Below are 256,622 nucleotides of genomic sequence, written 5' to 3' on the forward strand. Positions count from 1 at the left end.
TGAGATTATAGAAGCCCGCGCCATTGGACAATCGGGCTCTGAGTGTGTTAGTGCCCCGTCACTTGCCTTGACGGTAAAGGAGTGTATTTTTCTACTCAGATCGGAGAGCATCGGCGCCTGCAGATGACTCGAGGAACACGTGTAGTCCTCCTCTTGTGTTTCTTTTCTTGGCTTTTGGGCCGGGCAAATTGTGTATTTATACAGGTTGTCAGTGCCAATAAAGCTCAGTTGTAAGACAGCGCTGTGTCTGTCTACCGCCTTCTACTCTGTCCTTGTCCTTGCGCTGTTTGTTTTCCGCTGATACTATGAGCCTACGAACGAAGATCGAGAGATTCCCAGTTCGGGAGTAATGGCAGTTTATTCGGTCGGACAACTCGTCTACGTGAGGAATTTCTGCGGAAGTCGGGCCTTCCATGTAAAACTTGAGTGGAAAAGGCTCAATGTCGGTTGACCAAAAGGTCTCATCCCTCTGAATACAATGGATATCAATGCCCTTGAGTGTAAATATAACTAAATCACAAAACTCTCTTTGTGTATTGTGTAACTGCCCTTGTATTTGATATTAGAAGCAATGGTGGTGATTTGGACCTTTCACACCAGGCTCCTTTTTCTTATTTTTCGCCTCATACTCCTTTGCGGTTTAAGTATGCTTCAAGAATCTTTTGGAACGGGGACACTTTACGTCAACGAGGCCATTTGTTCCAAGTAGTCAATCAGGGAGTGCTGCTAGAAATCCGTCCCCCATATTAACGAATAAGTCGCACTTCTGCACAGTGCAGTTTTCCTGTTCCACGTACAGCTGTAAAGCAGCATCCTCATTGATTCTACCGTATTCTGTTGCGGGTGAGGAAAGTCTTTGGGTACACGATACTTGAAACAAGTCTGGCACTGTACGTTGTGGTTCGACACCCACTAATGTTGTCGTCCTTATAGAGCCTCATCATTTAATTGTTACCTCGTCACCTCATATTGCTCTTCATCAACAGTAAGTACATAAGGCTACCGCCATATTACTGTCCAAGAATTGAAAAATTCAGTCGTTCAGTCCTTCAACAAGTTTATTATTTATATAATGTTATTACGTTACATTACCTCGAGACGATCGACGTCCATCGTGTATCTTCAAATACTTATACCTGTATATAAATTAGACGCACAAGGGGGGGGGGGGGGGGGGTCGGTGACCGAGTGCATGGTCTAGCGCACACCAGCTTGGAGCACGTGGAGCGAAACCCCGCGCTGCAGAACCCACCCCGCCCCTGCCCGTTTCGATCTGGAAGAGCATCGTACCGGCGTGCGGTCGTGTATCACTACTGCGTGGTGCACGTTAAAGACCCCAGGTTTGCGGTTTTACCGCACTGGCTAAATTGCTCCTCTACAGCTAAGACACCATGACGCCCACTAAGGCAGACTAACTTACGGCTGTATAAACATACGATACACACAACAGTTTGCAATTAGACGCATAATAACAAAGAACACAACGTGCAACCTCTTTTCTTTGGATGCCTTTTTTTTAAACCAGCGCAAGCTCGCGCGTTCTCTCTTTTGAGACGGTTAGAACGGTCGCACATAAAACCCGCGTTTCTCCTACCCGGCCGCTTCCTCCTCTCATTATATGTAGTTGGTTATAACTAAATAAGTTATAATAAGGCTGTATTATTCATATTTACTTTCAGTTTCAGTCAGGGAAAAGGAGTTTCGCGGGAACTAGAGCCAATAATTGAGCTGCGCTTGGAGTATCGGCACTCTCTTCCCCGACAGTAGAGAGTTTTAGTAGATCGTTCCGATACCTCCGATAGCCCCGATAACGATACTATGCATGCTCAAGGGAGGCGGTGGCGGAGTATCGGGTATCGTTATCGGAGGTATCGGAACGATCTACTAAAACTCTCTAGTGTTGTTAACGCCGCCATTTTGGTGCTTGTGCAGAGCAGGCGCAACTGCCGATCGTCATGATTCAAAAGTGCGGCATCCTCAGCATTAGATTCGGTGTTAGGAAGCCCATGTAATGTTGCTTTGCTTTATTGCAAACTGTTTAAAGTGCGTTTCTTGTGATTTCAGATAAGGCTTCAAATAACTGGCAACCATGACTTTAAGCCACAATATTGCCAAGTGTCGCTACTCTGAAGCGTAGCTTATTTAATGACTCTATTCATGCTCTTGTTCAAGAGGCTTGAAATACCTGTAGGGGCCATGAGGTAAGCCCCGTGGATTCCACAAGCCACTACCTTTTGACACCTGCCTCTTCCTCATTGTTCCCGCTTGTGCCAGTAAATAAGCTACGGTTCAGAGTAACGACACTTGGCCATATTGCGGCTTAAAATCATGGCAGCCAGTTATCTGAAGCTTTATCTAAAATCACAGGAAACGCTTTTCCGTTCCCCACAAATGTTTAAACAACCCGCGACAGAGCATTGCAATAGTGCATCAGCTTCCTAGCACCGCATCTAATGCTGAGGAAGTCGTACTTTTGGATAATGACGATCGGCAGTTGCGTTTCCTCTGAACAAGACCCAAAATGGCGGCGCCCAAAACAATTTTGGGAACGGAGTGCCGATACTCTAGGCATGAAGTGAACTCGGGTGTATTCTTTTCCTCTTCGTCTTCATTGTTTATTGATTTCAACCATATCGAATAAGGAACACATTATATCACGCTACGCTTGTGTAATTATTTGTCTTAGATTTATTAACCTGACCAAGTACTTAAACCATTCATTTATCGATAGTAAATCTTTCAATATATTTTTTTTAAATGTGAAGGTAAAAAGACATGGAGATTGATGATGATACAGACGCCAACGCCGCCCTCGGAAATTTTTTGAACATTAGAAATCAGCAGTTTGTCTGCCATCCGCCAGGTAGCGCAACAAAACACCCAAACAGTTTTTAATTGTTTTTAAAATTAGCTAAGCTCTACACCTATTAAGAAACCAAAGCAAGATCATTGTGAAAATGTAATACATCGCAATGTATATCTATTCCAGCCAATAAATGTCATTAGATGCCAATAAATCTGTTTGATGTCCAAAAAAGATATGCGTCAAAAACAGGTAAGTTTGAAGGGCTCCTGGAGCGTTATGACTCTGAAAATGAAAAAAAAAAGCCATCGTCCACCTCTTGGGCAACCATTGTAGCTCTAAATGTTATAAAAGATTTTATCATAGTTTAATTATTTCCTCAGCGGCATTTGAAGTACCATGACTCGAAGCACAAAAAAGTGCTACGTTGGATATAAAATATCTAAACAAACAAATTTTACACAACATTAAATTTTTTTCTGCATATTACCAATTATAAGCACTACATCTGTAGCTAATTTCATTACCCTAGCGCTTGTCATTAAAAACATATTTGTGCTGTAAAATGTCAATTTTAGGGCAATATTTGGAGGGATGAAAAAAACAAAGTAGTGCAAATACCAAAAAAGTGTATCGTTACATTCTGCTCCGACATCATCTTAACAAAACTGCTATATTGGAACTGTGTTACCTTTAATTGATCGTTCATAAAGCATGAACTAGCGGAGCAAGTGAGGGTCCGCGCCATCATATTTGCAACGCTACAAATGCGCATGTACAGTAAAAACCAACACATACATAATATCAAATGAAAGAGGATTGCATTGCCTTTCGAATGACATGAATTCCACAAAACAGTATTTAAAAGGAGATGAATAATGACCTGCCAAAAAGTACCTAAACTGCCACATTCAGTGGGACCGTGGCCTTAAGGCCGGTTCTCACGTGCAACGAAGCGCTGATGTAACGCTGCTCACGTGCCGTCAGGTACTTATCGTATGCCATGAGCAACAGTTTTGACGGTGCGATACAAAGCTGATGAACGCTCCCGTCGGCACGTGCTTAGCACGAGGTCAGCGCTATGCTTGTAGCGCTCCGCTGCATGTGTGAACAAGCCTTTAGAAACTCGTTTTTAGGAGGCACTACTCGTCACATGCTCGGTGGCTCGAAAGTTCAAAGCTATGTCTTTTCGACCTAAATAACTGCGCCATTAGTAAAAAATAATAAATAAACATAACAATAAATGCAAAAATAAATAGCTGGAGAAAAAAACAAAAGAAAAACTATCAAGAACCCGCCGGAAGTGTTGTATCCTTTCATATTCAGAGGCCCTGAACTATGAAACAAGTTTCTCCTAACAAAATGTGTACAGGCCAAAAGAAATACGTCCCAAGAACGTAAAATGAGAAAAAAAAATTATGACGCGCTGAACTTGAACAATTTTAGAAATCTTCTTCCATGAGTTAATTTATTCCTCAACGTGAAAAAAAAAAAACAAATATATTATTTTGTATTCTGCAGATGGTAATGATATATACTGTCTCTGGTAATTTAAATCCGACACCCAAACAATGTAGGGGAAAAAAAGTACCAAGTTTAGGGCATAATTGTCCGTAGGCACATGTTTGGATATTTATTCGAAACTCGTCTTGAACAACAATAATTATATCTTGAGACGACACTCACCTAGGCTATATCTAGATAATTCTTAAAAAGTTTAACATCTCAACCATAAACAGCTTCGGCTATAGCGCGCTTCAAATATGGCACAAACGACAATTGTAAAAAAATCCTCGCTCGTTCGGGAATCTATTTTTCTAAAACCAAGCATGCCAGATGATTGAAATACACGGCATTGTCTTTCGCAAGGAATGTGGCACCCCATGTACAATTGCGAAAAAAAAAAAAATTACGAATGTACCTCACTGCTCGAATCCAAATGAAACCGCACGCCGGTCTTTCGAAGTTCGACGAACTTCGAACTTTTACCCTAAAAGGTCGAAGTTCGTCGAACTTTTCACTTCAGGAATCGAGAGCTCGACAATTTTCGAATTTTTCAGATTCATAAGGTCGGAAGTTCGAAAATTATCGAATTTCTTAGCGTAGGAAGCTCGAAAGTTCGAAAAGCTTCGAACTTGTTAGTGCAAGAAGTTCGAAAGTTCGAAAATCATCGTATTTTTTAGTCTATCAAGGTCGAAAGTTCGACAAGCATCGAATTTCGCAGCGTAATAAGGTCGAAAATTCCAAAAGCGTCGAACTTCTTAATTTAATAGGTTCGAAAATTCGACGTCCGTCGAATTTCTCGATATGGAAAGTTCGAAAATTCGAAATCTTTCGTACCGCTTGAATCGATCATCGAAACTTCGATTCGAAAAAAGTTCGCGGCATCCCTACTTCTGTGTGTCGGTGTTTTCTTCGTCACATAGCTGGGAAGATTCGAAGAAATCGTAGGAACTGCGGCGGCCGAAAGCGTTGATTTCCCGCACTAAACGCGTACCTCTTCACCGTTGATGATGCACACGTAATCTTTAATTGCGTACTGTGGTTCAAAATGTAATTCGCACACAGCAGAGGTCTCATCCAACGTCTTGTCTGCTCGTTGCAAGTTCTTATCCCACAGTTTTCGCCGCTCCTCGGCTTCGGGTATATACCCTTGGCGCTTCCTTCGCGCGAGTGTCTCCTTTCCTACCGCCAGGCGCAAAACAGTCGTTTCGCCGGCGATTAGGCATTCTTGCATTTGAGTCGAAGAACAAAGGCGCAAGACAACAGTAATCACAGTGATCACACAGCAAAGGCACGCAGACGAGAACACGAACTGCAGTCACTCGATCCGAACACCGAAGTTGAACGCAAACATGCGACCGGGCGTAGCCGGGATGGGGGCATGCTGATGTGAACACTTTATAGAAACTGACCGCGCGCTGAATAGAGTATTCGCAACTCCCAGCTCGACGCTCGCCCTCCCGCGGCGGAAACGGGAAGCGCTCTAGTGAGGGTCCCCCGATTCTCCTGCTCAGCGGGCATGGCGGAACTGCTCGCGATCATGGCTCGCGGAATGTCGTTTCCGAATGCAAACAACACTCTTCACTGTCCCAACATAGTGCTGCAGCCGGTATGGGATTGTACCTTACTGGAGAGTTTTAGTATTACGTATAGAAGCAAACGCTAGCGGTGTGCGTTTGCGTTAGAGTTGCGTGCCCCACGTTGTGCGTGCGCCTCATCGCGATGCGCCATCCAAGACCGCGATTTCGGGCTCCGCGCACGCGCAGTGTGGAACGCGCAAAGCTAACGCAAACACACAGCGCTTGAGTTCTCTCGTATACGCAATATTAAAACTCACTACTGTTTCACCGGCTTCCAACGCCAACGAAACGTGCTGCAGTGAGCAGACGTGCAAGCAGGTAGGCGTTCCTTGGAACTGGAAAGGCTGAGATTGGCAAAACGACGGCGAGCAAATACAAAAGTAAATAAATGTTATGAAAAACAAATCTAGTAATTAAAACAAAGCTTTTTTTTTTTTTTTTACTTTTGGGCATTTGGTCTGGAAGTATATTGGCGGCGACTTTGGCCGTTTCGCCGATTGTCAAAAGTCGCGACTTTGATAGCACAATATACTTTACCCACAATTTATGTAATTTTACATGGATTTCTCACATTAGCTAGAATGTTTTAATTGATTTTAGACTATTTTTATTTTATTTGTAATTAAAATGCAGCAATTGGAACCAGTGATGATAATTAGCACAGTTTTCATTGTCATATTTATTCGCGCGTTTGAAATTAGATCATAAGCAACAAATTATATTAGAGCTTGAAGAATTACTTATTGATATATGTGAATTTTAATATTATTATTAATACAAATCGCGGCAATGTATGTCTCTAATTAACGCCAAGATCACGAGAACACTCTATTTAACCCTAATAGTCTTTCCAGAAAGGTATAATTCTGTTTTCTTTTTAGCATATGAAAAACTCTGACATAGTTATCAAGATAGACAAACAGTTAAACGCTGGATGTAATATGAAGTCCTACGCGTCACGCGGTGCTATAAAAACACACACGCACACACTTCAGCTGTCTGACTCGGATTCTGTCTTGGGTTGTTTCAGTGAGAGCATCGTTTATTAATTTATGCGTTTCGTGGACATATTGCAAAAATTGGAAATAATTCTCTTATTCTTGTGCTGGGATAATTGTAATTATTTCCCATGACAATTATCTGAGCGAGAAAAAGGCAGCGAGAACGCACAGATATCAGCACCGATTTTTTCAACAACTACGGATATCAGCCTGGATCGAATAGTATGTCACAAAGTAAAGTTTCCGCGAACAACTTATCTAAGTAAATAATTACGATGTGAGACACATCTTGAGTCATGAAAGAATCCGAAATTAAGACCTCTGTCGAGAAATTAAATCCAAAATAGGTGTAAGTTTCGGTTTCGCTCCAGAATTAAAACGCGTATCCTTCCGTAATTAATACGCTAAACACCGTTCTTGTTTTCAGGTTAAAGAGGTGACCTGCGCTCATAAAACATTAGCTTCCTCGTATTACCAGAAATATTTTATGACGCTCAGTGAAGCCAGCACACTAGACAGGCTCAACAGCGGCACGCATCTTTGACCCTCACTAAACCCGCCATCTTGGAAAATGAGTGGCGCCACCTATAGTTAATTGGAGTCGCGAATAGAGGGCGCGCTGCTCAGGCAAAATGGCGGACGAAAGGAGGTCGTTTTCGTCGTTCAGCACGCGGACCACCACAAATTCCTGCACTGCAGCATAAAATCATTGTTAATTTGAAAGAAAAGCAATTTTTCGACGGTAGAAACCTTCTACTCAGTGCGTAGGAATGACAGTGGAATCATAAAAAACAATTACTGGAGACGATGTCTGTTTCTATGCTGCCCACGAGCATACATGGGTAAATTACTTTCAAAATGCAATTTAATTACAATTACCTGGCTTCAGAAGTAGTTTAACTACAATTACTACTACGTGAAAAGTAATTACAATTACAAATTACTTTTCAAAAGTAATGAAATTACTTTACAATTACTTGTTTCTGAGAGCGACCCGACTTGGACGATATAACTTTAAACGAGCTGTATAGAATGCATGGTATTTGTTCATTCCTTGCCCCAATGTTTGAGGAGGCTTAAGCATCGCTGCATAAATTTCACATATTGTACTTTCCTTTTATGAATTTTGTTAAATTCATGATAGAAATTGACAGTTTGAGGCAATGATGTGCTACGTTCTAATATTTTTAATAAATAATAATATATTCGTTTTTATTCTGGAAGACGCCAGACGGCTAACAAAAAAATTGGCTTGACAGACTTGTTAGCTCGGCAAATAAAAATGCGACAATTAGTCATATATGAATATTTTACAAGTATTAATCCACACGCGCTAATACGACTGCATTTACATACAAACATCATGGTATTGTAAATTATTCATATTGAGTTGAAATTATAATGGCTCAGAAATCTATAAGAACCGAATCCAGGCTTCCGGATCATTGGTGGCAATATTCTCAGCTGCTTGGTCAGTCTCCAAAATGCAGGGTGTCGAACCGGAACCGAACCGAACCGAAAACCGGAACCGAACCGGTATTTTTTCCGGAACTGAACCTGAACCCGAACCGTTATATTGTTATCGCGATGAACCCGAACCGGAACTGAACCGGAAAAAAAAAATAATGGTTGCCGGCTCATGTCAAAACGGTTCGGCCACGCGCTGTTGACAATGAATGTGCTATCAATGCCATTTGTTTTTTAAGTGCCGTCAACTGACACACACCTCGCTTACATATTTTTCTTCTCCACTCAGTCTTAGGAATATAAACGCTGCATCCATGAATCTTGACAAACGCTGCATCCATGAATCTTGACATAGGAACCAGTATTGCGCTGGTCGCGGCTTGCACGGAAGAAAGAGAATTAAAAGGCTGTGCAAAAAAAAAAAAGAAAAGAAAAATCGCGTCGCGGGATTTCATTTTCCTACAATCTCGTAAATCCTAAATGCTGCTGTGTGCTCATTTCATAACACGTTTCTAGAACGCGCGAGTTCTTGAAGCTCAATTGCTTCCATCGGAATGAGAAAAGAAAAGGCTGTGGAGTTTGACAATAATGCATCCGGTTTCGTATAGGCACTTAGAAGCTAACATATTTGTGAGACAGCGAACTCTTCTATTTTAATATTTATCCTATTACGTCTTTCTGGCGTTGCGTTCGGTGAAGTGTTTTTCATACTCCGTATCTTGTTTAATGAAAATTTATTTAAGGGTATAATTTGAGTTACCGAAGGCTAGTTCAAATAAAGAAAGCTGTATTTTCTCCCCACTGTTCCTTCAATTGCTTACACGCCGAGGTGGCGGGATAGTTAGCGAGTTCTACTTGTAAGTGGGTTTGTAAGGAGGTCGCGGATTTTACAGCTACTGCGTCGGACCCAATTAGATGAAGTCCGAATGCGTAAACGTCGGTGAGGTAACCTTTGAGTGTACATAAAGAAACCATTCCTGGTAGAAATCCCTGAGCCTTACACTACGATGTATCCCGTTTCGTATGTGCTGATTTCAGATGTTTTATTTGTAATTAATTTTGATGTTGGAATTTGTCACTTATAATTTCCGAACCGGTTCGCGAACCGGTTCAGCGCCCCGAACCGGTTCGCGAACCGGTTCGCGGGTCGAATTAATCGAACCGGAACTGAACCGGAACAAAATAAATTTACCTGAGCCTGAACCGTAACCGAACCCGTATTTTTTTCGGTTCAATACACTGCCAAAATGCTTATGCAAATATAATATCTGAAGTAAAACCATTAGGAAATAAACTTGAAAATAACACAAAGATACAAATGTGCGACAGCACTGGAAGAAAAACGTATAAAACTGTCAGAAAAAAAAAGAACAAAGACAATTAAAATTTTTAAGCTTAACTAAAAGCTGAAACTCAATTCTTTTTTTTTTTTTTTCAGTTTTTTTTTGGCATGTTTACGCTATTGTTTTTTGCTCGCTCCGCAGACGGCGCCACACGGGGCCGTTGAGGTAGACTCCAAAGAGGATTGTCTCTCAGCCCGCAGTGTAAGCAACAAAACAACGAACAACGCGATACTATTTTTGTTGTGCGTGTATGTGCATGCGTGTCTATGTGTGCGAGTGTGTCACCGAGCGCTAGGCCGCTTTTGCGAGCGCTGAGGCTTTCAGAGACGTTCCGTAGGCTCAACAAAGTCTTGTACAAGTAATTGTAATTGTGCCTGAAATTTCGCAATTATTGACTCGAGAAAGTAATTAAATTACAATTCTTTTTAGCCGAAAATAATTAAAAAGAAAAATAATTAAATTACAGTAATTCAATTACTGTAATTGAATTACAACCCAAGTATGCCTACGAGAACCAAGCAGTTATAGCAAACGACAGAGTCGAAACGACCTTTTCTCCTGAGCTTCTCGGCGCTGCCGCTACGCGGCGTCGATTTCGCTGGAGTCGCGAATATGCAGCGATATCGTGTGCCAAACAAAAACAAAAACAAAAAAAAAAAAAAACGGTATATGCAACGCTACAGTGCCCGCCTGAATGGGTATCGACCTTAAAAGTTATTGTGAACCTGATGGAATTTTAAACATCACGCATGCGTATCATGCGTCGCGCATATGATTTTAATATTGTGACTGTTAAAAAGTGTCTGGCTCGCAACCGAAGGGTTGTGGGTTCGAATCCCGCCTCCGCCTAAAATTCTTCGAATTTTTTCTTTAAGGCAAATTAATTACTTTATAAAGGGAAATCATTTAGGATATACGATTACCTCTAATTCGCATTACATACATCATGTTTTAATCACTTTCATTCCACGCGTGACGTCACGTGAACGTGAGTGTTGTGGAGCCGCCTCGGTGGCTCCGAGGCGAGAGCGTCGGCCTACGGATCCTCATGTGGCGGGTTCGAATCCTGGCTGAGGTGCCCGCAATCTGACGGAGGCTTATTGCGGAGAAGACGCCGTGTAACCGAGCTTTCGGTTGCACGTCAAACTATCCCCAGGTGGTCCAAATTAATTTTCAGTCCTCCGCTGGGGCGTGCCAGATGCCCGCTGTTGGTTTGGCACGTAAAGCCCCTAAATTTGACTTTTTTTGTGAGTGTTGTGGGTTGTTTGAAATTCCCGCTCAAGGTCATGTGCCTGTGACGTCACGACCCTATCGACCAATCAGAATTTTCTCGTCCCAGGGAGGAGGAAGCAGACGGCATGTTGGAGAGGAGAGGAGAACACCTCCTCTCGCCAGCATTTTGTCTGCTTCCTCCTCCTCAGCCAGAAAACATTTCTACCTTCTAGAAACTAAGGCCGTAGCGCTCTTCTCGTGACGTCGCCAAGGAAGGCCATCGGGGGCGCGCGTCGAACCGAAGGCAACGCGCGTGGATCGACCGTCGTAACGTGGTTTTAGTCACATACGCGTGTCTTATTAGCTAAAATGAAAGCTGCACGTAGCAACGGATTTAGAAAATATTTTATTACACGGGCAAAATTACACCGCTAAATAATCGGTACGAAATGGCACGAGGTATGCGTATAAGACGTCTATAGAAAAGTGTGATTGTTTTAACACGAAAACATTGAGTCGCGCGATTATTGCTGTAGGAACGTATATTTTATACAGAACTACTTCGACAAAATGGCGAGACACGCAGTGATTGGACACAAAAAAAAACAGTTCACAATTAGAAATCAGGTAGACGTAGTCAACGCGGACCAGGCTAGACAAGTATCACTTACGATCATGTAAGCAATGCTATCGCGTGCAGGCACTGAATTCTTGCATTAAACCCCGGCCACATGGCAAAATTAATGCAATTTCGATCGAACGAAATTATGGGGTCGACAAACCAGCTTGCGACGCTCGTATAATCCCTCAAGACCGCGAGCTGATTCAATCCCATATCATTTAATGAAAATATATTAACTTTTCCGTGTGGCAGGGGACTCAACTTCCGATTTAGATTCAATTAATTTACTTCTCCCTATGGGCTCGAGCTGCCTTAGAACACAATATAACTTATTTTGCATACAATAATACTATTACCTTAATAGAGTTAAGATTCCAGTATAAACGCGGTAAAGCCATTAAAATAACATTAATATAAATAAACATATAAGCACAAACAACGTACTTTCAATAATCACACAAACCTTTTATTCACCTTCCAGTAAAAACTAGAATATTGCCACGCATATTTACAAATGTCGACACAACAGCACACGGATAACGACGAAGAACAAGATTCCATTCTATCACAAGATTGAAAAAAAATATCGACTGGAGAATTTTACTCGCGTTCTACACCACCAGAAAGCCCGTAAGTAAGTTGTTTCTAAAAAAAAAAAAAAAAGGAAAAATTACCCGAGACCGTGGTGACGACCGAAAAACGACGGGAAGAAGAAAATAAGTCTCAAAAGAACCACACGAGGGCAGCGGCAGCATTGTGGGACGAGAGGCTTAACGTTGTCAACCCATCTCTTGTTGGTATGTGCTCCCTGCGGCGATGACTGGATTTTTTTCGGTTTCCTTCCTTTCTGAAATGTCTCAGCGTTCCTTTTCAGGCAGTCAGCAGCTCACACACAACGTAAATTTACCGGAATCGGAGCCTGTATGAGGGAAGAAAATGTCACACTCGAACCGGTTCATTCGAAAAGTCTGGGGAGCTGCGGGACTACACGTTGTCCCGCGGTTACGGGGATAATCATAAATATAAGTTTGGCACTTTCAACCTTTCAACTTTCACCGTTGTATATTACCTTTATATTATATATAATAAATTATACAAGAATGCGCTGTAAAACGTATATTAATGTCGGATAAACGCGCACGAACACCACCAGGCTGCTCGACAAGCAACATTTTTCAAGTCGATACCAGATATTTTCTCACGTAGTTGCGCCATGGCCTTCCTTCTCCGACATTGTGACGTAACCGCTCGGAACGCTACGGCCTTCTTTCTAGGAGGTGTTGATAGAGCGCTCCACTGGAAATGGAGAGATTCCTGGTTCGATACGAGGACCATGCGGATTTTTTCAGAGCGTACTTGTCACCTAGCTGAGTTTGGAGACTTGTGTTTGTCCTTGGTCCCCCTTGTCCCCTTTCTCCATAAATTATTATCGTTTATTCCATCCAGCTCGCCTGCACCTTTGCATTAATATCCGGCGTATTGCTTCAAAATGGGTAGCGTCGTATTGGAGGTATTCACGGACGGCCACAGCTGAGTGCATATCTTCTCAGTGCTTGAACCAGTGAACTCGAATATCGCGTGCGGTGAAAACCTTTCGGTTTCTGCCTAACAGCCTGTGCAGAAAAAAATAGTGTTCTCGAGAAATAGTATGTGAATTATTATTGAACAATTATCTTTTAAAGGAGTTAGGACACTCCACAAATAAAATATGAGATAACTATACTGCCAGGACACGTTGTATGTTCCGATATTTTTGTTAAATTTGTTTTGTAAATGGCGTGATTGTTTTGTGGTATATCGACTTATTCGCGGGACCTTCGGATCCAACCAACGTTATCCACCCCATTCGGGAAGGCCGCCATGGTTGGTGGGTCGGCGACGTCACTCGGCCAATACGCGGCGTCCACTTGCATGCACTCACAGACTTGGCTACGGTGGCTTGAAGGGGAGGTGTCAGAATCGCGCAGCTTGCTCCGTGTGCGGCGGCACGGCCGGACTGGATACGCGCTCTCTGTCTTATGGCCTGTCTGAGGCATTATAACACCTATGTTTCCGAAGCGGCACTGGCACCTAGTTTAGCACCTAGTAGGCTCTAAGCGCCACTGGGCGGCCGGGAGCTGCGCCACAGCGCGCGCTTGAGCGCTGATCAAAGTTGTGCACGCGTACTCCCCTCCCCCTCCCTCCCTCCCTCCCTTCCTCCCTCCCTCCCCCCAGAAATGCCAGAGAAAAATGTCCACGAGTATAAACTCTGGTCAAAGCAAACTGGAGAAGCCGACAAAGAAGCGAACGCGTAAATCGTTTGGAAACTATCGCGGAGCCACGTTGTACTGGAAATGTGACATGCACGTAAGGTGCTGCTATTTTCGGTGACTGGCGGTGAATGGTAATTCTGAGTATAAACTCTGAGAATCACTAGAAAAAGCACAACTACAGCGCTGGTTTAAGACAATGCTGACTTTCCCCAAAGTAATGCCACGGCAAAAAAAATCGCAGGGCATGAGCATTCTCTCGTTTATTCATTTGTTTGTCATCAAAGCAGTAATCTGCTAAATGCTTCACTAAGGGAATAGAGGACCCTACTCACACACCGTAGGTGGGTACTTGTTGACAACAAGGTTCTTTCTTAGTATCTTCTTTTTCCACATGGTGCTTATAAGGATTCATCGCTGGGCAGCTGCAGGTGGAAAAACACGCCAGAAGTATTCCCCAATGGTGACGGGCAATTCGGGACACAACAATACACCACTGGGACACGAGAAACAGACCCCTTTGAGCAGCAGGGTTAGCAGGGTGGAATAGCGAGAATAATAGGGTGCCAGCGGCCCCACGCAGAAAGATCTATCTCTTGTGACGGAAAAGGCCGTATGAAAAAGAAGCTCGCGAATCCAGTCCGGCCGTGGCGGCGGCGCGCTACTGTATCATGACGATAGGTGGCGCGCTCATCGACTCTGAGACAGGACTCCAAGAACCTGAAACGAAAAATAACGCGATTGTAGCTGGTAAACAACGAGCAGTGTCGCGGCTAACACTCTATAATCTCCAGCCACGCCAACTGATCGGTTCTCAAAATGAAACCGAGCCCGGCAACATTCTATCTAGCGGAGACCTCAACCTGACCCGGAGTCAGATTGACATGGCTAGTGCTGCATCAATTCATGCTCACTTGTCCGAAGATAACACTACCGGGTTCGGCCAGTCGACAGCTGAAGCCTCCATCGGTCCCATAAAGCAGACTTCAAGAGGCAGTGCGCACCGAGAAAACCCAGCCGAACAAATCTGACCTGTCACCGGGGATACACCGGGAGGTTATTGCCGCCGGAGACAGCAATGTGGCCCATTTTGCGCGAGCTCTTTCTGAGCAAGTTGGAGACTACCAGAGTCTGGAGATAATATTCAAATCGGAGGCCACGCTAGAGCAGATTCACCAACTGATCGACGTATATAAGAACGGGCAAGGCCTGTACGTCCTCCATGTGGCCGTGAATGATATTCTTGAGGGGGATCAACCAATGCGATTATAGAACGATTGAGACCAGCGGACAGAACGCAAATCTGCACTAACCATGTGCTCAGTTCCAGAGCTTCGCGGCAAGGAGCTGCAAGCTGAGACCATGCTGCTTAATGCCAAATTAAACCACCTCTGCAAAATCATAAAAGCCCGGTTTATAGACTTCACTCGAGACTTAGGACACAAAACTGCTTTCATTATCGACACCTTGCAAAGCAAAGGGTAACAAACCGCCTGGGGATCGTGGCAAGCCGTTTTTCAGGCCTCCGGCGACGAGAGTGTTCAAGACAAGGAAGAGCAAAGAACAACAAACAGAACGAGAAACATGCAACGAACGCCCAGAATTTCGGACTCAAACATTCCACGCCCAGTGTCACGATCTCGAAGTTCTTCAACAGCTCCTCGACGTTAGTTGTGAGACAAGCCGCATGGAGGACGTCTCCGAACTACTTGAAGTGCCCTCAGCTGACTTCGGGGCTCAGAACAGATGAAAGCCGAGTACAAGGTGGTTCTTCGACCAGATGCGAAGCCCTTTGCTCTTACGTATCCATGGCGGGTGTTACTGATGATGCTTCCACCTGTGAAGAATGAGCTTTCTAAGATGCTAAAACTCCGTGTTATGGAGCGCGACACTGAGGCCACACTGTGGTGTGCTCCAATGGTCGTCGCAGAAAAAGCAAATAGCGAACTGCGCCTTTGCGTAGACTACACCGAGCTCGTCAGAGAGCGGGCAATCATGCCCACCGTAGACGAGTGTGTGGCAAAGCTCTCCGGTGGCAGTCTTAAGCAAACTCGACGCTCGATCTGGATATTGGCAAGTACCTCTAGCGGAAGAATCGCAGAAATACACGACATTTTTGACGCCGTTCGGCCGCTTCAAATTGCTTCGGCTTCCCTTCGTAATCTCGACCGCACCAGTTTTTTCAGTGCGAAATGCTGAGGGTCTTCTAGGGAGTGGACGGCCAAGCTTGCTTGCAAGACGATATCATCGTCTGTGGGAAAACAAGGGCCGAACACGACGCGAACATGGTTAAAGTGTCCGAGCGACTCAACAAAGCCGGCATTACGCTCAACATCGACAAGTGCGCTTTCCTGCAGCAGACGGTCAAGTTCCTGTGAACACATTGTTTCCGGCAAAGGTGTGAAGCCTGATCTTGAAGAAGTCGATGCGATCACACAGATGACACCATCATCAGATGTGAAAGAACTAGGATCGTTTTTAGGGATTGCAAACCACCTTGCCAAGTTTTTGCCACACCTGGCAGGCACACACAACGAAGCCAATGCGGGAGCTCCTCTGCGCCGACGCTGCGTGCTCTGGGGACCCGACCAGCAGCAAAGCTTCGAAGCAGTGAAAGAAGCTCTAGCCAAAGCGCCAGTTCTGACGCACTACAATATGAAGAAGCCTGCCACAGTCTCAGCGGACGCATCAGCTTACGGAATTGGTGCCGTCTTACTATACAAGAAACCGACGGGCAAGCGGCTGCCCATTGCCTATGCATCGCGCTCCCTGACAGGCGGAGCAACGCTACTCTCAAATCGAGAAAAGCGCTCATCTTAGTATTGAAGTTTCACATTGAAACATACCGCAAACCGCTGATTCCCCTCATGACAACAACAGTTTCAAATTGAGACCTTTTTTTCTAACGGCCTTGTAGCGGGAAATTGAACAGTGTGAGCACTACGTGGTGCTTTTTGACGAGTCTTCGAACGACTATTTGCACCGCAAACAAATGGATGTGTACTTAAGGTGTTGGGACTCATCTCACAAGGTGACATCAAGGTGCTACAACTCGGTGTTTATGTATGTTTATACAAGGAAAGCTGTTAAGTGCACTCGAACCTTTGCCCTTCGAGAAGATTCTTCAGATATAGATGAATGGTACCAATGCTAACTTGAAGTTCTTTAAGAGCTTTCAAGTGCATCTGCAACAAACGAACCAAGTTCTGTGTGTGGACATTGGCACCTGTGGCCTCCACACAATGCAGAGCGTCTACAGGCCAGGCGTTACAGCAAGTAGGTGGGGACTAGATTGCTTACTGTCTAGTCTGAGCGCACTGTCTGAGAGCTCTCCAGCAAGGAGGGAAGACTTTACAACAGTTACTGGGCAGGAAACATCTTCCCTAAAGTTTGTCCCTCACCGCTGGGCAGAGGTTGTCCCCGTAATTGAGAGAGCCTTGGTGTGGTGCGACATCAAAAAGTTCGTCGAGGCTGCAAGAAGCAAAGGTGGAAACCTGCCGAAATGTGGATCTTTTCAGAACTTGGCTGAGTTCTGCAGCGACACTTTGCTGCCGGCAAAGCTTAACTTTGCACTGGGTGTTGCCATGGCACTTAAGCCCTCCGTGACGGAGTACCAAACAGACAAACCGATGGTCTTCTTTCTTGCAAGAGATCTGGAAACTATTGTCCGGAAAATGCTAACAAGTTTTTTTAAGCGCTCAGTCTTGTCTTCGTCAAAAGGACTCACCAGCCTCCTGAGGGTAGACATTGAGAACCCAGACAATCATACTCCAATTGAAAAGGTGGATATAGGCCATACAGCTGAGCAGATCGCCAAGAAAGTCAAAGCCAGTTCGAAGGACGTGTTTCAATTCCTGATGGAATGTAAACAGTTCCTGATCGCCGTGACAAAGAACGTCCTAGAGAGAAGCCCCTTAAAATTACCAGTGTTTAGGGGTCTGTCCTCATTGGACTCACGATAGATGTGTTCAAGGCCAGATGAGTGCCTTGCTGGTTTTAGAAAAGTGTTGGACGTCCTCATCACCGCAGGGAGAATGACTGATTACCAACGAGACACGGTACGGGCACAGCACACCGAGTTCTTGCAGGAACAGAAACATCCCCTGCGACTATTTGAAAAGAGCTTGAACAGACTAGACGACTATTTCACTGAGCTCATGAAGTTTAATTCATCGTATACAGAGCTGTAGAAAGTAGTAAAACTCTTGCTTGCCCTAAGCCATGGAGAGGCAACTGTGGGGTGAGGGTTTAGTGTAATCCCTCACTGAGAATCTGAAAAACCTTTCCTATGTCTCTCAACGGATTGTGTGCGTTGCAATGGAAAAGGCAGGTGTTGTCCTCAACATCCCACTCACGAAAGAACTGAGGACCGCTGTGTCCGCTTCGAGACAGCAGTATAGTGCATATTAGGAAGCAGAAAAAAAGAAGCAGCATGAAGATGAAAAGCAGGCAAAAAAGCGCTGCATTGATGAAGAGATTGACACCATGAAAACAGAAAAGATGAAACTTGAAGCAACTACAGTTAATCTCACAGCCTCAGCAGATGCCTACGCAGAACAAGCAGAAAAAAACAAATGACCTTACATACATTGTCAAATTAAATAATCTAAGGAAAACTGCCAAAAGCAAGGCCGAGGAGCTGCTCAGCACCAGCCAGCAAATACAGGAAAAGCTGCAGGATCTCCCCTAAGGTTACCACAAGCGGTTTTGGAAACAATTTTTATTTCAGCTTAGTGCAATGCAAACAGATTTTCAATATAGATTTTTTTTCTTTTTTTACTTAGTGCAATAAAAATTATACCTGCAATCTTTTGACAACAGAGTTTTATTGAAATCTGCTACGTGCGGCATTGAGTTAGGCCCTTGAAAATACTCCCATAAGGCCTTGAAATTTCTTAAATATCTTTCTTTGAATTCTGTACGAACCCTGCGTGTGTGTACAACTTTGATCGACGCTCGAGGTGCGCAAACATGCGAACGCCTGCCCGCAGAGGCTTCTGCAACCTTTGCGAAGGGTGAAAACACTGAACCCGAATCACGTAATGATGTCAAGTTACGGCGATGACATGAAGTGTATCAATGTCGAAGTGGAGGCCAGCATGCGTTTGAAGTTATGACGGCACAGAAGTTGCTCCAGTACACGATCAAACGAACTCCGTAACAGATATAAACCTTCTCGATGTTTTTTCCCAGTTCTTTCGCCATTTCGGGTCTTGCTGAAAATGGAAGAATCAGCAGTGGTTTTGTTACCGTGATGATTACGTGCATGTACGAAACAATCCCATATTGCGACCCTGAAAGAAAATTTGGGGTCTTGAACTGATTACGTCAGAAAGAATAATTGCTTCTTCATTACAATGCACGTCAACTGCAGGAGCAAAAAGAGAGCCTGACGCTGCTTCGATATCATGTACTAAAGAAATGCTCCTCCCGCCGTATCTATAGCAGATCTCCATACGTGTGGTGATTTTCGGCGCACAGTATCCTGCATCGCACGCAAATACAAATCGTTTTTATATACCTGACGAGTTTCTTTGACCTGCCATGTTCCCAATATATACAAGATCGAAATCAGATATTATGCAAAGGATTCAAGTTGTTGCAGACGACATACTTCAATCATTTCGCGTCCGTTCGTTGTCATCTGCAGTCATCTAGAGACGTTTGGGTAACCGCAAGTTGCCGTTGCCAATATTTCAGAAACAGCTGATTCTCAAAAGCTTCTGTCAAGATAAATGTGATGATCGAGGCTCGAGGCTTCTTATATATTTCTTTTATACGTTTAAATCCCACGTCTGAGTTTTGAGCTATCTTTCTTTCGGGGCCAAATCCAATCCCATGTATTCGTGCATAGCAACCCCCCTAGCAACGGTTTCTTTGGAGCAGTGACGTCACACTTACGGGGTCAGATTTTGTTATCCACACACCGGAGAAACAGGCGCACATCATTGCATCGCCAGCACATAAGGCGTCGGTGCTTGACGCCATTAAAAACACAATTTTCCTGTCATTAACTATACAAGAAAATATAATTGTAAGAGACCTGTGGAGATAAGCATGATTGATAAGTTGATTGCATACACAGTGCCAAAAGACGCTTATATTGGCGAGGAACGCTTTCAGTGCGATGGCACTCCATGGCGATCTTGGCGCGACTGGTTCTGAATGACCCTTTCGAAGCTTAATTGGAATATTTGAAAAGATCAAAATGACGATCGTCATGGCAACAGAGACCAATCGCCTCGCGAGGTTATGGTCGTCTGCATGTTAGTATCTGTTTGTGTCCTATTAGCAGGCAGGGAAGGCAATGGTGCTACCAAATACTTTACTAGGGGGAATACAGGACACTCCCTGCGAATACAATGGCCTCGGGAACGACAGGTTTTGCGCACTTTGAATGGGTGGATGTGTCATGGCGTTGCGGTGTTCCTCACTTAGAGGGCGCATAAACGTAGGATAAGCTCTATGTCTACGTTCTGTTATATAAACCGCACGCATGTAGCACGATCAGCGGGTATCGAAATTTTTACGAGCGGTTTTGAAAGCTGCTCTAACAAGTGTGGTTAGTCGTAATCGCATTCAAAGCAGTACGGAGCAACTAATGTAAAGGAACTATGTCGACACGAGAAGCACGTTTAGCAGGCACAGCAGTGTATTGTCATATACTTCACCGCAAAGTATTTGCTACTATGATCATCGCCACAGCGCCCGAGAAGGCACCTTGAGTAAACGACCCTATTTTCGCGAGCTCGGTATGTCGGACATTTTTCGAAGTGCTGGTTTCAAGAATGTCTGGCTGGAGCAAAATTCTGATATCAAAAGTGGTGTTCTGTGTATTATAGAGACGATTTATTCGAGTAATCCATATCTTGCTATTTTCAAAATGCGAATAGGTGGTGCTTTGCAGCAGCCCTAGGCAACAAAAAAAAAAAAAAAATTAAGAAAGTTGGGAATAACCCAAGCAGCACCAGAAAGTGAATTTCGAACGGCCGACGGTTGGCCAGTGTGTGGACAGCTTGGCCACTTTAAGTGCTTGGCCACCGGAGACATAAACAAGGCCGGCAAGGGTCCGGCCACAAACTAGCTGTTTTTAGCTTGTCCGCCGGAGACATAAACACTGCCGGCAAGCGCCTGGCCAGAAGTGCTCATTTTCAGCTTGGACGCCGGAGACATAAACACGGCCGGCAAGTGTTCGGCCAGCAGTGGTGATTTTTAGCTTGGCCGCCGGGGACATAAACACGGTCGGCAAGTGTTTGGCCAGCAGTGGTGATTTTGAGCTTGGCCGCCGGGGACATAAACACGCCCGGCAAGTGTTTGGCCACAAGTGCTGATTTTCAGCTTGGCCGCCGAAGACATAAACACGGCCGGCAAGTGTTTGGCCACTAGTGCTGATTTTCAGCTTGGCCACCGGAAACATAAACACGGCCGGCGAGTGTTTGGCCAGCAGTGCTGATTTTCAGCTTGGCCGCCGGAGACATAAACACGGCCGGCATGTGTTTGGCCAGCAGTGCTGATTTCCACCTTGGCCGCCGGAAACATAAACACGGCCGGCGAGTGTTTGGCCAGAAGTGCTGATTCTCAGCTTGGCCGCCGTGGACATAAACATGGCCGACAAGTGTTCTGCCAAAAGTGCTGATTTTCAGTTTCGCCGCAGGGACACCCATAATCTAAACTTTCATCGCGTTGACGAAACTTTGGCATAACGACGGGCAGCGAGAGAAGCATCACGAGCGACTGGTTGGCAGAATATTAGTGCGTGCATCGCGCGAACACTGTTAGCGCAAGCAAACGATCACCGTTTTATTCAGTTTTTTTTTCGTTAGACTTGAAAGGCTATTGTCTTAACTAGCACTGTCGTGTGATATGTTCATTTGGAACATTATACTAGAAGTGGGAAAATATTGTGCCCGTCGTTGTTCTATGAAAATAAAATACGAAAGCAGCGCCGACGTCATCTTCGCGTTAACTATACCGCTCTGTCGCCGCGCGGCACTCTTAGCGCGAATGCCACATCCGCGATTTTTCGGTTACTGCTCCACATATTTACTTCCCAACTGCACTCGAAGAAAAAAAAGTTGTAGTCGGGTGCATCGGGCGCAGATGCTCCCCTTTCCTGGAAGACGCACCCACCGTCACCCAGCCAGTGTACCTGTATACCGACCATAAGCCCCCTTCTCTACCTTAAAAACCTATAGGTGTATCAATGCACTCAGCTTAGTAAACCGCCACGCTAGCCACGCACCCCGATCAGCTTGTGCTTGAATCGGATAAGATTGGATATTTCAGACTTTGTGTTTTGGAAGAGCCTAAACAAGACGTCTCTCATATATTGATTAAACTTAAGCTAGTCTCAGTAATGTTTTAATTAGGTGCTAGGATACTGATTTCCTGAGCCAAGGAAAGCTAACAGCTTCGGTTAAAACCGCAATGGAAACGTTCAAAATCGAGCCACACGTAAAAGAAAAAGAAAATGAACATCTCGACCTAGATGTGCAGAACGCTGGTTTTGTTGTTAACAACGTGATTGTTGGCGGGTGGTGGGCAACGCCGTGACGCTATCGTGGTGATTGACGCCAGTGATGCTCGGCCGTACTACACAGTAAGAGTTGTTACACCTTTAAGGGTGTAAAAGGGGTGTTGTAGCAACTTACACCCTCGGCTACACCTTTTTAACAACCTAAAACTAGGAATACAACCTCATAATTTTACCGAAAAAGGTGCTGTTTCGTGTTACACCTTACATTTAGTGAGGAATGTGAGAAGGGTGTAGAAGAGGGTGCTAAATAAATAAAGTGAAATGGTTTTGGAAAGCTTATATATGGCTCTGTACATAATGTACAGGTAAGATTTCTGCTTGAAAAGCAACAGTTGTTAGCAGTCTAGTTTCTTATAATGTCAGTTGTAATTCATGCAAATAGCTGATAATTAAGTGCCTCTTTTGCATACAATATTTATGTTTGAAAACAAAATTTTATATATGAGTTCATATTTAATTTTCTTGCAAATCACTCCATGCTCAGAAATCCGAAAGTAGGGTGAAATGCTCTATGCTAGCATTTTTTACAAATATTGATGGATGGAAGTGTACAGTAAGAAAATCAGTTAGTCTCGAGTTTATATCTGGCAACATGAAATCAAAATATTGTGAAAATGTTTGACAAATATTCATGACATGCACAAAAACTCACACACATAAAGAGGCAAATCCCATAATAAACCCAGGGTGTCGAACCGGAACCGAACCGAACCGAAAACCGGAACCGAACCGGTATTTTTTCCGGAACTGAACCCGAACCGTTATATTGTTATCGCGATGAACCCGAACCGGAACTGAACCGGAAAAAAAATAACGGTTACCGGCTCATGTCAAAACGGTTCGGCCACGCGCTGTTGACAATGAATGTGCTATCAATGCCATTTGTTTTTTAAGTGCCGTCAACTCACACACACCTCGCTTACATATTTTTCTTCTATACTCAGTCTTAGGCATATAAACGCTGCATCCATGAATCTTGACAAACGCTGCATCCATGAATCTTGACATAGGAACCCGTATTGCGCTGGTCGCGGCTTGCACGGAAGAAAAAAAATTGGAAAGCTGTGCAAAAAAAAAAAAAAAAATCGCGTCACGGGATTTTATTTTCTTACAATCTCGTAAATCCTAAATGCTGCTGTGTGTTCATTTCATAACACGTTTCTAGAACGCGCGAGTTCTTGAAGCTTGCTTCCATCGGAATGAGAAAAGAAAAGGCTGTGGAGTTTGATAATAATGCATCCGGTTTCGTATAGGCACTTAGAAGCTAACATATTTGTGAGACAGCGAACTCTTCTATTTTAATATTTATTCTATTACGTCCTTCTGGCGTTGCGTTCGGTGAAGTGTTTTTCATATTCCGTATCTTGATTAGCGACAACTTCTTTAAGTGTCTAATTTGAGTTACCGAAGGCTAATTCAAATAAAGAAAGCTGTATTTTCCACCCACTGTTCCTTCAATTGCTTACACGCCGAGGTGGCGGGATAGTTAGCGAGTTCTACTTGTAAGTGGGTTTGTAAGGAGGTCGCGGATTTTACAGCTACTGCGTCGGACCCAATTAGATGAAGTCCGAATGCGTAAACGTCGGTGAGGTACCTTTGAGTGCACATAAAGAAACCATTCCTGGTAAAAATCCCTGAGCCTTACACTACGATGTATCCCGTTTCGTATGTGCTGATTTCAGATGTTTTATTTATAATTTATTTTGATGTTGCAATTTGTCATTTATAATTTCCGAACCGGTTCGCGAACCGGTTCAGCGCCCCGAACCGGTTCGCGGATCGAATTAATCGAACCGGAACTGAACCGGAACAAAATAAATTTACCTGAACCTGAACCGTAACCGAACCCGTATTTTTTTCGGTTCGACACACTGAATAAACCAATCCGAGACATCCCATAAAAAATGGCCTATGGTCGTCTACGGGAAATTCAATGGGAGGCTATCACCCCCTGTAGCTTCGCATGGTCGGCCTTAAAAATTTATAGATACAGCTACAGCCAGCTATAGAAAAGTTTAGGGCCCTGTGTCTAAAGTCTCAGGGCTATGTTTCAATAACAACAACAACAATAATAATAATAATAATAATAATAATAATAATAATAATAATCAATAAGTTAGTGTTTTAACAGTGTCCAGGGACATCCAATTGTTCTTCTTGCGGGCGCAGTGCAATAGAACGAACAAACAGACGCTTGCGCGCTCGCAGGCGCACACATACACGCGCGCATGCACGTACACACGCATGCACACGCGCAAACCCACGCCCGCGCGCAGACGCACACTCACGCACAACCAGAAACGCACACGCGCATGCACGCGGACGCATCCACACGCGTGCGCACAAACACACGCACGCGCATGCACACACGCACACGCAAACAATTACGACGAAGGAAACGTTGCTTGAGTTAGTTTCGGTTTCGGTTTACACAAAAAAGAAACAACCTAAAGTTTAAATAAAACCTAAGATTTACTCACTTTTTGTAATGTTTTACATTATTATTTTAGTGAAATTCTTATTGTTACTAATATAATTTATTTTGCTTAGTATAGTTCTAAAAAAAATAACAATAAATAAAAAGGAAAAGAGACTCTTGAAGACTGCGCAAGACCATCGCTATCGCAATCAGCCTCCGTTGGGCTCGTTTGAATGGTCGTTGAAATTCCAGAAGCTTCGGAAATCTCCTTTTTTTTACGTTTTAGCCGTTTTAGTGGATATTTTAAATATCTTCCTTACGAATACCGTGTTCAAAAATAACAATCGATGACTGAGAGCTGGGAGACGCTGCGTCTTGGCAACGCCCGTAAGTTCAGAACCGCCCATGCACGACTCGTGCAAACGCCGGTTAGCAACTTTCTTTTGTTTCTGCGAAGTGGGCTGCTGTTTCAAACTTTGTCGTGTACCGTGTGCTTGCTAAGCTATGCTTGATTCTAACTATGCTTCTGCCCTGTGTTATTTCGTTATTTGAAAAGAGCGTATCTTCTTCAAAACCTGTGGCTCGCTCCGCAGTGTGAGAAAGATTCCCGTGCGGCGGAACCGTGGGCATGTTCTGGGCGCCGTCGTGCGGCGCTCGTCCGACGACGCTTGTGCGGAGCGTTCAACTGCCGTCTGACGGCAGTTCAAGCATTCAGTCGCCGTCCCAAAGTGTTAATCACAGGTCATGCTAGCTCTGACATCTTGTCCTAACAGCCGCTCGCCACCGATTTGTTTCATAAAGCGGGAGCGAGAAAAACGTTAGAAGAGCGAGCATGCAGCATGTTTTTTGCATAAGCTAATGCCTGTGCGTAGAGACGCGCGGTCGCTTCGTCATTATTCCGAGGGTAAAAGCGCTAAAAACAACGGACAAACAACGCCCTGTGTTTGTTTCTTTTAGTTGTGCGTTGTTTTTAGAGGTTTCACCCTCGGAAATTAGGTCTCTTCGCGTTTACCGAACCGGCACACTTTTTACGTTTACGATTGTGTGATGCAAAAAATAAAAGGAGTTTAGATGTCACGTTTTTAGTAGTGGCGAAAGCCCTTACAAAAATCAGAGCAGCTAGAAAAAGCAAAAACATGAAAAAAGGCGGAAAAAATTAAAGGGGCCCTCCGGAGCTTTCTGCGATCGTCTGTTTATGTTGTTATATTGCATAGTAGGTGCAAGTTAATATGTATACAAAGTTTTAGATTACAAAACCGTTTATTAAGCAGATGGCAGAAGAAATATATCGGGACTATTTCCTCTTGGAAGACGATCCCCCATTCCCTGCCCATCGCTAAAACTTGACCAATGGAAATGCTGCATCTCGCGGTGAATGCGAACGTTATTATTGCAACACTTTTTAAGCTTGTTGTAAATTAGAGTTTGAGAAAAACGTAAACTGATTGTGGTGCGGGGAACATAGTCCGCCATTATCGCTCCAAAACCAGCGAACTATGTTTTCTCCCCGCAAGCTTGTTGCTAGTGGGCGATGCGTCGGCGCGTCGGCTCGTCTGCTTCCCGGGGCGTCTGCAGGCGTGCGTTTGCGGGACACATGTTCCTCCTTCCCGTGGATCCCGACTCCGAAGCCAGCTTTGCGATCCTTCCACGTCAACGAGTCAAACTTTTCCTTGTCATCTGTGGAATGCGACTGCGTATTGCAGTAGCAGCGCGACGGTGCGGTGCGACGAACGACGACTGCCGAGCACAAAGTCCGGGTTCCTTGACGACGGTCCGCGCGTGTTCAAGAGATTCCACCGCGGGTCGGCGGTCGGCCGCGTTTGTGACGCGCAGTGACGCCGGAATCCTTCGCTTGCTATTGGCTGACGCGTAAAGAGATGCCCCTCCCTTTTTCCGGGCTCATCTCAGAAAGGGGGGCGTGCCGTGGACTTTGATAGCAATTTTAATAGGGAAATCCGCCGCGCATGACCGTAATTTTACGATTTTTAGGATCCTTAGGGCCTGTAGATTGAGTTACCGCCATAAATAGATCATCGCATAACGATCCGGAGGGCCCCTTTAACTAATGTCAAACCTGAATATTTGATGGAGTTCAAAGACTACCACCGTACCAACTCGCCCGGTTATTCTTTCTGTCAAAGAATAATAGCCAATAGTAATAAACAAATAAATGCCAACTATTAATTGGTTACAAAGACGTAATTGGTGCAGTGCAGCCCTACGCTACTCTACTCTTTTAATGATATCAGGTAATGTGTAAATGTATAGGGCAGTTCATAGCAACCATTTATGTCCGACCCATTATATTGAGTTTTTTCTTTATATAAAATTTATATGAAAAAAAGTGCTCTTCCTAAATTAAGCCGCACCACTGAATGTACAATAGCGTGTAACGTTTATGTATGTTCTCAGCGAAAGAAAAGGATGCATTAAAAAAAGGCCAATCATTTTGTTTCCTCTCTGTTAGAGCTTCTTTCACGTACACGCAAAATGTGGGTGTCTACGTCTAAAAGAGTGGAATTGACATTTCCTGCAGGGCTGGAAGGCCTGACTCAGTTTGGCTAGCAGCTTGAAACCTATGGGAACCTGGGGAACTGAACCACAAGAGTGAGAGTGACACCCGCCTTGCACTTCCTGAGCGATGGCACCATGAGGAAGGGGGAGCTGCCCTAAAGTGAATGCAATAGCAGATGGGTCGTTCCAGTGAACCCCTATACAGATGATACCAAGCAGAAAATTATTAATAAATGTGTTATTAAAAATATGGAATGTGAATGGCACGGACAAGAAGGAGGAGATCAACACAGCGCTGTGTTGTGTTCAGATCCTCTGTTCCCATATTCTTCATGATTTCTTTTCAATAAATGGCTACTAACTAGTCCAATCATCACCACTAGTCAATAAAAGTATGCTGCTATTTATTAGTATCCATTAACACCGTGCTTGCAGTTGAATCCTACAGTCATTTATTAATGGTCAAAAACAAAAAGGAGGGTGCAAGCTAGCTAAACAGGCTAAACACATAATTTATTAAAGACGGGTTCTCTGAAGGATGACACAAACGCAGAGAAGTATCAAACACAGCTGAGTATTAATGGGCAAAAAATGAATAGGCGACCCAAAAAAGAAAACGCAGGAGAAGACATGAAGTCAGTCTTTACAATTCCTCTTCTGCTTGCCACCACTTTATAAAGGGAATTCCTTCCTGGGCCTTACAGCGTTTTACTGTTCACAACCCCTGACATAGCCAAGGACAGTAAACATAAAAAAGCAACCTACTAACATTTGGGTAAATGTGGTTGGACAAACAACAGGGAATGCCTTGAGCTTTCAACCTAGGAAATAAAAAAATATGCACAACATCAAGATTAAAAAAAAAAAAAACAGACGGACGCATCACACCTGTTTCTAACAAAAATATAGGCCAAGAAACTTCTTCCACTCAATGGCAAAACACAGGGAAGGCACTAATAGATTTCTAGGTTTCATCATTGTTAGTGATTCTTTCAGTATACCCTTGTGGTCACTCTCTTTAGTCAAAAATATTTCATCATCACCATTCATTAAATCATCATCACAGTTGTGTTCTTTAAAGGGGTACGGAAACAAAAAATGAAATATTCAAATTTCGTTTGGAAGTGAATCAAGTATGAGGGATAATAACAGTAAATGATAATCGCACGTTTGTATTTTGAACTACTGGCTATATTTTGCGTTCCAAACGGTGCACTCGAGCAAGCGCTCGAAGAGAAGCGAACGGAGAACGCGATGCGTCATGGGATATCCGGCGCAAACAAAAGCAGAAAAGATTCCCCGCGTTCGTGGAGTAGCAAAAAGGCGTGGTTATCAGCTTCGCCCTTGGTGGCGCTGGCAGCGTTGTGGTGGTGTCAATAGCGTCAGCGCGTTACAACCGAGCCGTTCGAAGTACCCGTGGCGTGACGAGCGTGTGGCTGGCCCACGTGGGCTGGCCCAAGGAGCACGTAGCTTCCACAACACTGTCAGCTTAGGGCTGAACGGGGTGGGGAAAGCAACTTTTGTTCGAGTTTTGAGCGACGGGCTAATCTTCTAGGAGGAGAATGGCTGTTTCCGGTTGCACGAACGAGGGTCCGAGAATGAGGGGAGTCCTTCCTTTCCGTCTTCTTGGACCGTTTGGTACAATGCGCGATTTGTGAGTTGAGCCAGATGCGCGTAGGAGACAAGTGATAAGCGAAGCGTGGGTTGCCTGCAATCCTCTGAGACAAACAAATCATGTCACTTGATCTCCAAACAGGAAAGCTTTACATGCTTCGTTTGTGGCAGACCATGATGTTCACAATGGTTCAGCTGTGCAGTGCGATGCTTGGGGCCACTGCTTGCTCACTTAGAGTTCGAGAAAGGGGGGTGCCGTAGCACTTCCCAATTGCCCACGGGGTTATAATGTGGCTTGCAAGGAGCTCTTTTGTATTACTTCATGAAGTGAGTTGTGTTTAGTGTGACTCATTATTTCTTTATCACATGTGGTGATGTGGCAATCCCTCTAAGTGAAAAAAGTGTAAATGTGTTCAGTAAACATGATAACCTGTAAATCATGTAATGATGATATAAGAATATGCAATACCATATATGATTTTTGTACAATTTACAAGTTGTGATATGTGTATTGGACACATTCCAATGAAATGTTCACTGGGGTCTATACTTCATTTCACCCTTCGTCCGAGCGCGGCGGACGCTACCAGCCAATCCAGCGTCGAGAGAGCGTCATGTGACCTTGAACTCCACATAACCAAAACGTCGCATGATACCCTCCCGGCGCCAGATTGGCTAGGGTGGCCCAGCATCCGCTGGGCCACCCCAGCAGGTGCCCATTTCATGCCAAGCACCCTTTACCAAGGGTGTTAGCAAGCACCCTTTATGAAGGGTGCTTGCCTGAACGCCATAAGGGTGTCAGCCCAGGGACAAACTGATTTACACCCTTAAGTGTGTAAAAACTTTTACTCTGTACTCAAGGCTTCTCTTTGCCATTAGTGCCAGTAAGCTTGTGTAAAGTGAAAAATATTGTAACTGAACAGTAGAGAGTTTTAGTAGATCGCTCCTATGACTCCGATAACGATACCCCTTGCGCATCCATAGTACCGTTATCGGGGCTATCGGAGGTATCGGAACGATCTACTAAAACTCTCTATTGTTGCACTGTCCCTTCGCCTAAAGTTACTTCTTTTTATTTTTTTTACTGCTGCACTACCGGGGGATCTTAATGGTGGGGCAACATACCATCCCTGAACCCACGACGACTGGAATGGTGGTCGCAACCAGCGTCCTAAGACTTAGTACTCAAAAAGTCCAACAAATATTGAGCAGCCTTGCAGCAGCTTCGCGTGTCATTACTATGTAAAAGTTTCTGGGGTTGAGTTCTCAAACTTGACCTCCCGAAACTCTTGACAGTCTTCTGAGGAACACTCAACTTTCCTGCCAGTCTGTGATAAATTATGTAATAAGTGTATAACTACAGCCACTTTCGGCCAGTGACTGGCCGGAAGTCAATGGCTAGTGGCTGGCCAAACGTGAATGGCCAGTGGCTCGCCGAAAGTGACTGGCCAAGGGTGAATGGCAAGTCACTGGCCTAAAGTGAATGGCCAGTCACTGGGCAAATGTGAATGGCCAGTCATGGCCAAAGGTGAATGGCCAGTCTCTGGCCTAAAGTCAATGGCCAGCCACTAGACAAAGGTGAATGGTCAGTCACTGGCCTAAAGTGAATGGCCAGCGACTGGCATAAAGTGAATGGCAAGTCACCAGACGAGGACGAAAACACTGCTATTGCCGAGCACTTTGGCCAAGCTTGGGCCATTGAAAATCTGGTTGGCCATAGTACACTTGCCAGCGATGGCCCATTCACAACGTGCTGCTTGGGAACTTTTCATTACTTCGTGGATAGTCAACATTATTCCTAATAGACCATGCTGGCCTTGAACAAAGTTGGTTTGGATTATTTTAGTATTTCTACAATGATAACTGAAGGTGCGAACTCAGATTCCGCTCATAAATATATTTCGATAATTTTTTTTTTTTGTTGAAGCAATATTTATTGCACATTGAACATATATGTACAGCTTTGCACTCAACAAACACAGATCTCTGTTTACACACACAATAACGCTTTGAACAAACATGTACTATCGTGGACAATATGAGCTGAAACAGCGCTCCGGCCGGCGCGCGGTACTACCTGCGCCGCCTGTCGCCGTGCTCCGCACACACGGCGCACCCTGAGGCCGAGACAAATTATCACTTGCGCTCGCTGCGCCACTGCGCTCTTCCGGCTGTCTGCTAAAGAAAGTATTGTTTGACGGAACGACCAGGGATGCGTGTGCCCTGCAGCCCAATGCTCACGTTTTCAGTGCCACATTTCAGTACTACATTTTTCTAGGAAGCGTGGAATTCTGAGCTTTCCCTATGTATTAGACTCCACCGATATTACTTGCGTTGAGGTCATACGTGATCTGGGCGTTTTTACGGATCCTGCAATTCGTTTCAAACATTATACGACTACAATTGCGAATGCTTCCTTTAAAGTGCTGGGAGCCATTACGCGAGTGACACGCGGTTTTTCTAACCCACTTTGTATTGTGCGTTTGTTTTCTTCATTGGGGCGTAGTGGTGTCGAATATGCCTCAGTTTTCTGGAACTGTATTGGAGTGACATATTCAGGTCTAATTGAGAGTGTTCAATGTAGATTTGTTTGTTTATTGTTTGATCGTTATTTTCAACCGAATTATTTCTATAGTTATGAGAGGATTTGTGAACTCGTAAAGTTAGACTCGTTGCAAAGCAGAAGAACAATTCGTAGACTGACATATTTGTATAAGATTGTAAATGGTATAATTGATTCACCAGAGCTAATCAGTCAGATCTACTTCCTCGTCTTGTAAGCCTTATACTTTGTTTTAGCCTACCGATTCTTACCATGCTGCACCCTTGACACGCCTACAACTGACGTAGAACCATTTAAAACAGATTTGTGGGAATGTTAGTCTTGATATTTTTGATAAAGAGCGTAAATTTCGAAAGTGTGTTGAAACTATTGTTTTGTCCTAACATTTCGCTTTTATCATCTTAAAAATTGTACTACTGATTGACTGATTGATATTTGCACCACCAAGGGGGCGTTAAGCTGTTGGTTTGTCACTCAAAATAAAAACAAAACAGAACAAAACGAAACAAAAAAGCGCCGAAGTGAAAAAAAAAAAGAAAAAAAGGTTGTCACGCTCGCATCTTTGCTCTCCCACTCTGGTAGGTATTTTCAGGACGAATGTTTTATTAAACGCATATTTATTCGCTGCGCGATTGAATGATTGCAACACTTTTTTAATGTAAACAGTTCAGTGGCGCAAGCGGCGGGCGTTTGTGGCGGAAGTGCAGTTTGGAGATCGAATCCTCCATTCTCACTCCCCAAAATATGGGCGCTCCAACCCCCCCCCCCCCCCCCTCTTCCTCCTCGGCCGCCGCGCGTCCGCGCGTGGCGGGGCGCAGCCTTGCCCTGTGTCGGAAAAGGGGGGGCGGGGGGGGGGGGGGGGGAGGTTGGCTGGCAGGCCCCTCCCAAAATATAATCCGGAATACGCCAAGTTCGATTACTGGCGTTTTATAGCGCATTCGCCAACATTCTCTCATGTTAAACGTTCCAGGCGCTGCGTTCTAGATGGCAGAATTAACTATAGTCAGTGACGGGCTAAGAACAAGCGGCGAGGGTAACGAAGGCTGGAGAGGAGGAAGGAGACGGGACGCTGGAGTGGGGAGGGAAACTTTCTCTCCTCTCTTTCGTTCCTTCTGCTTCCTCCTCACCAGCCATGTTACTCTCGCCCTATGTTCTTAGACTGTCACAAACCGCTGGCATGGGGATCTTTACCGCGCATCACACAGCAGTGATTTCCTCCTGTTTACCAGATGATAATCATTCAAATTAACACGGCTAGTGGAGATTAAACGGAGGAGCCCTGGGCTTTTTAGCCCTCGAACGAAGAAGCGTGGCATGACACAGCACAGAGTAATCGCGAAAATGTTTCAAGAGAAGGTCTGTAGAAACCCAACTTTTTTGTGTGCATTTTTTTTTTAGTTATCATTAAATAATCGGTCCAAGATTACGGGGCCCAAGTGCAGATTGCATTTGCTATTCATCCGAGACACATCGCAACATGTCGAGGGTACCGATAGAGGAACGGCGACACATCGTAGAGCTGAGCTTGAGAAAATATTCGCAGAGGGCAATTGCAGACATGACGGCAAGATCGATAGCAATTGTTAATAGAATTATTCAGGCCTATAGAGATGAGCGTCGGCTCGAGGATGCATCACACAGAAGACGTCCTCGAGTTACCACGGAGGAGGAGGACCACCAGCTAGTCGCAGCCATAGCAGCAGGTCCCTTCCAATCGGCTCGGGAGGTTCTCGACACCCTGGGGATCGATGCGTCCTCCCGGACAGCACGCCGTAGATTCGCTGAGGCAGGGCTGTCAAGTCGGAGGGCAGCCCAGAAACCGCTCCTCAGCAAATCAAACATCCGGGATAGGCTTCAATTTGCCAGGGTCCACGAAGACTGGACGGGGGACGACTGGGGAAAGGTCATGTTCTCAGACGAATCAACATTTACGACGCAGTGGGACCAGCGGCTCCGGGTATGGCGGCCAGTAAACTGCCGGTAAGAAATGCCAAATCATGTTTTCAAGTTTTGTTTTCTGTTAAGTGACAGCCATTGCCACAAAACTGACCCATGGACCATGTGCTTTTCTAGCTATGACCCACAGTTCGTCCAGGAGGTCGCCACCAGCGGTCGCACCGCCGTGAACGTCTGGGGCGCCATCTCTCGAGAAGGACTCGGGCCGCTCTTCAGGATTGAGGGCAGCCTGACTTCGGAAAGTTATTGCACGATAATTGACCATGTCATGCAGCCCTACGCCCTGGATGGCCCGTTTCCTGACGGGAACTACGTGTTCCAACATGACCTGTCTCCAGTCCACACGTCCCGCAAGGTCCGGTCTCTCCTGGAGGAGCGCTGCGTGACGGAGCTGCCTTGGCCCCCAAAAGGAGCCGATATGAATATCATCGAACACGTTTGGGGGCGCATCAAGGTAGCCATGTCACGGCATCCCCTCCACCGCGCCTCTGCCGACGAATTGTGGGAAGCGGTGAGAGGTGAATGGGAGAGACTTCGGGGCGAGCCAGGCTTCGTGGCCGTGCTCTATGATTCCTTGCCAAACAGGATGAGAGCCGTGGTCGTGGGTCAGGGGAGAATGACGCGGTATTAACTTCTTTTGTAAGTTTTACTGTGCCTCAGGACCCCCTGAACCGGACTTCTGCCGATTGTAACAAAGCTTGCTGCTACGGTTGCGACAAACCGTTTGACGCCGTTAACCGGCGCATACTTTTGTATGGTGTATCCTTAATCCTTATCTTCTTGTATGGTGCAGTTGATCTTCCACGCCGACTATTAATCTTTTGTGTCTGACATTATCCTCTGCGAATATTCTTTCGATGAAGCTTCAAGCTCCTCCCCCTGGCAAATACAAGACTGTTTGCCTCACTTTGTTAATATAGGAATTTGTAAATAAAACACCGGTGTCTTGTCAGCAACCTGTTTTGTTTGAAAACACGAGGGCCCAGTAATAAAGAAAACATTTTTTTGAACCTTTGTATACATATCAAGGTTGCAAAACCTTCGCAGAAACATGTAGACTTACCTTTCTTTTAAACAGTTGTGCTGAATGAAAAGGAAAAAAAAAAGTAAACACATTGGAGCCGGCCTAAATCGGGATATATATTTTGGCCGATATTTTACGATGTCCTACATTGTGCATGCACTTAAAAAAAAAAACAAAAAAACCTGCAACTTCTTTTGATGTGACTTTCAAAAACGATAATCGCAGCTGCAATTTAAAGGGCAACTCCGGCCAAAACTCAAAATGAATTAAATTACTGGTATCGCTTTAGTGACACAAAATACGACCCCAGCCAAAATTTCACGTCCGTGGGACGCCGCATTCTCAACTAATGCCGATAATAAAAACGCGACCCGCCGCGAGCCGCTGCTCCTTAGCAGGCGGCCAGCGGGTTGCCGATCGCTAAAGCAACATTGGGCCGTGATGTCAACATTGTTCTCTTTCTTTTCTCCGTTCCGGACAGGAGCACGGCGCAGCCGTCGCGCGCGCTTCTTTGTGCCGCTAGCACCGCTAGTTCGGCTTGTAGTTGCGTGTTTAGCCGTTGCTTTTACCTGTAGCCCGTGTAGCTTCGGTATAGCCTTTTGTTTATTTGCTTGTGAGGTCTCCTAGACTCGTTTTAGCGAGCAACTCGGTGCGCCCAAGACTGCCCAGCTGTTCCTCGAAAGATGCCGAGTACAACTTAAAGCGCTGTGGGCTGCTCAAACAAGCCGCTGAGCAACCCGGAGGTGCTTTTTCACAAGTTTCCAACGGATCGGAAATTGGAGAAGGTGTGGGTTAACGCTGTTCGACGAGTGGACTTTGGAAAGCCTTGGACGTCGACCCCCAGATCGAAGCTCTGCTCCGATCATTTTTTCGCCGGAGAGTTACGAACGAAACCTACGGGTGTTGGTTGCTTGTGGCTTGTCAGCGAAGGGGTCGAGGCTTAAAAAGGATGCCGTGCCGTCGCTCTTTGCCCATCGTACATGTACAGAAAAGGTAAACATGATAAAAGTGTCCTGATCAATAAATAAAACAGTCATTGTCAAGTGCAGTGTTGAAGATTGCTAAATTGAACGTCCGTTGAATGGGGAATGGTGGGCATGTAGAGTATAACCACTAACTAGCTCCAAACACTGAAGTTTGTAATGAAAACGAAAACAATGTTCTGCTTTGCGTCACTGCTTGTTTACTACCTCGTGCGTAGTATTCAGGTCCGTAACGACTACTAGCGAACAGCCGGCGCGTGAAGCTCATGCGATATAAACATTCGCCTCCCAATCGTTCCAACCCGTTACGCAGCAGTATTAATTAACATTGCGCTTGTGAATACCACAAGGGACTTTAAAGAAATCGCGAAAGTTCGGATTTGTAAGTTACAACTCTCTAATTTTCCCGAGTTCGGCTGGAGGTAAATATAATATTTAAAAATGAAAAAAAAAAAAAAAAACACTTGCCTTAGTCAAAAGTTACGAAGGAAAACTTAAAATCCTATGTATTCTAATAAAAAAAAAATTGTTGTGGGTAGGGGTGGGAATGCGGAAGGGAAAGAAAGTGTTCTCACCTTGCTAACGTTCTCTGTTTTCCTTTATCACCCACAAAAACTTTTGCTAGCTTTGAGAAGAAAATGACTGCGCAAAGAATTTTTTTTTCTTTTTTTAGTGCGGCAAGTTTTTTTTTTTTATTTGTACACAGATTCATTACCTGGACGAACTTATGTGGTGAATTAGTGTCGTAGCTTACAAATTCGGCTTTTACGCGCCTGAGGAAGAAATAACGAAAAAACAGACGTCTACAGCTTGACACACGTCTGTTCGGTTGTTGCGGAACGCGCCGGAGAGCCTCAAAGCTTCGTGTCTGGGACTGACCCGCCGCGCGAAAGCGCCAGCCGCGCCAGCACTGTACGTCACTGGCAGCGCGGCGTAGAGCAACGCCGCTCCATCCACGGAGCCCCGATGACAATTTAGGCCTAGCGACGAGTGCGGGAGACTGCACGCACGCCGACAGCTGCCGAGTACTGCACCGAACTAGTTCACTCGTTTTCCAGTCGCTAGCTTTTGGGTATAGAAGCGACGAGTACGGTACGGCATAGCGCACGCGCGGCGGCGGCCGCCGAGTACGCCACCGAACGAGTTGACGGGTTTTCCAGTCGCTAGCTTTTGGGTATACGCACTAACTCTTGCTACATATGCTGGATGACTACCACATATACAGAATTAAAACAAAATCAGTTTACCTTCTATCTTTAGACGACTAGCGCAACAGAGGTAGGTGCCGCTAGGACTGCGTACCCGCTGAACGAGAACGATCTTGGCGTCACGTCCACATAGCGGCTGATTATTTCCAGTGTTGCCGGAACCTCGAGCGGCTAGTTTCGGTTTTGTCGGCCGCGCCCCGAACAAAACTTTGAGACGTCGATATCTTTAAAACTACGCACAATAACGAGAAAAAAATTACACCTTGCAACTCAGGGGCGCTAACTGCACTAAAAACAGCCATAATCCCAAAATCGAAAGTATGGACCGGAGTTGCCCTTTAAAGGGGTAGTGAAACGAAATTTTAGCGCCGATCTTGTTGCATAAATATGGGCTAGGGACAGGCACCACCTCGGAAATATAAATATTGCGCTGTAAAACACAGGAGAACTAATTTTAAACACAATTAAACGATTTCAAATTCTCATCTGGTGGATGGGGGGAAGTTCTCGTGACATCACTTGTGCCAAAATAGCAGCGCCGTTCTGCGGCAATACGGCGTGCCGGCAGGATTCGCCTAGGCCTGAACGCGTTTGCAAAGCCTTGGCGGAGAAAGCCAAAGCGTAGTTGGCCACAGTGAGCTCGTTCTCGTTGCGGCTCTTTGCACGACACGACCCGAGCATGCTTCTGGCACGGCCGGTATTAGTTGCTGCGAGTCGCGAGCTGCGAGCCGACGTTAAAAAGGATATGTTTGAACTACGAGGGTGTCAGCAAGAGCCACGCAAATACCTGTTCACACTCGGAGCGGACACGCGCGTTTGATCGAAGTGCTGGATTCGCTCTGTTAGACCGCGTTTCGGTAAGCGCTTCTGGACCGATCTTTTACGATTGCAACTCGATACTGACATGACACTCGGCAAAGAAAGGTTAGACCGACATCGCGTAGCTCCCACGAACTGCTATAGCTCGACAGTGACGTAGCGTCGTGTCAGAATAAAAATGGCATACTAATAACAGAGTGTACATACCGAGTTGCGAAGGTAATCCGTATGGCGTTTATTTGAGCTCTATATCACACAAAACAAGGAGATAGAATCAATGAAAGTCCCTTTTCGACGACAGCGTTCGTCACCGCTGTCTCGGAAAACAAGGAGATCGAGATGACAAGGGGAAAATATTGACCTCTGAAATTTAGTTCAGGGATCAAACTACTCATCCGGTAAGGGTCCAGAAGGGTCGCGCGGGCATATTCCATTCAGCAGGCCAGCCGGTCATGGACAGACGGTCTTGGCCAAGGACCGCCGGAGCAACGGTGCGCCGAGTCGATGTTGCTGCTAGGCCTACTATATTCTGCCGAGCTCGCTCGGTCGGCAGAATCGTGGCCGTTGTAGCTCTTCTCGTGTGTTTGTGGATCCTGCGTTCTTGATCGTCGTGGTCTGTTTTAAGTACTCCTTCCTTTTTTCTTGCTGGTTGAAGTCGGGACGCACGAGAAGAGCACGTAGAAAAATAAATGTCCGTTGGTGGCCGATACCAAGTAAATGAGCGACGCTGTCGGCCTTGTTGATTTGATCGTAAAAAGTGCGTAAGACAGCTTCGGAGCTGTCGTAGGATTCTGTCGTAACCTGCGCAAAGGTTACGACAATTTCGTTTCGAGAGTACGGGTTTTCTCTCAAATTTGTCGTACGCACTTTTTTCGTCGTGAGTTCGCTTTGAGAATCCGGCCTCAGAGCTGGTTTTGTCAGTGCTGCCGTGGTTGCCGACTTGCCGTGGTGCAGCGTGCGTGCAGCCCTTGCACATCTCAAACGGCCACGTTGTCACAGGTGGATGGATGGATGGATGAATACGGCTGAGCCCTTTGGATCGGGCGGTAGCTTGCGCCACCTAGCCATTTTGTTTTACCATTTAAGCTTAGAATATTTAAATGTGAAATCTATATTCACTCCGCAGTGCAAAGAAAGTGAGGCTACGAAACCCCCTTGCCATCAGTGAATAAGAAAATACCTAGTTTTCTCTCGATTTCTGCCACCATTCACTTAATCTTTGCTTGGTAATCTCTACAGTCTTGAAATCCACTCTCCCTTCGCTGTCTCTAAAACCCAATGACTTTATTAAATCTATGTTGTCTTCGGTAGGCATAGGGTGAAGCCCTTTACAGTAGAGTATCAAGTGCTCAGCCGTCTCGTCCTCCTCTCCACAAGCAGTGCACACTGTATCAATTTCCTGGTACTTCACTCTGTATGTTCTGGTTCGCAGAACACCCGTCCTCGTTTAAACAGCAATGAGCTTCCCCTAGAATTGTCACAAATGCTTTCTTTGGCAATAACTCTTTTGTTTAATCTATAGCTTTCCAGAGCCGTCTTTGTCTGCATTCCCTCTAGCCACCGATCTCTTTCTGTGGCCTTAACTTCCTTCTTAACTGAGACTTGCTCTTCCGTATCTTCGCTATAGCCCAAAAACTTTCCTCTTAATTTCCTAGTGCGCTGTCTCCACTTTGTGTCTACACTCCTCATGTATAAATAGCTGAAAACCTTTCGTGCCCATTGCTCCCCGTCCATTTGCCTCAACCTATCCTCAAATTCTACCTTGCTCACCGCTTCCCTGCTCTCAAATGATGCCCATCCCATGTCTCCTTGTACTCCCTGGTTTGGCGTTTTGCAATGTGCCCCCAAAGCCAGTCTACCTACTCCGCGCTGTTTTATTTCTAGTCTCGCATGCACTTCGGATTTCATGCATAGCACTGCGTTTCCAAAAGTCAAGCCAGGCACCATGACCCCTTTCCAAATCTCTCTCACCACCTCGTACCTGTTGTAATTCCAAAGTGCTCTATTTTTCATTACAGCTGCATTTCTGTTGCCCTTGCCTATTATATACTTTTCATGGTCTCTGAGATATTCTGCACCATCACATATCCATACTCCTAGATACTTGTATTTACTAGCTCTCTCAACTGTAATATTCTGTATCTTCAGCCTCTCAACTTCATCCTCGTTAAAAATCATGACTGCCGATTTTTCGCTACTGAATTCTAAACCTAATTCCTCTCCTTCCCTACCACAGATGCTCATTAATTCCTGCAACTCTGTCCTGTTGTTAGCCATTAGTACAATATCATCCGCATACATCAATCCCGGTAAGGATTGCTGAATTTTTTGGCCTAGCTTACTGTAAGAAAGGTTGAATCCAAACCCTCTTCTCTAGTCTATCCTCCAATCCTCTCAGATACAACATAAACAGCAAAGGCGATAATGGGCACCCCTGCCTAAGGCCTCGTCTTATCTCTATTTTCCCTGTCGCCTTTCCTTCCCATGTTATAATCACCTTGTTATCTTTGTAAATGTTCCTTAATAGTGCTGTTAGTCCTTCATCTAGGTTTAAGTTCTCCATTATGTCCCACAGGTCCCTTTGGTTCACATTGTCATAGGCACCCTTGATATCCAGAAATGCCAGCCAGAGCTGTCTGTTTTCTTTTTGCGCTATTTCTATACACTGTGTTAGAGAAAATAAATTGTCCTCCAACCTTCTTTGTTTTCGAAACCCGTTCTGTAACTCGCCCAGTATGCCCTCGCAATCTACCCATTCCTCCAGTCTGTTCTTTATAATCTGCATTACCAACCTGTAAATAACCGGTGTCACGGTTATAGGACGATAATTCCTAATATCAGACTTATCTCCCTTTCCCTTATATATCATACTCATCCTACTAAGCCTCCATTCATCTGGAATATTTCCTTTTGTTATCATGGTACTCACTACCTCCCTTAGTTTTGCCTTAGATTTAGGACCCAAATTCTTCACCAGCTTGATAGGGATACCATCTGTGCCTGTCGACGTGCCACTAGGGACTCTTCGTTCCGCCTTTTCCCATTCTCTTTGTCCAAAATCCGCGATGTCACAAACTGGACTGCTACTTCTTTCGGTTCTGCTATCTTCCACATGTACCCGTTCCCGAAATTTCTCCTCCATCACTGCTCCTATATATTGTATCGCATCATCTCCCTCTAAGTGATCTCCCTGATGCGAGAGTATCAACCTCTGTCTAGCTTGCGTTGTTTCACCGAGTGAGTTCAAGTGCTCCCAAAACTTCTTGGCAGCGTTTCTATCCTTCTTACTTACATTACTCATCCATTCCTCACCCTTTCTCTGAATTTTCGCATTGATCAAACTGGATGCCTCTCGGCGACATGTTATAAAATAGTCCCATTTTCTTTTTACTTCCGTTTCGGACTCCCCACTACGCTTGGAATACCTGTGTTCTCTAGAGGCTTCCTGACGTTTTTGTATCGCTTGCTTCACTTCTTTGTCCCACCAACTTTTTGGTCTATGTCCTTGCTTCCCCTTTCGTTTACTCTTAACTTTGTCTAGTTCTAGAGCAAAAAGCCTAGTTAGGCTCTCATAGGTCCAATCTGTATACCGTTGCCCTGAAACTGCTGCCTCTATTCTTTCAACAACTATTTCCAACTCTTTGTCGCTGCAGAAAGTTTGCTTTGAATTATGTTGTCTAGTTTCAGGATTTACTTCTCTGGCAAAATTCAGCTTAATACGTTTGTGATCACTACCAAGACTTTTGGAACCTTCTTCATCTATTTTCATTACTTGTAACTTACCATATATTTTGTGTGACATGAGTACGTAATCTATAGTTGAATGCAGATTGCCAGTTTCCCAAGTTATGTGCCCGTCACACTTCTGACTGGTATTACATAAAACTAAGTCATGTTTTTCCACCAGTTCTAGTAATATGCTTCCAGTTGAGTCCGTATACCCATCCAGACCCTCAATATGGGCATTCATGTCTCCCATAATAATTATTTCGGAGCCTTCCCCTAGTTCACTAATGTCTCTTGATATGCAATCAATCATTTTTCTGTTTTCCTCTTTAGCACCTGTCCCTGTCCATAAGTAAACCACTCCAAGGACTGTTGATTCCCCAGCGACTTTTCCTTTCAGCCACAAATGTTCGGCGCACTCCTTTCTGATCCTTTGAAAGTTCATATTCTTCTTAATAAATGCTCCAATTCCACCTCCCTTCCTCGTTCCCTCCATTCTGTTGCATTCTTCCCACACATAGTCAGGGTTGCAAGGTGGCTGCTCCATGTCTCTGAGATGTGTTTCCACAAACCCATACACCATTAAATCCTCCTTTCTTAGTTGCTCCTCTACCTCTTCCCATTTTAACCTATTTCTACCACCCTGCATGTTAATATATCCAATGTCTGATTGTGCTGTTTTTTTATACCTGTTCTTACGTTTTCTCCTCTTTTTAACCCTGGGTTCCTCTCCTGACTTCGTTGGGTTTTCAATTACTTCAGTGCCCCCAGGGCCCTCGGTCCCCCTAAAAAAGCAGTCACCGTGCGGCCCATCCTATCCCCCACCCTGTAACCCGTGGCCTCACTGTAGTGAATGCCATCTGCCAAAGGGCGGGAGCCAGCCTCGTACACTTCTCTGTTTACTTCCATTACGTCGTACCGAAGCTGTCGACTCATACCCTTAATTACTCCGTTGGCTTCGACAACCCTCCTCTCCGTTAACCCGGACTGCCCCCGTACTTCTGGAATGGTGCACACAACCACATGCACATTCTCAGACACGTCCCTCAGCTTACGTATTCCCACGTTTAGCTGCTTTCTGAGGTTCTGGCTCCTACCCTTCAGCACATCATTAAGCCCCGCATGAACTATTACTAGGTTCCTTCCCTCCCGGTTATCCCACACCCCCTCACGTGCTGCGGTCATAGCATCCACCATACACTTCCCTGGCTGGACCTCTACGGTTACCCTCTGGTCTCCCTTCACCCTGTTATGTACACCCCTCCTAACCCGTGCTACGTTAGAGCTCCCCACTACCAGTACCCTAGATCCCCCTGGTGCCTGCGCGCCTTTGTCCTGCGACTTATCTCCTGTCACCTGACTGCCCGACGCCTGCTGCTCGAAGGCGCCATTGAGCTGAGGTTCAATCAGCTCTCCAGCGTCGTCGAGCCCGCCTGCCAACAGGCCGGACTCCCGACCACCAGGGACCCCAGCCTGCAGACTGGTGGTTCGTCCCGCTAGAACTGACACTTCCTCCTTTCTTCCCTCGCTACTCTCACTCGCTCGAATTACCCCTTCCAGGCGCTCTACCCTACTGTCACACTCCCTCTTACGCTCCTCTAAACCCGCCTTCAATACTTCCCCCAGCTCTTCCGCCTGCTTCTCGAGGCCGACCCGCTGCTCCCTCTCATGATTAAGCTGCCTAGTCAGCTCCTCTACCTGGGCCTCGAGACCCACCCGCTTCTCTCCTTCTGCCTTAAGCTGGGCCTCAATCTCCCGAACTCTACCCTCCCATTCCCCAGTTACCTGCTGAAGCTTCACACAAAGCCGACACTCGAAACTCACCTCCGCCGCCACCTCCAGGCTCCCGAAACCCGTCTCCTCCAGGTAACACCACCTCCCACACCCCTCGCACTGCACCAACTCGTCCCCACCCTTGTCATGCCGACCCAAATCTAGACCCATGTCTAGACCGGGAACAAACCGTCCCTTCCCGCCAAAACTTCAAACAGAGCCTACTTTGCGAAACTAACGTTAACTGCTGCTGTTCAAACCTAATACTGCTACCGCATAGTCACTTCCAATCAACTCTCAAAAAAAAGAGAGAGAAAAGAAGAAAAACTGGCACTTAGCTTCGGATGCTCGAGGAGAACCAGGAAACACGTCCGCTCACCGCAACTGCTGCCAGCGAATCGTAAATCGTCGACGCGCCACCAAGTGGCAACGTCCGCTCACCGCAACTGCTGTCAGCGGTGGATGGATGGATGAATAAGGCTGAGCCCTTTGGATCGGGCGGTAGCTTACGCCACCTAGCCATTTTGTTTTACCATTTAAGCTTAGAATATTTAAATGTGAAATCTATATTCACTCCGCAGTGCAAAGAAAGTGAGGCTATGAAACCCCCTTGCCATCAGTGAATAAGAAAATACCTAGTTTTCTCTCGATTTCTGCCACCATTCACTTAATCTTTGCTTGGTAACCTCTACAGTCTTGAAATCCACTCTCCCTTCGCTGTCTCTAAAACCCAATGACTTTATTAAATCTATGTTGTCTTCGGTAGGCATAGGGTGAAGCCCTTTACAGTAGAGTATCAAGTGCTCAGCCGTCTCGTCCTCCTCTCCACAAGCAGTGCACACTGTATCAATTTCCTGGTACTTCACTCTGTATGTTCTGGTTCGCAGAACACCCGTTCTTGCCTCAAACAGCAATGAGCTTCCCCTAGAATTGTCATAAATGCTTTCTTTGGCAATAACTCTTTTGTTTAATCTATAGCTTTCCAGAGCCGTCTTTGTCTGCATTCCCTCTAGCCACCGATCTCTTTCTGTGGCCTTAACTTTCTTCTTAACTGAGACTTGCTCTTCCGTATCTTCGCTATAGCCCAAAAACTTTCCTCTTAATTTCCTAGTGCGCTGTCTCCACTTGGTGTCTACACTCCTCATGTATAAATAGCTGAAAACCTTTCGTGCCCATTGCTCCCCGTCCATTAGCCTCAACCTATCCTAGCGGTCGTAAATCGTCGACGCGCCACCAAGTGGCAACGCTCGTAACCACAACATTCACGCCGCAGCCTTTCCCGTCTGGCACAAGTGACGTCACGAATGCGCCCAATATCCCAAGACGCATCGCGCTCTCGGATGGCCGATTTTTGAGCGCGCGCCCAATCGGGCCCATTAGGGTGAAAAATATAACCATCCGTTCAAAATACAAACGCGCGATTATGATTTATGAATATCATTGATCATATTGAACCTATTTCTGACCATAATAGGTGTATTTCAAGTTTCGCTTCAGTATCCCTTTAAGATACCTCAACATTTTTTCTGCAGCAGTCAGCGTTTTTTCTACGTGATTCTACCCGACAGAATAAAGTAAATTAATTGCAAAAAAAAGTAATCCTCTGGTCCTCTGGTCCATCCGTAATCCTCTGGTCCATCCGTCCGTCCCTCCCCCCCCCCCCCCCTCTCTCCTACCACGCACACGCCCGCTGTCGCACACGCTGTCTCGCTAGCAGACGGCCGGCGGGGCGTAGTGGCGCAGCGAGCGCAAGTGATAATTTATCTCGGCCTCAGGGTGCGCCAGCAAACCGACAGGCGGCGCAGGTAGTACCGCGCGCCGGCCGGAGCGCTGTTTCAGCTCATATTGTCCACGATAGTACAGCTCAGCATTCAACAAACTCGGATGACATATATGTTATACACACACATTTTGAATAAGGTCAGCATGAGGAACGAGACGCCGAAGTTGTTTACTTGCGCGATTTGATCTCGAGGGAACCGGAAGAATGACAGGTTTTTGCACTGCAAGGTCCGGTTCTTGCAGTGCAGAACTGAGCACACTGTCCCTCCTGCCATCTTCACTGATTCTTTACAGTGGCGAATGTGTCATATCTGGTGCACTACAAAAGGACACTGTAGCGTGTCATTCGCAGAGAAGGACGCTGGCATCAAAATGCGGTGACAGGTCGCGCAATGGTGGCCGCTGATAGTCGTCGCGCCCGGCCTAGCTTGGTGTCCGCGTGAACACCCGCCGCGTTTGTCATCGTCGGTGACGCATATCGGTCACGTGTTCTTGCGGGAGGAGAAAAGGGGAGAGGAGGGAAGAGAAAATAGGGAGAGGGACACGCCCAAATGAACCTTTTCCGAGAAGCGTTCTGCGCATGCGCGAGCGCCCGATGCCAAGCGGCGGAAGTCGGAACGAAAAATCGAGGAAATTCGGAAGGAGGCTGTATATCAGCGAGTATAACACGTAACTGCAGCATATATATGTGTTACACAAAAAAAGAACGTCGAGGGAAAGGAAAACACAACGTTTGGGTAGACGCCACGGATGCCCCTCTTTAAAGTCACGTTGGGCAGGCGCCGCTGCTCAGAGAGTGAAGAAACTGGTAGCGTAGCCCCCATTATCGATTGGTAGCGCAGGTAGGTCACTTCCTCGATTTTTAGTTTGTGCAGCCACCGCCTGGTGCCGTCGGTATGTGGAAAAGGTCCATTATTCCGCGCCACCAGAGGAGGAATCGGCGCGGCCATCGCTCCGTCTAATGCAAATGAGCTGAGTGTCCTGTTCGTTTCAGCTTCCCTCCGAGCGCAGCCAAAGCTAGGTGTGGCCGGAACCAATCACACGCCGGCAATAGGCCACGCGATCTCGCTGCACTTGTGTATCACTCCGCTGCGCCGTTGGTCGTTCGCGCCGCCCGCGCTCGCCGAGTATTTCGTCTGCTACGGGTGTATCAGCGGTATCGTCTGCTACAGGTTTAAAAAGTGCCCTTTCACGTTCTGAAATTGAGTCACAGGGGATGTCAGTACGTAGGCTGGCCGCTGAAGTCTATGTCCGAGCTTTGCACCTGTTTGGTATTTCGGCATAGTTTCGAGATGTAAGTACACATTGCAAGGTGCCCGATGACCCGACCGTTGATGTTTCCTTGTATTGTCTGGATATACCAGGGCTCGAGGCGCAGTCCTTTCCACCAGCTTTTCGGCGTCCAATGTGATCGGCAGGTAAAGGGGTGCCCTGATTTCGCCGCGTATCAGTGAATTGTAATGGCCCGGACGCTTTTACTCTTTACAACGCATTCGCGGTACGACGCGGCCGGAGTCTCCTGCCGAATTTGAAAGTAGGCATTCATCACGATCTCTCGCGTCTGACGTTCAAACGTAGCTTTGCGAAAGGACTTTTTAAAGCGACTCAGTAAAGAAAGCAGCGAAACACATGATTCGGCCATTACGGGAACGAAATCACAAAGAAAAACTGAGCGCTGCAGCCGTGTTGCCAGTGGATGTACGTGTTTTCACCAAACCACATGCATTTACATATATTAATAAAAAGATGAACTTCAGATATTTAATTCCTTTAGTTGCAAATCATTCTCATCAGTACACATCTGGAATATTGTGCAATGTTTAGGCACAAAACAGTTATTAAAAAAAATAAAAAATACTTTGGCGGACTACTTTATGGTGCGTAGGAATGCTCTTCTCGAAGTTGCGAACCGTCCGTCAGCCTTTGGCTGCGCTCGTTGGTGCTATTTTCCCAGGATCCAGTGACTAGCCACGGGTAGCCACGGGAAGCAGGACCGCTGACACACAGATGCGCTCTTATTAAAACCGAAACTTAAAAATGCTTCCCAATTCAGTATTTTCTCGGAACGCTCGAAAATGCTCTGCGCACGTTATGATTTTGCAAAGTGGGCTGATTTAGTAGTTTTTAATGATGCCGAGAACGTCGCTAAATAAAACCATGCACATAAAAAAAAAAGAAAAAAAGATCGACTTGTCACTATGAAACTAAAGAGAAGCTAAAGAGCTTTTCGAAAAAAACTCGGTTTCACTGTGAAAGCTGAAGGGACGCTAAAAAGCTTTGCGGAATAAAGTACGCGAGTTAATGGTTGATTTTTACGTGCTTGTGCCTGCTGAGTCCAAATATCAAAACCGTTTGACTCAAAATAATCACTAAACGAAAAACAAAGCGAAGAAAACAGAAGACACGCCAGTGGCAGGTCACGTGTGACGTGCCACCACGTCGTAAGAGGACCATCTCGATTCTCGCTTGTTCCGTCGCTTGCGGAAGTAGCTGGGCGCCAAGGCTTCTGCTCTAGTAAATCGGGTTCAGCTTCTGATATTTCGAAGTTTTTCGGTGGATCCGCAAGAGGAACGCGTCCAGAGGACCCTCGACGTGACAAAGTACGCATTCCACCCATTGGCAAAGCAGAAAAATGACACCCCGGAGTAATAAGGGTATTTAAAAAAAAAAAAAAGGGTTGCGTGTATGCTTATACAGCCTAGAACTTGGTCTGCCTCAATGGGCGACGATTCTCCCAGCTGTAGATCACGAGGAGCCGCTTGTGCCGACGCGACATGACCGGCTTCATGCACTGCAAGTTAATGTACACCCTTAAGGGTGTTTTGCAGTGTCTATAACTCACACCCTAACACCCATTGTGTTTCGGACACAATATAAACACCCATGTAGTGGTTGTTCAAGCCAGCATTACACCCTACAAAAGCGTGCAAGGGTGTATTGGTTCACAGATTCATGTTTGACCGTGAACTACTGTGTTACGATCGCTTGTGACTGCTTATGATAGATGCACTGGCGTCATCAGTTGAAAAGCCTTAGAACATTTCCGACCCGCGTATAACCAGACTAGAAGTTTTGTAGTATTTGCAAGATCAAATCTACGAAGGTCTCTTGTGACATTTTCAGATTTATTTTATGGCCATGTTGAAATTAGTAAAGATATGCATATCGGAAGTGAACAAGACTTCTCAATAGATGGCGCCAATGTGTTAGTCTCATTAGAGTTCCTGTATAGGCTCCCTACGGGAGCCAGAGTTGCGCATTTGTTTTCCCCGCGCCGCCACGCCGCTATTCGCCGAGATCCATCACGTGAGGAGCAAAGCATCCGTTGGCGTGCAAGAAAGCCACCTTTACGGTCGCTCCGCCGACGTTTCTCTTGCCCCGGCGTATGTTTCCCTGCTTTCCGCCTCCTTCTCCTCCTCTCCTGTTTTCCATGCGCGGCGGCGCGCGCGGCGCCGCTATTCGCCAAATTTAGTCACGTGAGGAGCAAAGCAACCAGCTCGTGCGGGAAAGCCGGCGCTACGGCCAAGCGCCGAGGCTGAATGCGCAACTCTGCTACCGTAGGTAGCTATACAGGAACTCTAAGTCTCATTAGAGTTCCTGTATAGGCTCCCTACGGGTGCCAGAGTTGCGCATTTGTTTTCCCCGCGCCGCCACGCCGCTATTCGCCGATATCCATCACGTGAGGAGCAAAGCATCCGTTGGCGTGCAAGAAAGCCACCTTTACGGTCGCTCCGCCGACGTTTCTCTTGCCCCGGCGTATGTTTCCCTGCTTTCCGCCTCCTTTTCCTCCTCTCCTGTTTTCCATGCGCGGCGGCGCGCGCGGCGCCGCTATTCGCCAAATTTAGTCACGTGAGGAGCAAAGCATCCAGCTCGTGCGGGAAAGCCGGCGCTACGGCCACGCGCCGAGGCTGAATGCGCAACTCTGCTACCGTAGGTAGCAGAGTTGCGCATTCAGCCTTGGCGCGTCTAAGTCTCATCATAAGCAGTCGTAACGCAGTCGGCCACAATCAACTGAAAATGTGCGAAAGAGTCACGCTTTTCAGTACCGATTGTAATGCATACGGTACCTGCAATAATAATCAGGTGCATCCACTCATGCATAAAACACATAAATGGAGAATAAAGTAGGAACTCGTTTAATTTTTGCTTTTTTCACATACAGCTCTTTGGCTGTGAATGATGCCTTGTATGTTGCAATAAAACGTTCTGCCATAAACTTGGGTCTTGAAATAGTAACACCTAAAAAAAGGTATTCCGATATGTTGCAAACATTAAATGGCATTCCTGTGTACCTTGAGTTAAAGCGTCAATCAGCTGCGTGATAGGCTGTAGCTGCTTCTCCTGAGTCAATGACCCGAAGCAGCCGTCTCGTCCCAACGTGCAAGAGCGTGTCAGTCTCCCTGAAACTGGGTCCCGCGTACATGCCACAAGAAGTGAGAGTTTTTTCTGTCTCCTAGCAGAAAAAGACAATAGAAAACAATATTGTTTTTTTTTTATTGTTTTCAGTCAAACTAGTCTAGAGTCTACTCTAGAGTCAGACTAGAGTCAAGCTCAACAGGGTCTTCTTTCCCCGCTGATTTTTCCAAACCCGTTCCCTTGGCTGTGGTTTCGCTAGATAGTAAATAGGGACATACGTTCAATTGAGACTTAAAGAAATAAGAAAAATGCTGTGTCTCTGGTCCGCTCCCGCGTTAGCATTGCAAACTTAAATCCGATTATCATATAAAAAAAAGGGCTAGGGGCCAAACGAATAATTTTATGGTAAAAACTGATTGTAAGAAGAAAAAAAATAATAATGTTGCGAAACCGCAGCCAAAAGAACAGGCCAGGTCAGCGGGTTTTATTTTGGTTTAAATTGTTGAACCCCCCTCCCTCTTCTTGGTCTAGTTCTTGACGTACAATTGTCTTCGAGGTTGGTTTTGATCTTCGTTCTTGGGTTCTTGTTTGTAGTGGGATGTTTGCTGCTTGATTTGAGTTGATGTTTTCTTCCTTGGTATTTCTGTAATGAGCTGATAGAATGACTAGAATTACCCAACACAATCCTTTTGGATGTCGTCTTGCAGCTCTTTTGGTGTAACTTTTCTTTTCTTCGCTGGAGGTGATGGCAAGCACGCCGGCCGTCCCCTTGGAGCTTTTCCTGACAGCATCAAGCTTTTAGACAGCATTGCAATTAATGTTCTCAGCTTCATTGGCTTTGTGTTAAGCTGTGCACATTGGCACCTGTGGATATTCCATCCATTTACAACACAGATTTAGATGGTATGGTAAAATATGTATAAATACCAGCGCCTAGACCTGATGGTGTATTTGTACAGGGATACTTGGTAGTTGTGCTGGTCAATACCTCCCGTGAAACTGTTGTAAACAGCCACGATATCAGGGCGGGGGACATCAATGTGCACCTTGGCTTTACGGTCATACCTTTTTACATGTCCTACTGGCTCTATCGACACAAAGTTTGACACAAGTGTCACGGCTTTTCTGTCAAACCAACGAACAACAGCAAGGCCTTTCGGATTACCCACTTTATGGTCATGTGCGCCTTGCCCATGCTGTTTCAAAGTTTTTTCATCCAGAAGCTTGCAATCTCCGAGTCTGTTTTGGCGCAACCCTATTTCGGGGTCGAGGTCGCTGAGCCATTCGTCCAGCACAAGGTTAAACAGGACAGGTGAAAGAGGGTCCCCCTGTTTCACCGCAGTAGTGGGCCTCACCAAGAGCGTTCTCCCTCCTTACCGGAGCACCGTCTCCGAAGTACCGTACAAACTTTGCAGATGCCCCGTTGAATCGCCTCCGTAGACACCCGATCGAATGCCTCGGTGAGGTCCACACTGGCAAGAAACTGGGGTCTCCTCGAGGTCTCTGCTCGTCCAGCGCAGTACCCAAAATGGCTATATTTTCCGCACAGCCGTCGACAGGAATAAAAGCCCTCTGCCGGTGATCCAAGTCCACGGCGGAGCCGTCGGCACATTACTTTGTTGAAAAACCTCAGCAGCGTTAGGGCCACAGTGATTGAACGAAAGTCCCTTGCACCCCGTGTACTCTCCTTTTTAAATAGAAAAACCTTAATACAGAATGGGACCTGACAACCCAGCATGATCAAGTTAAGCACCACCCTTAAAAATTAGCATAGGTATACCTTCCGGAGGTCACGCGAAGCGAAACAATCGGGGCCTGGTGCGGAACTCATAGGGGAAAATACTGTTTAATATCCTGCGCACTTATAAGGAAAAAGGGGTCCAAGGCGGCCCCAATAGCACTTAACTCTTCTGGAATGAGAGGCGGGACAAAACCCGCCATGATTGACTCCCACTCTTTGAGGAAGTTCTCCGGGTCTTCAACCTCAGCCGCTGCCTTTCCGTCCAGGATGTGCACGGGCGCACTCTGATTGGCGCTTCGGAACAGCTCCTGTGCCAGAGCGTAGTCCTTTTGCTTCCTGCGACTTAACGGGCGCTGTGGACGACGCTGCCGACGAGGCGGAGCGGGCCGCACATCACGGAAATAGTATTCCCGGATGCAGTTGTTCAAAGGTGCGACCACCTCCACCTCGACCAGAGCCAGCCGCGCCAATATCCATAATTCTGCGCCACCATGTGTCCTCGGCGCCTGCCTACCTGTGAGACTACGAATCTCCTGGAGCAGCCTTAAGCGAGACCGCTCGACTGGCTCGACAGGCTGGTCGAGGACCACCTGTGGCTGTGGTCGTGGTCATGCTGCACTGGAACTTGCTGCTACAGGGTGTGGTTCGCAAGCACCTCACCACTACTGCGTGTAACCATGCGAGAGACCTGCGGAACTTCTTCGTCCCCCGTGACATTCATCACGGACTCCGTGGGTGCAGATCTAACTTCCTGTGGATGGTCTCCAGTCGCAGCCATGCAGCGGCAAACCTCACTCATGAGCAGACTTGGAAGTAATCCGTTACAAGTAACGGGATTACTTGTAATTAATTACTTTTTGAGTAATTTTGTAATTAATCCGTTACTTTTCAAGAAATGTAATTTCTAACGTAATTCCATTACTTTTTTAGTAACAGATTACCACAAGTTACTCGTTACATTCTTTTGTTATTTCGATTTTTTTTTAATATTTGAAGCATAATTGTAACAATATGATTTTTGAGTAGCGCCACCGAGTTGGGGCGGAAAGAGGAGGAGGGGGGGGGGGGCACATAGACTGAACCCAAAAGCTTGTGACGGGATCTCGGTAAAGAAAGAAAGAAGGTGAAAAGAGGGAACCAGAGGGGGGAGTTGACTCTGCTATCCCCTTAGCACGATAACAAGAGGAGGTCCCCGACAAAAGTAGACAAAAAAAGAAAACGGGAGTTTTCACACAGCTAAAGAGGTTTCTTAAGACAACCGAAGGGTCGCTTACACGATGCAAAAACGTCGCGTTTCGGTCGCTTTTTCTCTAAAAGAGAAGCCCCTTCTCAGCCTTGGGCACTTGATTTGGAGTGGGGCGAAAGAAGAATAGAAGAGTAATGGCCCATAAAAATGTCACATGACACGGATCTCCCAAACTGGAATTGTGGGGTGGGTCTGCTGCGTCTGCTGTTTCTTTTTGCTACGATCATTGTCGGGAAGTTTGTACGATCAAGTCCCTGCCCGCGCTCCGATTTCAGAAGCGGAAGGACGTGAGTAAAGACATAAGCAACACCCTGTGAATAAGCTCGAAGTTCAACTAATTGCTTTCCTTCGCGTCTTTTTCTTTAAATAAAAACGTGTAGCCACTACAACTTCGTGTGCACGGGGGACGGTGGGGAGTCAGCCTCCCCTCCTATTTTTGCTTGTTTGCGTTTTGTGCAGGGGAGAAGTCGAAGTCGCCGTAAGTTCCGAGTACGGGGCTTTACGGTACAAAAGGCCAGATGCCGTCCAGTTCCAAGGACGATTTTAGAACTCCAGTGTCTTCTGATGTTTTTACGTGACATTTTTCTTATATTTTCTTCTTACACGCCAAAGAAAGCATGTCGTTTCCTTCCCGTGACGGAGACTCGAGTTTTCCAGCTTTCTGGTCAAGTCGAGACGAACACCAGAGCCCTAGCTCAGCCTACAAGAGAACCTAGTGTCGTCTTGGAGAACGATACTTACAATAGTCACCACATCCGCTGATGAGTTTTCTGCGATTTTTTTCTGTTTCTCTTGCTTAGCTGCTTAGCTTTGTCGTTGTTGTTTTTTTCTTGTTTTTTTTTTTTTTTGCAAGAACCTCCCGTTTTCGTCGTCTTAGTAGGGTGTAGCCCTTGTCAAATCCTGTCTTTCTCTAAACTCTCTTTTTCTCTTCCTACTTATGTAGGAATGTTTTATCTATATGAATTGTTTTTTCTGTTGTTAAATATTTTCTACTGAGGTCCCGCCTTTAGCTCGCTGATCCACGGCTAAAAATATGCGAGAGGTCCGAGCAGTGAGCATTTAGCATATCTCTTGCACTGTCACCATGGCCCTCTTTGGAGGGTCATGTCGACAGCGCAAGAGACATGATGTGACGACAACGCATAATCTGACGACAACGCCACATTATGAACTGAAAGGCACCAAGGGAACTGCGAATTTAGAGTTTCATTGCCTACTCTGCCTCCCCGAAAGAAAGCTTCTTTCATCTGCGAAGTCCACGAATTCGAACCGACTGAAACACGCAAAAATAAGCGCTTTTTATTTTTTTTTTTTGTGGAAACCAGTGATTTAGAAAATAAGAATTTTGTGTAGTTCATAATGTGGCGTTTGCATCCCAAATTTACACTTGCAACATTGCATTTGGTTATTTTTTTCAGCCCTAGTGTATCCGCTGACGTATCACGTAAAGTACGTTTCGAACAGTTTATAAATATATTGATATTTATTTGAGCTCAGGGGAGCCTCGGCGAGTTGCTGATGGAGTTTACGCAAATTGCATTTTTGCATATCGGCAGCTCATATTGTTGCTTTCACGCATACCATTGTGATATGAGCGATATGGGTGTGCGATTTCGTAAAATATTTGATCTTCTAAAACGTACCATACTCGGTTTCCGCTTTAAGTGTGAGCGTAGCAGAAGCTATAAAAGCGAGCTCCGGGCTTTCAGTGTCACTGCCAAGCACGCGCGCTCGTGCAGTCCAATCAGGTTGTTCAGGGCCGTTCATTTTTCCACTTTGTCCCGAAAGAGAGGCAAGATGAACGACCTCAACTTCCAACGCCAACTGCCCTTGATGTGCAATAAATATTAAACACAAAACTTAAACGACTTCTTACATTATTTGCTGCTAGTAATATTTGTCTACGTATAGCTAATAAGTTACCTTATTACCGCATAGAGGGATAATAAGTGAAAAATCGCGTTTTTGCATGTATGTCTTAAAGTAATTGAAAAGTAATCGAGTAAAGTAACGAAGTAATTAATCGATTACATTTTAAAGCCAGTAATTTGTAACGGTAATCCGTTACTTTGATGGCCAAGTAATTGTAATTGTAATTAATTACTTTTTACAAGTAACGGGCACAAGTCTGCTCATGAGGGCCCTCACTCACCCTCACCTTCACAGGTGAGGTGAGGGTGAGTGAGTTTCTGAACCAGAAATATTCATGAGTGTGAGGGTGAGTGAAGGCCGTGAGGGCTGTGAGGACCGTGAGTGCGTGAGGGCCGTGAGGGCGGTGAGTGCGTGAGGGGTGTGAGGGCCATGAGTGGCGTGAGGGCGGCGTGAGGGCCGTGAGGTTCAGTGAGGGTGAGTGAAGGGCTGAAGGTGAGTGTGACTGTAAGGATGAGGGTGAGTGAGGGACTGAAGGTGAGTGTATTCGTGAAAGTGAGGGAGGGGCTTAGGTAAGTGTGACTGTGAGGGTGAGGCTAAGTGAGGGCGACCTAAAATGCCAACCTCTGGTCACAGCCAGGAGTCGGGCCACTATTGCCCAATAGGCCTTCATTTTCCTATGACTCTTGACAGAGTCATAGGTGCAACTTGCACTTTTGTCGGAGTCGTATCTTTGCAAAGCGGAGTGGAGTGCCTGGTTGATGTTTTTAACACCCGACCGAAGTACCCACCTCCATCTTTGCCAGAAGATACGACCCCTCGGGGGTCCATCGTGCCTTAACGCGCTCAACAGAAATTTCAGCGTTATAGGCGGCTTTGTTTTATTTTGGCGATGGACCCCCAACTCAATCTTAGTGGAAAAACACTTTCCACACTCCTGGCATGTGAACTGTGCTGCAGCAGCAGTTCCAGATACAGCTTCCGACCCCTGAGCGGTCAATGCCTGGTGAACACCATCAGCATCAACACACTCAGGCGACCGGTTAACCACAGACGTTTCTCCGGAAGTCCTGAAAGTGCAAGTATTCTCGGGAACGTTAGAGGACCCCGAGACGCCATCGCTGGCACCTCCGTCGCTATCTGTGCCCTCGGCGGCGTCACCCACCGAGAACCTGTATGTCCCTTGTGGACATTAGGACAAAGGGACTTGTCTGGCTTCTGCAGCGTCCGGGAGGAGGTTGAGATTGCCTCACTTGGTCCGGATCATCGTCGGAGCAGAGGAGCCTTGGAACGGTCAGTCCCGCGGCCCCTCCCTCATTGGAATCTCCGTACGCAGGCGACGAGTCTCCACCTGCATGGGATTGACGGTCCCAGCTGACTCGATCGCCTGTAGGCCCTACCGCCCGAGTGTTCAACACTCGGAGTGGGCCGACCAAGGGGTTCTCGGTGCTCCTCGACTCCCCGTAACAGCGGGGGGCGTGTAAGCGGTCTCAAGGCGTTCTCCACATCTTGGCCATTGCCAGGTGGATCCGAAGGGAGAACTCTTTTCTGGCTCTCATCGGCATTTGCGGCAGTTGGTAAGCGGCGGGTGGATCCCCCAGCCGCATTACCTGCCCACTTTGCCTTCGCCATACTTAGTCTCCCTCCGTCCCCCAGCCGTTTTCTCTTGGGAATTCATGTTACCGGAGTCATGACTGTGCGCGACTGACGGGACAAGGTAGGTGCCGGACTGATCGGGCCCCAACCCCGGTATACCTCCACTCCCAGCATGCACATCCGACTCCGGATGTCTGAATCCCAATGGCTGTCAACGTCGCGTCTTCGCAATGGCTCCGGTCCCCACGTACCCTTCCTGTGGGAGCTCGACGTCTGCAGCACCGGGCCCAGCACTACGAGCAACCGCTCCCTCAGTCACGCTTGAACCTTTGCCACTACGGCTATGACGTAGATTTCCCCACGTAGGTGTATTGTGGGGTGTCAAGCGGAACAGGCTCGGACTATACGTGACTTTAGGGCAGCAAAGACGGGCGCCCCAACTAGGGACACGCTGCAATGCGCTCAGGCCCGCCTTTCTCAACCCAAAGGTGATGTGGGAATCTACCTTGTGGGTTAATACAAACTTTGCCTTTTTGTTACTTAAAAAACAAAAAACAAACATTATAGCTTTTGTTCCGTGGCCTTAAAAGGCGCGCGTTCGACAGCGAGGCACACAACGTGGCAACACGCATTGAAAAAGTGGAGTGTACCCAGATGCCAGGGACCTCATAGCCAGGGTGGCCAGTTCCGCTTATTATAGACCGACACGCGGAGCGACTCTGTTTACTAACACGGCCGGAAGGCCGCGCATGCGCGGCAGCTATGTGGGCAAAGCAGCCCGGCTCTCCGTGTTTTCGCCATTGCGTTCTACGGCGTGCGCTCGTTGTTGACGTTGTAGGGACGCTTGTATCTTTATTTGTGCGTCGTATTTCCTCACAACGTATGTCATACGCTATGCCTGAACGGCAGCGGTATTGAAACAAACTGTGCGTGGACGGCGTTGCCTACGAGGATCCGTATGCCGTAAACAATGCCTGCTGGACTTCCGATGTAAAGTTGCTGCCACCGAAGTCGACGGCTCACGTCGTCGTTTATTTAGTTTTTTCGCCAAGCCAGTTCACGACCGACACGGTGTAGGTGTAGAAGTCTCTCGAGGCCTACGATTACTTCGAGTCGGTTTCCGCACTGCCGGCAGGATCAGCAGGTTGTAGGTCTGCGGAAGTGTATTAATTAATTGATTAAATACACACAGCGTCTTCAAGTTGAGGTATGATATTTTTCCTACCCTCACGACCACAAGGCATAACAAGCAGTAACGCATTGTCCGTTCTGCAGTCTTGGCGGTAACACGTTACAAGTAACGGCGTTGTTGGTGACGCGTTCCTTTTTTCAGTAACGTAGTAACCTACTCGTTACGTTTTCGACACAGTAACGAGTAACATACTTACGTTATTATTTCAAGTAACGTAGTTATGTTACTCGTTACTACTTCCCAAGTCTTAAAGAAATTACACTTCAATTTTTTCCGTGTTTTAGGCGTCAAGCCATGTTGTTCTTTGCGTTTTTTCCCGTCAGTATTTAGGTGAAACCGTAAAAAGAGATAAAGTAATCACGTTCAGTTTCTGCACGAACATAATGTTTCTTGATATATGACCTGTATCGTCAAAACCGTAAAATGTGTGAAATCACAATTTAAAAAAAGTAACGCAGAAGTAACGTGCGTTACTTTTTATCGGTAGCGCGTTCCTTTTATTTTTAGGTCACGAAGCTCAGTAACGCGTACCTTTTATTTGCAAGTAACGAGTAACGTATTTCGTTACTTTTTTTCGGTAACGCCTATAGAACACTGCTGTTCTGTCGCCGTTCCCGTTCTGCTGGGTAGCACGGGCGTAGCGAGCCTCCGACGAGCGCTTGGCCGATGCTTTGTGCACGAACACCATGGGAACAAAATCCAGGTGGTCTCGATCAGACAACGGTTTCCCTGCGCATAAGCAAGCCTCGGGACGGAGATTGAAATGGAAGCCGCACTTGCCTTCAAGAAAGTGTTTGCCGCACAAACGGTCGTTCGCGCGAGGCGATCATTCTTTTCGATCCACGGATGTTATCCACCTTCTATGCCTTTCAGAGTCTGCCGGGAACTTGTGGAAACTCACTCCGCTGCTTTTCTTGTACATTTCGGCGCAATTTACGGCAACACAGCTTCACGGCATGCTGAAATGCTATGACGCCCATGCGAAACGTGCGCGCTTTTGCCCACACCCCCCGGCTCCGGTGCGATCGCAGCGCCGCCGCAGCTCCGTGACGTCAAGCCCGCGTGTCGGTCTATAAGCGGATTTGGGCTTCTTTTTTTCACCGAGTCGCTGGTAGATTTTTCCAGTCCCTTGTTGCGTTTTTTGGGCTTCTCGCGTTTTTCCCGCAGATATTGTTATTTTATTGCTCGTCATGCTCATTGACAGCGTGTTTGTCGTCAAAAACGCGAAAAACAGCATGACCGTTTGGCGCCACGGTTAGGTGGCGCAACTGCAAGCTACCGTCCGTCACAAAGTACAAAACAATAGACCGATCTCACCACCCAGTTTGACTACCCCACCGCTGCCGCAATGCATCGAGGGAACTTTAGTCTTTCTAAACGTGCGACAACATCGCTGGAGCTCCGCGGGTGTGGAGCACGAGACAGCACGAGCCCTTTCGTGCATTGCCTTTTGCCTCCTGTAAACTAAAGTTATGGCGGTGCCACGCATGCGCCGAACGCTTGGTGAGATCGGACTATTACTATCCACAAATGTCTTGGCACCTTGCCCATCTTGCCAGTCGGCAGTCGCGATCGCGATCGTCGTGTCTAGTTGCCATTGTATTTTGCGCAAAATGGCTTCGAAGTGGTCGAAGTATGGCAAAAGATATTGTAAAGAGTGGGAAAAGGAAACACAGCTTAACGACTGGCTACGACCAGTCACCGGAGACGATAAAAGAGCAGCGTGCAAGTACTGCAAGTGCGAGATCCGCGCTCATCATGCCTACCTCTTTCAGCACATGGCAACAGAAAAAAACACTTGAGGAACTCTCGGCCACTTTCCATGGTAGTCAAACGTGCACTTTCCAGTGCACGTTTGACTACCATGGGCTTCACCAAGTCGTCGCCTCCAAGAACGATACCAGAACTGGAGCTGAAGCTGAAGCTGAAGCTGAAGCTGGCATGTTACTCAGCGTGCCATGCCACTATCCGGCGGATAGTAGCATGGCACGCTGACTTCGTATTTGAGTGAGTTCGTTTTCGTATTTGAGCCAGTTCTCTTTCTCATTTTATTATTAACAAACTATGTGTACATTTATTGAACTTCCGCTCGTTTTGGGCTTCTTCACGTAGGTCACGCCGCTTTGTTTGGGTACAGTGTTGTTTGGGCATGGTTGGGGACGACTATTTGCTTATTCACTCGGCCGCATCTGGCCACCCTGCTCATAGCAAACCCCAAAGCTCTCCTCGGTATGAGCCACCGTGGTATGAGCCGACAAGCTGCGGGGCAAGCGGCATAGAGCCCCTGGTGTAACTTTAGTTTCACAGACAGACTGGAACCTTACGGCCCAGCATGATCAAGTTAAGCACCACCCTCAAAATCGGCATAGGTGCCTTCCGGAGGTCACGAGAAGTAAAACCACCGGGGCCTGGTGCGGAACTCATAGGGGGAAAATACTTTAATATCCTGCGCACTTATAAGGAAAAAGGGGTCCAAGGCGGCCCCTTTTTCCGCCATGATTGGCTCCCACTCCTTGAGGAAGTTCTTCGGGTCTTCAACTTCAGCCGCTGCCTTTCCGTCCAGGATGTCACGGGCGCACTCTGATTGGCGCTTCGGAACAGCTCCTGCGCCAGAGCGTAGTCCTTTTGCTTCCTGCGACTTAAAGGGCAACTCCGCTTCATTTTTGGTTTTGAAAAAACAATGCAGTCCTCTTCAGTATCGCCTAGGAAGACCACACGTGACATCTTACGACGCAGTTCTGTCTAAATGTTTCTTAAACGGTCCGGAAAACTTTGCAACTCGCCGAGTTGCCGAAATCGGCTGTATTGAGCGGGCGAATTCAGGCGCAACCAACAGCGCAGTCAAGGCTACGGCATGGGCGGAGCCAACATTGAGCTAAACGCCATCTACATGGCCCCCTTTTGCTTGTTTTCACTTCTCCGGGCGAGCGTAGCGCATGACGTCAGCACCGTTGCCTCTCGGCGCTTAGCAGTGTCCACGTGATTGGCGTAACGCGCCTGCGCAGCGCGTGTCTTGGGAGCCGTCCGGCCGCCCGCCGTGGCCCCGCCGTTACCGCCGTCTTCCGCGTCACAACCGCCGTCGTCGTCGTCGTCGTCGTCGTCGTCGTCTCACCGTTTGTGATTATTGTCTCTCGGAGTTTCGTCCACACTACGGACACCACGTGCGCGCACACTTATGCCGCAGTTGTGCAGACGTCGTCGAATGCCGTAGACACCAAAACGTGGCGAAGAGTGCGGTGCAGACGACACTCGCGCCTGCCACACGCCCGCCCCAATCCCGCCCGTCGTTGGGCCGAGGATCACGTGACATCTCGTACCACGTGATGGCCATGTACTTGGCGACCCGAGGCCAATGTTGCCGGGCGGAGCCAAAGTTTTGGTTTCGATTTCCGCTCGTGTTTAAAATCGGATTTAAAAATATATATCCCATTTTTCGCGAAACAAACGACGTAGTGTGTTTTACTAGAGCTTTAATTCGAAATCAATCATTATCCCGAAATATTCGGAATTGAGCGGAGTTGCCCTTTAACGGGCGCTGTGGACGAGCCTGCCGACGAGGTGGAGCCGGCCGCACATCACGGAAAAAGTATTCCCGGATGTAGTTGTTCAAAAGTGCGGCCACCTCCACCTCGTCCAAAGCCAGCCGTGCCAATATCCATAATTCTGCGCCACCATGTGTCCTCGGCGCCTTCCTACCTACCTACCTGTGAGGCTACGAATCTCCTGGAGCAGCCTCAACCGAGACCGCTCGACAGGCTTGTGGGGTGTCAAGCGGAACGGGCTCAGACTACGCGACCTTAGGGCAGCAAAGACGGGCGCCCCAACGGGACACGCTGCAATGCACTCAGGCCCGCCTTTCTCAACCCTAAGGTGATGTGGGAATCTACCTTGTGGGTGGAGCTATAATAAGACTATGAAAGACAGTTTTAGAGGTGCTAGGTATGTAAGAGTTGATTTGAGACTATAATATACGCTGTTAAAGGTGTAAGATAACTGAAGGTACTTCAGAAATAAAGTTTCGTGGGTGAGAGCCCATAATTAGAAATAACAGTTGAGAGAAGCATTGTCTACAACTATTTACATTGGCTGAATCTTTTTTTCAATTCCGTTTTTCGTTTTTCCCCCTATTTACATTCAGCCTTTAAGACCCTCGGAGGGCTATGTGCAAACACACAGCCCTCTGAGGGTTGTATATTTAAAACCCTCAGAGGGGTCGGGTACATGTTTGTCTGTAAACCTATTGATATTGCTGTTAACTACAGATTTTTATTGATGCTTGTTACATACAAAATTGCATCTCTAACACTTGTTCATTGCACAAAATAGGCTCTAACAGTCAAAAACAATAAATGAAAAAAAGAAGAAAAAAAGGAGAGGGAAGATGTGTGGACGTTGATGGTCCTCACTTCTCGACGTGCAATAGTCTCGCTGACTATTAGTCTCTTCAGGGTCCGTACATGTGGTTTGCTGCACAGGTGACGCATGACTCGGTCGTTTGCAGGGTCCCACGACCCTAGCGCCCCCACCACCACGGACTCCACTACCACCCTCTGGAACCGCCGCAGTAGAAGCTGCCGCACGGGCTCGTACTAGGTGACCTTTTGTAGGCGAGCTTCCTCCAGTGCGGCGCGACGGTTCTCGAAGGGGCAGCAGACGTCGATGATGAGGGCCTCTTCACCCCGGACGAGCACCAGGTCAGGTCGCAGGCTTGTGCCGCCGACGGGCTGGTTCTCATGAGTATTGTGATCTTAGCCAATTGGTCTGGTTAGAAAATTTTATCGGTGTCATGTGTTTGTGTAATGATCCGTGATCTGATTTTTGATTGGTTTTGAATAGGAATTAATTGGGCCTATGGTGATGCCAAAAATAACAGTTCTGTTGGTGTTCTGATTCTCGAAGTTGTTTCGAGCTTACAAATTGCGGCTGTGATGGTGTGTACAAACTTGATCCTTCAGATAGAACATATTACTTTACATGAACGTTTTCCATATATACATTATATACATTCTGTACAACTATTTACATTGTTTATCTTGCGACGTTCTGCATTAGACCGATGATCAGTCCAAGACCTATATTCTCTCTCTTTCACTTAAAATAAATCTTTTTTTTTTCTTGTTCCATTTTCATGGAACAGTACTTTCTTTTCATTCTGTCTTTTATATGAAGAAAGTTTTTAGTTGTCTTGAGCATTATATTTAATGTTAAATTTTCATCATCAAGCTATTTTTTTTTCGCTTAAGCCACCAGTCAATCTGATGTTTTTCTTTGTATGCATGTTGTTATTACATATTTTTGTTAATACTTTACATGTTATTTAATGCTATGTTTCACTATGCTTCTGCAATTCTGTTTACCAGCATTTTCAATGTTTACAGATGATATCATATTTAAGGTTGTTTGTGCGGGTCCGCAAGACCGGGCGGTTCTTGGTCTGGGATGGCTCACCAATCACCCCCAACCAACCCTGAATGGGAAGGTACGCCACCAACCGTCTCTCAGCCACCCACTATCTATCAATTCCTAGCATGCTGCTTATGCCATCAGTACGTTCCTTTGTTGCATTCATCGAGAACTCATCTCATCCTGAATGAATATCATCATGTGTTCAAGTATTGTAATTGCCTTGGTGTTAGTCAGCATTGCAGATATTGTTATTATTATTTGTTACTTTAAACCTGAAAAGATAGAATGGAAACTTTCCGTGCCCTGTTAATATATGTGCAAGGAGAGAAGGTGGAGGAAACAGAACTGGAATTCCGTACACAGAAGGGATCCATGTAAATAGTTCTTTTTGTCGACCCATTATTTGCCACTCTTCGTCCCATTTCTTTATAGCCTCCTGAAATAGTTGTTGTTTTACATATTGCTTGAACGAAAAACATGTAATGAATTTACCTCCAGAATAGGCGAGTTTTGCATATTGGTCAGCTAATTCGTTACCGACATTTCCAGCATGTGCTTTGACGTGCACAAAATATATTCTATGTATTACTTGTAGTTCTTTGTTAAGTTACTTTATTACATTTATAGGTCTGATTTTAGTGTCTATATTTGGAAGGTTTTGAAGAGAGAGGCTATCTGTGTATATGGTTATAACTGCAGGATGAGTTTTGTCATCTTTTACATAAATAAGAGCTTTGCTGAAAAGCCGTTCGCTCTGCATCGCAAATCGTAACATAATCTGGGAGTCTATATTGTTAAATTTTTTCTGTCTCCTGAAGGCAACATCACCACAAATGCGGCACCTACTTTTCCTGTTGTTAAGGAACCATCTCTGTATATACTGAAGTGACTAGGGATAGTTATATTTGATGCGTATTCTATTTTATGTTTAAATGCTGGATATATAGACCAAGGATCATATGCCTGTTAGATGTTATATTGTTACATAGTATTTCCTTATTTTCTTGAAACAATAAGAATTGTTTAACTTCTTTTCCCAATGTAATATGAAGAGGCAGAACGTTACTGAGCATAGAAAGACATATATTACTGGTAGTACGATAGGCACGGGTGATAGTTAGCAAAGGAATTCGTTGAACAGAAGTCACTTTTCTAAGAAAGTGAGAGCTTTGTGCATTCTTCCACCATGTACTAGCTCTGTATTGACAGTATACAGAGTACCTCTCAATACATCTGAGGTATATATCCCGCTGTTGTTTATGATTTATATCCCAGTGCAGTGTATGTCGCAGAAAGATGAGATTTCCATCGAATATTACCCTTAAGATTTGCATAGTTGTAACAAACTTTAGACTGTTATTATTAAACCGTATAGTCGGAGGACCAGCTTGGGTGAGCCTTCTACCTGCAACAAATAAAAGGCAATGGCATTTAGAGTAATTAAGAATCAGACGATGTTGGGTAGTACAGTCCGATATAAGCTTCAAGCTTGTATCTGCCACGTCTTCAAGAGCGCGTCGAGTTGCACATGAAATTATCGGTATGGTGTCGTCTGGATATGCTTGAATATGCACTAGAGATGGACAAGTTATGTTTAAAAGTTTGGATATTGAGATATTCCATAGAAGTGGGCTCAGCGGGGAGCCCTGAGGACATCCCACCTCCACAGGAGACGTTACCTCCCGAGCTAGTGATAAATAGGTATTTGCTCTATGTTGAAGGAACGATCTTAACAACTTGTATAAGTTTGCCGGACATTTATGTTCTCTTAAATATTCTAATACAAGCGGGTGCCAGACGGAATCAAAAGCCCCTTGAAAATCGAAAGAAATTAAGACTGAGTGTTTATCTTCTATTCTATTAATTTCGAGTATCTGTTTTAAGTGATAAAGAGCATTAGTAGCGGATTTTTCGTGTGTAAATGCTTCTTTGTAATCTTGCAAATATTCGTAGTAAGCACGCTTAAAGGTTTGTCTTAATTCTGGATTTTCGCAACGTTGGTATCTGCGCCTAAGCGCTCTAACTTTTTTCCTCATAATGCCAAGCTCTTGTGTCCACCAAGGATGGGATTTATGATTTTGTTTGACTGTGCGCATACATTTTCTTTCATCATAACTGATTTTATTATAGAAGATAATTAAAGTTATTTGTAACTGAATTAATTTGAGTGATGGCAATTCGCTTACACCATCTTTCATCATTTATCCTTTTAAGTAATTCGAGTTCTCCCTTTTTTGTTAGTCGTTTTTATCGGTGTTCTTACGTTAAACAAAGAAAAGAAAATATATCTATGGCCACTGAGGGATTCCGTTGTAAAGACTTTCCAGAAAACTAGCTCTGATATCAAGTTAAGTGAGGTTAAAGTTACATCTATCCAGCTCCTACAATTCGCCGTCTCAAAAGCAGGAATCGAATCACTAGAATTTAAGGTGACCAAATTATTACATAACATAAACTCTATTAATTCTTCCCCTCTTTCGTCTGTCATTGCTTACCCCCATATTCCTTTTTTCGCATTAAAGTCACCACCTATGATTAGGTTGTCATACGTAATTGTTTGTAGTTCGTTATTTAAGACAAGAAAAAAATCCTTAAGATTGCTCGATGGGGAGCAATAAGCAGAAACTAGTGTTATTTTGGTAGTCTTATTTTCTATGTTTATAATTAACCTCTATCTCTTTCAACCTTAATTGGAAATGGCACAAAGTCAATGTTTTTAAATACTATAGCACATAGCTGGCGTCTCTTTGCTGCGAAAATCATATCATTAATTGAACAACCGACTATATTATTGTTAGGTATAGTACGGTTCCTGAATTAATAGGACGTCGGGCTTAAGATCACGAACAACCCTAGATAGGTTCTTCGCTGCCGTTCTTGAATGCGCTAAGTATATATATGTGAAACCTTTGTATTTGTTGCCATCTTATATTAAAGTTTTTTTTTTATTAGTATGTGGTGCGCATTCTGCGTCGATCCGTTTGTTGTTTGTACAGAGGGCAGGTTGTATCGTAAAAACTGTGGTTGGTTGGTAGAGTCGTACCCTGTCTATCGTTCGATTTGCTACATGCTGTGCATTTTTTGCCTCTATGACACCTTCCTTCATGTTCTGTGCTGCATCGGCCACACACGTCACCATCTGCCTGGCAAAACTGGCTCGTGTGCCCATATTGGCAGCATTTTGAGCACCTAACTACGTGAAAATATTCGGCAATAGGACACCAAGTTCATCCCAGATAAATGAACTTCTTTTCATTGAGGATGGTATATAATGCAGTATCGACTTCAAAGGTGATCTTTTGAGTACCGCTGAAACGATCCAGTAAGACGGTCCTGATGGTGACTTGCTCCTCGGTACAGTCCAGGCCATTCTGCTCCTTCAGTTTAAGAAGGGCTTTTTCGCGGGTGACCGAAGGGTCAACCCCCGTAACCCGAAACTGCGGCCTGAAGCGCACCGGGAACTTGGGCGTCAAGCATTCTTTGATCGCTTCGTCTGTCTCAAGAGCTATTTTAAGTCTCTCTAGACCATCTCTGTTTAGTGCCTGCACGCTGACTCCATTAGCGGCGATGTTTTTAACCGTGACGTCACCCCGGTTCGCCGTAAGGAGGCACCATGCAAACTTCTCGGGGCTAATAGACAAAAAATAAGCGCCGAAATATCATTATGCTAGTATCCTTTCAAAGGGACACTGCCAACTCCCAACAATGTTTTCTTAATTGTTTGCCAATTGATCTATTATGTTGTCAGAAGACTATGTATATCCAATCAGTATATTACTACACCTTGACGCATATTTTAATAAAATGAAAAAAAAAGCGCAACGGCTCTAAACCAAAACCGAAACTGGACTGGGGAGGAAGAAGAAATATAGAGGAGGAGAGAGTTACCAATAGTCACGTGGCTGTGCAATTTATTTTTTTCACTCAACGTATTTGCAGTTTTTAAGGAGCCAGGATAAATGGGTATTGAATACTTTTTCTATACTTAATATTGAGGTGGGCCTTCCATGACCCAAGTCTTTGATTATCTTTGGTGGTTGTGGCTAAACCATAGAAAACGGCACGTGACAACGGAGAAGAGAGTGAGCGTGACTCGAGCCGGCCAGTTCTCGATCGGCGGTTTTGAGGCGGAAAGAAAACGAATTTAGAGTGGCAACTTGTGTTCTGGGTAGTTGTGTTCTCATATGTCACGTACAAATAAAAACCTTGGAGAGCATAAATGCCCTGTCAGCGTCCCTTTACGACTGTACGGTCTTAAAGGGACACTTTAACATCAAAATCATCACCTTACAAAAATTGTGATGCTTTTCTGTTGAAAGGCGGTTGAAAAAAGTCATCAGAGGATATAAAATGTCAATCGTTTTTCATCTGATTTTCTCTAGATTTTCTGTTGACTTTCTTTTGAATATTGGCCCGCTTTGTAATAAGAAAGTCAACAGACTTTCTGTAGCCTCCAAGATGCTTTTTCTGTTGCTTTTCAATTGAAATGCTGAAAAGCTACAGAAGATTAGAATGAAAAAAAAAATGCTTTACAGCTTAGCTATTTATTCAACAAAGTTCCGGAAGCTTACTGTGGCTTTCCACTCTCCTCCAAATTGGCTGCCGGAAAATGACGTAAAAAAAACGCGATCGTTTTTTATATTTTGTTAGTATATTACTAAATCAGTAAATGTTAGTAAATTCTGTGGTATTTGAAGGCACTACTACATATATTCCAGAACTACACATTAGAAACGAACACAAACACCATGAAGCACTGAACGCCGGATCACACTCCCATCGACTGCTCCAGAGCCTTATATAGCCTACAGATTGAAGGTAATCATTTGGTCGGTGACCACCTTAGCACTTATTAAGCTTCCAAGTCTTTGATCCTCTACTCGGGAGTCTGTCAAAGGGAAAACAGTGTTTCGAATTTCGTGGACGATATCTTTTACTAAAACGCATTCGTACAACTAATGATAATTTGGCGCAGTCGCTAAAACAGCATCCACAAAAACGGCTCTAGAAGAAATATTATCGCTGCTCTGCATCGCACAACTCAGGACGAAGCGAGTCAAGGCAGTTTCTCCACTTTCAAATAGTTATTTTAATTGTTTTACTAGTTGACTATTAAATCTGGTCAATGAAGTCACTATAGTCAAAACGTCAAGGCATGCCTTTCGAACGCCTGGCCTTTTAGTTATTTTAATTTTCTTTACTAGTTGACTATTTAATGTGGCCATGTAAGTCACTATAGTCACAACGTCAGAACGGCAGGGCATGCCTTTTGAACGCCTGGCCTTCAGGACGCGCCCCATGCCTTCCGTCGTGCTTTGACGGCACGCGCGCTCGAGGTGCACGAACGCCGAAGCGTTAAGTCAAGGGTAGTAGGCTCGCGTTGGAGGCGGGACAACTGAAACTGTTTCCCGTTCTCACTTTGTCAGAGACTACTGAGAAACTTAGCAAGTTTTGGCATCTAGTCGGGGTGTACTATGTTCAATAAAAGTCAACAGAAAGTCTGTAGCTTTTCTATTGACATTGGCTACCGAGAGTCAACTGAAAATTTTCAACACAAAGTAAACAGAACGTCTGCAGTCATTCTGATGACACTGTCAACAGAAAGTCAGCACAAAAAAATCAACATAAAGTTAATAGAAAGTCAACAGCTTTTCTTTCGACTCAGGCTGAAGAAAATCATCACAAAAGTTTCAACACAAAGTCAACAAACTTTCTGTTGACCATTCCAACGGAAGGTCAGAGTCAAAAGAAAGTAACCAGAGGCAACAAGAAGTCAACACGTTTTCAATAAAAAGTCAAAAATCATTTTTATAGGGGTATACTTCCGTGGGCCCGGCAGCACTTAGGCGACGCAGAATGGACCTTCTAACAAGGCGCCGACTCACAGGTGAAAACAACTCAGGAGTGGTGTAGCCTCAAACTTTCTCGGCACCCTGGTTCAGTCTCAGCCATCTCAAAGCACCTCGAGATAACAGAAGGCGCATTTTCACCTAGGCTCAATTTTCCGAGTTTCATCGCTTCGCAAGAATGGCCGCCGTTCTCACTGGATTTCAACCCGATTGATTACAGCGTGTGGGCAGTTTTGGAGTCCAGGGCTTGTGCTAAGCGCCGCAACAGTTTGGAGTCGGTGAAGCAATCCCCGCGCCGGGAGTGGGACCGAATCACGGCGGAGGAGCTGCGGCCCATCGCCAAAAATTTCAATAAGCGCCTGAGGCTCTGAGCCTCAGAGCGCTGAGGACGGTCACTTCGAAACCTGCTGAGAATGTGGTTACAGAAGGACCATATTATTGCTGTCCATTGATAAATGTTTTTTTTTTTTTTTTTAAATTTCTTCGTTGAAAATAAAAGCATAAAAAAATGTTTGTCCGGTTTCTTCTTTTTTTTTTTTCTTCTTTTTCTAGTCACCCTGTACATAGGCTTGTAATACAGCATCAGCACACTAAAGAAGTTCCGAAAACATGTTGGTGCTGGGCCGTCCAGTAAATGAACTCCACTTCTTCATTGCGTTTAAAGTTTATGCTTGAAAGTGGTTTTGTTCTTCAAAGTTTGCGGCTGTCCGTTGAACGCGGATCGCACTGATCAGCCCACCGCGTGCACTGCGGGGAAGCTAGACGTGCACAGTGCATTTGTTTAGAGTGATGATTCGCCAAATCAAAGTTGAATCCAATCGGACTTCAAACCAACACGGAGTCATTAACGCATTCCTTATCGATGAACAGCATCCGCGACGGCAAATATAATAAAGAAACGAAAACCAGCGAGCAGCCGCAGCAATTGTGTCTCTGCTTCTCGAAGATAGCAGCAAGGACCGCTACAGTGGAGGAAGTCGAGGTTTTCGCAACCCCTGGGCAGCTCAACGAATGGACGGGAGCGAGATGACTCTACTTCCCTTCAGCCTATATACATTTCTAGCCGTTTCCGCTGGGTTGCATTTTCATCTGATTCCGAGACGCACGTGGGAGACTCGCTGTCTCCAGCTATCCTTTCCTGACCAGCGCGGCAGCCAGTCAGGACATGTACGTGCTGGTACTGACCGTCTGGATCCTCGTAGTCGGCGTTAGTGGTGAGTGCTTTTTATTATTTATCCGTTTATTATTTATTATCAATCCGCGAACCGAACGCTTACACGTTCACGGATTGGGTCTACCGTCTATCCATGTGCATTCAGATGTTATACTTCATTTCATGTTACGATGAGCCTCAGCAGGCGCTACCGCATCCAGTCATTCAGGGAAGGGGGGGGGGGGGGGGGGGGGGGGGCGACGTTGGTGGGAGTGGGGAGTGGGATGAGAGAGCTAAATTTAGCGTGATTCTCTTTTTCCTTCTTTGTATTGCTTACATGAAATTGTTTAAGAAACGACCCCCCCCCCCCCCCCCCCTTATTCCGACGCCATGGTGCCACGTGACGTTGCGCAACGCACGTCGGTCTTTGCGCCACTCCGAACGATCGCGTGAAAAACAGTATAGGGAGTATTCACAGGACGCCATATTTGTGGGTGCTCTTTAGAGCGCATGCTCAGAACGAGCTCACATTAATAGGCTGTGAGACCTACAATCTTGATGGCGTGGAATGCACGTTGCAAAAGAACTGTGGAAGCTCGCCATCAGCACGCGCTCAGCAGTCGCGCACTCAGCTATGGCCGCCACTGAATACTCCTTACAGTATTGGCTTCGAAAGCTCCTAGCGTCCTCTGAGAGCTAACCCGCCGATATCAACGCTTCGAAAAGTACAAATATCGCACACGTGGGCGTGGTGTGTGTAAAATGAAACGCAAACTTTGTGAATGTTGATATCTACACTATAGTAAAAGTTTCAAAATTAAACTATGGCTATGATTCAAAAGTGTATGTTAGGCAGAGATGTCCTGACAACCTACGTTCATCATTCATGATTGTATTTTTCTTACTTTCTGAGATTCTAATTTTAATAAAAAATATTTGCATATATCAAGAATATTTAAAAAATTTCCTCGATTAGGTATAGCTGTGATCTCTGTACGTTTATTGTATGTCATATGCATTGTTTACTTGCTATTTCCGTGTAGTCAGTGGACTTCCTGAAGCAACAGTATACAAATATAGCTAAATTAAAATTAGCTTAGGTAGGGACAAGTCGAAGTTTGGGAACAACATTTACGAGTTTAGATGGGTTTTCATTTAGGCATGGTGCAGTATTAAAAAGCTTGGAGAAACTATTCGGTACTCAGTTCGAAAATATTGGGCTAAAACCACTATTCGCTTCGAATTCGCTTCAAACTCAAAATCCACCATTCACACATGCCTAGAAACTACGTCGCAACGCCGAATCTCTCGGCATATTATTCATTGTACATTGTCATCACCAGAATTATTAAAAAAAAGTCATATGTAGAGCCCTACGCGGATAACAGTTTGATTATCGGCATCCGATCCACATCCGCAGACTTCGTAGCCGTATCCGAACCACATCCGCAATGTTTTAAATAATTGCATCCGCATCCGATCCGCGTCCGCAGACTTTGAGTCCGCATCCGAACCGCATCCGCAAAATTCGGAGCCGCATCCGACCCTCAATCCGCGCATTCATTTGACATCATAAAACCAAGCATGAATAAAAATGACAGGAGTGCACTTAAGACTGTTTACGTGTAGGAATGCGAAGGCATTCCTACGCGCAGCGCATTCCTACAAGCAGCGCGCCCGCTCCTCCGCGGGTGAGGTCAGAGCTGTATATGGGGAGAGTTTGGCCAGTCTATGATCTCGCCGCCGAAACGCTCTCCTCCCAAGTGAGCCAATGAGCACGCGGCGTAGAGCGAGAGGCATGAGCGCATGCGCGTGAACTCCCGGCTGCTCCCATCTGAGTGGGGAGGGCCGCCATCTTCGATCATTCTCCCGGCGAAATGCGTAGGATCGGCATCTAGATCTCGGTTATTGCCTTTTATATCGCTGGCTCTGGCAAGAAAATGACATTCTATTATTCCTCGGTGGGTTAAAAAGCTAATAAATGAAGATTTTTCGGCGTGTGGCCACAAAATGTTCTTCAAGCGAAGAAGAAGTCGGTCCGTAGCAGACGACGCGTAGCCTCAGCAATGCTCTTCTCCGACCAGTCTCCGACAGCGTTGCTCAAATATGACGGTCGTCTCCTCTCCACTCCCTTCTTTCTCTCTCGCTCCTTCGGCACTCTCTTCCCTTTCATTTACTTTTCTCCTCTCCGGCGCCTTCGTCGCCACACCCACTGGCCAAACTCTCCCAATATACGGCTCTGGGTGAGGTCAGCCGGCAGCGCGCCACGCTGCTGCGCGGCGCGACATAGCTGAAAGCAGAGCGTAGAACGCGTGAGGAACGAGAACTTCCGCCCCCTCCCCTCCTTCCACGCGTCAAGACATCCATCGAGTGAAAATGTCCATTGGTATTTGTTTTGACTCGTTGGACGTTTTGACGAGCCGGATGTTTTGACTCGGAGGCATGTTCTGACTCGTTGGACGTTTTGACGCGTTAGATGTGCTGACTCGGAGGGACGTTCTGACTCGTTGGACGTTTTGACGCGTTGAATGTTCTGACTCGGAGGTATGTTTTGACTGGTTGGACGTTTTGACGCGCCGGATGTTCTGACTCGGAGGGATGTTTTGACTCCTTGGACGTTTTGACGCGTTGGATGTTCTGACTCGGAAGGATGTTCTGACTCGTTGGACGTTTTGACGCGTTGGATGTTCTGACTCGGAGGTATGTTTTGACTGGTTGGACGTTTTGACGCGCCGGATGTTCTGACTCGGAGGGATGTTTTGACTCCTTGGACGTTTTGACGCGTTGGATGTTCTAACTCGGAAGGATGTTCTGACTCGTTGGACGTTTTGACGCGTTGGATGTTCTGACTCGGAGGTATGTTTTGACTGGTTGGACGTTTTGACGCGCCGAATGTTCTGACTCGGAGGGATGTTTTGACTCCTTGGACGTTTTGACGCGTTGGATGTTCTGACTCGGAAGGATGTTCTGACTCGTTGGACGTTTTGACGCGTTGGATGTTCTGACTCGGAGGTATGTTTTGACTGGTTGGACGTTTTGACGCGCCGGATGTTCTGACTCGGAGGGATGTTTTGACTCCTTGGACGTTTTGACGCGTTGGATGTTCTGACTCGGAAGGATGTTCTGACTCGTTAGACGTTTTGACGCGTTAAATGTTCTGACTCGGAGGTATTTTTTGACTGGTTGGACGTTTTGACGCGCCGGATGTTCTGACTCGGAGGGATGTTTTGACGCGTTGGATGTTCTGACTCGGAGGGATGTTCTGACTCGTTGGACGTTTTGACGCTTTGGATGCTCTGACTCGGAGGGATGTTTTGACTCCTTGGACGTTTTGACGCGTTGGATGTTCTGACTCGGAAGGATGTTCTGACTCGTTGGACGTTTTGACGCGTTGGATGTTCTGACTCGGAGGTATGTTTTGACTGGTTGGACGTTTTGACGCGCCGGATGTTCTGACTCGGAGGGATGTTTTGACTCCTTGGACGTTTTGACGCGTTGGATGTTCTGACTCGGAAGAATGTTCTGACTCGTTAGACGTTTTGACGCGTTAAATGTTCTGACTCGGAGGTATTTTTTGACTGGTTGGACGTTTTGACGCGCCGGATGTTCTGACTCGGAGGGATGTTTTGACGCGTTGGATGTTCTGACTAGGAGGGATGTTCTGACTCGTTGGACGTTTTGACGCGTTGGATGCTCTGACTCGGAGGGATGTTTTGACTCCTTGGACGTTTTGACGCGTTGGATGTTCTGACTCGGAAGGATGTTCTGACTCGTTGGACGTTTTGACGTGTTGGATGTTCTGACTCGGAGGTATGTTTTGACTGGTTGGACGTTTTGACGCGCCGGATGTTCTGACTCGGAGGGATGTTTTGACTCCTTGGATGTTTTGACGCGTTGGATGTTCTGACTCGGAAGGATGTTCTGACTCGTTGGACGTTTTGACGCGTTGAATGTTCTGACTCGGAGGTATGTTTTGACTGGTTGGACGTTTTGACGCGCCGGATGTTCTGACTCGGAGGGATGTTTTGACTCGTTGGACGTTTTGACGCGTTGGATGTTCTGACTCGGAGGGATGTTCTGACTCGTTGGACGTTTTGACGCGTTGGATGTTCTGACTCGGAGGGATGTTCTGACTCGTTGGACGTTTTAACGCGTTGGATGTTCTGACTCGGAGGGATGTTCTGACTCGTTGGACGTTTTCACACGTTGGATGTTCTGACTGGGAGGGATGTTTTGACTCGTTGGACGTTTTGACGCGTTGGATGTTCTGACTCGGAGGGATGTTCTGACTTGTCGGACGTTTTGACACGCTGGATGTCTGACTCGGAGGGATGTTCTGACTCGTTGGACGTTTTGGCGAGTTTGATGTTCTGACTCGGATGGATGTTTTGACTCGTTGGACGTTTGGACGCGTTGGATGTTCTGACTCGGACGGATGTTCCGACTCGTTGAACGTTTTGACGTGATAGAGGTTCCGATTCAGATAAATAAATTTAGCTTTTGGGGTGTTAGATCCCTTTTACCTGAAAGGGTTGTTATTTCGTGTAACCGACTTTTAAAAATATAGTAAACAAATATAGGTTTATCGAAGATTATGTGGCATTTGCCACATGTTCTTAAATAAACCTATATAAATGACGAAGAGACGGTCTATGTTTTCGCATTTTCAGGAAATAGAAGCAAACGCAGAGAATAAGTAGAATATTTCTATTTTATGTTTTTAATTTTAGGGGCGAAGTTCCTTAGGGTCTAGCCTTGTCCGTCCGGCGTCTGTGCTCACATCTATTGCCATCCCATCTGTCTTCTTAAAAAAAGAAAAAAAAATGTTCACGCAGTCGACAGGATTCGAACTATGCGGAAAGACCCCAATGGATTTCTACTCCATCGCCTTAACCACTCGGCCACGACTGCGGGACGAGTAGGGGGCTCTGAGATGTGGTAGTAACTCAAGAACTGAGGTTTCTGTCATGGATGAAACGTTGCATGTAGCCGCTCAACGTCTATACAGGAGAGGGCGCTGCGGTCAAATGCGTATATAATCACGTTAAACTTTGCACCATCAGCACCATCAAAATCAGCACCATCAGCACTACCTATGAACAAAATCAGTATCATCAGCACCACCAGAGCTTCGCCCCAATCAACATCATTTACCACGTGGAGATTTTTATTTAGTGTACAGTACACTGGTTAGTGACACTGTACACACTGCCGATGTCCTATCTTATCAGAGCTCGTGAAAACCGCTTCTAGTGTTTCGCTCTGTATTCAACCCAGGGGAACAGGCATGCGCAGCGGGGACGGCTCCATAATGCGGTGAGAGGATTGCATGCTTGAAAACGGTATAATGAAACTTACTGCGTATCAAACATTTTCAGCATGCAAGTTTGCGAATGGTATGTTTCAAGAACGGTTAGAGAGGGGGAAGGAATTTCAGCAATTTATTTGAACTGACGAAAATAATCCCTGGAGAAGGGGAAGAAAAGGGACAATGGACAAACACAAATCTCCAAACACAGCTAGGTGTCCAGCTCGCTTGCACCATTGCATTTAATTGCATTATAATCATATTATTTGAGCTGAACGCCTAATTAAGAGTAAAAACAAATTAAATGTGTATATTTGTCACATGCGGAGGATCAACGAAGTGGTCGATGGGCTATGAGTGGTGTCTGTGATAGCACAAAATAAGACGCCATAAGCGGAGCAAACATGGGGAACGGTGAAAATCATCAAGCTCGGGAGCGGGCTCCACGTGCTTCTAATAATGTCGCAGCAAAAGCCGAGCAAGTGGTCCGGAGTCGTGCAGCAGTAGCGTATGCTCGGAAAGCCAAAGTAGTAGCTCAACGAGAGGCGGACGCTGGAGAAACAGGCGCACGGAAGGCCGAAAACATTTTATGCTCCAGGCCTTAATTGGGTACCGATGAAGGCCTGTTATTACATATTTAGATGCATATGGCCAGTCGGGGTTCATCACACTGCACTCCCTTCGCCCCGATGCTGACAGTGCCGAATAAACTGCACGTTCGTTAGACCTGTCGATGTCACACCATGTGATCGCCTCTATCTCCGTACATGCTCACGCGGAGAGAACGATGTCAAGCTAGCAGAAGCATTCCATTGGTTGCACTTGCGAAAAGATGGCTGCCACAGCGATTTCATCGCTCTGCAGGCCAAGGGAGTAACGGAGTGTAGTTTGTGCCCAGAGTTTCACTCCGAGATGCGACGCTATGATATTTTACGAAAGGTCGTTGAGTAAAACGCCAGTATTGCACGAGGCATTCAAAACTGTTTATTAGGTGCTCAAGCATATACCATCTATAAAAATTACTCATTTTCAGGTAAGCCGGCTCACGTACTAGTCCGTTCGTTCTATGCAACAACTCCAATCATTAAACTCCTGCCAACGTAGTTGAGGACGTCTTGAAATGTCGTAACTGCAGTCGCCAACAAGCACGAAACCATAGCTATTTCCTCCTGCAGCCACTTGTTACGTCTGCCCACTTGGACCGCCGGTGCAGACGCCACCGCGAGGGGATCCAAGAGGTGTACCCTGTTTTGGCGAGGAATGCTGGATAACTTGCAGGAAATGTATCAATTCAGCCAAGTCTGGATGATGACTCGTCAGTCGGCTGTGCTGTCCGTTTTGCCACCCTTCCGCCGTGTTGGTGGTGCGTGGTCCATCGTTCTCACAAATGGCCGCAGATGCCTTTGACGACTGTGTTCGAAAGCCAGAAGCTGTCCAAATATTTTGCAAATTGCTCCAGCCGAGCAGCGTCCAGTGGAGATAACTGTGGCCGAACAGCGAGCAGGTCCCTGGCGAAGGTAAATTGCATCCTTCCGGAACCGTCATCGCAAAGTACAAGCGTTATCTTATAAGTTATTTATTTATTTATTTAGTTCTTTGTGCCTCAAAAACGACAGAAGTCTTTGTATGAGGCACTTAAGTACTAGAAAAATCATGCGAACAATTTAAAATACAATGCGTACATCCACACATAAAACATTATAGAGAAAGGTTAAAAACGATATGCTAGCTAAATGTACAAAAATGAGTCAACTAATATATATATATATATATATTTTTTTTTTTCCTCCAACTTCTCAAAGTCCCCGTCTTTCAAGCCTCCGGATGGATGTTTTGACTCGTTGGATGTTATGCACCGTTGGATGTTTTGACCGTAAGCGCTGACACGTGACCCAAAACGGGGGAGAGAGGGTCTAAGACGTAACTTAAGGGGGAGGGGAAGAGGGGCGACCGCGCCATCCTCTCTTTAGTTGCACGTTTTTCGCGGTCAGAAACGACGCCCGCATTTGTTGCCCGTTCTCCGCGGTGACGGACAACGCCGGCGCCGCTCCATGGGGCAGGTGATGCTTTCGCACTAAAAACGAAAAATATCGCATCTGGATGGTATCGTATCAGCCGTCTGCTTACCTTTGTACGAACAACTCTTCGTGTCAGAATACGGTGAAAGTCATTTTATTGTATTCTATTTTATCGGATAAGATATCTATGAGATGCGCTCAAGAAATAAAGAAAATTTTAATATTGATTTTAATTTTTCCTTTGTGATACCATGTCATAAACGGAAAGTTAACGAAGGCCAGACTAATAACATTCTGTCATTTTATTTAGGCTGTGGTCACGTACGCACCGACACACAGCGACTCCCGAGAGAATATTTCTCCGCTCGACTCGAACGGCCCCTGAGAGCTTCGGATTACGATACCCGACTCATGGTACGTTTACACCTGAAAAGAAATCCGCTGCCGCGGGAGCGGATCCGCTCCCGGCGGCGGCGGCGATGAGCGGGTGGCGTTTACATCTATTTCCTTCGAGCGGCGGCGGCTACGCCAGCTGCGGCAGCGGTTCCCGTAACATCTCGTCAAATATGACGAGAAGGCGCGAAAGTTCCCGCCTCGGCTCTTTCTCCTGGGCGTTGCTGCTCCCGGAAGTACGCGTGCTCATGACGTAGGCAGCGTCGCGCTGCGCAAGAATGTCACTTCCGGTCAGCGAAACGCCTCGTTCGGCGGCAGAAATAGGTCCTGGACCTAAACGGCTCGCCGCCACGTTTTCCGCCCAGCGTTTCGCTCCAGCGGCAAAAGCTGGGCGGATTCGCTAGCGGATCCGCAAGTGTAAACATACCATCAGGTGCCGCGTCGTCGGCGGAACTTGCCGTACGCTTGCATCAGTTCCGCGCAATATCCATCGCATAACATGGCTCGGCTCACCATTGCACCGCGGATGCTCCTCTCTCGTCTGATTGCCGTATTGCCTCGCGATATCACCATTTCACGTCACCGCGAGGCAACCCTATGCACGAGGGTATAAGAGAGTACGGCGCAAGACCACCAGGGAGACTGCGAAGGGAGACTTCACAAAAGAATGGCACCAGACAACGAAGACTGCTCCTCGTCTTCGGCCATATCTTAACTAAATCAAAAGTTTGTCTTCTTACCAGCCGTTCCGGACCAGTTTACATTCGAGTCTGTAACAACCTAAGACGCTACGAGGCCAAACAACAAAAAAGTGGGAGAGGAAAGGCGCTCACTCACCCCAGCAAGATACTCGCGCATATGTGGTAAAGCGCGAGTACACCACTGGGAAAATATCAGAATATTCAAGAATGGTAACACTACCTGTCGGTTTTAGTTTTAAACACGAACCCTCAACTGCATGCTCGGAACCATATATAGGGTGGTTCAAGTCACCAGGCTCGATGTAAAATGGACCGTAAAAATCGATGCCTGCACGTAGCCATCTAAACTTTTCGTCAAAGGTGTATTTCACAGGTCGTTTTTTTTCTTGTAAAATTACAAAGCGTAGTTTTCTTTAGTAAAAAACAGGGCCAAGAAACTTGCCAGGGTCTACGGCGGGCGGCGACCCAGACGACAAAGTCAAGTAGCGGGGTGTGTTTGGCGTTCGTATTGATAGATGGCGTCGGGAGCAGCGTCTGAAGGTGCAGTCGACCAGCGAAAGAAAGCAGACGACACGCAGACGAAATCCGTTGGCAGCAAAAGCGCCGCCGTTATGCAGACGCGTTTTTTTTACTTTAAGTTTGTTTTTATTGTTCACATTTTTTTTTTTAACCGAAGGTACGTTTGAAAAAGATTATATTCATTTTAATAAACCACGGTGGTCGCGAGCCGTCGCGATAAGGAGTTAGCACCATCTATCACTACGAACGCCAAACACACCCCGCTACTGGACCCCTGTCGTCTGCGTTGCTGCCCGCCGTAGACCCTGGCAAGTTTCTTGGCCTTATTTTTTTACAGAACGAGAGCTACGCTTTGTAATTTTACAAAAAAGAACCGACTTGTGAATTACACTTTTGACGAAAAGATTAGATGGCTACGTAGAGGCTTCGATTTTTACGGTCCGTTTTACATCGAGCCTGGTGACTTGAACAACCCTATACTTAAAAACAACTCAGTGCCAAATGTCGAGAAAAAGAAAACCCACACACACACACGCAACGTTTCACCTGTTGAGGTTGCTGTGTGAAAGAATCAGAATATCGTCAACGTGGACGAATTAAGACTGGTTCGCCTCTCTTAAATTGATACTCGCTAATGAGATGTCTCTCTCCGTTGGTGCACTTGGTGCTGTGGCATGCACGAACTGTGCTACAAGAATGAGGTGCGGAAACTCGTGCTGGTCCCACCACTCCAGAGGTTTGAATTTAGCCTCCTCGATCTACTTGTGGGCGAGACGTCAATTGCCGGCATCTTTTACTTTCCCGTGGCTTGTACGTTTTTGGATTTCTTTCCCAAAGAACACTTTCTGCTCTTTTCCTGCCGAATAAGAACACGCTTTCTCGGGACGACTGATGCTCTATCATTCTTTACTTTTTCCAGGGACTTTGTTTTGAGTTCGAACGTTCTAAAGCGATCTTCGGCGAGAATCGAATCTTTCTTGACGTAAAGAACATTTTTCTCCCTGATTGACACCTTTTATCTAATGAAGGAGATTGCTCCCTCAATACATTCGATCATGCACTTTATAGTATCACTCACTTATTCACTGTACACTGTGCGGTCTCAATTGGACATTCCTCCTCGATGGATGTTCAGTCACGGTGGACATTCCGGCCTGGTTGGATCTTCCGTCTAGTTGGATATTCAGACTCGTTGGACATTCCGTCTCAATTGGAAAATCTTTCTCGGTTGATTTTCCGTCTCGCCCTCCACGTGGCCAAGTGAATATAGTACGCGGAGCGGCATACATTCTCATTCTTCTGGCTACCGGATTTGAGCAATGCGTTTCTCAATGTTTACGTATTTCGAGCTGGTAGATCTTCCAATTTGTTAAAAAGAATGTTGGTCCCTCAGGCGGATTCTGGCAAACTGGTTAAACGTCTCTAATTCTGCGAAATATCTACAACTCCTGAAAAATATGAAGAAAAAGAGATGTACGAGTTCGCGGAGCCTCAACTGAAAAAAAAAAAAAAAAAAAAAAAAAAAAAAAAAAAAACTTTTTTTATTTTAGAAACATGTTTTATGCAGGTAATTGTTTTATTAATAAACCTGGTGGCAAGAGCGAAAGAAGCTCTTTGTAGAGTGATATAGGTTTCCGCTTTCGGCATGCGGCATCTTCCTCCACGTCTTCGAAAGAGGACAACATGCTCAGCGGAAAACATGAAACCTTTATTTATTTTATGGTCACTAAACGCCTACTGAAAGAACTGTGCAGCCCCGGGAGCATACCAATGCTCGTGATTCTGCCCACGTAATTGCAGACGTCCTGGTATAGGTGGCAGCATGGCCACTGCTGTATGAGGCAAAGGCATCCAGTTCTGAGTGGAGCCTCTCGTTTCTTGCCAAGACAGATCTTGACGTTGGTCTTGTCACAGCGAACTAATCCCACAGGAGAGCCTGGATTCGATCCTGTGTGGCATGCTGCGCAGCCTGAAGGAATTCAGATTCCTTCTCGTATTTTCTTTAGACATTGGCAGTCTTTTGCTTGTTTCTGGTTTACTAAGGGCTTCAACGAACAGTTTAAGTAAAAAGTAAAAATAACAACTGGCAAAGGAGTGTGACAGCAGAAAGTTCGAAAATTTGTCGTAATTAATTGATTAGGTTCCACAAATTAAAAGTTACAGAAGAAAGCTTAAGCTTCGTCTTTAAGAGTGTAACGAGAAATCCGTTCAAGCGTGTCTGTATGGCCTAGTCAGTATTAGGGTGGCGATGCGGGCTAAAATTAGTCGTTTATATAGCAGGAGGTTAGTCTGCCAGAACATGGCGACATTGTTACCCATTATAGATAAGCAATTTAGCCAGTGAAGTACGACTGCTAGCCTGGGGTCTTTAACGTGCACCACGCAGTAGTGATACACGACCGCATGCCGGTACGATGCTTATTTAGATCGAAACAAGCAGGGGTGGGGATTGAACCCAGGATACTCTGGGTTCTGCAGCGCGAGCTTTCGCTCCACGTGCTCCGAGCTGGTGTGTGCTAGACCACTCGACCACCGATCCCCCTCGATGCGGGCTAGTTGGTTCACGCCGAGTGGCGACACAGCGCACAAGAAACGAAGACGAAATAAAAAGAGGTACACAGGACAAGCGCTTGTCCTGTGTAACCCCTTCTACTTCGTCTTCGTTTCTTGTGCGCTGTGCCGAATCTCCTAGTCAGTAGCGTGTCTGATTCGGAAGTGAAGGGTCGTGGGTTCGAATTCTGCCTAAAATTTTTCAAATTTTTTCTTTAAGGCTAATGATTTACTTTATAAAGTGAAATCATTTGAGACATGAGGTGACATTTTATTTGCATTGCACGTTGTTTTGATCATTTTCATTCCACGGGTGACGTCACGTTTCAAGTGAGCGTTCTGGGCTGTTTGATGTTTCTGCGCGAGGTCATGTGGCTGTGACGTCATGATCTTATCGACCAATCATGATTTTCTGGTGACGCCGACGCCGGCTTTTCTCTGACACAAGCTCCTTAACGCTCTCGCGTTACCACTTGCGCTTTCTGAAGACGCTAACAAGCAGACAGAGTAGGTTTCACCGCGTAAAGGCTCACTGTTTTTTTTTTTTTTTTTTTTAAGCTTGTCTTGTTTGAAATGGGACATGTTTTTGCCGCAGTCAGCCGTTTTCTCTGAGAGGCCGAGACACCAGGGATATTTATTTTAAATCCATCACAAAATTGCGAGAATCTCTCAGGTAAACTTTAATTTAGGAATAAAATGCTTAGATGGGCCAGTTGGTACATCGTGGGAGTACTCCCCTAGATCTAAGAAGGGGGTCCTTCCCTTCAATTCCTGCCACTCCAAGCTAGTGAAGAGAGGCATCGCGAGCTCGTGTATGGAGGCGTCTCTCAGAAAGTCTTGCCTGCATAGCGCCCACGATAGCTTTGTCAGACAAGTAGATCGTCTGCGAAAAGGGGGTTTCCCAATGAGCTCATTGGTCGAAGTGGCTGGGAGCTTGATAAAGAAGTTCAAGGGGACGCAGAAACCACCGCGCGAAAAGAGCAACGTACGGCCTGTGGTGATACCATATATGCACGGTGTCTCCCATAAGCTTAAGAAGGTGGCTGGGCGCTATGATGTCCCGGTCGTATTTTCGGCGCCCAACAAAATGTCGCGGTTATGCAGGAGAATTAATGATCCACAACCGATAACTGACCCGTGCCATACCAAGCACAGGAATAAGTACACTGATTGCGCAACCGCCGTCGTTTATGAAATACCAATGACGTGTGGTTTAAGCTATGTAGGGCAGTCTGGAAGGTGTATTAATGATCGGGTCCGCGAGCACGCCGCTTCAACTAGAACTACACCGTCAGGGCATTTGGCTGTACATTGCAAAAGATGCACTTGCGACCCATCATTTGACAGCACTAAAATATTGGCGAGGTACAGAAACAAAGTGTCACGCGAGCTTCACGAGGCATTTGAGATTAGGAGAAGGGGTAAAAAAATGCATTAGCGATACATCATTGGCTCTGTCTACGAATGAGTTTGAATATTTGAAACGTGGTCTGGGCGGAGACTAACGTGACGTGTGGTGTCTGATAGTGTGCTCCCATTGGTATATAAGTTTGTGTTTTTTTCCTAATAAATTCAGTTGAGAGTGCGCCCTGTGTCGTTGTCAATCTACTCTTTGTCCGTGTTTTTTTGGCGCTTATTTTCCCATTTAATTTAGGGCTGAGTTTTGCCACTGCTCGTTCAGTCACAGAGAGCAAAGCCTCATTAGAAACATATCTACCAACCACGTATTGCAAACCTATTTTTACTATACCGTTACTTTAGGTTCTAGCTTATCACATTGAACAATAGTATATATCGTCTCTACGGTTGCGGCATTGGGTAATGCCGTCTCAGGGGATATTCATACCTGGCTGGATCTTCCGTCTCGCTAGATATTCAGACACGTTGGATATTCCCTTTCAATTGGACATTTGGTCTCAATGGACATTCCGTCTCGCCTGTCACGTGACCAATTGGATCTTTTGACTTGTTGGATCTTCCGTCTCGATGGATACTCAGGCCGTAAGCGCCCCAATCCGGTCCCCTAGTTAAAACGTTTGGAGATCCCGGATCTAGAGGGAAATGTCCTGTGCATTTGGGCGGCTTCGGAACAGCGAGGCATAGACCCGGACATCGGTGGTCACAGTTGGTGGCCCCGATGGACCCATTTCGATGGCGACGCCTTAATATGCACAAAGAAGAAGCAAAACATCGCCGGTGAGGTGTGTGCCTTCCTTTGCTAGCTTACTTTGTAGAAAAACACCGGAATTGCGCATCGCAATTCCTCATTGCAATTCCGGACAAACACGAGTATCAAATACGTAAAGTGGACGCAGCTTGCCATCATGTAGAATTAATGAACCTTTTAATGAATTCTACAAGATGAAAGCTGCGTCCACTTTACGTATTGATACCGGTGTTTGTCCGTCCTTTCTTTTTCCCAGTCTCAGGGTGTTTTTACTATGTCCAACTCTTACACCAGCTCGTTTGCGCCCTAAACTTGTGTTCCTTAATTATACAAGATGGAAGTTTCGTCCAATTTAAGTATTGAGACCTGTGTTTGTCCGTCCTTTCTTTTTCCCAGTCTCGGGGTGATTCTGCTACGTTAAACTACTAGCAGCTAGTTTGCGCCGTAAACTTCTGTTCATTAACTCTACAAGATGCAAGCTTCGTCCACTTTACGTATTGAGACCTGTGTTTGTCCGTCCTCTCTTTTTCCAAGTTTCGGGATGTTTTTACTACGTTAAACTAGTACCAGCTCGTTTGCGGCGTAACCTTCTGTGAATTACTTCTACAAGATGCAAGCTTCGTCCACTTTACGTATTGAGACCTGTGTTTTCCGTCCTTTCTTTTTCCCAGTTTCGGGGTGTTTTTACAACGTTCAACAGCCAGGACCTCGTTTGCGCCGTAATCTTATGTTATTAATTCTACAACATGCAAGGTTCGTCCACTTACGTATTGAGACCTGTGTTTGTCCTTTATTTTACCCAGTCTCGGGGTGATTCTACTACGTTCAACTACCACCAGCTAGTTTGCGCCGTAAACTTCTGTTCAGTAATTCTACAAGATGCAAGCTTCGTCCACCTCGCGTATTGAGACCTTTGTTTGTCCGTCCTTTCTTTTTCCAGTCTCGGGGTGTTTTTACTACGTTCAACTAGCACCAGCTCGTTTGCGGCGTAACCTTCTGTGAATTAATTCTACAAGATGCAAGCTTTGTCCATTTTCGTATTGGGACCTGTGTTTTTCCGTCCTTTCTTTTTCCCAGTTTCGGGGTGTTTTTACTACGTTCAACTGCCAGGAGCTCGTTTGCACCGTAACCTTTTGTTCATTAATTCTTCAAGATGCAAGCTTCGTGCAATTTACGTATTGAGACCTGTGTTTGTCCGTCCTTTCCTTTTTCAGTCTCGGGGTGTTTTTACTACGTTTAACTACCACCAGCTCGCTTGGGCCATAGCCTTCTATTAATTCTACAAGATGCAAGCTTCGTCCGCTTTATGTATTGGGACCTGTGTTTGTCTGTCCTTTCTTTTTCCCAGTGTCGGGGTGTTTTTACCACGTTCAACTACCACCAGGTCGTTGGCGCCGTAACCTTCTGTGAATTAATTCTACAAGATGCAAGCTTCGTCCACTTTACACATTGAGACCTGTGTTTTTCCATCCTTGCTTTTTCCCAGTCTCGGGGTGTTTTTACTACGTTCAACAGCCAGGACCTCGTTTGCGCCGTAATCTTATGTTCAATAATTCTACAAGATGCAAGCATCGTCCACTTTACGTAATGAGACCTGTGTTTGTCCGTCCTTTCTTTTTCCCACTCTCGGGGTGCTTTTACTGGGTTCAACTACCACCATCTCGTTTGCGCCCTAATTTTCTGTTCATTAAGACGAGCTCCGTGGGGATACACTTTTGGCACCACTTGACTGACTCGAACGGATTGTTGCGCCGGCTGTGGGCATCGTCTGAGAACCTTAAAAGCCCTGATATGCATCTTCCGCACGTCTGAACAGTGTCGAGCATACATGGTTTGGAATTTCCGCTGCGTGTTTTAGTATTGTGTTGGTGTGTTGTGATTAGCTGCATAGGAGCAGGTGTTTGACAACCTTTGTCTGCTTGTGCGTATATGTACCGGTGCGTTGGTGTAGGGGGGTTCCTTTTGTCTAGGTTCGCTTTATTCCCAATATTCATGTGCTTGTTAGTGCTTTCCTTTTTCCACGGTCACCTTTTTCGTTCGTAGGTTTAAATATTTTCTGACATCACCTTAAAGGGGTTAGGACACGAAAATTAAACGGATAGATTTTTCTTGGAATGGAATGACCATAGCCTACACACTAAACATTATAACACCCATAATCGTGTAAAAAGGGTGTAAGTTAGGAAAAACACCCTTCTTACACTTCATTTACACGATATTTGAATATCGGTGGGTGTAAAAAGGGTGTGCTGATGTTTTTCATCCCTTCCACACCCTTTTTACGACCTCGCTTATTGCGATGGCGTCTGAAATCGTGTAAAAAGGGTGTATGGGCGAATTATACGCCCTGTATTAACACGGTGTGAAAGGGGCGTTATGGTGATGCCAGTCTAATACAGCCATGATTTCATATCCGTTAATGCTTATTGCTTTGCTGAAACTGTTGCTGATGTACGGCGGTATAAACATCCAGTATAATTAATCGCTACACGAAGTCGCGTATGGTTAGGAAGTGATGGAGTATAGTTTTTGCAACTCCGATCGAACTCTTCATTCGAGAGGAGCCGAAAATTACGTGTCGCGTGTGCGTCAGTTTCATCAGTTCAACTTCGACTTAAAAACAAAACATCTCCACTCGCAAAAGATGAACGAAGACGTGTCAATATACAACCCAAACAGCACACAGCATTGCGCCGATATAGGATCAAATATGAAAAATTGCGCCGTTACCATTTTGGTCCAGCCAATATCTGTGAAAAAAAGGATGGGTCGCGGCGACGCCATCCTGACATACCGTAGGCGATGCCGTTTTTGGTTGAGCGTCAAGATTCCCGCATGAATGGCCTATGCCGGCGAGGTATGTCTATTTCTTAACCGCCTAAAATCCGACGTTAAAAAAGAAAAGAAAAACAAGATGAAGCAAAACGGAATCTGCTACTTTTAACCAGAGAAAGACCTCCTGCGCTGAACCACTGAACAAACTATGGGCCGTGGCGCCCTCATTTCGTGTATTACAAACTCACCTGACTGGCCCTCGCACTACTTATAGCACCTTCACTGAGATTTTATTTTTGTGTGTAGTTCTAACGAAACAATTCCGCAAGACAATCGAAAGTGCCGAATTTATGACACCCCGGCTATAGTACGCGATCCTTAGTTGACACCAAAATATCTAGCCCCCCGACGCTTTTTTTTTCCTTTTTTTTTCTTTTTTCGTACAGGTGAAATTGCATCTCTTGTTTCATGCGTTCGAATTTGTTTTGTGTTATTTATTTCGTGATTTCGCGGTCGGCATCAGAGCACGCACGCCACTGCGTGAAGCAAGTCCTGACTAGTGCCACTAAATAAGCTACGCTTCAGAGTAACGACACTTGGCCATATTGTGGCTTAAGATCATGGTTGCCTGTTATCTGAAGCTTTATTTCAAATTACAGAAAACGCTTTTTGCGCCCTCAACAAATGATTAAACAGTTTGCTACAGAGAAAATCAATATCACATAAGCTTCCTAACACCGAATCTAATGCTGAGGAAGTCGCACTTTTGAATCATGACGATCGGCAGTTGCGTCTGCTCTGCACAAGCCCCAAAATGGCGGCGCCCATAACAATGTCGGGGAACGGAGTGCCGATACTCTAAGCGCAGCTCATTTAGTGGCTCTAGTCCTGACGTGTCCCATTTTGCGACCCTCCTTGGGCAGCCCAGGTGGCTTATACAAAGCCGCAGAGGGAGATTAGCTGCTTTGTCCACCCCTCTTTGACCTCGTCTTCTGATAAGCCTCCACACCTTCTTTTGTGTCTTCGTGTGGCTGTGAGCGAGTGCGAAGGCCGTTTCTAGCAAATCAGAGGGGTGGTGTGTAACACGTGACCGTTCTCCGTAGGACAGGGACGCTTGGACTATAATATGTCACGTGACTCGCTCCGACGCGCTGATGGGCTCACTGGAGCCGAAGTCTTTGCCGTATTCCAAATTACGGTGAGTGTAGGGGCCACGTAGGTCCGGTTTCTAAAAAGCTTCCGTCAGGCGTCAGTGTTCTTCTGTTTTTCGTGCGTTGCAGTCGCAGCCGTGGTTTTTCGTCTTGAACGGCCGGAATACGTTCATACAAATTTTTTGGTAATATTTGTGAATTTTGTCGGAGTCCATAGAATTATTGTGCTGTGTTTGTGGGACGCGTTTCGACAAAGAACTAACTGCTCGTCGGCGCTCGTGAGACTTCCGCTGATTGTGATCGACCGCCTTCATCCTCGACATTGTGTTTGCGTAGTTTTGTGCTGCCCTAGTCGGATTGTGCATCTATCACGACAGAGAGCTGCTCATCGGCGACGGCGAGAGTTCCGTTGAATGTGAGCAACCGCCTTCATCCTGGACGTTGTGTTTGCGAATTTTTCTGTGGTGCCCGAACCGGATTATGCAACTATCACGGATTACATGAGATCGGTGTTTTATTTGTAAGTACTCTGCAAGCATGCTTCTGGTAGTAGTCCTGCTTCCGTCTCAATAGACCATTTTACTGTTTACAAGCATGAACTGCTGCTTACGCCTCAATCAACTCCCGGTCGTTCCGTCTCTGCCAGCCTGTCGAGTTTTGCCTACGTCAGCAGAGCTAGAAAGCTTTAAAGTAGGTTTAGGCGAAGGAAAGCCTTATTTAAAGTTTGAGTGCATTTATTTTAAACCTCTAAGAATTTTGTAGCTTTGTCACAAAAACTTAACACTAGGTCACAAATGCCAGCATTTGAGGTTTGACATGGGTTTCTCGCGAATTCGCGAAAGAAGAAGATGAGGTCCATGCACGTTTTTTCTGGATTCAAAAAATAAAGTGTTCCACATGTTTCAATTTGTTAGCAATCATTTCTCCGTAAATACTTTTTGATGAAGTGCTGTGTTACACATTTAGTATAACTTCTTGTAGCTGAATGAAGTGAGAGTTACAGCGCAGGCGAGCTGGTGAAGGATCATGGTGAAAAAAACCCAAGACTAGGACAAAAAATCCGGACAACACAACACGTCTCAAGACATTTTGAGGCAGTATTGTGTTTTCCCAATTTTTTTGTCACTAGTCTCGGGGTTTACCCACCATGCTCTTCTAGCTGCAGTACACGTTTTTGGTAGGGTGTACTGCTGCCATCACACCCTAATAAATAGGTGTAGAGCAGAATCACTCCTTTCTGTGTAGGGTGTAAGGGATTACACCGGTTTTTGAGGGTGTGAGAAATAACACCATTTTTCTAGGGCGTTTTTGTACACCAATAAGGGGGTGAGTTGTGACCCATGCCATTTACACCAATAAGGGCGTGAAAATGTTTAGTGTGTACTTAGTATGTACACCAAGTTACGCGACATTTAGTAAATAAACTCTGAAGAAAGGTGCCATGGGCAGCGTGTCTGGTTTGCCAACTGACTGAACGTTTATTCGACGCTGCCGATTGCTTTTGTCGGCTCGGAGCGATCTTGATTAATCGGCCGTGAAAAGTCTATAAAGAAAACAAAACTGCTTCGTCAGCCGCGTGAGCCGCAGTGCAGTTGCAGCGTGTGCAGCGTCACTCACTCCCTAACACTCCTCTACCCCTGTATAAGAGACGTGAGGGGGGCAGCGGACTTCGCGTTGGTCGTCGGGGAGTTTGGGGCACTGTAGCCGGGACATTGGATGTTGGTACGGCCTCGGGTGGGGCAGCCTCGGAAGCGGGTGCTGGGGCGGACTGCTCACACTCTAAAAAAAGCCCGTGCGTCTACTTTCCCGCACAACACTTGAAGAGCCAATCACCGCAACTTACGGAGGCAGCTCAGCGAATGACGATGCCGGAACATATGTTTAGACCAAAAAACGCGGTCTGAGTTGTGCCATTAAGCAATTCAAGCGTGACGTTTTGCATTGCTTAATGTCGCAACTCAGCCTGCTTTTTTTGGTCTAAACATATGTTTCGGCATCGCCATTGACCAAGCTGTCTCCGTAGGTTATGATGATTGGCTCTCCGAGTGTTGTGCGCAAAAAAAGACTCACAGGCGTTTTTTTAGAGTGCAGGAGCTGCGTCACTGGGATCACGACGGCTGAACTGGTCGGCGTGGCGTCGGTGGTCCATGACATCGTCTGGGGACTGCATTTGTACCAGGCGGGAAACACTGGTCGACTTGACGATTCCGAGGCTCCACTTGTCGCCAGGACTGTAGTTTCGAAACCACACTGGTTGTCCTGGACGAAAAGGATTAGTTTCCGGTTGACTGAAAGGTGTAGGTAATGGAGGCAAGGCGGCGTCCAGACGTGAACATATATCGTAGCCAAGTAAGCGCTGTGATTGGGGGAAATAGAGAGGTGAGGAGAGGCGTCAAATATTGATTCGCTCGCAGAATCGTTGGAACTCTGCGCTTACGAACTGGGGACCATTATCCGAAATAACAGTACGTGGTGTTCCGAACTGGCTGAACACTGACCGTAACGCGGACGTGGTGGCTTCCCCTGACGTGCACTTGAGTGGAACTGCTTGGATCCACTTACTATGGGAGTCTACGACATCCAACATTAACCCGTCTACTGGGCCGGCGAAATCCACGGGTACTCTGAACTAGGGATGTCGCGAACCACCCTAGGTTCGATTTCGAAAGGTTTCGATATTTGCGAAGCGAACTGAGGTTCGATTTCGAAAAATTTCGATATTTTCGTACCGACCGAGGTTCGAATTCGAAAAATTCGCAACTTTTGACCACAGCAGAGTTTCGAATTCGAAAATTTCGAAGCTTTCACGGTTTCTAAAATTTCGAAATCGAATATTTCGAATATTTTTTTCTTCAGGTTCGATAAATTCGAAAATTTCGAAATTCTTTGGAAAAAAAATTCGAAAACTTCGAACGCTTCGAATTTTTATAGACATGAAGTTCGAACAATTCGAAGATTTCGAATTTCTTTCTGCATAAAGTTCGAAAAGTTCGAAGATTTCGATTCTCTTTTAACGCTAAATTAAAAAAAAAAAAAAACTTTGAAGATTTTGAATTTTTTTCTAATTTAAGTTTTCAAAGTTCGAAGTCCGATTTCCAAGATTTTCCACCAGTTTCAGTTTCAAATAACGTCTTCACGACTCACTGGTTTTCACAAAATCAAGTTTAGAAAAGTAAGGGTGTGATATCTAGATTCTGCGAAGTTGGTCAGGCAATTAAATGAGACGTGCTAGAATATTTGCCAGTGCAGAATTGTGACCGCCAGCCCCGGGGGGGGGGGGGGGGGGGGGGGAGGGGGGGGGGTCTTTAACCTGCATCACGCAGTAGTGATTACACGAACACACTGTTTTACGAGACTCATCCAGTTCGAAACGGTCAGGGGCGAGCAGGAGGTTGAGGCTCAGAAAAACCTTGAAGCGACCTGGCAAACTACCTCGCCACTCCTTGCACGCTGGTAGTAATCCGATCCGGTGAAGTTTATAATTGTCCTGGAGGTTTATTTTCTGGGACGGAGGAATCGCCTCGCAAAAAAGCACAAAAGCCGACACAACTCGAGGTCGAGGAGCGTTCTACCATACAAGTGGCGTCGGAAGAGGAAAAACAGGGGGAAAGAGGGTAGCGGGGGGGGGGGGGGGGGGGGGTGCTTCAGCCTCCTTTTCCCCCTTGCAGGTATTTCAGACTGTTAAAGAAAACAATACGGGAAAAGAGGGCGTGGTCGAGCTTATTTTGATCTGAAATTATTTATGCATATGTATAGCTACTGTCGCTCTTCACTGCATAAAAGGTTGCGTAGATGGTCACTGTTAGAAACTCGTTGTCAGAAGGCCCTACTCGTCACATGCTTAGTGGTTCGGAAGTTCAAAGCTGTCTTTTCGACCTAAATACCTGTGCCGATAGCAAAAAAAAAAAAAAAAAAAAAAAAGAATAAATGCGGGAATAAATAGCAGGAGAAAAAAAAACTATCAAGAATTCGTCGGAAGTGTTCTATTCTTGCATATTCAGAGGTTCAGAACTTCGACACAAGTTTCTTTTACCAAAATGTGTACAGGCAACAAGAAACACGTCCTAAAAACGTGAAGCGAAAAAAAAAAAGTTTTCTTTTAATGACGTGCTGAACTTGAACAGTATTAGAAATCTTCTCCCATGAGTTAATTTATTCCTTAACGTGAAAAAAACAAGAAATATATTATTTTGTATTGTGCAGATGGCAATGATATGTACTGTCTGTGGTGTTAATTTAAATGCGATACCTCAAACAACTTAGACGAAAATAAATATCAAGTTTAGGTCGTAATTGCACACAGATACATGTTTCACATTTCTTCGAAACTCACGTTGAATAACAATAATCACATCTTAAGACGGCACTTACCTAGGCTATACATAGATCATTCTTAAAAAAGTATAACATATCTACCATAAATAGTTCCGGCTGCAGCGTGCTTCAAATCTGGCACAAACGATAATCGTCAAAAACCCGTCGTCCTTCCTCGCCCCTTTGGGGATTTATTTCTTTAAACCTAAGCATGCCAGAACATTGAAATAAACGACATTGTCTTTCGTAAGGAACGCAACACCGCGTGTAAAAGTTCGTGAAAAAAAATTACGAATGTACCCCACTGCTTGAAATTAAATGAAACCGTCCGCCGGTCTTTCGAAGTTCGACGAACGTCGAACTTTTACCCTAAAAGTTCGAAGTTCGTCGAACTTCTGACTTTCCAGAATTCGAAAGTTCGAAACTTTTCGAATTCTCTTGATAAATAAGTTCGAAAGTTCGATATTCATCGAATTTTTTGGTCAGTCAAGTTCGAAAGTTCGACAAGCATCGAACCTTGCAACGCAAAAAGTTCGAAAGTTCGAAAAATATCGAATTTTTTAGCTTAATAAGTTCGACGGTTCGAAAAGCGTCGAACTTCTTAGCTTAACAAGTTCGAAAATTCGACCTCCGTCGAATTTTACGATATAGACAATTCGAAAAATCGAAATCTTTCGAATCTTTCGAACCGCTTGATTCGATCATCGAAACTTCGATTCGAAAAAAGTTCGCGGCATCCCTACTCTGAACCATTTCTCTTTTGTCTCCGGCCACGGAACAGGATCTCTTGCCGGTGGGTCCGGAGCAACATTGCGATCACGGATTAGAGTAGACATTCGCGAGTGTCGCCGAAGTTGCAGGTCTCTGCTAGGCGGCGAAGCGCAACGCAGTATTAATGTACTACGGACTCATCTGGATTCTGATCCCTTTTGAAAAACTTGAAGCTCTCGGCGATTTCGTTCAGTTTTGATGCGTAGTAAATATCTAATTGCTCCACGACTTCGGCATACGTGAGCTTATTGACCGCTGTCGATGAACTGCAAGCGTCCAAAACTTAAATTGTCTTCGTACTCAGTGCTGACACTAGCAACGCTCGTTTTTTCGCCGCGTCGGTCACCGCATTTCCTTCGAAAAACGCTTCCAAGCGCGTCAAATAGGAGGTCCACTTATCTGTACTTCCGTTGAACTGAGGAACCGCGAAGGCCTTGGTGCGTGTGGTGCGGGGTGAGTTGACCGGTTTCAGGCGTTAGGTTCGGTTTTCTCGTCGCCAACGGAGTAGACTCTGAAGAAAGGAGCCATGGGCAGCGTGTCTGGTTTGCCAACAGACTGAACGTTTATTCGACGCTGCCGATTGCTTTTGTTGGCACGGACGACCTTGATTAATCGGCCGTGGAAAGTTTATAAAGAAAACAAAACTGCTTCGTCAGCCACGTGAGCCGCAGTGCAGTCGCAGCGTGTGCAGTGCCACTCGCTCCCTAACATTTAGAGCTCTGGTAATTGCAATAATATATTTACAAATTTGATCATTTTCATCTCGCGGCCAGGTAACACCGACCAAGTTAGTCACACCTCAGTGAGATAAAAAAAAGGTTAGAACAGTGCAACCTAGGTTTTGACCTGACTTACATGGAGGAAGGACATAAGTAAATCAAGTATTGCCTGGGTTAATGTATGCAGACGACATTGTACTCGTATCAGAAAATCGTGAGACAATACAGGAACTGATTAGGAATTGCAGCTGGGAAGGGGACAGTTTAGGACTAAAATTTAGTAGGGACAAGTCGGGTATAATAGTTTTCAACGACGAGAAGGGGGAACCAATGGAGATACAGGACACATTGATAGAACACGCAGAAAAGTACAAATATCTGGGAGTATGGCTAAGTGAAGGAAGACGGTATCTAAAAGACCATGCAGATATTGTAATAAAGAAGGAGAAACGAGATTCAGCTATCATGAAACACAGGGCACTATGGAACTATAATAGATATGAAGTCGTTAGGGGTATTACGCAATTTTCATTAAACGTTTAACCTGTCAGGTTGAATGTAGAGTCCCAGAAACTCTGTCGGGCACCACCCGCGCATAATTGTCCGCATGCAAAAAAAAAAAAAGTTATTTACAGAAAACGAAAATTGCCTTCTTATATCTCCATTCTCCCCTCCCCCTCTCTCACCCCTCCGCCTCCCCCCCTCCCCTTCCCCTAGTTCCTGGGGAAACCCCTGCCACCGATGTTGATCATAATGTAGAAAACCCGAGACTGTGGTAAAAGCAGGGAAACGGTGTCGGAGAAGAAAGACAGGGGAAAAGAACGTCTCAATTTGATTGAGACGTTCTTTTCCCCTGTCTTTCTCCCCCGACACCGTTTCCCTGCTTTTACCACAGTCTCGGGTTTTCTACATTATGATCAACATCCACCAGCTCGCCTGCGCACTCACAGTTTTTTCACCGATGTTAGCGCTCAGGATTTGCCGACCGGCGGATATTGTACTGCCTCAGGGATCGGCTATAAACTTCATAACTGCGACGGAAGACATTTCATGACAGAAGAAAAATTATCGAACATTACATTCTTTTGGAGATCGTTGCAGATAATGACTTTTGAGTAGTTGATCGAATGTACATAGCCGAAAACGCTTACATCAACGAGAAACGCTGTCAGTGCGATGGCACGTCACCGCGATCTACGGGTGTCTCATTCAGAGGGGGTTCAAGATTCCGACCCGGAAGTATGTCACGTGGAAGCGCTCTATGGTAAGGCCAATTTCGCTTCTGTACGTGCTCTCCTGGGTAAAACGTTGTCACGCAAAAAAAAAAAAAAAAAAAAAAAAAAATAGAAATTAGGTTTGCGTTTTTGCGTTGCTTCGCTACTGTAGTTAAACACCGTAATGTTGCCGCATTTCGAAGTAGCATATCGTTGTACGTAGCTCGGGACAACCTTTCTTGGCATTTTCGAGGAGAGCGTGCGCATAGCTTAAATCAGCACTCAAAAGCGGAGAGGGCAGGCGTGCTCGTACCTTTGACTGCATTGCCAAGGAAGATTTTGCCCCGAGTAATAGGGCACCAATCTTCGCCAGGTGTCTCATGAGAATGTTTAAAAGCGAGCGCAAGTCCGAAGGTACGGAGAAATATCGCTGTAGAATTTTTCCCGAGCGAGATATGAGTGGAAGGCGGAGTGGAATGGTCTCCTGCCAGCTATATGGTATTCTTTTTACAGCCGAAGAGGGGACCAGCATCGACTGCTCGGAAACCGGGTTTTCTCTTCGTCGTCGCGATGCCTGTTTTAAGAAGCAAGGATGCAGGTAAGTGTTACGAATCGATATTTGGCAGATTAATGAATACTGCGTGAGTACATCCAAATACTTTACTAAGCAGAATACATTCTATGCCGCTCATTCGCATTAGACAGCAGTCCGTCTAGAGCGCCAAAGTCTTCCCCTAGTGGTGTAGGCACGTCGCGTCCGAGAAAACGCATGTGCATCGTGCTGCCCACGCAGTTGCGCGGAGCCAAGGGAGAGTGCTGCCGACATACCGGGCTCGCCGAGACAGCAGTGACGGCTGTGTCGAATGGCGCCCGAGATGCCCACGACCAGAAATGGCAGCAGCCGCCCCTCCTAATTCAAAGGGGAAAACCCCGATTCTGTGGTGCATCCTGCCGTTCCAACTACGCGAGGCATTTCCCCGCCAAGGCCACGGGACTTTTTCAAAGTGAGATGTATTTTTTTAGTAAGTCTTTGGTGTGTCTTTCCATTTATCGCCTACCTCTCTTTTTTTATACATACCGCTCAGCTTGCTGAGTGGCGCTTTTAAAGATGAAGAAAACGTGCTCTTAGCAGGGACGAGAACAAAATTCGAATAGCTTTAGTTTCAGTGAAGAGCGAGCCCGAGAGAGGTATACAAATGAGGAGCGAATAGGAATGAATTCACAATTCTAGCTGGGCAACACATCTACAACACAGTATCACAAAAGGAATCCATGCTAATAATATGGTCACAACTTGTCGGTTTTTATATTTTTATGAAAATAGAAAGGTGCACGATACAAATGTTTACACCCTTAAGTAAACATAACAGAATTACGAGCAGGGTTTAATGCGATACGCGTTACGATCAAGCATAACGAAAAACTGTTACTCACAGGTCAAGGAAACATAAATCATTCGTAACCTATAGCACTAATTGCAGAAACATATGCAAATCATACTTTATCATATTTGATGCAATGAATCATAATTAGCACGATTTACTAAGCGTTGCAGCGCGTCTCCGACAGGTGTGTTTATTTACCTCGTCCCCAAAAGTGGTCCCTCGATTTCCGCCTAGAGAGTCCGTCATAGAAGTGTCCTGCTGTTGCCAACAGCGATCCTGGCGGTGTCACCGCAGCGGTGATGGACGTGGGAGACGCCTGTTCTGTGGCGGGTGCTCTCCAGCTTGACATTCCACAGAGGCTTCGGTAGCCAGAAGTTGGGACGCCGCGACGACAGCTACACTCGTGTTCGCACGTGCTGTCTGCCGGTACTTCTAGCGCCAACCGCCAGGATGGCGATATCTGACATTTCTGACGTCATGTATTGCCACTCCGGGACCACTTATAATGCATGGGCAGGAGAGGACGCTAAACACACCATCGAAGACGCGTTGCAGGCACCAAATAGGGGAGGAGGAGGAGGAAAAACTTTATTTGTCTTATAGGGTGATCGTTGAGCGTGCAGGATAGGGAGCTTATCCCCGCCTGGTGGCTAGGAGTCCATGGACCCCAGCGACCCAATCAGCCCGTTGGGTGACCCTGTCCTGAAGGACCGGGTCCGAACTGAGCAGCGTGGCCTCCCACTGCCCCAGGGTAGCAATGCCAGGCCCGTCGGACCTAAGGTCCTTCGGGCAATTCCAAATGATATGGGTTAAGTCTGCTCTCCCATGGCATAGCGCACAAGAGGGGGTGAAGAGGCCTGGGTTTATATGGGAGTAGAGGACTGGATTGGGACATGAGTTGGTCTGGAGCTGTCGCCACGTAGTGGCTTGAGCTCGAGGCAGGGAAGGGTGTGGGGGAGAGTAGATGCGCCGCCTTAGTCGATAATGGTTTGTGATCTCGTGGAAGGTGACCAATCGGTCCCGGGCCGTGCGAAACTCCATCCCAGGAGGTGCGGGGTCCCCAGCCCGGTCGGTGAGTCCTCGGGTGGAAGTGTGGGCGGCCTCGTTGCCAGGAAGGGAGAAGTGCGCAGGGGTCCAGATGAGGTGGACAGAATGGTGAGGAGGGTGTGTGGTGAGAAGGCGTAGGGTGGAGGGGGAAACTCACCCCTTCATGAAATTACGGATAGCTGTTTTGGAATCGCTAACGATTGTGGTGGCGGAGGTGTTGGTCATCGCCAGAGCAATGGCGAACTCTTCCGCCTCTTCTGAAAGTGTAGTGTAAAGAGTTGCGGAGGTCAGAAGGGAGCCTGCATCGTTAACCGCCGAGAGGGCAAACGCCTCTCGGCGGGTGTATTCAGCGGCGTCGACGTAGGCCACGTCCTCTCGGCCGCCGAGACGCTTATGGAGGGCCTCGGCGCGTTTAAGGCGCCTCTGCTCGTGATATTGAGGGTGCATGTTTCGTGGGATAGGAGAAACCTGGAGTGATTGGCGGATATCGAGGGGTAGGGAGCATTTGTGAGATGGGTTGGATGGGAAGTTAATCTGCAGCGACGTGAGGATGTGTCGGCCCTCCTGAGTAGTGGATAGCCGTTCGTATTGTGCGGTGAGATGGGCCTTAGCTATATGATTCCTGACCGTGTTATGGACTCCTAATTTAAGGAGTCTATCGGTGGAGGTAAAGGGCGACAGGCTGAGGGCCACCTTGTAGGTTTTTCTAATAAGGGCGTTAACTTTATCGAGCTCTGCTCGCTCTAGGGGAAGGTAGGGAGTGGAGAAGACAAGTCGGCTAATCACAAAGGCTTGGACCAGCCGAAGCATCTGTCACAGGAAGGCGGTAGACCTCCCGAGTGACGATGTGAAAGAAGGGGACCGCTGACCGAGCGATAGGGCCACGCTCTGGTGGAGAGTCTTACCAATGAAGAGAGACGGAGGCGTGTGTGGGATATATAAATGCTGTTTAATTTGACAGGGGTTGGGAAATAATTAGGCGCTATATAATATGCAAAAATCACGTAGACATCAAACGGAAGATAGCACAGCTACACACAGTATAACGGTTTACAATTTCATGCTCGGGGTCCTAGACAGTACTAGAAAAATATTAAGTTTAAAAGAGTCCTTATAATGGTAAACTAAAATAGGAGAATAGGTGAGTGCAAAGAAAAAGTCTCATCTGGCGTAGAGGTGCTGGCGTCTCCCTGCGCGGTCCGTCCGAGGTGGAAAAATTCCGGCGGGTGGCTTGGCACACTGTGGGCGCGGCTCACTGGCCCCGCATGCCCACTTTTTGCGGTCGCACACTCACTGGAAGCTTCGTCCGGTGCCTGGCGTGGGGCCGTCCACAGGGTCTCGCCGCATTCCTCGACGTCGCGATGCGACCGTCCGCCTTAGAGTTCTCTCTCGCACTCCCAGTCCTAGCGACCCCGCGGTTACCGCACTCTCTTTGTTCCCTCGGTAGGTTGTTGCTCCCTCGGTCTGACCCCTGACCCTAAAGCAGGGTTCTTCTAAACACTAAGACCCGCCAGGCAATTCGAGCGCTGACGAAAACACATTCCAACAGCGAGCCTCCAGCTCGCCTCGTAGATCTGGGGCTGTAGAGGCCTGTGTACCCCCCAAAACCACTCTAGGTTGTGTATACCAAGAAACACCGAACATGCGGTCGCTTCAACGGAGCGCTCCCTGCGTAACCTGACACGCGCCTGGCCGCGAGCTCATCCGCCGAAGGCGGTCGTTTACTTCCTTAGACATTATTCTTCCGCAGACGTCTGCTCGACTCCTGTCGGTTTCTGGAACAGCCGGTTTCTGTGACAGCATCCCCTGCTCCTTGAGGCCATGATGTCGTGAGGAGATTCGATGAATGAGTCGGAGCTTTTGATCTACGCTTATTTGTAGTTTTTGTAATGCTTGTGCATTCTTGCAGTTGTTTTGGATTAGGAGGCCCAGAACTCGTATGGTAGGAACTTCAGGGATGAGATGGTTGTTTACTTGCAACCTGATTTCGGGAGGGGTCGTGGCCACTCTGCTGGGGCGCAGTAGGAGGAGTTCGGACTTTTGTGGAAAGCGAGATAAGTTGGCCGCTCCCGCGTGTACTGCTATGATGTCCACGGCGGACTGTAGCGTGGCCTCAATGTGTCCATCGCTGCCACCTCCCATCCACAGCGTAATGTCGTCTGCATAGAGACTACAATGAAGTCCCGGAAGTGTGTTAAGTTTAGCCGGAAGGGGTAAAAGGCCTAAGTTGAAAAGGAAGGGGGAAAGTGCGGAGCCTTGGGGAGTACCGTAGCTTCCCAGTTGTACGGGATCGGAGGTGAGGGACCCTAGTGTAATGATTGCCTGCCTGTCAGTTAAGAAAGCCTTGATGTACCCGTACATGCGGGGGCCTGGGTTAATGGCGGCTAGGTTAGTAAGGATTGCCTCGTGCGAGACATTGTCAAAAGCCTTGGTGAGGTCGAGGCCTAGGGTGGCTCGGGTGTCGCGAGAGGTAGTGGGTTGTAGGATATGATGCTTAAGCTGTAGCATCACATCCTGGACTGAGAGGCCGGCTCGAAAGCCCACCACCTGCGGAAGGAGGGGATGGTTGTCCTCCACGAACGCCACGAGGCGATTCAGGGTGACGTGCTCCATCAGCTTCCTGGCGCAAGACGTGAGCGAGATCGGCCGGAGGTTTTCTAAGGCGAGGGTCTTACCCGGCTTTGGGATAAAGATAATGTTTACGGTTTTCCATGCGGGGGGATGATTGCCTGTTCTCCAGCATTCATTCATGTATTTTGTGAGGGCTTCTATGGATCGGTCATCCAGGTTGCGAAGGGCCTTGTTACTGATTTGGTCGGGGCCGGGCGTCGAGTTGGTATGGAGCTGAAGCAGAGCCGCACGAACCTCAGGGACCGTAATGTCCGAATCCAGGAGGGGGTTACTGGGCCCTGCATACGGGGGCAAGGAAGTAGTCCGGGGGACGCCTATGTATCGCGATTGGAGTTCCTGGGGGAGTTCGTCTTCAGTCCCCGGCCATTGGTGCAGGAAAGTATTAAGTCGATGCTGCTGCTCGTGCTTGCTTGAGGTTGGATCAAGGAGGTGACGAAGCAGAAGCCATGTGCGCTTAAGCCCCAATTTCCCTTGCATCTTGTCGCATATCTGGCCCCATTGTTGGGTTAGTAACTTCAAGGAATATTGTTCAATTTCTCTATCTAAGTAGGCTATTTTGCGGCGTAACTTGCGGTTGTGCCGCTGGGTTTTCCATCGCTTATGTCGGCTGGACCTCGCTTCCCAGAGATGAAGGAGGCGGGCGTCTATTGCCTCTAAGTGGGCTTCGTCTGGGATGTCCGTGGTGTTCAGTTGAATGTCTGTCAGGATAGTGGAGGTCCACTCTTCTAGGTTGTTAATGGTTTCGGTTGCAGATGCCTCTCTACTGGCCCTAAAGTCGTCCCATTTAGTAATGCGGAGGTGGTTGCGACGGGATTTCCCAAGGCACCCCCCTACCGTGGTTTCTAGTATGTAGTGGTCACTACCTAGCGGTTCTCTGAGATTTCGCCAGTTTAAGAGGGCTGTGTTGTGTGTGAAAGTTAGGTCCGGTGTCGTGTTGATCGTTACGCTGGTACCTATTTGTGTTTGCTGGAGGGGGTCGGTTAGCAGGGTGATACGGTGTTGTTGCGCTTGGGTCCATATATTCCGACCCTTGGGAGTGCATGTCCTGTAACCCCAGGCCGTGTGGGAGGCATTGAAGTCTCCCACTATGACCAGGCCGTGAGGACCCGCCTCCCCTAGGGCACGGGAAAAGAGAACGCCAAATCTGTGTTTGCGAGCTGACGGGGGGCTGTATACGTTTAGTATATAGAGACGGGGGACGTCTTTCCGCTGGGGAAAGATCTCCAAGAAGTGGTGCTCGACGTCAACTCCGCCAAGGCTTTTGTATGAAGCGGTTAGATGTCTACGTGTGAGGATGGCGGTATTGTGTTCCTTATCAGGATTTTGGAAAGTTCTATAGCCGGCAAGTTTGACCAGGCCGCGGGTTTCCTGAATCGCTATGATATCGGGGGGCGTTTCGAGGGATTGTATGTAATGTTGGAGATTGCCACGCTTCCGTCGGAAGCTGCGGCAGTTCCATTGCCAGATAGTGGTTTGGTGTCTACTGAGGCGTGGCGGGTGGGGGAGAGGTAAAGCCATACTCAGGGATGCACTGTTGGAGGTAGGGTGTGGATAGTGGGGGTGGTGGAGGACTGGAGGACCCCGCCTGGAATGAGAGGCTGGTGAGTTGGTTCATTTGACCGGTGAGTTGGGTCAATTCGGAGGAGCACTTTGAAACAATGCCTTCGATTGCCGTAAAACGGCTGTGAACATTTTGCTCTAAGGTTTGTAGTCTGGCACTGAAAGTGCGAGACATTTCTGTCATTGACTCTGAGAGTCGGCGTAATTCGTCTACGATTTGGACGTCATTAGTATCGATTGCTCTACGTGACCGTGACCACCTCACTCATTAATACCCGTGACCACCTCACTCATTAATAAGGTTACACGTATATATTGTTTTTTTATTACTATTTATAGAAAAAACAAAATTTCTCGAGATTCATTAAGTTTATTTTCTAGGAAAAGCAATGTTCGTTCCCTCTCTTTGTGCTTGTTTAGTGTTCAAGCTGAGCTCCTTGTAATGGCAATAAAAATCGGACACAGTCGCACACAAATTTTCGCAAGATCTGTTCGACGCGGACATATTGCCGCTTCGCTGCACTGGATCGCGGAATGTTCTATGTCATTTGTATACAATTCAACAAATGAAGGGTGTTCTAAACAACACCACCCTACTTCGCAATTATTAGAAGGGTATTACAATATTACTATATACTCTTTGTCAGATAAAAAAGAAGGACGTTTTGCGCATTTTGTATGCACTGCGCGTATTAGTTCATACAAGATTTGATTGTCGAAAGAAGATGGGTTGATTTGGGCTTTTGAAACGCGCATGTCTTGATGAAATAACGGAGAGTCAATCTAAGATGCACCTATGCTGCATCTTAATTCAACTTACGAAGGGGAGATTTACTAATTTTCCGCGAGGGGCCGCTCCTTTTTACTGCGGTTCTTGAGGTGACTAGAGTATGAAACATGAGTGCTGATAGAGTGTAGCCACGAGTGTAAGCCTTTTTACAGCCTGAAGAGTGTAAACGAATTTAGTGTATGAAGAAAAATTAAACAGTTCGGCACTTCAGCAGGCAGCCGCAATTTATTTACAGTCACGCACTTTGACAACATCATGAACATAAATAATAAGCGTCGTGCTGTACGTTATATTATGTCGCCGTGCCTCAGGGTTGAGTTTATGATACCTCCCAGGTGTCAGACCAACCTAGCGCAGCTCAGAGCACGGTGCACATTCTGTGACTGTCATCTTCATCAGATGAAAGTTTACTTTGCACATTTGCGTTTCACTGTGACCGAGTGCGTTCTGATCTCTTGCAACCGCTCAGCACATTGGCGCCGTCTGTCGGGTAGACCTAAAACACTTCTGACCTGAACACATATTCGTATAATTTTGTACGCATCATTCTTTCACATTGAACTAAATCTGACAATGTTACAGCTACCATTTTTCATAGATAGCGCGTAGATTTGATTTCGCAAATACGGCAACACATTCTGTCTATACTCCGTTTCACCTACAGTCCAAGCGCAGCGGACGCTTGGAGTAATCCCAGCCAATCCAGCGTTGAGAGAGTGTCATGTGACCTTGAGCTCCCTGTGTCGCTGCCCAACCGGCAGGTCACGCAATTTTCTCCCGGCGCTGGATCGGCTGGGATGGCTCGTGGCGTCTACTGCGCTCGGTCTGAAGGTGGAGCGGAGTATATTTATACACATTTTGGTAGTGTTCCAGGTGCACCCTATAGATGGTGCCAGTGTGTTAAGCGGTTGCATGAGATTTCAGCGCAGTAGGTCACAGTCAAACGCACAGATGCATTATTTTTTTCTTTGCAGAGTACAATGCAAGGAAGCCTGCCGGACATCGAAAGTTAAGATTTACGGGACCGAGGCTTATTATCAGGTATTACTACACGCTTTTTATTTTATTTTTGCATCATTTTTATTTCAAAATCCGCTTGTTGTGTGTGTTTACTGTCTTGACCGTGTCAGGAAGAAAAAAATAGCGAAGAGCCTTTTTTAGGTACAAAGTCAATACTTAGTTCACCTAATCTTGGATATAAAGTAACATCAACATGGGCAATAAATGGGAATGCTGCACTCTTTCTTGTTATATTTTTGTTTTTAATTTCTAGGAGGCTTCTTGCAATATATAATAATGCTTTATTTCCATCCTTTATGATGGTGGGGCCCAAGAAAAAAAGCTGCAGTAAGCAGCTTGACGAGTCCCTGGGCCCCTACAATGGACAGCAGGAAGCTGTCCATTGTTGGGGCCCAGGGACAATGCCTGCGCGTTTCCTTCTCTAAACGTTATCACTAATGGATCCACCCAGCGCCCCCTAGGTAGCCCAGATGAGCGCCATCGTCTGCTGCATTCTCTGCTACAGTGGTTGTTGTAGCAGAGAATGAAGCAGGCGCTCGCGCCGAGTGTCTTGCTGTAGCAGACGATGAAGTTAGACGTTCACATGGAGCGTCGAATGCATGAATGAAAATGCCTAGCCTGCTTTGCAAAGGGCTGCAAAGCAAATGATAACAGGTCTTATAGCGCGAAACCCGTTTTTGCCTTCCCGAAGGATGAACCCCGAAGGCAGCAGTGGTTGCAAGCCGTTCCGACGGAGAGTGTTGTGTCCCAACTCTCAAAGGTGCGCATGAACATCGTGATGGTTATACGCATGTTCCGCCGTAGTTCGGATAACTGCACCGCCCTACGTTACGACCGCTTTCGTCGAGGCTACGATAGCAACGAGTTACCGGGACAATCGTGCTTCATGTACCGTGTAGGGACCATGTCAAGGCTTGTCTTCACTTCAGACAGCCAAAGATCTAGAAATTTAAAAAAGTAGTTAATTTAGTTTTACCTTACCGAATATGTGTATTACGAGCAACAAAAAATGTTTCTTAAACTCAAATGTATGTCACGCTTCGTCGCGAAAACCCGGTAGCGCGCGTTTTCGGGTCCCCCCTTTTCGGGAACTTTTCCACGGAAGCCACTTACATTCGCTACAACCAGTAGGTGACACCAGCTTCCACCCCATAATAAAACACGGAGCTACCGCCCATCCAACCCTCGTCAAACTTGGCTAGGTACTTGTAGGTACCTAGTAGGGAAGGGCGGTTAACTTTTAAGCGCGGTTAAAGTTAACCGGCTTCGAGCACACGGGCCCAGGGAGTCTCACCCAAGCACCTGGGTCAACACGAAACACTAATCACTTCGGCGAAACGACTAGTCGAGGTAGGCGAGACAGGCGGGAGCACAGACTTCAGCGGGCATGAAAGAATGGCGAAGCTTTCGTTTTTTTATGGTATGAATCCAAACGGAAGTGCCCGTCCATCAGCCCCTTCCCGACCTCGGCGGTGCCGAGGTGGAGGACGAATCCACCGACAGTCGACGCGAGCGGCCTTCCCGGCCGGGCCTCCTCACATGCCTGTCCGCCCAAATGAACCACCACCCGAGGTGAACTGGGACCAGACTTGGAAGTAATCCGTTACAAGTAACGGGATTACTTGTAATTAATTACCTTTCTTGTAATTTAATAATTAATCAGTTACTTTTTTAAAATGTAATTTGCAATGTAATCTCATTACTTTTTTCAGTAACGAATTACTAAAATTACTCGTTACAATTCTTCCGTCCCGTCAACGGGAGAAATAGATGGGAAGAAGGGCGATACCAACGGGCTTCGCTCTTTTAGCATGGTAACACACGATTCTGGCGAGATGCTGGTGAGGGAAAGGAATTCGCGGAAAGCACGAGAGCCCAGCCAGAGACCGTTTCTCGACTTGTTCGCACGGTCAGCCAGGCTGGGAGGATTCGACGCTCTACACAGAGGCAACAGGCTTCGACTTCTTGGAAAACGAACGGACTGCTTCGAGCTTACAAAAGAGCAAAAAACGAATGAACCATAAAACTGTGGCGTGGGGTTCGTGTCGAGTGGGATCGTGGACAGAGTGACCGTGGTGCGTACGTCCGCTCCCTCCCCCCCCTCCTCCTCTCATCTACCCTCCTTCTTCCCCATACTCCTCCCGCCTTGTTCCCCCAAAACAATTTTTTTTAAACGAAACCGTGCTTTGCTTGTTGATGTTTCCGCCTATACATCATCCCGCAGACAGAGTGGCAGCTCTAATAAAACCTCAACCCTGCTCATCCTTGACAGAGCTGTGAAAGTCGAATACTGGCTGGGCCAACCAGCTGTGTGGCTCCTGTCGCTTGACTTCACACTAGCGGATGCGTAGGGCAAAAACATGAGAGATCCGGTGGCGGCAGTGCATTGGAACAAAGAAAAATCTAGCATCAATCCTGCTGTCAGTTTAAACAGAAAATTTCAGCAGCAGGGATTGCTGTTCGGGAAGCACAACAAAACGGCTTGGGACATCCCAACTGAGCCCGTATTCTTAGAAACGATAATGCTGGGGTTGCCGTCAGCGGATTGGGCGTGCGGGAACTTAAACCGAAATTTTAGGGAAAGGAAACATAGCCCGAATTTTCTGAGAATAAATGGCGACTCATTTGGGCGCTGGAGTTGTGAAGCCGCCTGCGTGTGCACGCGTGAAAGACATGGAAGCGTGCTGTTCACTGAAAATTGGGCTTCTTTTAATCATTGCTATCGGGAAGGTCAGTTCAGTTGAGAAATTGTGCATTAGTATTTCGTGTGACGTCTTGGTTCTGATAAGTTTGGTTGGTGATTTAGAAAGAAGATCAAGTGGGCCCTATTCGGTCGGATAACAACCTTTATCAAGGAGGAGCCTTTGAAATGTACCCAGACGCTGGTACCGCATCTTTGTCTCACAGTCAGTCTGTTTTACTAGGTAAACCAGCCCCTTTATAGGCAACATGCAGCAAACATAGAAAAACCATATCATCAGTAAAATCGTGTTTTGAAGCTCGCCGACGCCAAACTCGGATTAATTCGAAAGGTGTGCGTGCCTCCACCGCCCAAGTGCATTCCTCGCATGTTCATGGGATTTAGTTTTGCCCCGGTTGGACAGCGCAAGGCTCGTTTATCTTGAGCACCTGTTCAAATTCTTTAAAACTTTATAGATCGTTCTCCGAAAATTATTAACTTAAAATATTGGGTAGAAAGTAATGAATATGTTTATTTTTGTTTTAATTTTGATGGGGCCCAAAATTTTCCCCTTGAAACAAGCAGTAGATAGTGTGTCTTTTTGTGTTGCTTTGGAGTAACGCAAAAGTAATCGAATAAAGTCACGAAGTAATTAACCGATTACTTTGTAACGGTTAATTTGTAACGATAATCCGTTACTTTTTAGCAGTCTGGGGTAGTAACGCGTTACTAGTAACGTGTTACTGTAACTTCGTTACTTTTTTGGTAACTTGTAACTGTAACGAGTTAATTTTTAAAAATGTAACTTGTAACTGTAGTTCTATTACTTTTTTCTGAGGTAACGATGAAAGTAAAGACGTTACTTTTGTCGTTACTTTTCAGTGTTTTATGAATAATATATCACTGAACGAGGTGCAATTTAGCCATTCATTGCACTTTCCAAATCGTCTATTCCAAAATTTCGAGTGTCAAGTTGGCCTTGCACAGAATTGTGAATACGTTCTTTCTCGCGAGTCACGACCCGAATATAGCCACGTGTAGATTTTATGAAAACATGTCTAGTTATCTTTACGCACGCGCTTGTACTTTGTGACTGAACACTTACATCTTAGTGTCTTGAAGCCCTATCTATGTTGTGGTTTTTCTTTTTTCTGTGTTAACGCTTCTTAATCGGGTGAATCAACCGTGAAAAAACAATACACGTGGAGGGCACTGCGCATGTCTCGTATTTTGATTAGCGCCACTACCCCGCACTGCGCATGTTTCTTATTTTGATTTGCGCCACTACTCTGGCGTGGAAATTTTCAAACACCAACTTTGAGATGCAACTGTTGCTAAGTTACAATATGAACTAAAAAACGTACTTTTTAATTTTATGCAATAAAACGTTGTGAGTTTTTTCTATTTTTTGTGTTATAGAAAAGTAACTGAAAAGTAACGTCGCTACTTTTTTCTGATAGTAACTGTAACGAATTACTTTTTAAAAGTAACTTACCCGAGACTGCTTTTTATGCGAAGTAATTGTTACTGTAATTAATTACTTTTTTGAAGTAACGGGCACAAGTGTGACTGGAACTTAGTGTCCCACGTTCTGGCTGCTATACGTCGCTCCGTGACGTGTAGCAGCCAGTCCGTGAGGTATAGCAGCCACTACGTGACGTATAATACCAACTTTGTGGCACGCGATTTAAAACGGACGAAATAGTCGCAAACTGAAATCAGTCTCGCGCAACAAATATTGCTGTAAAATTTTTTTTTCTTTCGCGGAAAAATATTTTGAGACATGCTTATCCCCGATTAGGCTGTTTAAAAAAGCAAATTTTTTCTTTGCAGTTACCCTTTAATACTTGCTGCAAGTCGCGACTTTGACTGCATTCCAGTTTATCGAAAAGCGATTTCTCTGTCCGTGAAGCATCACTTCCAGCTGAGTGAATATGCGCTCTACAGAGATTAATTCAAGACGGCAAATGCACTCGCACACGAACAGCACAAATAGAAAAAACGAACGCTACAATAGAAATACTGCCTGCGACGTGTCGTGCGGGGAAACAAATGTATGGCTTGGAACCGCATTGGAGCGGCTTGATTTATTCTATTTCAAATAATTGCGGCATGAGCGTTTACTTTTTACTATGAGATTCATCCCCTGAGACGTTCAAAAGACTCTCAGAAATATGACATTGCTGAAAAAAGAATCAACATGCTGGGAATATGTTTATTGCTTAGGCGGTCACCGAGAAATTCCGCACGTTCAAAACGACCAGTATAAGAACAGAAACGCAGAGCTTGGAAGTAGCGATCGGCTTCGTGTGCTGTCTTACTGATGTTTGTTTTTGCCGTGTTTGTGTATGCGCTTAATATATACGTTCAACTGATGCTTGGGGTATGCGAATGTGTCTACATGTGGTGTATAATAAGGTTCCCGAAGATCCCGAAGCGCAATGGTGACAGAAGAAAATAGAAATATTTTTTTTTGTAGAACATGAATTGGACGTTACCTAGCGCCATCTAGCCTAGCTACTTGCAATTGCTCTGCTTGACCCTGCCATCTGCTGGCAAGCGATTTAACCGTCTTTCACGGTACGCGATAATTTCTGGTTACCGTAAAAAAGCGGCTTCGAGTTAGTTCTTTTAAGAGCGGCTTTTGGTTTCGCGAGTTGGTTCACCATTCCTCCGTGATGTGCGGTTGACGAAGGAATTGTGACTCGAGGAATAGCAGAGGTAAGACGTAAAGTGCGCGAAGTAACTGGGTATCGGTTGTCTCCGTTTAACATGCAGTGCTGATGACGAGAAGACTGAGTAACTGCTTTTGAAACGGAAGTTTCTTTACCTGCCGGGGGAAGCTGGCTTCGAAAATAAACGCAGTTCGCGGAAAGTTCGTGTTACGCCCTTTATTTTTGTTCCTCTCGTCCCGTACAAAAGACATAGCGTCCTCGTTAAGCCTTATTGAGCTCGATTTTCTCGATTCAGGGCCGCCATAATGAGATGCAGGTGACGGAGGAACTTTGCTCTTCTGCTTTAGGGACGAAAGTTTCTCTCTTTATGGAGGAACATAGGTTACAAGACCGTTCCTACCTTTAGGGAGGGCTATAGATACCCTGTTTACTAAGAGTGTATAACAGGAGCTGTCCGTGTTGTAATGGTGTTTGACTAGAAAGGCTTTTGCATAAACCTCGTAAGGAAAAAAAAAAAAAAGAAAAGTTACTAGATTCCCGCCCGTGCTTCGTCTTGATCTGGATGAACGCCGTATCGGTGTGCTTTCATGTAATCTCAACTGCATGAAGCACGTTGAAGACACCTGGTCAAGAGATGCTGCACAGGTCAAGTTGCCAGTATACATCACACTCGACTCAAGTTAACTTCGTAGTCTCTCAACTACACTAAATTTGGCCCCACGTAGCCAAACGTCAGCACTCAGTCCGAGGCTGCCGACCCGGTATATGACTTACTGTGAACCATGTGCCCTTTCGCAGCGCTCCTCCGTGTGCAAGAGCGCCCTGCACGACTTCCGCATATCATCCTGGAACTCGTCTGCGCGGACGGTTGACATTGTCTTCAGTGTTGGTAGAAAGTACGAGTTTTCGGCGTCACTGCAGAATGGCGTCCTCTCCAAAAGGTGGGTTGAGCTTGTTGTTCCCGGCCCATGCTCAGAGAACTCCTCCCAAATGGCAAGGCCGTAGTGCTGAATTTGCGGCATCATCAACAAGAGGCGGGGCACAGATTGGGCGCTGCCTCAGCGTTTTGGTGGGTCCTCACTGATTGAACACGGGAAGGCAAACGCTGACACAGCGCTCAATCAGGGCACCGCCCTCTTGTATATGACACTCTAAATTCAACACTCTTACTCTCTATCCATAAGTTCCAGCGAGTACAGGGGGCGCGCTGATCGTGCCAACATGGCGGTCAGGAGGGTGATCATTTTGCAGTGCCGGTATGCCAGTAACGTGTAAAGCGAAATAAATGTGTAGTCCTCTGCTTGTTATCGTGTACGACGCGATCACCGCCTTAATGATGCTACTGGGGAAGGGCTGGAGCCGATCGTGTGCAAGAAATGTCGTCTCACAAAACTAGAAAAGAAATAGAGGTCGCCCAGCTCTATTTAGCTCACTGGCGACGCTCAGTATTCGTCTTGTATGTGCCAATAATTGGTTTATAATCTTATTAGCACCGCTTTCCTCTTCTACGACCGTATACACAGCGAAATCAATCACTCAAGTGGCGTTTCGAAGGGTGGCCACCAGGGCGGCGACTCCGTAGCTGGAACTTGCGGATAAGCGGCGTTGGCTCAGAGTGCACGATGTCTTTAGTGACACGTTCTTAATCTGAGCCTTCTGCAACTATTGGGAGATGTGAACCGAAATTAATTGGCAGGCTGTTAATTGGGTAAAAACTTACTGCCGAGTGCATGAACATACCAAAAGGCCAATTGGGACCCTGGTCCTCACGGATGTGGCTACTGCTGCAAGAAATGCATCGCGACCCCATTTCTCACCTCTTGATTCATGAAGTAAGCTTTATATGGAAATTCTGAACGAACCTTGCTTGCTCCTGTTAGTGTTGCTCACACCGGGCCGTGAGAGAGAGTTTTAGCAACGGAGAACAGCCGTATTTTTTTTATGTCGCAGCGCTGCTGATCTAATGTGTTCCGCTGTGCATAGTAAGGGAGGGGGGGGGGGGGGGGGGGCGTAAAGCGGTAAGCGGTGAGTTAAAAGGGCACTAAAGTGCGTTCTGAGATCCACGTTTTATGGTCATAACTTAATCTACGAGCTCTAAACATCTTAAAAACCCCAAAATCGCATTCATTTGCGGCCGATTCGCATATTAGAAACGTGGTCGAAGCTCCCGACAATTACCGTTGGCGCAGAACGAGAGATGGCGCTACCGAACCTTGCTGAATATGGTCGAACGACGGACTGCGGTTGTCAGTCACTCGCGAGCGATAAGTTTCCGTGTGGACGAGCGGCCGACCAGTCCCGCTCGTCCACGCGGGAACCCATTGCTCGTGAGTGGCTGACAAGTGCCGTCCACCGTTTGAGCGTATTCAGCGAGGTTCGGTAGCACCATCTGTCGGTCTGCGCGAACGGTAAGTGTTGGGATCTTTGATCACCTTTTTAATACGCAAATTGGTCGCGCATGAATGTAATGTCGTTTTTAGGATGCTTACAGCTCGTAGATTGAATTATGACAATAAAACGAGGATATCAAAAATCACTTTCTCCCCTAGTTGTGCACAACTTCGCCTGCACTGCGCTAGTTGTGCGCAGTGCAGGCGAAGGCAACGCCAGGCGAAGAGGAGGTCAAGGGAAGAAAGTGCAGAAAGGGAGAGCACTGGGAAAGTTAGAAAGGAGAGGAGGTTTCTCTCCTCCTCCCCAGCCTCCCTAATGATTTTCCTTTCTCCCCTCGCCTGGCGCTACCTTCGCCTGTACTGCACGCAACTATTGACACGGAGTATAGACCGGTCCATTAGGGTCATAGAAGAGAGAAAAAAAAAAAGCTCTCCCCTCTCGCCCTCATCTCGTCTGCTCCGCAGAGTGGGCAGTACCTAGCATCCGGCTGGCGTACAAACTCTGTTCAAAATTGCGTCATTTTGGGAATTTCAAGCGCAGATGCGCAGATTTTGGTATGCCAGTTATCGTGTATTACTACGCTAGATAAACAAGACTAACAGAGTCCAATTGCGCTGTTATCTGCGTGCAAATAAAAAAAAAGCGAAACCTGTGTCAGACTGGCCGGTCTCTCCGGCGAAAAGAATCCGGTGGCTGTCCCTTTTTTACTATACAAAGTTCGTACTGGTGTAGGCCTTTAGCGACCATGAGTGGATGTCTGAAATAATAAATAAAACGTGCTCTCCTGCCGCAATACACACAGTAGTTGACGGTAGTACTGCCAGCTGACTCAACTGCTATTTAAGTAAAGAAAAAAGATATGGCAGTTGATCATTTACCGAAGTAGAACAACAGAAAGCTCTAGGCTGATTTTTGAGTAGCCACAACTATTCTAAGAACGCGAACCACTTCACAATGGCAGCCACGAGCGAGAGTTCCATGTTCCGTACAGCCCGCCGCTACAGCCCAAAGACGGAGAATGGCAACCTCCCTTTTTGTCGTCTGCTAGCGGAGTCGGGAGCGTGCCCTCTCTCTCGTTTTACCCCGCCAAACCCGCTGAATTTCCCGGATGTATGGAGAGGGCGCTGCTTTCGAAGAAAATGGTGCCGCCCAGAGAGCGCTATATGGAATGGTCTATAGCTGCCCTTGTCTGCACTGCACTCGCCGAACGCGGTCGAATGCGAGAGCCAAACGCCGGACGCCGACTTTCCGCGTTTTAACGTTTAAATAAATACGTTTCAAAGCAAAGCAAGACCAGAGCTCGGCCGTTCTGATGCTCCCTCTAGTCTTCTCCTCTCCCTCAGTTTCTCGGCGCATACGACTGGAACTACTCATCGCACAAACGTTCCTGATTGTTCGAAAATTAATGCCGAAGTAGTTTTGTTTCATTTTTCCGCTTTGATCGTCTCCCTTTCAGTGCAGTACCGGTTTTCTACCCATTGGATGAATGTGTGCGGTGTTGTGTTCCCGAAGCGAACATTCCTCATTTTAGTTTTATTTTCTAGACTTTTGGGACCACCGCGGGATTTCTTCTACTTTGAATCACCTCGTATAAAAGGTGAGTTACCCCATTTGTGAGCCCTCACGATTTATATTTTATTGTATTTTCCGGGCTATAGTCGGCACCTGGAGTATAGTCTGGATTACGAGCCTAGCCTGAATGTCGAACGAGACGAAAGATCAGATAATGGATATTCAGGCACGTTGGACATTCCGTCTCGGTTGGACCTTCCGTCTCGTTGGACATTCAGGCTCGTTGGACATTCCGCCTCGATTGGATCTTTCGTCTCGTTGGACACTCAGGCACGTTGGACATTCCGTCTCGACTATCACGTGCTAGAGTAATTTGTTTTGTTAAATATAAATACCTTTGTGTTTATTACCTTTGTGTTTATTTAATCACGTTCCTGCATGTATTGCCGTATTTTCGTCATACTAAAATGTCGTGCCACTGAAGCCGACGTTGACGGACCGACAGAGAAACATAGGGCAGACACAAATATTATAATTTCATATATACGAAGGCATGATGGTTAGTTAGCTGAGTGCCGATGCGCAGCTATGTACCCATCGGTTAAAGGTGTCGATTGAATGACGCCAAACGCTCCTTTGATATTGACAGTTCAAATGTTACGAATGTTTCCATGACATAGCTAGGTCAGTCAATTTGAAATTTATTACGGGATGCGGTGTCCGGGTGTTCTAGTGCATCGCAATTGGCGGACATCTATGAAAGCCGCGCTTGAGATCCCAGGAATTTCTAGTTCAGTTCTCATCCCTGCCCGTTTCGATTTATTGATGAGCTACGTACGAAGACCCGCATTGTAAGCACATGACCGTCCGCCAGCGCCACTGACTATGCGCAGAGTGAATATCTAAAATTTTGAAAGGAGCTTTGGAAGCTGTTGGTGCGAGGCAGCAGCAGTTTGCACAAGCGTAATTTCCCACTAATAATATATATGGGTGATTTCATCTCAAATCGGGCAGGCTAAAAGGGTCTAATTTTTAATCTTCACGAAAAAAATATATGTTTTGGGGGTATTTCTCAAATGAAGGAGGGCGCAAACCGCATATTCTCCCGATTTTTTGTTCTCGAGTTACGAGCCGTAGAAGCCGCAGTGGCAGAAACTAGTGTTTTTGCCTGCCGTCACAGGTCGCGTGTTTGACACCCTCTGCTGACGCTATTGTTTTCTCTACACCCTTTTAAATTTCCCCCCTAATTTAATAGGTATTATAAAGATACCTTGATGTATTCAAATATTTTTAGAAATTTGATTGTTTTCTAAAACACAGGTCAAACTCGTCACTCCGGTCGCTTTTCGGTCAAATTTGATAGGTCATTACTTTGTCTGTACTTAAGGTAAATTTCCTTTCTTTGGCTCTACAGAAAGCCCAAAGCAAGCCCATTATAGATATAATAATATCATTATGATCTGTCGACTAGCCGCTCCGCTACCTTCACGTAAACGTTGTAAGAAATAACAAATGTTGAAAGTTTGAGGTCGATTTTCTCAAAAACCCCATTTTTGTAAATTTTTATTTTTTTAAATTATTTTAGACATATTAGTCGACTACAAGAAAAAACAGTCTAGAAATGTAATATTTTGGTTGTATGTCCTCTGTTTGAGCCGCAATCGCGTGAAATGTGTGAACATTTGTTATTTTTCACAACGTTTACGTGAAAGTAGCGGAGCGGCTACTTTGCAGATAATAATGATATTATTATATCTATAATGGGCTTGCTTTGGGCTTTCTGTAGAGCCAAATAACGAAAATTTACCTTAAGTATAGACAAAGTAATGACCTGTCAAATTTGACCGAAAAGCGACCGGAGTGACGAGTTTGACATGTTTTTCAGAAAACAATCAAATTCCTAAAACTATTTGAATATATCAAGGTATCTTTATAATACCTATTAAATGAGGGGGGAAAGTTAAAAAGGTGTAGAGAAAACAATGGCGCCAGCAGAGGGTGTCAAACACGCGACCTCCGACGGCAGGCAAAAACTCTAGTTTCTGCCACTGCGGCTTCTACGCTTCGTAACTGAAGGACAAGAAATCTGGAGAACATGCGGTTTGCGCCCTCATTTATTTGATAAATGCCCCCAAAACATATATATTTTTCGTGAAAATTAAAATTTATACTTTTTTATTCTGCCCGATTTGAGATGAAATTTCCCATATCGGGCAGGCTGAAAGGGTCCAGCTTTTAATTTTCACGAAAAAAATATTTGTTTTAGGGGCATTTCTCAAATGAATGAGAGCGCAAACCGCAAGTTCCCCAAATTTTTTGTTCTCGAGTTACGAAGCGCAGAAGCCGCAGTGGCAGAAACTAGTGTTTTTGCCTGCCGTCGCAGGTCGCGTGTTTGACACCCTCTGCTGGCGCTATTGTTTTCTCTACACCCTTTTAACTTTGCCCCCTCATTTAATAGGTATTATAAAGATACCTTGATGTATTCAAATAGTTTTAGGAATTTGATTATTTTCTAGAAAACATGTCAAACTCGTCACTCCGGTCGCTTTTCGGTCAAATTTGACAGGTCATTACTTTGTACTTAAGGTAAATTTTCTTTATTTGGCTCGACAGAAAGCCCAAAGCAAGCCCATTATAGATATAATAATATCATTATCTGCCGAGTAGCCGCTCCGCTACCTTCACGTAAACGTTGTGAAAAATAACAAATGTTCACACATTTCACGCGATTGCGGCTCAAACAGAGGACATACAACCAAAATATTACATTCCTAGATTGTTTTTTCTTGTAGTCGACTAATATGTCTAAAAGAATTTAAAAAAATAAAAATTTACAAAAATGGGGTTTTTGAGAAAATCGACCTCAAACTTTCAACATTTGTTATTTCTTACAACGTTTACGTGAAGGTAGCGGAGCGGCTAGTTGACAGATCGTAATGATATTATTATATCTATAATGGGCTTGCTTTGGGTTTTCTGTAGAGCCAAAGAAAGAAAATTTACCTTAAGTACAGACAAAGTAATGACCTGTCAAATTTGACCGAAAAGCGACCGGAGTGACGAGTTTGACCTGTGTTTTGGAAAACAATCAAATTTCTAAAAATATTTGAATACATCAAGGTATCTTTATAATACCTATTAAATTAGGGGGAAAATTTAAAGGGGTGTAGAGAAAACAATAGCGTCAGCAGAGGGTGTCAAACACGCGACCTGCGACGGCAGGCAAAAACACTAGTTTCTGCCACTGCGGCTTCTACGGCTCATAACTCAAGAACAAAAAATCGGGAGAACATGCGGTTTGCGCCCTCCTTCATTTGAGAAATACCCCCAAAACATATATTTTTTTCGTGAAAATTAAAAATTAGACACTTTCAGCCTGCCCGATTTGAGATGAAATCACCCATATATATATAGAAAAATACTGTTGCGTAGGACGACGAAAAGTGCATAGGAAAGTAAACGTACCTCGAAGCTTTTCGTGGAGTTTTATTACATTTAGGTCGAAGTTTCGGCCTGAGCCAGACCTTTTTCGAGACTGTGATAACTTGAGCAGACGACATTCCAACGGGCAAAGAGGGCTTCTTTATTGAACGTGCTATACTTATAGGCGCTTGTCACGTGACATCCGTGACCGGGGTGCGCACAGCCGATGCGCCGTGGTGCGCCGTGACTTGCAGCGCCACGCTGCTACATTCCTTCCCCCTCACATCAGCTTCGGAAGTCCTCCGGTTTGTACCTGTCCGGTGGACGCCGCACTCGCGTACTTCTTCTGGAAGTCGGTGCCTCAGTACAAGGCTCCGGTGTCGTCACTGGCGCACTTGTGGAACTCGGTGGTGGAAGCGGCTGCTGACGCGTCCGTGTAGCTTGTTGACTGCCGGCTTGAGAGTCCGCTGGCATAGCAGCAGAAGCAACTTGTGGCACCATCGGCTGGGTTTCTCGAGGCACCGGAACATCTGGAAGCGTAGGCTCCTCCGGCGTAGGCGGTGCAGCAAGGGACGTCGGGCTTGCAAGGCGGTCTCGGATGTGGTCGGCGTGTGTGAACCGCACAACCTGCGCCACTTTCACTAAATATGTCACAGGACTGACGACTTGAGTCACCACACCTTCTTCCCATGATACTAGCTCGCCTCGCACCGTTTTGACCAACACAGTATCACCCACAACAAAAGACCGGTTAGCACCACGCGACGCATCACTCTGTTCCTTCAGGTGCTGCTGTTTGTTTTGCATGGCTTTTACAAAATCGGGTTTAAGCAAAGAAAGTTTCACTCGTGGCTGTCGCTTCAAAAACAGCTCGGCTGGAGTGCGACCAGTGGTACTGTTTGGGGTGTTTCGATAGCTCAGTAAAAAGCTATCCAAACGCTCGAGCAAGAGTGTTTCTTGCCACTCTGTTTCTCGTCTAACAATTGCTTCAGCAGAGTTTTTTTTGTGGTCTGCACGAGACGCTCTGCTGCGCCGTTGGAGGCAGCATGATAGGGTGGCGTCTTAACGTGCTTGATGCCATTCACCCTCATAAACTCAGAGAACTCATCTGAAACAAACTGAGGTCCGTTATCACTCACCAGTACCTCTGGTAGCCCATAAGCCGCAAATACACTTCGCAATTTGTCGAGTGTTTTACCAGTAGTGGTGGAAGACATGGACCACACTTCGATCCATTTCGAGAAAGCATCCACCAGTACTAGGAAGACATGGCCTTCTTTAACAGCAAAATCCACGTGTACTCGCTGCCACGGCTTAGTTGGATAGCTCCATGGCTGTAACGGTACAGGTGGGGCAGCGTTCTGAACAGACTGACATACGCGACACTGTCGTACGTAGCTCTCGATTTCTAGGTCTAGCCCTGGCCACCATACAAAACTTCTGGCAAGCATTTTCATGCGGCTAGCACCTGGATGGTCCTCATGCAACAGTGCCAAAACCTGTGACTGCAGCTTTTCAGGTACAATCACCCTTGAGCCCCAGGTGACGCAGCCTTGCTCAAATGACAACTCGTCACGTCGTACATGGTACGGTTTTAGCTCTTCGCTACTTTGGGCAGGCCATCCATTCAGAACGTAGTTAGCTACGCGAGACAAGGTCAAGTCACGTTTTGTAGCTCTAGCTACGTCTTCCGCGGTCAAGGGAGTACTGTCAAACAACAAAAGACACTCAGCAGGGTCGTCAGCTGTTGTCATCGGTCGTGGGAGTCTAGACAGAGCATCAGCCACCTCGACATCTTTTCCTTTACGGTACTTGAGTTTGTACCTATAGGCTGCAAGAATCATTGCCCATCTTTGCATTCGAGCTGCCGCTAGCGTAGGTACAGGCTTATCGTGCCCCAGTATCCCAAGCAGTGGCTGATGGTCTGTATAGAGAGTGAACTCCCTACCATACAGGTAGCGATGGAACTTTTTCAGACCAAACATCAGAGCTATCGCTTCTCGCTCGCACTGCGCATAGTTCTTTTCCGCTGACGTGAGCGTTCGCGACGCGAACGCCACTGGGCGCTCTTCCCCTTCTGGTGTTACATGAAAAATGACAGCACCAATCCCGTACGATGAAGCATCACACAGCAATGCAATTGGCTTGTCTACGTCGTAGAACGTAAGAACCTGGCTGTTTACGAGCAACTGCTTCGTAGCAGCAAAGGCCTCGCTGCACTTCCGAGTCCACGACCACTTTTCACCTTTTTTCAACAACCGATAAAGCGGTTCAGCTACGCACGAAACATTCTTGAGAAACTTAGCGTAAAAGTTTAGCATCCCCAAATACGCCTTCAGTTCCGTTACGCAGGTGGGCTCGGGCGCTTCTGTGATAGCCTTTGTCATTGCTTCTGTCGGGTAAATGCCATCGGCACTCACCGTGTGACCCAGGTAGGTCACCGAGCTTTGGAAAAAACGGCACTTGTCCGTTTTCAAAGTGACATTGTAGTCACGAAGTCGACGCAAGACGCATTCCAGCGTCTTTTGACAGTCCTGGGTGTCCTTTCCAGACACGATGACGTCATCAATGTAGCATCCCACATGAGGTATGCCTTTAAGCACCTCGTCCATGAAGGACTGAAAAATGGCTGGCGCACTGGCCACACCAAACGGTAGGCGTTGGAACTGAAACAACCCCATGTGCGTGTTTATAGTCAAAAGTGGTTTGGACTCGGCAGCCAGCGGTACCTGCTGATACGCAGCAGAAAGATCCAGCACGCAAAACACTTTGCCACCTGCGATGGCAGTGTACAGATCTTCAGGTCGCGGCAGTGGGTAATGGTCGGTTTTTAGTACAGGGTTGATCGTTACTTTGTAATCCCCGCACAACCTGAGTGATCCATCTTTCTTGTGAATTACAACTACCGGAGTCGCCCACTCACTGTGACTTACGCGGCGTAAAACCCCGCTCTTCTCTAGCCTGTCCAGCTCTTCTCCAACCTTATCGCGTAACGCGTAAGGCACCGGTCTCGCCTTGCAAAAAACCGGCGTACAATCTTGTTTTAGAACTATCTTCGCTTGATAGTTGTTCGTGACACTAGACTGATTAGAAAATACTGTCGGGAACTTGTTACGCAGCGCTTCTATTCGGTGTGAATCAGTTACCTGCTCCAGTGACATGACGCTTTTCCAATCAAGTCTGAGCCTCTCAAGCCAGTTCCGCCCCATGAGCAACGGCAATTTCTTGCCTTGGTTATCGACGACGATAACGGGCAGTTTCAAAGTCTGGTTTTCGTATGTGACGGAAACGTCACATTGCCCTTTTACCGGGATTCGTTCACCCGTGTACGTTTTTAGGTTTACCCGAGATGGCTCACACTTGACATGAGGGAACACGGTTTTCGCAACACTTTCAGGAACAATTGTTACAGCCGCTCCTGTATCAATTTGCATGAAAACGTCCGCCCCTTCAACATTGACTTTCACTTCATAACCCGAACGCACCGTGTTAAGGCAGTGATAGACGTCCAGTTCTGAATCGTCCTCCGAGCAGTCCACTGCATTCGCGTTCTTGGGTCCCTTTTTCTCGTTCGAGCACACTTTTTGCAAATGGCCTAACTTGCCACACTTGTGACACGTAGCATTCTTGTACCAACATTTGCTTGCCGCATGCGCCCTTCCACATCTTTCGCAAGACTTCTTGCTTTGCTTGTGTTTTCGAACGTCACGCTTATTGACGTTATCTTTCTGGTTCGCTCTTATCTCGTTCAACGACGCGTCTTTGCTTCCGGCGTGTAGTAACGCTGTCTGTCGTGCCGCCTGCTCTTGATCCAATGCGATCTTGCATGCCCTTTCGAAGGTTAAGCTTTCTTCGGCGAATAGCGCACGTTGCGTTTCTTCGCGCCGTATTCCCGCCACAAGCCTGTCCCTCAGAGCATCTTGCAGAAACTGGCCAAAGTCACACTTCCTTGCCAAATGCTTTAGCGCTACAATGAAATCTTCAACGCTCTCCTGTTCCTCTTGTACACGTCTGTTGAATTTGCACCTTTCCGCTATGACCGAGCTCTTCGGGCTATAGTGGTTTTTCAGCAAAACTTTCACTTCTTCGAACGACTTATCTCCCGGTACTGCCGGTACGACCAAGCTTTTCAGAACTTCGTAAGCTCGAGGTCCTATAACGGTCAAGAACACCGCTAGCTTCTTTTCTGGTTTGATGTCGTTTGCGCTAACGAAGTGCTCGAAACGCTCTAAATACGAGTCAAAATTCTGTTGTTTTTCGTCGTATTCGTCAAGCTTTCCAAGAGGTGCCATATTTCGGCAAACCGACGGTGTACTTATCGGTTGCTGGCTTCCGTCCGTCGTGTCCGCTCCGTCCGTCGCCCGCTTGAGATGCGATGACTGCGCTGCTTTGGCTGTCGTTGTCCGTTCAGTTGGCCCCGCTCGTATGGTGCTCGTCTGCTGCCGTCTGCGACGCTTCCGCTGGGCAGCGCGGGTGCGTTGTCATTCTCGTCGCCAATGTGATAACTTGAGCAGACGACATTCCAACGGGCAAAGAGGGCTTCTTTATTGAACGTGCTATACTTATAGGCGCTTGTCACGTGACATCCGTGACCGGGGTGCGCACAGCCGATGCGCCGTGGTGCGCCGTGACTTGCAGCGCCACGCTGCTACAGAGACTGGTACATAAGATGTCAGATTGACGCTCCTTGACTATGTCACGTGGTATTCCAAACATCTGGTGTCTCTCAAGAGTTGACGGTACCCCCGACGTCAACTCTTGAGAAAAACTAGATGTTTGGAATACCACGTGACATAGTCAAGGAGCGTCAATCTGACATCTTATGTACCAGTCTCGAAAAGGTCTGGCTCAGGCCGAAACGTCGACCTATATGTAATAAAACTCCACGAAAAGCTTCGAGGTACGTTTACTTTTCTATATATATATATATATAGATATATAGATATATATATAAATAAATAAAATCTACATCTAAGGCACGGAATGCAGAACAATTGGGTGAATTTTAGGAATTTTTATTTTTGTTCGTTTATCTTTGGAACAGACAACTACTCACTCTATATTGCAGTTGCCAGTGTGGTTTTCAGAAGCCCATATAATTTAACTGGCTTCTGGAAGCACTCCGAAGCTCGCGATCTTGTCGAGTAGTTGATGACGGCTTGGTGTGTGGGAGCTGGACTGCTAATAAAGGACACGAACGCATCCATCTCGGCGTGCAGCAGAAGGTTCACACCCGTATGTACCAGTAGCCTGCATCCGGTGTGAATATAACAATAGATCGTTCTAACTGGCTTTCTATTCTTGTAGGGGAAGCGTATTGCACCGTGAGTCCGTCTAATTCGTCAAAATTCCATTGGTATGTGGACAACTGGAAGAAGGACAATTCGTCAAATAGGGCAATTCGCCCTAAGCTAATTCGCAGAGTGGAGAATGGGGCGAAGGTGCCCGCTCGTCCCAACTGTCGAAAGGAGTTTATTAGGGTAGGGTGTTTAGATAGCCGGGGAGAGTGGGGGTCAACAATGAGACCCTCTTTCCAAAGAAGAGAGGGTGACAAATGCACCCCTCAGAATTTACAAGTTCAAAATTATAAAAGTCGGGTTCTACTTGAATATGTTCACTCGCGACTCTAGCATAATGGAATTTGGGGTGGTCCGGACATTTTGGTGTAGGACGTTTTGGTGTAGGGCGTTTCGGTGCGGTCTTTTCGGTGCACGGACTTTTTGGTGCACGGACTTTTCGGTGTGGGACTTTTTCGGTCCGCGGACATTTCGGTGCACGGACATTTCGGTGCACGGTTATTCAAAATCGCGTTTTTTTTTTGTAGAAGTAATAAGAACTGTTTTAGGTAGAAGTGATTTTTTTCGCACTTTATAAATTTGTAGACTTGGATCATCCATCTACGGTCCCTTACTCATTAACGAAGTAAGTGACTTTGTTAGGCGCAGCACCTTCCTGAGGGATGACTGGATACGTTGGACGTTATGTTAAATTTGCCGGTGTCTCTTTTCCAACGTACGCACTAGACGCATCAGATCTTGTTTACGCGTTGGGTCGATACAGGCGTTCTCTGCGCCTTCTGTAAAGGCGTGGGCATTATTATTAATAATAATGTCCACGCATTCTTGTGTGTCTCCCACAAGGATTATGTTTTCGCTGTTGTGTATCGGCCCCCATCTGGAGATGTATCTAAGTTTGTTTCCTTCTTTGACACTTTTTGTAACTCTGTAGCAGAGAACCGATATGTTCTTTTTCTTGGTGGGGATTTTAACATTAACATGCTTGTAAACACAACAGCGCAACGGGACTTAGTACAGGTCATTGAAGTAAATGGGTTTGACTATACTGCGACTGAAGCGACGGGAATTATTGACTCCACCTCTACCTTAATTGATTTCCTTGTTACGAATTATGATGTCTCTTCCATAGCTGCTGATGTTATTGGCGCCGATATCAGCGATCACCTACCAATATTTATGTAAATAAAAAAGTAACACAAAAAAATAAAAAAAAAAATACAAAAAATAGAGCAAAACGAAATACTTTTAAACGGCAAAATGTTACAGACGCAACAATGGCGGTCTTTAGAGATGTTTTATGCTCAGTAAATTGGGACACCCTTTACTCGGAGACAGATGTCAACCGTGCATATTTTTTTTTTACAAACATTTAAAAAAATTGTACGATGAGTGCTTTCCTTACAGAGCCGTCATATTGTGTAAAGAATACATAAGCCTTGGATGACGAGGGAGGTATTGCATAAAATACGTGAGAAAAACAGCATGTACCAGCGCTTCTTAAAAACAAGGGACTCCGAAGACCTTAAAGCTTTCAAGAGGTATCGTAATAAATTAACTGGTTTACAAAGGCGTGCCAAATCTGAATACTATACAAGTCTATTCACAAGAGATGATAACAAAGATTCACGTGTTCTTCGGGAAAGGGTAAACCATGTATTGTATCCAAACCGTGAACGTCAAACATTAGATAAAATAATCTGGGGAGATGTTCAACTGTGTGGCTGCACTCTGGCGAATGCGTTTAACAGTTACCTAGTGAACCAATCAAGTGATGTAGATCTGCCTCAAGGTGAACCCGATGCTTGTGGTTATATCGATCGTAATTTCGAAAATTATTTTTTTATGAGTCCGACAGATGAGAGTGAAGTGCTCGCGGTTTTTAAAAACCTAAAAACCTGACGTAAATGATTTCAAGACGTAAATGATTTCAATATCAGACCGATTAAGTATGTCGTCGATTATGTGACACCTGTGTTAAACGTATATATTTAATCTATCGTTTTCTTCCGGTGTTTTTCCTAAAGCAATGCAGCGCGCCAAGGTGGTCACTTTGTATAAAGGTGGCGATAAAAATATGTTTAAAAATTATAGACCTATTTCATTGTTATCCATTTTCTCAAAAGGTCTTGAGAAAATAATTCATCAAAGACTTTATTGCTACCTAGAGAGACATTCCGTTATTTCTATAGTAGTCAGCATGGCTTTCGTAAGCACCGGTCAACGGAATCAGCGATCTTAGTACAAAAACAGCAGATCATCGAAAGCTTTGAAAATAAAGAACTTATTTTGGGTATATATATATCGATTTTTCGAAAGCGGTTTACTTAATTAATCACACAATATTGCCGGAAAAGTTAGAGCGCTATGGTATTCGTGGAACTGCTCTGAATTTATTTAGATCTTACCTACAGTACCGTACATAATTGGCTACCATTAACAACTATATTTCAACCACTCAAAAAATTGAAACCGGAGTACCTCAGGGTAGTGTGCTCGGGCCACTCTTATTTATTATTTTTATTAATGATATTGAAAATAGTGGTACCACAGGCAAACCTTATTTCTTGTGCTGACGACACAACTATTTTTATTAAAGGGGTCATGAAACGCTTTTCCAACTTATTCCTGTTTAGCTTTCCTCCTCAACTCATAAATCGCGCATTCCACCAAACAGTTCAAGAAGACGAAAAGAGGGGAGGCCCCTCTCGCTCGGAACTTGGTTTGTGTACCCAAAGTGAGCCAGTGTCCCCCTAGAAGATTAGCCCGTCGCTCAAAACTCAGACAAAAGTTTCTTTCCCTAGCTCGTTCACCCCTAAGCTGACAGTGCTGTGGAAGCTACGTGCTCCTTGGGCTAGCCACACTTTTTCCACGTAAGCGTGGCAAATGTGGCTGCAGAGAATGAGGTAAGGTGATGAAACGGAGGTGGCCGATTGGTCTGGCAAGCGCGTAGCTTCCACCACAATGTCAGCTTAGGGGTGAAGGGTCTAAATGAGGTCCGGTTTTGTGTGACGTCAGTTTGGACCCGATGACACGCTTTTGGGACCGCGGATGTATCCCAGTGAAAAGGCAGAGCGGTTACGAAGGGGAGGAGGAACGAAATAGTCCGCTGTGTTTTCAAATTTTCGCACTGAATGTCAGGCTTTTGACTTTCTACCTTTTTTCTTTTGGCCCACTGAACGATGTTCTATCAGTAAAATCTCAATCTAAAATGATCTATCCCAACCCAAAAATCGTTTCATGGGCCCTTTAAGGGCCACACAGCGGATGAAATAGAGAGCACGGTAATAAGAGTCCTTTCAAACATCGATTTGTGGACGAAAGTAAACGGGCTAAAAATAAACGCGGAAAAAACTAAATTTATTTCGACCACGAAATAGACAAGTACCTAATTTGCTTCAAATAACTTTAGGGTCTTCAACACTTCAAGTGGTAAAGTCGGTAAAAATAGTGGGCGTTTATTTCACTGAATCGTTGTCATGGAATGAGCACGTTGATTATATACATCAAAAAGTTCGTAAATCTATTGGTCTCCTTTGTAAGAATCGCGATGTCTTTCCAACAGGTGTTAAATTACTTTTATATTATTCTTTAATTTACACTCACTACGTGTATTGCCATTTAGTTTGGGGCCAAACAACGATACAAAATATAACAAAACTACTGCTAACCCAAAAGAGGGTTCTTCGAATTATCGCAAATGTACCCTTCTTGCACCCTTCTCGGGAGCTCTTTCTTAAACATCACGTCATTCCTATTGTCCACTTGTTCAAATTTCGCCTGCTGGTGATGTATAATATGGCATTAAAACATAATATTTCTTTCCTTTTCGCACTGTCGGGCTTAGCAAAACTAGACCATAAATATGTCACACGTCACGGCGAAATTTGGAGCGTTTCAATACCCCGTACGAATTACGGCTTTACATCATTAAAATACGCATTACCATCTTTACTTAATAAACTCGAAGCCAATGGTATCAGCATCTATGGGACATCAAATCGGATGTTGGCAAAAATCATATTACAGACAGCATAATTTTTACCTCTAGTGCCTAGAGTTTTTGTATCTGTGGTGAAACTTGTTTCTACATTAAAAATATTTGTTCTGATGCATTCAAGCTGAATGCAACAATGTGAATTCTGGTGATTGTGTTTTAGTGCCCATTTCTGTGTTTGTTTTCGTTGTGTTTCCAATGCCGCTTTCCCGCCAAAGTGTGTTAGGGCGCCAGGACCTCGTCAAGCTGCAACCGCAGCTTTTTGTCCTGACGTCCTCCCTTTGTGTACCAACCAGAATGGGAAATAAAATACATCATTATTATTATTATTATTATTATTATTATTATTATTATTATTATTATTATTATTATTATTATTATTATTATTATTATTATTATTATTATTATTATTATTATTATTATTATTATTTGTTGTTGCACCCGGTATGGTAAATGCTCGCGCGAATCTTATGTGCCACGTGTCTTCAACGCCCTCCCGGACTATATTTATGATATCACATCACTGAAGACTCTAAAAAAAGAACTCAAGTGTCTTAACCTTGATAGCATGTAGTGCCCGATCCGTGTGCGTTTATGACGATCCTGATGGTGCTGGTTGCTATAGCTACCGCAGATTCGAAATGTTGCCTCTTCTTTTTCTATTTTATTTTTCGGTCTCAGTGCATTGTGTTACACTTTATTTGGGACTCGCGTTTGTAAGTGTTAATTTTATTTACGTTGTTACATTCATTTGTACAGTGCTTTCGTATGCTGTATTTTTTTTTCGTAATTAGTACCCTGTGCTACAATCGGGAAAGGGGAGGGGGGGGGGGGGGGGGGAGGGGTTTGGGGTGGGGAAGGGGGGTAAGGAAAGTTTTATTATCCTTCAGTTCTCATTTTGAAGGCAATGCCTTTAACTTATCATTTAAGTGGACTTTTCTCATTTTTTAAGGGTGTTATCCCACAAGCCCTTCGCTGGCTTTGATGTGCCCGCTAACATATTCCTCTTTTATAGTCCCACTGAGTCAATAAAATGTATGTACGTATGTATTTATTATTATTATTATTATTATAATCTCTGTAGGGAAGGCCCCAACAGCAAGAAGCTTGAAATTGTTGAAAATTACCCGAGACATGTGATGCGACTAGTGCGTACGTTGGAAAAGAGACACCGGCAAAACGAACTATAACGTCCAACGTCTCCAATCCTCACGCAGGATGGTACTGCGCCTAACGAAGTCACTTAGGTGGTAGTATATTAGTAAGTGGCCGTAAATGGATGTCCAAGTCTAAAAAATTATAAAGTGCGAAAAATTAACTTCTAGCCAAAAAAACTGCTTATTACGCTTAGAGAAAACTAAAAAAAAAACTTGTGATTTCGATTGGTCATGCACAGAAATGTCCGTGCACCGAAAAGTCTGTGCACCGAAAAGTCCTGCACCAAAACGCCCTGCACCGTAAAGTCGTAGACCCGAATTTGGGAACACTGAGCGAGGAGCTGACCTCCTGATCCTGTGGTCATATGTGCACTTGTAATTTGCGCATATGAATAAATCGCGGTCACACTGTCGCAGCGGCTCTGCGATAGAGTTACAACTTACAACCAGTTGAAATCCGATCGCAGCCTCGGTATGCTGCCTGGGTGCGTATCGGTGCGATTGCTGCATGCCACGTTACCAGAAAAGGCTGAGCGGAAACGAGGGAAGCCAATCCTAAAAAGTATTGTATTCATTATTAAAATTACCTACTTGTTGCTTAACAGATGGTTCACTGCGACAGCAATCGCTTTGGTGGCCGAAGCATGCGACACTAAACGTCGCGATGAGCGTCAATGTGCCGAATGCTACGGACAATCACCGGACAAACGCTCACCACTTCAAGACATCACCTGCACGAAGGCTTATTGGAAGGAACGTTGTATTTTATCACTGACCTTGATATGAGGATCGAATTTTTGTTTCTGGGGACCAAGAAGTCCAATCAGAAATGTCCAGAGAATATTTACAATTTAGTGTAATTATTCATACTACACCGACCTGACCTAACAATAATACTAACAATTTAATCAAGTGTTTTTCTCCCATGCGGGGTCATCTACATTGCGCGACCAGGGACTCCAATAAGGAAAATACAGCAACCCATACTTACGAAAAGAAGACTGTGGCTGGGGATGAGCACGACTGACGATTCTAAGAACTCTCGTGGACCCCCCCCCCCCCCCCCCCCCCCCCCCCCTCATTTGTTTCTGCGCCGGAGTTACGACGTTCTAAAAAGCAAACGCGTGACCGATCGTCAATGGTCAACGAGTTCGGTCTTTGATCTTATAGCATGTGTGACCTTTTTCATGTCATTTTTTGAATTAGAGCAATTATATTTATCTTTAGATATATAAAACGAACAAATGATGTATTGTTCTTTTTTGGGTTTTCATGAAGTATACAAAATACACGTGCATAATTTTAATTTTTTGGGGGGGACTTCACACAGGCAACGTGAGGGGTGCAAGCTCAGCCGCACACCAAAGTAGCTGCGCATCGAAAAGCCCGGTACTGGAAATCCCGATACCGAAACCACCACGTACCGAAACGACCGCGTACCGAGATCGCCCCACCGAAACGTCCGGTTCCCCATTTCAGCGAATGCATTTTCCACCGCCGTAACTATCGGTAATCCTACTATTTGAAAAAAAAAAAAAAAAAATAGACTCTCAATTCTATTTAAGGTTCATTCCATATCCGAAAGGATATTCAGACTCGTTGGACATTCTGGCTCGCTTGACATTCCGTCTCGGTTGGATCTTTCGTCTCGTTGGACATTCAGTCTCGATGGACATTCAGTCTCGTTGGACATTCAGGCCATACGCGTATAGCCTGCAGGGACAAATTCAGGGTCCAAAATAAAGGTTTTTGCTTAGAGTTTCCGCACCCGGTGCATAGTCCGCACGCCGTGCATAATCCGCCGCTGGTGCTTAGTTGACACGAAAATCTTCTCATAGACGGAACACCTTGACAAATGTCTGCTTCCTTAGCTCAAAAAGAAGCATTGTATTATACATAAATCATCATTCACATACTCTTTGATTCACAAACTTTGTCACGTCTTGTCATAATGAACGATTGTGGAAAACAAAATTCCTGTATAGTCCGCACGCGTAGATAGTCCGCACAGCCTAAAATTTAAACTTTTATGCATGTATAGTCTGTGGACTATAGCCCGGAAAATACGGTACTAAAAACCACAGCGAAAGCTTTCCTTTTTCGTTTCACCTGCGTTTTGAAGGCCCTTGGCCGCAGGGTGCTGCGTGGGTGCGATCGCTATATAAGCACTGCCAGTTTAGGGAACGTAGGACGCAAGCTAATGTCGCATTCTCATTAGCTGCAAAGGGTTAATAAGATCTTCGGGACTCGCCACGTCTTGCGTTTCCTAAGCTGTCCGTGACTCTAGTGGAAACTGCTGTGCTACGCACCAGATAATTACTTATGCACACTCGCTGCGTATTGTTTACTAAGCGTTTTCTTCTAACTTCACGAACTTCAGTTAATACCAGCAGTCTGTTTCCGGGTCGATGTTTGGTTGGACCGACGGGACAAATGCTGGAGTTGCTCGCACCGTAGTGTGTGTGTGTGTGTGTAGGCGTTGTATGAAGATATTAGGGGGGAAAATGAGAGCCAATAGTGTACGCGCACAGGGCGTATTTGTCACGCAGCGAGGCCATAGAAGAGAGTGTCAATAACGGAGCGCAACTATTGGCTTTATGTCACAGCGCGCGCGACCAATGGTGTTGTGCTGCTTAAAGTGGGAGGAGGGATAAGCTGTGTGCTAAAGCTCCCTTCCCCCTCCCTCCTCTGTGTAGGAACGGGACCTGCGTAGCGGAGTTGGAACTGAGCATTTGTGCTATCACACCTTCACTGCATTTGACGCAATGCCTGAGTCAGGCAACCGGCACTCGTTCGAAAAAAATTTCGAACGGGCGCCGGTGGCGATTCTCCAGAATTTCTGGAAAATAAAAAGATTCGATTGACTGATTAACTGATCGATTATTTTATCAATTTCTGGCACTGCGGATACCCGCTCGTTCACCTGTCAGCACCCTAAATATATATTAAAATCTATGCGTCGTAAGACATGTCCATTTAGGGATGCATCGCTAAAACTAAAGCTGTGCACAACAATTGGGCTATAGCCCAATTGTTGTGCACAGCTTAAGTTTTAGTTTCTCAATGTCATAAAAAATGTGTTTTCTATAGAAAACACATTTTTTATGACATTGACAAACTATTAGACCGTATCATTAATAGAATGGCAAGTTATAAGTATCAGCATTTGACAAAGCTGGAAACATTGAGTCAATTATTGCTGGGGGGAATGAATGTTGTATGCACAATTATTTCCACAAAATGGCGAGATACGCAGCAATGGTACACGGCGAAACGGATCACAGCAACAATCAGGTAGATTTGTATAGCCAATAAGCAGATGGCGAGAAAATACCAAAGTAACAATCATGAGACAGGAATAGCAGCTCCGCCTACAGCTCTCGATGCCTTTGGCCGGGGGGAAGGGGGGGGGGGGAGGAATCGGTGACCGAGTGTGCTCGTGCTCCACACTCGCACTGCAGAACCTCCCGTGTTCAATACCACCCCTGCCCGTGTCGTTTTAGGTGAGCATTGTACTGGCGCGATGTCGTGTATCACTACTGCATGGTGCACCTTAAAGGGCCCATGAAACGAATATTGGGCTGGAATAAATCAATTTATATTGGGATTTTACTAATAGCACAGCGTTCAGTGAACCAAAAGAAAAAAGGTAGACAGTCGAAAGCCCGACTTTCGGTACAAAAATTTGAAAACACAGGACTATTTCGTACCTCCTTTCCTTCGTAAGCTCTCCGCCTTTTCACTGTGATACATCCGCGGTCCCCGCAGCACGTCACCAAGCCCCCGCAGCGCGTCACCGGGCACAAACGCACGTCACAGGACACCGGACCTCACTTATTCTCTTTACCCCTAAGCTGACATTGTGGTGGAAGCTACGCGCTTGCCGGACCAATCAGCCGCCTCCCTTTCATCACCTGACCTCATTCTCTGCGCGTGGGCATCAGCGAGAGAGCGTGATCACGTGGTAAAAGGGTGGCTGGCCCAACGAGCACGTAGCTTCCACAGCACTGTCAGCTTTGGGGTGAACGGGTTGGGCAAAGCAACTTTTGTCTGAATTTTGAGCGACGGGCTGATCTTCTGGGGGGAAAATGGCAGTATGCGGGTGCACAAACGAGAGTCCGAGAAAGAAGGGAATCCCCCCTTTCCGTCTTCTTCAGCTGTTTGGTAGAATGCGCGATTTATGAGTTGAGGAGGAAAGCTAAACAGGAAAGAGTTGGAAAAGCGCTTCATGACCCCTTTAAAGATCCCAGGCCAGCAGTGGTACCGCTCTGGCTAAATTTCTCATCTACAGCGTAAACCAGTCGCCGCACCTCAAAGGCACGCCGACCTTACGCTATATAAACACGAACGTGGAATTTGTTTTGCGTTCTGTCGGGCTTTGTCTGCACTTGAACGAAGTGTTATCTAAGGCAGAAAGCTCATGCTCGAAGCAGACCATCTAATTTGTAACACGTCAGCGACTGCAGTCACTGGTTTCTGGCATTAAACTAACATATTCTTGTTGTTGGTGTTGCCGAGAGTCTTTTCTGGCACTTACCCAAAGAGGGGATTGGTCAAGGATCTTAATGGTTAGATCATGTGCTATTTTTTGTTAATTCTGAATATCCAAGTTGTAGATAGTCAGGGAGTCCGGAAAGGCTTAACGAAGTGATCGTCTCGACAGAGGTCGGCATTTTAGGTCGCCCGCACTCACCCTCACCCTCACAGCCACCCTCACCTAAGCCCCTCACTCACCCTCACCCTCACAGCTACTCACCTTCAGCCCCTCACTTTTCTCATCCTCACAGTCACACTCACCTTCAGCCCTTCACTCATCCTCACTGAACCTCACGCCTCTCACGCACTCATGGCCCTCACGGCCCTCACGCAATCATACCCCTCACATCCCTCACGCACTCATGGCCCTCACGCCACTCACGCACTCACCGCCCTCACGCCCCTCACGCACTCACCACCCTCACGCCCCTCACCATCCTCACGCCCCTCACGCACTCACCACCCTCACGCCTCTCACGCACTCATGGCCCTCACGGCCCTCACGCAATTATACCCCTCACGTCCCTCACGCACTCATGTCCCTCACGCCCCTCACGCACTCACCGCCCTCACGCCCCTCACGCACTCACCGCCCTCACGCCCCTCACGCACTCACCGCCCTCACGCCCCTCACATACTCACCACCCTCACGCCCCTCACGCACTCACCGCCCTCACCCCCTCACGCACCCATGGCCCTCACTCTCCTGACACACTCACCGCTCTCACGGCTTTCACGCACTCATACCCCTCACGCTCTCAGGTCCTCACAGCCCTCACAGCGCTCACGGCCCTCACTCACCCCCACACTTACGAATTTTCCTGGTTCAGAAACACACTCATCCTCACCTCACCTGTGAAGATGAGGGTGAGTGAGGGCCCTCATGAGTGAGGTTGGCCGAGGTATGCGTCTGGATCCGGTGATAGATTTGTGCACAGTTTTACGTACCCCACTTTCAGCACAGCCCAATGTAAGACTCCCTCTTCGAAAGTCAGTCTACACACCCAGTGCAGAACCAAACCCGACGCGCTAATGGCGGCGCTGTATAGCTTCTCCACACCAAAGAAAGCGAACGTCTTCGAAAGCGTAGAGCAGAAAGGAGAAAAGATGTTGGCCCTTTTACGTAACATTCGATTCACGAAATCGATGGTGCCTGATTTAGCCGAGCATGATCTTCTATCGCCGCCATTGGAGTGAAAATATTGGAGCTTTTGGGACTGCCACAAGGTGACCCTGACCTTTGAAAAGGGTCTGTAGCCCCAAAAAGAAAGTTCAGGAAGGTTTACAATGACGTATTTTGTTAGCATATTGGCGACGTGCGCGATCGTAATAGCCGCGTCCCACTAGAGCGACAGACAGCAACAAACGACAGCGACACACGACAACGAGTGACAGACGACACCGACAGACAGCTTGTTTGTCGGAGTCCGCCGTCCCACTTGGCGGACACGACACAGAACACGGGAACAAGAAAACTTGTTTCCTAGTGGGACTGGAGTTGTCAACAAAACACTTTAAAATACACAGACAAACTTAGTCTGGCGACACGGTTTTCGTGTTTTGCTCTTTGGGCATAAAACGCGCCGACAGACACGGTGAAAGTGGAGACGATTACTTTATTTCTTGATTAAAGCTTCCGCTTCTCTTCATTTGCCGTTGGCGACTTTCTGTAAACAGTCGTGACAATCGACACCAAACTTTTTCCGAACTAGAATACCCGAATCGTTCCTTTTTTGGGGTCGCTCGAGGAATTCTAGGTGAGCGCCACGGAATTTCACGCCTATTTTAAGGATGTTTATAACCTCATATCCGAATGATCGAGGGCAGGCGTTTCTTGGAGGACAGTACGGCATCTTGATAATTACAGAACGCGATGACAAGTCTCTCGTCTGCCGGAATGGCTTGCCTCGGAACGTCGTGTCCTACTTCGTGGTGAGCGGTCTTACTTTTGTCAGTCCTGGAACATGGGTGTATCCATCCTGATGCAGGGGCGTAGACCTCGGCGTCTTGAAGCACCAAATCGCGCACCAAGTTTTCGCGAGCAAAACCAGCCACAGCAAATTCCCTTTCGCAACGCGACCGTCCGGCGCCAGCAATCAAGCCGCGCCCGCGACCACTCCGTGCAATCGAGGGACCGGAACTGCGGGGCGGGGAACGAGGAGTGGCCGCCAAGGGCTTCTCGTTCCGGGAGGAAGGGTAGAAGGGTGGGAAGGGAGGCAACAGAAGGCACAAGCGGCCGAGGAGGATAAGTTTGTCTCCGAGACATGTTCCTCAGTGGGACTGCTTGCTGCGCTTCAAGTCCAACGACACACAAGAACTCGTCCGTCGTCGATCGTTTGTCGGCGCGTGTCGGCGATTGTCGTGGGTGCTGGTCGTTGCAGTGGGACAGCATCCGCGACACGGAACTTTGTGGTGTCGTCGGACAAAAATCGGTGTTTGTCGTTCTAGTGGGACGAGGCTATAAGCGTCACTGTGGTCGGCCTTCCACGATTGGCTGAATGCCGACTATGACGTCGGCGCAGGATTTGTCTTGGACGGAATTAAGAGTAATATAAGAACTTCAATTTTGACGGTGTTGGCAGTGTTGGTTTCATAGCGCTATAATTTCGAGCTTCCACCATGCTCATTAGAAACACCATCGAACTTATTGGTCGCAAGCCTGGTAATAACGTCACAAAAGCTAATCATACGAGGGCGCCAACAAAACATCTTGGCGCTAATTAGCGGCGAGATGTTTTGGTGGCGCCCTCCTATGGTTCCCCCTTGTGACGTCATTAGCTTGCGAACAACAAGTTCGATGGTGTTTGTAAATAGCATGGTGGAAGCCTGAAATCATTGCGCTCTCAAAGCAACACTGCCAACACCGTCGAAATTAAAGTTCTTTCATTCCTCTTATTTCCGTCGATGGTATACCCTTTCCGACGTCATAGTCAGCTTTTGGGCCAATCGTGGAAGGCCGACCACAGCGACGCTTTCGGTCGCGCACGTCGCCAATAGGTTCAGGGGAGGTTCTGAATTTTGAATATTCAAGTTGTAGGTAGTCAGAGAGTCCGGAAAGGCTTAAAGAAGTAATCGTCTCGATTTAGGTCGCCCGCACTCACCCTCACCCTCACAGCTACACTCACTTTCAGCCCAACAAACACCTCTGCCGTGTCATTGACTCCTCGCACTGTCGGGAATCTCAGCCATTTTTGCGCCAAGAAAATTTAAGCTGTTGAAGATCAGGAAAATTTAGTGAGCCTGAAAAATCTTGTATGTATAAAGAAGTTTCTGGTCCAAAGAACAGATAAGATCATATACGAGTATATAAGAACATATAAGAACAAAATAAGATAATGTAAGAAGTTATAAGAAACTTATCCGTTTTTTATTAATTCTTATATACTCTGCATGGCTTTTTATATGTTCTTATATGATCTTATTCGATCATACGCGTTTATTGAACCAAGGAATTTCTCTCACAAATAAGATTTTTTCACTAAAGTTGTCAAGCACGACGCAGTTAAAAAAAAAAAGCCCCCCGAGCCTTGCATTCACTGCACGAGGAAGGGAATATATCAACGACAGGAGTGATCAAGGAAACTCATGCCAAATGATCAGCGGCCCCGTTTACAGGTATATATATATAGCTGCGTGACCGGCACTCAGGTCACCCATATTTCTTGAATGTGCGCTGGCACGAGAGTATATAAATATTATTTGCAACTATCTATTTGCAACCAATTAGTTCTCTTCTTCCTCTTAGCTCAATCTGAAAAAAAAGTAACTGATGCAGATCCAACAGATCTTCCATTGCCTACAAAATATTTTTTTTTGTTTCCTTGAAGACATTTGTTTTTATTTTTGAGCCAGAATGAAGGTAAAAGTTACTTAATCTGAAATAGTTAAGAAAACGAAGGACAAATGCAGCAAATTTTATTCTTTATAAAAGGGTGGTTACTGGACCTAGTCCCCCGTGTATTTGATTATTTCAAGAACGTAATGATAGAAACAACGCTCTTTCCGTATGCGAAATTATTCAAACCTTTGTCAGCACTCTGTGCATTGCCATTTTTGTTGTGTCGAGATTCCTCTGCTGTTTGTCAAATTCGTAGCGTTATCGGTAACAATCGAGGCCCACTGCTTACCGTCATCGATCCTCACTCACACATGTGAGCTAAGGGTTAGTATTGTTTTACACCCTTATTGCGCATGTACGTGCTCATCACCCCGCCGGTCGCTGGTTTCTCGCCGGAACTATGCATGCATGGCTGACGTACACTTCAGCTCGAAATTTGGCTTTGAGTGCGGGCAAAGGGACGGGCGCGGGCGCCTGGTTTTCGAAAACGCATTCTCTACGCGAGTGCTTGTGCGAGTGATGAATTCTTCAGAACTACGCAAAGGACAGCGCCGAAGCGAACTGGTGAGACAGAGCATGTTCTTCGGCGCCCCATTAGATGCGCTGTGCATTTCGCATATGCTCTATTGAGCGTGCATAACGATACAGAAGAAGGTTAGATTCCACAACAACACTCACGTCATCGATTCTATTATCCTACTGCATCCAACACGGCCAACAAAGCCCGTAAATAAGCTATTTATTTTTTGTGAATCGTATCTACACGTCCCGCGATTTCCGACATTTGAACACAAACAACTCGGACCGCGCTTCAACGATGTCTCTCGCTCGATACCATTTGAGGGATCCGTATCATTTCGTCGAAACACGTTTTCTAGACACACGTTTCGTGGACAACTTTTCATAAGCACACGTTTCGTCGGCACCAGAGTTTCGACTTTTTTTGCTAAGAGCGTAATTAAACCTGAGAGCCTCTGAAAGCTAGCGTGTTATTCACTGAAGATTGTTTACCTAAGCCTTACAAAAATCTGTGGTGGTTTTCTGCTGAAAGGCTGTGAAAAACACTCATCAGAGAATATAAAATGTCAACAGCTTTTCATCTCTCTTTCTTTAGCTTTTCTGTGGACTTTCTTTATTGGCCCACTTTTGAATAAAAAAAAGTCAATAGACTTTCCGTCGCCTCCAAGATACTTTTTCTGCAGCTTTTCAATTGAAAAGCTACATCCGATTAAAGACAAAATATGCTTTTCACTTTAGCTGTTCATTCAACAAAGTTTTCGAGGCTTAATGGCTTTTCACTCTGCTCCAAATTGGCTGCCGCAAAATAACGTAAGAACAAAACACGTGATACTAAAAAAAAATGTTAGGAAATGGTGTCTCTGTTGTATTTGAGCGCACTACCCACATCTCTCAATATACACATTTGAACTGAAGACAAATACAAACACCATGGAGCACTCAACACCCAAATCACAATCCCATTTACTGCTCCAGAGCCTTATGGTGCACCTCAGTACTTATTAAGGTCCACCTCAGTACTTATTAAGACCACTTCAGTACTTTTTAAGGTTCCAAGTATCCGATCTTCTTCTCTCGGGGGTCTGTTAAAGTGAAAACAGTGTATCAAAGTTCGTGGACGATATCTCTTACTAAAAAGCATTAGTGTAACTAATAATAATTCGGCACAGTCGCTAAAACAACATCCACAAAAAACGGCTCCTAGAAGAAATGTTATCGCTTCTCTGCATAGCACCACTCAGGACGAAGCGAGTCAAGACAGTTTCTCCACTTTAAAATAGTCTTTCTGTTTTTCTTTACTAGTTGACTAGTTTAATAGGGAGAATGAAGTAGTATTGGCGACGTGCGCAATCGAAAGCGTCGCTGCGGTTGGCGTGCCATGATCGGCCGAATGCTGACTATGACGTCAGCAAAGAAGTTCTAATCGACAGAAACAAGAGGAATGTAAGGACTTCAATTTTGACGGTGTTGGCGGTGTTGCTTTGAGAGCGCAATGATTTCAAGCTTCCACCATGCTAATTACAAACATCATCGAGCTCGTTGTTCGCAAGGTAAGGACGTCACGAGAGAAAAAAACAGGAGGGCGCCACCAAAACATCTCGCTGCTAATAGTCACTTACAAAGTGAGAACGGCAGGGCCTGTCTTTCGAACGGTTGGCCTTCAGCACGCGTCCCATGCCTTCCGTCTTGCTTTGACTGCGCGCGCTCTCGAGGTGCGCGAGACGTCGAAGCGTTGTCAAGGGTAGTTCTGTTGACTTTTTCAATAAAAAGTCAACAGTAAGTCTGTAGTTTTTCTGTTGACATAGTCAACTGAAAATGTTTACCACGAAGTAAACAGAGAGCAGTAAACAGAAACATAGTCATTAGAAAGCAGTCTTTCTGATGACACCGCCAACAAAAAGTCAGTACAAAAAAAAAAAAAAAAAAAAAAAAATCGGCGTAAAGTTAATAAAAAGTCAAGAGCTTTTCTTTTGACTCAGGCTGAAGAAAATCACCAGAAAAGTTTCAACAGAAAATCAACAAACTCTCAACATGTCAACAGGAAGTCAGTCAAAGGAAATTGATCAGAGTCAACATGAAGTCAGCAAGTTTTCAATAAAAAAGTCACAAATCATTTTAATCCCCCCTCCTGCCCTTCCTCTCTCTCCACCCATAAACCAGGCGAGATGCAGAACGTTGGTTGTGAAAAATGCAGGGTTGTGATTGATTAGTTGTTGGAAAATGAGTCGGAGAAACGAACGCTAGAAGTTCCTTTTTTTTTTTGTCACATTGTTCAGTTTGTTGAGGCATACGGAGGCATAGTGCAAAGGCACGTGCTTTGTGTTACGCAAAGCACGCGCCAGGATTCCAAAGTAGTATCCAGCGACACCATATCCACACGCAAGGTATTAGATAACTATAACAAAAAGACAAAAGTTGCAAGATGTCTGAGGTATAAGGACAGCAAGTTGTTTAGTGTCGAAGCACCATACCATTGAGTAATATTTTGCCTCCCAATCCTTGTTTGAAGAATATCCCCTGCTGAAAACAAGGCCCAGCGTCACAGACGTGAAAGATACATCAGCCGTTGTGAGTTGGGACTCTACGCAAGTCGACGGCGAAGTCAACGCGGCTCACTACTGGATTCAGTACCGGGTAATTGCTCTCTTGCACTTTGTCGAACCGACTCGCTCACTACATTCTATGTTTAGCCCCTCATATAGATAGCAAACTCTCTACATATACGGCTCTGGTTTTGCGAGGCCGTGGCGGGTGGACATTTCGGTATACGGACATTTCCGTTTACGAACTCGTCGGTGCGTGGACTTTTCGGTGTACGGACATTTTGATGTATATCATTTGAAATCATCGTTACCTTTTGATTGGCTCTGAACGTATGCCGAATACTTTGTTACTATACAGCTTATACTTCCATCTTCACATATTATCTTTGTGGCCTCTCTGTATGGGACTTTCACCATTGCCTCTGCAAATAACAATTCCTTTATTGGCTATGATTATCAATCGAATGACTAAGAACTTATCTTCGGCTTGTTTTTCCCCACTCGCCACTGTTTCCAATATATATGTGGTGATCCTTTTATGCCATCATTTTGCCTTACCTAACCTAGTTCAAAACCGATCCTTATTTTACCCTTAAATTCCATTAATGCCTGTCGCTAAGAAAACATGTTGCATTTTTATAAAATGTATAGATTCCTTAGTCTCCCATAATGACTGCCTTCACAATTGGATTCAAATATCTTTCCCCGCAGTAAAATATAATATATTATTGTTGGATTCGACACGCAATTATTTCTGTTGCTCAAGTTTATATTTCATATATATATATATATATATTTTATAATGGCCCAAAGCGCAGCTAAATTAGGATTAATCTGCAATCCCTATCAATACATTTGTACCTTTCATCCATCAAAATATTAAAGTTTACGAAGGTCCGCAATGTCCGGAGGTTCTACTATTCATTTCCAAACACATATTCTATTTACACCGAAACGCCCCTACACCGAAACGTCCGTACACCGAAACGTTCGTACACCGAAACGTCCGTGCACCGAAACGTCCTTACTCCGAAACTTCCTTGCACCGAAACGTCCGTGCACCGAAAAGACCGCACCGAAAAGTCCTACACCGGAACGCACCGAAATGTTCGATTCTCGCCGTGCTCTTTCGCTCCGTTAATTCCTTGGCTCATTAAATGCAATGTCCCTCGCTCTTGCGCGGGAAACGACGTGCGCGACGATATGATGCGACTTAAGGCGCAGTTCACCGCGCATGCGCCGTCGTGCATCACCAAAATCGCTCGGAAGCGAGCGGTTGTTGTGTCGTCTGCTAGCGGGTCACTTTGAAACTGCGCTCGAGTTATACAATTAATGTAACTACACACATCTAAGTGGCACGCTCAATGTCCGAATGTTCAAGGAACTTCCTGTTCGTCCTACCTTCGGGTAAGATCTACATTTCGCGAACCCAGAGCGAGCAGTATACAGACCGCGATCGAGGGAAGCTATATGGTAGGCTGCATCCGAAAGCGCCGACGCCCGGAAGAGCAGACGGACTCTCCGAAGACAGCAGTATGCGGACCGTTGCGATGTTGAAATTCCCATTCTTCGCTGAGTCAGAACCCCTGCGTTAAATGCTAACTTATTACGTCGAGAATCAGCGTAGCGACAGTAGCGACTTCGGCATCATTTTTTTAAAATATTTCAGCGAGCCTTACACGAAAAGTATGTTTTTATATAGCTAGCAATACGGACCAAGTTTTTTGTACTGCAACATGAGGCTAAACTACCAATGTGCCAAAGTATCACGTGACATCAGAGTGTCAGATGGACACCATCCGCTAAATTTAACGGGACGTAATTGCGCAAATTTTAAACGGGGCAGAGCAACTCTGTCCTGCAGTGCGCAGTGCCTCGGCTGTCGACGCAGTTCATTTGCTGGTCACGGCAGGGAACCGGGGATTTTTCTTCTCTCTTGCAGAAGTTGAACGAGTCCTGGGTCAAAGTGGTCGTGGTGGCCGCGTCCAAGGCTCCCAAGTACACGAGAACGCTGCATGGTTTGCGCAGCGGTGACGCCTATGAAGTCCGGGTGCTGGTCATTGACTCGGACGGAAAGTTTCAGGAAACAGGCTCGCTGACCACAAAATTTCGAACTCTTTGCGGAAGTAAGTGTCTTTTCTCTCTTTTTCATGAACAAAAAAGTCGATGAGGTGCTATCAATAAACGTGAAATAGCATTGCCGCCTTTTTTCAAAAGCACTAGCATTACGAGTGTGGGCTTTGGCATGCACGAGGTCCTACAGCACAGACGCTTAGGTCTCGGCTGTATGACCTCAGGACGTAAAGGCATATTGAGATATACAATGAATCCTCCTTTTATTTTCTTTATAATTTTTACGTCCTTGTGAACTGAGCAAACGAGGTTTCCCCATTGTATTCTTATTTCTCTCCGATGCCAGGTGCAGGGAGAATAAAATATCATCGTCTTTGGGGAAGATGAATGCAGGGGTAACCGCCCATTCACACTGGAAGCGGATCCGCGTTCGCAAAGCGGTTGCAAACGCGGTTGTATAAAGATCCAGTACAATTGCACGCGCACTCGATGACATCAAGTGCGCGTGCAATTGCACTGAATCTTTACACAACCGCGTTCGCAACCGCTTTGCGAACGGGGATCCGCTTCCAGTGTGAATGAGCGGTAACAGGCGGGACTTGCCGTTCTTTCTTTCTCTCTTCTTGCCTTTATCTCCTTTTTCTCTCTCTCTCTCACACTCTCTCTCTTTCTTCTCCAATCATGCTTCTCTTGTTGGTTTGAGGCATCGCGAAATAAATAATTGTGCAAGTGAGTATGTCTAAAAATAGCTGGGGATCGCAACATGGGCACTGTAACAGTGCCCACTACTACCCGTTTTCTTTTTCTAGTAAAGCATCTGCCTATGCGCCGTTCCGCAGACAGCGCCGCTGTCTCGAAGTCACGTCACAAACATGAGGGTGATGAATACGCAAGGAACCGGCTGAAGCGCGCACTTTCGCATTCGACGCTGTAGGTTGATGTATCGGATCTCGTGGAACAAAACTGAGAGAAAGAATTCTCTGGGTTATCTCCTATACCCTATTTCACCTTATGTTGTACCACAAGAAAGGCTACGGGCACGAGCTCCTTGCTCTAGGGCATATCTCGGCGGCACAAGCTCTCGTGCATCAAGGGCAGCTGCTAATGTTAGGAGCTCGCGCTTCTAGCCTTCGCTGCGATACAACATAAGGTGAAACGGAGTATAGAAGGATATATTTTAGGCTTTGGCAAACAAGCTCGTGCTAAAGATTCTAGGGATCCTGGATTCAACCCCCATTCCTGCCCGTTCCGATCTGGTTCAGCATATTACCGGCATGCGATCGTGTATCACCCGTGTGCGGTGCACGTTGAAGACCCCAGGCTAGCAGTGGTATACTGCACTGGCTAAATCTCTTGTCTATAGCGGACAGACCAGACGCCCGTGGTGCTGAATATACATCGTCTCACCCATATACGGCTCTGGTCTCACCTTACCATGGACTAACTGCGAAGGCTGTGTAAGCGCGAGAGGCTAGACTTTACTGCCTCGACTGGAGCACTCGCTTCACGAGCGCTCCTGCAGCTGCCGAGTCTTCATCCAAAGCAACTATCTTGCGCTTCTAGCATGCGCGGCTAACAATAGTCTATGCTAAGGTAAGAGGCCATATTTGAGGGCATCATATTTGAGGACGCCATATTTGAGGGCGCTGTTTAGAGCGCATGCTCAGAACGAGCTCACATTAATAGGCTACTAAGATCGACAATCTTGATGATGTGGAATGCACGTTGCAAATTAACTGTGGAAGCTCGCCATCAGCACGTGCCGCCAGCAGTTGAGCACATTGCTATGGCCGCCAGTGAATACTGTCTACACTTCGCGCTGAATGCACAAACACAAAGCAGAATAGACCGATGTCACCAAGCGAACTGCACACGTGCGCGCATTACGGAAGGGGTGCCGCCGCCATGCGACTTGTGGTCATCCCTTCCCGGCTTCCCGGCTACATCTGCTCGAACACCATCGTACATTATCGTTTGGGACGCCCCGGTATCAGCTTGAGTCTCCTGCATGTCTGTTCTTCATAAGATTGTGTTGTTTGTGATGCCTTAGTTTGTCAGCAAGCGCCGAAAAGCAGTTCCAGTCGTCCTATCGCTTTAGAATCGGTTTGTCGTCTGCTTCGTCTTCGTCTGCTTCTTAGTCTTCGTGAATGCGTGTGCTCACTGTCGTTCACGGGGTGGTCCCACTGCAGCCACGGGAAAGAAACAACGACGCCACTACTCGAGCATTCCGGCTGCTCGGACGTCCCAATTAACTTGGAAACAAGTGAACATCTAGTGCAATGGCAAAGAACGAAAACATTCGAGGAACCATCAGCTTGGTGTAGCACCGCGGAACAGTATCAAATGTGTTGGTTAAAAACTGAGCTTAGTAGTGCTCAGTCTTGTGCATAACGTATAATCTACAATGAAGATGAGCTAAATCGACTTTCTCGGTGAGCTATAGTTTTTTAAAAGTTGTTTCATTCTAGTTGACAGCCGGTACGACAGGGTACAGATGAACTGCGGGAGAAGGCCTGCACACAAGGAAGAAATGATCTCCATAAAGGCCATGCCTGACGCGCGGTAACAATTGGCATCTGTCAAAAAGAAGCAACCATGCCAGATCCTGAAAGGTTGGGGTGAAGATGAGTTTTCGTGAACAGTTTCTATTCAGTTTTATTTTGTATGCGCAAGCTCCGAACGCTAACAGTCGCCCGACGGGGAAGCTTTTTTTCTGCGGTCTCGATTGGATCAGTATCGTCAGCTTAATAGACCACCACAAAATGAATGAGGTTCGTTTGTTACATTTTTGGCGGTAGGTGCTGCACTTCTAAATTGCGGTATGTGGCGTCTTCACGTTTGTATATATAAAAAAAAAATGAAGACTGCTTCCGAAAAAAGTTGTTTTATTTCAAGTGATGCATATCGGGAATCGCTGCTCTTTTTTTAATGATTGTTTTGATCTTTTGAAGCACAGTTGTGCTTGAAACATATCGTAACAGTAACAGTTATAACCACCAAAATACATCTAGCAAAAAGTATATTAAAAAGGGCCTCCGCAAAGCGGTGCGGAGGTTCTATTTGAGATAGACCAACGGATGGACCGCTACGGAGCGTATGCTCAGACAGATTCCAGCGTACGGAACACTTAGGCAGGCTCTATATCTCGTACCCTGTAATCTTACACTATTTAGCTGACGTGCAATAGGGTGGATAAAAATGGTGAAGCAAATCGCGAAACAAATCGAAAAACTCTATTTTTCCTGCCGCTCTGTCCGCCTCTGTTTACCCTTCTTTGCCATGCTGCTTTCTTTCGGAAGGACATAATATCCGAGGCCTTTTTGCCTGCTTCTGTTACTGTAGCACCGTGGTGTACAACAGGAGAAGCCAGCCATTGAAAACCATGAGTAAACACCCGGCTAAAAGTCTTGAGCTAACCGTAAAATATCCAAACGCCGGGCGTACAATGCGTATTGACGCGGCCGGAAAACTCGGGAGAACTGAAGGTACCAGAATGCACCGCGGCAGCGGTGGCGTTGCGCAACTTTGGTGATATCGGTCTATTATTTTGACTAACATGGCGATGTCAATGTTCGTGGTGAACCTTTGTAAGCATTATGATTTCGCTCAAACCTACAGCGCCACCGAAGATATTAATCTAAATGCAGAAAAAGAAATTGGCCGCCTTTTTGTTCTTCCCCTCTTTCCAGTTTCAGTTATTTGAACGTCGCGCGTGTGTTTTTGTATCGTAGCGTTTTTTGTTAAAATTAGAAGGGTGCAAAGCGTCCGAGATCAAATTCTCGCTTTGGGCGTCCCCATTTATTCTAACTGAGGTGCTCCCAATTGCAGGGCCCACATCCCCTCCAAGTAACGTCAGCATTGACAACTCCAGCGCTGACAGCGTACTAATAACGTGGGAGGTGAGTCCCCAGTTCTGTATACTGTGTCACACGCGGAAAACTATAATTTGAACACAGAAGGAATACACTGATGGAACATATGGCGCGTGGAGTGTGCCCGTCTTTTTCATTCCTACATTCGCGGAGTACAATCTAAAAAAAAAAAAAAAAAAAATTGAAAAGTCCTTGAGTTGATTTTTTGGCAGCCAATAATGGCGACCAAAAAAAGGATCCCGGCAATTGACGAAGCTCAAAATGTGCTTGTGTCCGAAAAATGCGATGCGAATCAGAATAAAGGCTTGTTTACACAGTTGCGTTCGAGTGCGGCTGCAACCACGTGCGCCTCGTTAAGACTGCTTGCGTCGAGATGTTGCCATGGCGACCCTTAAGACGATTCAATGGGGAGGCGCTGTGCTGCACGACGCAACGCAGCGCAACGTGGCCGACGCAAATGAGTGAACGAGCCTTGACGCTTCAGTTGCTCACTGTCCCTGCTCACATCGCATTTTTCAAATCTAATCGTATTTAGAGTTTCGTCATTTATACAAGTTGTTGTATTTTAAGTCGTTATTCGCTGTCTTCGCGTTCTGCTGAAAAATGAACTCGTAGACATTTCCTTTTTTCTTCTGGAATGTAGGGTACACAGTTGACTGAGTGCGGCAATAACCCCATCATTACGCATTCCCCAGCCACTGAGATTGGGGACTTTGTTGATAAGAAAGCCGGAGGACAACAAATGACGAAGCAAGGAGTGCGAACAGAGTCGGCCACGCCCTTCGTTTCTTGGGCTTGCAGTGACTGGAGACTATCGGCATGCTCAACATATTGCCCAATTCTCTCATGTCGCAGTACACACGGCTCTGCGCTCTAAGAAATTCGGAGGCAGCCTCGCCATTCGCTAAGCTCCCGCCGTAGATTGTGGTGATTGGCTCTCAACTGCTTTGCGGTGAGATAGACGCTCCAGATGTCCTAGAGTGTACAGTATTCGTTATCATTATGATTCCGTGTTTGCAGTGTGTACTGAAAAAAAAAAAAAAAAAAAAAAAAAAAAAAACGAACATTTGAGAAGCAACATCTGAGTTCGTTTGATGAAACTCGAAGGAACCGAAAAATCCCGAGTTTAAGCTGTCCTCGATTAAGATCTGCTCAAGCTTCACGTGAAGAAATGTTACCTACAATTTTGTATTCACCTAGAACACAATCATTGCCTAAAATAATCGAAGGTTATTTTGTTATCAGTGTTATCAGACGCATTCAGCGGTCGCACTCTCGGCAACAGGGCTTGGTACGCGCTGACGTTAGTAGAAAAATGGAGGCGCACATGAAACGACGATTCGCAATTATGGCAGCAGCGCTGTTAGATGCGCAAGGCGACGAACTGCTTCCAGCTGAACGAAAGATGCTCCTTGAATGGGAGGATGCAAAGCAAAGGACGTGGATTTAATAACCAGTTGTATGAAGAGCGGCTTGAGGACGGCATTCGCAACTTTCTCGGCCTATAGGGCCGCTCTAGTTCCTATCAAAATGCCGCTCAACTGGATGATCATCGTAGAACAGCTGATCGAGGTTCAGCCCGTGACGCTTAAGTAATTCTAATTTTGGGAAATACGAGCGATCTGAGAGCCTCCTGCATACTTCCGTGTCAGGAGCACATTTAGCACATTTAGTTTGAAGCCCAAAATTCACCAAGCACATTTAATTTGAAGCCAATCATCCAGGAGCTGGGGAGCTCGTTTCTCACACCGCGGTACCACCATCGCTGAAAGTTGCCAATTGATGAATATCGAAGATTCCTTCGGTTGCTTCGGAGGACGCGCGCAACAGCGCAAGCCACAACAAGTTGGGCGATCCCGATGCCACTGTCGGCATGCGGCTGAGCAAAATCTGTAAGGTTGCCAGACACGCGAACTAAATTCCGCCAATCGCAAAGATATCCCACGACAAGGCGGGGGGAATGGTTTGTGCAGCCCGAGCAAAAGCTCCCCCGTCCCCTGTGGACGTCAGCGCTGCTAGCTCCGCGCAAAAGCGTGGCGTTGTTGCCACGTGATGCGCTTCCCTGGAAGCAAAGGTAGGGATTTCTCCCCCGTGTGATTACCCCTTTAAAGTCGGCACTTGAATGTCCATCGCAGGCACGTAGCCAGGGGGGGGGGGGAGGGGGGGGGGGGGCCCTCCCGAAATTTTTCATTTTGCTGGGACCTCCTCTCCCCTCTCCCCCTCGTACAGCATTTTGCCATGAACGGCCCGCCCCCCCGCCGCGAACCAAAATCCTGGCTACGTGCCTGTTCCATCGTGTTCCTCTCCTTTGTCCCTGTTATCGTGCTGTCCATTTTTTCCGTGCCTTTAATAGGATGCTTTGTTTGCGTGTGTTCTTTTTAGACAGATCTTCAGCTTGTTTAGTTTTGTTAGTTTTGTTTATGCCAAAAACAGTAATACTTGAAAATTGATTCACCGCCTGAAGACATCTCTGAGGACACTGAAGGCTGGTCCAAACGAAATCAGATTGCGGGTTGCTGGCTGCGGGACACAGAAACCGCAAAGTTTTCGCAACTTCCGCTACCCGTTGGGAGAGGCAATAGAGAGTTTTCGTAAAGGCCCGTTCACACTCTTGCGACCTCTTAAAACTGGGTTCCTTAAAAACCTCTTACAACGAGAGGATAAACTGGCGCCATCTATTGGGTAACAGTGTAAACTTGGCGGTCCGGCATATTTTCTATTTCTCTCGAGCATTATCCTTTCTCTCTTAGCTTGAAAATCTTTTGTCAACGTTATAAACGAGCCTTTCTTATAGATATTACGCACATTTGACCTCGGAAATACCGTAAAACCTTCGCTCTTGTGAAATGCAGTTCCAGGGTCACCGCATAGATGGCGCCAGCGTGCCGGTGTGTTCTCCCGTCCTAAGAAATTTTAAAAGGTTTTAACAATTAAGTCTTAGGCGCCGTTCATACTCTTGCGACCTACTAAGACCGAGAGGGACCAGACCGGTCTTTAAGGCTTTTGCGACTTCTTAGGACCGGATACGCTGCAGCGCGGAGGTGGTCCTAGGAGATCGCAAGAGGCTTAAAAACCGGTCTGGTCTCTCCAGGTAGTACTCGGTTGCAATACTGTGAATGGGCCTTCAGTTTCTCTCGGTCTTTCTCGGTCGTACTCGGTTGCAAGAGTGTGAACGGACCTTTAATCGTATCCGCTGTCCCGCAACGCTCTCCTCAATCTGCTACGATACCTGGAACTTCACAGTCAAGGCCATCGGCGATTAGGCGCAGCAGCGTCCCTTTCGTTGCGGAAGGCTTAGCGGAGGGGGAAACGCGGTCTACGAAGACTCCCTAATAGGGAGTTGGCGTAGACCGTTTACCCTACTCCGCTACGGGCGCTCGGCAACGAAGACGCCGCTAGTGCTCACGCGCGCCGCTGGCCTTGACTATAGAGTTTCGGATATCCTAGCGGATTGCAGAGAGCGTCGCGAGACGCAAGAAGCGATATAATAGGGAGTTTACGTAGATCGTTTCCGCTGTCCCGCAGCATTTTCCCGCAACCCGCTACGAGATCCGGGACTCTGCAGACAAGGCTAGCGCCGCGCATTCGCAGTAGTGGGGTCTCCTTTTGCGGATAGCGTAGTGGAGGTGGGAGAACGGTCTACGAAAACTCCCTGATTTTGCGGTTCAGTTTGGAAGGTTTGGAGAGCTAGCCGAGCAAGTCACATAAGAAGGTGATCACGTGTTTTTTTTTTCCTTTCTCGCCCGCGACATGACACAAAAGTAGAGCGGAGCTCCCGAACACGTATGGTTTGACTTTGAAAACGTTGGCGGGGCGACAGGGAGACGGAAAAAAGCTGCCCTGCCACTGGGGGTCCTGAAACCGGAAAACGTCAACGGTGATGTCGTACAGCCCGCAAAAATGTTGCGACTTCTGCACAAAAAAATGGTCTGGTCGTAAAAGACCTTCAGGGTTCTTCGGCTTGTTCATATTTTGCACACACACACAAAAACAATTCTTTTAAGCACTCTTTAAAAGCGTTCTTCGTGAAAAAAACCTATAAGGTTTTTTTTAAGTTCTCTTTTTTGATGCGAAAGAGTTCTTCATCGCTCAGTTGCATTTCTTGTGCACGAGGAGGCGATAGTGCTTGAGGCGAAACCGTTCTTAACAAACTAAAAGGATTCTTAAAGCGTAAAAAAAAAAAAAAAAACTTTCAAAAACTGATTTTTTTTTTTTTTTTTTTTTTTAAAGTGCGGAATTCGTAGTTCGCATGAAGCATGTGTTTAGTTCGTGCTTTACACTTCACTCGCTGGGTTGTGCAATTTTCGAGATTAATTTACTGGTCAACAGCACTCCAAAGCTTGTCGCACTTGGCGTCGCACGTGTGCAGAACCCCCCTCGAGAGTCGTGGCTTTGCTGGAGCGCCAACGTCACCCTGGAAGTGAACGGGACCACGGAGTCGTTCAACCTGACCGAACCCGGTGTGAATGCCACCGACCGATTCGTCGTGCCCACGCGTCCCTTCACGGAGCTGACCATTAGGCTCCGTCTGGACACGCCCGAGCGTACATCGAGTCAGTGGACGAGACTTTGGACAGTCAGGTCCGCTGAGGACGGTACGTCCACGAGTATCTATATGGCCCATGCAAGTTCGACTGCTTCCCGCGCGCCTCGTGCGTTTGTTTTCCCCCAAATGTGCCCACGTGAGCTTGTTTTCCCCCGACTTGAATCAACGTTTGAGCGAGCTTCGCTGCCTTGTCATCGCGCCTTATCTACGCGTTCTCTGTATCGCCCTTTGTTTGGCGTGCCCCTCATGGCATCCCGATGCGCCAAAAACGCATATCTGAATACTTGCTCGCCGTATAGAAGTTCAACGGGGCTTCCCGTGTAGGGACGTCAAGCGTCGATCGCTAGATGTTGAACGGCAGTTTGGCGGCATAATACGACGTTCCAGTAACTTTTGGCTACTTCCTTACTTTTTGAAGCGACATCATTCCCTGAGCTTCTGAAAGCTGCCTTATGAAGAAGAACAGAAAATATTAGGCGCTTTGCAGACGCTCGAAAATCTGCGAGATTGGGACGGAACCACCTGAAACCGTCATATTTCTGTCATATTTCAAGCCATTTAACGTTAGACGGTTGTGAGACACAGGCAAAAGCTACCCGCCCTTGATTAAAGCAGTCCAGTTCAAGTGAAACAGAGTATATTGAAAGAGCCAACAAACAAACAAAAATTACCAGAGGGTTACATCTGCGTCATTTCTCTTTCTATGCAGCGCCCAGCGAAGTTCGGCAACTTCAGATGACAAGAAGCTTCGCACGGCAGGCGAGCTTCACCTGGTTATCACCGGCCACACCCAATGGTCGCATTCGGGATTACGGGGTCGTCTACAGACCACTGCGCCTGGTCCTCCCGTGCAGTCCGATCGAACAAACCGAGACCAAACTAATTATGCCCATGTCGTCGCAGCGTGTCAACCTCGAAGAGCTACGCCCATACGCCGTCTACACCATCTCTGTACACGCTGTGACCGTCAAACCCGGTCCAGAGTTCACGATCAACTTCACAACGGAACAAGACGGTAAGTGGCCGTGTCCTGAAATTGCACCTTCTGGAAGTCAGCTTATTCGCTTCTATCCAAACGCGTCTCTTCTGAGCCTTGATTCGATAGGGAATCAATGTAGCGATGCAGGCGATTTGGTTCATGATAACAAACTCGTGGCAGCGCGCAAGAAAATACAGACGAAGGGAGAAATGGACAAAACGAGCGCCGAACTTCAACTGAGCGTTTAATGAAAAGAAACCATCGAGTTAAACAACCACACAGTCATAGCGTCAACACGTGTTCAAAAAAGTTATCTTTCCTGTGTAAATGCACCAATGTTTGACTGATACAATTATCACCCTCCTTTCCTATATCGTATGCTTCCAGCCATTTCCTTGCAGTTTCGGTAGCAACTTTGCCCAACATCGTGCTGTCAAATCTCGGCTGACACATGCATGTGAGAGTGTAAAGGAAGGTGCCCCTCTGTGGTATAAGACCGCAGCGAAAGCGCATGCTCGCGTGTGCGATCATTGACACATCGGCCCGTTTGGCCGATGTATACTCGGACATAGCTAAGAGAAATACGATGAACCACCTTGACTGCGGAATTTATACATACGATGGACCACCCCGACTCCTGTAATTTATCGCACATTTGTTGCCTCTCCCATCTCTGTCAGCCACTCTGGGGCATAACTGCGACATCTTACGTGGGGCTGAAAAGGCAATAGGCACATCGAAGCGCCCCGCTATATTTTTCATATTATGAGAGATCTTGTGTACATAAGAAATTACTTCTGGTTTTTTATTTGGTTCTCTATGTAGTTGTGGTCTCATCTTTATCTTACTTAGTAGCTTTTCCGCCATCGCCAACAGAACTGAAGCTGGGAAGCGCGCAGCGCTAGGTCGTTCAACCTGCCTCCCAAAGCTCTCCCGTGGAGTATGGTATATGCAAGACTTCTCTAGGGCCACCTGCAGACACGAAGACGCGATGCCGCTTTTAACTAGTTTTGCGTGAGGAGAATCAAAAGGGCCCCTTCCTATCGAGGGTGCTAGAGCCAACACACATATGGCGCTTCGTGAACTTCAATTTTAGGTCAAGAAATCGCAACCCCATGCCGGTTTGGCGTTCGTCTGTAAATTGTAGTCACCCAGAGTGTCGCGTAAAATCATTCAACACTGAATTGACAACGGTTTCATTCGAAGCACCCTCAGGCATTTTGGCTACCACGAGGTAGTCGTCAACAAATCGAAATACCTTACTGGCACTGCTCGCTTGACGGCAACCTGGTGCTAAACAAAACTGCAAAACTGAAGCCTACGAGTAGGAAAGGAGTGTCATAATTGTGTCGATCAAACATCGGTGTACTTACACAAAAAAGAAATAACTTTATTTGAGCACGTGTTTACGCTATGACGGTGTGTTTGTTTACCTCGGCGTTTTCTTTTTATTAAACGCTCAATTGAAGTTCGGCGCCCGCCCAGCCCATTCCTCCCTTTGTATGTGTATTTTTTGCTCGATGCTACCAGTTTGTATTCGATAGCTTCACGCTTAGCCATGATATCTTAAAGGGGCACTGACACACGAAAGGTCGTATTTTTTGTTGTTGTCTAAAACGATGCAAGTTGTTGTCGTATACAAACCAAAAAATACCACAACGCGAAAAAAAAAAAAAAATTTCCCACGCTCGCACGCGCCTTTTTTTTTTGTGTCCGTCTTTTTCTTTTTTAACCTCCTCGCTTCTTTTTATTTGTGACGTCAAAAATTAAAAAAATTAGAAGCTTTGTAAGCGACATTTCTATAATATTGAATAACGAAATTCTTAAAACATATCTTTTAACGTAATTGCGAACGCAATACGGCCCTTCTATTTGAAATACCGAAAATCAGAGTCCGTATCGAGTCATGTCGCCTCCTGGCTTTTTATCCTCCCTCGGAAAACATAGCGGCGCTCGGCACATGTAGCACTGAGGATGATCGGTGAATCGCGGAATCGGACAAAGTTGTTTTCTTTAGCTGCCCAACGACCTCTTAAACATCGAAAAGGAAATCGTCAAACGGTCAAAACAACTGGGTTTGGTGGCTGTGTATCGTATGTACCGGTTGTGACTCCGCCGGATCAGCCTTTCACTCTGAACCGGCGCGACGTGGCCCCTCACGTCGCCCACAAAAGTCCACTGCGCATTCTCTTCGACCTCACATCGTTTCAAAGAATTTGATATCACTGAAAGGGCCCTAAAATAACTTCAAACTCAAAAGTGAGCGTCGTCTGCTCACAGCGATAAGCGGCAGGCACGAAGAAGAGCATTTGATCGCGGGACACTGGCGTACAGGACACTTGGTGTAGGGATGGTTCGGGGGCGTGAGAGAAACTCGAATTGCAGGACGACTCAATCTATGACATCACTGCACTGGCGAGGGTCGCGCGAGGACTTCAAATTGTTTTTGCAGCTAAGCTGTATATGACTCGGTAGGATTTTTTCATGTCCGTCGACAGGACAGTATAGTCAACACAATAGTCGACAGAAAACCATCGCGCTCGCCTTATCACCGTTCGCGCGCGCCTTATCTGTTCTCATGTGGTTTTGACATTTGTTTCAATAAGCAGGGGGGAGACAGGTGAAACAAGTTTTGGAGCAATTGTTCGAGCAGGAAAATCTGGATTTTGGAGCAGCAGTTTACGCATCTTGGAGCAACTTCGGAGAAGAAAAGTATACAGTTTGGAGCAGATTAGGAGCAGAAAATGTTAGAGCAGCTTATCAGCAACTGAAATCATAAAAAAATCGGATTTGAATTACATAAATCTTATTTTTCTTTTTTAATCGTTATATTTTTCTCCTGATTCCAATAAGTCATCAACGCCGATACGCGCCGAAAAAAAAAAAAAAAAGAAACGGAAAAGGCAAATCCGAGTCCAATGCGTATAGATGAGGACAAGAAACACAGGCTTGTTGCAAAGTTAGGTAGGCACCAGGTACCTCAAGCCTATACGAACTTGTGCAAAAGCGCAATTGTAGTGCAAGACTTTTAAAAGCGGTGATTCGAAAGCATGAACAGGGAAGCACGATTTACTCTGAACCAGACATCGATCGGACGCTCGTAGAAAGCACGTGCAGATAGAAAAGAACTCACCACAAAAGTGTGTCACAAGGTAAATATTGAATTGGTAGAAAAACTATTAACAGCACATGCACGCTTAATACGGGTGTGTGACCGATTCCTTCGATTGTTCACGCACTGGAAGCACGCATGGAATAATCGAACGTACGGCGACGGCGCCGTCCATTTTGATGAGAAGATTACGGACACGAATGAACAATTACACAATGCAGGCGCTCAATAGCACTTTTAAAAAAAGGTTTACTCTCAAAACGAAAGAAATACTGGCTCATCTTGATAGCCCGTGCATCGTACCTCCCGCGGCCAGACAGAGAGACCGCCTCACAGCATACCGGTAGCATGCAGTCAAAAGTGACAGCGGAAAGTAGTATCGTGAAAAGACCACGTATCATATACCAAAGTAACTAAAAAAAAAACAAAAAAAAAAAAACCGTTTGCGGCGACGCTAGATTTAGCGGGAAACTAGAGCTTGGTTGGCAACATTCCAATATCGTCGTATTATCCTATAGAAGGATACTACAGCTGAAATCTTCGAATCCGACGGTTGCTTGCGCCACCCTTTACCCCATGCCATGTACTTTACTACAACGATATTGAATGTTGGAAGAAGAAGAAGCTGCCGTGCTCTACGAACGCTTTTTTGTTAGTGCTCGGCAATTTTGCAAATAATTTTGCGTTTTTGGGTTTCTGAAAACATTTACCAACGAAAAGGACATTTTAGAAGCCTCCTCTACAGACCACGGAGCTGTCAGAAGATCCCAGTTCTAAATATTTGACTTCGAAACATCATCGGCCCCATGGACCCGATCATCTGCATCGTCTAGATTGCCACAACGCCGAATTTCCCATTTCAAGAGCGACCCAGGACCTGATCTACCACCCTCAACATCCATGAGTGAGCACCTTTCTAACGAGACGCAAGGACTGATAATGACCTCACCACTTCCACCGGCTACGACATCCCAAAGGCAAGATGACCCACAACAAGCTATCGAGAAAAATACAACTTATGAGACAGAAACTGAAATATCAAGTTGCGAAGCTTCAACTGATGATGAAGGCGAATTTCTGCTCCCTAAAAGAAAGAAACGAGTCCGGAAAAGCTCTGGATCTAGTGCGAACACGACCATTCCTAACGGCACAGCACTAGGAAACGTTGTCATATTTACACCGCAAGATCCACAGATCAAAATAAGAACCCTTAATCCTGTCAAGCTAACGAGTGCTCTAAAAGCCAACTGCCCAGAAGGAATCATAAGCATTCGTCCCAACGCAAGACTAAATATCCTCGCCGTGGACACACGTAACTTTGACACAACCACAACACTTCTGCGCATCACCACATTGTGTGGCATTCAAGTAAGAGCATATGAACCACGCACGAGCAGTATGGCAGTTGGTGTGATTCATGGTGTATCGGTTGACATCACCGAGAAGGAAATTCTCGAATGCGTAAAATCAGAACCCTCCGTCATAAGGGTACGCAGGCTGGGAATATCAGAGTCTGTAGCGCTTACCTTTTCAACTTCACATGCCCCAGATGCTGTTCACATTGGCTTTGTACGCCACAAGGTAAACCAGTACTTAGAGAAGCCAACACAATGCAAGCTATGTGGACGACTAGGGCACGTCGCAGCAGCGTGCATATCACCTTTGTGCATACGATGCGGCACCAAGCACGAGGGTACCGATTGTGACGAGACACCACATTGCGTCAATTGTGGGCTTGAACATCCCTCTACCTCACGCCAATGTCCTAAATGGCACGAAGAAAAGGCCGTTGCTGAATATCGTCGCTCCAATCATGCAGACTACCGCACGGCGAAGAACGCTGTCAAAAAAGTGTCATCGTCTACTGCTCCTGAAGCACCTCGGGAAATATCTAGAAAACTACAAAACGTGATGCCACAGTCAACATCCAAAGAAGGCAGCAATAGACAATTGGTTGTTGCCCAGCGCAAGTTAAACACCAAGAAACCAGCCACGGACAATGAAGTTCCACTTAACGACACGGCAATGTTTCCTCCCCTCCCTAACAGGGCTGCCAATACAGACAAGGTCACAGAAACACCAACTAATCCCACGGCACCAGCTCCCACTGTCGAGGAATCGCAGCATAATTGGAAAAAACATCATTCGACTGAGTTCGTCAGAAAAGGAAATACTGGACCTGACCTCCATCATGTCGATGCCGACAAGGAACAAGCGATGGACACGTCGAACGTGGAGAAGTCTCCTGAGCCAAAAAGGCAAGCGTTGCCGGAAACCTTATCGAGACCTTCTCCATCGCTGAATATCGGTGACATTTTACTGGCTGCAATCAATGCTCTCCGAGTCTTCTTTCAACAACTCTCATCACCATTTGCCAGCACTCTAACTAAAATTATCGACACAGCCATCCCATTTATCCAAGGATGGTTCTCTCATTGAGGATCAAATTCAACGAGCTACCATCTTTCAATGGAATGCCAGGGGATTGAAAACACGTCTTTCGGACTTTCGTCAATTTATTCAAAAGTACCGTTTTCCTATATTAGCCATATGTGAATCTAAACTGGGTAGTGACTTCCGCCTTTCGGGGTATGAAGTATTTCACTCCGCACGGACATCAGGACCAGCAAGAGTGATGATTGCTGTGCGCAAGGAACTTACATATGTTTCTTACGACGTTCAACACCATCCGGATAATGAATATGTATGTGTAACCATCCAACATGGAAAGTGTAAGGTTTCCGTAATAGCAGCATACATTCCACCCGGGGTCAGATTTGAAGAAAAAAGACTCGAAGACATTCTGAACAACTGTCCTCCTCCGCATATATTAACCGGCGATTTTAACGCACATCATCCAGTATGGGGAAGTCTGCACATGAATACACGAGGAAGACGCCTGGCTGACCTCGCTGCTGCACACCACCTATCAGTATTAAACGACGGGAGCCCAACTTATCTACGCGGTACAACCTGCAGCAGCTGTCTGGACGTGACATTTATGACAAACACCATTCTCTCTTCTGCGGACTGGTTCACTGATATTGAGACGCGCGGAAGCGACCATATTCCTACCTACATAATAATCAAGTCGTTCCAAGGCACACCAAATAGAAATACAGTTCAACAAACACACTGGGATACTTATAAAACCTCAATGGAGCAGGCTTGCAAGAACACTGCAAGCTTTTCTACGTTCGAGAGCGACATTCTGAAATCGAGGAAAGCTGCTACCAAAACTTACAACCTTTCAAGTAACCAATCCACCATTGATTCAGAATATGAACGCTTGCGCGCAATTCGCCGTCGAGCAGAGCGCAAAGTAAGACGAACAAAAGACCCGAATGATTTGCGAGATGCCCGGAAGGCCCAAAGGCTCACGAGGCGGCACCTACAGAAACTTGGTTGGCGACGCTGGAAATCTATATGCGCTTCAATGGACCCCAAAAAGCCATACACCAACGCATGGAAAATTGCACGTGGACTAAAAACACCCCCCCATCAACTGCGTCCATTTAAGGCATTAGCTTTGCATAAGCAATGCTCTGAAAAATGTATCGCCGAAGAATATTGCACTATGCTCACCAGCTCATCAAATAGCCAACAGCTGGGTTCCAAGGATAATGTTGCCATTCCTTCCACAACGAACGGGAAAATGAATGACCCGTTTAGTATGCAAGAAATGGAAGCTGCACTCGGTTCTACAAATGCGAAATCGTCACCCGGCCCTGACGGTGTGAGGTACTCAGACCTAATCCACCTGGGATCAGAGGCGAAGGCGCGGCTTCTAGCGTTTTTCAACATCTCGTGGGAAACCGGTGTTGTACCTCTGATGTGGAAAAAAAGCAGGATAGTTCCTCTACTTAAACCAGGCAAGTCAATGCTTGATATATCCTCTTACCGCCCTATAGCTCTTGCGAGTTGTATTGGTAAACTGATGGAGAAAATGATCCTCTTTCGTATCGAAAGGTATCTAGAGAAAAACGGGTATTACCCAAATATAATGTCCGGATTTCGGAGAGGCCGAAGCTCTATTGACAGCGTAATTGATCTCGTGACTTCAGTGGAACAATCTAAGTCGGAGGGGCGCATGTGTGCCGCTGTATTCTTAGATATCAAGAGCGCATTTGATTCTATCACTCATAGGGCCATTCTAAAATCCTTAGAAGAACTTGGACTGGGTGGTCATATATACAGCTGGATATCTAGCTATCTCGACAACAGATTTATTTACATCTCCACAGAATCAGGAAATACACGACTCTTTCGCGTAACCAAGGGAGTGCCACAAGGAGGAGTGCTGAGCCCAACACTTTTCCAACTACCGCTCATCAGCCTTGTTAAGACACTTCCTAACACAGTTCATGCTTCGATTTATGCGGATGATATTTGTATTTGGGCGTCCGGAATTACGCGATTGCATATAAAAGCAAGACTTCAGAGAACATTGGATATCCTGCATCATTACTTAGCATACCGGAAACTACATATATCAACATCAAAGTCTGCTGCAATCGCGTTTACACGCCGAAGCATGGACAAATACCCACTAACTATCTGCAAAGAAAAAATACCTTTCGTAAAGAAACATCTCTTCTTGGGCGTCGTCGTTGATCGCGGTCTGACGTGGACGGCCCATATTCAACATCTTAAGAAGAAGCTCTCAGCGTTTGTCCTACTAGCCCGGTTCATCAGTGGCACAACATGGGGAGTGACAGTTCCTGCTCTGCTACGTCTTTACCAAGCTATTTTTGTGGGCATCTTGCGCTACAGCCTCCCCGCTTTCAACGGCACGTGCAAAACAAATATGAAGATGCTACAGAGCCTACAGGCTCGAGCTCTGCGCTGCTGTCTTGGTCTCCCTCGGTCAGCCTCCACGCCAGGCACTATAGCCGAATCCCGACACTTCCCAGCATGTGTTCTTCAAATTCAAGAAACCTTAAGAATACATTTACGGCATCTAACCAGACATAAAAGACATCATCTAGCCGACATTATGTCGTCTAGACCATCGTCCAACTATGCTCGTGTTTTAGCACTGTACCAACAAGAATTTCCATCAAGGTTTCTAACACCAGAAATTGCAGCTACTCCACCTTGGACCATACCTACGCCGCTAATATCCCTCGACATTCCTGGGATACATACAAAACGCAACACTCCTCAGGCGGTGCTGTACCAACATACAATGACCGAACTCTATGGATCTCATATATCTCGTATACACGTTTTCACCGATGGTTCTACAAGTATAATGAGCTCAACAGCCGCTGCTGTGTTTCCTACCAGAGATATAACTATTAAGCACAAACTAAGTCACAAAACAACTTCAACAACAACCGAACTGATTGCCATTCAAGAAGCGGTGAAGTATATCGAGAAACAACAACCTCAAACATGGACTATCTTCACTGACTCCAAAGTGTCATTGAAAATTCTACAATCGGCTATGGTACCTAGCGGATACCAAGAACTTGGTTTGAACATCATGCTGCTTTTAAACCGCTGCCGAGTTAAAGGACATGATCTGCGCCTCCAATGGATTCCAAGCCATAGTGGGATTTCTGGCAACGAGGCAGCAGATGCAGCGGCTAAATCTGCCCATAAAAATGTGCGCACCTTGAAAATTCCTTACTTCAAGTCAGAAGCTAACTCAACAGTGCGTAACGTAGCCAAACTCCTGACATCACATCTATGGGCTGATCCCGAATACCATCACTCCCGATTATACGCCCTCGATCCACATATGACATTTAGATATCCGTCCGGACTTCCACGCAGGTCCCAGGCAGTACTACACAGACTCCGACTGGGGGTGGCGTTTACCCGACACTTTCTACATCGAATAAAAAGAAGAGACAGCTCTAACTGCCCAGTCTGCGATGCCCAGGAAACTGCAAATCACCTTATCTGTGAATCTGCCATCTACGCCGTGGAAAGAGAAGACCTTCACAGAACAATTCAGAGGCTAGACGACCGACCTTTCTCCTGTGACAAAGTGCTGGGCTCGTGGCAGTCCACGGAACATTCAATGAAAGCCACAAAAGCCCTAGTGCGATTTCTCGAGGACACCCGGTTGATGCAATCCCTGTAGGCAGAGACTGATATTTAACTATTCAACCCATCATCCTTTCAGCCCTCTCTTCTCATGTTCATTAAGCACCTCATCCCACCTTTTCATCCCATAATCCTTTCCCCTGTGCAGAGTAGCCAGCTAGGACAGAAGTCCAGGCTTACCTCTCTGCCTTTCACTCATCACTTTAATAATATTGAATGTTGCCAACCAAGCTCTCGTTTCCCGCTAAATGTAACGTCGCCGGAAACGTTTTTTTTAGTTACTTTGGCGCAGTAGGGCGCAATTTCGACCGATTTCACGTTTTTGGAGCAACTAGGCACAGAAATTTTGGTTTGTATCAAAATGGCGCAACTGGCGCATATATCACACCTCTGAATAAGAAAACCACAAAACTAGTATCAAAACTGCGTGATAGATAAGCACATAGCGCTCCCCGCATGCGTTTCTCGGTAAAGATTGTGGTTGCATAAGCTGCTGCGGCAACGGCAGAGTACGAAGTGCGGAGTGACGTCACTAGCCCCGCTAACAATGCGAAGCACGTAGCGCTCCCCGCGTGCGTTTCTCGGTAAGGGTTGCGGTTCCAGAGCTGCCGCAGAAACGGCAGCGTGCGAAGTCTCATATATATGAAAAAAAAAGTTTTGGTACAGTGCATTTACCTTTCTTTCGTCAATCATTTAGTATATACCCTTCTGCGGTTTACAAACATGAACTGCCGCTTGCGTCCCAAGCGACTTCCGGTCGCACCGTCTTTGCAAGCATTTTGAACTTGCTCGTGTCAACCGTGCTAGAAAGCTACACGGACAGCAAAGTTGGAGATTCAACGAGTGCCTTCGGCTGTACAATACTACATCTTGGAGGTGGCAAGTGGTCTACAAGAATACTCAAAACACTTTAACAGATCTCGCAATTCTTCGTTTTTTTGGCGTTCACCTTGAGAATTGGTGGTTAAACGTTTCATCTACATTTCAAGCAGCGGTGTTAAGGTGGTCTTTGTTCATTTGTTTTATAAACCGGACGATCTCTGGGACGTCAAAGACTGAAGCACTACCTGGTGCAGTGGGCAATCGTTGCAGGTGGTACCACAGCTTCGCTGTCCAACGGCCTTCATAGAGTGGATTGGAGCCTTATATATGTTTACTTCACAAATACTGAGTTTCCATGTTCCAAAGTTTGAGGGTAATGACCAGGCATCGTTTTCAATCGTTTCGGATAATACAAAAAAGCTATAATTTTGACTTGTCAGTGCCCCTTTGAACGTTTGCCAGAATAGCGAAGAATGGCACAAAGTCCAAAGCGGAGGGCCCCACACTTCTAACGGTTAGCGTTGTCTGCTTCTTTAAGGCCCTCACATTGAAGAAACACGGCGGCGACAGCAACACAAAATGTTCATCAACAGTTGGTCATGTTGTTTCTCGGTCGCCCTGTTGCCTGACAAACATGTCACATCGCGAGAACAACAGCAACACAGTCGACAACAACAATCTTGCCTCGATGTGACAGCTCTCGGAAACAAAAACAGCAGCGACATTCGTTGGACGACGCGTGTTGCCCTTATCGGTGGATAAGCGAATTTGTGCCATCAACACGACAAGGTGACAACACAGATAGCCTCCATTGCAGAGTTTCCTATCAAAAACGTGTTTATGTAAGAGTTTACTCAAATAAAGACCTGGAAACGCTGCTAAAAAAACACATTTGAAATTCAAATCGGTGACAAACCGGTCAATCCGTTTGGATTGAACGGGTGGCAAACGTGTCGTCCCGTTTGGATTAAACGTGATTATACGGTACGGATACCGGTTTGAAATGGTACCCGTTTGATACATATGCGAGCGTTCGACCTGGCACGTGGCCTTTGAATATTCAGGCAAATTATTTTTAAGGCGCCTGCTAAATGGTTGGATATCTTAAAGTTATTTAAGACGTCCCGAACTGGATTAACATATTTAAAACACGGAGGAAACCCGTGAAGAAAATGTACTTCCACAGGTGTTTGCAAACAGGCAGGAAAACAGACCAGAATAGTGTTTTCAAATCTCCTAGCTTATTACACACAGCCTGTTCTGTAGACAAGTACAAACGTACGAGCGATCTGCGAAATGTGAAGAGGTACTACTAAGCTTTTATACAGCTCAGAAGATTGCTAAGCAAACAAAAACCGGTGTAATTCTAGGCTACCTATAGTGTCTATTGTTCCGGCGTCTGGTAAAATAATTTTCCCGAAATTCTACCGGGAGACGCTTCTCATTGGTGGTGGCAATCAGTTCATCGAACGTCGTTACATCGACAGATCGTTTTATTGGCACGCTGTTTCATCGAGATATTGTTTTACAAACAGCGATGATAAGCTTTTTTTCTTTTTTTTTTGTAGCAAGTCATCTTAGACTGTCACCGCAAATGGAATGTAGGGTGGTCCATGTGGATTAAAACTTTTGTATTGAGCCGCCACAGAATGTCGCCGTGAAGCTGCGTGAACTCGTCGGCCAGCAAGTAATACACCCGACGAATTGTCCCTGCAGCGTGAAATTCGCGTAACGAGTGTCGATTTTATGTCACTGTCGACCGAACGTGTCCATCAAATGTGTATCCACGAAATATCGGGAGAACAAGAAAGTCAGTATTCTACCGGGAGTTGTCACATGATTTCAGACAGCTAATATGGGACGCGACTGCCGGTAGAATTTCAGGGAAATTATTAGGGAGTTTTAGAATAACGTACGCAATTTTAGCGCACGCTGGCGCTCAATTTAGCGGTTGCTTTAGCGCACGCGACGCAAGAGAGTTTTAGAATAGCGTTTCTCCGCCGCGACGCAAAAGCTTAAGCATCTAGCGCTTGCAACACCACCAAGATACAGTTACGATTTTTATTTCAGACACGAAATGCTGCAACTTGAGAAAAAAACAAGATTTTTGGCCCGGAGTAACAATTCTATATTTGTTTAAACGTGAGAGTGCGACGCGAGCGGTCGACCGGTCGACCGGTCGTGTCCGCCGCATGCGTCGCCTCGGCAAGAGTGTACTGACCTTCGCCGATAAATGTTCGCTCGTCGGAAGCATCAAGTTGCCGGTGATCGTTGCCACCCTGCTGGGTTTTGCAAACCGAGTGCAATGTTATCCCGTAATCCCGTATTGAAAGTCACAGTCGCGAGGATGCCGCCGACGTCGCGCTCACGACGCCGCCAAAGCGGCCGCAGCCGTGGTCCTGGGGGCCGTCATTTTTTTTTTAAACTGTGCTCGTCTTGGCTTTAGCCAACTTCTCATCACGAATCCTCCTTAGAGGAGCGCAAAGTTCCTTTGCGTACGCACGCTATTTCTGAGAAATAGCGCACGCTAAAATTGCGCACACAAAGCGCAAAACCTGGTTTGCGTTCGGAGCATGCGCAGTGACGACGACGCTATTCTTGGCGTACGCAAAGATTTTGCGTGCGCTATTCTAAAACTCCTTATTCTCCCGGCTGCTGGGAGGATAGACGCTGCTTAATTCTATAGATGGTCTGGAAGAGTACCCGTAGAATAACGGTCACTCGTTGCCAACAGGCACGTTGCAGAGCACTTACCACAAAAATATTGGACTTGAAAGATGTTATCCGAGATATATGTCGATATGGGAACTGCAGAACAACCACACAAAAGCAAAAAGGAGAAGGAAGAGCTCTGTGCAGATTCAACACGATGCGGCACACGCCGTCATTAGCCGAACCGAACCACAGCAGAATAATTTCTGTGATTTCTTTAAAGAAATCGCTTGTTGCCGATATACGCGTAGGACGTTTCGAACACTAGCTCTGGTACACTTCGAATTCGCTGTCACGTTGCCACTGAAATCTACGGCAGTCCCACAGGCCGCAGCTAAGATTTCAGGGCGAGGAAAGAGAAGGCTGGGGAGGAGCAAGCAGATGGATTACTGGAGAGGACAGGAAGAAACATCCCCCTAATTCCAGCATTTCGCGTGCCTCCTCATCCCCAGCTCGCAAAGCATGTGCTCCTTCAAAATCGGCAGGGGGGTGCGCCCACCAAAGGCTTATCTTCTAGAGTAATCCCAACAATGAACACAGCGAGAGGATTTTTCACTTCGATACTTTTGTGAATTCGTCCGAAAGTTGATAGTACAGTGGATGTTATGCGAGTGGTCTACCAAGCAATGACCTTCAAGGAGGTACCGTGCTCTGCGTTGTCAGCCGCTTCGAGACTATAATCCCGTGACCGTAACCGGAGACAATATTGGCCTAAAATACGCATAGCGTCTACTCTGCTGTCAATACCGAGCGAACAGGATTGCTGCACGAAGGCTAGTTGTAATTCCAAAGGGACTTCCCAGCCCAAATGTTAAGCAAAAACGGGAAGTATGATGGTCCTATGTTTTACGCCGTATAACCCACATTCTAAATTAAAACCCAGAATTGACCATGTATTCCTTCTGCGCACGATGTCCACAAATAAACTCAACTTACAAATGAAAAAAAAAAAAAAAGGGAAAAAGATTGCTTAGAAATAAGCTGTGCCGTACATTTTGCAGTACGCTAATAACAGATGTTTTTTTTGGCGAAGGTTGTGTACATGTGACAAATCTGTACCATTTCTTAACCATGCAATTATAAATGCCGCAAAGATGCAAATATTCCCACAACTGAAAATAAAAAAAAAAAAAAACGCGAACCTATACACGAACTCAACTCTCCTACGTCACGCCGCGGTGGTGGCACGCCGGTCGCACTTCCGGTCTGGGGCGGTGGGCAGAAATCGCCGTGCCAGACATGCATTCTTGTGTTCCTTTGGAAGCAACGAGACAAAAAACCTGCCTTCTCGTCAAAATGTTGCGATGGGGGCTGTACCAAGAGAGTCTAGAAAGGTTCGAAGATCAGTTTTCAATTGTTTCTGCCCCCTCCGTTCGTCCGAGAACGTGGATAGTAGCCGTGACAAGGGCAAACCAGACGCTGTCGAACTACGATTGCTTGTGCGGGCAACACTTCGTGCTCGTCAGATGTAGTTGTGCTTCAACATGAACGAGAGAAAACCGCAAAGTTGTCCGGACCACCCATGGGTTCAGTGCGTCTTCAAATTCACACGGCCGCCTGGTCGTTCGAACTTTCGTCTGCTCTTTCAAACGTGTCTGCTTTTTGTCGTCTGCTCGTTCAAACAAAAGCGGCCCGTAGACCAAACTTTGACCCAGTGATTGCAATAAGAAGTAATTGCAGGCCTCAAAAGAATTAAGTATGCTCGGTGTAAACAGTAGATACAAGATGTTGATCATTGGTACCGGTGGCCATCACCGACTTGTTACGCTTGGTCTGTTCCCGCTTCCGATTTTCAGTATCGACGTCGATCATCGCCGCTACCTTCTACACTTTTGCAGCACGAGCGACGTCGCGACTGAAAATAGCTAGAAGAATCTCATCATGGTTTTGGCGTCCATTCTGCGGCGTTCATGCGAATGAATCGCCGCACGCCAAATTATTTACGGAAAGTTTAGCGGCGTAACAAAGCTTGATAATTTCGCTCAGGCGATTAAAATGGTAAGACATTGCAATAAGGACGTAGAATCGACAATTCCAACGCGAAAAAGAGTATGCAGACTCCCACAGACGCCGACAACGTGACATTCGAATGGTTTGTTGACGCGGGACGCGGTGCTTCTTGCCCGTACTCCATTGCGGATGCGTTCGAACTGTCGTCTGCTCTTTCAAACTTAGCTGCTTTTTGTCGTCAGTTCGTTCAAACGACAGCGGCCCGTGAACCAAACGTTGACTTGGTAATTGCGATAAGAACTAAGTGCAGGCCTCAAAACACTTTTGAAGGTTTGTTGGGGTGAGTAGGCTAAGTGTAAACAGGTACAAGAAGATGTTCATCATTGTTACCAGTGGCCATCACCGACTTGTAATGCCCGATTCTACTTGCGGTTTTCAGTATCGACGTCCACCATCTCAGCTACAGTCCGCGCTTTTGCAGTCCGAGCGACGTCGCGACTGAAAATAGCGAGCAGAATCTCATCGTGGGAGTCAGGCTTTAGCGCCCATTCTGCGGCGTCCACGTGAAATGAATCGCCGCACCCATTCTCCATTCACCCATTCATTATTCACGCAAAGTTTTGCCTCGTTAGTTTTGCTGAAGCCGCTCAAGTAGTCAGACATTGTTAGGACGTAGAATCAACAATTTCAACGCGAAAAAGAGCACGGGGACTCCCACCGACGCCGACAACAATGCAATTCAATGGTTTGTTTATGGGCGACGGCGGGCTTCTTGCCCACCATCCACCGCGCATGGCGGCGCCGGTGGCGTCCTCTAGGGGCGATCCGGTTTGTTTGTAAACATGAGTTGGTGTATAGCACCACGATCACAACACATGGTGGGGTTGTGAACTCTAAGTAAAAACAAAAAAAAACGAGATAAAATATCAGCAGCAGCGCTTGCTTATTTGAGGAATTCGCAGAACAGTTAGGTAATTCGACGACCCTAAGGTAGCGCGGAACTAACGATTAATTATATATTTTAATGCGAAAGCATTAACTATCAGATGGAGCGGAGCTAGAGGCGTCTGTAACCGCGGAAAAAAACGCGAAAGAAATGCCTGTTCTTCCATTGGCTTAGCGAAACGGCTCCTAAATAGCCATTGCCGACCGCTTCACCGCTTCACGAGAGCGCGCGCTCGGCGGCGGCTCTTGTGTCAGGCGTTGCCGGAAAGGGGTAGGGGAGGGGGGGGGGGGGGCTGCGGCCGCTTTACGAGAGCGCGCGCTCGGCCGCCGCTCTCGTGTCAGGCATTGCCGGAGGGGAGAGGGCTGCGGGCGTTTCACGAGAACCTGCGCACGGCCGCCGTTCTCGTGTCAGGCGTTGCCGGAGGTGGGGGGGGGGGGGGGGGGTGGGGGCTGCGGCCGCTTCTGCTAAAGCCCCTTTGTGTTTTAAAAGTAGCGCAAGGTGCGTCGATGCAAGGCACGTGCAACGTGCCTCCCTTGGGGAGATCATGGCGGCACAGCGCAGTACTGAGCTGGATTTCAGACGCCACGTTCTTCCCAGAAGTGGCGCGCGGCAGGTGTCTCGAGCATTTCCATAACAATGAATGGCGCCACCTTTCCCAGGATAGAGCGGCTTTAGCTTCTGCTCCCCTCGGCGCCGAGGAACATGGCGGCACCTGACGCATCTATATCGTCGGCGGGCGCAACCTCGGCTGTAGCGAAACGTGGTCGTTCACTCCAGTACACCGCAGACGAACTAAGGGAGCGGAAGAACGACATTCATGCTTTCGCATTCACAACTCATAAGAAGTACTGAGGTGTCCTTGGAATTTTTCGGGTGTTAACAAGTGTTTGTAATGTATATTTCGTCGTCCTCGACGCGGGCGTCGACGGACATAACTCCGCTCCTTACGCCCCGGTCGAGGTGAGTACTACTGTTGACACGTTGTAGATGCACTATATCGCGTTATAGAATCGTCTATTTGACCCGCATGCTGTGTCGAGAGAGCTGTTTTGAATGTCGGTGCTAGCCCAGAGCAACGACGTAGCAACCGCGACACGAGAGCCGACTGTGCCTCGATCTGGTGGACAGCGCTCACTTTGCTAAATTGTAAGCGTAGGAATTTCGAGCACCGGTAGCTTCCTTATGTTGCAAGAGGCTCCCGGAAGTTTGCGATGCTGTGCTAGTGGTTGTTGAAAGGAGCAGTTTAGGTTACACCGAGCGCTGGAACGACTTCGCAGGCGTTCGATGGACAAAGTATTTGCGACGACAAAGCAGCGCCTTGCATCTTCAGCAAGCTAACAATGCTCGAGAATCCCACGTTCACATTTCAGCAGCGCGCGCGCGGTCGTCCAAATCGAGGCGGAGTCGGCTCTTGTGTGGAGATTGCTACTTCGTAGCTTGGCCTACACTGATGACATGTGCACTAACATTCAAAAAAGCTCTCTGAGTTTGCATGCGGGTCGAACGGACGTACCCGTGCTGCCACTCTGTACTTCAGTATCGAACGGGCTCACCACCTAAGGAGGGGATCCGTTTGGTTAAACCGGTGCAGTTTACTTTCAGCGGTCACCCGCTAGTGCAAAATGGTCGCCCGTTTGAACAAATGGGTGTCCCGCTTGCTCAAACGGGTGAACCGTTTGCCCAAAGGAGTAATCCATTTGACCAAACTAGTGACTGTATGCCCAAACGAGTGACACCTTCGCCCAAATGGTTGACCGGCATGGCTCAAACACGCGACCAGTACGGCTCAAACGGGTGACCCGTTTGTCAAACGTGTGATCCGTATGGCTAAACTGTACTAAGTCGTTTACTTTCCTATAGGAGCCAAATGGCTTTTTTAGCAGGAAAACGATATTTAACAATAATTAGGGCTCTCGTGCAGCTAAAATAACTTTATGAATGTTTTTACTGCGTAATTACGCAAAGGCATTGTCGAAATGATAACAGCTACGGTCGTAAACGTTCAGAGGGTTGTAGAAATTAGAACTGCCGAGAGAGCCGCTTACATTACTGCTAGTCAGGGATGGGCAAAATACATCCAAATATGTATCGAAATACAAATACAAAATACTTCGTCAAAAACGTATTTAATTAGAAATCTAATTACATTTCCAAAAAAGCATTTAATTACAAGATACAAATACTACCAAATGTATTTGGTGTCCTCCAAATACTTTTCCAAATACATTCCTCAAAATTTTCGTCAGCCACTTCAGGGCACTTGCAAGGGGTTTCTGGGTATCTCATTTTAATTTTGCATCGCACACTCGCTAGTTGGTGTGCGAGGCTCTAGTAACGTAATAGAAATATAATCACAAGAAATTTAATCAGCTTGGACGTAATAGGTGAAAAACGTACAAAGCTTCAAGCGGCTTTTTTTGTCGATTACGTTTTGGTATAGACCAACAAGGAACTGAGACGACCGAGACGCGCAGCACTAGCTAGAGAATTTTTTATAGTTGCAACTCGCACCAGTTACGAAAATCTGGACGACCCCCGCATTTAGAATGTTCCATGCAAAAATATGGATGGAAATTAGGCTGGAAAGCACCCAAAGTTGTCACAGGCACTGATTTAGCCAGTCTGCCTGTGAACGTCAATTTCGTCACTATTCTTGCCCTGGACTAGCACCGTAATCACAAAGTCACTAAACGCTTGTGCTTGATTGAGAGACACTGCATTCGGTGCAGAACGTAGTTTTCTTCCTGCTCTGGACAGTGACAATAAATTTGAGGGATGTATTTTCGCCCACAAAATTGTATTTAATTACAATTGTATTTGAAATACCCACGTTTTAGTATTTAAATACACACGTCAAATACATTACCCAATTTGTAATTAAATACAAATTCAAAATACACAAAGTATTTGAAATACGTATTTCAAATACCTGTATTTGAAATACTGCCCATCCCTGCTGCTAGTGAATTAAAATGGCATGCCTGCTCACCCGTTAATAAAATTTAATAAAAATCATACACGAAAGCGAGCGATTAAAAAATCGAAGCATGAAAACGAGCGCTCTGATCCTCATTTTTGATGCTTGGAACTTGAAAACAGTTCCTGCCAGACACCTGAATAGACCGATCTCACCAGCCAGTTTGACTACGCCACCGCTGCCGCAATGCATCGAGGGAACTTTAGTCTTTCTGCGCGTGCGACAAACTCGCTGGAGCTCTGCGCGTGTGGAGCACGAGACAACAGGAGCTCTCTCGTGCACTGCCGTTTGTCTCCTGTGAACTAAACTTATGGCGGCGTCACGCATGCGCCGAACGTTTGATGAGATCGGTCTATTGTTTCAAGAATACCGGGGACGTTTTGAATAATGAAGCGATTACATATAGCAGCAAAAATAGCGTTGAAACACATTTATTCTAGCGATCGATATGAAGGCCGATCGTGTCGGTGTCGCAGTTTTAAAAACACTGTCAGTTCAGCTCAACACCACGCTGCAAAAGAAACTTTGGGGTACTGCCGGTGCTGACTCAATTTGACACAATTTGACACAGCTGAAACGAAGTATAGAAATAGGAATTACATGAAAGACAGAGCCGGACAGAAACATTTCATTCGATGCCATAAATCACGGACATAGCAGCGATCTCATATTCCTCAATTAAGGCTAGCTGCTTCGTCAGCGAATGAAGAACATTTTGATAAAATAAACAGTGGGAAAAACTCCCTCTGTCGAGTTTTCTAATCACAGTCATTGATGTCGTTCCGTGGTAATTTCCGATCCTTCGAAGGCACTGGTACTTTGTGGAGTCCCATTTCTTGCGGCGCCGCGCCGCTACGAACGAAGGTAAACAATCAAGATAGCGGAGTGTTCCCCGTGTTGGCGCGCCGTGAGCGCAGTGTCACAGTGTCACAGGCTGTTGTCCGACTGTCAGACAACAAATCGGCGAAGACGGTTGTCGGGCAGTAAAAACACGTTTCCCAACAGTTGTTGTTGCTTCAATGTGACATGGTTGCCGAAAACATATTTCCCTCGTGTTGATGGACAGACTTGTCCAACTGTTTCCTCAATGTGAACAGCGCCTTTAGAGCTGCGGATCAGGCTGTATGTAGGCTTCACCAAAAATGGATTGTGCTGTTGAGACTATGCGAGCCCGTGCTCCTGGCATCGAGCGTGCATCTGCTTCCTTGCGAATGCTTGTTTAATTAAGGCATAGCCTCCTCTATACTGACAAAGCCTGGCAATTCGATGACGGAGCCATGGAATGCCCGGTCGAAGATTTGGAGCGCGAGGATCGGGTAGCACAGAGAATTTCTCGGGGAGTCTCGCATTCAGCGCACAGCTTTTGCAGCGGCGAGGACCCGAAACATGGTTTTCAAACCCGACGAGAAAGAAGCGGTAGCCCGAGGAGCGCGAAAAGCACGAGCGGACATTCCATCGCTCGGGATAAGTGTGTTTCGGCATCTCGCCGCAGCGGGGCGCCCGTTACATGCCTCTTGTCTGCCGCTCTATCTTTTCACTTTCGGCGGCCGCGTCACGAGGCGATCTGCTAGGCTTTGTCAATATAGAGGAGGCTATGGTCAAGGCCCCTGCTTAGCCTGGAATCTAGAGGCAGAGTTTTTCTTGAAATGCAGTACGCTCGAATCGCTAAAAACCGAGGAAGCCCATTTTTAGACCTCCTCGTTAGCTGGATGTACAGTCGGCCGCAAACTTTTGCGGGACATGGGAGCGCCAGCCAAACTGCCTTGCCGCGCCGTCTCGTGGCCTGCTGCCTGGTGTCAAGACCAGCGCATTGCGCATGCGTGGCCTTTCATACTAGGAGGATTGTCCTGTTCACTGGCTTCCGTCCGACGCGCTCCCGATTACTGCGACCGGCGCAAGATGCCGCTTCGCAACCGCTGTGCAGCGAGTCTGCTTCAGCCGGCGCGACGGGCAGCCAAGCTCGCTTGAACCCTCTTCGCGTCGCGGTGCACTTTCTAAGGGCCCTAAACTCGTCAAACACAAAGTATGAGCCCAAAGTTCGCGGAGCGCGTCTATTGGACGTCGGCGCAAAAAGCGCCAAGTCATCGTCGTGATGAGCCCATCGGTGCGCTCCGTCAACTTCGGCCCCAACTTTGTGCATGACGAGTCTAGAAGCCCAGATAACATTTCGCTGGAATGCTACCGTAGGTAGCATATACAGGAACTCTATGCATAGCGGTTACGAAGCGGCACCTTGCGCCGGTCGCAGTAATCGGGAGCGCGTCGGACGGAAGCCAGGGAACAGGACAAGCCTCCTAGTATGAAAGACCGCGCATGCGCAATGCGCGGGTCTTGACACCAGGCAGCGGGCCACGAGACGGCGCGGCAATGCAGTTTGGCTGGCGCTCCCATGTCCCGCAAAATTTTGCGGCCGACTGTACTACCCTGAATAGCTTGCATAGTGATGGGTTCTCCACTTGTTGTCGAGAGACGTTCAGATATTTTCTTTTTTTTATATGTGACAGCAAAGGGGGGGGGGGGGGGGGGCATAAAATAAATCAGATTTATTTGATTGAAATGAGATTTCATTTTTTTTTAAATCAGGTTACATTTGATTCAAATCAATGTAGCAATAGAAAACAGTGATTCTTCACTACTAAATGAATTTTTCAATATGATTGATTGATCAATTCATCCGATCACAGGTAACAATGCGGAAGAAATTATTAATGTAAATGTAAAGTACAGTTTAATTAACAACCTTTGATTGCTGTAATCTCCGCCATACAAGATAAAACAAAATAGCTTGACTTGTTTGGCATAGTCGAAAAATATATTTGATTCTTCTGTCGAGTGCTCACTTGAATGTGATAGGACATTACTTTTCTAGTTTTCGTTTCTTTCTTTTGCGTTCATATTTTATTGCCAAAGGATGTTACCTAGCTGGCGATTGAAGTGAAAGGTAAAAATTGGGTTAAACACTCCAATTTGCTCTGAAGAGCGGTTCTTTTCCTTCTGTTCAGCCTTATAAATTTTTCTTGCGCAATGATTATTTGATTTAAATACGAAACACATGCACACGCAAATACTAAATGATAGACAAACGGTAAGTAAAAAAACATGTTTCGAAATTGCTTTTGCGGGAAAGGTTTGTTTTAACTCGTCATAGTCACACTGGTATCGTTAAAATAACGCTTTAATTCATATTGATATTTATTCTCCACCCTGCGTGCGAACTATCTATACTGCGAGAAACGTATCTAATATCTTCAACGTTGCTTACTTGAGCGGACATGTCTCATCTTACTCAGCACGCTGAATACTAGAGAGAACCACTGGTAACCTAAATCTGATTGATGTTTGTGTACAGTTCCCGAGGGAACCCCGACGGCCCTGAACTACTCGAAAGGGACTGGTGACGAGTACGTGATCTTCTGGGGGCCCGTCCCCTGTGAACTTGCCAACGGCGTCGTGCGCCGCTACTACTTGGAACTGGACAGCGCCGACCCGTGGGAGAGCAGGCTGGTGAACCACACCACGGGGGACATGAGACTCGGCTTCAGCGACCTGCTGCCCTACACGCGCTACCGGGCCAAGCTGTACGCTGAGAACGACGCGGGTCGCTCTCAAGTCGCTGCCGAGCTCAACTTCACCACGTCACCTGCCGGTGAGACATTTCCCACCGAATTACTGACAGCACGAATGAACGATACAGATGTCGTTTGTGCAAATATGTTTAAGGTAACAACTGTAAAAAAAAAAGAATGTGAAGAAATTAGCTTGAGCGTGAGTAATCATTGGCAACTTCATTACAACGGAGATATGTTTAATTCTGGTGGCATTTTTCGCTTTTGGCATAGTTCCTGATTGGGCTCATTAATGCGTAAGCATTAATAGCCACATGACATGGAAAAGCTGACGGCGTCCGTCTGTGAACAAAACAGTGGAAAGGGAAGTGCGCCGCGTAGAGAGGAGGAGAGTAGGGAAGTACAAAGGCGAGAGGGAGGCGACGTCACGGAGTGGAAGCCAATGCGCGCGCGGATGCTGGGGCGAGTCTGAACTTGCAGGCGTGCCGAGCGGGTATGCCTTGCTTTGTGCTACTCACTGTTCTCTGTTGTAGTAGGCCGGATCGCGGACCGCGACCTCGGCAGCTGTGGCCGAGCGTCGCCGCCGGCGGTCATTGATTGACACCACCAAATACATAGAACGCTATGGGAAAAAGGGAGAAAAAGTATCATTTCCCCCGCTTCTAAGCTGTTGTCGGCACTAGAACATTTTGGCTGCTTTTCGATAAGCCCGTCAAATTGCTTGCGTACAAACATCAAAACTGACAGCCCTCGCAGTTCTTGTAAATGAATATTTTGTGGTCGAGAGTGACTCCGCTGGAGGAAAAATGTAGTACAGCTCAGTGAGACGAGGGTAGCAGGGTACCACGGAGTCGGTGGCGGTTTCGTTGAGTTGGGTTTAGCAGACGACAAGCTCGAAGGCTTTGCTACGCGGAATTTGCTCAATCCCGGAAAGCCGCTGTAGAGATGGAACTTCTTTGTCATTCATCAACTTCTAGGCTTCCCCGAGGACAGTCTCATTAACGGCACGTTCCTTTTTTTACTCCACTACAAGAGCCAGTTCAGTCGTAGGTGCTCTGGTACGTTTGATGTTTTTAATCGGCAACCAAATATCTGACAAATACCGATTCGATCTCCAAACACCCAACATAAGGATCGCAGCACACCATAAAATACTCGCCTTCGAGCACAGCGCACATGCTTTAATATTCTTACTTTGTGGGTTTCTCTCATAGACTTTGCGTGTATTGCCTGGTATCAAGCAATGGCCGCCGGTGGCGACACCGACGGGCCACTGATCTCAATGACAATTGCTGGATCGCGTTTGCTGCTCTGCGAATGCGGTCACTGGCGGCCATCTTTAGGTAGAGTTATATTACCTCTAGCCAAAATAAGCTGCTGCAGCCGCTATCATCCATCCATGGCAGACAGCGTTGTGGTAGTTGTGGTGGCAGGCTGCCATCAAAATAGCGTGGGTGATATTTCGTGCTTGATTGAAATTGTTTGGCGAAACATGTTTTTAGAACCCGGCGTGAACGGTAGCCTGACCTTTGAGGACCCGGTGAAAGTTTCACGAAATCGCAGCACCGGGGGAAAAGCAGCACAGCACGCATTGAAAGTCGCATCGAAAGGAGCATCGAAGGCAGACGCCGGTACGGAGTCTGTTTTCGATGCGAGCTGCGCTGCTTTCCCCCGGTGCTGCGCTTTCGAGGAACTTTCGCCGGGTCCTCTAAGATGAGGCTACCGTTCACGCCGGGTTTCAAGAATCTGCTTCGTCGAACAACTTCAATCAAGCACGAAATATCACCCACGGTACCGTGTACTAGACCTACGGCTATTTTATGGCAGACTGCCGCCATTGCGCTGACCCCCATATTATTATGATGGCTTAAGATGATATAAATCTACCTAAAGATGGCCGCCAGTGACCGCATTCCGGTTCATAGGAGGAGCTGGTCAAACGCGATCCAGCAAATAGACATAGAGATCAGTGCGACGGGCTCCCGATCCGCGATCCAGCCTACTACAATAGAGATCAGTAGCGCTACTAAATAGGGTGTGAACCAGTGTTGTGCAAAATACTCAACAAAAATATTTAAGCAAAGGTACTAAATAGTAAATACGCGTTTGAAAATGTATTTTACTACGAACTATCTTGTGTAGAGTGAGAACTTTAAAAAACTAATTGAATTTCATTCGAAGATACTCGGCAAGTATAGTTGCATCTTGTAAACCCTGAGATGGGGAACGATAAAAAACGGACGAACACAACAAAATCTCTGAGATTTTGTTGTGTTCGTCCGTTTTTTTATCGTTCCCCATCTCAGGGTTTACAAGATGTCGCTTGATTACCAGCTCGCCTGAACTCTCTCACTGCTTATAGTTGCAACTTGCACGCTAGTAATATAAGAATAAACAGGTAAAAAGGGGGTGCTGAACTTGTGATGACTTCGTTGAAAAGTCACAAGGAGTGACTTAGCTGCTGCAATCGAAATTTACTATGAAATAATAAGGTATAGACGAACTCAACTCTGTTACGTCACGGCGCGTTGGTGGCGCGTCGAGCGCACTTCCGGTCTGGGGCTGTAGTCGGAAGTCACCATGCGGGACGTGCATTTCTGCGTTGTTTTGAAGAAAACCAGACAAAAACCTGCCTTCTCATCAAAGCGCTGCGACTGGGGCTGTAGAAAAAGAATCGAGAAAGGTTTAAAGGTTAGTTTTCTCTCGCGCTCGGTTCGTCCGAGAACGTGGATATGTGCCGTGAAAAGGGAAAACCAGACGCCGTCGGACCGCGATTGTTTGGACGGCAAGCACTTTGGGTTGAATTCACGGCTACTATTGATTTGTTTTGTTCCAACATGAACGCGGGAAAACCATCAAGTTGTTCGGACCACCTGCGGACTACGTTCAGCGCGTCTTCAAGTTCAAATGGCCGCCTGATCGTTCGAACTGTCGTCTGCTCTTTCAAATGTTTCTGCTTGTCGTCTGCTCTTTTAGAGGACACCGGCCCGTAGACCAAACGTGGGCCCGGTACTAGCGATAAGAAGTAAGTGCAGACCTCAAAATACTTAAGTTTGAAGGTTGGCTGGGGTAAGCAGGCTCGGTGTAAACACTAGATACAAGGAGATGTCGATCATTGTTACCAGTAACCATCGTCGATTTGATATGCCCGATTGACTTGGTCTTATTCTGCTTGAGATTTTCAGTATCGACGTCGACTATCTCAGCTACGATTCAAGCTTTTGCAGCCCGAGCGACTTCGCGACTGAAAATGGCGAGCGCGTTCTCTGTAACGCCCTTTGATTGGTGTACGTGCCCCTCTTGGCGTTCTGACGCGCCAAATTATTAGAATACTAGCTCGCCATATAGAAGTTCAGCGGGGCTTCCCACGCAGGGACGATAAGCGCCGAACGCTAGATGCTGAGCCGCAGAATTGGCGGCTTAACATGACGTTCCAGCAGCTTTCGGCCACTTCCTTTCTTTTTGAAGCAGCAGCGGTTATCATTCGCTGAGTCCCTGTAAGGTGCCTCTGAAGAAGGACTCAGAATGTTAGGCGCTTTACAGACGCTCGACAATCTGCGAGATTCAGAAGGAAACACCTGAAACTGTCATATTTCTGCCGTATTTCAAGCAATTTAACGTTAGACGGTTGTGAGGCACAGGCAAAAGCTACTTGCCCTTGATTAAAGCAGTCCAGTTGAAGTGAAACACCGTATATTGAAAGAGCCAACGAACAAACAAAAATTACCAGAGGGTTACATCTGCGTCATTTCTTTTTCCATGCAGCGCCCAGCGAAATTCGGCAACTTCAGATGACAAGAAGCTTCGCACGGCAGGCGAGCTTCACCTGGTTACCACCGGCCATGCCCAATGGTCGCATTCGTGATTACGCGGTCGTCTACAGACCACTGCGCCTGGTCCTTCCGTGCAGTCCGATCGAACAAAGCGAGATTAAACTAATTGTGCCCATGTCTTCGCAGCGTGTCAACCTCGAAGAGCTACGTCCATATACCGTCTACATCATCTCTGTACACGCTGTGACCGTCAAACCCGGTCCAGAGTTCTCGGCAAACTTCACAACTCAACAAGCCGGTAAGTGACCGTGTCCTGAAATCGCACCTTCTGGAAGCCAGCTTATTCGCTGCTATCCAAACATGTCTCATCTGAGCCTTCATTCGATTGCTAATCAATGTAGCGATGCAGGCGAGTTATTTCATGATTACAAACTGGTGGCAGCGCGCAAAAATACACAGACGAAGGGAGGAATGCACAAGACGAGCGCCCAACTTCAACTGAACCTTTATTGAAAACACCGATGTAAGCAACCACACCGTCATAGCGTCAACACATGTTCAAAAAAGTTATTTATTTCTTGTGTAAATACGTACACCGATGTTTGACTGACGCAATTCCCAACCTCCTTTCCTATTTTGTAGGCTTCCAGCAATCGCCTTGCAGTTTTGTCAGCCCCTTTGACCAAAATTGTGATGCTGTCAAATTTCGGCTGTCAAATTATGCAGTAAAAAAACTCATTAACTTATTTTAGCTGCATGCCAGCCTTAATTATTGTAAAATAGCGTTTTCCAGGCCACTATTTGAGTACGGTCTTAAACAACCACTTTACTGATAGGTAAGTCTGCAGGGCTTGACGTCACGGAGCTGCGGCGGCGCTGCGATCGAGCCGGAGCCGGGAGGTGTGGGCAAAAGGGCGCGCGTTTTGCATGGGCGTCATAGCATTTCAGCATGCTCCAAAGCTGTGTAGCCGTTAATTGCACCGAAAGGTACAGAAAAAGTAGCGGGGTGAGTTTCCCCAAGTTCCCGGCTGACTCCGAAAGACGCAGAAAGTGGATAATATCTGTGAATCGAAAATAATGGTCGCCTCGCGCGGACGACCGCTCGTGCGGCAAGCACTTTCTTGAATGCAAGTGTGGCTTCCATTAAATCTCCGCCCCGAGGCTTGCTTATGTGCAGCAAAACCGTCGTCTGATCGAGATCACCGGGATTTGGTTCCCAGGGTGTTAGAGCACAAAGCACCGGCCAAGCGCTCGTCGGTTTCTCGATGCGCCCGCGCTATCAGGCGGAAGAAGATCGGCGACAGAACGGCAGTGTTGTAAGCATTACTGAAAAAAAAGTAACGAGATACGTTACTCGTTACTTGCAAATAAACGGAAAGCGTTACCAACCTACGTTACCTCAAAATAAAAGGAACGCATTACCGTTACCGATAAGAAGTAACGTACGTTACTTTTTCGTTACTTTTTTGATTATATGATTTAACTCGTTTTACTGTTTTGACGGTATAGGTATGCATTATGTTCATGCAGAACCTGAGCTTGATTATTATGTCTTTTTATGGCTTCACTTAAATACTCAGGAGAAAAAATGCAAAGAAAAACGCAGAAAACTCAGATATTCACGTGGCTTGATGCCTAAAAACACGGAAAAAATTGAAGTGGAATTCCTTTAAGACTTGGGAAGAAGAAGGAACGAGTAACGTAACTACGTTATCCGTTACTTGAAATAGTAACGTAAATACGTTACCCGTTACTGTTTTGAAAAAGTAACGAGTACGTTACTACTTTACTGAAAAAAGTAACGCGTTACCGGTAACGCCGTTACTTGTAACGTTTTACTGCAGAACGGACAAAGCGTCACCGCTTGTCATGCCTTGTGGTCATGAGGATAGGAAAAATATCATACCTTGTCTCGAAGGTGCTGTGTGTATTTAATCAATTAATAAATACACTTCCGCATACGCTAAGTCTGCTGATCATGCCGGCAGTGCGGAAACCGACTCGAAGTAATCGTAGGTCTCGAGAGACTTGTACGCCTGCTCCATGTCGCGTCCGTCAACTGGCCTAGCGAAAAAACTAAATAAACAACGACGTGAGCCGTTGACGTCAAGAGCAGCAACTTCGCGTCGGAAGTGCACCAGGTCTTGTTTACGGCGTACGGATCGTCGAAGGCAACGCCGTCCACGCACAGTTCGTCTCGATACCGCTGCCGTTTAGGCTCGGGTAGCGAGCTCAAATGGTCGGGCATAACGTACGACATACGTTGGCAGAAAATACGACGCACAAATAAAGCTAGACGCGTCTCTACAACGTCAACAAGGAGCGCATGCCATAGAACGCAATAGCGAAAACCTAGCGAGCCTTACCGCTTTTGCCCACATAGCTGCTGCGCATGCGCGGCCTTCCGGCTGTGTTGGTAAACAGAGCCGCGCCGTGTGTCGGTCCATATGTGCAGTCAACTTGTGTTCACGGCACAAATTCGCTTATCCGCCGATATGGTTAACACGCGTCGTCCAACAAAAGTTGCTGCTGTTTTTGTTGCCGAAAGCTGTCATATCGAAGCAACATTGTTGATGTCGCCTGTGTTGCTGATGTTCCCGCAATGTGACGGGTTTGTCGGGAAACAGGGCGACCGACAACAAAGTTGGCCAACTGGTAATGAACATGGTGTGTTTCTGTCGCAGCTGTGCTTCCTCAATGTGAGGGCCTTAAAGAAGCAGGCAACGCCAGCCGTTGGCTGGCGTTGCCTGCTTCTGCAAAGCCCAAAGCGCGCTCCGCTTTGGGCTTTGTGCTCATTCTGCGCTATTTTAGCTAAAGTTTAAGGTACTTTAGCTAAATCGTGAAGATATCGAATACAAACTGGTAGCAGTGCGCAAAAAATACACAGAAAAAGGGAGGAATAGACAGGACAAGCGCCGAACTTCAACTGAACGTTTAATGAAAAGAAAACACCGAGGTAAACAGCCACACAGTCGTAGCGACAACGCGCGCTCAAAAAGTTATTTATTTCTTGTGTAAATACACCGACGTTCGACTGACACAATTATCGCCTTCCTTTCCTATCTCGTAGGCTTTTAGCAATTCCCTTGCAGTTTTGTCAGCCCCTTTGCCCAAAATGGTTATGCTGTCAAATTTCAGCTGACACATGCGTGTGACACAGTGCAAAGGAAGGTGCGTCCCGGTGGTAGACCGCAGCGAAAGTGCATGTTCGCGTGCTCGTTCATTGACACACCGGCCAGTCTGGCGAATGTATTCTCGTCCACAACTTAGCGGAATGCGAGAGACCACTCCGACTGCGCACTCAATGTACTTATTCCTGTGATTTATCGCACATTTGTCGCCTCTCCCACCTCTGTCAGCCAATCTGGGGCATAACTGCGACATCTTACTTGGCGCCGAAAAGACAACAGGCTCATCGTAGCGCCTCGCTATCTTTTTCATATTATGAGAGATCTTGTGCATATAAGGGATTACTTCTAGTCTCTTATTAATGCGAAAACATTAACTATCTCATGGAGTGAAGCCAGCGTTGTCTGTAGCAGCGGAAAACGGCATGTAAATTCCGATTGGCTGAGCGAAACGGCACTTAAAGTTTCCGTTGGCTCAGCGAAACGGCACCTAAATTCACGTCATCAAGCACGCGCCTCAGAAACAAAACACAAAGCACTGCAACGCAGATGCTTCGTCACGGAAGCCGTCGTGAAGCCGGCGGGGTTCGCCGCGCCTCCGCAGTGGGGATCGTGATGTCACCGCCAGAGCGCCGTGTGATAAAGGAAGACGTGGCGCGCTGCTTGTTAGAATGCGCTGCGTGTAACGAATGCTTTCGCATTCCTAGACATAAGCAGCCTTATTTGGTCGTTCCCTATGTGGTTGGAGTCCCGTCTTGATCTTCCTTAGTAGCTTTTACGCCACCGCCTGCAAAATCTGAAGCTGGGAAGCCCGCGGCGCTAAGTCGCTCAACCTGCCTCCGAATGCTCTCCTGTGGAGTATGGGGGCAAGACCTCTCTATAGGGCCACCTGCAGACACGATGACTCGATGCCCCTTCCGTTCCGAAGATTCCTTAGATTCCCGTTCCGTAGGTTGTGCCGGCGACAAATATGTTCGAAGGTTGAAAATAATAATTGAGATATTGAGTACAAGATTGATGAAAAATGTAATTAAGATAGAGTAGCAAATATTCGACTAAAGGTATTTGCAAGATTCCAAAATACTCCCCAAAGTACTTGAAATATAGTTTCTTGTGTAGAGTATTTAAGGTAGGCACACGTCTGAGTCAAGGCCCCTGCTCATCCTAAAATCTAGAGGCAGAGGTTTCTTAAAATGCGGTAGGCTCTAATGGGAAGCCCATTTTCGGGCCTCTTCATTAGCTGGATGTACTACCCTGAAACGTTTGTATAGTGATGAGTTCTCCACTTGTTGTCGAGAGACGGTCAGATATTTTCTTCTTTTCTTTATGTGACACCAGTGTGGGAAAACATAAAATAAATCAGATTTATTCGAACGAAATCAGATTTCATTTTATTTAGATCAGATTACATTTGACTTAAATCAATGTACCTAGAGAAAACAGTGATTCTTCACAACGAAATGTATTTTTCAACATGGTGGATTCATTGATCAATTCATCCCATCACTGATAACAATGCGGAAGACAAATATTACTGTAAATCTAAAGTACAGTTTAATTAACAACCTTTATTGCTGTAATATCCGTTATACTAGATAAAAAGCAGCTTGACTTGTTTGAGTTAGTACAAAAATTTATTTGATTTTTTTCGTCGAGTTCCGACTTGAATGCATTATTACATTTCTAGTTTTCGGTCATGTGGTCATTACATTTCTAGTTGTCGATTCTTTCTTTTGTGCTCAGATTTTGTTGCAATACGACGCTACTTAGCTGGCGAACCAAGTAGAAGGTAGAAATCAAATTCAACGCTCCAATTTGCTCAGAAGAGCACTTCTTTTTGCTCGTGTTCAACCTTATATAAATTTTCTTGCATAATGATTTTTTTATTTACAAACAAAACACAAGCACACGAAAAGCATGAAATGATAAACAAACAGTAAATAAAAAAATATATTTCGAAAATACTTTTGCGGGAAAGTTTTGATTTAATTCATCATAGTAAAACTGGTCTCGTTGAAATGACGATTTAAATTATATTGATATCTGTTCTCAACCCTGCGTGAGAGCTATCTATAGTGCTGCAAACGTTTCTAATATCTTCAACGGTGCTAACTTGAGTGAGTCGATATTTCTTATCGTACTCAGCACGCTGAATACTCAAGAGGACCACCGGTAACCTAAATCTGATGTTTGTCTACAGTTCCTGAGGGAACCCCGACGGCCCTGAACTACTCGAAAGGGACTGGTGACGAGTACGTGATCTCCTGGGGGCCCGTCCCCTGTGAACTTGCCAACGGCGTTGTGCGCCGCTACTACTTGGAACTGGACAGCGCCGACCCGTGGGAGAGCAGGCTGGTGAACCACACCACGGGGGACATGAGACTCGTCTTCAGCGACCTGCTGCCCTACACGCGCTACCGGGCCAAGGTGTTCGCAGAGAACGACGCGGGTCGCTCTGAAGTCGCTGCCGAGCTCAACTTCACCACGTCACCTGCCGGTGAGACATTTCCCACGGAATCACTGACAGCACGAATCAACGATACAGATGTTGTTTGTGTCAATATGTTTAAGGTATACTCTATTTCACCTTATGATGTACCGCAGAAAAGGATACAAGCACGAGCTCCTTGCTCTATAGGGCACGTCTCGGTGGCACAAGCTCTCGTGCATTAAGGGCAGCTGCCAACGCTATGAGTTCGCGCTTCGAGCCTTCGCTGCGGTACTTCTGTTTAGGGTGATGCCACCCCTTGTAGCACCCGATGCCGACAGCATGCGCTCATGGGTAAAATACAAAGAAATCGACAAAAACAAAATGTCGCCATAGCACAATCAGCGCCACTACAGTGTTCTAGAGGGTGTAGTGGCAAGAGCGGCGCCCACTTACAATGAAGCGCGTGAAGACGGTCGATGTAGATACCGCGAGTGGCGCTGGAGTTCTGTGCCCTAGGAGAATTAATGGCACGTGTGCGATGAACGAAGAAGACGACGAGAGCGTCGCGGTACGCTTCTCCGAAATGTAGCACCGTAGAACTTCTTTCGCAGCTATTGAGCCTGCAGCCCAAGTGATAGGGTTGCTGAACGATCTGTCAGTACTGCGGGGGGGGGGGGGGGGGGGGGGGGGAGTCGATATTAATTAAATAATCTCCCTCAAAACACGGGAATATTTCAAGTAGAGGATAGCACACACTCTAGAGGCATTAGTCCAAAGGCAGACCCGTTGCTCTCGGGCAGAGGGCGCGGGCGCGTCCGCAAGACGCGACCATGTTAAGTTGGCAGCACCATCCAGGCGGCGCTGTAACGTCGATTTTGCACATGTCACGTTGGAATGCAAGCATCTGTCAGCATCTGTAAACGCGCGATTACAAAACGTATAAAAAAAAAAAAGAATTACGCAGCTCGCGGCCCGAACGTCCCATGAAACATTCCTTTCAGCTTTATTATCTTATTGCTTTCTTTCATAGCTTCCATGAGCCCGTATGTTTCACTTTACTCGATAGCGAGGTCGAAGCTATTGTCGCTAAAGCATGTTTCCCTGAGCGATGCTCGCACTGCACGAGCGCGCGTGCTTGGCAGGGACACTGAAAGCCCGGAGCTCGCTCTTGTAGCCTCTGCTACGCTGGCACTTATAATGAAACGGGGTATAAAAAACTCTGGTGGGGAATCGTATTGACGCATGTTCGAAACGCGAGCCAAATATTCTATTTTGCTCGCCTGGAGCGCTGCTCAAAACTTGAGAGCTACGGGCCTATTTACTATACTTCGTTTCACGTTATGTTGTACCGCAACGAAGGCTAGAAGCGCGAGCTCATAGCGTTGCCAGCTGCTCTTAATTCATGAGAGCGTGTGCCGCCGAGATGTGCCCCAGAGCAAAGAGCTCGCTCTTGTAGCCTCTGCTACGCTGGCACTTATAATGAAACGGGGTATAAAAAACTCTGGTGGGGAATCGTATTGACGCATGTTCGAAACGCGAGCCAAATATTCTATTTTGCTCGCCTGGAGCGCTGCTCAAAACTTGAGAGCTACGGGCCTATTTACTATACTTCGTTTCACGTTATGTTGTACCGCAACGAAGGCTAGAAGCGCGAGCTCATAGCGTTGCCAGCTGCTCTTAATTCATGAGAGCGTGTGCCGCCGAGATGTGCCCCAGAGCAAAGAGCTCGCTCTTGTAGCCTCTGCTACGCTGGCACTTATAATGAAACGGGGTATAAAAAACTCTGGTGGGGAATCGTATTGACGCATGTTCGAAACGCGAGCCAAATATTCTATTTTGCTCGCCTGGAGCGCTGCTCAAAACTTGAGAGCTACGGGCCTATTTACTATACTTCGTTTCACGTTATGTTGTACCGCAACGAAGGCTAGAAGCGCGAGCTCATAGCGTTGCCAGCTGCTCTTAATTCATGAGAGCGTGTGCCGCCGAGATGTGCCCCAGAGCAAAGAGCTCGCTCTTGTAGCCTCTGCTACGCTGGCACTTATAATGAAACGGGGTATAAAAAACTCTGGTGGGGAATCGTATTGACGCATGTTCGAAACGCGAGCCAAATATTCTATTTTGCTCGCCTGGAGCGCTGCTCAAAACTTGAGAGCTACGGGCCTATTTACTATACTTCGTTTCACGTTATGTTGTACCGCAACGAAGGCTAGAAGCGCGAGCTCATAGCGTTGCCAGCTGCTCTTAATTCATGAGAGCGTGTGCCGCCGAGATGTGCCCCAGAGCAAAGAGCTCGCTCTTGTAGCCTCTGCTACGCTGGCACTTATAATGAAACGGGGTATAAAAAACTCTGGTGGGGAATCGTATTGACGCATGTTCGAAACGCGAGCCAAATATTCTATTTTGCTCGCCTGGAGCGCTGCTCAAAACTTGAGAGCTACGGGCCTATTTACTATACTTCGTTTCACGTTATGTTGTACCGCAACGAAGGCTAGAAGCGCGAGCTCATAGCGTTGCCAGCTGCTCTTAATTCATGAGAGCGTGTGCCGCCGAGATGTGCCCCAGAGCAAAGAGCTCGCTCTTGTAGCCTCTGCTACGCTGGCACTTATAATGAAACGGGGTATAAAAAACTCTGGTGGGGAATCGTATTGACGCATGTTCGAAACGCGAGCCAAATATTCTATTTTGCTCGCCTGGAGCGCTGCTCAAAACTTGAGAGCTACGGGCCTATTTACTATACTTCGTTTCACGTTATGTTGTACCGCAACGAAGGCTAGAAGCGCGAGCTCATAGCGTTGCCAGCTGCTCTTAATTCATGAGAGCGTGTGCCGCCGAGATGTGCCCCAGAGCAAAGAGCTCGCGCTTGTAGCCTTTCCTGCGGTACATCATAAGGTGAAACAGAGTATACAGAACAACATTAGCAGTTGTTTCGCACCGCGAAAAGCTCCAGTCAAACCACAGTAGTAAGCACCTAGCAGCGCTGATGATGGGGCTGACGGGGGCGCGCTCCTAGGGCACAGAACAGCAGCGCCATGGTGTCGTCTACGCGCAAATCTTCACAAAGTGGCCGCCGCTCTTGCCACTACAACCCCCTCTAGAACACTGTAAGCGCCAGAAACGCGTGCAGGGACACGCTCTTTCACGCGCTTTTGAACAAAAAGGAAAAATAAAAGTGTGGGACAAAATGGCCAGATGTCTCCACTCTAAGCAAAGCGCACATGAAGGCACCCTAAAGTATAGCATTTGTAAGAAAAAAAAAAAAAAACATATGAAGAAGGATGCTTGAACGCTTCTAGTCGTTGGCAACTTCATTAAAACCAACATATGTTTAATTCTGATGGCATTATTCGTTTTCGCGTAGTTGCTGATTGGGCTCTTTAAAGGAGCTGTGCAACAATTTTTGTACTCTGCAGAAATACCGCTTAAAACGGATCCCTAACGTTAATGACCTATGAAACACGCGTTAGTTTTTCACCCCACGCAATAGAAGTCCCAGAAAAAAATTAAAGAAAAACGAGCAGCGTTCACCCCCTCAACTCGCAGCCAGAACAAGCGGCCACGTGATCTGGAGCCGATTATATGCCGCCAGTCTTGATCATAGCCACGCGCTGGGGTTGGCAAAGCGCAGGACACGCGCTGAGTTCCAGACATTGTTATGGCTCGGCTGTTGTCGTCGTTGCAGCGATTGGACACGGGTCACTACCCGAACGCTTCTCGAGCTAGCAATTATCACGAGCCCAAGTCGAGTACCCATGCTATGCTCGGGTCCAATCTATGAACCGCATTCAAATATCGTCACTTGGGTGTACTGCGATCCCCGAGTTACGTCATCAAATTTTGCAAGGGAGAGATTGAATGAAAATGATCGCTTTTGTCCTTGAAATTACACCGCAACAAAGGAGTTTCTTGGCCAATGGCGTTGCGTGTGAGTATCCTTGAGTCCCAGGTGTGCCAGTAAGCTCGTGTAGAGAGAAAAACATTCCAATTGAATATCGTTGCACAGCTCCTTTAAAAAGGAGCTGTGCAACGATAATCAGTTGGAATGTTTTTCACCTTACACGAGCTTACTGGCACTAGTGGGGCTCTAGGATACTCGCACGCAACGCCACTGGCCAAGAAACTCCTTTGTTGCGGTGTAATTTCAAGGACAAAAGCGATCATTTTCATTCAATCTCTCCTTTGCAAAATTTGATGACGTAACTCGGGGATCGCAGTACACCCAAGTGACGATATTTGAATGCGGTTCATAGATTGGACCCGAGCATTGCGTGGGCACTCGATTTGGGCTCGTGATAATTACTAGCTCGAGAAGCATTCGGGTAGTGGCCCGTGTCCAATCGCGGCGACGACGACAATAGCCGAGCCATAACAATGTCTGGAACTCAGCGCGTGTCCTGTGCTTTGCCAACCCCAGCGCGCGGCTATGATCAACATTGGCGGCATATAATCGGCTCCAGATCACGTGGCCGCTTGTTCTGGCAGCGAGTTGAGGGGGTGAACGCTGCTCGTTTTTCTTTAACTTTTTTTCTGAGACTTCGATTGCGTGGGGTGAAAAACGAACGCGTGTTTCATAGGTCATTAATGTCAGGGATCCGTTCTAAGCGGTATTTGCGCAAAGTACAAAAATTGTTGCATCGCTCCTTTAATGCGTTATATGGGTACCCACATGGCATGGAAAAGCTAACGGCGTCCGTTTGTGGTCAAAACAGTGGAAAGGGAAGCGCGCCGCGTGGAGAGGAGGAGAGTAGGGAAGGATAAAGGCGAGAGGGAGGCGACGTAATGGGGCGGAAGCCAATGTGCGCGCGGATTCTGGGGCGAGTGTGAACTTCCAGGTGTGCCGAGTGGGTATGCCTTGCTTTGTGCTACTAAATGGAGTGTGAACTAAGCACTAGCGCTGGTCCAAGTAGACGGCAAAAAAGACGGTATATTAATGATGGAGACAGGCTGCCGAAACCGATGAACAAGGTGAACAGCGAAAGCAGCGTCAGGCAGCGGATGCCGCTGCTAAGCGTGCAAGGCGGACGGACGATACACAGGATTGGAAGCAGCGTCGAGTTTGGCTGCCGGAAATGCGGCCAGCCGAGCTACAGCGTGGGCGATGTGGATTGAATGCATTTGAAACTGACCGCATAAATCAGTTTCTTAACATATCGCGCTGAGATTTATTACAGAGGTGCTCGCAGCTGGTGCATCCTTAATCGTGAGTATAAATGTATGAAGACCCAGGAGCCATAAGAAACTAAAATTTGGTTTTCTTTATAGAAAAATTATAGCTAAACCTTTTATCTCAAATTCATCAGAAAATCGTGTTGGGCTATTCTGGCGTTTACTGCGATTGAAATATGAAATGGAAAGAATATAGAATATAGAAATGGAAAGAATACAGAATATAGAAATGGAAAGAATATAGAATTGGCTTACCTCTTCACTTCATTTGGCCCGAATAAGCACCACAATAACATATACCATTTTTTTAGAGTACATCCAAAGTATAGGAAAAACATAGTTTTTGATTTTTCTTGATTTACTCAGGTGAGCCAATCTTTCTACTATTTTAGCGAGAGATTACACCAACTTCGGGCACCTCTTTAGCTACCGCAGCTACCCTGTAACCGACGCCATCAACTTCCGGAGGAAGTATGCACTCCTCTTCTACCCGTTCAGGCGCGAGGTAGACATTCTGGACGGCAATAAAGATCCATTGGTGGATCAATGCCATGACCCTTGGGAAACACCACAGACGTCAGTCACCCTTTGGGAAGCGCTAACCCTGACCCTGTAACAAAAACAAAAAGAGGCAAAAAATAGAGGAAGCAAAAGAGCAATTGAGTCAAAAGTGAAAGCCAGAACAGGAAAGTGAAAGGGTCAGCGTTAGCGGTCTACAAAGGGGGACGAGTTTGGCTCTTCCCAAGGGTTATGCTAATGCATTCCCTAAGGATCCACCAATGGATCTTTTAATCTTTTTTTGGAGGGGGGGGGGGGGGGGGCTTATTAATTTTTTTTTCTTGTGGGCTGGAAATGATGAGATCATCTGCGTTAAACGTACTTTATCATTCGTGAGGTGTTATTAATTATTGTATTTCAATGCTTTACTCGTGACGACGTTTCTTAGCACACATTTATTTTGACGTTGTTTCTAGGCCTATGTAAAGGAAACGGAGGCCTGCTTGATGGCGCAGTGCCAGTCCCAGCCACTGCTTGAACGGCACGGGCTGCCACATCAATGACGTAATTCGATGCTGGGGATATAAAGGCTCTCTAACTGAATAAAACCTTCACAAAACATTTACTACAATGACACGTGATGGACACAAGTGGGTTCCGCCCGCGATATTAGCTCCGACGGTAAAGGCACGGACGTGCTTGAAAAAAATTTGTTGTTGTTGTTTCTGGGTCTCCTATTGCAAGTGTTTCTAAGCGCTGTCATAAACAATACGGGATAGCGCTCAGGGTTTTGAGAGTTAGCTCATTGCCCGAGGTCATCCGAATAGAACAGTTTCTGAAGACATACAAGAAAGTGTGTATCCTAGGCTTACTCGCAGTACAAGGTTTTGCGAGCGAAGCGTGAGATACGTATTTGGTCGCAATGTGAATTTAAAATAAAATGCGAATAAAGCAACAGTATGGATATCCCAGGTCAAACCAGCAAGGGGGACATTGACGCTTTTCATTTATACGCTTCGATCACGAGGTCATGCACGTCCAGCCGATTATTGAAACTCCTCGAACTTTTTCTTTTTAGAGTTTACGATAAAAGACAGATCGTTGACCAAGCCACGCTTCCCAAAGCGCCCTCCGCTCTCTACCACGGGCAGAGGCTGTCAGACAGCAGAGAGGATGCTACTCATACGATTTATAAATAAACTGTCGATCTAACGCCACGTGTCACCTGAACCTGTCATCGGTGCATGGCACAACGCGGAGGGCGGATTGGTTGAGGCATATAACAAAACTTTTACTGTAAGAAGCGAAAGTATGCAGGCGAGCTGGTTAGGAAACATCATAATTTAAATCCAGGTACACGTAGATGAAATCGTCCGTTTTTAAGGCGAAAGCCTTATAATTTAGGGTTGTGCGAATAGTGGTTCGAATCGAATAGCGCTGCGTCAGTTATAGCCTTGACAGTGAATGGAAAAGCCAAGACGGCCAGTTCTTTCAACAGTGCAGAAGCTAGGGATGACGGTGCGCTATTCGATTCGAACCACTATTCGCACAACCTTACCTTATATGCCTCATTGTCCAGTCGACCTTCAAAGTCCTTGAGCGAAAACACGTCGGCGACACGAAAGGTACCAAAACATTTAGGTGACCACTCGGTGGAAAATTACGCGAATTAAGATGACTCAGCACATTTTGAATAGAATTGGTTTTCTTTAGACACTAGGTCAAGGGTAACAGGACAACAGGCAGATTATCTCTGCCTGACGTGGTCCTATCACCCGTTTGCAATGAGAGGGATGACTCAGCACATTGAGAAGGATGACCCAGCATATTAGGAAGGATGACTCAGCACATTAAGAGGGATGACTCAGCGAGTAAATCATGTGTCTGTCTTTAATGAGTCGGCGCATGGGCTTTCGCTTTCAAGTCGTCTTTTCGTCTCTCCTGGTCTCAGGGTTTGGATGATGAACTTTTACTGTGCCGTCTGTCGTTGGTGGGGCGAATCGTTTCTTGGTGCGATGGTACGTAAAACACTGCATACAGTCATGGACAGCTTAAGAAATCGAGGGCGTTCTAAGCATCTCATTATCGCTCCACAGACAATCACATTGCGGCATTCGCTAATAAGAACACCGAAGAGCAAATCACGAGGCATGAGCATGATTTCTTAAAGGGACACTGCAAGGAAAACAAGTTTTTTTTTTCTCTTTTAAATGATACAGGTGGGATACGTATATAAAAGAAAAGTTTACCACGAAAAAGCAATTTTTTTTTAAATCAATATTTGCGCTTTTAGACGCAATTTAGGTGCAGAAGGCGGAGGTCACAGCCCGCTAAGTCTCACCCCGTGCTTACAAGGTGCTTACATCTCTCATTGCCTGGAGAGATGATTGACGTGTGAAAAGTTGGTTGTAAATTTTTATGTCCGTGCCGTAGTAGTGTTTTAATCGACTATATTTTTTATGTTTGAGAAGAAAATAACCAAGATAGAGTCATAATTGTTTTCAGATGTATTCTGAGATTGCTTCTCCTGCTCTGGTTTGAAACGTTAACAAACATGGCCACCGGCGTCTGCGGAGTGCTGAACGAGAAAAGCTCGTTCAGCTTGTCGTTTTTTTTTATCAGTACCACTGATTTTGAATTCACAGACGTGTTTAGGGGAAGACCTCCTCAGCCGACGTAGTTCGCAGCAAACTTCCGCGAGTATGCGCCTTCGGTTGCTGTGCGGATGCTTGCTCTCGTAGCAGGACAGGCCTAAGCCTAGCGTCCCGGATCAACTAGTTCGATCGAATTGACTTGATTTTGTTCTTTGCGCGTGTTGATGTATAATAAAGATGTTGGTGACCGTAAAAGCAGCCCCGCTGCTCTATGAATTGTGCAACCGTCGTGATTGCGACTATGGTTTCATTACTGGGAAGGTATCTTCACAGGTAAGAATGTTCACGCTATTGGTAGGAGGCAATCAGGCGTTCGGCTCGCATAAAATTTGTGTAGGTATGTTCTCGTCATTTCGCCTCGAAAGGCAAGTAGCTCTCAAATTTTGCAGTGCATCTGACCTACCATAACAAATATTTTTACGTCGCCTTTTAATTGTGCGTCATGACGGTCACCCAACATGCCCGCGAATGCCATGTGAAAAAAAACAAAAAAAAAACACAAACAACAGCAAGAACAGTAAAGTGGAAAGGACTGCATATTAATAGTGTTGTTATTTTTTAGTCCTCTAGGTCGCCTTTTACCGCGCATCGACATACGCTGACAGACGCTTGTATTGGACCGTGGCTCGCGCATGATGGAACGCTGGAACGCCGCTTTCATGGTCGCGTCGTCTGAGCGTTGCAGATGTTTTTTAGCGTGAGCTACACTGGCCAAGGTTGAGCAGTTTCGCGTGGCTCGCATAATGAGCCGTGCTCCGTGCTGCTCAAGCGCGAGGAGCAGTGACGTCATACGGCGCACAGCTGGCGTGCCGGAGCCGCCGCCGCCGCGGGGTCCGCCGCCACCACGCGCGCCTCGCCGGTCTTCGCATTCCAGAGGAGTGACGTCATAGCCGCGCCAGACGCACTGGCGCCACTGCGTGCCCAGCTGTGTGCCTTCGTTGCACGGTAGCCAAGTCTGACGCTGCACCGGAGCTGCTTGATAGCGCGTCTCATTTTGTGCGCATAAGCTCACGCTACGTAAATCCTGGCATAGCCGAGCTAAGCCACCGCAACTTTTTTTAGACGGGGCTGGAATAGCAGACGGACGGAGGCGAAAACGGACACCGACGCGCAGCTTTCGTGTCCGCGTCTCACGGGAATTGCAGACGGCGATATACGAGTAATGCGGATTCTTGGGCGAGTTGGTACTGAAACTTGGAGAACATAATAGCGCTTCACGACAGGGACGCACGTTGCGCATTGTGTTGTCTCGTTCCTACCCTTCGTCCCTGTCGTGAAGCGCTATTATGTTCTCCAAGGCGATATACGGCGGTGAAATAGGAGACCATGCCGTAGGGTGCCGCGCGTCTGCTCGCACGACTGGCAGGCGGTGTTAGACTTCCATACAAGAAGCAAAGGTTGTCGCGAAAGGGGACACCACGCTTTTTGGCGTGTTCGGTCGAGCAGCCAAGCCAGTCCAGTAGTAGTTAGTGGGTGGGGCCGTTAATTGTGGGCGGGGCTTAGAGCGAGCCGTGACATCCATCTAAATTTCGTCTAGCGGCGTAAATATTGTTTTTTGTGAAATTTATTTTAAAAATACGTGTCCCATTTATGCCCCTAAAAGATAATTCCTTCCCAAGACCCTTTAAGCTGTCAGCCAACGCTGCCATGACAGCAAACAGGGAAGAGCTGTCCTCTCAATGACCTGAGAGGTGCATGTTATTGGATTGCTCGCATCCACTCCAGAACGGGTGCCAGACACTGCTTCCGTATTTCTCTTTGTGATTGGAGTTGCGCAATCGGGACCATTGGTTCTCTCACTTTCTTCGCGTTTTGGTGAACTCGATTCCCCCTTCTCCACTTTTTTCCTCGTTGGGACCACCTGCACTGAGTGTAATTACGCAGATAATGTTGTCAGAACAAATTGCCTGGAGTGATCAACATGATTGACGCCTTAATGGTGACGATGAAGGTTGTTTATGTAGGTGCTTCTAGGAACGAAATACACGCCGATTTCTGTCGCCGAATGGCCAATAGACAGCCATGGACTATAGCCTCTAGGGTCGTATTAATTGTGCGAGGAAACATTTGATTGATGGGTGGTTTCCTGTGGGACCGGAATACGTTTACCTGCCTTGCCGTCTTAGGAATATCTTCAAGAAATACTGGAACAGACAGGCAGACTCTGCAGCGTGCGCCAGTCTTTGGAATTGTGCTCCGTCGTTTCCATTGCAGCGCCTCCATCTCCCAGGAACCTGACGGCCCATCAGCTGTCTCCAACGAACCTATCCCTGACGTGGAGCCCTCCGTACCCGCCACACGGTGTACTGGAGCGTTACCAAATCAAGTTCCGGACGAACGGTATTCGCAGCAACTCTACCCTTCTCAACGTCGACCAGTACCAGTGCTTCCCCGAGAACAGCGACTTGGAAAGACACTGTTTCACTGTGTCCAACTTGCTACCTGTTACTATCTACCGTTTCTCGGTGAGCGGAGTGTCTGTCGAGTTCTGCATTTCGCTTCTGAATTGCTATTCTTGCTCGCGGGAGTTATTGCCCTTGCAGTAGATAACGCAGCTGAAATAACAAACAGAATAACAAATAACTTGCTGGCCCCAACAAGACAGCTTCGTTGGGACAATCCCAAAGATAATGTCGTGTTGAGTTGATGTGATTTCATTATATTAGCCACCTCATCCATTCAAACAGAAGTTGCCAGGACCTTGATTGGAAGAAATCGTACAATTAATAAAGCCACATATTTACCTACCTGCAGGCCACGACGATAATAAGTCGCTATTATTCATACAGGTGACGACTATAGTATTAACAAATTTATACTATACACTCTAAAAAAGCCCGTTCCTCTACTTTTCCGCACAACGCTCGGAGAGCCAATCACCGCACTGAAGTCGATTCTGAGATCGCCTTTTTGTGGTGACAACTTAATCTAGACGCTCTAAGCATCTCAACAAACCCGAAATGACGATAGTGTGTAGCTTATTTCCTCGTTAAAAACGTGTGGAAAATCGCGACACGCCCTTTTTGGGAAGAACCTTTTTCTTCCGAGGGAAGTGGTCGATGGAGGGCGCTTGTCGGCGAGTTGCAAGCGATGGCTTCGTCCGCGGAGAAAAAGAGGAGTCTTATCCGAGTGTGTATCTATCAGACTAGACAAGTTTTAATAAAATCATCCGGAATCGCGCGTATTGTGGGGCTTTCATTGGTCTACACAATCTAGTCCGCGAGAAAAAATAGTCCACATGTGTTTTTATTGCCCTGAGATGAATTAACAGTTGTGTAATATAGGACTTGGTTATATATGGGAACTAATACCCGTGCCAGACGGGCAGCTCAAATGCCATTTACAACGAATGATATTTGTGTGATCGGCGAATCAGCTCGCGATCTGTCGCGCGTGGAATGCGCCACGCCCGGAGTGTCGCGCGCTGATTGGCCGTCCGCTCAAATGTCATTCGTGGTAAATGGCATTCGAGTTGTCCGTGAGGCACGGGTATAACAGATTTTGAACAACATGAGATCGAAAACGACCCTTTTCAAAAATGACTTCAGTGCCCCTTTAAGGAGGCAGCTCAGCGAATGACGATGCCGAAACATATATATTGAGACCAAAAAACGCAGACTCAGTTGCGACATTAAGGAATGCAAAAACGTCACGCTTACATTGCTTAATGTCGCAACTCAGAGTGCGTTTTTCGTTTAAGCATAAGTTTAGTCATCGTCATTCGCTAAGCTGCCTCTGTCAGTTGCGGTTATTGGCTCTCCGAGTGTTGTGCAGGAAAGTAGACGCAGGGACGTTTTCTTAGAGTGGGTGAAGTTTGAAAAATGCGGCAGAACCGCATCTTTTTTACCTCAACTTTTTTCTGATGTTCCTCATTCACGACTCGTCTGTCTGATAAGTATACGGTTAAAACTTTCGAACTTGATCATTTTGGTCGGGGGATACGTGAACAGTTGTTAAAGAGTGTTGGTTAGTTAATATTAGTGAAGAACAAGAACAAGATTAACATAGCTTGAACATACTGGGCTTCGAACGGCAATGCTGAGAACCCTTTCGTTATATAAAATGTATTTTTAAAGAACTGTCGTAATTTATTAGATTAACAATCCAGTCGCCCAGTTAGAAACGACACCCCTATTTAGAAAAAAGAATTTAGGTGAAAAAAAAAAGAAGAAAAAATCAGTTCTTGATGCTGTTTTCCTCGTGCTGAGATATATATCTCTGGCTTTCATTTCACCCGCTGCTTCCCTTTAAGCTATCTTGAATTTATGTTCATCCAGGTGAGGGCGTTCAATCGCGGCACAACACACGGTCCTTACTCGGACGAGCTGGAGATAGAGACAGGAGAGACGGGTGAGACTCGCTGCTCTCGTTGACCTGTTGAAAAATATCTCACTCTTATGTAAAGACTATTATTTAGATAAGCCCTTCACGCCTTCGTCGGTAAAACTTGCTTCTTCATTGGCTAATGATGGTAATCACTGGTGACCATCTTGTTCAGAGCGGAGACTTCCTCATCGTCTGCAAAGAACTGTAGTCTCGATGCCGGGGTAAAGCTTTGTGGAAGCTCCTGTTAAGCCGCGGTCAGCAACAATGGACACGTATATGGCAGCCAGATGCCGCAAAATACCAATGATGATAATCTATAATTAGCTGACGCATTTGGTCTGGAAACGTCCCACACTCTCGGGTTTAATGCAGTCAATATTAGCTAGTTTTCGGGCAAGCGTATATTAAAGCACCAAGAAAGCGCTTCATACACTCTAAAAAAAAAGTCTGTGCGTCTACTTTCACGCACACCACTCGGAGAGCCAATCGCCGCAATTTACAGAGGCAGCTGAGCGAATGACGATGCCGAAACATATGTTTAGACTAAGAAACGCAGTCTGAGTTGTGACATTAAGCAATGCAAGCGTAACGTTTTGCATTGCTTAATGTCACAACTCAGACTGCGTTTTTTGGTCTAAACATATGTTTCCGCATCGTCATTCGCTGAGCTGCCTCTGTAAGTTGCGGTGATTGGCTCTCCGAGTGGTGTGCGTGAAAGTAGACGCACAGATATTTTTTAGAGTGTAAACTATTACACATCTATCGCTATGATTTCGTATATAGTAGGATGGTCCATATTTGAGCTGCTTATATCATGGTACCATTAGCGCGACAGATGCCAATTTGTATCTAGTGGCAAAACAAGTTTTTTGGCGACCCCATCACTTTTTCGCAGTACCACTTGCACAAGGACACGCCGTTTAGTGGCTAGCTGGGGACGTTGTGTCTGCGAGCGGCGCATGTTGCTTGTTGCTCTTGTAGGAACTGGAATAAAATATATTTTGTCAGGATTTCTGACAACGATTTTTGACAGTTTGAATAGGGCTTAGTCAGTATAAACCCAAGAAACATAGTGATCTGTAATGCTCCTCGTTGGTTTAATTAGCTATAATAGCATCAAAACCTACGTTTTCAATGCCTTCATTATGGGTGTAATTAGGGCGGTGTACGATGTTCAACCATAACGTCCAGTTAAACTGCCATGCGGAGAGTTCTGGACCGAACCACCTGTGCCCTTTATTAACATCCCCTCTCACGCAACGCGCGCAGTTCCAGATGCACCCGCCAGCGTCCGCTGCGTGAGGAGAGAGGAAAACAGCCTCAAGATTCAGTGGGACGAGCCTCAGCGAACGAATGGAATCTTAAAGCACTACCGGGTATGTTCTTTGTTCATAATGAGCTGTATCGTGCTTGTTTGCGTGTCTATCTACTGACGCACCTTAGTTAATTAGTTAACTAGAAAGACGGGCAAAGTCCTCAGTAGTCACACCCTAGTACTGCACCTTGCATAGCTACACCAGCATAATTAACTGATTACGTAGCACTGTTACATCTCAGCGTCAGGCAAACACATTTTATTGGCCATGTGACATGTATACTTACGGCAGTTTGCACTACATAGATATCTTGGAAAGCGCAGAAAATTTATGTTTGTATTAAATTATTGGTCACGTTCTTCCACATAAACGACGAAAACCAGGGTCGGAAACAGAAAGAAATTCAGTTCTCTTCATTCCAGTTTTCTTGCGGCTATTCAGGTCTTTGTCACACCTTCCTCGCACAAGGAGGTCAATGTACGGTCGTCCTTGATACATAAAAAATCGACATGTCTCTAGATAAATATACATTCTGCAGCAATTTTCAAACGCCTTACCTCATTAAATACAAGCAAGCTCGTTCGCCCAGCTTAGCTTAGCTGTAGACGTTGCACCTTTGGTACCCGTTCTCGAAACAAAGATGCATCTGCGTAATCGTCGTCCCACAATCAGCGCCTTAGCGCCTGACTTGGCATCGGAGACATGACACATCAGGAGCATCTGAGAAACGAGTTCGCGTTTTCAGAAATGCGGATCTGATCCCAGGCAGGTATGATGTATTCATAGTTTAGGCATAGAAAATATACTTTTTATGGGGCGGTGCAACGATTTTCAGACTTTGGCCAATTAACTACGGAATTTAATCTGCGTCACCTATAAAACGAAAAAAAAAAAAAACGAATTTTCTTCCGAGCGCTAGTTCTTATTTAAAAAAAAAATGAAACAAATCGAAGGTCGAAGTGCCTCTCAATCTCAAGTTTCAACTCTCCACGCCGACTTTCGAGTGACGTACGCTGGAGGTTCACGTGGTTCCCCCTTGGGCCCTCTCTTCAGAGACCCCAGCCGCTTCCTCCGCGAATATCGACTTTCAAAGGATTAGCCTCGTCGAAGGTCGCGGAGAGCGATGGATACAAAGGACGGTTCGCTACGGGGCTGACGGCGAGTGTAGCAGCGGAGGGGGAGAGGTTTTGTTGACTTCCGCGTACCCCCAGAGACTCCGTCATTTTAGTTCCCGTAGCCGCCACAGGCGACTGCAGATCGGCAAATAATTCGTTCTTTGCTTTTCGATTACGCAGCAGAATAGCACTTTTTCGGGGAAAGGTGACGCGTTTTTGGTCACTTGGGCTTGTATAAACAATATAAAAAAATGCAAACTGGCAATTCTTTCAACATTAAAACCGTTGCACTGGCCCTTTAAACACGTTGGTCTGTTCGAGGTGTGTTGAATAACCTATTTCATTTTTCTATTCTCGGTTCAGGTGAACGTATCTCTCACACATTCGTTCAGCAGTTCGGTGAATGCGAGCACCCGTCCCAGGGCGGTGGTTCTCGAAGATCTCACCACGAGAGAGTACAACCTGAGTGATCTATACCCGGGAACCACCTACAAGGTGTGCGTGCAGGCCAGCACAAGCGCCGGCTTCGGTGACGCCGTATGCGACCTTTTCTCCACTAGAGCTGCAGGTAAAACTTGCGACTCAGAAAGGCTAATGTCTGTATTCTCCCTCACCCTACCCTGTTTACGGTTGCTTGACAAGTTTTCGTTTATCGCTTCAACTTCTGCGAATGCTTTTGAATTAGAATTGTTGGAAAAATTAAATGGTTTGCAAGCGGAATGCTGCAAAATGTCATCTCCTTTGCTTTACTGCTCGGCGCTTGATCTTCTGCCAATTATATGCGGCAAACTTCTGCTCAAGTTGGGAGTTCGTAACGGGGAGAAATACTAACGTCACAAAAGACATATAAATTGCGAGAGTCTAACACAGTTTGCTTGAGCATTTATTATTTATTTCAATACGGATAAATGTGTATTGAACCAGTTTTCTTATCTTGGTAACAAACACATGTTCTTGAAGGGGACCATCGTAATCTATAAGCGTTTCAAGACACTATAACTTCATCAATAGGTATATCTCGGTGATTTTTGAAGCGCCATATACTAATTGCTTGTTTTCTGTTTTTATAATACAAAACATAAATGACAATAAGCGACTTATATGTGAGATATAGTTTGTTTGTCTGGATTAATCTCTGGAAGCTGCCATAATTGGTCAGCAATGAACGTTCACCAAACTCTCCGCAGATCCTGTGGTACCCACGAAACCAAGGCTGAACGGCATCGTGAACAGCACCATCAACATAACTTTGAATCCGGTCGACTTCGCGAAGGGCCCCATAACGTAAGCTTACCGATCTTTCCTTGGGATGCGCTCGTTCTTCGTGTGCAGCATGCGCTGGAAGGTAACTTTGGTAGCCTTGCAATTTCACGTGATTTTCCGCTCATGCAGGGATGTAGTAATCTGCGGCGGCCAGATGTGTTCTTCGCTGAAGCCTGTTCGTTTGTAGATAGCATTAGATTACCTTGTTGTGTCTGTTAGCACGAGCTAACAGAGAACACAAGGAAAGCCAGATGCATTCGCTTCGCTTGAGGATACTTCGTTTTTTTTCGACGGTGGTAATAAGCACGAGGCCCATGGCGATATTTCTGCTCTGGACAATCAAACAACAAGATTTATTTATTTATTTATTTATTTCAACAACTTCAACGCCATACGGCGTTACCGAAGGGAGTGGGGAAAAACAGAAGTACAAAAAATAGGATTCAACATATATTAGTTAGCATAATAGTTTTTCAATGGCAGACTTGAATGCGGGAGCGTCTGTGATTGTGGCGATGGAGGTAGGCAGGTGGTTCCAGTGATTTGTAGTCCTTGGAATGAAAGTATCATGAAAGAAGTTTGTGCGACTGAAAGGAACGTTGACTTTATGGTGATGATCATTTCGATAGGATACATACGATGGTTTAGAAAAAAAGGGTCTTCACTTTTATGCTGGTTGTGATGATAAATTTTGTGAAATAAGGACAAACGAGATAATGTTTTACGCAATGAAAGATTCGGGAGATGTAAAGTTAGTTTCATGGATGATACATTGGAAAAACGCGAGAAATTAGACAAAATAAAACTTGGGCCACAATTCTGTACGGATTCAATTTGATTAACAAGAAATTCATGGCCTGCGTCCCACACCCAGCTTGCATACTCAAGCTTGGATCTAACTAGGGTCTTGTACAGTAGTAGTTTTAATGATGGAGGAGCCCTTGAGAAGTTCCGACGTAAGTAACCCATACTTCGTCTCACCCTACGATGGACTAAAGGCAAAAGCTACGAACCATCAGATTCAATCACGAGCCACTTAGAAATCGCCTGGTCCTTCGCTTCGATGAACGTTACTGAGTGATTCATCAATTTTACATTGCAAAGAAAGTCACGACGTACAGGTTCTTTGGAGTGCCGAAGCCATAGAAATGATGCTGCGCATTTTGATCGGAAACGTTATTCGTTCATCCTTAATCAATGTTAAGCATGTCATAGCTTAGTGTGGAACGTGATTGGACCTGGCGGCCCGTAGCTTTGGTCTTTAGTCTATCGTAGGTTGAGACGAAGTATAGCATGCGAATAGCGTCGTTAGCAATAAAATTAATGTGAGTTTACCAGGCGAGGTCAGTTGTTATATGGACACCACTGATCTCTATGTCTATTTTCTGGATCGCGTTTAACCAGCTCCGCCTATGGACGGGAATGCGGGCACGGTGGGCCATCTTTTTGGTAGAGTTATATTATCTCTAGCCATCATAGTAATATGGCGGACAACGCAATGGCAGCATGCTGCCATAAAATAGCCGTGGATCTAGTACACTGTACCGTGGGTGATATTTCGTGCTTGATTGAAGTTGCTCAACGAAGCAGATTCTTGAAACCCGGCATGAACGGTAGCCTCATCTTTGAGGACCCGGCGAAAGTTCTACGAAAGCGCAGCACCGGGGGAAAGCAGCACAGCTCGCGTCGAAAGCAGACTCCGTACCGGCGTCTGCTTTCGATGCGTTTTTCGATGCGACTTTCGACGCGTGCTGTGCTGCTTTTCTCCAATGCTGCAATTTCGTGAAACTTTCACCGGGTCCTCAAAAATCGGGCTACCGTTCACGCCGGGTTTCAAAAACATGTTTCGTCAAACAATTTCAATCAAGCATGAAATATCATCCACCCTATTTTTACGGCGGCCTGCCACCACACCTGCCAAAACGCTGTCTGCCATGGATGGATGATAGTGGCTGCAGGAGCTGTACCTTGGCTAGAGGTAATATAACTCTACCAAAAAGATGGCCGCCAGTGGCTGCATTCGCGGAGCGGGCAAACGCGATCCAGCAATTGTCATAGAGATCAGTGATGGACACCTAGGTACTTGTACAATATCACCTGTTCAAGAACAGAACCAATGCTATATTGAGGAGGGTCGGTACAGGTAGCTTTCCGTGAAATTCTCATTACTTTACATTTATTAGAATTAAGGCGCATTTTTCAGACGTCACACCAGTTAGTAATTGAATTAAGGTCAGTCTGAGGAAAAGACATATCAGTGTCAGAATGGATTACACGATAAATGACACAATCATCTGCAAACAACGTCATAGATGACTGGACATTGCTAACGAGGTTATTTATGTATATGAGGAAAAGAAGGGGGCCGAGGGCCCCCTTTTTTTCCTCCTCTACATAAATATACACAACCTAGTGACTATACACAACCTAGTGACTCACCCAAACTAACTGGGCAGGGAAGAGAGTCTGAATCGTTTGCAGTTACAAACTGTGTTCTGTTAGTAAGGAAATTTTCGATCCATGCAATAATGTTAAAGTCAATCTTTAGTTTTTTTTTTTTTTTTTTTAATTTTAAGCAGAGCAGTTGGTGAGGGACTAAATCAAATGCTTTCGAAAAATAAAAAAATATGCAGTTAATTGAAAAATTATTGTCCAGAACAGAAAAAGAAAAATCGTTCGTGAAACAAACCAGTTGCGTCTCACATGAGAAGAATTTACGAAAACCATGTTGACGATATGTGAAAAATGAGTTGGATTCAAGAAAGTTAACGTTAGAACAGATGATATGCCCCAACATTTTACATGGGACACGAGTTAAAGATATAGGCCTGTAGTTAAGAGGAGAGTAAGCGCCGCCTGATTTGAATAAAGGAACCTCCTTACCCACCTTCCAATCGCTGGGCAACAAACAAAGATCTAGGGACTGCGAGAAAAGTTTAGAAAGTATTACAGAAGAGTGCATTTCATTGTTTTTCAGAAATTTCGAATTAATCCCCTCAGTTCCAGATGAAGAAGAAACGTTCAAATTTTTATTATACTAAGCACACCAATGCAATCCATTATAACAGGATCCATAAGTGGAAAGGCTGCAAGATTATATTCAGGGCAAGGAACAAAAGACAGTGGCATAAAAGACTGAGAAAACAGATCATTTACTAAAGATGAACATTCCGACCTTGGAACTGAAATTCCATAATGGTCGACTAGCGATATCACACTCTCCTTTTGTCCACGAATTATATTCCAAAATTTCTTAGTGTCATTTGTCAGTAACGATGGTAGGGTATCATTAAAAAATGTTTTTGGCTTTTTCCACTTTATTCTTAAAGAGGCTTGCAACATTCCGATACTCACACCAGAAGTCAGGTTTATTGAACTATTTTGCTTGCGGAACAGTCGTTTCTTTTTATTTCGCAGATGCTTTAAAGAAACAGTAAACCAAGGGGACCGGTTTTTGTACGGGATAATTCGTAGGGGGTACGTATTTGTTTAAACCAATTGAATTCTATAGTGTGATTACAAAAATTCTGCATATATTCGTCCCGAAATTGTGCCGATTCATCATTGATGGCAGGGTAGTTAGATTTGTTGTAATCCCGTATACGTTTAGGCATACTCTTAAGGCGATGAGAATTACCTTCAAGTGTGAAATGAACAAAGCAGTAATCACTCAGGCCTAATAAAAAAAAAAAAAAAAAAAAAAAACTTTAAGACGGAACGAGGTTAGGAGTAGTTGTGAGGATGATATCTAATATGTCCGAAGTAGACGAGGTGCCCCTGGTAGGTTGACTCATTAACTGAGAGAAGTTAAAATCCGTGCACAAATTTATAAACTCGGATGTTTCATCGAAGAGGTCAGACGAAACAGGGCACATACCAGACCATAATATTTTTGGAAACTTAAAATCAACAAAAAAAAAAAAATGGCGAGTGCGGAAGTCTTACAGCAAGGTTATTTAAAACGTAATGAAGTTGTGCACAGAAAGTCAAGGAAGGTTAGGTCAGGTTAGGTTAGGTTAGGTTAGGTTAGGTCAGGTTAGGTTAGGTTAGGTTAGGTTAGGTTAGGTAATGAAGTTGTGCACAGAAAGTCAAGGAAGCGTTTGGAGGCCGATAGCAGTCACAAAATATATGTCACGGTGATTAATACGCACACTCGCGCATACCATTTCCAAGCATGAAGCATGAGAGACATGATAAGAGTGCAGATTTTCTGCGACGGCGATTTATACACATCCTCCCAATCTATCGACGCGATCAGACCGATAAATATTAAGTCTTCTCACACTCAAAAACTTCTTTGTTATTTTGACAGACAATCACGTTTCAGTTAGTAATATTACATCGGCGCTAAACGTGTCGATTAATGCTGACAGTTCCTCTCGTTTGTTAACGACACTGCGGATGTTTGAAAAAAAAAATTACTAACACTGATTACGGTGTTACGTGATAGTTATGATAAGGAAATTTCATTGTCTACGACAGTTCTCGAATTTTGACTTGCGTCAGCAGGTGATTCCTTGTTGGCGTATAATTCACAGCCACTGTCTGATAGGGACAATAGTTTAAAGGGACGCACCCCCTGGGGAGGGTCAACTATTGAACCCTTGGCCTAAAATCATGAAATTTACGGGGTAGGCTGGTGGTCATGCTAGAGGGAGCATAACAACATTTCAGGTCTGTCGGTTAAGTGCGAAGGAAATTAGGGCAGCTTCTATCAGCAACAGGCCTACATTGTTTAGTTAATCGATCGTTTGAAAACTATCACAATATACGAGATTTTTATTCGCTAGATATCTAGCAGAAAATGCCTAGGAGGTGCGGCCATGAAAAGTTTTTTTTTTGTAAAAACTAATTTATTTTTATCAATATTTTTTTAAAAATTGGTTAACTTTTTGGTCTTCTGTGTGTTCGACAAAATGTCAACATATTTTATAAAAGACATCCGTAAAGTGTCAAAAACATTCCATAGCCGCATTCCTTATTAAACTTCAGTCTGTAAAAGTGAAAAACGAGCCTTCCCTGTATTGCCATTATCAAACGATAGAGTGACTCAAATGGAATTTACACCAAAAAGTGGAATGGAGATAAATGTCTTCAAAGTGCTCCAACCGCTACCTTTCATTAGCTTCGGTGGACAGAAACTAATTTATAAAAAATTAACTATGCAGTGAAAACTAGTGAAAATTTCTGGGAATACCTTCTAGATGTTGGTGGATGCAAATATCTAATTTTTCAAAATCAGTGTTTTTTGCAGAATTTTGTTTTTCTGGGTAGTGTCCCCTCTTAAGCATTTTCTGTTAATGTGTAACTTATTGTAGCGAATTGAAAGCTGCTTACTACTAGCTTTCCCATTTTGAGCAGTTTCTTGGGTGAGGTTCGAGTCGAAATGCAGAAGTCCTCACCAACACTAAAACCAAACGACTTCAACTTTGCCCTAGCTGCCAAAATAGAATCCCTGTCCTTTAAATTTGAAAACTTTGCAATTAACGGACGGCACTTATTGGGAACGAACTTGCCCAACCTATGAGCGCGAAAGATCGCTTGATCAGATAGCTGCAAGTTCAAAGCAGACGAAATTACTTCAATTATATGTTTTGCTGACTCAGCCCGCGATTCTGATTGTTTGTCCGAAAAGCCGTAGAAAATTAAGTTTTCACGCCGAGATCTGTCTTCATAATCATCTAAACGACGACCTAGAGCGACTGTTTCGTTCCGAACGGCGTCAGACACCGCGCTAGCCACATGAAGGTCCGCGGAGCTCTCCGAGGCGGCTATTATTTCTTCTACGACAGTAAGCCGATCGTTGATGCTGGTCATTTGTCTCTGAAGATTCAGCTGAATTTCTTTCACTTCATTTACTTGAGACAAGACCTCAGCATGTTTTTTGTCCATCTTGCAATGTTGTGCCCTTACCATCGATACTAAATCGTTAGAGCTTTTGCAAGGGTCAACCTTAAGTGGGCCTGCATTCTGTTCAGTATTACCCCCCAAAAGCAATAGTTTCACAACATAAAGGCAATCACAAATAGTATCAAGAATAACATTTTGGCATGGCAAAGCAGCAGGTTAACATTGTTCGTGCGCTTACGAGGAAATAGAAAAGGGTTTGACGAGTCTGCATTCCTGCCGCTTGCACATGCCCACTGAAGTCCCACGAAGACGGTCCGTGTTTTGTAGGGTGTGGGAGTGTTGATGTCACTGCCGATGAAGCCAAAGTAGTCGGGAAAGAGCACCGATGAAAATCGATGTCTTCAATCGAAGAAGCCGGGCAGCATTGTTCTGGTGACGAGCCAAGCAAGTTCGGATGACTCTGCGAAGCTGACGGCGTGCCATCGGAAGGCGGCAGTGAGCAAGATGCGCAGGATGATAGCACCTGCAGGAGGAAATACAAGAGGGTTTGACGAGTCTGCATTCCTGCCGCTTGCACATGCCATCCGTTTGCAGTAATTGTCGCAAGGTAGGAGTACAGATGCTTTGCTGTTCTGAGTATTTTTTTTCACATGTGCAAGAAAACATAAAGAGATGAGTACTGCGCACGTCCAGTACTCACCTCTTTGTAGGCCATGATCATGATGTACTGTACATGTAAAGAAGGGGTTCCCGAGAAGTGTTATATGACTTATATGTGCTTCGTGTGACGAATAGGAAACTGTGAATAAAGAAAGACACCTGTCCACACTACTGAACAGCGGTTCTCGGGCTAACAATGCTGATTGTTTTATTTGTTTGTTTTTTCTTACAGAGCATATTATGTTTTTGTAGTACGAGGATCTCAGGACGTTGAAGGACCGGTCGTTCCTGTCAACTTCAGCCACGCCCAAGAGATGCAACTGGGTTACTACATGGCGGCGATGTTTAGTCCCGAGGAGGTCCGGGAACTGTCTGACTTTGTCCTGGGTGCAGGGAACGTCGTCGGCGGCTTCGAGAACCCTCCTCTCACTGACGCGACGCCTTATCGGATCGGTCTTCTCGTAGCGAGCAACTTTTCTGATGTAAGGCACCCCCCTTCCACACACGTATAAGCACTGCAGAAGCGTTATGTCCAACGTAGTTTAAAGGTATAGATCAGCTACGGTCCTCCGCTCCATCCTCTATGAAAAAAATCCAGCTCACGTAAATTGAAAAAAAAAACGATTTCTTTTTTTATTGGAAGATCGTTATAAGCTTTCTTTATTGTTAAGGGTTCTTTACATTTTATGAACATTAATTGAAGTTGTTGCTCAATATTTTCACAAAGTAATAAATTTAGGAACTCGGATGATTGGAGAAAAAAAAAGCCTTGGTTTCCTGACCTGATATGAAACGAACAAATTATAGGAAATCAAACGATTCATTCAAAATATCAGTGCTGTTTAGAAATTATAAGGAAAGACACTCTAAAAAAACCCCTTGAAATATTCACCTTGCCACTATTTAACATGGAATATTAAAAAGACCACCAAGCATTTTTTTTTTATTTTAAATAAATGCTGCTCAAGATACCGTGTAGGTTGTAGGTTATAGGTACCTACAAAACGGACATTATTATTTTCTCTCTCTATTGCTTCTGCAGCGATTGCAGAAGGGTGATTCCACGTCAATTCATGCAATGATGGTCCGGGTCATAATTTAGATATTTTTGTTAAAAATATATATGAAAGCCATGTTTTTGGGAGGAACATTCAGCTAGATATGAACGCCGTAACAATTTTTTTCGCTGAGATATAAAATAGAGAAGCTTGAGGCGGGGAAATTGAGAAGATTTCACAATGCTACTTTGCACAGTCGTCATTTCCTTATCGAACCTTTCCCGGCACCATAACTTTTTTAATACGTTTTACAAAGGTTATACAACACATACATAAAAAATTAAAAATATCAATAAAATATTTCTATGCAAACAAAAATATCAAAAATGGCATAAAAACGCGTTTTGGAGACATATTCACATTTTTTTTGCAAATAAACCATCTTTCATAATACTTCACAAAATATATCAAAATACGGTTATTTAGATATTCTTTACGGATATGTAAAAATTATATGCCCACCCTTAATTGTCTTCTTGTTATTAACGCGGAAATGCGGCTGATTTCTCAAAATGTGGCAAGATTGGGCGTCGATATTTAAAAAAAACTCCATCTTTTATTTTTTTTTAACTCCCCGTGGCACTTTACAGTGACTTGAACTAACCTGTGATGGCAAAAGGTTGAGTAACATATGACCTCCAAGCGGGAAAAGCTACGACAAACCTTCACTCGGAGCGAGCCGACGTCTTCGTCAAGGCGGCTTGGCCGCACAGCACCAAACGTTTTGAGCGTTAGTTATGGCATGTATTTTATATTATTAAAATTCTTTTTTTCATAATGGCTGAGTATTAGTGACGCGAAAATGGACTTTGAGCTGGAATACCATTAATCAGCTTACAACATGAACAAAACGGCCCCACTGTGCGAATTCGCTAACTATGCATAGATAAGCTTAAAACTCTCAGTTATGCGAGTGGCCACGTATACATCCGGCCTCTCGGCATATGATGACTTCCACAGATGAGAAGCCTGGATTCCTCTCACAGGTTTTATGGTGGTCCACTCTGCTTGCTTTACCGCACGAAACTCTCGAACCTGTTCCACAGACAGGTGGAACATGCAGACATTTGTTACTTCTTTACGTAGCCCTTCCACAAAGTCTTTAGCGGTGGCAATCGTTGAGTTGAGCGAAGATCTCAACTTGGTAAGCGTTGGTTCTTCCACCTACTTCATCACAAGCGCTTTCTCCGTGTCCAGTGGCTGAAAAGATCCATCTTGCCGAAGAGTGCGGCTTCCGAGACAATTCGTGGAATTGGAAGCGATTCTTGAAATGCGCCGCCGCTCCGTCTGATACAAAAATTATTTAAAAAAAGACTGGGAAATGAACTTTAACATACTCTTTTATGGCCTATGTGGCTAGAAGAGCGTGAGCTGTGTCATGTTTTGTGTACCATCGGTGACAACGGCAAAGCTTTGCGTGCCTTGCGTGGACGTAACCACACTTGTGGAGAGAGACACTTGAGTTTTTTTTCAATGAAAACTCTGCACTTCGGTTGGAAAGAGTACTGTCCATTTTTCCGCAAAATCGAAGTGGAACATCACTGCCTTGGGTGGTAAGGCGGTTCTTGTGTCATGTATCAGGCTTCGTTCAAGGTCAAGGATGTAAGAATGCCTCATATACTTTTCGCTCTCCTATTGCCGCAGGAAGGCAGAAGTGTCCATAACCTTTTTGACGAGTTCGCCAGCGTCCCATAACGCGAAACAGATCTCTTCGTCTTCGTCGAGATGAAGCGACTGCAGCGAGATGCTCTGCGTTTTTGGGCACTTTTCGCAACGGCGCAGAAAGCAATCGTTCTGTGGAGCGCAGAAGAGGTAGATGCGCTTGAGGTCGTCTTCAGTAAATGTCTTCTTTGGGGCATTTGTTATTGCCGTTAAAAGCAACTGAAAATTGACGCAATATATGCATGCGCACACTTCGTGCTCGGGACTTTTTTTTTTTTACCCATTTTGGTCGTGGGGAATAAAATTTGGAGCCTAGTTCGGGATGGGGATGGTCCTCCCTAAACAGCTGGTAAGCTTCATTAATAGAGCGGATCATAAACCTTTTTACGACTTTGAACATGTCGTTGATCATGGCTTTGACGACGTCCTTTTTGTTGGGGCTTTGAACAGAGCATGCGAGGTCGTCGCGTGTGTAGTACTCAATTGCAACCCTCACGTCTTCGGCATTCGCCTTTTTCCCCATGTAGGGATCAGGGGTTGCCCAAACACCACCTTTGCGCTTCAGTTTTCATGTTTGATCAATCATGTAGGCAGTCGCTTCCGACACCAGACGCAATATTTTTTTCTTTAGGATGATTGGTGGCAGAAGCACGTACAATCGCTTGCGTTCCTGGTGGGAACTACATGCCTTCAGCACTTCGCAAAACGCGTCAAACCACTCTGCGCAGTGCTCACAACTGTCTTCGAGTTCGAGAGTTTCGTGCGGTGAAGCAAGCAAAGTGGACCACCGTAAAACCTGTCAAAGGAATCCAGGCAACTCATCTGTGAAAGTCATCATATGCCGAGAGGCCAGATGTATCCATGGCCATTCGCGCAACTGAGAGTTTTAAGCTTATGTATGATGCATAGGTAGCGAATTTGCAGAGTGGGGCCGTTTTATTCCTGTGAATTGTAAGCTAATTAATGGTATTCCAGCTCAAAGTTCCTTTTCACGTCACTAATACTCACCGCTTATAAAAAAATAATTTTAATAATATAAAATACATGCCATAACTAACGCTCAAAACGTTTGGTGCTGTGCGGCAAAGCCGCTATGACGAAGACGTTGGCTCGCTCCGAGTGAAGGTTTGTCGTAGCTTTTCCCGCTTGGAGGTCATATGTTACTCAATCTTTTGCCATCACAGGTTAGTTCAAGTCACTGCAAAGTGCTAAGGGGAGTTTAAAGAAAATAAAAGATGGAGTTTTTTTAAATATCGACGCTCAATCTTGCCACATTTTGAGAAATCAGCCGCATTTCCGCGTTGATGACAAAAATATATTTAAGGGTGGGCATATTATCTTTATATATTCGTAAAGAATATTTAAATACGCGCATTTTGATATGTTTTGTGAAGTATTATGAAAGATGGTTTATTTGCAAAAAAATTGTGAATATGTCTCTAAAACGCGTTTTTGTGCCATGTTTGATATTTTTGTTTGCATTGAAATATTTCATGGATATTTTTAATTGTTTGTGTATGTGTTGTATAACTTTTGAAAAACCTATTAAAAAAGTTATGGCGCCGTGAAAGGTTCGATAAGGAAATGACGACTGTGCAAAGTAGCATTGTGAAATCTTCTCAATTTCCACGCCTCAAGCTTCTCTATTTTATATCTCAGCGAAACAAAATGTTACGGCGTTCATATCTAGCTGAATGTTCCTCCCAAGAACATGGCTTTCATTTATATTTTTAACAAAAATATCTAAATTATGACCCGGACCATCATTGCATGAACTGACGTGGAATCACCCAGAAGCAATATATCGACAATGTCACCAAGCGTTCGACGCATGCGTGATACAAACATACCTTTAGTTCACAGGAGGCAGGCCGCAGTGCACGAGACGTCTTGAGCCGTTACGTGCTTTGCACGCGCAGAGCTCCAGCAAGGTTGTCGCACGTGCAAAAAGACTAGAGTTCCCGGCATGAATCGCGGCAGCGGTGGAGTAGTCCAACTTGCCGGTGAAGAGGCTGGTGAGATCGGTCTATTGGATAAAGGCGAAGAGCATTTATTCTCTCAACGTTCAGCGAGAATAAGTGACCATGTGGTGGGGCACCACATGGTCGCTTATTCTCGTTGAAGCGGATATTGTTCGAGTTTGGCGTTTCCCGTCACCGCAGTCATTGGACACGAACCTCAACTCGGGTCTTCATTGTAATCCAGCTCAAGTCAACTGCTCAGGCAGTACCTGCGTAATTCGAACATCGTCAGTTTTGGCTGATCCCCGTAACTACGTCAGCATCAGAATCTCCGGACTACAGGGTGTATTCCCTGGCGGCCATAGCAGAGTGCGTAGCTGCACAGCGAGTGCTGACGGCGATCATCCACAGGGCTTTTGCAACGCGCATTCTGCACCATTAAATTGCCGGTCTTGGGAACCTATGAGCGTGAGCGAGATTTGAGCATGGCCAGTGAAAGTTCTCTCAAGTATGGCGTCCAGTGATTGAATATCCACTATACTTTATCAGCACGTGATTCAGTGCGCCTGGGCAGAGTGCCTAACATTGGAACGCAATATCCCTTCATGGCCCTTTAGTATTGTCACTAATAGTTCACATTTATTTGCAATTCAGTTTTCTCGGCAAGAGGCACACTCCCTGCGTCGTACAGCTAATGATACTCCGCGTAGCACTAACTGGCATGAGGGAGAAAATTTTATGAAGAAATTGGCAGGCTGGTAGCTGAAGAATGAACTGGAAACTAACAATTTACTTTAAACTATTGTAACACTTCGCGCATGCGTGAGTAATGCAGGTTAGTAGGCACCTCTAAATACTGATCAGAATCACTTTCAAACGTTAATATTCGAATAAACTTGCTTTAGTTTTTCTTTGTAAGCAATGGCAGTCGATAAATGAATTCGAGAAATATGAGCATCTCTTATTCCCTTAACTCGGAGCCAGAACGAACATCTACGTAGCCTGGACTGTATCTTATGCCGCCGAGGTTAAAGGGTTCATAAAACGATGTCGGATTGGAATGTTCATGACTTTACAAAGGCGTATTGGTCCGGATGTGGCCCATGTATACTCGCACCGACCGCCACTGATTCCGAAGCTTACTGGTCGCGTTGAAATTGCGAAGACAAAATGGTACAATATCTTTCAGTCTTGCCTACTCTCTTAGAAAAAAGGGTCATTATAGTCCTCCCTAAGAAGAGGAACGCTCTTGGCACATATGATCCTTTAGAAGGCGAGAAACCTTCGCCCTGAAAGCAAAGTAGCAAAGCTCCTCCGTCGCCTGCATCTCATTATGGCGGCCCTGAATCGAGCAAAACGTGTTCAATAAGGCTTAACGTGGACGCTGCCTCTATTGTGCGGGAGAGAGGAGGAGCAAATAAAAGCGTAACACGAGCTGTCCGCGAACTGTATTTATTTCCGAAGCCGGCTTCCCCCCAGCAGGTAAACAACCTTTCGCCTTTCGAAAGCAGTCACTCAGTCTTCTCATCGTCAACACTGCGATGTTAAACGAAGACAACTCAGTTACTTCGCCCACTACACGTTTTCACTCTAAAAAATGTCTGTGCGTATACTTTTCCTCACAACACTCGGAGAGCCAATCACCGCAACTTACGGAGGCAGCTCAGCGAATGACGATGCCGAAACATATGTTTAGACCAAAAAACGCAGTCTGTGTTGTGACATTAAGGAATGCAAAACGTCACGCTTGCATTGCTTAATGTCACAACTCAGACTGCGTTTTTTGGTCTAAACATATGTTTCGGCATCGTCATTCGCTGAGCTGCCTCCATAAGTTGCGGTGATTGGCTCTCCGAGTGTTGTGCGGGAAAGTGGACGTACAGACGTTTTTTAGAGTGTACCTTTGGTATTCCTTGAGCCACAACTCCTTCGTCAACAGTACATTGCGAAGGAGTGGTAAACCATTCGCGAAACCAAAAGTCGTTCTCAAAAAGAGCAAATTCGAATCAGCCAAGTTGCTCGGAAACCAGAAGTTATGGCGAAGCGTGAAAAAAAGTTAAATCGCTTGCCACCACATGGTAGGGTCAAGCAGAGTAATTGGAGGTAGCTACCGTATTTACTCGAGTAATAGCCGCACTGTTTATGAAAAAATCCCGAGGGTCTGCTTTTCCGCGGAGCACGTGGATTGCCAATTACCGCGATCGACAGCATGATTGAAAAAAGACAAGCGCCGAAAGACCAGGACAAGGTAAGAAGACGACAACACAAGGCGCACTCGCAATTGAAGATTTATTTATGGAAAAACATAGTATCATATACACTTTTAAAAAACACCACGTCACTTTCCACGTGCCCACTCTTTATCCAAGAATAGACACTCTTTTTCTGACAGAGTCACTGAAGGCTCGCTTATGCACTTATCTGCACCCTTCCTTATTGCATACGCCTCATGAATTTCCCTTGTAATCTTTTTGCTGTATCGCCCCAGGATTGCCACGTCATTGAAAACTGGTGTGCACTCACATCGGTTGCAATGCACAGCCAGGTGCCCCGAAGGTGACTGTTTTAAGGAAGCAGCATGCTCTCTTGCGCGATCATTCACACAACGCCCAGTTTGGCCTACGTAAGACCTACCGCAAGAAAGCGGAATGTCATACACAACACCAGTGTGACATTCTACAAACTTATTCTGGTGTTTTTTCTTACACTCGTCACTCTTCCCTTCGGGATCATTGATTTTCCTGCATAACGCAGAAAGCTTTTTAGGGGCTGAAAAAACGACAGGAACGTCGTAACGTTCCGCCACCTTTTTCAAGTTTTTCAAGTGTGCTGGGCTTACGAACCTCGCTCCAAGAAAGCTGTACTCCCTTTTAATTCTTCCCACTCCAAGTTAGTGAAAAGAGGTATTGCTTCTTCGTGCCTCGGAGCCGCTCTGAACAAATCCTGTCCTGAGGAAATGGGAAGGAGTTTCCTTCTACAGGTAGATCGGCTCGCAAGTGCGGGTTTTCCGCTGAGGTCCATTGTTGAAGCTGCAGAGGGCCTCAAAAAGAAATTTAGGGGTGCGGAAAGAAACGTTCTTGAACGCCAAAAAGTAAGAACCGCTGTAATGCCTTACATTCACGCAGTGTCTCATAACTTAAAAAAGGTGGCGGAACGTTACGACGTTCCTGTCGTTTTTTCAGCCCCTAAAAAGCTTTCTGCGTTATGCAGGAAAATCAATGATCCCGAAGGGAAGAGTGACGAGTGTAAGAAAAAACACCAGAATAAGTTTGTAGAATGTCACACTGGTGTTGTGTATGACATTCCGCTTTCTTGCGGTAGGTCTTACGTAGGCCAAACTGGGCGTTGTGTGAATGATCGCGCAAGAGAGCATGCTGCTTCCTTAAAACAGTCACCTTCGGGGCACCTGGCTGTGCATTGCAACCGATGTGAGTGCACACCAGTTTTCAATGACGTGGCAATCCTGGGGCGATACAGCAAAAAGATATAAGGGAAATTCATGAGGCGTATGCAATAAGGAAGGGTGCAGATAAGTGCATAAGCGAGCCTTCAGTGACTCTGTCAGAAAAAGAGTGTCTATTCTTGGATAAAGAGTGGGCACGTGGAAAGTGACGTGGTGTTTTTTAAAAGTGTATATAATACTATTTTTTTCCATAAATAAATCTTCAGTTGCGAGTGCGCCTTGTGTTGTCGTCTTCTTACCTTGTCCTGGTCTTTCGGCGCTTTTCTTTTTCCATTATGAACCAACTGGCCCAACTCACCATTTTGTGACAGCATGATTCCAGCGGTTTACAGGACAGAGATAACGTGTTCGCGCGAAGATACCATCTGTGAAGATTGCATTTCTATGGAGCATCATGTTCTCGATTTATTTATTCGCTATGTTATTTATGCGCAACTGGATGATTGACTGTATATGTGCTTTACGAGAAAGTAGACGTAAGGGCCTTGTTCTTAAATAGTGCGGCTATTACTCGAGTAAATACGGTAGTCTAGGTGGTGCTAGGTACCGCCCAAATCATGTGCTACAAGAAATAGTTCTTTGCTCGCCACTATTACACATCTGGCCCTTCGGGCACCTTTATTATTTTGCACAGATGTAAATATATTACGCATGCCACTAGCATCAGCTGGACATCTATACTGAGCGCGCACATACACACGCGGCACAACAAACATCAGTACAACGGCACGCTAACGCGACAACTACTTCTGAGCTCTGCGTTTGCGCGCCTTTTATACTGTTCGTTTTGAAGGTACGCATTTTATCGGTCATCACCTAAACAATAAATAATATTCCCATCATGTTGACTTTTTTTCAGTAATGTCATACCTCTGTGAGTAGTTTGAACGGCTCAGAGGATGAATCCCCTAGTAGCAAGGAAATGCTGATGCCGTAATTATTTGAAAGCCAATAAATCGGGCCGCTCCAATGCGGTTCCAAGCCACGTGTTTGCTTCCCCGCGCGGCACGTCGCAGCCAGTATTTCTATTGTACACTCTAAGAAATGCCTGCTCGTCTGCTTACCCGGAAAACACTCAAAGAGCCAATCTCTGCGATCTACGAAATCAGCTCAGTAAATGATGAGGTGGAACATCTGCTTAGAACTCAAAATGAAGTCTGCGCTGTGGCATTACGCAATGCAAGCATGACGCTTTGCATTGCGCAATGCCACAGCGCAGACTTCATTTTTAGGTCTAAACGGAAGTTCCACCTCATCATTGCATTAAATTGCAAACAATCTCCAGGACTTGAGTTGCGGCCACATTAACTAGAGCCTCCCATTCTCACGCAGTTCTCGTGTCCAATCTATAAGCCGCCCAAAACTGTCCTCAGGGAAACGGTTTCGATTACGCATTTACGTAACAAAGCTTTGCGAAGGCAAGACTAAAAAAAACATAGTCCTCTTTTATCCTTGTAATTTCACCGCCACCAAGAAGCTTCTAAATCAGTGGCGGTCCATGCGAGTATACATGGGCCAAACTAAGACAAGTGCGCCTCTGTAGGGTCATGAACATTCCACCCCAAAATTGTTCCACGACCCCTTTAAACTCAGTGGCAGTTTCGATAACTTATGCATCCCTGGTATTCTCTTTCAGGAGATTCGCTACGGATACCGATTGTCTGAACCGGTGATGGGTGAGTTGACGATCACGTGGTCTACGCGGCCTACTGCGAAGTGCTGTTTACGCGGTTCAATCCTTTACTTTGCAGTGGGAAAGACGGATGGAACTTCTGAAATAAGCATAGTTTTGGCGGGGGTGCTGGCGCTTCTTGTACTACTGGCGTTAATGGCCGCTGCCCTAATTTGCTTCTGCATCAGGTGAGTGCTAGATGGACCATATTTGCCCATACCTAGGGAAGAGTCGCTGGACCTCCTATTGTGCTTTGCAGAAGGCGTTCCGGGCCCGGTTCACCAAGAAAAAGGGGCCCCCAGGATCCCCTTTCACGGCTGTCGAAACGTTCGTATTATATAATTTGACCACCTATTTGGTTTGCTTGTTCTTCGGGTAAGCCTCTCGTAAAAATTGGGGCCGTGAGTTTGACATCAGTGCGCTGTACGTCCAACTGAAGTTTTGGGGTGTCTCATATGTGACAAGGGGTGTAATGGCTACACACTTTTTTTTTTTTTTTTTAGAGTGTGGGCTGCTCGTCACATCCTCGGGATTCGCACCCTGAGTGTCTGTCGTGATGTGTAAAAGAGAAAGTTGTGTCACATAAGATCACGCGAGTTTACTGATTGCGTATCAGTTCCCATTGTTATAAAATCAATAAAAGGCGAGCGATCCGGCCGATCGCTCGAGGACACGCTCAGACCACAACCAGAACAAACGTGTCTGTTGGTTTCGTCCTGCGGGACCTGATGTCGTCGAAGGAATCGCCGCTCTGAAATGACCGGCCGTTTCCCGGAACCCACACCGCAGCCTGGTGACTCGGACCTCACGCATCTAGCGATGTCCCGTCGAACCTGCCTTTAGGTCAACGGCACCTCATCACCCCCGCAGACTAGCTGGCCAGCGCGCGGCCTTATAATACTACATTTATGGCGACGAGGATTGTTCAGGGTTCGTGGTCTGACGGTCCTCCGCGTCTGCCGCTCTCCGCTTTCAATTCGGGCTTCGTTTTCCTACAGCCAACCGCCGTTCGGAACGTTAGGGTAGTAATCAGCTTGGGCACCCGGTAGCTATCCCGGCTTCCTACGTTGGTTTATTGTAGCGGTTTTAAGCCCTGAGCTCTTTGCTTTCATTTCGTTTTTCACCGTCTTTTCTGTTTCGCGGCTTGCCGGCAGAATTCCCCCTTTTGTCCTAAACACCGCGTAAGGGTGTGCGACTGCTAAGTGCTCTGTATACTGCATTCACTGTATGTAGCCGTTGGCTACGAGCATCTTTAGAGCCGCTCACTTATTTTCACAACTTACACTTCGAAGTCGTTAGGGCACATTAGCTGCCGCAGTTTGTATGTGAGCTTCGATTACGGTCCTCGCACCTTTTCGACTCGCTTATCGTGACTCTGCGACTCGAGCTACACAATTTTTGTGCTTGATTTGCGGTGCGGTGCTCACAGGCTTTAAGCCAAAGTTTTTTTCGGGTTTTACACGATTTTGGTTCTGTTTCGTAAAGTAGCTGTAAGAGTCCGCGCTCTTTCATTCACAGTTGAGCGTATACTCTTGCTTTAAGGTACATCCTTTTGAAACAGAGACATCATGAATACTGAACAACGGCAGATAACGGTCGTTCAGTCCGCGGCGTTGCCACCGCCACCGCCGTTTCTCGCAGTTCCGGGACCGCCACCACAGGCCTGGCCTGCATGGAAGGAGACATTCATGTCATTCCTAGGTGCGGCGGGCCTCGAAGGTGTTGACCCAAAGAGGAAGAAACAGATTCTTTTTTCGTTGCTGGGCATTGAAGGGCAACGAATAGTGTCCGCATTTGGATTCACTAACCTTCCGCACTCGGAACTTCTTGACGAGTTCGAGACCTTTTTAGCGGCCGCGGAGAGCCATTTTGTTTGTTCCGGATCTCTAGCAATCGAGCTTAAGCTCCGTCTTCGCGTTCAGCAGCCGTGAGAGAGTGTCACGGAATTCTTAGCGGCGTTACGCCATGAGCACGCGCTTTGCGCGTTTGAAGGCGGATCCGAGAACACGCGACTTTGTGATCTTTTTCTTGATGGTTTAATCTCGCGCCGTGTTCAGGATCGCATTCTTAGAGACTGCGTAGGTCGCCAGGTACCGACGCTCGAGCGCACGATACAGCTCGCGCTGCAGTTTGTGCAGCTGGCACGCACAGTAGACCAGTACCATCAGCCACGTCTTGGGGAGCCCGTCGCCATCTGTTCCACTGCACCCGTGCAGTATGTTGCTGGGCCCGGGACCGAACGAGTACAAGCGGCTGCTCGACATAACGACCAATCTCCAGCACTCTTCTCGGGAGACGACTGTTTCGGTGAACATGGGGCAAGGTTCCCATCCTGGCCATGTGACCCCACCAGACCTGCTCCGACGTCTCAACGGGGGCGTCCTGGGACAGCCCATGCTCCGCGCCCGCCCGCGCGCCAGAGTAACATTCCACATCGAGACCCGCCTCCTGCGGGAACGGGGCCGCAACAAGACAACTACTCATGATGGTTTTGCAGCCGAAGGGATCACGCCAGGGAGAACTGTCCTGCATTCAACTCGCAGTGTTTCCAGTGCGGTAAAATCGGACATTTTGCCGTAGTTTGTCGAAGCCGCGCGCCGCCGCCAGCCGCAGATACTGAACGCCGGCGACCTGCACTTCCAAGTCGTGGCCGTGGACAGAACTCCGGACGCCCGCGGAGGCCTGGTCCGACCACTGCGTTCAACTATAACGTCACCATCGACGGGGATGCTCCCGTCCTGCCTTTGGAGTCACAGGACCACAGCCTGTACGACGCCTTCATTGCTGACGTGAAGGTAAACGGCTTGCCTCTCCAGTTACTGATCGACACTGGTTCGCAGGTTTCAATTCTGAACGAAAAGATTTTCGAGCAACTTAACAAGACTAGAAAGATCCGCTTACGCCAGCCTACGAGACAGCTTATGCATTATCTGCACCAACCGATTCCTGTGTTGGGGTGTTTCACGGCTCAGGTCGTATTCAAAAACCGACACACGCCTCTAGATTTTTACCTCATTCGTGGAGGACGTTCTCTACTTGGTATTGACGCCGTCAGATAATTGAAACTTCGGCTATCACGAGCTGAATTTGAATGTTTTCATCTGGATGCAGCTGACCCAGGCCAAACGCCACGCTCCGATGTGAGGCCGGCGGGTGACCGTTAGCGGCGCCCGTTCACCGTATCGTCGCAGCGCTCAAGTCAACTACGGGCAAATCTACCGAATGCCCATGGCATCGGTTGACAATCTTCAGTGCCACCAGGTACTAACGCAGCCCACTCTCAGTCAAGATCACCACTGGTCACCAGCGCCGTCCGATCACAGTCCCCAAGTACAGACAGCGTGGACGAGTTTTCCACGAAGGTGAAGCAGCCTGCGGTAAGCTGTACACAAGCTTCGAGCCCTCCTGTACAAGATAGTCAAAACTTCCGCGCGGATTTGAGGAATTTGAGCATCTATTAACGTCAGAACTTGGCCTGCTACGAAACCAGATACACACTGTCAAGGTGCGCCAAAACGTACTGCCAGTACAGTCAAGGCTACGTCGCCTACCCATCAGTCTGCGTGAAGCGGTCTCAGAAGAAATTTCCAAGCTCGAGCGCCAAGGCGTCATCGAAAGAATAAATGCGTCAGAGTGGGTCTCGCCAATCGTTGTAGTAGTAAGAAAAAAGGATGGCAGCATCAGGATGTGCGTCGACTTGCGTGCGCCCAACCAAGCCGTCGTCATAGATTCCTTTCCGCTGCCACACATAGAGGAGCTCCTGCACTCATTGCACGGAGCATCTCATTTTTCGAAGCTGGAGCTGGCGTCGGCTTACCACCAGATCCGACTCGACCCGGTGAGCCGAGACCTGACGGCATTTATCACTCACGAAGGATTATTTCGCTTCAAGCGAGTTTGTTTTGGTTTGGCGTCCGCTCCCGCAGCGTTTCAGCAGATCATGTCTAGGGTTCTAAAAGATTGTAAGGGCGTCCAATTTTACCTAGACGACATCATTGTGTACGGGTCTTCTCAGGAAGAGCATGATTTGAACTTGCGTCAAGTCTTGTCCGCAATCTCTCGAGCGGGAATGAAACTTAATCGAAAGGGCGTTTTTAACGTACGCGAGTTGTCGTTTCTGGGCCACAGTCTTTCAATGGATGGTTTAGCACCCCTTCCATCAAAAGTAGACGGACTCTGGAACTTCAAAACTCCGTCAGACCCGTCGAAGTTGAAGGCATTTTTGGGATTAATTGAGTATTACAATAAGTTCATACCCCACTGTTCGACCATCGTCGAACTTTTGCGTCGTTTGCTCCGCAAAGGCCTACAGTTCGTTTGGTCCCCTGAAGCTCAGGCAAGTTTTGCCAAGATAAAATCATGCATCCAGAATGCACCAATCCTTTCTATGTTTGATCCGACGCTACCAGTCATAATCGACGGATGCATCAAACTATGGCTTACGAGCTGCCTTGCAACAGAAGTACGGGAAACACCTTCGGACGGTTTCTTTCGCATCACGCTCGCTGGCCGACGCTCAGCGTAGATATTCTACGGGAGAAAAGGATGCCCTAGCTTGTTTATGGGCATGCGAAAAATGGCATGTGTACCTCTGGGGTAGGCCATTCACTATTCGAACAGACCACCAAGCGTTAGTCACGCTGTTGTCTAACAAAGGCTCTGGGGTTCGAGTTTTGCGTATAACTCTTTGGGCTTCGCGTCTCTTGAATTATAATTTTCGTATGGAGTACCAGAAAGGTGCCGACAATCTCGTTGACGACGCGTTGTCTAGACTTCCCCTTTCAGACACAGAAAATGGTATGAATTTCGACGAAGACATAGTTTCCTTCGTGATTGCTCCAATATCACGCTCATAATTTCAAGAAGCTACGGCAATCGATCCAGTTCTGCCTGGTGTGATGCATTACACAGCGTCATCTTGGCCGCAAGAAAGCACCAGCATACCTAAACTGCGCCCGTACTTTAACGTCAGTGACCAGCTGTCTGTTCACAACGACTTATTGTTACAAGGGGAGAAAGTAGTAATTCCAGAAAGACTCAGAGAGAATATAATCAATCTTGCGCACGAGACGCATCAAGGAATTACGAGAACCATCTACGTCATCAGAGACCGCTACTGGTGGCCACGCATGGACGCCGAAATCAAGTTTAAAGTACAGCATTGTACCGTTTGCAATGCAACAGACAAGCCGGTTAAAGCAGCGCCTGCTCCTCTTCAGCCGGTTGAGTTCCCAGAGCGACCATGGGACATGCTCGGTTTGGATATCGTGGGTCCCATCGACAGAGCTCCACCAAGTCAAAGATATTTCTTGGTCCTGATTGATTATCACTCGAAGTGGCCTGAAGTTCAACACACATCAGCGGCGACAACAGCTACTGTAATTACTTTTCTACAAAACATCTTTGCTCGGGAAGGTTTGCCCCGAGAGCTCGTCAGGGACAATGGCGTTCGGTTCGTCTCTAGGGAGCTCGAAGAATTTTTGAAACAGCAAGGTATCAGGCACCTCAAGTCCTCCTTGTATCATCCGCAAGCAAATGGGCAAGTTGAAAGATTCAATCGAGTACTAAAGTCATGTTTACAATTTGCAATAGCTCAAGGACGACCACTTCCTGAAGCGGTTCTCGACTACTTAGAAGCATACAGGCGTACTACTCACCCAGCAACGGGTCAGACTCCTGCAGTCCTTCTTCACGGACGACAACATATATCAAGACTGGATCTACAGGGCGTTCCGACGCCCAAGGTGCGAGAGAGAAGCACGTCTCAGCTCCACGAACGAGTCAAGAAGTACCAGACAAAAATGAAGATTTACTCGGACGCAAGACGAGCTGTGAGACGGCCAAAGTTCACAGTCGGCCAAGCCGTCCGAAATTTTCGTCCACAACACAGCGACAAGTTGCGCAGCAAATACAAAGGTCCGCAAGTGATTGAAAAGCAAGTTAGCCCTGCCACGTATCAGTTTAGCGACGTACGAAAGTGGAACGCTAAGAAACTCACTCCTGCGCCTCTCCAAGATCAAGCGAGCGCGCCACACGCAAGCAGAGGAAATACAGAAACCCAACAACTGCTACGAGTAGATTACTTTGACGAACATGATGACGACGATTCACTCACCGATACGCTGAACTTCCCAAAAATCTACGTAGCGACCAGATCGCCCACAGCTCCAACGAGACCGACCACATCAAATGACCCGGTAACAAGAACTCCTGAGTCTACGACGGCTGATGAAAGAACAGCGGTCGCTCTTGTTGCCCAGCCGGAGCCCGTAAAGATTCTTCCAGCCAACGTATCAGTGGAGTATTTTGACCCCGTCGGGACACAAGCAACCCTGCGTCATCACGCCCCGAGACACCACAGTCGATGCCGCCTCTCTAATCTTCACGAAGTGACGTGAGTGATTCCGTGGTTGTGTCGGTGTCTTCAGTGGTTCCAGTTGCACCACTCCGGTCTGCCATGAATCCAGGGTCTGGTGAACCACGCGAACAATCTCAAGCTGGACATCAAGCATCGCCTGCTGTTCCAAGGCGTTCTACGCGGCAACGGAGATTTCCAGGAAGACACTACGTACTTTCGTTTCTTAGTGTAAATAACAGTAATACGTCTACGGACATGATTCACGAAATTGGACAAGAACCGCAGATGTAATATATCTTTCCTCTCGCTTTGTTTAAGTGCATAACGCTTGTTTTAAGACATTATTGCAGTGCATAACCGAAGTCATAGAGTAACTTATAGTAACCTGCATAACGCGAGTCAGTGATTATTTAACGAGAAAGGGTACTAACGTGCCTCCTAAAGGCGTTTAGAGCCAAGCGCTCACTAGTTTTTGCTTAGTCTAGTTATTGGTTACAAAACATAGGATGTCTAACAACTGTTAGTATTACAGCAATTTTAACTGTTCAAAATTACATCTTAAGTTTTTTTAGGAATAGTTTTTACTAGTTTATTTTCGGTAATGGTAGGCTCATTAATTTAAAGAATGGGAAAAGTATCAAATATCAATGCTCTGGTTATTAAGAGACATGTTTATCGCTATTTCATATAAGAGAAGGAGAATGTAGTGATGTGTAAAAGAGAAAGTTGCGTCACATAAGATCACGTGAGTTTACTGATTGGGTATCAGTTCCCATTGTTATAAAATCAATAAAACGCGAGCGATCCGGCGGATCGCTCGAGGACACGCTCAGACCACAACCAGAACGAACGTGTCTGTTGGTTTCGTCCTGCGGGACCTGATGTTGTCGGAGGAATCGCCGCTCTGAAAGGACCGGCCATTTCCCGGAACCCACACCGCAGCCCGGTGAGTCGGACCGCACGCATCTAGCGATATCCCGGCGAACCTGCCTTTAGGTCAACGGCACCTCATCACCCACGCAGACCAGATGGCCAGCGCGCGGTCTTATAATACTACAGTGTCCTGCCGGAGAGGAATGATTTCACGTATGAAAGTAAACGTCCACTGGCTCCGAGCTGTTTGAGACGTGCAACGATGACGTCATGAGTAAGGGAGTCAAACGCGTGACGTATGTCTAAAAATACGCCGTGTGCGATGTGGCCTTTTGTTTTTGCCTCATTATGGCCCATCCACACGACAGAATGATCCGCGGACGGATTGACCATGTGACGACATGTCCGCTGTTCGTCCGTATCCCAAGCGTATCTACACAAGCGAGACGACGAGCAGACGCTAGCGAGGGCGGACCGAACATGCTCGGCACCCCACGGTGCCGCGAAAAGAAACTCCAATATCGCACCGTCGTCCAAGAGAGATACTAGCTCAGGCGTGACAGTGACACAGGCATGATCCTGCTCCAGAAGGCTTCGTCTTAAAAGCGACGAAGTTCTGGTTCGCGGAGGGGCGTTTGGAGATTCCCTCACGCACTCCGCGCTCGTGAACATCACTCAAGCACACCGCAGACACAAGAAAGGTCTTGCTCGGTGAAAGGCTGATTGGACGTGCAAGAATTATCGCGGCGTGCTAGCGGAGTTTTGTCGGAAGCTTCTTGACGCGCAACCGGAGGAGTACCGGAACCTGCGTGGCGTCAGCCGGGCAAGTGCACCTGCAGTTTCTTTCACGCATGAAACCAAGAATCGATCGACAAAATGAATCAGCGAACGCACTGAACAGAACAAACACAACGATGCGCCATTTTTGTTTTAACCGTTCGAAAACAAAAAACAAGAAAACTGTACCGTCGCCCGACTAAACGCTTTTCAAGTTAATCGCCGGCCAAAAGTCAGCGAGTGAAAAGGCGCTTGGCTTTATCAGTCCGCGCGTCCGCTGGCGAGGCGCGAATTGCAGCAGGAATCGGTAACGTGATGCTCACGTGATACACGGTCCGCGGACAGAAACCGCGATTCGGTCCGTCATGTGAATCGGCTATTAAGCGCACATGGTAGGTCCCCACTTGCGTCGGTCGTAGATCTTCTAGCCCGAAATCCGGCCAACGGGTTTGGGAACGCTTGTGAACGTTCAAGATGCTAAGGGACACTCCTCAGGACCAGTCTTTCAAGCAGCTTTCCCAGGCAGCTTTTTAACGTACCGGTCTATACGACGATGCTCCACAGCTCAGTTTGCCACTCTTGAGGAGAGGAATCACTAGCTTCCCTCCACGTGGCAGGCAAAGTGCTTCCTCCACTTTTCATTAAGCATCTCCAGGAGGTTTGCCAGTTGCGTCTGTTCAATACCTGGTGGTGCTTGATAAGTTATGATGATAATGCAATTAATGCAAACGTGAAAGCGAGCTGGACAAGAATAACGATAATAATCCCGAGGACGGCGCACACTAGCGTTTGCAGCGTTGAAGTTTATAAATAGTGAAGTCATCGTCTACGTTGTATGCAGTCTGCTGATGAAGCGCTGTTTGTTGAATCAAAGAGCCAGGTGGGGGTGGAATTGGTCGCGCAATCTCATCTGCAAATAATTCAGCTGTCTCTGCCGTGGTCTTATTCATTTTTGCAGTTCAAGCTACAATCAGGTGGCGAGGAACCTTGACCCCAGACAGAGCATCAACTACATACTTGGGTAAATTACTTCGGAAATGTAGTGTAACTACAATTACAACTACTACGCTTAAAAAGTAGTTAATTACAATTAGAATCACCATTGCCTGACAAGTAATCTGTTACAATTACTAATTACTTTTAGAAAGTAATTCAATTACTTCACAATTACTTTCCTTTGAGAGCTACCCGACTTAATGACATTGATATAACACCATTTTTTGTCACACTAAAATACAACCTTCAATTCTTTGCCTCGCTTTTCAGGAACCAGTGTGCGGCGTTTCACACTCGTTGCATTATCGGCCTCTACTTCACCGTTTTTAATTGTAGGATAGGGAGCGGAGTTCTGAGTAAGACATGACTCACACCAGTCCGTTGCTTTTCAATTTGCAAATTCATAATTTCGATATTAGAAGACACCGTGGTGGCGCTTTTCATATGGGGCAGAGTCTGGACTCCTGTGCATGTGCTTTGATAGTTGCTGAGCCGTGTCTACACAGTCAACACTCAGACGGAGTCTTATTGCTCCCAGAAAGCCACAAGCGGGCGGAAGAGCAATGAGGCAGACGCCCAGCGCGTTTTGTTCTGTCAGTGACTCCATAGAATTGAGGTGCAGGGTGACACAATCATAAAAAAGTAGTTGTAATTGTAATTCAAGATCTCGCAATTATTGATGCAAAAATAATTAAACTACAATTGCAACTACTGTCACTGTTACAATTATAAATGACTCCCAAAAGTAATTAAATTACAGCAATTTATTACTGTAATTGAATCACGATCCAAGTTCGATCAACTATCGTCCAAGCACGTGCTGCTCACCTCGGGTCCCCAAAGGGGGCACGTTTCTCGGACGACTGGTGTCTCTGCAGTTTCTTTGTGTGACTCCGAAAACGTGGCATCGATATTCCTGTAACGTGTCCACTCGTAGTCTCAGTCCGTGTGAAACGGGCGTCGTTGGGCGCGTCGGTGTGCGGAGTGTAGCTTCGGATATTCTAAATCCGGGACGGTGCTGGTAATAGGAACTTTGACTTGGCGAGTGGTTTGTTGGAGGAAATCTGCAATGATGTCTGACAGATCCCTAGCGTCCTTGTCAATAAATGACTTCGCCATATTTTCGCGGTAGAGGTCCCAGTTAGCTACCGTGCATGTTTTGGTAGAAACCAGGGAGGCCTTCTGCGAAGCAATGACGATAGGTGCATGGTCGATCCCCCATGCAGAGGTGTGCACGGCTACGGACCAGCCTGCGGGTCATGGGACCGCGCGGCCCGCGGGTCGGGCTCGGGCTTCACGGCTACATTCATGAAGGGCTCAGGCCGGGCAAGGGCCTTGCATACAAGCCTACAAGACGGGCTGATGCGGGCCAAGCCGGCAGTTACTTTACTTACTTTTTACATTTTTTTTAGGAGCCACGTTTTTGGAAGTTTGCTCGGGTGGTTGGGGGAGGGACCATATAATGGAGTTTACCCAAATGCTGAAAGCATGTGTAAGTGTGTGCTTGTATTTGTTTTGTCCGGTTCGGTATGTGTGCAGCGAATGCTTTTGTATACAGAGCACTAGCGGCGCGGGGTTCATTTTCGTCACCGGCGACGCCGCCCGTCGTACAGTCGCGTCTCCCCACCAACACGCACACATAGCGCCTACACAATGGGCACCCTCGCCGGCGTAAACCATCTGTGCGTTTAAGTGCGTGCAAGCACAATATCGGTGGAAAGGTTCCCCTCAGGTACGTTTTTCCTAAACAATTTCTCGCAGATCACCGCAAGAGCGGTGACATTTTTTTCTTTCTTTTTTCCGCCTTGTTGGCAGCCGTAAGTGGGCAATTTAGAACTTCGTCCGTTTTTTGTCCGAACCGGTCGCGATGTTTCCCTTTCTTTTCAACTTTGACTCATAGGTTTGTTTACTGCTGCTTTCCATTTTTATTTTTCAGTCCTTTCCGATACGCGGGTTTGGTCGCAAAAAAAGACGATGGGGTTAAAGTTTCTTAACGAGTTGTCTATTCCCGCAGATCGGAACGCGGGTCGGGCTGGACTGGGCCGGGCTTCTAAATGTCTGCCCGTGCAGACCTCTATGTCCCCATGTGTCTGGCACATGTAATTGGGTATTTTTATCCAAACCGAATAAAAATAAAGAGTTTGGCTCTATTGTCCACACCACATTGACCTTTGGGGATGCAAATGTAAGATCCAGGACACTATTTCACTTCTTTGTGCAAAAACGTGGGTACTCCGGTGTTTAACAGGACGAGATCCAACGTTGGTACTGTGTCGTGTCTTCAGGGAGTTTTTCACTCCTGTTTGTGCGTCTATCACCCCAGTTATTGTTGTGCGCATTGAAATCTCCCGCTAGTAGAAGTTCTCCTTTGGCCCGTTGTTGTATATCAAATAACACATTGGAGTCTTATGTCCCTGAGGGACGACATGCGCGGACACAATTGTAGTGTTTTGCATGTCTAATATTACTGTGACTGCAACGTACTCTTCAGTTTCTGAGCACAGATCAAAGAGGTCTAAGGCGCTCTGTTGAAGGGATGGTCTCGCCAAGAGAGAAACACGTGAAAGGTCTTTCTACACGATTACTGTACTATTGTAAAACACACATGGAGATAGCCTCAGCTCTCCTGGAAGGATGTTTGTCTTCTGAAATGCTCATCGATTGCTCTCTTCTGCAAAATTGGTTAAAGATCATGAATGCGCCCGTGGCGTTCATTTACGTTCCTTTCGAGAACGGAGGGAAATTTCGGTTTGGGGGGTGGGATCGTTGACACTGCTTGTTAATTTTTCCAGTTTTTAATATGACCCCATAAGCGGGAGAATCATATTGAGCAGTCCCAGGACTCTTTGTGCCCATTGTGCGTCAATGGAAGATAAAAGGGTGCAGACCAGGCGAGTTGCACACTGAGCGAAAGAAATCCAGCTCTCACTTGTCGTTTTTGTTGGTGCAGAAGAAGAGTTTGTAAAAGCCTGCCACTTAGAGTCAGTTGGAGTATTTGTTGATGGCGGTGTGTTGGCCTCTTGCTGTAGTTCTTCGATGCTAGACTTTTGGGTCCTCAGTTGAAGTCCTGTTGCCGTGCTTTTACCATGACCTTTGAGTACAGAAGCGTAGTTTGGAGGCTTCGGACCTGCTTCTGTGCCGTATTTCCCAATATTGGTTTATGCGCCCTGGGGTAGCTGACTACTCCCCCTCTTTTGTTTTGTCCGCCTAGCCTTCAGAATAACAGTTTTCGCGGCAAGGAAACCAAGTTAGTGTTGGCGAGCATAGTCGCTGGTCTCCCTTTCTTTCTCAGATTTGGGGCAGGACTAAGACGTAGCACGATGAGCTTCTCCGCGGTTCTCGCACTTCTCTTGTGCAGTAGAGTTGACCTTATGCTCGTGGACGACATCACATCGACTGCAGATGGAAAGGCGTTTGCAGGTTCCTTCCTGGTGCCCATACCCGCAACATTTCCGGCACTGTATTGGTCGTTCTGTGAAAAGCGCCACCGCGTGCCGTACGTGGCCGAGGTATACGTAACTTGTCAACAATGTTGCGGAGAACGACAATTTCACTGTGTTGCTTTTGCCAAGTCGTCGTACCCTGGCCACTCGATCGTCTGGGGATCCAAGATTCTCTCCAATGTCGGCATCCGAGCAATGGACTTGAAGGCTCTGACCTTCACGCCACAGAGTTCAGTGCAGGCAAGAAGCTTCGTAGTTTTGTGTCCAATACGCGTATATATACTGCGATGAGATTGAGTCTACAGTTGGGCCTGATCTCGAGAATTCACCCTGGGCACATCTTCTCAACCACTAGTGACAGCTTCAATGTGTTGGGTGTTGTCATCTGCGGGGGGGGGGGGGGGGGGGGGGGATTTTCTACAGCAGTGGTGAAAATGACAGTCAGACCCTTAGAGGATACAGGCAAAGTGACCAGTGTTCCTGCGCTTCTGCTCGAGCTTTTTGCGTTTCGTATTTCACTTGGCGTCAACCCAGCCAGCGCAGTCGGCTTTTTTTTTTTTCAAAATCCTTGCTCCTTCGGGGCTTTGATAAAGATAGGTATTTGTTTAGCGAAACAAGTGCGCCCAGATTTCAAAGTGTGTACAGAAGCTCAATCGAAATCACGTGGTTTATGGGCCGCGTTTAGAATACTACGTGCGAAGAGCGTGTGACGAAAGTGTTTATCGTCTGCAAGCGTCTCCGCCTCTCCGTTCGTGTTCGTCCTCGCCACGCGACATGAGCGCTGCTACCAATCTGCGGAGGAAGATGTCCAGCATTAAATTGCAAACGCTCCTCATGGCTTTAGTTGCTCCCTCTCTTAAGTCTGGGCTCTCTAAGCGAGACGTTGGTTCCAAGAGACTTTATGGCGCATTCACATTGGAAGCTGATCGACGTTCGCGAAGCGGTTGCGGATGCGTTTCGCGAGCGACCCTATTGAGACTATAGGTGCCTGCATCTTTCCGCCGCTCCGCTGTTTAGGGTGGCGACAACGTTTGTGGTACCTGTTGCCGACAAACCAGTGTTGCCTACCTCATTACCATGGCAACCTTTGCTGTATTCGTCGACCATTTTGTCACACTCGCCGGTCGTGCGCTCGGACCACGCCGCTAATCCTCGTTAGGGCTAGGGAGGGCTCACCGCTCTCATTCCGACGGCGAGGTTTCAATGTTCAATGCCGGTCTGTGGCGTTCCATTTTGTCGCGGGAAGTCGCGTTTCGATAGAAGCAACGCACACTTCCTGCTCGCAACTTCAAAATATGAAACACCCGTATAAAGAGAGCGACAGTCACGAATACCGCCATCCCGCTGAGCCTCCGATTCCTCTTATGAACGGCAACGGAAGTGGCCTCACAGTGTTGCCGGTGCGTCGATACTACAGAAACTAAGCGTTGTGTACGTTTAGCGAACTAAGAAGTGGGAAGAAATGGCGGTGGGAGAGGATCTGGGTAAGGGTAACAAGAAGTTGGCGCCACCCTAAAGCGGAGCGGAAACATGTAGGCACCCTAGTTCAGACACACCGAGAGGCGGTCGGCGGTTTCTCGGCGATCACACGTGATCTTTTGAGACTTTCGTTTCGCAACCCTGTTTTACAATCCGTAATCCACTTTAATTCACGATCCAAAGCCAAAATGTTGCTATTTTCAAACTCTGAAGATGTTTCTTGGAGATGTTCGCACGCATCACGAGTTCAGGCAGCGAAAAAAGAGGCATGGACCCGCAATACTTGCCTGTGATTCCATCGACTTCGCCCGCAAGCAAAGCCCAGCTAGGCGCGCCTTGCTGACTTTTTTTGTTTTGTTTTTGTTTGTTTTTTTCGAAGTGAACCCTTTTTGCATGAATAGCTGACCCTGTTTTTCGGATAGAGGGCCAGTTTTCCCCCCTCGTTCGCTCTTATCATTTTCGAAGTTGTGAGCAGTGGGGTGTACTGTGGTGCGGAGGAATGTGTTCGGTACTAGCCGGGTCGTGGCTTCGTTGGTGGCGGACTCTCCTCTCGTCACTCGTACGTTGATCGAGTCTACTGTTTGTTTGACATTGAGCTCAAATAAACGCCGTATGGATTACCTCTACACCGTCTGGTACGTACAGTCGGAGACAAAAGTCCCCAGGACGCGCGAGCTGCGACAGAAACGCATCGCTCTGCCATCTGCCGGCGGGTCGCCTGGTTTCGAGATCACACAAAAGCGCATGCGCGTCCTACTGTGCCTGCAAGCATGTGTGTTTTCCCGCTTTTCTGCGTCGCGGCGCCTAACTCGGAATCGGGCGCGTGGCACCGCCTCGGAGATAGCGTTTACTGACATGGCACGTATGAAGCAAGGAGTCACGGCTGCTCAACTGAGCGATAAGCTCAGCTGGTTATAAAGCAAGATGCGCTGACATGGCAGAATGCAGCGCAATGCCAGAGGCGGTATCTCCAGTTTCGGAATGTGTAGCAGACGCTCGTCTGCCGCAAGCGCTATCTCAGAGGTGGTACCACGCGTCCGATTCCGAGTTAAGGCTAGCCCACATGGTGCGCTTTTCTCCGCGTCTGCGTCGCGTCTGCGCCTGCGCTTTGACGTCACTTCCGGCGCCGGGACTAAACGCAGCGTTTTTTGGCGCATCCCGGCGTATCTGGAGGAGCCAGATATTTTGCGTCCACGCGTCGCGTCTCGCGCTGCGTCCAGAAGGCAACAACCAATGAACCGCCGTGTTCACTAGTTGCAAGAAGCGTTTGAATTTTCTCCACTGTAGGACTGTAGTTTTCGCCACAGACCTCGCGACAAAGGCGATAATAATAGTAATAATAATACTTTTTATTTGCACATATTGCGATACCCACTTGGCAGCGTGCGAGGCTAGGCAAAAAGGTCGAGACCCTTACGCAGGTGGGCCTGCTAGCCCGCCGCCAAGTAGGGAAAGGGATACGGGAAAGGAAAATAAATAAAAACACTCAAAACAGAAAGATACACACAAAAACGGGTAGCAGCCCTGTGCCATTCCAAGGCAAAGCGCACGCGCGCGCGCGCGCGCGCACACACACAAACACACACACACGCACACGCACACGCACACGCACGCACGCACGCACGCACGCGCACGCGCACGCGCACACGCACACGCACACGCACACGCACACGCACACGCGCACGCGCGCGCGCTGACGCTGCTTCAGCGGAACAGAGAGGACCTAGCGAAGTACAAAAGCGTCCTGCACTCTCGCAGGCCAAATGTAAAGAATACAAGGACACCGAGAGACAAAGGTACAAAATTAATACTACCGGCAACGACCGCAACAACGTAACCGCTGTAGCGGCCAGCGGCCAGCGGCCAGCTGTAAATGTTTTGGCGCGGGCGATGGTGATGCCAATGGCGTATCGAAACGTGGATGAGGCGTACGCACTAAAAAGGATGAAAATTAGTGAAATTGAGCTTCCTTGCGATTGCTGTAATAAAAATGAGTGCTTACTATTACTAAAATTAAATATTACGGCATGTAGCCATCATTTACCGCGCGATTTCTATTTAATGTTTGCTTTTGTTTCTTAAGCGCGTCTGGCTACATTGGGCAGACGCTTCGGAAACGCAGGCGCGAAGCGCTGCGCGGTAGCGCTGCGTGTGGTTTGACTGGGCGCACGCGTCCCGCTTAGCGCGCGCGCCAAGCCGAGACGCGCGTCTAGACGCACTGAAAAACGCGCCATGTGGGCTAGCCTTTACGCGCCGCGACGCAGAAAAGCGGAAAACCACACATGCTTGTAGGCACAGCAGGACGCGCATGCGCATTTGTGTGATCTCGAAACCAGGCGACCCGCCGGCAGATGGCACAGCATTGCGTTTCAGTCACAGCTCCCGCGTCCTGGGGACTTTTGTTCCCGACTGTACACTTTATTCCTTGAGTATGTTTCCTTTATTTTCTTTTGTTAGTAGTAAACGTTACAGGTCGAGCTAGCGCAGGCACCCTGCCCGCTCCGCGGTAGTGCGTTTGCTACGCAGTCAGGCTCACGACGTCTCTTTCGGGCTTCGTTTTGGTCATGCACGGTGTCGAAAGCACCAATAGTTCACACGACTATCTTAGTGGGTAGAAAAACTGACGTTTCGGCTGATCAGGGACGGGTTCCGACGTTCTGCGGGCGGAGACTAACAAGACATTAAGCTTCGGGCTGTGGCACCCGGAATAATAAACAAACTCTTACCCGAACCAAATCACCGGTGCGAAGCGCGTTAAAATTACGAGTCAATTCTTTTCGCGGCGGATTCAAGTGACGGACGTGAACATCACGTTTCTCCGTTGATTTGTCTGCTGTAACGCTAGGACTACAGCGCATTGGACGCCTCACCAGCGACAGGTGCCATCATGTTTCAAAAGTCGCTGACGTCACGTCAGCGTCGCGTTGTGATTGGTTGCCGCTTTGCGGTTCGTGAAAGCGGTCGGGAGAAATCGGTTCCGAGCAAGGAGGTTATAAGTACTAGGAGGGGGCACGTTGCGATATTGGTGAAGCCTAGTCATAAAAAGTTTAAACGATTTTGTGCCCAGCGTGACCGCAGATCTCTCTTGCGATTGGTGCTCGTGACATGTCACGTGTGAGATGGATGGTTGCTTGTAGAAGGACTCCTTGCAGGCTTGCGCGCGCTCCGTCCGGTAGGTTTTATCAGATCGAAGGCTAGACTGTGGTGTATTTATTTATTTATTTGCTTTACCACCAGGGCCCGAAGGAATTATAAAGGGGGAGAGCAAAGTTGGGATCAAAACACTGTAATGTATGGATATTCACACTCAATAAAAAAAATGATTGGTTAGAGCAGACCTAAAAAGCACACTCTCGGTTATGGATGCAATAGGTCCGGGAAGGTGGTTCCAGTCGAGGGATGTCCGAGGAAGGAAAGAAGATTGGAATGTAGATGTGATAGCGACTGGTACCTCAACTTTGTGCTGATGATCGTGACGAGCAGAAATATGAAAGGGACGAGTGATTAACTTGTCGCGAAGCACAGAGTTATGAAAATAAATTTTGTGAAATAAAGAGAGGCGTGAAAGCGTATGTTGCAGGAAGAGGGGCGGAAGTGACAAAGTAGTTTTCATAGAAGTTATGCTAGATGTATAATGATAATTAGAAAGAATAAAACGAGCAGATCTATTTTGAATGCCTTCCAACGCGGTGATGAGAATGGCCTGTCCGGGATCCCAGACAGAGGCTGCATATTCTAACTTCGGTCGAACTAGAGTTTTATAAAGAATTAGCTTGAGGGAAACGGGTGCCAATGAAAAGTTACGCCTAAGGTAGCCTAACATGCGGTTAGCATTAGATGTGATATACTGTACATGGGTATTCCATGAGAGATTAGAAGTTATATGTACACCTAAATATTTGTAAGAAGATACCGTGTCAAGGTGAGGCTGATTGAGAAAGTAGTTCCGAGTTTCACGTGACTGCCGAGATACACGCATGGACTTACATTTGTTAGTATTAAGCGTCATAGACCATACGTCACACCACTGGTAGATAGCGTTAATGTCAGACTGAAGTATGATGTTATCGTGATCATTATGTATCTCACGGTAAATCCTACAGTCGCCAGCAAATAAACAAATAGACGAGGAAACATTAAGAGGGAGGTCGTTAATATATATTAGAAAAAGTAAAGGTCCTAAGACAGATCCTTGGGGAACCCCAGAGGCCACAGACGAAAAGGAAGAATTACTATTATTTACTGTAACAAATTGTGACCGAAATGATAGAAAAGATTGAATCCATGCAAGAACGTTAGCTTCTATGTTAAGTTTGGACAGTTTCAGTAGAAGTAGTTTATGAGATACTTTATCGAACGCTTTGGAGAAATCTACGAAAATGCAGTCTGCCTGGGATCCTCGGTTCAGGATGCAGTGAAGGTCATGTGTGAATGATGCAAGCTGTGTCTCGCATGAAAATGTTTTCGGAATCCATGTTGGGCTCTACAGAAGAAGTTGTTAAATTCTAAGAAATTGACGAGGTCGGAAAATATTATATGCTCAAGGAGTTTGCAAGGAACACTGGTTATAGAGATTAGGCGATAATTTAAAGGGGAATGTTTGTCACCAGTCTTGTGAATGGGAACCACCTTCCCCACCTTCCAATCCAAAGGGAGAACATGATCTCTAATAGACTGATCAAAAATTTTAGTTAAAACAATAGAAGACTAAAGCTTAGTATTTTTCAAAAACTTCGAATTAACACCGTCCACTCCCGCTGAAGACGACAATCTTAATGTTTCAATGACATGATCGACACCAGCACAGTCAAGCGAGATGGGGTCCATCGGCAAGTACTCTGAAATGTCTAAGAGAGGACACTCCGTGCTGCTGTCACTAGAAAAGGATTCAACAAAAACTCGGTTCAAAACATTCGCACACTCTTCGATTGGCATAGCATCCCCACTTTCATTTTTTAGACTAACAGAAAAATCAGTTTTTTTATTCATGATGTTCCAGAATTCTTTAGGTTTTTTTATTAACATATCGGGTAGGGTGCGCGTAAAAAACTCAAGCTTGGCCTTATTAACTTCCTCTTTATATGTTGCAGCTGCAGTGCGGTATTTGGACCACCGCCGTTCACATGTGGTAAATTTGGCTGCTCGAAATAAACGCTTCTTTTTATTTGAGAGACGTTTGAGGGCTCTGTTAAACCACATAGACTGGGAGTCTTCGAGTACAGTCCTAAGGGATTCTACTTTATTCTCAAACATTTGCCAATTCGCTTCCACTGAACGGTCAGAGAATCCTTCTAGAAATGTATCAATAAAAGTTGCTAGATCATTGTTAATTTTGACGAAGTCAGCTTTTGCATAATCTCGAATTTGTTTTACGTGACTTGGTGATTTCAGCACTGCCGCCTTAACATAAAAATGTAATACACAATGATCACTAAGCCCTGGAAGATATGATATGGGAGAAACTAGGTCAGGATGACTCGACAGAACGAGGTCCAATATATTTGAAGATAACGCGGTTACTCTGGTTGGTTTAGTAACCAATTGAATGAGATTAAAATCTAAACAAAGATTCACAAAGACATTGCACTCCGATGATGATGCAATTGTGGATAGATCACACTCTTTCCACATGATAGAAGGTAAATTGAAGTCGCCCAACAGAAAAGTCGGTGATCTGGGAAAGCTCATAACTAAGTTGTTTAGAGAGTCATGCAAAGCTTTAACAAAGAGAGATGAGCATGACGGTGGTCTATAGCATACTCCCATAATCCACCTGTTGTGGTGAGAACCTATACAGACCCAAAGTATTTCTAAACCACTTGTCGCGTTAATGCAAAAAGATTCAACTTGAGTACCCACTGCAATTAAAACAGCCCCACCGCACCTATCTTGCCTGTCATTTGTGTAAATATTATATTTCTTAGACCGATCAAAAAGTTCACAGTCACGCACTTTCCCAGATAGCCAAGTTTCAGTTAAGACAATAATATCCGCGTCTGTCGAGTCAATAACTGAACACAAGTCGTCTCATTTTTTAATAATACTTCTAATATTAGTAAAAAGTACCGACACATTTGAGACAGGATCATGACATACTCTTCCCCCCACTGCCTGCTATTACGAATTTAACGTTTGAGGAGCGTCCTCAGCAGAAGACTAACTTTGTGTTCCGGAAACAACAGCTGAGACGGAGGGACTGTTTTCGAGCACGTTATCATTAACAGAATCATAAACAAGACATTGATTACCAATGTACATTCTATTTTGACGAAGCTTAAAAGTGGCATTTTTGGCTTTCGCAAATTCCATTAACTTTTTCCTTGCTTGACGTGTTCCAACTGAGAAGTCCTCACTCACGGAAATGCGACTAGATTTAAACGATGTACACCATAGCAAGACGAAGGCTAGCTACGGTCACGTGATGTGGTCACGTTGGCATGGTAAGTGAGGAGTGCAAGGAGAAAAATGAGTAGGAGGCGAGGCGTCAAGGAAGCATGGCTTGTGGAGGCTACGCGGCCGACGTCATGCCCTCTCCTACCCTTCTTTCCTCCTTGGTCCCGAAGCGGTTGGCAAAAACGCGCTCCAACCGCTCGATCCTAGCTGCTTTGCGGTTGAGAACGCGCGGATCCGCTTCGCGTTTGCGGATCCACTTCCAGTGTGAACGTCCCATTAGTTTGTTCCCGTCCTGATGCTAGCAAGAAGGTTTAATTTTGAGAGACACATTGGGGAGGAACTCTATGGGGTGTTTCCACGTCAGATCGCACAATGTGGCCCGGGTCTTATTTTTTTATATTTATGTAAAAATGTATATATATGTAAATGTCATGTTCTTGGGAGAAGCATTCAGCTATGTGCGAACGCCGTGGCTAATGTTCTTCCGGAGATATAGACGCTTTACAGCAGCTGTGCGTGCGCGCCGCCATAACTGACCTTCAGTTTTTGTTCCCTCTTATTCCGTTCGCTTCACTTCATCATTACCACAGCAGGACAGGTTATTGCCATTTTAGATGCTACTGTGTTCTTGTGCCCAGCATAGGCCCTTGTGAAGACCCCTCAACGCCCGCTTCAGTGGCTCGGCATCTCGGCAAGACAAGAGAAGGGCGGCTATGGCGGCTCAATCTGGCGCGTGTGTAAAGCGTCTATAAAATATCGAAACTCGAGGCGTGGAGAATGGAAATTGGTTTCGCTATAGTATCCTTTGCGCAGCCGTCAATTTCACACCGAGGCATGCACTTAGTAATATATTTTTTAATTCTTACTTTATGAAAGTCTACGACACGTGCACAGGATATTCAAAGATTGCAATTCAAGGTTTTTATGAAGAAAAAAAAAAAACACGAAACACGTCAAATAAACAAGTTTTAGAGACAGATTTGAAAAAGTATTTACCAACAAACTACTTCATATAAAACCTGGCAAAATATATCAAAGTTATAACCTTTAAATGCATTTTATGAATATACATGAAAAGTGTGCGTAGCCATAAATGTGCTTTTGTTATAATGTAAAAATGAAGCTAATTTTTTAAAGGGGACAAAATTGCACGTCAATATTAAAAAAAAAACGTTTTTTTTATATTCTCCTAACCGCTTACAGTGACTTAAAGTAACTTGTGACGGCAAATTATCGAGTAACATATGAACTCCTTAAGAGAAAAACTGCAACAAACCTTCACTCAAATTGAAGTAGCATGTCCGTGTTATGGCCAGGGTTTCGTGTTTTCAGGTAAATCCGATAAACTCCGAAAAATACTCGACGGTACATTTTCGACAATTTGAAGTTATTCCAAAAAACTGCGATGTCTAAAATCTCGATGGCAAAATATATATAAAAAAAGACGGTAGTTTACAAATAAAGTTTGTGAATGCGGAAGGTTAGTGGTCCTGAGGCGAGACCACTTCAGATTGTTTCTTTAATCATGGACTACCCTCAAAAGGGAGTTTCCCGTTTATCTTGTCAATGTCCGTTCAGTACAATGAGTCAATTTACTTCTGGGCCCCGACGAAAGCCACTGTTTCGTGTTCCTGTTTGTACTATACTATTTGTGCTTCTAAGAGGGGAAAAGGGGTTGTGTTTTTATAACAGGGAAAGATGTGAACCTGTAGATTTCATAGTATGAGGAGGGCAGCTGAGGTTTCCGTGCGCCCAGGGGTTTTTCAAAGTAGCGACGTTTATTAAAGTAATTCTTGTTTTGAAGATTTGTCTTTTCACAGTTGATAGTGGTAATGCCAATTGCAAGGGCGCCAATGCCAAATACAGAAGCAAAAATGCATTTCGATACCGGTGATTTTTGGTTAAGGAATTTAGTGTACATTTTTGTCTGAACATCATTTATTTTTATTAAACAAAATAAGAACGGAGAAAAATTAAACTTGGAATTTCGAAAAAGTAAGAATCTACCGAAAATAAGCTTTGATAAACCCTGAATTTCCAGGAAAAAAATTAAGCTTAAAAAAACACCCTCCGAATTTCACAATAAATAAAATCCGAAAACACGCAATCCTCTAGGGGCTTTGCAGCACGACGTCGGCTCCAATTATACATTTTTTTACAACCGAGCAAGGCTGTACAGTGGTGCTGCTCTATCGTAGGTTATAGAAAGTTGTGCTATCTCTAGCTTACTTAGTTTTGTATATGTGTTTTCTTGCGTTGACGGCGGACGCCACCGCTGCCGGCAGTTTAGAACTGTGTGCACAGCACCATTACCGTAAAGCCAAAAAGCCTCACATGAGCAAAGTCAATCACCGCAGAAACAAGGTGAGGGATGTAGTACTTGGAGAGTCGTTATACCTTGGCGTTCAACATTGTGTGACAAGCAAAGCAGCTTACCATTTCTAAGTATCCACGCGTACCCAATGGAATACAGATAAAGCTTGTTAACAGCGAGGGTTTTGTTGTTGGGTGTTTCCATGTCAGTTGAAACAGTGATGGTCCTGGTCATATTTTGTATCTTTTTGTAAAATATATACTATATGAAAGATGTCCTTGCGAGAAGCACTGAGCTATACATACAGGGTGTATCACTAAACGCGGGCCAAATCGTTCCTGTGAAAAGTATGCATCGCACAGTAAAATGATTGATGTTATATTTGTTTCTGCCGAAGGGCAAAGTTGCAAAAACAGAAGTGTTTGATTTAATTCGTAATAATTATAAACCAAATTGGTAATTTAGTTTATAATTATTAAATTTAAAGGTACCATTTCAGTTACAAACGTGGTCGGAATAACTAAAAACTACAAAATCCACTAAGATTATAGAGGTGTGAAGCATGCGCAGCCTTTTACGGCGCTCCCTAAAACACTCTAAATTTAAACGTGTTTTGAAAAAAAAAAAGGGGGGGGGGGTGTCTTAGAAGGGCAACGCAAGGAAACACGAATGTAACGTTAAACTAGGAAAACCATCACTTTTTACACCATATGATAGAGCAGCACCGCTGGGCAGCCTTTGTCGCTTCCAGAAAATGTCCCTTTGGAGCCGACGTCGTGCGGTAAAGCCTCTATAACGAAGACAAGCTAGCTCAATTTGAGTGAAGGTTTGTTGTTTTTTAGAAGGTCATATGTTAGTCAATGTTTTGCCATCACAAGTTAGTTTAAGTCAGTGTAAATGGTTAAAGAGAGCTTAACAAACATAAAAAGTGGAGTTTTTTTTAATATTGACTTGGAATTTTGTTGTATTTAGCGAAGTGAGTTGTCTTTCTGCATTAAAAATAAAACTACAATAATGGATGAGCATAGTTCTCTTGTATATTCATAAAACGCATTTAAATGTGATAATTTTTATATATTTTCCTTCGTATAATTTGGAGTGATTCATAGGTAAATAATTTGTGAATGTGTATTTAAAACGTTTTTATTTCACGTGTTTCGTAAATGTTTTGCATAGAAATGTTTAATTGTGATTTTTAATATCTTCTGTACATTTCGTATACCCTGCATAAAAGGAGAAGAAAGAAATTATTACTACGTGCATGCTTCGGTGTGAAATTGACGGCTGTACAAATTACCATAACGGAACCTTGGAAATCGCCACGCCTCGAGCTTCGAAATTTTATATCTCCGGAAGAACTTTAGCTAAGGCGTTCGCATATAGCTGAATGCACCACCCAAAAATATGACTTTAACTTATATGTTTTTACATAAATGAATGAAAAAAAAAGACTTTGACCATTATCGCACGATCTGACGTGGAAACACCCTATAGTATAAGCTTTTTCAGGAGAGCTAGAGCTATACTTGGAAATTACATGCGCAGACTGTAAATGGCTCATGTAGCCTGTAATTGCATGGTCTCTTTCCCTGGAATATTTTTACCACTAGAGTATGTCACTTATGCGAATATTTCCCAAATTAGGTCACGACCCCAAGGTCAGCTATGCGGCTCGAAAGCGAAAAAGGTGACCTTGGCTTCTATGCGATAGCCTTCATTCGAGCAAAGTACAGACCGCAGCTCAACCTCGAGCCGGAACTGAGATCGGCCGTGTCGAAACCCCCCCCCCCCCCCCCCCCTTCTTTTGGAGAAAACGTACTCTAACAAACTAGCTCAGTTCAGTTATTAGAAACAGGCATATTTGCTGGCATGTTTTTTTTTCTCTTTTTGTGATGGTCTCTTGCTTAGCTGATTCACACTGACTATATTAACTCTCAGATAAAGTTTCTGTGACTACATGTGTATCACTCTTCATGCACTGAAATTAAAAAGCTTGTGGCGTCGCGAAGAAAGGGGAAGGCGGGAAGGGGGGAGGGGGTTCTTTTGTTCATATGACAGAAAATCAAGATTGAATCTTGTTAAATATGCGTTGTAAAACAGCAATCTTTGTTGCAGAGTAAAACAACTTTTACTCCGCATTACGCACAATTTCAATTCTTCTTAAGCTTACATGTTAATGTATGTATGAATCTGAGGTAATTAACCATATCCATGCCCAAATATTGGCCGAGTAGCACCCATGCGAGGACGAAGTCACAACACTCAACTGACACGGTTTAAGGTATAATTGAGGCCATATAAACAAAATACGATATTTTCTATTCATATCTTTAGATAAACCTCAATCATGCCTGGTCACCAATAAAACGTAAGCACCAACCCGACAGTGCCCCGACGGGAAATGGGCTTCGCGCAGGTCCCGGCGGGGCACTGTCGGAAATGGGCTTCGCGCGGTACGTGGCACGTCGCGCGACCTTAAAAACGTCTGGGTGAATAAGAACGGTTCGTCGAGCTCCTGTCTGCTGCACCATCTCACGCCCTTTGTCAGAAATGGTAGCGAATCTTCGACACACTTGCTCCGTGGCGAGGCGGTGTCACTCAGACAGCTCTCTTCTTGCATCGTGCTTCCTTTTCTCCTACGAGGGAGGCGAAACGGGAGCTGCGCGTTTTACCCACGGGGTGCAGGACCGCTGGTGGAAAGATGCGCGATGACAGGAAACCGAAACCTAGAAACGCGTCCATATTGAGCGTTTTATTGGGAACGCAGTAAAATGCTGCGCGTGCCTTCTTGATTTCTAAAATAGTTGGTTTAGTAGTTTTCAATGCTCCTCAGCAAATTTCTCGTTGAAATTATCCCATTAAAGTTACTAATTAAAATGTTCATTACTCGAACGTGATTAATAAAATATTTATACCGGACGTTAGTAATTTTGTGAAATGGGCCCTTTATTTATTTATTTATTTCAAAATACTGCGACCTTACAGAAGGTCATTGCAGGAGTGGAAAAGAATATGTACATTGCACACCAGTACAACACGAAAATGTTCAAAGTACGCACCCTATTAAAAATAAGAAATACATTGCCAACGGTTAAAAATGGGTTAAAAAGCAACACTTACCAGCAATAACCTATTGCACTTTTAATATATATTTACCAAGTTCAAGTCAACGAATAGCTCCATCGATGCTGTTCCAAGTATCGATGGTCCTCGAAAAAAAAAAAAAACAATATTTAAAACTATTGATGAGACATGTATACGGTACAATGTTTAGAGGATGCAAGCTACGATTACTTGATGGAGTAATGAAAGCAATATAATTTTCATGAATAACTACACAGTTCTTATTTACTATTTTGTGTATCATCTTTAGTCGTTCTACAACATGTCTCGAACATAAGGCTTGAAGTCCAATGTGTGGCATTGACGATGTAGGAGAAAATGTACGATATTATCGATTAACAATAACTCTGGTTGCCTTAGCTTGTATTGCGTCAAGCAGCTGGATATCTCCCTTTAAATACGAGTCCCATTACACACACCCATATTCTAAAATCAGTCTAATTAACACGGTTATTTTAACTTCTCTAGTTGAAGGTTTTAAAGTCCTTTTAACATAACCCAGTCTTAAGAAAGCGCGAGATCAGATAGAATTAATGTGCCTGTCCCGTTTAAGACTTGGAGTAAACAAATTTCCCAAATACTTTTACTCACACATCTCGCGCAGAATTGTTTTACTTATACCGTAACTAAGAACAGACGGTGTCTTCTTGTTAGTGAACGTCATGAACACAGATTTTAAAAGTAAATTTCCATGCACCATTTCTGGCTACAATTAACAAATGATAAATGAGTCATTTAGCGTGGCGTGATCATCTACGGAACTGATTTCGTGGTATAAAGCGCATTCATCAGCATAAAGGCGAATCTTAGCAGGACTGTGGTCACCGACGTCATTAATATAAAGCAAAAACAAAGGTTGTTCAAAAACCGAACCCTGCGGGACACTAGAGCCAACCGAGACGTTGCTAGAATAAACATCCCCATATGAAACAAACTGAGATGTATGTTTTAGGTAATTAGTGATCCAATTATTTGTGATGTGTTTTTTTATTAGCATTTTCTGTTTTTGAAGAAGCTTAGAATGTGACACGTTATCGAAATCCTTTGAATAGTCAATCAAGATGGAATCTAGTTGCCCTCTTTTATCTAAGGGAAAAGCAATGTCGCTGGTATATTCTAGTAGGTCGCTAGAGGTAGAGTAGACAGAAGGAAAGCCATGTGGTTGAAGACAGAGAATCGAATTAGCCTCGAGGAACTGAGATATATGTTTATGGACCATGTGTTCAAGAAGCTTGAAAGAACATGATGTCAATGGAATTTGTCTAAAGTTAGTAACCAATCACTTCGTACGAGATTTAAACGGGGGAATAATTTTAGCTGATTTCCACAGTCGAGGCAAGGTTGCACTGGAAATAGATTTTTCAAAAGTTACAGGTAAATAATTTGAAGTCTAAAGTGAATACCGGTGAAGTAAAGAATTGGGGATCCCTTCATGGCCAGGGATCTTCTTAAATTTGAGGTTTAGGAGTAGATTAAGAACACCATACACAGTAATGTTAACATCCGAAAATGCCGAGGATTACCGTCTCAGCAGAAATCTGGAACGTAATCAATATCGCAACTAAATACCGATTTAAAGTATCCGTTAAAACAATTATCAATCACTGCTGCTTCACTAACAGATTCACCCTGAATAATAACACTGCGACCCATTACATTTTGGAAGGATAGACCTCCAGAATTTGGCATGATTTTATGTCCTACATTCAGACAGAGTTACGCTAAAATACTTGGTTTTAGCTGCTAACAATGTTTCCTTTAAAGTCGTGTTGAGGGCCTCAAACAAAGCGTTATCATCCGAGGCTACATTGCGTTACGTAGAACGTTTCCTTTGTGTTTTCCGCATGAACTGTAAGACCTTTTCTCGTAATCCAGGGGAGCGAAGGATTTTTTTTTTATTTGTAACATGTACAAAATTGTTAATACATTTATCTACGAGAAAGTTGAAATGACTAAGCACGCATCCACATCTGCGTATATACTCATAGCACAAAAGTTATTGAAACAAAAACTAAATTTATCAATTATAGCTACACCCTCAGCCCTGTTGAAATCAAAGACCGTAACAATTTCAGGGTTTATATGATTGGTACTAAGTTCGAGGCTAACTAAAACTGCCTTGTGATCGGAAATTGCTTCACTCGCTTCGCTATTGTAACCTAGGCTTGTAATGTTGTGGCTAAGAAAAGCAGAGACCAATACGATATTAACCTTTCTCTCCGTGTGATGCATATTTTTGGCATAAATGCTTTGGCTCATGTTTTGATAAACACCTTGTCCAACACCTTGCTTCGTTTACGCTTTCGCTTTCAGTGGATGACAGCTGCCTTCCGGATACGGGCATGACTCCGAGCATGGACACCGGCGACTGCCTCAACATGACGGAACTCCCGAAGGAGGGACTGCCCTTAAAACCGGCGCCTGCGAAGGAGCTTCAAGAGTATGTCACCAACGGATAGGCACAGGACAGACCCAGGGACAAATACTCGAATTTCGAGAATGCGTAAAAAACAAAAGAAAAATATACAACAACCTCGCAGCTTTTTAGAGTGCATTTCTTGCCCCCGCTTTTGCGAAGAAAATAACATTTTGGAGAGGGAGATGCTGGCGTGCCTTGCGTTTGGTAGCCCATGCTGTTGCGTTTTCTTCAACGCAACGCTTTACCCATCATTTTGTTTTTGTGCCACTGGGCACACGTGCAGAGCGAGATCCATCTTCCCATCATCAAGCTCGTCACTCTCGGCAGAAAATAAAATTGAGTGTTTATGTAGTTCAAATGGCATTCATCATCCCTGATGCCTTTGCAGAAACAGTACTTTCTTAACCTTGCGCTGGCCTTTCTTGACGCCCGTGATACCGCCTAGAACTTCCAGTAGAGGTCAAAATACATCTTTCGTCATGCACGCATATGCGATTCCTTTTTTACCATGATGAATACCCAACAGCCCTTCTTCCCCCTTTCCCCAAGAACAAAGTTTGAGTAAACGCTCTATGTTTCCAGTTGCTTCTGATAGCTTACTTGCTAGAAAACAAGAAAAAAAAAAACAAGAAAAAAAAAAACAATATTGTTGCCAAAATTGCTGTGCATATTGTCCTTGGAATGTGAGAGAATTTTGAACCGTCTTCTATTGCATTGCCGCGGGACAGGTCTTACCGGTGCTGTGGCTCTTTTTTGCGCGTTGCCCGCACCATGAACCCGTGAGGTAAGGCCGCTGAATGGGACCATGCAAAGTTCTGTAGGATCTATCCTCCATTCACCCCTAAGCTGAGAGGAGCTACGCTTTCGCCGGACCAATCAACAGCCTACCTTTCATCACCTGACCTAGCTCTCCCAGCTCTCCTCGCGAGGATGTGGGCGAGAGCGTGATCACGTGGCCAAAGATCGAGGTATGGTTGGTCCAACGCTCTCGTAGCTTCCACCGCAGTCTCAGCTTAGGGGTGAACGGAGAATACCGTTATGCTGACCAAGTTTTATTAAAGTTGCCAGAAGCTCGAGTAGCTAGCTAGTTGTCGGAAACCCTGGCAAAATATATTTTACTCCAGTTCCTACAAGAGCAACAAACAAGATTCACCGCTCGCAGAAACAATTAAGCCAACACTGAAATATGTGGCCCTGGATAAAGTGCAAAGCCAAACAAAAATTATTTGAGAAAAAGAAAAAAAAAAATGATTCGCCTTTTTTTATTACCGGGATCACGAACTCAAAACTATATTTTTCTATTCAATGCGCGAAGTAGCCATAAATTGGTCATTCCACTCTAAACGTCCCAGACGTTGCGCTCGACCATTTCGGATGTAAAAAAACTAAAATTCGTGGCTTTTTACTTTAAGGCTCTTAACCTTTCCTAATATATTTTTGCCGATCTTTTCTTTTATGGCGTGAGCGCAGTTTAAATTTTTTTTTTTCAATGGGCATAGAAAAGGGCATCTAACAATAATTGAGTAAAATCAGATTTTTTAAAATGATTCATAAATTTGTTATGGAATTCCAGCGGCTTTTAGCTTGCTGTGTGTTGATAATTAGCGGTTTTTGATGTTAAAAGTTTTGTTAAATATTCAACAAATGCAGAAAAATAGCTAATTTCTCAATTTGTTTTTTTGTTTTATTATTCCTTTGCTCCTTGCAATTATAACGCTTACTATTGGAAGCCCTGTAGATGTATTAGAAATGAAAAAAAAAAAAAAGGTCTCAAGCCATACAGCAAGATACTTAGCAGCAAAAACAAATTATGAAAAAGTCCGTTTTGCTGCCTAACGGCCTTTTATTATACCCTGAGGTGGTCCAAGTAGATATACAAAAAACAACGACTTTAGAAGAATAGTTTATTGCCTTTCATGACACGTGATGCAACTTGTCAATAGATTTATTTTTCTCAGAGACCAGAGGTAACCATTTTTACAACCCCTTATTCAAGTGAGATTTCGTGGTGCGCTTCCTGAGTTTATTGTTTCGTCAAGCGAGAACGTATGGCGTGCCTGTGTGCGAGGCTATATGGAAGACGTTCTTGGTGCTTAAAGGCCCGTTCACACTCTCGCGACTGAGTGAAACCGAGAGAGACCAGACCGGTTTTTAAGCCTCTTGCGATGTCCTAGGACCAGCTCCGCTGCAGCGCATCCCGTTTTAAGACGTGGCAATAGGCTTAAAAACCGGTCTGGTCCTCCTTGGTCGTACTCGGTCGTATATATGTGAACGGCGCTTAATGGTTTTTAGTCACGCTCTTCTCACTCAAATACTTGTCTTGTGTCGAGCAAGCGGCTAACGAAGTATTTAATTGATTCGCTTTTTTCAATTATTCTGTGTCATTTTTTGTACAGTGCAGGCCCGGGGTGGGATATCTTAATGCGAGTAGAGCGAAAAGTGGTGTTCCCTAACGCGAATACTTTTTTTTCTTCTTTAAGTTGCATAGTGAAACACTTCCAGTTAAAGCCTGGTTAGTTGAAGAAGGTATTCCAGTGGCTTTGTCTCACAACTGCATACTGTGCAGGAACCAGGGAACGGTTGATCACGTTTTAGTAGAGTGTTGGGACGCGGTCTTCTTTTTGGGCGTCCTGCAAGGGTCCCTTTAGAAAAGACTTCCCATTAACGCCCCATGCCATACGTTTTTGAGCGGTAGAAAATGATCCTACTGCTGGGCCTGCACAACATATGGCCTGCCGCAAGTCTGTGCGCCACGCGGATATCGATGTCCGCCCCGTGCATAAGTATTCTGTTGAGCACATGCATGCTTCCTGAAGAAATTCTATAAGGACCAGCAATCTACACCTGAGTGGCTGTCACTTCATGAGGTGTTGTCTACCTTCAAAGACTTGTGCCATGTTCGACATTAGCCAAGACGGCTGGTGTCTTTTAGTGTTTCATCGCGATTGTGTGTCACTGCCTTGTGTCATCGTCCTAATCCAAAAAAAGAAAGCCGCGTGCGTGGCGGGGTTGGCAACGCATGCGGCTCTCACGCAGAGGAATGGGGTTCGAATGCCGCTCGTCCCGAATCCTTATTTTATTAATTCTGTACTCTTCTTAAAATATGCCTTAGCTGGGCAATCGATCGATTAACCTTCTGATTAATCGATTAAGGCTTTTATCGCGATCAATGCTTTAACAGATTAATCGGTTTTTTAATTAATACCCAACAAGTGTTCAATAATTGGACGCACGCACGGCTCTCTCCTGGACGACCTGCCCACGCACGGAGGCCTCTATTCTGGACGACCACGAGCTTCTTGCCCATACTCCATCGCGCATGCGCGGCGCCGGTGGCGTACGCTAGGGACGCTCCAGCTTGTTTGGAAACATAAGTTGGTCTATACTTACCGAGAATATCAAGACAAAAAATGAGGGGGGAGGGGATGCCCGACGTTTCTGCCATCGGTACCGCCACAGGTGCCAATGGCGGCAAAACGTGGGCATGCCCAACTTGAACTACGTGTGCAACTCCCAAAACGGCACTTTCTGCTGATATTGAGAATATTTACTGAACGATCTCAATATTTGACATGAGGGATCGGCTAAATTTGTTATCGAATAATTGAGAATTGCAATTTTAATCGTGAGCAAGAAATTTTAGGCTTGCTAAACTTTATTGCTAACATTCAATTCAGCCTGTATGTTGAGAAGGACGTTTTAAGTGGGGTGAAAAGTTTTATGCAGAGTATTGAATTTGAGTGTGAATTCGAAACACACTCACCAGAATGTCGTATCTGTTCTGAAATTCGGTGTCTGTAGAAGGCTCATGCTGGCTATGTGTCCCGATTCCTTGTCCAACAAGATTTTCTATGAAAATGTGCAAGTTTTTTTGTTACATCTGGTATAATTGAAATGCCCAATCTTTCATGAGCTTGCTCAAAACGTTGGGGGGATCGGTGGCCGAGTGGGCTAAAGCGCACACCCAGCTCGACGTAGCGAAAGTTCGCGCTACAGAACCCAGAGATCCTGGGTTCGAGCCCACCCCTCCCGTTTCGATCTGGACGAGCATCGTACCGGCGTGCGGTCGTGTATCACTGCTGCGTGAGCACGTTACACACACCAGGTTAGCAGTCGTACTGCACTCGCGAAATTGCTCATCTACAGTGTAAACCAGTGTCGCCCCATCCTGGCAGACCGACTTTATGCTGTGTAAACACTATAAACGCCCTATTTGACTTTTTTTTGCTTAAGATTATCGAAATGCTAATATTTCACTTAACGTCTTATTTCACTTTTTTTTTGCTCAAGATGTATCGAAATGGTAATATTTCCAGTAGGCCCACGGAGAAAGTAAGGCATGCTCAATTTGGTACGCACTGCAGTACCCCATACCGTAAGGAAATTATAAAATCACCCCGAACGAATAAAGGTTCCCGGGACGACCCATTTGGGCTCCACAAGTAGGCCCGCTGTGAGTCTCCTGTGATAGGTCCACGTGGGCTGCTCAAGTAGGCCCCCTGTGTGTCCCCTATGGGAAGCCCATGTGGGCTGCACAAGTAGGCCCGCTGTGAATCTCCTGTGATAGGTCCACGTGGGCTGCTCAAATAGGCCCCTTGTGCATCCCCTGTGGGAAGCCCATGTGGGCTGCCCAAGTAGGGCCGCTGCGAGTCTCCTGTGATAGGTTCATGTGCGCTGCTCAAGTAGGCCCCCTGTGTGTCCCCTATGGGAAGCCCACGTGGGCTGCACAAGTATGCCCGCTGTGGGTCTCGTGTGATAGGTCCACGTGGGCTGCTCAAGTAGGCCACCATGTGTGTCCCCTGTGGGAAGCCCATGTGGGCCGCACAAGTAGGCCCGCTGTGAATCTCCTGTGATAGGTCCACGTGGGCTGCTCAAGTAGGCCCCGTGTGTGTCCCCTGTGGGAAGCCCATGTGGGCTGCACAAGAAGGCCCGCTGTGGGTCTCCTATGATAGGTCCACGTGGGCTGCTCAAGTAGGCCCCCTGTGTGTCCCTTGTGGGAAGCCCATGTGGGCTGCCCAAGTAGGTCCGCTGTGAGTCTCCTGTGATAGGTTCATGTGGGCTGCTCAAGTAGGCCTCCTGTGCGTCCCCTGTGGGAAGCCCATGTGGGCTGCCCAAGTAGGGCCGCTGTGAGTCTCCTGTGATAGGTCCACGTGCGCTGCTCAAGTAGGACCCCTGTGTGTCCCCTGTGGGAAGCCCATGTGGGCTGCCCAAGAAGGCCCACTGTGAGTCTGCTGTGATAGGTCCACGTGGGCTGCTCAAGTAGGCCCCCTGTGCGTCCCTTATGGGAAGCCCATGTGGGCTGCCCAAGTAGGGCCGCTGTGAGTCTCCTGCATGCGATAGGTTCACGTGCGCTGCCCAAGTAGGCCCCCTGTGTGTCCCCTATGAGAAGCCCATGTGGGCTGCCCAAGTAGGCCCACTGAGGGTCTCCTGTGATAGGTCCACGTGGGCTGCTCAAGTAGGCCCCCATGTGTGTCACCTGTGGGAAGCCCATGTGGGCTGCACAAGTAGGCCCGCTGTGAATCTCCTGTGATAGGCCCACGTGGGCTGCTCAAGTAGGCCCCGTGTGTGTCCCCTGTGGGAAGCCCATGTGGGCTGCACAATTAGGCCAGCTGTGAGTCTCCTGTGATAGGTCCACGTGGGAAGCCCATGTGGGCTGCCCAAGTAGGGCCGCTGTGAGTCTCCTGTGATACGTCCACGTGCGCTGCTCAAGTAGGCCCCCTGTGTGTCCCCCGTGGGAAACCCGTGTGGGCTGCCCAAGTAGGCCCGCTGTGAGTCTCCTGTGATAGCTCCACGTGCGCTGCTCAAGTACGCCCCCTGTGTGTCCCCTGTGGGAAGCCCATGTGGGCTGCCCAAGTAGGGCTGCTGTGAGTCTCCTGTGATAGGTCCACGTGCGCTGCTCCAGTACGCTCCTGCGTGTCCCCGGTGGGAAGCCCATGTGGGCTGCCCAAGTAGGCCCGCTGTGAGTCTCCTGTGATAGGTCCAAGTAGGCTGCTCAAGTAGGCCCCGTGTGTGTCCCCTATGGGAAGCCCATGTGGGTTGCACAAGTAGGCCCGCTGTGGGTCTCCTATGATAGGTCCACGTAGGCAGCTCAAGTAGGCCCCCTGTGGGTCCCCTGTGGGAACCCCATGTGGGCTGCCCAAGTAGGCCTGCTGTGGGTCTCCTGTGATAGGCCCACGTTGGCTGCTCAAGTACGCCCCCTGTGTGTCCCCTGTGGGAAACCCATGTGGGCTGCACAAGTAGGCCCGCTGTGCGTCTCCTATGATAGGTTCACGTAGGCTGGTCAAGTAAGCCCCCTCTCTGTCCCCTGTCGGAATCCCATGTGGGCTGCTCACTAGGCCCCCTGTGGGTCCCCTGTGGGAAGCCCATGAGGGCTGCACAAATAAGCCCGCTGTGGGTCTCCTGTGATGGGTCCACGTGGGCTGTTCAAGTAGGCCCCCTGTGTCTCCTATGGGAAGCCCATGTGGGTGGCACAAGTAGGCCCGCTGTGAGTCTCCTGTGATAGGTCCACGTGGGCTGCTCAAGTAGGCCCCCTGTGGATCCCCTGTGGGAAGCTTATGTGGGCTGCACAAGTAGGCCCGCTGTAAGCCTCCTGTTATAGGTCCACATGGGCTGCTCAAGTAGGCCCCCTGTGTGTTCCCTGTGGGAGGCCCATGTGGGCTGCACAAGTAGGCAAACTGTGGGTTTCTTGTGATAGGTCTACGTGGGCTGCTCAAGTAGGCCCCCTGCGTGTCCCCTGTGGGAAGCCCAAGTGGGCTGCACAAGTAGGCCTGCTGTGAGTCTCCTGTGATAGGTCCACGTGGGCTGCTCAAGTAGGCCCCCTGTGGGAAGCCCATGTGGACTGCAGAAGTAAGTACGCTGTGGGTCTCCTATGATAGGTCCTCGTAGGCTGCTCAAGTAGGCCCCCTGTGGGTACCCTGTGAAAACCCCATGTGGGCTGCACAAGTAGGCAAACTGTGGGTTTCTTGTGATAGGTCCACGTGGGCTGCTCTAGTAAGCCCCCTGTGTGTCCCCTTGGGAAGCCCATGTGGGCTGCGCAAGTAGGCCTGCTGTGAGTCTCCTGTGATAGGTTCACGTGGGCTGCTCAAGTAGGCCCCCTGTGGGAAGCCCATGTGGACTGCAGAAGTAGGCACGCTGTGGGTCTCATATGATAGGTCCTCGTAGGCTGCTCAAGTAGGCCCCCTGTGTGTTCCCTGTGGGAAGCCCATGTGGGCTGTACAAGTAGGCAAACTGTGGGTTTCTTGTGATAGGTCCACGTGGGCTGCTCAAGTAGGCCCCCTGCGTGTCCCCTGTGGGAAGCCCATGTGGGCTTCACAAGTAGGCCTGCTGTGAGTCTCCTGTGATAGGTCCACGTGGGCTGCTCAAGTAGGCGCCCTGTGGGAAGCCCGTGTGGACTGCAGAAGTAGGCAGGCTGTGGGTCTCCTATGATAGGTCCTCGTAGGCTGCTCAAGTAGGCCCCCTGTGGGTCCCCTGTGGAAACCCCATGTGGGCTGCGCAAGTAGGCCCGCTGTGGGTCTCCTGTGATAGGTCCACGTGGGCTGCTCAAGTAGACCCCCTGTGGGTCCCCTGAGGGAAGCCCATGTGTGCTGCCCAAGTAGGCCCGCTGTGAGTCTCCTGTGATAGGTTCACGTGGGCTGCTCAAGTAGGTACCCTGGGTCCCCTGTAGGAAGCCCATGTGGGCTGCCCAGTAGGCCCGCTGTGGGTCTCCTGTCACGTTCATGTGGGCTGCTCAATTAGGCCCTCTGTGGGTCCCCTGTGAGAAGCCTACGTGGACTGCCCAAGTAGGCCCGCTCTGGGTCTTCTGTGATAGGTCCACATGGGCTGCTCAAGTAGGCCCCCTCGGGGCCTACTTGAGCAGCCCATATGGGCTCCTGTAAGATGCCCATATGGACTGCCCAAGTAGGCCCGCTGTGGGTCTTCTGTGATAGGTCCTCGTACACTGCTCAAGTAGGCCCCCTGTGGGTCCCCTGTGGGAACCCCATGTAGGCTGCCCAAATGGGCCCGCAGTGGGACTCCTGTGATAGGCCCACATGGGCTGCTCAAGTAGACCCCCTGTGGGTCCCCCGTGGGAAGCCCATGTGTGCTGCCCAAGTAGGCCCGCTGTGGGTTTCTTGTGATAGGTCCACGTGGGCTGCTGAAGTAAGACCCCTGTGGGTCCCCTGTGGGAAGCCCATGTGGGCTGCCCATCTAGGCCCGCTGTGGGACTCCTGTGCTAGCTCCACTTGGGCTTCTCAAGTAGAACCCTTGTGGGTCCCCTATGGGGAGCCCTTGTGGGCTGCCCAAGTAGGCCCGCTGTGGGTCTCTTGTGATAGGTTCACGTGGGCTGCTCAAGAAGGCCGCTGTGGGTCCCCTGTGGGAAGCCCATGTGGGCTGCCCAAGTAGGCCCGCTCTGGTTCTCTCTGATAGGTCCACGTCGGCTGCTCATGTAGGCCCCTGTGGGTCTCCTATGGGAAGTCCATGTGGGCTGACCAGTCGGCCCGCTCTATGTCCTCTGTGATAAGCCCACGTGGGCTGCCCAAGTAGGCTCCCTGTGGGTCCCACGTCGGAAGCTTAGAGGCTACACAAGTAGGCCCCCTGTAGGACCTACGAGTGAAGTACGTGTGGGCCGCCCAAGTAGAGGCCACTTCGACAGAAGCCTAGGTGGGCTGCCCAGGTAGGCCCCCTGTTGGCCTTAAGAGGGGGTCCATGTGGGCTGCCCAAGGAGGCCCCCCGTGGGTATCGCGAGGGCAACACGCGTAGGTTTCCCCATTAGGCCCCCGTAGGTCCCACGCGAGAAGCCGAGGTGGTCTGCCCATCTCAAATCGCTGTGGGTCCTTCGATTGAAGCCCGGTGGGCAGCCCAAGTGGGGCCGACTTGGGCCCGAGTTGCAAATCCGAAGTGGGACCCACGTGAGCTGCTCACGTAGGATCCCCGTGGACCCCCGTTTTGGAGCCCGCTTTGTGCTACTTGGGTCCCGAATAGCCGCCATAACTTTAGTTGAAAAGAGGCAGACGGCAGCGCCCGATCGTGCCGTCTTGTGCTCTGCAAGTGCAGTTCCATCGAGGTTCGAACACTTGCAGAAAGACTTAAGTTCCCTCGGTGCATTGACCACAAAAGTGATGACGTCACAACGTGGCGCTTCGCTCCAGGGTCGTTTTAATGGACAAATTTATAGGGTCTCGACGTGAGGTAAGAAATTGTGTAATGAAAAAGTAAAAAAAAAAGAATTAAGGCTCCAACCCACGCTGTGGAGGTGGTTGGACATCGAAGCTGTGGAATCACCTGCAACAATTGCCCACTGCACTATAGACCCTTTTTATGGCAACCGCCACCAGGTGTTTGCCGCTGCTGCTGCCATACAGCCATAGAGTGCGACTAGAACCATGAATGAGGTGTGCTTACCGTGTGGAATGTCCCTTCCCATTGCTGGACCTGTCGCGACCTGATCTGAATGTTCCTATAGTTACCACTCACTTAGAAACATGCAGCGGGATATCTGAAGCCATGTTCAAAAAGAAAGGAGAAGGTGTTAGAGTAGAATAGAAATTCCCGACTTGGCCAAAAGGGAAAACAGAGCAGTCAATCTTTCAGGGAGACTAGACCCTCGGAGACTGACATAACAATGATGTTCACTTCAATTAGTCAAAAACTCGAAATTTTCACAAATTTAAAAGTAACGGTAGAGGGTATCGAGCAATCTATAAAGATGATGTCGCATTACTACGACGAGGTCATGTCCCAAGTGGCAACTCCAAATGCTGACATAAAAGATTTAAAAGCACGGGTCACGAAACTTGAGGAGAGCAAAAATGATGTTTCCCAGTTGAAAGACGGACTGAATGACCTCGAGTGGAGGAGCAGGCGCTAAAATCTGGAATTTCATGGGCATTCCGTTAACTAATAATGAAGACTTGCTCGAGAAGATAAACGACGTAGCAGCTAAGATCGGTGTACCAGATCTTACGTCGCCGGAGGTGGTGTCAGCACACCGGCTCCCTCCGAAACTTGGAAAGGTTCCAGCAGTCATTGTTCGCTTCGCAAAACAGCAAACTTGAGATCAATGGCTCGACAGTAAGAATGAACTAAGAAAACAGCGGTGTGAGATCTACATCCAAGAAAACATGACCCGGCAAAACAGGAAGCTGCTTCGCGCTGCGAAAGACTGGGCGAGTGCCAACCGATTCAAGTATGCATGGCATAAAACCGGAAAGATTCTTGTGTGCGAAAAAGATGGAGATCGACCTTTTGTTGTTGAGAATGTGGATGACCTTGCAAAGATTCGATAATTCAACTTTCTTGTTTGTGTAATATGTTACTTCAGGTCATCTTGCGAGATGGCGACTGCCAACATTTTATTGCCGCGAGAACTTAAAGTAATTTGGGCGCTAAATGCGCGTCCTCACTGAAATGTTTTCATCTAAACACAAGATCTGCCAAAGATAAATCTGCTGATTTGGAGTTTTTTTTTTGGATGAGATGGATGTCTCTTTCGACGTAATCATGCTATCGGAAACTTGGTATAAATCTGACAGTAATGCTTTCAAACTTCCTGATTACAATACCCATTCTGTAAATCGGCCATCTCAGCGCGGTGGTGGTGTTGCCATGTTAATTCATAAATTAATGAGCTACGAACTTTTATCTGAGTATTTTCGCTCTAACGATGACTATGAGGTACTGTCAATAAAAATAGATAAACATGTTGTGTCTGTATTTTATCGTCCCCCAGATGGAAAATTTGTGAATTTTTGGATGGCTTTTTTGTGTTTATAGAAGAAAAACAGTACAACTTAATTTGGGGAGGGGCTCTTAATATTGGCATGTTAAGCGATAGTAGTGAAAAATATTACAACGCTTTTTCAGGTAAACTGGTGCGTGAACGTTTTACATCAACCGACACGTATTACTACCACGCCAGAAATGTTGATTGATTTATTGATTTCCAATTTTGAGCTGTGTAAAACAAAATCAGGTGTGATAGCTTGTGATATCAGTGACCACTTTGACACTTTCTTTTGTTTAGATGAAAATATCTTTACTGTACCAGAAAGAGTATATTTTACACAACATTGAAGATAGAAATGTTGTCCTAGGCATTTTCATAGACTTTACAAAAGCATTTGATTATATTAACCACGAGCTACTCATTCGAAAACTTGAGTTTTATGGTATCAGAAGACCATGCAGCACTCCTCATTAAATCATACTTAGAACGTCGCCAACAGTTCGTTAATATTAGCGGCCACTTATCCAATAAAAATCAATTAAATCTGGAGTACCACAAGGCAGTATACTAGGGCCATTACTGTTTAATATATACATCAATGATATCGTTAACATAGCAGAAAACATAAAGTTTATCATTTACGCTGATGACACCAGCCTCTTTTTTTCAGCTAAAAATTGCAATGAAATCTCATGTGTTGCGAATAAAACCATAAGAATTCTAGAAACCTGAGCTAGTTCAAATAATCTTATCATCAATAAGAAAAAAAAAAATAAAGCCGACCTTTTTCAGCCCCAGAAATAGGAATATTATCCTAACAAGTGACATTTTCTTAGACTCGTGTCCAATCGAAATAGTAAACACATTTAAAATATTGGGAGTAATTTTCTCAAAGCACATGTCTTGGACCGAACATGTGGGCTATTAAATTTCTAAACTAGCCAGAATAACTGGTATGTTACATAGACATCGTCATATTGTTCCTATTGGAGTTAAGCTGATTTTATATAACTTATTTTTTTTCTCACCTGAACTACTGTCATCTAGTCTGGGGTACCACCACACAAACTAATCTCCAAAAACTATTTTTACTGCAAAAAAGAGTGCTAAGTTTCATATGCAACGTGCCGTATAATTTTCATACTAACTAAATTTTCGTTGGGCTGGGTGTTCTGAATGTATTTCAATATTGTGCTTTTAGACTGTGTGTAAAATATAAAGAGGAATATCGGGATATAAACAGCTTTTTGTACGCTTAGCATCCCTCAGAAACAAACCTATAACATATTGCACTCGCCATTCCGATTTCTGGGTAGTAGATGCATCTTGTATACTGACTATGGTTTACAGATGATTGAAGAAACACTGCCAACGTTTCGCAACAAAATGATCCGGTCTAATTTCGATATAGAATCCTGTAACATGTGTGATATGAAGAGACATTTTCTGTCAAAGTAATTATGTGATTACACTGCGTCCCTCGTAGGTGTTTTTCTTTTTTGTTTGCTCCTCGCTTTGATATTAGGAGATATTTTTCTATCAAAGTATTTATGTGATTACACTCATTCCCTCCTAAGGGTTTTCTGTTTTCTCTTTGCCTTTTTTTTTTCCTTTATATAATTTCTTGTGTGTGCTTTTGCAACCGTTGTGTACCTGTGAGGGCGCTGAAAACCAGTCAAGCTGCTTAGACAGCTTTTTTCCTCAGCTCCCACCATATTGATATGGTGAATAAAGCTATTATTATTATTATTATTATTATTAGGTGGTGCTCCAGTCTTTGACGTGCCAGAGAACTCTCGGTTTATAAAAATAATGGACAAAGGTCACCTGAACACCACTGGTTGAAATGTAGATAGAACTTTTGACCACTAATTCTCCAGGTGAACGCCAAAAGAGCGAAGGAGTGTGAGATCTGATAAAATGTTTCGAGTAGTCTTGTAAACCAACTTGCCTCTTCCAAGATGTAATATTGTCCAGCCGAGGGCCCTCGTTAAATATCCAACATATTGTCCGTGTAGCATTTATGCTTTCTAGCATTGGTGACATAAACAAGCTCAACAGGCTTGCAAAGACGGTACGACCGGAAGTTGCTTACGACTCAAGCGGCAGTTGATGTTTGTAAACAGCAAAAGGTATATGTCAAATGATTGACGAAAAAAAAAGTAAATGCATTTCACCAAAACTTTTTTTACATGAAAGACTTCGTATGCTGCCGTTGCCGCGGCAGCTTATGCAACCGCTATCTTTACCGAAAAAACGCATGCTGGGAGCGCTACGTGCTTCGCATTGTTAGCGGGACTAGTGACGTCAATCCACACTTCGTTCTCCCGTTGCCGCGGCAGCTTATGCAGCCGCTATCTTTACCGAGAAATGCATGCGGGGAGCGCTACGTGCTTATCATCGTTCGCGCGCGCCTCATAATCTATCACGTCGTTTTGACACTAGTTTTGTGGTTTTCTTATTGAAGCAAGTGTCAAAACCACATCATTAATGATAAGTCGTGCGCGAACGATAAGGTGCGCGCGTGTTTTTTTTTTGTCTAATCATTAAGACTTTTTTATCGTCTCATGCAGTAGCACGACGCGATGACAAAAATCTGTAATAACGTTTCACAACCGGTTTGTCCTTGCTAGCAGGTGACACAATGGCCTCGAGGGTTCAGTGGTTCTTTCTGAGGGAGTGCGCGACCCCGTTGAATAAGGTTCTTTTTTTTTTAAAGAAATACTGCTAATCTCATATGGAGATTATAGCAAGTGGGATACGAATATAATGAAAAATAATATACAAGGGCAGTGTCACAGTCGCCCCCACCTGGAGGTTAGAGGCACTATTCCCCCTTGACGGTTCGCCCGCCGGCCCTCTACAACGACTGAGAACAGTATTTATTTTTGTTGAGGCCGGTCAGCCCGCGTGGTTGGCGCGTGTGCCCAAGTCGGGGGAGAACGAAATCAGTTCAGGCGGACTCATATAGACTGAACAATGAACAATATATTTACTTGAAAGAAAAAGAAATATAAATTCAAGGTTGGCACAAAGGCAAACGATACACAACAAAAAGAAAACCCCAAAGCTCCCCACGGAACTTCAATCAGTATTAAAACCAAATGAAACAATAGAGAAACGGTTGGCGCGCTACAGAAATTCAAAATAAAGACAATGAAACAAAGGACCCAAGCCAGGGACGGAGAGCAAGTGAAAGTAAAACGTCCGGAAGAGTAAAGTTCGAAGTGTACGGACGGGTCTCACTCAAATTTGGTGTCGGAGGGGCGTCGTCGGGCTCTCGGCGGTGGTGAGCTGGCAGGAGGACGGCGGCGATGACGATGAAGAGGCCCAGAAGAAATCGCGTTGCCGGACCGCCATCCCCGCCGACTTAACCCCGTAACCACGAACGTCCTGCCCCTTGACGACCCAAAAAACTCTCCCCGAAACTATCCGCTCCTCACGAAAACCGTCTCAACCGTCCCTCTCCACGGCGACGTATTTCCCGCCTTTGTCGGCGCCGAAGGCACCCCCGAGGAAAAGAAAAACAAGCAAACAGAACCGGGTTTCGTCTTGCCGTTTTTAGTTGCCGCAACCCGAGCCGGCGCACCGGAAAGGTAAATCAGCGATGGGCGAGCAGCACGAAAACACTAAGAAAAAAAAGATCGCGAGAGAATCGGCCGGCGCCAGAGTTTGTGACAATCAGTTATACTGGCACTCCCATCCTCCACCAGACAGTAGCAAAACACAACACATTATACTAAACGCGTGACAAACAAATCAAGAGATCCCAATTCCACTGCCTCTCAATGAAGCCCGTTCCACTCCTCTACGTGGAAGAAACCAAAACTCGAAACAATCATTACGAGGAATAAATGAAACTATGAATAAACTATGTTTTTGTCTTGTTATGTAGTCATGAATACAAAGTTTAAAATGCCCATGAATAATCTGATATAAAAGTTTTCAACTACATACCCGATTTCTTTCTGTCATTGACTGGAGGCCACATCTTTGAACAAGACTGTATACTGAAGTCACCCTATAGGTATTAAATATAAATCTAGCAGCTTTGTTTTAAATTCTGTCTAATTTCGCCAAGTTTAACTTTGTAAATGGGTCCCAGATTACGTTAACATATTCTAATTTAGGCCGAATAATAGTTTTATAAGCTAGTAATTTCGTTTCGGAGGGGGAGTATTTCAGAGTTTTTTTTTTTTTTTAAGAAAGACGAGCTCACGAAGACCATTCGAAGTAACGTAATTAATATGCTCATTCCAGCTGAGGCGGTTGATAATCCGAATCCCCAGATATTTGTATTATGAAACCTCTACTAGGTTGTGGCTTGCTATGTTATATTTAAACTCGAGGGGCTTCTTTTTGTGATTAACAGTCATAAACACATCTTTTTCATAATTTATGCACATCTGCCAAGAGCTATACACTATTTATTAATCAGACCTAGATCTTGGTGACAATCGACGAAACTTCTATTCTCGGGGTCAGCTTTATGGGGGATTTTTTGGAAGAAAAAGTGCCCGTACGCAGCTTTCATCGACGCTCGAGGTACGCAAACGCCTTTCCGTGGAGCTCGCTTTCGCAATATTTGAGAAGGTGAAAAAGCTCTGAAGACAAATTGGCCGAATCAGGCACGACGACGACATGAAGTGTATCAAGGCTGAAGTGCAAGCCAGCGAGAGTTTTAAGAATTTCTCACAGCACGGTTGCTTCAGTGCATATATGCGTGATCAAACGAACTGTCCGTAAAAAAATATACATTTTCGCAGATGAAGACGGATTGACCAGCGTAAATCAGAAAATATAGATTTAATCGTCGAACTTGTGCAGAGAAATAAAAGAGAGGAGTAGCATCGACGGCGGCAGCAGTGCGACGATGCGGCTGCGTGACAGGTGGCTGTAAGCCGACAAAGTCGCGCTCGGCTCTTTATCTACCAGCCTCGACATCTGTGATTCGACCCAGAATGTTCGTTAGTGAGCGAGAGGGAGACTGATTAGGCAATATCATTCCGACATCCTTATCTTTTACACACGGGGTAAGAGTAAATTCGAGTCTTTTAGAGGCACGGACGTTCCTTCACAGTTATGCGCGCTTGGAGTCTAACTTATAACTGTAGAATCAGTGGGATTTTTTTTATTTCAGTGTGATGACTACAAGGCAGGAACGAAACACACACTCATATTGCAAGCCTGAAAAACGTAGTTTGGGGTCTCAAACCGCTCCTGTTAGAGTCAAAATAATTGTTACTTCCATTACAATGCACGTCAACTGCAAAATCAAAAAAAAAAAAAAAAAAAGGGCTCGACGCTGTTTTGATATCACATTCTAAATATATGCTTTTCTCGGTGCATTTTTATCGGATCTCCATGCGGGGGATGATTTTCGTCAGACAGTATCCCGTATCGTACAAAAATGCAATTCGTTATAAAGGTGACCAGT

The 256,622-nt window shown here is 46.1% G+C and overlaps 2 protein-coding genes and 1 pseudogene across 2 annotated transcripts; 2 read left to right on the forward strand and 1 right to left on the reverse strand.

Annotated features, from left to right (window-relative positions):
* Positions 1-16,914: 16,914 nt before the first annotated feature.
* Positions 16,915-18,190, forward strand: LOC115317833 (annotated as a pseudogene).
* Positions 18,191-102,069: 83,879 nt separating this feature from the next.
* LOC8024741 (phosphatidylinositol phosphatase PTPRQ) lies at positions 102,070-240,586 on the forward strand. The gene is made up of 22 exons (XM_029977549.3): positions 102,070-102,159; positions 108,292-108,434; positions 111,429-111,481; positions 136,670-136,794; positions 138,646-138,829; positions 142,605-142,675; positions 147,018-147,243; positions 147,904-148,209; positions 170,099-170,395; positions 174,081-174,386; positions 179,417-179,713; positions 190,177-190,427; positions 192,240-192,312; positions 193,558-193,664; positions 195,083-195,287; positions 195,907-196,003; positions 202,725-202,974; positions 212,273-212,312; positions 212,388-212,496; positions 212,568-212,635; positions 221,275-221,337; positions 240,378-240,586. Exons 1-22 carry the CDS (start codon positions 102,070-102,072, stop codon positions 240,521-240,523), a joined length of 3,507 nt encoding a protein of 1,168 aa, XP_029833409.3. The 3' UTR covers positions 240,524-240,586.
* Positions 115,029-119,143, reverse strand: LOC115315904. Its single transcript, XM_040217034.2, has 2 exons — positions 118,305-119,143; positions 115,029-115,446 (listed from the first exon to the last, which is right to left on the reverse strand). The coding sequence occupies exons 1-2, from the start codon at positions 119,109-119,111 to the stop codon at positions 115,105-115,107; spliced, it is 1,149 nt and encodes a 382-aa protein (XP_040072968.1). The 5' UTR covers positions 119,112-119,143; the 3' UTR covers positions 115,029-115,104.
* Positions 240,587-256,622: the final 16,036 nt, after the last annotated feature.

The sequence above is a fragment of the Ixodes scapularis genome, unplaced genomic scaffold, assembly GCF_016920785.2.
Source record: "Ixodes scapularis isolate PalLabHiFi unplaced genomic scaffold, ASM1692078v2 PGA_scaffold9__187_contigs__length_104089568, whole genome shotgun sequence".
Lineage (NCBI taxonomy): Eukaryota > Metazoa > Arthropoda > Arachnida > Ixodida > Ixodidae > Ixodes > Ixodes scapularis.

Excerpts from the sequence above, each read along its gene's own strand:
- LOC115315904 (XM_040217034.2), bottom strand. The coding sequence starts at position 119,111 with ATGGCACCTCTTGGAAAGCTTGACGAATACGACGAAAAACAACAGAAT. Across the intron at positions 115,447-118,304 it reads TCTATCACTGCCTTAACACG|GTTGTGCGGTTCACACACGC; the intron begins GTGCGTTCGGGT and ends AAAGTGGCGCAG.
- LOC8024741 (XM_029977549.3), top strand. The coding sequence starts at position 102,070 with ATGCATTATTTTTTTCTTTGCAGAGTACAATGCAAGGAAGCCTGCCGG. Across the intron at positions 142,676-147,017 it reads GCGTACTAATAACGTGGGAG|AACCCCCCTCGAGAGTCGTG; the intron begins GTGAGTCCCCAG and ends GCACGTGTGCAG. Across the intron at positions 170,396-174,080 it reads CTTCACCACGTCACCTGCCG|CGCCCAGCGAAATTCGGCAA; the intron begins GTGAGACATTTC and ends TTTTCCATGCAG.